Source organism: Pseudomassariella vexata (genome assembly GCF_002105095.1).
Source record: "Pseudomassariella vexata strain CBS 129021 chromosome Unknown BCR38scaffold_11, whole genome shotgun sequence".
Taxonomy (NCBI): domain Eukaryota; kingdom Fungi; phylum Ascomycota; class Sordariomycetes; order Amphisphaeriales; family Pseudomassariaceae; genus Pseudomassariella; species Pseudomassariella vexata.
The window spans coordinates 1-228,269 of record NW_024467966.1 but is presented as its reverse complement, the minus strand read 5'-3'; the positions used below and the strand labels follow the sequence as shown (position 1 = coordinate 228,269).

General features: G+C 50.9%; 72 protein-coding genes and 1 non-coding gene across 73 annotated transcripts; 48 read left to right on the top strand and 25 right to left on the bottom strand.

Annotated features, from left to right (window-relative positions):
• Nucleotides 1–6,407: 6,407 nt before the first annotated feature.
• On the bottom strand, nt 6,408–8,957 carry BCR38DRAFT_487630 (uncharacterized protein; the record flags this gene model as incomplete). Its single annotated transcript, XM_040864178.1, has 1 exon — nt 6,408–8,957. The coding sequence occupies one exon, from the start codon at nt 8,955–8,957 to the stop codon at nt 6,408–6,410; it is 2,550 nt and encodes an 849-aa protein (XP_040712796.1).
• Nucleotides 8,958–11,559: 2,602 nt separating this feature from the next.
• On the bottom strand, nt 11,560–12,506 carry BCR38DRAFT_397118 (uncharacterized protein). The gene is made up of 2 exons (XM_040857662.1): nt 12,280–12,506; nt 11,560–12,209 (listed from the first exon to the last, which is right to left on the bottom strand). The coding sequence occupies exons 1-2, from the start codon at nt 12,298–12,300 to the stop codon at nt 12,015–12,017; spliced, it is 216 nt and encodes a 71-aa protein (XP_040712795.1). The 5' UTR covers nt 12,301–12,506; the 3' UTR covers nt 11,560–12,014.
• A 2,153-nt stretch (nt 12,507–14,659) lies between these two features.
• On the bottom strand, nt 14,660–17,745 carry BCR38DRAFT_41389 (DNA repair endonuclease XPF). Its single transcript, XM_040858879.1, has 2 exons — nt 17,604–17,745; nt 14,660–17,548 (listed from the first exon to the last, which is right to left on the bottom strand). The coding sequence occupies exons 1-2, from the start codon at nt 17,649–17,651 to the stop codon at nt 14,786–14,788; spliced, it is 2,811 nt and encodes a 936-aa protein (XP_040712794.1). The 5' UTR covers nt 17,652–17,745; the 3' UTR covers nt 14,660–14,785.
• Nucleotides 17,746–18,230: 485 nt separating this feature from the next.
• On the top strand, nt 18,231–18,416 carry BCR38DRAFT_348671 (uncharacterized protein; the record flags this gene model as incomplete). The annotated part of the gene is made up of 1 exon (XM_040856445.1): nt 18,231–18,416. One exon carries the CDS (start codon nt 18,231–18,233, stop codon nt 18,414–18,416), a length of 186 nt encoding a protein of 61 aa, XP_040712793.1.
• Nucleotides 18,417–19,655: 1,239 nt separating this feature from the next.
• BCR38DRAFT_411713 (uncharacterized protein) lies at nt 19,656–21,739 on the top strand (the record flags this gene model as incomplete). Its single annotated transcript, XM_040858603.1, has 3 exons — nt 19,656–19,865; nt 19,930–21,649; nt 21,711–21,739. 3 exons carry the CDS (start codon nt 19,656–19,658, stop codon nt 21,737–21,739), a joined length of 1,959 nt encoding a protein of 652 aa, XP_040712792.1.
• Nucleotides 21,679–22,064, top strand: BCR38DRAFT_41428 (uncharacterized protein). The gene has a single exon (XM_040858920.1). It carries the CDS (start codon nt 21,793–21,795, stop codon nt 22,009–22,011), a length of 219 nt encoding a protein of 72 aa, XP_040712791.1. The 5' UTR covers nt 21,679–21,792; the 3' UTR covers nt 22,012–22,064.
• An 867-nt stretch (nt 22,065–22,931) lies between these two features.
• Nucleotides 22,932–24,375, bottom strand: BCR38DRAFT_441458 (uncharacterized protein). Its single transcript, XM_040860776.1, has 3 exons — nt 24,040–24,375; nt 23,823–23,901; nt 22,932–23,666 (listed from the first exon to the last, which is right to left on the bottom strand). The coding sequence occupies exons 1-3, from the start codon at nt 24,058–24,060 to the stop codon at nt 23,296–23,298; spliced, it is 471 nt and encodes a 156-aa protein (XP_040712790.1). The 5' UTR covers nt 24,061–24,375; the 3' UTR covers nt 22,932–23,295.
• Nucleotides 24,363–25,768, top strand: BCR38DRAFT_441455 (uncharacterized protein). The gene has a single exon (XM_040860775.1). It carries the CDS (start codon nt 24,655–24,657, stop codon nt 25,633–25,635), a length of 981 nt encoding a protein of 326 aa, XP_040712789.1. The 5' UTR covers nt 24,363–24,654; the 3' UTR covers nt 25,636–25,768.
• Nucleotides 25,769–26,018: 250 nt separating this feature from the next.
• BCR38DRAFT_411710 (BRCA1 C terminus domain-containing protein) lies at nt 26,019–27,299 on the top strand (the record flags this gene model as incomplete). The annotated part of the gene is made up of 2 exons (XM_040858602.1): nt 26,019–26,090; nt 26,223–27,299. The coding sequence occupies 2 exons, from the start codon at nt 26,019–26,021 to the stop codon at nt 27,297–27,299; spliced, it is 1,149 nt and encodes a 382-aa protein (XP_040712788.1).
• A 495-nt stretch (nt 27,300–27,794) lies between these two features.
• BCR38DRAFT_41316 (oxidoreductase) lies at nt 27,795–29,256 on the top strand. Its single transcript, XM_040858801.1, has one exon. The coding sequence runs from the start codon at nt 28,105–28,107 to the stop codon at nt 28,939–28,941; it is 837 nt and encodes a 278-aa protein (XP_040712787.1). The 5' UTR covers nt 27,795–28,104; the 3' UTR covers nt 28,942–29,256.
• Nucleotides 29,257–31,765: 2,509 nt separating this feature from the next.
• BCR38DRAFT_411708 (uncharacterized protein) lies at nt 31,766–33,665 on the top strand (the record flags this gene model as incomplete). The annotated part of the gene is made up of 3 exons (XM_040858601.1): nt 31,766–32,486; nt 32,552–33,387; nt 33,441–33,665. 3 exons carry the CDS (start codon nt 31,766–31,768, stop codon nt 33,663–33,665), a joined length of 1,782 nt encoding a protein of 593 aa, XP_040712786.1.
• Nucleotides 33,666–40,380: 6,715 nt separating this feature from the next.
• On the top strand, nt 40,381–41,381 carry BCR38DRAFT_411707 (uncharacterized protein; the record flags this gene model as incomplete). Its single annotated transcript, XM_040858600.1, has 2 exons — nt 40,381–40,501; nt 40,537–41,381. The coding sequence occupies 2 exons, from the start codon at nt 40,381–40,383 to the stop codon at nt 41,379–41,381; spliced, it is 966 nt and encodes a 321-aa protein (XP_040712785.1).
• Nucleotides 41,382–49,374: 7,993 nt separating this feature from the next.
• On the top strand, nt 49,375–50,034 carry BCR38DRAFT_41233 (uncharacterized protein). The gene has a single exon (XM_040858680.1). It carries the CDS (start codon nt 49,561–49,563, stop codon nt 49,969–49,971), a length of 411 nt encoding a protein of 136 aa, XP_040712784.1. The 5' UTR covers nt 49,375–49,560; the 3' UTR covers nt 49,972–50,034.
• A 3,216-nt stretch (nt 50,035–53,250) lies between these two features.
• On the top strand, nt 53,251–54,467 carry BCR38DRAFT_526163 (uncharacterized protein). The gene is made up of 3 exons (XM_040865343.1): nt 53,251–53,558; nt 53,684–53,893; nt 53,961–54,467. The coding sequence occupies exons 2-3, from the start codon at nt 53,726–53,728 to the stop codon at nt 54,390–54,392; spliced, it is 600 nt and encodes a 199-aa protein (XP_040712783.1). The 5' UTR covers nt 53,251–53,558; nt 53,684–53,725; the 3' UTR covers nt 54,393–54,467.
• A 1,529-nt stretch (nt 54,468–55,996) lies between these two features.
• On the top strand, nt 55,997–56,545 carry BCR38DRAFT_487618 (uncharacterized protein; the record flags this gene model as incomplete). Its single annotated transcript, XM_040864177.1, has 1 exon — nt 55,997–56,545. One exon carries the CDS (start codon nt 55,997–55,999, stop codon nt 56,543–56,545), a length of 549 nt encoding a protein of 182 aa, XP_040712782.1.
• Nucleotides 56,546–59,310: 2,765 nt separating this feature from the next.
• BCR38DRAFT_374021 (NUDIX hydrolase domain-like protein) lies at nt 59,311–60,767 on the top strand. Its single transcript, XM_040857318.1, has 5 exons — nt 59,311–59,644; nt 59,714–59,748; nt 59,804–59,925; nt 59,980–60,156; nt 60,212–60,767. The coding sequence occupies exons 1-5, from the start codon at nt 59,603–59,605 to the stop codon at nt 60,448–60,450; spliced, it is 615 nt and encodes a 204-aa protein (XP_040712781.1). The 5' UTR covers nt 59,311–59,602; the 3' UTR covers nt 60,451–60,767.
• Nucleotides 60,768–72,859: 12,092 nt separating this feature from the next.
• BCR38DRAFT_349284 (SNF2 family N-terminal domain-containing protein) lies at nt 72,860–75,542 on the top strand (the record flags this gene model as incomplete). Its single annotated transcript, XM_040856481.1, has 3 exons — nt 72,860–73,351; nt 73,400–73,879; nt 73,932–75,542. The coding sequence occupies 3 exons, from the start codon at nt 72,860–72,862 to the stop codon at nt 75,540–75,542; spliced, it is 2,583 nt and encodes an 860-aa protein (XP_040712780.1).
• An 813-nt stretch (nt 75,543–76,355) lies between these two features.
• Nucleotides 76,356–78,946, bottom strand: BCR38DRAFT_441400 (subunit 17 of mediator complex-domain-containing protein). The gene has a single exon (XM_040860774.1). It carries the CDS (start codon nt 78,750–78,752, stop codon nt 76,836–76,838), a length of 1,917 nt encoding a protein of 638 aa, XP_040712779.1. The 5' UTR covers nt 78,753–78,946; the 3' UTR covers nt 76,356–76,835.
• Nucleotides 78,947–81,102: 2,156 nt separating this feature from the next.
• On the bottom strand, nt 81,103–82,177 carry BCR38DRAFT_349567 (Extradiol ring-cleavage dioxygenase, class III enzyme, subunit B; the record flags this gene model as incomplete). The annotated part of the gene is made up of 5 exons (XM_040856502.1): nt 81,103–81,255; nt 81,311–81,627; nt 81,682–81,842; nt 81,901–82,073; nt 82,136–82,177. The coding sequence occupies 5 exons, from the start codon at nt 82,175–82,177 to the stop codon at nt 81,103–81,105; spliced, it is 846 nt and encodes a 281-aa protein (XP_040712778.1).
• A 525-nt stretch (nt 82,178–82,702) lies between these two features.
• On the top strand, nt 82,703–84,224 carry BCR38DRAFT_441396 (Phospholipase/carboxylesterase/thioesterase). Its single transcript, XM_040860773.1, has 4 exons — nt 82,703–83,322; nt 83,377–83,412; nt 83,470–83,867; nt 83,928–84,224. The coding sequence occupies exons 1-4, from the start codon at nt 83,125–83,127 to the stop codon at nt 84,025–84,027; spliced, it is 732 nt and encodes a 243-aa protein (XP_040712777.1). The 5' UTR covers nt 82,703–83,124; the 3' UTR covers nt 84,028–84,224.
• A 382-nt stretch (nt 84,225–84,606) lies between these two features.
• On the top strand, nt 84,607–86,797 carry BCR38DRAFT_487611 (WD40-repeat-containing domain protein; the record flags this gene model as incomplete). The annotated part of the gene is made up of 5 exons (XM_040864176.1): nt 84,607–84,757; nt 84,811–84,939; nt 84,995–85,929; nt 85,993–86,491; nt 86,562–86,797. The coding sequence occupies 5 exons, from the start codon at nt 84,607–84,609 to the stop codon at nt 86,795–86,797; spliced, it is 1,950 nt and encodes a 649-aa protein (XP_040712776.1).
• Nucleotides 86,798–87,255: 458 nt separating this feature from the next.
• Nucleotides 87,256–87,601, bottom strand: BCR38DRAFT_349511 (protein transporter Sec61 subunit gamma; the record flags this gene model as incomplete). Its single annotated transcript, XM_040856498.1, has 3 exons — nt 87,256–87,296; nt 87,362–87,448; nt 87,517–87,601. 3 exons carry the CDS (start codon nt 87,599–87,601, stop codon nt 87,256–87,258), a joined length of 213 nt encoding a protein of 70 aa, XP_040712775.1.
• Nucleotides 87,602–89,404: 1,803 nt separating this feature from the next.
• Nucleotides 89,405–91,114, top strand: BCR38DRAFT_40913 (uncharacterized protein). The gene is made up of 2 exons (XM_040858342.1): nt 89,405–90,048; nt 90,199–91,114. The coding sequence occupies exons 1-2, from the start codon at nt 89,624–89,626 to the stop codon at nt 90,836–90,838; spliced, it is 1,065 nt and encodes a 354-aa protein (XP_040712774.1). The 5' UTR covers nt 89,405–89,623; the 3' UTR covers nt 90,839–91,114.
• Nucleotides 91,115–92,570: 1,456 nt separating this feature from the next.
• Nucleotides 92,571–94,111, bottom strand: BCR38DRAFT_397072 (SET domain-containing protein). The gene is made up of 2 exons (XM_040857661.1): nt 93,812–94,111; nt 92,571–93,745 (listed from the first exon to the last, which is right to left on the bottom strand). Exons 1-2 carry the CDS (start codon nt 93,929–93,931, stop codon nt 92,720–92,722), a joined length of 1,146 nt encoding a protein of 381 aa, XP_040712773.1. The 5' UTR covers nt 93,932–94,111; the 3' UTR covers nt 92,571–92,719.
• Nucleotides 94,112–94,212: 101 nt separating this feature from the next.
• BCR38DRAFT_40885 (uncharacterized protein) lies at nt 94,213–95,192 on the bottom strand. The gene is made up of 3 exons (XM_040858311.1): nt 94,985–95,192; nt 94,698–94,882; nt 94,213–94,627 (listed from the first exon to the last, which is right to left on the bottom strand). The coding sequence occupies exons 1-3, from the start codon at nt 95,032–95,034 to the stop codon at nt 94,494–94,496; spliced, it is 369 nt and encodes a 122-aa protein (XP_040712772.1). The 5' UTR covers nt 95,035–95,192; the 3' UTR covers nt 94,213–94,493.
• A 3,445-nt stretch (nt 95,193–98,637) lies between these two features.
• Nucleotides 98,638–101,470, top strand: BCR38DRAFT_348941 (uncharacterized protein; the record flags this gene model as incomplete). Its single annotated transcript, XM_040856455.1, has 3 exons — nt 98,638–98,908; nt 98,967–101,282; nt 101,337–101,470. The coding sequence occupies 3 exons, from the start codon at nt 98,638–98,640 to the stop codon at nt 101,468–101,470; spliced, it is 2,721 nt and encodes a 906-aa protein (XP_040712771.1).
• A 1,660-nt stretch (nt 101,471–103,130) lies between these two features.
• Nucleotides 103,131–103,897, bottom strand: BCR38DRAFT_349384 (uncharacterized protein; the record flags this gene model as incomplete). Its single annotated transcript, XM_040856490.1, has 3 exons — nt 103,131–103,260; nt 103,360–103,512; nt 103,665–103,897. 3 exons carry the CDS (start codon nt 103,895–103,897, stop codon nt 103,131–103,133), a joined length of 516 nt encoding a protein of 171 aa, XP_040712770.1.
• Nucleotides 103,898–104,409: 512 nt separating this feature from the next.
• BCR38DRAFT_459608 (thioredoxin-like protein) lies at nt 104,410–104,870 on the top strand (the record flags this gene model as incomplete). The annotated part of the gene is made up of 3 exons (XM_040862308.1): nt 104,410–104,495; nt 104,580–104,686; nt 104,776–104,870. 3 exons carry the CDS (start codon nt 104,410–104,412, stop codon nt 104,868–104,870), a joined length of 288 nt encoding a protein of 95 aa, XP_040712769.1.
• Nucleotides 104,871–105,711: 841 nt separating this feature from the next.
• On the bottom strand, nt 105,712–111,844 carry BCR38DRAFT_476487 (uncharacterized protein; the record flags this gene model as incomplete). The annotated part of the gene is made up of 4 exons (XM_040863040.1): nt 111,215–111,844; nt 109,188–111,144; nt 108,043–109,120; nt 105,712–107,844 (listed from the first exon to the last, which is right to left on the bottom strand). Exons 1-4 carry the CDS (start codon nt 111,537–111,539, stop codon nt 105,712–105,714), a joined length of 5,493 nt encoding a protein of 1,830 aa, XP_040712768.1. The 5' UTR covers nt 111,540–111,844.
• A 6,231-nt stretch (nt 111,845–118,075) lies between these two features.
• BCR38DRAFT_397057 (thioredoxin-like protein) lies at nt 118,076–118,975 on the bottom strand. Its single transcript, XM_040857660.1, has 3 exons — nt 118,844–118,975; nt 118,455–118,781; nt 118,076–118,384 (listed from the first exon to the last, which is right to left on the bottom strand). Exons 1-3 carry the CDS (start codon nt 118,850–118,852, stop codon nt 118,301–118,303), a joined length of 420 nt encoding a protein of 139 aa, XP_040712767.1. The 5' UTR covers nt 118,853–118,975; the 3' UTR covers nt 118,076–118,300.
• A 310-nt stretch (nt 118,976–119,285) lies between these two features.
• Nucleotides 119,286–120,725, top strand: BCR38DRAFT_487599 (uncharacterized protein; the record flags this gene model as incomplete). Its single annotated transcript, XM_040864175.1, has 2 exons — nt 119,286–119,377; nt 119,462–120,725. 2 exons carry the CDS (start codon nt 119,286–119,288, stop codon nt 120,723–120,725), a joined length of 1,356 nt encoding a protein of 451 aa, XP_040712766.1.
• A 166-nt stretch (nt 120,726–120,891) lies between these two features.
• BCR38DRAFT_459606 (uncharacterized protein) lies at nt 120,892–122,555 on the bottom strand (the record flags this gene model as incomplete). The annotated part of the gene is made up of 2 exons (XM_040862307.1): nt 120,892–120,981; nt 121,323–122,555. 2 exons carry the CDS (start codon nt 122,553–122,555, stop codon nt 120,892–120,894), a joined length of 1,323 nt encoding a protein of 440 aa, XP_040712765.1.
• A 4,922-nt stretch (nt 122,556–127,477) lies between these two features.
• On the bottom strand, nt 127,478–128,051 carry BCR38DRAFT_349729 (uncharacterized protein; the record flags this gene model as incomplete). The annotated part of the gene is made up of 3 exons (XM_040856507.1): nt 127,478–127,558; nt 127,618–127,936; nt 127,990–128,051. The coding sequence occupies 3 exons, from the start codon at nt 128,049–128,051 to the stop codon at nt 127,478–127,480; spliced, it is 462 nt and encodes a 153-aa protein (XP_040712764.1).
• A 1,557-nt stretch (nt 128,052–129,608) lies between these two features.
• Nucleotides 129,609–130,964, top strand: BCR38DRAFT_349651 (uncharacterized protein; the record flags this gene model as incomplete). The annotated part of the gene is made up of 1 exon (XM_040856505.1): nt 129,609–130,964. One exon carries the CDS (start codon nt 129,609–129,611, stop codon nt 130,962–130,964), a length of 1,356 nt encoding a protein of 451 aa, XP_040712763.1.
• Nucleotides 130,965–131,780: 816 nt separating this feature from the next.
• BCR38DRAFT_441363 (ribosomal family S4e-domain-containing protein) lies at nt 131,781–133,381 on the top strand. Its single transcript, XM_040860772.1, has 3 exons — nt 131,781–131,888; nt 132,043–132,465; nt 132,662–133,381. Exons 1-3 carry the CDS (start codon nt 131,875–131,877, stop codon nt 133,011–133,013), a joined length of 789 nt encoding a protein of 262 aa, XP_040712762.1. The 5' UTR covers nt 131,781–131,874; the 3' UTR covers nt 133,014–133,381.
• A 674-nt stretch (nt 133,382–134,055) lies between these two features.
• BCR38DRAFT_441360 (uncharacterized protein) lies at nt 134,056–134,766 on the top strand. The gene is made up of 2 exons (XM_040860771.1): nt 134,056–134,270; nt 134,331–134,766. The coding sequence occupies exons 1-2, from the start codon at nt 134,155–134,157 to the stop codon at nt 134,434–134,436; spliced, it is 222 nt and encodes a 73-aa protein (XP_040712761.1). The 5' UTR covers nt 134,056–134,154; the 3' UTR covers nt 134,437–134,766.
• A 2,823-nt stretch (nt 134,767–137,589) lies between these two features.
• On the top strand, nt 137,590–139,615 carry BCR38DRAFT_349864 (putative D-lactate protein; the record flags this gene model as incomplete). Its single annotated transcript, XM_040856524.1, has 5 exons — nt 137,590–137,898; nt 137,956–138,358; nt 138,512–138,730; nt 138,784–139,182; nt 139,242–139,615. 5 exons carry the CDS (start codon nt 137,590–137,592, stop codon nt 139,613–139,615), a joined length of 1,704 nt encoding a protein of 567 aa, XP_040712760.1.
• Nucleotides 139,616–141,208: 1,593 nt separating this feature from the next.
• Nucleotides 141,209–141,869, top strand: BCR38DRAFT_411682 (uncharacterized protein; the record flags this gene model as incomplete). Its single annotated transcript, XM_040858599.1, has 2 exons — nt 141,209–141,513; nt 141,638–141,869. 2 exons carry the CDS (start codon nt 141,209–141,211, stop codon nt 141,867–141,869), a joined length of 537 nt encoding a protein of 178 aa, XP_040712759.1.
• Nucleotides 141,870–142,759: 890 nt separating this feature from the next.
• BCR38DRAFT_348882 (RNA dependent RNA polymerase-domain-containing protein) lies at nt 142,760–146,695 on the top strand (the record flags this gene model as incomplete). Its single annotated transcript, XM_040856452.1, has 1 exon — nt 142,760–146,695. One exon carries the CDS (start codon nt 142,760–142,762, stop codon nt 146,693–146,695), a length of 3,936 nt encoding a protein of 1,311 aa, XP_040712758.1.
• Nucleotides 146,696–147,518: 823 nt separating this feature from the next.
• BCR38DRAFT_411680 (NAC domain-containing protein) lies at nt 147,519–148,107 on the top strand (the record flags this gene model as incomplete). The annotated part of the gene is made up of 3 exons (XM_040858598.1): nt 147,519–147,579; nt 147,644–147,817; nt 147,881–148,107. The coding sequence occupies 3 exons, from the start codon at nt 147,519–147,521 to the stop codon at nt 148,105–148,107; spliced, it is 462 nt and encodes a 153-aa protein (XP_040712757.1).
• Nucleotides 148,108–148,436: 329 nt separating this feature from the next.
• BCR38DRAFT_441349 (adenosine-deaminase domain-containing protein) lies at nt 148,437–150,224 on the bottom strand. Its single transcript, XM_040860770.1, has 4 exons — nt 149,850–150,224; nt 149,757–149,790; nt 149,383–149,681; nt 148,437–149,327 (listed from the first exon to the last, which is right to left on the bottom strand). Exons 1-4 carry the CDS (start codon nt 149,980–149,982, stop codon nt 148,492–148,494), a joined length of 1,302 nt encoding a protein of 433 aa, XP_040712756.1. The 5' UTR covers nt 149,983–150,224; the 3' UTR covers nt 148,437–148,491.
• Nucleotides 150,225–150,472: 248 nt separating this feature from the next.
• BCR38DRAFT_349331 (ribosomal protein L24e-domain-containing protein) lies at nt 150,473–151,265 on the top strand (the record flags this gene model as incomplete). The annotated part of the gene is made up of 3 exons (XM_040856486.1): nt 150,473–150,523; nt 150,716–150,859; nt 150,978–151,265. The coding sequence occupies 3 exons, from the start codon at nt 150,473–150,475 to the stop codon at nt 151,263–151,265; spliced, it is 483 nt and encodes a 160-aa protein (XP_040712755.1).
• A 704-nt stretch (nt 151,266–151,969) lies between these two features.
• Nucleotides 151,970–153,112, bottom strand: BCR38DRAFT_40668 (putative peroxisomal membrane protein). Its single transcript, XM_040858080.1, has 3 exons — nt 152,849–153,112; nt 152,489–152,743; nt 151,970–152,409 (listed from the first exon to the last, which is right to left on the bottom strand). Exons 1-3 carry the CDS (start codon nt 152,970–152,972, stop codon nt 152,288–152,290), a joined length of 501 nt encoding a protein of 166 aa, XP_040712754.1. The 5' UTR covers nt 152,973–153,112; the 3' UTR covers nt 151,970–152,287.
• A 2,682-nt stretch (nt 153,113–155,794) lies between these two features.
• BCR38DRAFT_441344 (uncharacterized protein) lies at nt 155,795–156,723 on the top strand. Its single transcript, XM_040860769.1, has 2 exons — nt 155,795–156,014; nt 156,082–156,723. Exons 1-2 carry the CDS (start codon nt 155,923–155,925, stop codon nt 156,452–156,454), a joined length of 465 nt encoding a protein of 154 aa, XP_040712753.1. The 5' UTR covers nt 155,795–155,922; the 3' UTR covers nt 156,455–156,723.
• A 1,408-nt stretch (nt 156,724–158,131) lies between these two features.
• BCR38DRAFT_40623 (uncharacterized protein) lies at nt 158,132–159,914 on the top strand. Its single transcript, XM_040858025.1, has 3 exons — nt 158,132–158,533; nt 158,592–159,015; nt 159,075–159,914. The coding sequence occupies exons 1-3, from the start codon at nt 158,348–158,350 to the stop codon at nt 159,788–159,790; spliced, it is 1,326 nt and encodes a 441-aa protein (XP_040712752.1). The 5' UTR covers nt 158,132–158,347; the 3' UTR covers nt 159,791–159,914.
• A 930-nt stretch (nt 159,915–160,844) lies between these two features.
• BCR38DRAFT_373950 (pantothenate kinase) lies at nt 160,845–163,127 on the top strand. Its single transcript, XM_040857317.1, has 3 exons — nt 160,845–161,415; nt 161,503–161,785; nt 161,859–163,127. The coding sequence occupies exons 1-3, from the start codon at nt 161,086–161,088 to the stop codon at nt 162,740–162,742; spliced, it is 1,497 nt and encodes a 498-aa protein (XP_040712751.1). The 5' UTR covers nt 160,845–161,085; the 3' UTR covers nt 162,743–163,127.
• A 605-nt stretch (nt 163,128–163,732) lies between these two features.
• BCR38DRAFT_487585 (uncharacterized protein) lies at nt 163,733–165,393 on the top strand (the record flags this gene model as incomplete). Its single annotated transcript, XM_040864174.1, has 4 exons — nt 163,733–163,811; nt 163,864–164,035; nt 164,117–165,272; nt 165,349–165,393. The coding sequence occupies 4 exons, from the start codon at nt 163,733–163,735 to the stop codon at nt 165,391–165,393; spliced, it is 1,452 nt and encodes a 483-aa protein (XP_040712750.1).
• BCR38DRAFT_476473 (uncharacterized protein) lies at nt 165,323–166,395 on the bottom strand. The gene is made up of 2 exons (XM_040863039.1): nt 166,027–166,395; nt 165,323–165,953 (listed from the first exon to the last, which is right to left on the bottom strand). The coding sequence occupies exons 1-2, from the start codon at nt 166,230–166,232 to the stop codon at nt 165,701–165,703; spliced, it is 459 nt and encodes a 152-aa protein (XP_040712749.1). The 5' UTR covers nt 166,233–166,395; the 3' UTR covers nt 165,323–165,700.
• Nucleotides 166,396–166,714: 319 nt separating this feature from the next.
• Nucleotides 166,715–167,617, top strand: BCR38DRAFT_487583 (coenzyme Q biosynthesis protein Coq4; the record flags this gene model as incomplete). Its single annotated transcript, XM_040864173.1, has 1 exon — nt 166,715–167,617. One exon carries the CDS (start codon nt 166,715–166,717, stop codon nt 167,615–167,617), a length of 903 nt encoding a protein of 300 aa, XP_040712748.1.
• Nucleotides 167,618–167,814: 197 nt separating this feature from the next.
• Nucleotides 167,815–168,627, bottom strand: BCR38DRAFT_397015 (PDCD5-related protein; the record flags this gene model as incomplete). The annotated part of the gene is made up of 3 exons (XM_040857659.1): nt 168,411–168,627; nt 168,240–168,352; nt 167,815–168,121 (listed from the first exon to the last, which is right to left on the bottom strand). The coding sequence occupies exons 1-3, from the start codon at nt 168,432–168,434 to the stop codon at nt 167,815–167,817; spliced, it is 444 nt and encodes a 147-aa protein (XP_040712747.1). The 5' UTR covers nt 168,435–168,627.
• A 1-nt stretch (nt 168,628) lies between these two features.
• Nucleotides 168,629–170,602, bottom strand: BCR38DRAFT_441332 (uncharacterized protein). The gene has a single exon (XM_040860768.1). It carries the CDS (start codon nt 170,117–170,119, stop codon nt 168,731–168,733), a length of 1,389 nt encoding a protein of 462 aa, XP_040712746.1. The 5' UTR covers nt 170,120–170,602; the 3' UTR covers nt 168,629–168,730.
• A 201-nt stretch (nt 170,603–170,803) lies between these two features.
• BCR38DRAFT_411669 (Sas10/Utp3/C1D family-domain-containing protein) lies at nt 170,804–171,468 on the top strand (the record flags this gene model as incomplete). The annotated part of the gene is made up of 2 exons (XM_040858597.1): nt 170,804–170,981; nt 171,035–171,468. The coding sequence occupies 2 exons, from the start codon at nt 170,804–170,806 to the stop codon at nt 171,466–171,468; spliced, it is 612 nt and encodes a 203-aa protein (XP_040712745.1).
• Nucleotides 171,469–173,677: 2,209 nt separating this feature from the next.
• BCR38DRAFT_348766 (uncharacterized protein) lies at nt 173,678–174,932 on the bottom strand (the record flags this gene model as incomplete). The annotated part of the gene is made up of 4 exons (XM_040856448.1): nt 173,678–173,746; nt 173,817–174,043; nt 174,338–174,414; nt 174,541–174,932. The coding sequence occupies 4 exons, from the start codon at nt 174,930–174,932 to the stop codon at nt 173,678–173,680; spliced, it is 765 nt and encodes a 254-aa protein (XP_040712744.1).
• Nucleotides 174,933–181,866: 6,934 nt separating this feature from the next.
• Nucleotides 181,867–182,881, top strand: BCR38DRAFT_441325 (uncharacterized protein). The gene has a single exon (XM_040860767.1). It carries the CDS (start codon nt 182,038–182,040, stop codon nt 182,608–182,610), a length of 573 nt encoding a protein of 190 aa, XP_040712743.1. The 5' UTR covers nt 181,867–182,037; the 3' UTR covers nt 182,611–182,881.
• A 3,562-nt stretch (nt 182,882–186,443) lies between these two features.
• Nucleotides 186,444–187,813, top strand: BCR38DRAFT_441321 (uncharacterized protein). Its single transcript, XM_040860766.1, has one exon. It carries the CDS (start codon nt 186,593–186,595, stop codon nt 187,571–187,573), a length of 981 nt encoding a protein of 326 aa, XP_040712742.1. The 5' UTR covers nt 186,444–186,592; the 3' UTR covers nt 187,574–187,813.
• A 495-nt stretch (nt 187,814–188,308) lies between these two features.
• On the bottom strand, nt 188,309–189,643 carry BCR38DRAFT_40280 (P-loop containing nucleoside triphosphate hydrolase protein). Its single transcript, XM_040857777.1, has 6 exons — nt 189,382–189,643; nt 189,249–189,281; nt 189,114–189,172; nt 188,849–189,029; nt 188,559–188,791; nt 188,309–188,483 (listed from the first exon to the last, which is right to left on the bottom strand). Exons 1-6 carry the CDS (start codon nt 189,409–189,411, stop codon nt 188,420–188,422), a joined length of 600 nt encoding a protein of 199 aa, XP_040712741.1. The 5' UTR covers nt 189,412–189,643; the 3' UTR covers nt 188,309–188,419.
• Nucleotides 189,644–191,803: 2,160 nt separating this feature from the next.
• On the top strand, nt 191,804–193,138 carry BCR38DRAFT_348724 (centromere kinetochore component CENP-T-domain-containing protein; the record flags this gene model as incomplete). The annotated part of the gene is made up of 1 exon (XM_040856447.1): nt 191,804–193,138. One exon carries the CDS (start codon nt 191,804–191,806, stop codon nt 193,136–193,138), a length of 1,335 nt encoding a protein of 444 aa, XP_040712740.1.
• Nucleotides 193,040–194,657, bottom strand: BCR38DRAFT_441316 (SURF1 family-domain-containing protein). Its single transcript, XM_040860765.1, has 3 exons — nt 193,725–194,657; nt 193,528–193,633; nt 193,040–193,469 (listed from the first exon to the last, which is right to left on the bottom strand). The coding sequence occupies exons 1-3, from the start codon at nt 194,545–194,547 to the stop codon at nt 193,367–193,369; spliced, it is 1,032 nt and encodes a 343-aa protein (XP_040712739.1). The 5' UTR covers nt 194,548–194,657; the 3' UTR covers nt 193,040–193,366.
• Nucleotides 194,658–195,145, top strand: BCR38DRAFT_441315 (uncharacterized protein). Its single transcript, XM_040860764.1, has one exon. The coding sequence runs from the start codon at nt 194,831–194,833 to the stop codon at nt 195,035–195,037; it is 207 nt and encodes a 68-aa protein (XP_040712738.1). The 5' UTR covers nt 194,658–194,830; the 3' UTR covers nt 195,038–195,145.
• Nucleotides 195,145–196,591, top strand: BCR38DRAFT_441314 (uncharacterized protein). The gene is made up of 3 exons (XM_040860763.1): nt 195,145–195,721; nt 195,783–195,871; nt 195,945–196,591. The coding sequence occupies exons 1-3, from the start codon at nt 195,634–195,636 to the stop codon at nt 196,488–196,490; spliced, it is 723 nt and encodes a 240-aa protein (XP_040712737.1). The 5' UTR covers nt 195,145–195,633; the 3' UTR covers nt 196,491–196,591.
• A 983-nt stretch (nt 196,592–197,574) lies between these two features.
• On the top strand, nt 197,575–199,136 carry BCR38DRAFT_349763 (glycoside hydrolase family 88 protein; the record flags this gene model as incomplete). The annotated part of the gene is made up of 4 exons (XM_040856512.1): nt 197,575–197,670; nt 197,727–197,914; nt 197,980–198,244; nt 198,309–199,136. 4 exons carry the CDS (start codon nt 197,575–197,577, stop codon nt 199,134–199,136), a joined length of 1,377 nt encoding a protein of 458 aa, XP_040712736.1.
• Nucleotides 199,137–201,535: 2,399 nt separating this feature from the next.
• BCR38DRAFT_40216 (allantoate permease) lies at nt 201,536–203,727 on the top strand. Its single transcript, XM_040857766.1, has 6 exons — nt 201,536–201,765; nt 201,827–202,245; nt 202,307–202,319; nt 202,382–202,447; nt 202,501–203,003; nt 203,058–203,727. The coding sequence occupies exons 1-6, from the start codon at nt 201,664–201,666 to the stop codon at nt 203,539–203,541; spliced, it is 1,587 nt and encodes a 528-aa protein (XP_040712735.1). The 5' UTR covers nt 201,536–201,663; the 3' UTR covers nt 203,542–203,727.
• A 795-nt stretch (nt 203,728–204,522) lies between these two features.
• On the top strand, nt 204,523–207,865 carry BCR38DRAFT_373913 (uncharacterized protein). Its single transcript, XM_040857316.1, has 2 exons — nt 204,523–207,503; nt 207,553–207,865. The coding sequence occupies exons 1-2, from the start codon at nt 204,639–204,641 to the stop codon at nt 207,595–207,597; spliced, it is 2,910 nt and encodes a 969-aa protein (XP_040712734.1). The 5' UTR covers nt 204,523–204,638; the 3' UTR covers nt 207,598–207,865.
• Nucleotides 207,866–207,965: 100 nt separating this feature from the next.
• On the top strand, nt 207,966–208,038 carry BCR38DRAFT_t273. Its single transcript has one exon. It is a non-coding gene; the product is annotated as a tRNA-Lys (tRNA).
• A 258-nt stretch (nt 208,039–208,296) lies between these two features.
• On the bottom strand, nt 208,297–210,451 carry BCR38DRAFT_441306 (aspartyl-tRNA synthetase). The gene has a single exon (XM_040860762.1). The coding sequence runs from the start codon at nt 210,341–210,343 to the stop codon at nt 208,637–208,639; it is 1,707 nt and encodes a 568-aa protein (XP_040712733.1). The 5' UTR covers nt 210,344–210,451; the 3' UTR covers nt 208,297–208,636.
• Nucleotides 210,452–210,733: 282 nt separating this feature from the next.
• On the top strand, nt 210,734–211,634 carry BCR38DRAFT_349058 (U3-containing 90S pre-ribosomal complex subunit-domain containing protein; the record flags this gene model as incomplete). The annotated part of the gene is made up of 4 exons (XM_040856461.1): nt 210,734–210,968; nt 211,019–211,242; nt 211,293–211,398; nt 211,453–211,634. The coding sequence occupies 4 exons, from the start codon at nt 210,734–210,736 to the stop codon at nt 211,632–211,634; spliced, it is 747 nt and encodes a 248-aa protein (XP_040712732.1).
• Nucleotides 211,635–214,430: 2,796 nt separating this feature from the next.
• On the top strand, nt 214,431–217,060 carry BCR38DRAFT_40156 (type I phosphodiesterase/nucleotide pyrophosphatase). Its single transcript, XM_040857757.1, has 3 exons — nt 214,431–215,434; nt 215,484–216,450; nt 216,508–217,060. Exons 1-3 carry the CDS (start codon nt 214,568–214,570, stop codon nt 216,957–216,959), a joined length of 2,286 nt encoding a protein of 761 aa, XP_040712731.1. The 5' UTR covers nt 214,431–214,567; the 3' UTR covers nt 216,960–217,060.
• Nucleotides 217,061–218,135: 1,075 nt separating this feature from the next.
• BCR38DRAFT_349218 (RNA 3'-terminal phosphate cyclase-domain-containing protein) lies at nt 218,136–219,449 on the top strand (the record flags this gene model as incomplete). Its single annotated transcript, XM_040856474.1, has 2 exons — nt 218,136–218,286; nt 218,341–219,449. The coding sequence occupies 2 exons, from the start codon at nt 218,136–218,138 to the stop codon at nt 219,447–219,449; spliced, it is 1,260 nt and encodes a 419-aa protein (XP_040712730.1).
• An 826-nt stretch (nt 219,450–220,275) lies between these two features.
• Nucleotides 220,276–220,838, top strand: BCR38DRAFT_411654 (uncharacterized protein; the record flags this gene model as incomplete). The annotated part of the gene is made up of 3 exons (XM_040858596.1): nt 220,276–220,377; nt 220,438–220,469; nt 220,526–220,838. 3 exons carry the CDS (start codon nt 220,276–220,278, stop codon nt 220,836–220,838), a joined length of 447 nt encoding a protein of 148 aa, XP_040712729.1.
• A 730-nt stretch (nt 220,839–221,568) lies between these two features.
• BCR38DRAFT_411653 (pyridoxamine phosphate oxidase family protein) lies at nt 221,569–222,452 on the bottom strand (the record flags this gene model as incomplete). Its single annotated transcript, XM_040858595.1, has 2 exons — nt 221,569–221,872; nt 221,929–222,452. The coding sequence occupies 2 exons, from the start codon at nt 222,450–222,452 to the stop codon at nt 221,569–221,571; spliced, it is 828 nt and encodes a 275-aa protein (XP_040712728.1).
• An 827-nt stretch (nt 222,453–223,279) lies between these two features.
• Nucleotides 223,280–225,362, top strand: BCR38DRAFT_441297 (uncharacterized protein). The gene is made up of 2 exons (XM_040860761.1): nt 223,280–223,519; nt 223,630–225,362. Exons 1-2 carry the CDS (start codon nt 223,314–223,316, stop codon nt 225,245–225,247), a joined length of 1,824 nt encoding a protein of 607 aa, XP_040712727.1. The 5' UTR covers nt 223,280–223,313; the 3' UTR covers nt 225,248–225,362.
• BCR38DRAFT_441296 (ribonucleotide reductase inhibitor-domain-containing protein) lies at nt 225,340–226,799 on the bottom strand. The gene has a single exon (XM_040860760.1). It carries the CDS (start codon nt 226,452–226,454, stop codon nt 225,615–225,617), a length of 840 nt encoding a protein of 279 aa, XP_040712726.1. The 5' UTR covers nt 226,455–226,799; the 3' UTR covers nt 225,340–225,614.
• A 954-nt stretch (nt 226,800–227,753) lies between these two features.
• Nucleotides 227,754–228,258, top strand: BCR38DRAFT_487561 (uncharacterized protein; the record flags this gene model as incomplete). The annotated part of the gene is made up of 2 exons (XM_040864172.1): nt 227,754–228,147; nt 228,204–228,258. Coding segments are annotated over 2 exons (449 nt in total), but the record flags the coding sequence as incomplete, so codon positions are not given.
• Between the last annotated feature and the right edge of the window lie 11 nt (nt 228,259–228,269).

The following is a 228,269-nucleotide window of genomic DNA, read 5'->3' as shown; positions in this document are numbered from 1 at the left end:
GCCTTTTATAGATTCCATACCTGCAAGCCAGAAAGGTGACATTTGCGACGCGATAATGCACCACTTCCTTGAAGATTTTGCCAAGGACACCTCCCTTTCCCAAGAAGGTCGGGCTGTCTGCGGGCGTGGGGCCGCCGAGGCCCTGTTGTCCACGTTGAGCGCCTTCATAATGCCCAACTTCGAGATTCGAGCAGCATCCTCGACCATACACACCAATCGCATGCTCAATCTGACGCTCAAGTATAGCGATACGTTGATAGGCATGACCCGACTCTCGCCACAAAACCCCCATGATACCTCTGTGTCCCAAACCGCCCTAGCAGTCATAGGTTGTGCTCTTATGCTTGATTCGCGTGTCACTGCGGAGGAGTTTCATGGTTTCCAACAGGGTGACCATAAGGTGCAGCGTGAGGTAACGAGAAACTCTGCTGGGCTGTGGGAGTCTTTCTTAGAGCCCCTGGTTCCTGGTGCCATGCAGCTTGCCAAAGCAACGTTATTAGCAACTATCCCTCTCATTCCTGTCGAAGTTTTTCGGCCAAAGAAAAAGGAGAGCCTTTCAAAGCCGAAGGAGCTCTTCAATTCAGATTTTCGAAAGACGGCGGAGGTTATAGGGAGAACGATCGAACGCTTGACCGATTTCAGCACCTCCGATCTCACTCACCTTTGCTCGGACTCCTACACGATCAAGCCTATTGTCGCTGCTCTGATAAGTGGCGAGGGCCCCATTAACGAGGCTGCGATGTCTCTAATTAAGACCGTGACAGACGAGATCAGCCGAAATGATGCGGTCTCGAGGCTCCTGGAGCTTCATTTCTCGCCAGCCCTGATCTCATTCACTCAAGCTGTCAATGAGATTACAGGCGGGCACCGGCAATTGTGGTCCCCTCAGCTTCAAATCCTCAATGTGTCAAAAGCCGTGCTTTCCGGCCTCTGCGACGCTGCTTCCGGAGTTTTGCGCTCGAAGAGCTTGACAGATGGAGAACGCGCTGTGCTAATGGATTGGTGGGCATCTCAATGGGCGTTTATCCAAGCAGCTTTCAAGGGTTTGGACAACTGGAGTAAGGTGGTCGAAACCGACACGATGAAGAACTTCTGCCGTGATATGATGCAGCTCGCAGACGATCTCCTGGCCCAGGCTGGTCTGCTCTCATCAGCTATGGGAATCGAGTCTGGCAGTAGCTCTGGTACGGTCATGCAGGACCTTCTAGCTGAACCCCGTGACAATTGCTACGGGATGGTCATGATGCTGCGACTGAAGGACACATGGCTTATCAGCATCACTATTCATAGCCTGACGAAGTTGTTTAGGCGTCTGGCTGAAAATAGCATGAGTGTCCCGGAGACATCCCGCGAGTTTGTCCGAAACGTTTGCACCAAAAACTCGATGGGCAAATACAAGATGAACTCCAACCTAACCAACCAGCAGCGGGCTGAGCTAATGCGGGCGCTGGGTGAGGACGACGATGACGACGATGTTGAAATCATCGATGTGAATAAATTTGAGGCCCCGAAGAAGCAATCAAGATTGGATGCTTGGTCGAAGTCTGCAGGGGATAGCACAAGTACGAGCACGAGCACGAGCATCTCATTGAAACCGAAGCCAACCGTGGCTCAAGCCAACAAGCATACCGGTTTGGGTTTGACTCCGACTGTCGACAAGAGCCAGTCTATACTATCCCAGATGAGAGCTTCGCAAGCCGCCAAGCCTGGAAAGAAATCAGTTATAGCACAACCCGATCCCAAAGCTGCCGCAAGTCTGAAGGAGAAGCGCCAGAAAGAAAAAGAAGACAAGCTGAGGAGAGACGCCGAGGCCGCCGCTAAGGCCAAGGCGCTGCGTAACCCCAAGGGACTCGTTGCAGGCGAGGGCTCGGGTCTACAAGGCTTAGCAGGGGTAATCGGAAAGGATCATGCTCCGCAGAAAAGCGAGATCATGGTTGGCTCCTCATCGGAGGACGAATCCGATTCTGATGATGACGCAGCCTTCCTAGAGCAGACCAAGGCAAGCCAGATGTCTAGGGAAGATGCTGCGAGACGTGTGAAGGAGCTTAAGCAACAAATACGCGGCCCACTGAAGAAGACGAAGATTCAAAGATCGCAGAAGGACATGCGGGCTCGTCTAATCCCACCGATGGAAGTGCTCCATCAGGCAATTCTCGATTGGGACATATTTCATGAAGGTAGCGACCCCCCTAATGGTGTGCGGTGCTCACAGGTACACAATACCTACGGAGACCCCCTCCAGTACAAGGATACCTTCTTCCCTCTATTGATCTATGAGGCGTGGAGATCTTTTGTCACCGCCAAAGATGAGACAACGTCGAAACCATTTGGTATCAAGGTAATGAATCGGATGAACGTGGACAAGTTCATAGAAGTCACCACAGCGATGCCAATGTCGGAGACCAAGGACCGCTGGCTCGCCGAAGGTGATATCATACTTCTGTCAACTTCAGCCCGGCCTCTGGAGAGTCCGAACGATCCGCACTGCCTTGCAAGAATCTGGCGGACGACAGTAAAGCATGGGAATTTGGAAGCATCATACCGCCTCAGTGGGAAAGCCGGTCAGATTCTGCAATTTCTGGCACCAAAGGCTGAGATTCATGCTGTGAAGATTACCAACATGACGACGATTGAACGCGAATACGCTTCTCTCGAAAGTCTCAAGTACTTCGACCTCATGCCTGAGATCTTGGATGCGAAGCCGTCCCCGATGCTTGGTTTTAGTGAGGAGAATATTCGCAACGTCATGACCAACTACAATCTGAACCAAGGTCAGGCGAAAGCTATATTACATGGCATGGAGAACGACGGTTTTACACTGGTTCAAGGTCCACCGGGAACCGGCAAGACGAAAACCATCATTGCCATGGTCGGTGCTCTTATGACCGGCTCGTTCTCGAGCAATACTGGTGTTGCGATCAAGCGGCCCGGCGCAAAAGCAGCAAATTCAGCACCATCCAAAAAGTTACTGGTCTGTGCACCTAGTAATGCCGCTGTGGATGAGTTAGTGCTTCGACTGAAGGCAGGGGTAAAGTCCAGGAACGGTACGTTCCACAAGATCAATGTTATTCGCTTAGGTCGGAGTGATGCTATCAACGCTGCCGTACGGGATGTAACGCTTGACGAGCTGATAAAAGCGCGCATCGACGGCGACAAGGACAATGGCGGGCCGACTGACCGACAGAAAATGCATGAAGAAGCTGGACAGATCAAGAAGGATCTCAATGAGCTTCGTCCACAACTGGAAGCTGCCAGGGCCACTGATGACCGGGCCCAGACAAACATACTACAACGAAAGTTCGACGAACTGAAGCGCCGCCAAGCTCATATTGGTACCAAAATCGATGCCGACAAAGACAGTGGCAACACAGCAGCTCGAGAGAACGATATTCGAAAGCGTCAAATGCAACAGGAGATATTGGATTCTGCACACGTTCTCTGTGCTACCCTTAGCGGTAGTGGACATGAAATGTTCAAGAACCTGAACGTTGAGTTTGAGACGGTCATTATCGACGAAGCTGCCCAGTGTGTTGAGTTGAGTGCTCTCATTCCTCTAAAATACGGCTGCTCTAAGTGTATTCTCGTTGGTGATCCGAAGCAATTGCCCCCCACGGTTCTATCGCAGTCGGCTGCTCGGTACGGCTACGACCAGAGTTTGTTCGTGCGCATGCAGCGAAATCACCCGGACGACATTCACTTGCTCGATACACAGTATCGTATGCATCCTGAAATCAGCCAGTTCCCTAGTCAGGAATTCTATGAGCGCCGTCTCATCGATGGCAATGACATGGCCAAACTTCGCCACCAGCCGTGGCATCAGACGGGTCTCCTAGGTCCTTACCGTTTCTTTGATGTCAAAGGTAGTCAAGAGAGAGGCCGAAAGGGTCAGTCATTGGTGAATACAGAAGAGCTTAAAGTCGCTATACAGCTCTATGAGAGATTCAAGTTGGACAATCCTCGTGTTGAACTCAAAGGCAAGGTTGGCATCATCACGCCTTACAAAGCTCAGCTGGCCGAGCTTCGCGACCGTTTTTCGGCTCGGTACGGCGAAGGCATCAAAGAGGAAATTGAGTTCAATACAACGGACGCGTTCCAAGGTCGCGAGTGCGAAATTATCATATTCTCCTGCGTTCGTGCAAGTCCCACGGGCGGCATTGGTTTTATGACGGACATTCGCCGTATGAATGTCGGTCTGACACGTGCTAAGTCGTCACTCTGGATTCTTGGTGACTCAAGAGCTTTGGTTCAGGGCGAATTCTGGAATAAGCTCATCGAGGATGCGAAGGCAAGAGACCGCTACACGACGGGAGACATCATCTCCCTACTTAGAAAGGCGGGCGCCACATTGCCTCCTCCGTCCTTCAGCTATGTTCAAAACACAGTTCCCCAGAACCGAGAAGTGAAGATTGAGGTCGAGGTTGAGGACGTGGACATGACGGATGCTTCACCGCTGAAGCCCCCTGACTTTCGGAATAAAACGCCGCAATTACCCGAAACGTATACTATCCTGGAGCGGCATCAACCACCGTCCCAGGCATTCAACAACCTTCCCAGCGGCTACTCGGGTTTGAATGAGCGGGGGCAAGCGCAGTCCAAGTTGACAAGCTCTGGCCGACCTATCATACACTCTTCCGGCCAAAAAAGACCCAGGGACAACTCCACAGATGTTGGTCAGCCTGCCAAACGTGTAAGTGATGCTCAATCCTCGCGTGTGCCAACGACTAATTTCAATTAAATGTGCAGGCACCAAGTGGGTTTCTTCCGGGCAAGCCTATTCCAACGAAACCCAAGAACATGCCACGACCCAGTGATCCTGCGGCAATGTCTGTTCTAGGGATTGAGGCAACAAAGACAGCATCCTCGAGAGGTGGCAGCAAGCCTACGCCGCCGAACCCTTCAAATCCCTCTCAGGTTTGTGATGCTCTACCGATTAACGACCGTAAGAATGAAAAAGCAACTAACACCCTTAGGGCTCTTCGACTTCACGGCCTTTTAACCCCATGATACCCCCCAAGAAGAAACCAGGATCGGATCCATTCATCAAACGTAAACCCACTAAGCCCCGTTAGAACTAAACTCTCAAGCCAAGGTTCCCACCGACTCATTCCTCCTATCTACTCCCAGTATGAATCCATACCGTGCCTCCACTACCACCGACCTGCATATTCCACCTTTTCCTGACCTCATAGGCGACTTTTATTTTAGATAGTAACCAAGCATAGACGACGGTATGGTACGGCGTTGAGACAGTGATATCTACTTTCACCTTGGCCGCACATCACGGACGGAAGGCAAGGCATATCCCAAAGCATCTCTCAAAGCATCTCTCAGGGGAAAAGCATTTGTGTTAGGATACCAGGCAGTTCTCGGTCTTTCTTGACCTTACAAGGTTATTGCCTCGAGCAGTTCATCGCATTTCCGTAGATTTGAGGCGCCTACCACCTCACCTCAATCATGAGGACGTGGTATTGCTGAATAGAGGACGCGATAGCCGCGTGGTCCTTCTTTGAGCCATGTTTCTATTGAGCGGACCTAGATGGACCCGGACCCCTTCCGCAGCATTAATCTCGTATATTGCATCTAAGCTATCCAGTGGCTTGATCGACAGACCGACACACACACATGGGGCATTCGTGAGGTCCTTGGTAAGTGTCGTGTATCCAGTCTCCCGTGATACTGTTGATTTGTGCATGTGAATTATTGGCCGAAAACTGTTTTCTTGGCAGATTGCTTTCCACCATTTCCACCAAAATCATGAATACACCTACGTGAATCCACAATACATTCACGATGTCTATCCCTATACGCGAGCCGTGGACTGTATCAGTTTCCTTCCTTATTGCCCCGAACTCTGTATCACTGTATCACTTCAATGGGGGACTGACCGGCACTGAGACGCACACCCTTTGCTGCTTAGCCACCCATTGTGATATGACTACATCTAGATTAGTGAGTGGTACCTCAACCGCAATCCTCCATATTGATGAATAAGTCTTTCCACATGGGTTTGCACACACACCTGCCTATACACACCACCGGTCTCGGCCTGTAAACGAATACCACATGGTTGCCCATACCTTCAGTCGCCACAGTTGCCACATCTATATGGGGCGTGCTGCGAATATTAAGGGATTTTTTATCACACTACTGAGTCGATGAACATATGTTCATAATCGTAGTCAGTATTCTAGAGTTTAGCCCCTTTCATTGATCAATCCACACCTTATAGATCCTCAATCCCCACTCTAAATCACAAAACCGCAAAAAGCCATCTTCCCCCACACCCCAGACCTTTACGCTTCAGGTTTACATACTTCAAGCTACACACCTCTTGAAGCTACATGACGACTGGTACAAAAGAAAAAGCACGTCTGGCAGTTCTGCACTCAATTTACCTCAACCCACATCTACCGCAACTCCAGACGAACCCGCGCCACGCCCTGTAGCTCGCGCATCAACGGCTCCAGCGTCTCGAATCCAGTGGCTTTGCTGCTGCTACTGCTAATACTGCTTTTGCAATTACGCGTGCTCATCTCAGCGCTGAAATAACTGTCAGGGCTATCACTGTCCCGCGAATACCGCTGCTCCGTCTCCCGCTTGCGAGCATCGAGATCACCATCGCGCTCACCCGTAGCGCGGAGTTTCTGGAACCCCCTCTCAAACTCTTTATACAGCTGACCGCCACTATAGTGTTGTTGGCTGCCACTAACCATCAGGCTCACGGGTCTCCTCTTCTTAGCCCGCGCTTCACCCCCATCTGTGTGCTGCCGGTGGATTGCTGACAAATCGAACAACGACTCATAGCTCCGGGAGGGCCTCAATAGATGATTCTTACGGCCGTCGCGATGAGAGTGCGGAGCTGAGGACCGTGTGCTACTATCCACATGACGTTGGTGATACGTGTGGTGCTCCCGCTCCTGGAGAATGGTTTCCGTTAGGGCCTCAACGAGCGGGACTAGCGAACGAAGCCATACCTCAGAATTGCGTTCGATACGTCTGAGTTGCTTCTCCATGTCATGTATGCGAATTTCCTTCAGCGCAAGGTAACGGGCGAGCAGTTCCTCCCGCGAAAGCCGTTCGGCGGTCTCCTGATCCTCGGCCATGGCGGCTTGGGCGGCGTGGTGGGACTTGCGTTCTGCCTGACGCTCCTTGCGTCGTTTATATGACGTTCGGTCGAAGCTCAGGTCTGAATATCTAGACGGAGAGAGCGGACTGACTTTTTCGGACAAATTCTTGGCGCTGTGTCTGCTTGTCTTGGGAACCGCGCCAGGAGATATCTCGGGTATCTCGGGCATCTCGGACATGGCTAAATTGATATGGGCGACCACATTGATAGGAGGGGGTTTGCGCTTCTTTTTGGTCGAGGAAGATGTTTTTGAGGACTTAGATGGGTGTGAGTCGAGACTGTCGCTGAAGTTGCCCAGGACGGGCGATTCGGGCGAGATTTTGGCAGTTGGAGGTTGGAGAAGATGGGAGGCGGAAGGCTGGCTTGAATCCCGCGGCATCTTCATTGCCCCGATGTCTCGCTTTTTCTTCTCCCGCAGGCGATCTCTGCGCTTCTTTATCTTGTCCAGGGTCGGATGGATCGACGGAATATCAGTTTGAACGGAGCGACTAGTAGTCGATGGCTGTGGGAAGTTGGGATCCAAAGGAGAATCCACCTGTTGTCTTGAATGTGGCCGTACGTAAGTCGGTATGGCCTTGGCATCGAGTAATGTTGGCTCTAGCCCTGATGTGAATATGCTCTCGGTGAGAGACCTTCGGATCAAATCTTTCTGGGATTTTCTGGCCGAGCCACTGCGGCTCAAGACGCCGTCAATCGAGTCCTTAGAGCCTGGGGCCATACTTGAATTCCTGCTTGACCTCCTAGCTGGCAGGTTTGGCCGCATGGCAGATTTTGTGGATTGGACACTGGGTGCATTAGATGCCACGCTAGCATTGCGTGTATGGGATCTTGCAGCAGCGCGGCTTGCGATTGGTTCAGGCCGAGGCAGCATTGGGCTTAAGGAGCTCGGCTGTTTCTCTGTCAGAACATATGAGAAGCCATCACCTTGGGGGGAGGTAACAGCCTCGAATTCACTTGTCTTCATCGGTTTCGACTCTTGGGTTGTGGCAGATGCTGTGGTGGTACGCGCGGCACGTCCGGACGGGGATCTTCGACCTCCAGATGGTGAAATAGTTGGGAACGGCACGGGCAGACCTTGCGAGGCTGACGAGAGACGCAGTGATTTAGGCGAAAGGGGCGATCGCTCTGCGCCGGAGGAGCAGGATTCGGGATCTTCTGCAACAGGCTTGAGCACTGTTACAACCCCTCGTTCTGGGTTGTAAGTACGCATTGGGCCCAGCCGCGTCTCGATTTCCCTTGTGAATTCTCGCTCGATAGAATCAAACACCGGGTATTGGGTGGGGGAGATAGGTCCGAGATGGCAATGCTCAAAAGGAATTGATATGGCAATGTGTTGATGTCCCCCGATGGTTTTTGCAGCAACCGCTGAATCTGGCAGTCTAATGACGGGTGGACGATGCTTCTTGCTGGTTTCGCGATTTTTCCGAAAGGCCTTGAGCTTGGTCCATATGTTGCCTTGTTCCGATAATGAGGTGCTAGAGCTGTCTGGTCTAGACATGTAGTTACCAGGAGGCGGAGTCTCCTGGAGAAACTCAATGAGGTATCGCAAGTTGTCTTGGTTTCGTTGCTCTTCGAGAAGATCTTCGAGCCTTGCTTCTTGGACATCGGTATGGCGGACTATGCTGTTAAGCCGCAGCGGGGTGTCCGATACGTCGGACCGTAGTGGCTCAGGTGATCTCTGTTCTCGCCGTATATCCGAAAGGGAGCGCACAACCGATACAACCGACGGTGGATGTGAAGCTGGCTGTTCTCCGTTGGAATTATAATCAGTGTAAACGACAATTTCCCTGTCCACTCGAATTCCCGAACTGGTCGACCCCTTTCGTTCCATGACGTCGATAAATCACCACCCATGGGCAAAAGTTGAGTGAGCGGCTGGCCAGCCCAAGTGAAACCGTGTAGCTGAAGATCAGTGCCTTTTTCTTGTCAACGACGCGATACACGTCCGTGTTTAAGGCTGCAGTGCTCGAACAATGTCAGCTCGCCTGCGGCTCAACGAGCTGCACTACAGACCAAAGCTCCAGAGCTTAGTATAAGCGAGGATGGATTAAAGGAGCTAGTTAAAACAAAAACAAAGTAATAAATCGGACCATATCGTGAAGAGAGCAAATAAAGCATAAAGTATCAGGATCATGTGTAGTAACGCCCGGCTCACAATGACAAAAGAAACTTGATGAGGAAAAAACCATGCAAATTCGGGTATCGCAAACGGGGAGCGAGCTCCACTTGAAGCTGTAGCAGAAGAATCCGGCGAGGAAAAATCCTAAGAAGATGCAATGCCATTCTGTCTGGTTTACGCATGGCGACAAGCCACACAGAGTCGACTGACGAGCTGTGGTCTGCAAGATAGGATACCCACCACCTGCTAGCCCAACATAGGTAGGCTAGATAGCGCGGGCCAACACATTTTTGTCCATGGGGTTCCGAAGAACAAGAATTTCGGTGCTAGACTCAACGTTAATCTGCACGGGTAGCCGTGTCGTCGGAGTACGGCCTACAAGATTGTCAGATGTTAATATGCCATCTAGACTTGGCGAGGTGAACAAACAACTGCAGGTGATAGGAGACTCGGGTTTTTGATGATATCTTACGCAGGAGATGCAGAGTGATTCCTCTGAAGGTCTGAGACTGGCTGCTTTCCCCCTATTGCCTCGATCAAATTCCTGCTCTTGATCTTGAGAAGAAACCATAGAAGGATATTCCCAAATCCGGGGCGCTAGTGGTGACTAGAGAAAACCATTGGCCAACGCGACTGGTCGAGCAACAGAGTTGGTGATCTCGGGCCAGGAACGAACCCCAGAGCGCCAATAGCTTTGGGTTACCCCAACTGCGGCTGGTGTGTTAGCATGTTATTCTTCGCGCGCGGCGTCGATGGTTCTATCCGTAAAGGACTTGGGCAGTTGTGACGATGCCAATCGCACTTTGGGGTGCCTGGCAACGAGTGTACGGTGAAGCAGCCACCCAAGTGCTCATCAGCGGGCGACGGTCACTCCCAAATTGTTGCTGGGCCATCGACTAAAATTGTTCTAGCAAGGACTCTAGAAGTACGCGCTGAGTCTGGCCTCGTGCGTGGAGTATCTACCATGAAGACTCAATTAAGAAGTTCCTGGGACGGGCTGACGTTGATGATTTGCAGCACTGCAGCACAAAGGATCGATTGATCAGCAGTTGTCGATCCAAAGTCAATGGCGCTGCGGGAGAGTGCCGAGGCGCCCTTGTCGGATGCCCACAGACTGGCGATCCAAGTCCGGGCTGCAAACCGTACCGGTGGTCCATTTGTGTAGAAGTCTGAAAACGTTGGGCGGGCATTCGGCAACCTAATTGCAGCCGGATCGGATTGTGTGGGCAATACAGGCAAGAGAGTTTGTGTTGGTAAGGAGGATGATGATGATGGGACTAACTCCCAGAGGCTGCAGCTACGGACGGGCTATCTATGAGCAGTTGGCCAAAGCGCTGCACCCAGCACACATCCGGTGTGCCTGGGACACGCAACAGATTGTTCTCTTTCCCGTTCTGGGGTTTTGCATTTTTCTGCTTCCAAGGCTGTTGGGTACAAGTTGCAATCGTACCATTATACGAATATAGGAGGGTAAAGTTCTCCGTAGATATCGTCTTTGTAAGCCTGAAGACCAATTTTCCCCTTCACCTTTCCCATCCGACGGCAAATTGGGCCCGATTCCCAGTGACTCATCTCCAGTTCCTCGTGTGTTAAATTTTTGCCATCTGTGTCACTTCCTTCCACTTGTTCGTCGTCCATGTCGGTTCAGTCAGAGGTGATGGTGTCCTGGGGCATCTTCTCTGGCGCGTCGTTAGGTCTCGTGTCGACAGGGGACAAGATAGAGTCCAATATGTTCGTGATTGATGGAAAGTATGTATACTGTCGACCGGGTCTAACGGAGTCCAAGAAAACCAACGTCTTCTTTCGTGTTTTCTTCCCCCATGGAATTTCCGGGCGCAGCAAATCGTCCTTGTCCAACAAACTAGCATCTGGCACATGAAATCCATATCCAGCATTAGCATCTTCTTATGTTAGCTGGGACAAAGATGACTGTTACATTGTGAAAAGCTTCTTTGTAGACCTTGAGCATAAGAAAACGATTTGAGGGTCCATGAGACGGGTGCTTGAAGTGGAGGTTCTCCGAAGAAGTATCTTGCATGGATATTACCCACGTTACGCAGGACATCGTGACTCGCAGTGCATTGTCCAAGTCGGGGCTCCGAATCCGTTGAGTTACAGCATATCACAGCTTTACACTCTTCATTTCAAGGCATAATGAGCTTGTATTGTAAATCCAGCCGATTCCACATGACAGGAAATCATACAAAGATAACCGAACTTGAAATAGACTTTCTGGGATGTGCTAGAAATGACCGTGTCTTTACAGTCAAATAAGTCATATATTATGTAGGAACAGTAGTATATGTCAACAGGTGTGAGTATCAGTTAAACTTGGCCAAGCACAACCTTTGTACGAATAGTATCCGATCCGTATACATCACTACCCAAAGGTTACGAAGGTTACGATACGATGTGGGCAGGACTGGGAATATGTTATGATTTTAACATGCACGCATTGGATACATAGGCATATCGGTTGTAGTGTACTCAAGAATACAATTGGGTATTGTGCAACTCTGAAAAATGAGACCGCAAAGGCGTCATGCCAATCATCGTGAAAAGGGGGTATCGTGAAATCATGTCCACTGCAATAATTCGTTCGTCCCTTCCATCATCCTTCTTTCTCCAGCACTCCTCCCCCGTACCACCGCCACCGCCGCAACTCCAATCCCATTTCAATCCATCATGCTATGACCGGACATGATGAGCTCACCCATCTGTCTGCCTCGAGCTTAGGGACATTTTTCCCTCATAACAGACGGGTGCGCACTAAACCCGACTCGTGGTATGGCCGTGCGAACGCATTGTTCCGCCTCGCCTGCGACCACAATATCCGCAGGTCAGGAACGAGATGAGGATGGTGAAGAAGGAGGCGATGCCGTGGATGATGGCGGTCAGGATGGAAGCGATGCCGTTGACGATGGCCATGAGGCAGTTTCCAATGGTTCGGAAGAGGTTTTGGACCTGCAATGACAATAATATTAGATCATATTCGTCGGATGGAAAAGTGACAGTGTTGGTTGCATCAACTTACACAAGAGACGACGGCACCCATTGTGGCGGTGGAAGTGTGGTGTTGTTTATTTGGTGTATGTGGTAGTGTAAAGTTCTGAATTGGTAGTGATGGGTTCTCCTTGAAAGTTGCAAAAGTCTTTAAGTTGTGAAGGTGGTTTGAGTGTCTAAAGGAATTGGTCACAGCAGAAGGCGCGTTGGGTGGACTGATTTATATACGACTGGTAAGACCACAAATCACAAATTATCAAGCCGCCGTGGCAACCGCATGTCTGCTAGCAACGTCCGAATGCTGCTACTTAGCTTCCTTCCCTCCGCGCAGCCTCACGGTTGACGGCACCCAATCTGCCGGCACCCACAAAATGCTAGGTCATAGGTTATTTTGCGTACAGCTCGGCAACGAAAATCTACAATATGACATGGTCGTAAGGGCAATTTTCCTCTGTCCAAGTTTTCTGCATCCTGCCTGAAACACAACCGTGCGGTGTGTCGTGACGCGGGAACAGCATGTGAGTACATGGGCCTGACGTCACACCTCATTATCCACGCCTACGAATACCACGGCCCCCCCCCCCCCCATCATCGTCGATCCGCCCTTCTTGGCCCAGCCCTTTTCCTCGGTGATGGTGCGTTAGACATGCATTAGACATGGCCGATTCTGGCAGATTGTAGCCGCTTCGAGCACATTGGAGAAATCCCAGCCATGGCACGGACACAGCAGCCAAACCACCATTCAAGCCCTACCGGACCATTTCCACCGGATCGTCATATGGTCCAGGTTGTCCAATCGGGTTTCATCTTGACTGTTTGGTGATGTCGTTTTCATCTGTGGCCGTGATCGAAGGACCTCGACACCTACAGTTGACGAAGGTGAGCAAAATTGTAACTTGGAACGTCGCGGTTAAGAGTGGATCATGACGTGCGCAGGGCTGGGGTTAGGCCAGGACGGAACTGTAATTTGACCTTCAACGTCTGTAAGCTCCAAAACGGGGGCTCGTGAGTATATCGCGTGGTTTCTCGAGGCATTCTTAATTTCTGAGCAAAATTCGACACGGTGGTCTGCCGAATTGCGAATGGGACCCCATATTGGAATTAAATTGAGGAAATGCTGGCGCCTTCCATCTCAGAAGGGAAGCTCGTGGGTGCTGCTCCGTCCAATAATGCGGAGCAACTGCAGAAGGTGTGGAACATGCCTTCACATTGTGCATTGAGAACCTCAAGTTACTCAATCGGGATCGTTGGCTGTTTTACCATGCCAAGAATGGTTGTCCTCTGTTTCTTCTCCATCCTATGATAATGCATTGTGCGGCTGACTTGTCCCCCCAGCGTGCGTCAGCCACCTCTGCATCTTGTTTTATACCCTGTTCTGACGTACAGATTACGCCACAGCTACAACTTTATAAGTAAGCAGCCACATCCGGTAACTGTATAGTTCATCTCTCCTTAGAAAATGCTATGACAAGTCGGTTGCCATCACAAGTTGGCCACCGCCTCGATTCCAATTTGGGATGATGGTCCAAGGTCCAACCCTCCTCGACATACATTGAGCAAACATAAGCTGCCGACCACGGCCACCGGTCAACTATCTCGCTAAACTACCTAAGATGATGCTTTTGATCAACAATATCCCACAGCTGTGAGATGCTCGTTCATCCCCGAACTACGCCCGCCTCCGACGCCATGACCCCTTCGATTGAGACGAATTCTCGAAGCTGCGCGCCGACCATGACCCCACTGCTGAGACGGGAAAGGCTGTCCACTTTCCACGGTTCCCAGGCGTTGTACTTCCGGGCCTGACTGTGTTGACCCCTCCCCGACCGCTGTGCGACGTCTGATCAAGACCCTCTTCCAATGTGATATTTCTCCAATCTGCTGTTGCTGCCCCGGATGCAAACTATAATTGGGATGAGAGTATTCCGACCCATATGCAGATGATCTTTATCCTCATTTCGACATCTTTACGATCCACATCATCACTTACCAATCTGAGATATTGAGACAGACGGGTATCTTTTCCTGTCAAGGCCAATCTCATCTTTCCCAGCATTCCAACTTGACCTAGGAAGCTTGGTCAAGATTCAGGACATGGACTAAACTTCACTTCCACTTGGAGAAAATGAGAAGAGCAAGAGTCTGTTTCAGCCTTTCATCCGCCGTGTCTCCCAACGCTTGAGCGAGGCTTCGTCTACAATTATTGCCGTCAACTCCTGAATCATCCACAGAATATTTAATGGAGGATGTGAGTTGGCGAGGTCTCATCCCCTCGGCATCATTCATTCCTTCCCTTGACCCACTGCTAAGAATGTCGACTGGCGTTAAAGGACAATGCCAGCCAGCCAGCGGTACTCATCATCGGAGAGGTTTGCCGGCCATAGTTGGGTCTTTAGACCTACTGTCTCCATAAGTTTTAGGCTTGTATAGGACTGTATGACGAACGAGATGAAAGAATTGAGCTAAAGAAATTATTCAAACCCGACTCGTTTGCTACGCCAACCGGAATGGTATGCTGTAGCGTATTTTGAGCATTCTTAGTCAATATCGATCAAGTTCCTCCCAAAAAAATGTGATATTTGTCTCCCCGCCTCCCTCCCCACAAGGGGCTCTAGCTCCTCCTCCGTCAAATTGGCTACCTCCCTAATGTTCGCACACTCCAACACCAAGTTCTTGACATTCTTCGGTGTGACACCGGGAACTACACCCAGCATCTCCTGTGGCTCGAGATTAAATGCCTGATCTTCGGCCTTCATGTCTTTATCAAGCCCGGCCCTAACTGCGGCGATGGGGTCAGGCTCCTCCTCCTGCGTCTTGAGGTTCTCAAAGATCTCGGCCGTCTGGTAGGGGCTGCTACTCCAGATGATGCGGAGGCGCGGGAACGCGAGGGTCAGGAGGACTAGCTTCGACTGCAGGTCCGAAGGCCCGCTTGCTGGGTTAACGGAGTTTAGGTTGCCGGACAGGTCGGCGAAGGGTTCCAGTGTGAAGGATTTGTTCTGATCAAATTCAATGAGAAGCATTGGGTTCCTGTAGTGTTGGAACATGGTCTCGGCTTGAGTGAAGAGCCGGCCATCCTTAAAGGAACTTATCAGGTCGCTGACGGATTTACGCTCGATGCAGATGTTGGGCGAGAGAATATAGTCACCAACTGTAAGCATACACGGCACGATAACCATGTTGCGCCCATGTAGAAGCGAAGGCAGCGAGGAGCGGAATTCTCGCACATCGACCACTACTCGTGGCGGTTGAGCGGTAGCGGCGAGCCGCCCACCACCGGCGATACGCGTGTTTACCGTCCGAAGGAATGCTTCCTGGGGATCTTCGATGCCGTGAGCATCAACCGTCATGACAATTGACATACTGGCGCGCTCCTTGATGAGCTTGGTGAAGGAATCCTTTTCTCGTCGGACTGAAGCGAGGTATCGTTGTTCTTCCACAGATCCCTCGTAGAACATGAAGTACACGCGGACATTTCTGTCATTATGAGAAGATCTGTAGACTTCCACACGCCGGATAAATGCCGCATCGGGCTCATACATAATGATGTACCGCGGCTTAACTTCTTCCAGGACGTGCTCGTCTTGGTCGCCCTCGTACGCATGAACCACGATGAGATCTTGCATCTCGTAAAGCTCGTAGAAGTCGTCCATATCCTCGAGGGGGTCGGCAATAATGTCAGCCTTTTCATTGGCCTCCTCCTCTGTAAGTTGCACTTCGGCCATAAGGTCTTCCACTTCAGCAGGCTTTTCGATGTAGGGCATGAGACTGCCATTTGCAGCTCTGCCCGGTGCCGCACCGATTACACTACCCCCACGCTGCCGCCTGCGCTTGTTTGCTGGTGCTCGGCTTTTGTTGCCTCCTTGAGCCAGACGTGGATCGGCCGCTTCTTTGAGGGCTTTCTGGTTCTCTGCAAATAATGCTGAGCTGATTTGCGCGAACTCACTCTTCCACTTCAAGTAGTCGCGAAGCTTTCTTCTCATCAGGAATGCGGCCGATGGCTGACCACGATCTTGATCCTGCTTCGCCAATAGGACATCCTCTTTCGGTTTGATGTACATCTTCTGCAAGTAGTCTCGTAATTGACGGGTTGTAGCGGTATCAGAACACATGATGAGGATGGTCCCATTAGAGTCGTCTCTCATGGGCGGCTCAAAGATCAAGTCGCGGTCTATTTCTTGCAATATTTCCGCAAGGACTGCCCATTTAGGCTGCTCCTCAAGTACTGGGCGAAGTGACTCCATCGAAGTTTTCTCGGTGGCCTTCACATTACTGGCGTACACCCTCTGTTTTGCAGTGCTGAAAATGGTGTGCGCAGCATCGAGGAACATCCATGGCGATTGGTTCTGCCTTGTTGACCCTGGTTGTGGGGAATGGGCCGCATGGATGGTGTCAAGGTGCTGAAGGAAAGACACCGAATCGAAGGATAACAACGAATGCAGCATACTCCGTAAAACAGTCAGGTCGTTGACAATTTGCTTTGTCTTCCAACTGACTCTGTGCCAGTTCGGATCCAACTGTCGGCGAATCATGATATCAAAGTTTTTTAGCAGGGCGCTGTCCATATTCCAGTCATCCATTTCTAGTCCAGAATTTCCCTTCTTCAGTTCTTTTATGCTGACTTCGACGCACTCCATGATGGCTGTCTGGATTTCTTTCATGGCATCGGTCATTGGAACCTCAAGCTCGATGACCTCGGCCTTCTTCTTGCCTTCGAGGGAACTTGCCACGGTGATGTGGAATCTTGGCCAAAGCGAAGCTTTACGCAAGAACATGTTCCTCATCATTGTAGCAAGTGGAGAGAAGCCAATGGTGAAGGGGTCTGGGTTGTCCGAGAAGGCCTTGAGGAAGCCAACCTTGTTCTTCTGGCGATATATACGCAAGATGAATGCTTCGAGGGACGTGACAATCACCTTTTCAGCATGCAAAACTATCAGGCCCGTAATGGTTTCGGGATTGAGGAGAGTAGTCAACAGATCGACGACGAGGATGCGGGACGTGATGCTGTAGATTCCCCCTCGAGTATACATCTTCTCCCTAGCAGCTACACTGGTGAAATCAGTGTTGACAACGGTAAGCCCCCTGGCCTTGGGAGCCATGCTAATAGCGGCATGTTCGGCGAGAGCTTCGCCGATCCAGGCATTTTCACGGTCTTCGGCACCGACTATGACAATGAGATTATTTCCAGCAGCATCGTAGCTGTGCAGCAGGTTTGTGATCAGGCGCATGAGGCCGAGGCCCCGGGCAAGAATGACGAGCTCATCCTCATTGCGCAACTCCTGGAACAGGTGCTGCTGGTATTCCTACGACTGGTCAGACTGTCGACGAAGCCTGCTAGAACAGACCCGGAGTACCTACGAGAGGTAGTGAGAGCTTCACCGGCTGGGGAGCATTGTTCGCAGACATGCGGGGCACAACTGGACCAAAGGGCGAATCGCGTAACGAACAAGCGACCGTGTCTCTCAATGCATACTCGCGCAAACCAGTTAAATTTTCTGAAAGGCAGACAGGCGATAGCGGCGGCGAGCAGAATTATTGGCCCCGTGGTGTTGCTCAAGTCTATATCCTGGAAAGTCCTTCTATCCGGGTCGCGTGATGGCCTGGTGGGCAATGTTGGTGTGGACTACGAAGCGATCTAGCATAAAATCTGGGGATGAAGGTTGCGAATCATCGGCTAGCAGCCGCCATTCTGACGCGGGATCACGGGTCTCAGTTAGGCAGAACCCTACGTCATCACATTGTGCCTCAATGAATCAAGACCAACGCCTGGGAATATAAGACCTCTCCCGAATCTATCTTTATAAATTGGGATTTTTTCAGAGAACATCCATCATTAAATCACCACAAACCCGAACGCCGTGCACAACACGTCCGCAAGAGGTATACCAGACAAAATGACAGGCAAGGAATCAGTCCCCACTCCCCAGGTCAGTCGGTCTCGTCTTGTTCAGCACTACAACAACTCCAGGGTCTGATCTTTATCACATGCAGACTGGCAAGGTCGACGGCGACTTCAAGCCGAACGACCCTCAGGAGGCTTCTCAGCCACAGGGAGCGAAGCAGTTTGCTGCTTACAACGCACACCCTGGCCCTGCCATCCCCCAAAACATGCCTGAGCAAGAGGGTACGAAGGAGGAGCGTCAAGCAAAGGCCCAGGCGTTGAACAAATAATGTTTTTGCAGCACCAAATGTCGTTCGGCAAGTGGATTTGTGCTTAATGAGCCAGATCTTAAGCATTAGGCATTGGAGAATGCTCGTGCTTGGCTCTGAACCACAAGACGCATGGATGTGTGAAAACACGAAAGTAACCAATAATGGAAAGGGTTGCATCTCAATTGTCAGCTTGGCTTGATACAGGGAACGCAAATTTTTGTATGCTGTGACTACCTTATTTGAGAGTTGTATCTCGACTCTACCATTCATTTTAAGCAGTATTGCTCTAGCCAATCTCCACATGGAGGGCCATAATCATGACGTTAGCACTAAGAGCATGTTGAGCACAGTAACGCGCCGGTGCAGGCATTAGGCGGCTGCCATCAAATAATGAGATTGTAGCCGTTCAAACTCAGCCCATACATGCTAACACTATACCAAATCGATTTTCAAGCCAACTACAATGCAGTACTACTTCAAGTGTTGCTTAAGAGCAATCACGACACTCAATAGCTAATAATATCCACTATTGTGGCTGTGCATTTCGAGATGACCACTGCAAGGTATGGCAATTGAATATGGCTCGTCACCGCTATCAAGATTCGCTCACTGCGATTTGTCAATAGACAGGAGCTTGGATAGGCCTTCCATCTATCTGTGCGTTTGTGGGCTGCGGCTGCCCAGGGTGAAGTGCTCCAGCTTGGCGTGGGAACTCCTGTTATCCATGTCCAACATGGAAAGTTGCGAACTCCAAACTCTTCCCTTAACTTGGACATTCCCACCTCAAAATAGACGTTAGAAACACCGGGACCGACCGCATGAAACTGCGTCGAAAGAAAAACACAATTACCAGGGGACGGCCAAGTAAAATATCGCCTTCGGAGCGACACATTGCCCCCAATTGCGACCTGCCTTATTCTTCAATAATTCAACCAACCACATTGTCCCGCCAAGCAACCAGCCCATCGGCGCAGGCTTGAGGCACAAGACCTCCAACAACTCCAACCGTCGAACAGAGGCGTTCTTACGAGTAAGCGCCGCCGCCGCCACTACGCGTACGCAACGCAACGCAACGCACGGCTGCAAGGCATCCTATCGCGGGGGGGTCGCTTCTTACACCAGATTCCCCTGCCTATTCGAATTGTATCCATGATCACTTAAGGTTTTCCAGGTAGCTTGGAGACAGGGACGGGACAATTGAGGCACCGACTCTATCGTCTTCCCCCATCCATTTACCGTACCAGCCCCGGCTCCACGATGCCGTCGATCCTGAGCGAAGAGGATAAGGAGACGGTCAAGCGCCAGGTGCCCAAGCAGACCAACAAGATCCAAGCTGTCGCCGTCGCCAGGTTGTACGTTGCATACCCCAATAAGGCGAAATGGACCTACACGGGGCTGCAAGGCGCTATTGTGCTGTCCAACGATCTCGTCGGGAATACATACTGGCTGAAGCTGGTGGACATATCGGTAAGTGATGCGTCAAGCACTATGCATACTCTGTTCTCTCAATGCTAATTCACGATGAAAATAGCCGGCTGGCCGCGGAGTGATATGGGATCAGGAGATATTCGATACATGGGCGTATAACCAAGATCGGACCTTCTTCCACACTTTCGAGCTCGAGGAATGTCTCGCAGGGTTGTCCTTTGTCGACGAAAAGGAGGCGAAGCAGTTCAAGAAGAAGATGGACGAGCGGGAGAAAAATGCGAGCAAGGCGACGAGGAACACACCTTTCGGAGGCTCGCACCAACATCCGACCAAGTCTGGCGGCTTGTTTGGAAGCATCTTTGGCGGACATAGGCATTCCTCCGCTCCCACGCCTCCAGAGTCGCCCCGAAACAGCAACAATCACAGTTTACCGCCGCTGCCGTCACATCCGGGGGTGTCGTCTGAGAATGTCAATGGGTTCCACAAGCCACCTTCCAAGTTTACAACGCTGGAAGCTTATGACCCCAACTGGCGAGACAATTTTGGAAACTTCCTCACCGAGCAGGGCCTGACGGACGATTTCATCAAGGAGAATCAAGATTTCATCGTCGAATTCTTGAAAGAACAAGTACCCCAGGCCACGGCATCACTTCCGCCTCCGCCTCCCCCGCCTCCTGTCAACGGCACCGGCAGCCATGGAGCACGAGCACCTCCTCCTCCACCACCACCACCCCCCTCCGTAAGACCAGCAATAGAGCCTGTCGCATCCTCCAGCTCTCGTCGTGGAGCTCCTCCCCCACCGCCGGCGCCACGGAGATCTAATAAGGTAGAACTACACCGGGAACCGACTCCACCTCGAGAATCCACGCCCCCAAGACCGCGCTTCAATGCTCCTCCACCATTGCCTGACGCCGGCAAGTTTGCGCACTCAGAGCCGTCACGAGGCGTGCCAGCGCCACCAGGACCCCCTCCGCCTCCGCGACCACCCAAGACGCCGGCAAATGAAGGAGACGATGGGTCCGGTCATAAGTTTGGCGTGCCCCCGGCCTTCACAGGACAGCGACTCAACAACGCTCCACCACCCGCACCGGCTAGAGGTTCGGTGCCTCCACCTCCACCGCGACAAGCTGCAGCCGTGCCGCCTCCTCCACCACGACAAGCAGCGGCGCAGCCTGCTCCTCCGAGTCTGCCGCCCAAAGTTCCGGCCTCGAGTGCGCCACCTCTTCCTCCAGCTGCTTCTCGTCCGGTCCCAACTCCACCGAGAGACATTCCGGCTCCTCCACCTTTGCCAGTTTCGAACGCCCCTTCTGCCCCACCGCCACCTTCCCTACCAAGAACAGGTGCTGGTGCTCCTCCTCCTCCTGTCGCGCCTCCACTTCCTCCCCCTTCGGGATCCGGCGCACCGCCACCACCTCCTTTGCCACCGATGGGAGGAGCACCTCCACCACCACCACCACCTCCTCCTCCTCCTATGCCATCAGCAGGAGGAGCGCCTCCACCTCCTCCACCGCCGCCTCCGCCCCCGAATCGTGATAGCGGCTACGCATCGGGCGTGCCGGCATCAGCTGTGCCGGGCGCAGATCCCACACGATCCGCAGTTCTGGGTGATATTCAGAAGGCAGGTGGTATTGCCGCGCTCAAAAAGGTGGATAGGAGCAAAGTCAGAGACCGAAGTGCGGCAGTTGTAGGTGGAAGTAGTGATACTGGCCCACATGGTAGTGGACTGCCCCCAGCGGGTATCGCTCCCGGAGGCGGAGGAGGGGGTATGGCTGACGCCCTTGCTGCAGCCTTGCAAAAGAGAAAACAGAAGGTTCGAGACAGTGGTAAGTATCGGCTTTGTGGGACTCCTCCCTTTCTGAAGCATTTCTCATTAACCCTTGACAGATGACGAAGATGACGACGATGATTGGTAAAAACGAGAATACCCATTGGACGACCTCACTAGTCATCGTGCAAATTCAGACACATGAACCTTGTGAAGACGCTGGTCCTGATCGGGGCCATGAAAGCAGTGGTATGGAAGTTGTTGGCGGAATGCATGCCACCAACCAATGAAAATGAAACTTATCTTCACAGCAATTTGTGCGCAAGAAGACCACTGGGCATTAGATTATACTATGGACCTAAGTACAGCCACCCGACCCTTTACTTCAAAGCTGAGCTGTGTACTGGATTGTATTACTAAATGTGTGGCACTAACGCGAGCTTGGAATACGATACTATAGGTTCTTGGCCTTTGGCCTCAGTGCTATTTACATATCTGAGGTGCTGCTCATGTGGCAGAACCGAACCTCAGAAGCCATACGGCTGACGCAAAAACGCAGACAGACCTATTGCCTGTACCTCCATGGTGTTATAAGTTGAAAAGTAGATTGGACAATTGACTAAAATCATCATTATGTAACTGGCCACTACTAGATGGCACACTCTGTGGCTTTCACCAGCCGTTAGTATGCACGTGCTGAAGACGCAGGGCATATATAATACCTGGAACAGTTCCGAGCCCGTGGTTATACTAAGTGACGACGGTGACCGAAAACTCCTGAGGCAACCTCATCGGCAGCGGCCAGGCTCTCATAATAGCTAATCAAACTCTTCTCAGTCACGCATAGCATGTGCCAAATATTAGCAGACAATAATGGAGCTGCCGTCGCATCATTGAGATTTGGAAACCAGCCCACTAGCTCGGTGCTGTGAAGACAGCTCTAATCAGCGAACAGCAAGGTGCGGACGGTACTTACAGGAATCCCGCTACGGTATTCGTCCGCAATGCAACAGTATACTCGCATGATAAAAGTGGTGTTGAGAACACCTAACGTGAAAATGAATGGTCGTTTCTTAAGAACTAGGAGTCAAGATCTCTGAAGCAACCGACCCCCTCAATGGTTGACGGCTGCCAATGATTTTACCTGCTGGCTTCGCCTTCACGCTGGGTCTAAGAGGACGGGGGGTTAGAAAGTTGCTGTGAGGCAGGTAGCCCCTTGAGATCTGCCAGGGATATACGGGGAAATTATCCTTGCCCAGCTCTGAGAGTTGACTAATCGAAACGCCTGGTGGCCTCTGAAAGCTCCAGACTCAGAAAGTCGAAGCCCCGAGAGAACTAGGCTCGAGTAGACGTCGCAATGGTTCACATGAAACAAGTCTTTACTATTCCTCAAGTACTTGGCGGGAAAAGAAACGTGTTTTGAGTCTATCGCAGAATTCATTCCTCATTACCATGCCCCACATCCCAAGAAACAATTTTGTCGAGAATGTCAGGATGTGTGTGTGTGCGGTCCCCCAAATGACCATGACGTCTCTCCCACCATGGCCGATCCTCCTCCTCCGCCTGCATGTCCAACTGTCGCGGAACCCAGCATGAATCATATGAGCAACACACTGGGGTTGAGAGAGAAGACAGCTTTTCCCAGGCCCAAGCAGCCCTTGAGGGCTCTGGCTCCGGGTGAACCATGCCGTTCCAAACTCTGGTTTAGATGTCGTCAATCTCAATGTCCTTGCCGGCAGCACCACCCTCGTCACTGCTGGAGTCGCGATCCTCGTCGAACTCGAAGTTGCACTCTCCGTCCTCATTAGGTCCGTAAGTGTCCGTCTCGTTGATCTTGGCCGACTCGGGCAGCTCGCCATAAGCCTTCAGGGATCGCGCCTCGTCGGCGGTGTACTTGAGGATGACGTCGCCCTTCTCGTCTTGGTAATCACGCAGCGACAACAAGATGATGTCGCCCTGGTTGATCCACACTTTCTTGCGCAGCTTGCCACGAATATGAGCGAGACGCTTTGCGCCATCGAAGCAGAGGGCCTCGAGGCGGCCGTTGCCAAGCATCTTGATCACCTGGGCGTATTCTGGTACATGTTAGTAATTTTTCCGTCTTTGCCTGCGTGATAGGGATCGAAAGGTGCGAAATAGTCCAAGGCGACGACGATCTCAGTAGATTTACCGCCGAACCGCCATCGACCGTCATTATGCGCCCAAGGCAAGGATTGAGTGGTAAAATGTACCTTGGCCATCTTCCTTGAAGGTCAACTCGCGCTTCTCGTTGTCGTTCTCGTTCTTTCCACGACGTCTGTTTTTACCACCCTATTGATGTGTTTGGTTAGCGTCGCACTTCACGCGATTATTGCCCACTGCGGGACATCGTGGTCAGACTGGAAGGAGGGGTGGGGGAGGGTAGGCTCGCTGCTTGGTGGGGTCACAAAGATATTGTTCAGCACATACTTTTCCCTTGTTCTTAGGCATACTTTCGGTGTTTAACACTGAATATCCCGATCGCGTCGGAATAGAGCAGACAGCGCAAATGGGTGTGCAGATGTTTCGTTGTGGGCTTCGCCGATGTTGTGGGTGGAAAAGCTGGAATGCGTTGTGGTGACGATGGGCAATTAAATGGTAAGCGGCATCGTCTGTGGCCAACCAACGGAACAGACATGGCCTGAGCCTCGAGCGCTAGCGGCAACAAACGCCCCGCTCTTACTCATTCCGGTGGATCTAAATGCTTGACGCCGCTCTCAAATAGTCCGTGCATCGGAGTTAACCAGACTGGGGCCAAGGTTGATGAATGCAGTTTTCAGAACATGGGAATTCACTTGGGTCCCCTACGTAGTGTCCGTGATAATCAGCAACCCATCTACGTACCCTGGTTGATGCTGCAGACCAAGGAGGAGTGTCGCAACCACCGCACGAGAAGACAAAAGCCACTAACCCTCAAAAGCTTTCTGCTCCTATCTATGAGTCATAATCCTCCGTGGAGCATCTGACGAAGGCAAAGTCTTGGTTATACGCAGTTGGGCCCAGTCATGAGCTACCTCTAACGCTCAATGCCCTAAGGGTTCGGTCATGGTCATGAAAAGCGCCCGCCTATCTCGCTCTATGCTGAAATGGCTTCCACTGCGGTTTTCAGTACGGCTTCCAGTAGCGGGCAAGTCCTTCCCACGGACTATCAACACCGGCGCACGCTTGAGGCGACCGAGCTCTCATCCTGATGGGAATTCGTTTGATATCAGCGGATCCAACGGTGCTGTCATATCTGAAATGGCGACCACACACCTTCCCTACTCGGATGCCCCAGTACCAGGCAAACACGTTCACGACGTGAGCAAAAAATACGACATCAGCTTTCCCAAAAACTTGAGAAAGTTGGGAGTCAAACTTCTGGGGAACTATCCGGCGCTCAGTATACAGTTTAGCCAGCACCATTGCTTCGACAACAACTCGATGCGATGGCTCGACCGCAATGTCCACCCCGCTGCTCAGACGGTGCTGGACCGCTATATTGCCCAGAAAAAGATACCTCTGTGGTACCGGGCTATTTCTGCCCATGGGGCCAGTCCTCTTGTATCGTCAGAGGCGAAACGACGCATCAAACAAGCATTGCGACTAGCACTTGGGGTCCACGGATACGATCCTGACGGGAGAAGGATTGTGCCAGATGGGGAGGAGAGTGCCATCAAGGACCTCTACGGCACGCTGAAGATCACATGCCATAAATCCCAGGACCTCTGTAAGATGGAGTTTGCGAATTTGCTAAAGTTGGTGAAGCCTATCGTCACTGCTGCCGAGCTAGAAATGAGGCGAGATCATGATGACAATCATATCACGTCAGGATCTGGGGTTGCCAAACATCGAGCGCGAGAGCTATATCCATTACGAGAGCCTCGGAAACTGGGAGAGCCAACTCAATGGCGAGGGCCACGGAAATCACTAGATCTTTGGAGACCTGAAGAGGCAAGGAAATCTCTAGAGCCACAAAAACCTTACAAGCCTCGGAAAGCAGCATACGGCTCCCACGAGGTATCTTCCTTTCAACAGCCAATTTGACGGCTTGTGGGTTTATAAGTGATATATAATATTGTATGTTAGCTGTACATTATACTCTCGACTAGTGAGCCAAGTTTACAAATACCCGGAGAATGACATTTGAAATTTTGCGAATGAAAACTAAAGTACGACGTACTTTCAATACGGGTGTAGATTTTTCTAAGCCGCATATTTCCAATTGCGTACTGGGGTTCAGTTGCCGATGTGTGGTTACGAAGTACTTTGTAATAAAATGAGCTCAACACCAAAACGTCCAAGCTCCTTGACACGCAACGTTCGTAGGCCCCAATTTCATAACACGTCTACAACCACCAGGCCATATCATATCGCACAACATCAATTGGAGACTTTGAACACCGAGGTTTCTTATTACTGACTACAAGATGCTGGTCTCTCTCACCGTCGGCAAAGTCGATGCCGGCGTGACGGTGCTTTTGACGCCTGACAAGCGCCTGGTAAGTGCCATCTCTCTTCGTGGAACTTGGTGGGAGTCGCAATAAGTCGCAACAGCTCTAGCAGCGGCATGATTCCATGGAGAGATTAGAGCAGTTGCCTCTACCTGCAATTGTACTGATATGAATCACCAGATCGAGTTTCCCTCTATCCTCCTGCCGCCCAACATCGCATCGGGCTCCATCGTCGACATCACAGTTGCGCGCAACAACGCCTCTGAATCCGAAGCCGATAAGCGCTTCTCGGCACTACAAGATCAGATCTACGGCTCATTCGGTGCCGGCGAACCCTCGACGCCCATCCTGCGCTGCCGCAACGCAACCCAAACCTCGGTCGTACTGGAATGGGACCCGATCGAACTGGCGACAGCCGACCTAATCTCACTCTCGCTCTACCGCAATGGCCAGAAGGCCGGTAACATCCCGCGGCCCCTGCACATGCACAGCACCAAGATTTCTGGTCTGGCCGTCGACACCGAGTACACGTTCTACCTGGTGTTGCGGACGAGCGCCGGCACCTTCAGTAGCAAGCAGGTGACAGTCCGCACGCACAAGATGACGGACCTGAGCGGTGTCACCATTACGACAGGCATCCTACCTTCGGCCACTCGCGATAGTCTCGCAAAGGCGGTGGAGCGCATTGGAGCTAAACTCGTTGACGGCGTGCGAATTGACACGACGCACTTCGTAACCACCGAGGGCCGCGGCATCGCCTGGGAGAAGGCCGTCGAGATGAACATCCCCGTGGTTCGGCCGGAGTGGGTCGAAGCGTGTGAGACCAATGGCAGGATCCTCGGTGTCACTAAATTCTACCTCGATGCGCTGAGACCCGGCCCGCCGAGCGAGGAGCAGGTGCCCCGAACCGAACCATCACAGGTCCAGCAGAAGGGTTTGCCGCCTGACCCACCAGCAGATAATGGCGATGGGGAGGCGGCCGCAAGGAAACCCCGGGACGAGGATACGGAGAGCGAGAGTGAGGAGAGTGAGAGCGACGGGCAAGAGGAGAAGGCGAGATACGAGGCGGAGCAGAAGGTGAGATTAGAGGACAAGGAAACACAAAAGGTCGCATTGCGGCCGGGTCAGCCTTCGTTCGGCAAGGATGGATCTGATGATGAAGATGAAGATGAACAAATGGGCAAGGATGAGAAGAAGAAGGTGCAGCCATCGCCATCCGCCGGGGATGGCGCGAGCTTCCAGGATGTTGCTTTGTGAAGGCGAGATTGCTCAGTTAAGCGCGGAGTTTATGACTATAGCAAAGGCATCCTTTTTTGCGACCTTTGTACAGTTAGAATCGAATTGTGAAAGACTTGATATGCTCTGCGTGAGGAATATATCGACAGTCCTATGAGTATGATGCTTCCCCCCTCTATCCTTCTTGAAGCCCCAGATGACAATATCTTCGGCGATGCAAATGGATCTAACATGCTCCGGCTTACACAACTCCTGTTAGACTTTTGCCCTTGGCTAACTGAAAGATTTATATGCATTGGTCAGGATTAGACAAATCTGTATGGCATTTTCAGTCAAAACGACGAGCCGTGGCACAACCAGTCGTTGTGACGGCCAATCAAATTCCTAGTATTGCCGTAGCAACACTTTTCGCGAAGTATCCTGAATTTCAAAAACCCGCTATTCGAATATTTCTATTCAGACTACTCTTTCTGAGGCTTTCATTTTATGCGCCCCTTTGTATGGTACAAGAGTTCACAAGAGTAAATATTTGTAGTTTCAGGTTCATATGCTGTCTCAAATCCATGATTCATCATTCCAACTAACCAAAATCTGCTCATACCCAAAATCCACGCTGAACTTGTATAGTACATTGACGGCCAATTGAAGCATTCCCTGACCTTCAGTCCTTATCACGATTCTTGAGTTCGACTACACACGCTTAAACTAACAGCATTCGGTATTTCCTAGATATTCGAAACTGCATCAAGTGCTGCAGTACCTAGTCTGCAGCTTCATCGACTCCTACCCAGTTTAACACTCCACTATCACGCAAACAAACATAACCATGTCCAAACCCTGGATCTTTATCTCTCCATCTAGCAGAGGCATAGGCCATGCCCTAACGCGGCACCTCCTCCGCACAACCACCCTCCCCATCCTAGCAACCAGCCGCTCCGACCCCTCTAGCACCAAGTTTTCCCTCCTTCAAGACTCATCATCGGCCCAAGATTACTCATCCCGTCTCACAGTCCTCCAAGTTGACGTAACGGACGAGTCCACCATCACCACCGCCTCATCCAAAGCAGCTGAGCTATTTCCGCAGAAAACGCACCACTTGCACCTGGGCTTCGCCATACCGGGCATCCTGCACCCGGAAAAAAGTCCCGCGCAGGTGGAGTGGGACAATGCCCTCGAGACGATGAAGGTCAATGTTTTGGGGCCTATGATGCTGATGAAACATTTCGGGGAATTTCTGCCGCGGAAGAGCACTTCTCTTTCCTTACCCAATCAAGCTCCGAACCCCAACGACGGCGAAGAAGACGCACTCAACCTCCCCAATAACGCAGTATGGACCAACCTCTCCGCCCGGGTCGGCTCCATCGGCGACAATAGACTAGGCGGGTGGTACAGCTACCGGGCGTCCAAATCGGCCGTCAACTCGCTGACTAAGACATTTGATCTTTACTTAAGGAACCGCAGTGGGGGAAACGCGGTCGCGGTCGCGTATCACCCTGGCACGGTGAAGACGGAGCTTAGTAAGGAGTTTTGGGGGAGTGTTACGGAGGGGCAGCTGTTCAGTCCGGAGTTTGCGGCAGAGAGGTTGGCGAAGGTGGTGTGTAGTCGGGGGGATGGGGAGAGGGGGAGGATATGGGATTGGAGGGGAGAGGAGGTTTCACCCTAGGGCAGTAACGTAGAGGGAGGATTGTGGGCAAATCGCAGCCCACCGTTCATTGTTGTTCTTATGACTATCGTTACTTGCCGTAAGCTCTGGCTAATCTACAGTGGCTACACTGGGTGGTCCGTGCGGGGCCGAACACTGCCATTTCTGCCCACAAGGATGGATCTTGGATCTTGGTCATGACGGGCGTGGGAAACAGTAGTCGGTGGAGTTGAAGTCTGCTTGGGTTCAGCTTGTTAGGAGCTAACGATAGTGGTGTTTTGTGCCATCTGACTGAATCAGCAGGTTATACTGCCGTACAATACACTAGGTTATGACATGTGTTGTCGCTTACACGCTTGAGTTGATCATATTGTGTTTGGATTGTGGATATTTTGTCAGCACCTGATTGTACTCAGCGCTTAGCTCGTTCGGTGACCGGGGTAAGAAAAACTACAAGTTGTCGGGCTCTGCTGGTATAAAACTCGAACTTGTTCGTGGTCTATTTTTTCTAATGCTCGCCTGCATTGCGAATCTTACAATTATTTCCGGACTGCATGTTACTACTTGTGCGCCAGTTCACCATAATCGAGTAGTTTACTCCGTGAGACATACTGACAAGTAGATTAAACCAAACTTAAAAGTATGAGACCTCTTGGTATGTTGGTAGACTGGCGTACGATGTACGAGTTTTAGTACGAATACGGTGGCATATCTAGGAACCATCAGTTCATGTAGTAGAATATATCCTCGGCTGATTCGGTTGTGGCAGCTTAATTTTTCTTACCAAAAAACTGTGAATCTTGCTTTGGCAACCTCCCTCGCCTGTTCGTCCTACCTATCCCCCCCCTTTCATTTGTCGCTCTTGCCGCCCCAGTGAGTTGTTACTATGTGCTATCACCCTGGTTTGGGTTTTCTAATTAGTGAGTGCAACATCATTTCAACCTCACGGCGAGTTTGATTGAAATCCAGAGGCATATCTTTTGTTTCTGCTTAATGTCAAGAAGACTGCACTGAATGTTGTCCCTGAGAATGAGGTGCCCGTATGGGGGGAGAGCCAAGTGGAACTCACATTGTCAATAGAACAACCTGGTAACCAGACTCTTGGGTTTCCGATGCAAATACTAGTTTTTGTCTCTTGCTTCCCCCTTTTTTCTAAATACCTATGGCAGCCTGTTTTATCGGCCTCAAGCCGTACCCTGTAGTGGTTCCTCGAGACCTTGAATCTCTCGCCGAACCTCCGATAGAATGAATTTCAGAGCTAACCAATCTGACATCATGTCGCGGCTTGAGCTCACGTAACATCGAGACAAATCCAGAGGACTGTTGCTGATTCGATATGGCCAACTTTGCTTGAATGCTCTCAGCATCGATAACGCAGCCTACGCTTGACTCCAAGTGGAAGCAGTGACGTAGTTTGCAGAAAGGCTCGGCGGGCTATTGAACAAGCAAGGTGGGGCCAAACTTTCGAATAACTTGTTGCTTGTGACCGAAGAGTTGACTTTTGACGAGTGGATATCTTGGACGACCATGAAAACGATCCCTGCTTGAGCATTCGGGGTTGTAACTGCCGTGAAGATGCTGTCAAGAAACGAAATCCCGTCCTTGAATTCCGGTTCTTGATTCCAGCATCACATGCATGCCTTGCATGCCGGATACTTGCAGTCGACCGCACCGAGATTTCGCTATTCGCCGGTGAGTGAGGTTGACAGGTCTCTACCCGCAATCCTCACTGGCTTTTCTCGGGCAGAAAGAACTCTCACAGCTGTGCCTCTGGATGCCGTCCACAATTAGGCAGACCTTGATCCTATCATGCCCAATCCAAGGATCGGAGGGCATCTTTGGATCCGAAATGCACGCCATCATTTGACCGCCGAACGCATGCCCCACTGTCTAGGCCTAGTACAGTATGCCCAGGTTGAGATTGGGCAATGTAACTTGGTCAGCGTATTGGTGCTTTGTCCATTTTGTCTCGCAAGCCCCCTTCGCGACTCAGCCTGCTGCCGAAGTCTGCTGAGAGATGGGCTCGCGCATGCAGCCTGCTTTCAGTTACGTAGTGGCAGAGAGGGGGGTAAGGGAGGGGACCAACTCCTCTTTTCCACCTGCACACGAGACAAAAAAACCCTTGTCTACTCACGAGGCCAAGTTGGAAAAGAAGGAAGTCGCCATCCCATGTGTTATTTGCAACTCTGTTGAGACTTCCCGCTACCGTTCCCGGCTGGCTCTCTTCTATCTATTCCAAACATTTCAAGATTCCAAGGACAGGGATCCTTTCGTCTTGGAACCCAGCCAACCCCTCTATTAATTGTTGCGGCCCTATAGGGCCGCGAGACCCAAGTAGGCTCGGGCGGTGCCCATCTTGAACGACTCAACTGCGCAGCAGCTGTGGGTGGGATGATGACGTTGGTTCGTTAGCTTCCCAATCCGAATTAAATCCCGTCAAGCCCAGGCAATTCAACTACTGCCCCATCCGCCTCAACACGCTTACTTGGCTTCCGAACCGCTCAAACTTCTGAAGTTTCTCTGCCTATTCGTAGCAGATCTTGACTCTTGCTGCTATACTTGATCTTTCTATTTGTTGACCTCAATATTGTTATATTGTGCCGCTGGCAAGCGTGAGTCCCGAGGTGTTCGCAGCCGCCCGTCGCATGACGCTATACCGCCCGCTGATCTCTTCCTTGTCAGCCTAAAACTACCCCGCTGCGAAGAACCGGGAGCTTTCAAACAAACGTGTGAACATAGTACTTTTAACAGCTTGTTCCACCTGACCACCCCTCGAGATCCTTTACAGTCACACACAAAACAATCTGACTTGAGGGTTGCCAACCCCCAAAAATCAACAGCCAAAATGGCATACAGGACTTCTACTGGTCGTGTGAACGAGTATGATGATCGTGACTATTACCCCCCAGGACCACCCCGCCGTCCCCTCTCGACCCGCGGCTATGACGACCTCGACTTCGAACGACGGGAGACTCGTGGAAGCCCACCTCGACGAGCACCAGTTCGCGAGTACGAAGACACTGAAATATCCATCCGTGAACGGGAGCGGACTGAACGCACCCCGGCCTTCCTACGAGAAGAGCCCAGGCGAGGTGAGGCTGGTGCGCTGGTATTACGCGCAAGAGAGATCGAGACAATGGATCGACGACGACCTCGCAGCCCCAGTCCTGTACGCCTGCGAGAGCGTGTTGTAGAGCGGCGAAAAAGCCTCAGTCCGCCGCCGGCCGAGCGGACTCGCACCCGAATTATCGAACGCGACCGAGAGAGATCCCCCGCACCTCCGTCAATGACCATAGAGAGAAGGCCTCGATTCATAGAGAGGGAGCGGTCACCCTCGCCAACAACACTAGTGCGTGTCGAATCACGCCACGTCGAGCGACGCAGAGAGAGGTCACCGACGCCGACGCCCGACAGGGAAGAAGAACGCATTCGCATCGTCCGCCACGAAAGAATACCATCTCCAACCCCCTCTCCTTCTCCGCCGCCTCCGCTGCCAGCGCCGCCTGTCATCCGTGGTCCCACCATTGAGCGAGAGGTCATCACTCACTACAGAGATATCGACCATGGTAAGCATATACACAACTCCAACCTCGTATACTATCCGATAGCAAACATTCTGACCTTGATTCAGGTGTCGAACGAGCGAAGGCTCCAACCCCACCGCCGCCCGCTCCTCGTCCCTCACGTGCCAGGGAGCGTGAAACTGACATTGACATATATACCTCTCGCGGCGAAACCGAGGTTGACATCCACAAGCGCACCCGGTCCCGCTCGCGGCCTGCAGAGCGCCGGCCTGAGCGACCTCAACCTGCCACTCGCCCTTCTTACTACGACGATGAGGTCATCGTGCAGAACGACCGCGACCGCTTGCGCATCAGCTCCGAGCACAATCATCGCCGTGCACACTCCGCTGCGCCTCAAAGACCTGGCTATGATGAGGAGGCCGATGAGATCACTGGCAAAATTAACTCCCGCGGCCGTATGGGCGAAGCCCTCAACGGCGCCACCAAAGACTGGGCCATCATTGACGTGCCACCCGGTACGGAGCGTGTACGCATGGATGGGGTTGGCGGTGGTGGAGCCGAAGTCACCTGGCAGCGGTATAGTGGTGTTCGGCGAGCCAAATTTATTCCCGAGCGCGACGGTACGGTTGTCTCCAGCAGCAGCACTTCCGTGAACGAGCCGACCTCCGAGCGAGACCGGCTGAGCGTACAGGTTTATGACTCGCACCGGGACCCGTCCCGAGACCGATCCGTTGCCGTAGAGGATGTCCATGACACACGCATTTCTATCCGTGATCGTGATCGTGATCGTGACCGTGAGCGCGAAAGACGGCCTGTCAAGAAGCAGCAGGAGATGTGGACCGAAATCACCAAGGACTTGGTGATTCGCGAGGCCATTGATCAGCTCGGCTACGAGTTCGAGGAAACTGAATACTTTTTCTACGTCATGCAGTATCTGCGTTATGTAAGTCGAAGTTCACTCTTCATGAGGTATCACAGTCACTAATGCTCTTACAGGAGGATGTTCTGGAGCTCGTCAATGTTTCCGACTCGATCCGCAAAGCTCGCAGAGAGAGAGCGAGAGAGATTGAGTGGGAGAGAGAGGCCAGAGAGAGATGGGAGCGACGTCACCGACCGCGCCACTCTGGCAGCTGGGACAAGTACGATGACGAGCGGGTTTATGAGCGCGAGCGTGAAGTCATTGTTGATCATCAGCGACCAGTCCGAGGGTACTTGCGTTGAAGGAGCACAGGTCCATCCAAAGGATTCTGAGCGCCCCAGGATGCATTGCCTTTTTGTGATCATCGGAGCAAATACACTTTCCGCAAAACCCGGGGCCTTAAGGCTGGGTTGGCACAAAGGCAACGGGATCGCCTGAATGGAATGGGAGTTGTATCAAGCTATCCTGCTAGTTTTGTGTCTTTCCTTTCCTATGCCGACCCATGTTAATTACAGGTCTCCACAAGGTCGGCAGCTATCACATGCGCACGGGCAACGGCTCGACCAACCGCTATTTGTAAGTGTTACGACTTCGTGTCTTCGCATAGGCGGGAGCTCAGATATCCGCGCACGAATATTCCATGTTCGCATAAGTCACGGGATCATGATATTTACGGAATTTTCATATATGTTCAATTTCTTTTTCTTGGTGAAGTGTCTACCATGCTCGACGAATATCTTCACACAATATAGTGCAGGAGGTGGGGGCACTTCGGCGATACAGGAGTGGGAGGATGGACGCTTGTAGCTAGACTGAGCGATACAGAATTTATGAGTAATGATGTTAGCACCTGTATATGCGCACATGGGGGACACTGAGACGACTTAGATGGAACACAAAATGATTAACCATAATTGCTAGTCTGCACAACCGAGATGATTGATTCCAACGCCTCACTTGAAGAAGGCAAGGCTGAAGAGTTTGGAACATCAGTTTGTAGGTGCCACCCAAAAGATCCAACTGAACGCCTGAAGGCTCCAACGCCGTTCAGCGAATGGGGGTTTCCCCTGATTTGTGGGATGCTTGGGAAAAGCGAGAAGCCCACCTACTCCTGACGAAAATGCTTGATGGTCCAAATTAGCATGTGAAAAAAAGCCCAACTCCCAATTCCCCATTTACGTCACCTCCCTGCAATATATACAGAACTTCCACCATGTCTGCTCGGTGGAGATGGTTTGTTGCCATCACTCCTTCAACTACATCCCAGGGGGCGGCTGGGCCGAGACTTGGTGTACGAAATTGTCCGACTCACCGACACGCATTCCAGGCCACTATAGACAGGCGGCGTCGGAAGAAATCCAGTCTGTTTTCTGTATTTATCCTTGACGTAAACCGCGTGATATCCTTATTTGTCCGCACGAGACTGAAGCTTCCGGGGCTCCCAGAGATGATTGGAGGCATTGGGGCTTACCTGAGGAACTTGCTACCATTTGGCCTTGCTTGAAGTCTCGCGAGAAATTTTGCACTACCGGGTTGTTGATTAGTAGATTCACGAGAAAAAGGTGACGCCTGAGAAGTAGTAAGTCTGGATCAGAGCCATTGCAGTTGAACTTAAGCCAGCATATTATTCGTCTTGAGCCAAGTCTCCTCTTTTTCTCCTCATGATAAGTGCTGAAAGGAAAGTCCCGAGGCGCTGGTCGATGTCGAAGAAGCTGGGTATATGACGTGGGAAATAGGCTGACGATGCGAACACATGATAGGGGGCAAGTCACGATTTGGACTCCTGCAGTAAGATATATCCACCCTCCCTTTGTAGATACAGTGATATCTAGGTATCTAGCCATATAAGCAGGGAGGAGAATTAGTGGAGGCGATCAGTACTGGGAGCCGTCGGTTCTATGTATACTCATCAGCAATAACGTGCAGCATCATCCTGGCCAACCATCGTTGAAAGTACGCCAGAACACAAAGGAATGAGATTACCGAGAGATCTCATGTGGCAGCCTGCATGGTAACGTTGCAGACCGGGGCATATGGTTTGTCAATGGGGTGGTGCTTAGGTTGTGCTACCGAGAACTGCCGGTGTAGACCAGAACTCGTTGAAACTGTAATGGGCATCGCGGGACCTGAGGTAGCAGTGGCCAACTTTCTTGACAACTGGGATTTCATAAATCCTCTTCAGGAGTAGGTAGAACCATTTTGACATATGAGTGGACCCCCAAAAGACCTGAGAAACTTGGCAAAAGCCATACCAATTTTGCCCCTTGAGACTGCCGTAACATCATGATAGAGTTGGGCCTTCTAGTTTCACATGTGTAGATGACTCAACATCAAAAGCGACACCGCCTCGCCTCATGGACGGGTGCATTCCACCTCTGACATACTCCTAACCAAAAAAAACCTTTGAGTCTCATATTCCATCTTCGCCGATGTGCTGGGAAATGCTGTGGTGAGTAATTTAAGACGAGCACTGCCCGGTCTACATTTGAGCTTCATACAGTTAAGATGGAATATCAGCGGTACTGAGCTGCTTCGAACAAATATGCCGAGCCTTGACATCATGGTTTTCAGCAATAATCACTTGTTCACGTATAGGGCGAACGTTATATGATATTCCGCTACGATCTCTCCATTGAAGGAATCTAGCGGTAGTCTTGATCTGCATTTTCTTTTTACGTGAGGGATTATTCGAGCATTCAAGAGCTTATGTGCCATATAAATACTCTGCTTCGCGGCCTCGAAAATGGCCAAGGATTATCTTCGAGAAGTGTGAAAATTACAGAGCAGATCGACTGTATTATTATCACCGACTGTGTCTCTCTCATAGAACGGGCCCAGGCTCTGGCTTCGGCTACTACTTGCGTTCCCAAGCATGACGCTTGTCTCGCACTTAATAGGAACTATGGCTATATGACCTAGGAATAAAGGGAAGTGGCAATTGTGCCTCATTCTTGTTCCACGGTTTCTCGTTGAGACTTGCCTGCCCCATTCTTATTATAGACCCCGAAGCCAAAAGGGCCAGTACTCCCGCTCGTCGTAGCCTTCAAGTTTATTGAATACCCTGAAGCAGAGTTCCACAACGGACGCAAGCTTGTCTGATACGGTTATGACCTGTCTCTTCCAGAAGGATGAGTCGCACATGCATTTTATTGCTGCTCCGTTGTAATTCAAGAATAACACCTTCAGTTGCTCGTATTAGACACGACATAGCACTATATTATGAGCGTCAGTAACACGGTACCTCTGGTTATGTGAGATTTGCACAGTATTGGTGATATTGCACGAGTACGTACTTACAGGGAATAAAGCCTTTAGGAACTTGATTCACCAGTTTGATTTCTCGCTATACGGCGTGGAGACGCGGGGGCATCGCCTCGCTGCTACAGCTAGACATCAAGGGGGCATTCGATACGGTCAATTACAGACGGCTGATTTCCATATTAGCCCGGAAAGGCTACCCGGAGTGGGTTCAGGAGTGGGTACGCAGCTTCGTGGAGGATAGGACGGTACGCCTCCGGTTCGATGGCAAGGAGTCAGAGCCAATCCCCCTACGAGCTGGCGTCCCCCAGGGGTCACCGCTATCCCCGATACTGTTTATATTATACATCTCAACGCTGTACGAGGAGCTAGCGGAGCAGCACCCACTACTTTTAGTAGTCGGGTTCGCGGACGACACGAACCTGCTAAGCGTCGGCACCGATCCAGACACGACCTGCCGCCGGTTGGAGAGCGCATGGGCTACGTGTCAGCGGTGGGCAGTGAGGCACGGGATGGAGTTCGCTCCTGACAAGAGTGAGCTAATGCACTTTACTAGGGCCCGAGAGCCCTTGCCGCAAAGTATTCGCCTTGGGGACGCCACAGTGTCGCCGGTAGTCTCAGCGAGGTTCCTAGGAGTCTGGTTCGACCGCAAACTGACGTGGCACGCCCATGTTGAGCGTGTTAAAACAAAAATGGCAACTCAAAAGCTAGCCCTGACAAAGCTAGTCAATATGTCGTGGGGCTGCGATCTTATACGGGCGAGGCTGTTATATACGGTGGTTATCCGTAGCGCGATCGCCTTCGGGGCGACTGCGTGGCATACTATAAGTGAGGAACCGGCAGGGCCAGCTAAGAGCCTGATAGGGATACAGAACGAGTGCCTCCGGGTAGTCTGTGGCGCCCACAAAGCGACGCCGGTTCGCCACCTGGAAGCAGAAGCAGCAATCCCGCCACTAGACCTCTATCTTAGTGCCCGGGCTGCTAAGTTTGAAGAACGGCTACGGCTTAGCGAGAAGAGAAATCTGCTTCGCAGCGCGAGCGCTAAAGCGTCACATATACTCCGGCAGGATAGGCCGGCGAAGAGGAAGCAGGCGTCGCAGCTACTCCGACCGGCAGGGTACACTATGGAGAAGGAGGCCCGGGGCTCCGAGTGGATGAGTGAGGAAAAGGAGGTCCCGGCTGCCCTCCTCGACCACTGGAGGAAGAGATGGCTCACCGGAGCAGAGCATCACGATCGCCAGCGACGCGCTATCGCTGAGGAACCGGAGGGCCCTTCGATGCAGATACCGAAAGGGGGCAAGTATTTCGGCCTGAACCGACTGGAGGCGTCTACGCTGTGCCAGATCAGGACGGAAAAAATAGGACTAGCAGCCTTCTTATTCAAGACAGGGGCTTTTGGCGTGTACTCGCCGCTATGCCGCTGTGGCGACGCCCCTGAGACGGCAGAGCACGTAATCCTCTTTTGCGGGCTGTTGGAAGGACCGAGGGAACGATTACGGGCCGCTATCGCACCACGGCCACTATACTCTCGCAGAGACCTCGCAACGGCAACAGGAGAACCAGTAGTTAGTGGGACTATTGTAAGGTGGCTGCTAGGGACGGGTCGGACAGCTTCAAGGCCCAGATAGCATCGATCTTCTCAGGGGGGACTTTGTTGGTAGGTTGAGAACCAACGTAGTATGGTAGTGGACGCAACGCAGTCGCCAATAGGGCGAACCGACGACGCAGCGTATGTATTTAGTCCAGCCATTAGGGCACGGTTTGACATACGGGAGTACTAGCAGAGGTACCGGGGGCTTCGAGCCTACGGCGTATTTAATAATAATAATAAAATTGATTTCTCAGAATGGAGGATGGGAATTCGAGGTCGCTCGGAATTTGATATGTTTCCATGTATTAAATGGACTCGGTCGAAATTCCACTTGACCATAACGATGCTATGTCAGAGTATCAGATATGCACCAAACAACGAAGTATGCATTTGTAAGGACAATAAATCGTGAAAGGATCCAGTCAAACACCACCTGAGCCCAATGCGATCCTCAATCGCTGCTGATGATATACTTCACACTTACGGCTTTCTGCACTGAATGTACCGGCAGTTGCATGCTTTGATTGCAACTATGCAGCCTTCCGAAGACAGCTACCAAAATTGAACTCCGATCTCTTTGAGAGCAGCCATGCAACCGAGTATTGGACTTCGTTTGCTCTCCATTGTGTTCAAAATGGTAACACCTGCTCAACAAGTTCTTTATATTTCCAGGTCACGCCATGGTCAATGACTTGAGCCCTCTTCACTGGTCCGTTGCAAGAACGATGCCCACCATGTTTCTGGGTTGGTTTCCGTACTAATCACGGCGTTCTGCCAACCGTCCATGGACTTGACCAGTGGTTTTTTGTATGTGGCTGTGTATATGATAGCCTGTTATCAGAGAAGACATTTGCTGGCTGACATCACAGTCTGACGCCTGTCAGCCGGTCTTGAGGCTTCAAGGCTTCATAGATGGAAAACCAGCCTGATCAACATTTTTATGCCCAGGGTGGCGAAGGTATGGCCGAAACGACGGGATGCAAGGTTGTCTTTTATCTGCTTTGACGACGGCAACTGACAAGTTCAGGATTTGATGGGTTCAATGTCAACTCGATTACCTTCACGAGTGCGTGACCGACGCAGACCAGCGAAAGGCGTTGCATGAATTGTCACCTGCTCTGCCTGCGACATGGGCGAATGCTGCGAAGCCAAAGGGTGAGAGAAGTTGTTCGGATGTGCCGTCATTGATTGCCCTCAAGCGCCTTCCTCCCAAGGTGTTATTATTACGCAAAGCCATTTCAACCCCGAGTCAGACCAGCGCTTGGCTGGAAGCAAGTGCCATCATCACAGAAGCCAAGATTTCACTTCGGTGTTCCAGCTTCATCAAGGAATCTGAAGACGGGAATGCTTAAATCTTCGTACTTCACAGTACGCGAGTGCCTGGATGATCCGCAACCCCGTTGTTGAGATTGATCAACTATCTCAATGTTTCCAATGCTCCATGGTTTGGAAGGCTGCGATCCGCATGCTGAATCCAGGATTTTACATTGATGAGTTCTCAGATTACACTTTCAGTGGTAGCTCTTACGTCCAGATGCTTTGCCGCGATCGAAATGGATAGTCGAAGGATGCCTAGAAACTGTTTGAAGGATCCTCGCCTAGGCGTTTCGAATGCCGTTAATGGCAATGGCCTACCGTTGCTACACCGAGCGGTCGCTCGTGGTTCACTGCAAACTCGAGAACAACTAATAATTATCTGGCACTCGAGTGCATAGGAGTTTGAATCCAATATATTGGAAATGCCTCTGAAACTTGCACACGACGAGAATGTCTAGCGCTGAGGTGGTTGACGCATGATGGCCACACTCCTCTGTGCCTCGCCCTGAGAAAATAGACAGAACAGAAAGAGAAGACAACCTACAGGCCTGGGGAAATGGAGGAAAACGATCTCCCTGCTTCTCGAATACTGTGCCAATGATGCTGAGTCTAGGAAAAGCCCGATTCATATCTGGAACCTTGCCGTTCGACTTGGCCCTGAGAAACTCGTACAAGGGCTATTGACAGCCAACGTACCGTGTCGCCTAGTCGACCACGGAATTAGTACGCCACTCCATGAAGTGGATGATAGTTCGCCGTCGAATATCTCAATCGACTCAAGTCAGCTCATAATGGCGCCATTGAGCTACGCCACGACTCACGATTGACTTTGGAACTCTTACTCGAGAGAGATGTGCCAAGGACAAGGCGCAGCCGTCCAGGATGATCTCGCAGGACGTGTTAGTCCCGCTGCATTCCTGAGCCAAGATAGCAATGGCAAACCTACCTTGGGAATATTTCTGCTCAGTGATTGTAAGACTTTTCCCCGATTTAGATGTTGAATTCAGATGACGACCGCAAAGGCTTTGATCTAAAAAACCTTCTGGACTTCATGATCAAATCCGGTACTACCCGGCCATTTGAGGAGACGAATGCCAGGTCTGCTATTCTACCACTTTTCGCTAGTATCGTATCCAACGAGGTACTTTCTGCGCCATGGATTCCTCTCGGCACTATCCAAAACATTCTTTATCTAACTAGATACTGGCCCACTGCCTCTGAAGCCGAAGTCTCCGTTGATATCGTGAAATCGTTCATCAGGGAGGTAGCCAACAACGGCAAGAACGTGGGTTCTGCCGATATCATCCACCTGGTTCTAGACCATGGCATGAATATCTACCGATGGACTGATGGTGTCTCTTTTTTGAAACATACATGCGCATGGCTTCACTGTGATGACATCAATCGGTCGGAAAGGCGGGTTTTCACGGGTATTCCCAACCACGCAGATGACGCGAAGCTGAACGCTTTGCATACATTGGAGCACGTTCTACTAAATGTGACAACGATGGAGAGTATATCATCAGGGACATGTTGGATGAAAGAGGAGCTTGTGACAACAGGTGCGAATCCCGATGTGGATTCGGCGCGTGTTTGGCACCAACTGAGATCCTCGGTGGAGACCACCAACACGCTCCTACATTTGGAGGCAAATAATATCTCGTGGCTCAGACTATGGCACAGACTGCTACGACAAGGGGGACGTTGGTTACTTGAAAAGCCTGCTCAAGCAGGTTCAAGCCAAATCGCTGCCCTTGCACTGGAGAGCAACTTGCACTCTGAGGGCCATGGAAGTTGGGGAGAAGTCTTTTCACAGGGTTATTTGTTTGCACCTGGCCTCATGCGATTGTAGCATGGATATCTTTCAGTCCTCCGTCGACAGCGGACTTGTCACTGATGTTGATATCAAACAACTAAGCAACTAGACCGGGCTTGATCCAACTCTTGTAGGCCTGGGCTCAGCATCAACAAGCAATCCAGCTACAGACTGCACATGGCGGTTCGAAGTAGACAAGCAGAGGCAGTGTGGAGATGGTTGAGTCTGGGTTTTAAAACCTCCCTGATTTTGTCGAAATGGCACAACGTCAATGTATGCCACCAAGTTGTAACTCACCGCAATTTCAGAATACTTCTAGCAGTTAGCTATGAGACATGAAACTGCGACGTACCTTAGTATCCCTGACGAGGCAAAGAGAACCCGCATATGACACATTTCAACAGCTCTAGACGATGCGGTTCAAAAAGGCGATTCGGAACTATGTGGGCGATTACGCACAGAGAGGCGTCCATTACGCATCCCTATTCCAAGCTGCCAAGGGTGTTCCCCGTTGATACATGCCACTAGCCTCGGCAAGATCGACTGCTTGACTAAATCGGCGAAGTGCGGGGTTTGGTAGGATACTTACTCGTTCCTTACATATGTTGGGACTGGATGAGATTTCAGGATTCTCTGACTGGCGCTATACGAGGATCAAATACCGAAGGGTTGCGATTAATCTGGAAGTATTTCGAAGATGAAAGGGCCCAACATGCGCGACTCGCTTATTGCCCATGGGTCTGATGTCAACTTTCTCGACCAGTACGGCCGAACGCTATTGCAGCTTTGCACTGCACCGGATGTTGCGAATGTTCTCATGCATGCAGCAACTTGGGTTTGTCTCGTATCGTGGCTAGCAATATTCAATAGGCCAAAGAATGTCGCTAGTATAATCCACAATCGAATCCTAGGTCCGTGGACTCTAAGTCTTGGCGACATACCTTGGAGCTTCGCGGCGCCCCTTGATAACGACGACAGTCTCGCCCCCGAGAATATTCGGTTTCTTACCAGAATTGGCTTAACGCCAGCGCAAGAGACGAGAGCGGCTGCAGTCTCCTTCACTTGGCGGTGTTCGACGAGTACGGGGTGTCTTTCCCCCCTGGACAGAAGTCCTCGGTCAGTGGGCATACTGCTTAGAAAGATCTATCCCCACATTAAGCCGTGGTGGTCATAGTGTGCAGTAGACTCCATTCTCCAGTGACATTCCCCAGCATTTGAATTCTTGGAATTCATATACTCACGTGCCACAGCAGTATCTCCAAATTGGCAAGAATCAACAGACGAGTGATGGGTGGGTTTGAAAAATTTTATTTTGCTCTTAATGAGTTTGCGATCTGCGGTATCTGTCATTGGTGTATAATCGATATGCCACCAAGACCTTCACGACCGTCCTATTTAGGTATTAGGGGGGATGTATTGCACGACTCATGGGCGTTGCTGCACTCCTTGGATGCATTCGTGTGGAGAAACAAATATTGGTGAGACGGGCTCCTCACGCCGCGCTTTAAGGAATCGTCACGTCCTTCCCAATCTCTCGTCTCTGTCCGTTGTAACGCTGCATGGCCGCTGTATAAACACCACAAATCTCCTCTGGACAACCTTTTTTTTTTAGGTGTTACGGTCGGCCTTCATAATGTTATGCTTGATATCGTGGGCCCTCAGTGCAAGCTTAATCTTGGCCAGCATTATCATCTGCTTGGACAGAGGAGGTTGCTAGAGGAGCAGCGAGATTAGTTCTTGTAACAGAGGAAGCAGAGCAAAACAGTCGTGTGCTTTGCAGGAGAAGACGAACAGATTCAGCCGCTGTCTCAACAACATCCAGGTTGTCAGCAATGTGCTTGGCGGGTCGTGCTGCTTTGGTGGCCTCAGCATGGGCGATGTGACATATAGGTAGTCCGCAAACAGTCATCTCGATCTCGTTCCCGTTGACAGTACAATTATAGTTTAGCTAGCTCTTTGCGTTGATTCGAAGGCAGTAGTAGTATCGTATTGTTTGAGTTGTAGCAACTTGGGTAATCCAGAAACACGTGCTAAGGGGCAGAAGTCGTGCTTGGTATCATGGAGTGAATAACATTGAATCATATAGATTGCAGTGCGTAGAGACCGATCTATATGTTGATCGATCCATCGGGTCATGCGGGTCTTGGTGCCGCTATCACGACCGTGTACAATACAGCCAGGGTCGTTGAGATGATGGAATCGCGATGCTGGCCCGCTTTTGCTGTCGGGTCTACCGAAACTCTATTCAATGCTGCCCAATGGTAGGCAAAGCGTATCCGATGGTCGTCAAGTCTGCAATACCGCGTTGGGGGGGCGTCGATCGGGGGACATGACTTGAAGAAACGTTTGTTAAATGACTTGGATAACTCAGACTGAGTGTTATTGGGTGCTCGTAAGGTCAGAAGGGTGTCATCTGACACACTGGAGCAGAAATCCATCCAGTATACCTTGCGCTGCGAAGTCTGAACTCTCATACAAGCCAAGTCAGGGACGATCGACAGAAACATTATGCAGGGTCCAATACCAGCTGGGAGGTTTCGTCGGACGAATCCCTATTCCTACAGCTTCGCCGGCGACGAACGAGTCAGCAGCCTGCTATCTGCCGATTCGGCGGTGACATCAGCAGTTTCGCCCAGCTTAAGCAGAAAGAACTGATAACAAGCAGCATCGAAGCAGCTGTCAGTCGCATGTGAAACAGTTTCTTGCTGACTTGGAGAATTTGCTCCGGCGCTCGAATGAGGTTTGATGAAGCAAGTTACTCCATCAGCAGTATTGTACCGATCGACTGTCTATACTTTGGGGTTGCAAGGATGTGCTTGCTCCTCCCTAACCTTTTGTCGGGGTCGGGCGTTCAGTTCCACAGCGCCGGGATCGAGATCGGCGCAGGCTTCTCATTGGAGGACTGGACATTGAGATTATAATCTTGCAGACCATGGGGCGATCACCCCAGTGCATCTCGTCGCCAAGTCCTCCACGCCCAGTGCTCGTGATAGATACAACGGATCGATCTGTGCTCACAATCTACTTCATGGTCTTCCGACTTGGCCATTTGCATATGTGTGCGCTAGTCTTTTTCGTGATTGTTCATGCTGACTGCGCGGACAGCATGTATGAGGAACCACACGTCGTTCAAGCGAGCGGTGCGGTGTGCAGGTGGACATCTACAAGTTTGGTGATTTCGCCACGAGCTAGTGCAAAGAAGTGGAGGCTGGTATCGTTATGCTGGCTTTTTCACTATCGCAAAGTGCGCAGCTACTAGCTCGCGAACATTGATGCCACAGGGGTTTCACTCAGTTGGGCAAAAGGTGGATACGGAGGCTCGGAAATCACGGGAATACCTGTGATGGCCGGGAAAAGATTCCGGTCTTCGACAGTGTCTATGCATTGCAGGGTCTCAAAGAGTAATTGAGGGGCCCCACCCGTTGAAAGTCCTGAACAGCATTGATCTAGCAAGAAGACCCCGGAATCCTGGGGGCGTCGGCGAAGTGGAACAACCACGTTTTGCCCTCGTGGTCGAGCACGGGAAGCTACCAAGTGATGCAGTAGGGTGATCCTCCGATTACAGTCGCTATCTGGTCCATGTCGTCAGGCCGAAACTAGACAGAGTATCCTTCATTCTCGTGACAATAGACCGTAAGGTGATAAGTGACAATGGCGCAGCAACCCATCTCCGGTCTTGTCCCCAAAGTTGTGGGCCACCCCAGCAAACCTGATCACAGTTATAGTTATCAAGAAAGATAACTGATCTCTGAAACCGGCTGACACGATAGCACATAATTACTGCCTCGTGTGACTATTGTGGACGATGAGGACGAGAAGGGCGGTTTCTAAAGGGAGCAGCACGTGCCCAGGTTGGTTTGTTACTGATTCGAAGCTCCAATGAGCAAAACGTGCATCCATATTAAATGAAAGATCGAGTCGCGCGTATAGTTATGCTGCTGAGTATTGCGAGTAATGCTGCCTTGGGCATCATATCGTGACGAAACTGATGACGTACCGCCGTTGGCCTTGTGCTGGCGCTTTCATCGTTGACTAGTCTCTAGCTGCCATCAACGAGGCATCTAATATGTGTGGAGGGATCGTGACCTACATCCCCCCCAGATAACCGAAGAAAAGTCGGTGAGGGGGCGGGACGATGCTGATCAGGCGGTGTCTTCAGTGATCCGTTTCACTATCATAATTGCTTCAAAAGAGGACATAATTTGGCATATCGATAGGAAAAAGTATGAATGGGCGCATAGCCCACTTCAGAGGCAACGGGTGCCCATCTTGGCCATGGAAACAACCTGGTGACGAACGGGTTAATGAGTTGTAGTTAACGTACCCCACAAGCAAGTTGGCCACACAAGCAAGTTGGCCACACAAGCAAGTTGGCCACACAAGCAAGTTGGCCACTTTTTCTTGGCACCGTACGAACAACCTTTTAATTAACATCTTTACACATACCAAGATGGGATCGAATTGGAAAGAAAGCAACATGATTCTAGCGTGTCAGGCGCTTCAATCGAAACCCGAATTAAGCATCCGACGCGCTGCCCAACTCTACAATGTCCCTCGTACAACTCTAGCTAACCGAAAACGCGGACTACTATCTCGACGCGATACTCGACAATCTAGTCATAAGCTTACGGAATCAGAAGAGTTAGCGGTCGTACAATATATACTTGACCTAGATTCGCGATCATTTCCTCCCCGGCTCCATGGTGTTGAAGCTATGGCTAACCGACTGCTCCGTGACCGTGGCGCTGGACGCGTCGGCGTCAACTGGGCCTCGAACTTCGTACGACGACAACCAGACCTTCGGACGCGTTTTAATCGAAGAATCGACTACCAACGAGCCTATTGTGAAGATCCTGACGCGTATCGCGCGTGGTTTACGCTCGTACGAAATACAATTGCGAAATATGGTATCCAAGAGGCGGATATCTATAACTTTGACGAGACAGGGTTCGCGATGGGCTTAATCATCCGAGATGGTAGTTACAAGTGCCGAACGACGCGGAAGGCCTCGTACAGTCCAACAAGGCAATCGAGAATGGGCTACAGTAATCCAGGGTATTAATTCGTCCGGCTGGGCTATCCCGCCGTATATTATTGTCGCGGGTCAAAACCACCTCTTATCCTGGTACGAGAATAGCCCATTCCCGTCCGATTGGGTAATCGCTGTAACCAAAAACGGTTGGACAACAAATGAGCGAGGCGTAGACTGGATTCAGCACTTTGATCGCTATACGAAGGATCGTACGAAGGGTGTTTATCGTCTTCTTATCCTCGACGGGCATGAGAGCCACCACTCGACTGACTTCGAGCTATATTGCAAAGAGCATACTATTATTACACTTAGTATGCCTGCTCATTCGTCACATAAGCTCCAGCCTCTCGATGTAGGCTGTTTTAGGGCTTTGAAAGGTCTTACGGCAAAGAAATTGAAGACCTAATACGGGCGTATATAACCCATATCTCGAAGGAGGATTTCTTTTTGGCATTCTATAGGGCGTATCGTACGACTATAACTAAGTCGAATATCCAGGCAGGTTTCAGGGGGACAGGACTTATTCCGTACGACCCGGAATATGTGATTTCACAGCTGGATATTAAGCTACATACGCCTACACCTCCTGGGAGCTCGTCTGGCGCCCCCTTAATCTGGGAATCAAAGACTCCAAATAACCCAACCGAGGCGCAATCCCAGTCTGAATACGTTAAAAACAGAATCGTACAGCATCAGAATAGCTCCCCGACGACAATACTTACGGCTATTGACCAATTTTCACGTGGTGCGACGGCTGTTATACATCGGTTAGTTTTACTTGAGGATGAGGTTACTACACTTCGGAAGGTCAATCAAGAGCTAAGCCGTCGTCGAAGGACTAAAAATCGACAGCTACAAGATAGAGGATCTCTTAGTTTACGAGACGCTCAGGACTTACAGTCTCAACGGGATATTGAACAGCAGCTACAGGATGATATACGTGTAAGTCGTCGTCGTACGAGACCGGCCGAACCACGCCGACGGCGCTGTAGGATCTGCGGAGAGCCCGGACATAATGCTCGTACTTGTGAGAATGATAAAGATACGTACGAGGAAGAGGATTCCGGTTAGTTTGAATTATTATTTTTTAGTAGACCTTCCGGATGCCGTGAAAAAGGACGGGGTTTTTGAGATTCATCGATAACTTCATCGAACAGCGTTAAATCATCAAACAGATTACGGCAATCGATTCTTCATAGGCGCTTACATCGGATAGTGACCTCGCATAGCTTGCGAATCGAGGGCGCAAAGCCATGGAGATGCCGATGGTAATTGACGGGGGGCGGGCGGGACTCCAACAGAGTGTTCACCACCCCCAAGCGAACGAAAGCGCCCACGCGCCGAGCGTGGAGCGTAGTGGCGACGAAAACGCAACGAAGAAGCAAATCGACAGCGAACGAGCGAGCGTCGAACAAAAGATTACCGACTTAGTACCTTCCGAGAAGATCGAGGTTATGGGAGGCTTAATGGAACGCTGGCATGAGCTAAAGCTAGCCGGCAAGGCGCTGGAACAGGGCGAAGACCGATCCGCTACACCAGCCGACGTACTAGCAGCAATCCGAGCACTTGCCGAGGGGATTACGACTACAGTACAAAAGACGATACAAGACACCGTGAAAAGCGTAGCTATGCCTACGACCAGGTCCTGGGCCTCAGTCGCCTCGGGAACGGCCCAAGGGAGGGAACCCGTCGGAGCTCCGGTGTGGCAGCAACGGGTCGTTGTACCCCAGCGAAGGGAAAGAGAAATAGTGATCCGAGGGACGGAAGACCCCAGTATGAAGAACAGGACGGCGGCTGAAGTCGTCAAAGCAGTGAATAAGGCACGCGGTAGCACCGACGCCGTAGCGGCCCGCAGGCTACGCAGTGGCGACACCGTGGTAACGTTCAAACAATCGGCCTCGGCGGCCTCGGCGGCGACCACGGATAGTCGGTGGGTACGCAACGCCTTCGGCGATAAGGCACTTCTCAACCGCAGGGAGGTTGCAGTTATCGCAAAAGGCCTACCTGCGAAACGTTTACGAGAGGTCCATGATGAGAACCAACTACTCAAGGACCTAAAGCGAGATAATACGAAGCACCTCTCTAGGGCTAAAAGAAACCTCCCCCGGACGCCTCAGGCACCATACGCGGCTCTGATACTACACGTGGATAGCGTCGAGGCAGCGATGGAGCTGTGCTCTGAGGGACTTATATGGGAGGCCCAGATATTCGACTGTGAGCCGTACGACGGCAATCTCCGGGTCCGACAGTGCTACCAGTGCTACGAATATGGCCACATAGCGAAGCACTGTAAAAAGACGAGACGTTGCGGTATATGCGCCGCGACGGCACACCCAGGGGGCGAAAAAGACTGCCCCGAGAAGGCCTCAAGCGGCAGAAAACGCTGCGTAAACTGTAATGGGAAACACGCAGCGTGGGACAGAGTCTGTCCGATGGCGGAATAACAGCGACTACGCGTACACGAAGCGTACGCCCACCGCCCCCGGCAGTTTGAGGTCCGTAGCTACTCGGACGGGCTGTCTAGCGAAGGCAGGCCCACTCCACCTAGCTCGTTAACTAGCGATGGGTTTACGATCGTACGACCCCGGGGCCGCCCTCCAGACGGATCACGGGCGGAGCAAGTGCGGACCGAGCGCTCAGCGTCAGCAATGCGAAGCTTCCTTACTAAGGGATGCACGAACGAAGAAATACCACCGGCAGCGTAATGGTAGTCTCCATTCTCTACTGGAATATTGCGGATTCAAAAGCGAACGCAGCGCTAGCGATTGAGAAGGGAGGCGATCACGATATAATAGCGGTACAAGAGCCATGGATTAATCGACAGACGAAGTCAATCTACTGCCCAAGGTCGTCTAGATACGAGGCAGTCTATAGTAACGGCCGAGCCGCGCTATACGTCCATAAACGCTACGATGTAGCCTCGCTACGACCCCGAACGGGTACCGACTGGAGCAGTATCACATTCGGAACAGGCCCAGATGCCCTTACTATCTGGTCTATCTATTCACCAAACCAGTCCGGAAGCCGCTGGATTAGCCCGCTCCGGGACCTCCCTAGTGAGGCCCCGGAAGGGAAGCAGGTGTCAGGTTACGGCCTGGACCGAAGGCGATAGTACAGAGTGAAGGGGAGAAATAGGCGTGTCCCCCTGGCGGTCACCTGGTGGTCACTGGTGGTCACTTGGTGATGGCAGGTAGGGGTGTCCACAGTAGTTCATTGATCTCTGCCCTCTCTATCTTCCTCCGTCTCGACTCCTTACTTATAGCCAGCCGAGGTTCTCTCTTGGATTCTGGATGTTTGCTTCCGTATGTCTGTGTTCCTCCGACTTCAGCCAATATCTTGGATAGCGGCTCCTTATCTGCAACCAAGCGATTCCCTATCCGCTGCAAACGGCTTCAACGGCTCTCATTCGCCACAAGCGGCTCTCTAGCCGCCACAAACGGCCTCCCGGCTCCTCATTCGCCACAAACGGCTTCCTTCCTGGTGGAAGCCGGCCCGCCTCGGATGACACTTGTGGCTCTGACAGCAGGTCCTCGTAGGGGACTTCAATACACATCACCCGTTGTGGGACATACACGGACGATCGTCACGGGGTAGCGAGAATGTGGTAGAGTTTGCGCGACGGTGGCAATTAGAACTCGCCACACCTTTCGGGGAAATTACACGGCAAAGACACAGACAAAGGGACTCAACTATCGACCTTGCATGGGCGACGAAGGGGACCGTAATAGACTACGAAGGGGACCCGGGCCTAGAGGGATCGGACCATAGGGCGCAAGTAATCAGGGTAATATCTAACGAGGAGGCAGCGAATGAAGGCCGCCGTAACACCGAGGGGTGGAATTGGACGATGGCAGATAAGTGGCTAATCGTAGCCGAGTCGGGCCAGAGATTCATGAACTATTTGCCGGTTGAGACGAGAACAGAGCTAGACCAGGCGGTCGATTGGGTCATCCAAAACCTCCAAGAGATCGCCGATGTAGCGGCCCCTAGGCGTACTGTTGGTAGAGGCGCCGGGACCCCGTGGTGGTGCCCCCAGGTCAGCAAGGCTTGCGCTGAGACGAAGAGGCGACGACGAGATTACCTCCACGCGAGGTCGCAGACTAACTGGGACGAATACTTAAGAGCTAACCAAAAACAACGGCTCGAAATCAGCGGGGCACAGGCGCGGAGCTGGCATGAAAAACTCGAGAGGACGGCGAAGGATCATAAAAGCCTTTGGGCACTACAGAGATGGGCTAGGCTGCGGAGCTGGACACCCCCTGACACCCATGGGATGCCGGATCTTCGACGGAACGCAACCGATGCACCCACAGCGCGCACCCACGACGAGAAGTCAAAGCTACTAGCTGAGAGGTTCTTCCCAGACCCGGATATAGACCTGTCGGACCTCGATCACAACCCGCCACGGACGAGACCAGACCCGGACGTCCCTAAGGAGGTAAACGCGAAGGACATCGAGGCTGTTATCAAGAAGACAGCGGCTTGGAAGGCCCCCGGCGATGACCAGATCCCTACGGGCCTGCTGAAAATCTGTGGTAAACCCCTATGGGAGATCCTAGCGGATATAGCGACCGTAAGCTTTAGGCTAGGATACTACCCGGAGCGCCTCCGCTCGGCAAAGGTAGTCGTTATCCCTAAGCCGAACAAAACGACAGCCCAAAAGCAGACCCCTAGCGGCTGGCGACCGATAGCGCTGCTTAGTACGATAGGGAAGGTGATAGAGACGGTGATATGCCAGCGTATCACTACCGTCGCGGAGACGGCCGGTCTGCTACCAAACGGCCAAATGGGTAACCGAAAGGGGCGGTCCACCGAATTAGCGATACGTATAGTCGAGGACGTAACCTATACAGCTTGGAGGCGCGGAGGGATCGCCACACTACTACAACTTGATATTAAGGGGGCGTTCGACACAGTTAACCACAGGCGTTTGATTTCTATACTAGCCCGGAAGGGCTACCCGGAGTGGGTTCAGGAATGGGTACACAGCTTCGTAGAGGATAGGACAGTACGCCTCCGGTTCGACGGTAAGGAGTCAGAGCTGATCCCTCTACGAGCTGGCGTCCCCCAGGGGTCGCCACTCTCCCCGATACTATTTATCCTATATATCTCGACGCTATATGAGGAACTAGCGGAGAAACACCCCCTACTCTTAGTCGTAGGGTTCGCGGACGATACGAACCTACTTAGCGTGAGCACAGACACGGGCACGACCTGCCGCCGACTAGAGGACGCTTGGGCTACGTGCCAACGGTGGGCCGCCAGGCACGGGATGGAGTTCGCTCCGGACAAGAGTGAGCTGATGCACTTCACTAGAACCCGAGACCCCTCCCCGCAGAGTATCCGTCTTGGAAACGCTACAGTAACGCCGAAGGTCTCGGCAAGGTTCCTAGGGGTCTGGTTTGACCGCAAATTAACGTGGCACGCCCATACGGAACGGGTTAAATCAAAAATGGCGACTCAGAAGCTAGCCCTAACAAAGCTAGTGAACATGGCGTGGGGCTGCGATCTCATACGGGCGAGACTACTGTACACGTCGGTTATTCGCAGCGCGATCGCCTTCGGGGCGGCTGCGTGGCACACTATAAGCGAGGAACCAGCGGGACCAGCTAAGAACCTAGTCGGGATACAGAATGAGTGCCTCCGAATAGTCTGTGGCGCCTACAAAGCGACACCGGTCCGACACCTAGAAATAGAGGCAGCTATCCCGCCACTAGACCTATATCTCAGTGCCCGGGCGGCGAAATTTGAAGAACGGCTACGGAATAACGGCAAAAGGAGCCTGCTTCGGAGCGCGAGCGCGAGAGCGTCACACATACTCCGACAGGACACGCCGGCGAGACGGAAGCGGGCGTCACAATCGCTCAGACCAGCGGGGTACACGATAGAGAAGGAGGCTAGGGGCTCCGAGTGGATAGGCAAGGCGAAGGAAGTCCGGGCCGCCCTCCTAGACCACTGGGAGAAGAGATGGCTCTCCGGGGCAGCACAACACGACCGCCAGCGACGCGCTATCGCCGAGGAGCAGGAGGGCCCCTCGATGCGAATGCCGAAACAGGGAAAGTACTCAGACCTAAACCGACCGGAGGCGTCTACCCTATGCCATATCAGGACCGGAAAAATAGGACTATCAGCTTTCTTATTTAAGATAGGAGCCTTCGGTGTGTACTCGCCGTTATGCCGCTGTGGAGAGGCCCCCGAGACGGCAGAGCACGTAATCCTCTTTTGCGGCCTGCTGGAAGAATCGAGAGAGCGCCTACGGGCCACTATCGCACCATGGCCGCTGCATACACGTAGAGACCTGGCAACGGCGACGGGGAAACCAGTAGTCAGCGGGACTATCACAAGGTGGCTACTCAGAACTGGCCGGATAGCGCTTAGGCCCGGATAATATCGATCTTCTCAGGGGGATTTTGTTAGTAGGGTGAGAACTAACATAGTATTGTGGTGGACGTAACGCAGTCGCTAATAGAGCGAACCTACGTAGCAGCGTATGTATTTAGTCCAGCCATTAGGGCACGGTTTGACATACGGGAGCACTTGTAGAGGTACCGGGGGCTTTGAGCCTACGGCGTATTTAATAATAAAAATAATATTTTTTAGTTTAGTTAAGTTATTGAAGTTATTCATACGGTGCCAAGAAAAAGTGGCCAACTTGCTTGTGTGGCCAACTTGCTTGTGTGGCCAACTTGCTTGTGGGGTACGTTAGAGGTTCAGAACCTGCCATAAGTTTTAGATTAGACTTTGATCAGCATGTGTACCTCATAGGAGCATAATCTCTTTGCTGCATACGCCCAAATAAGTCCACCCCGCTAAATCGAGCCTCACTCTTCTCTTATTGCAGTACTGCTGCGCTTGGACACTTGCATAGTTAGACTTGCAATGTTCACGAGAAATTTCGAAAGGTGAACGGTGACCATATGCCGTTTTAGAGCGAGACCTAATCTTTAAGACTCATGTTGGGATCTGAGATAGGAGCGAGGCGTGATAGTATGGCCCTCATCATTCCGTTTGAACAGCCAGAAATCGCCGTGAGGACACGATCAGACTGCTGTAATGCAGTTCACTCGTCTGTTTTCAAAGCCAACAATTGTTGATGGACACAGTCGTTGTTGATTCCGAACATTCAGCATGCATTGTAAATTTTGGGGTTACTATGGGCTTTGTCCTCAGTTTACTGACAGGTACGGATCGTTGCTTGTACGTAAGTCAAGTTGGAACCCGAGGCCGTGACATCCCTTAAATCATTCAGAACTCCTTGGAATCCCCCAGACTAAAGCTTTTATCAACATTGCTGACGTACTACTAGCCTAACCGAGAAAAATATGCCAGAGTCGTCAACCCAGCAAAGATGGCTGCCTGCAACTCAACTAACAAACAGCGCAAGACGGCTGAAGACTACGGCTTTACAAGGAAGCATACCGATGCCCCCTCCAGTCACGGCTTCATGAATCCGTACCTCGACGCACAGCCACCCCTGAATGGCGAACCGCCATTATCGAATCCCCGTGCGGCCTCCGTAGATAAACTACAGCCATTGAGCACGATGCCTACGTGACGTGCTGTATCGGCCTACTTGATGGAAGATCAAAACGGACCCGGACTCGAGGCTCACGGAGATGCGGCATTGCAACATGATTGTTAACAACTACCGGGAGGCCGTGGGTAACTTGGTGAATTTGAGATTCCTCGGTACTCGATCCGTTATCAACGACGACGCCAGGGAATCCACCAAGACTGCATCTGAGAATGCCGAAAAGGACTATACGGACCCCGGCAGCGTTGAGACCACCCTTGACGTGCCCTACTGGGACAAGTGTATTAAGATGAATCCCGTTGCCCGAGGGAAGAAGAAGCTGACGGATAAATGGGCCAGTGAGATGGGTGACGCTGTGATTAAGCGACTCATTTTCATTTCTGAGGGATTCCACGGGGATGAGAAATCTAATCTCGGCGAACCAAAGCTGCACATGGTTACTGAACCCCGCCGTAGCTCCGAGATTGCTGAAGGAAAGTGATTTCTAGTCAGTCTGCTATTATAGCATGATCTACAGGATCTTTGATAGAGCTCGAGTAGCCTCACCGTAGTTCGGATGTAGTTTTGCCAACCAATACTAGTGCGAATACTGAATCACCGTGAAGTCCCATAATGGCCCAGAGAGAAAAGAAAGAAAAAAAGGAAAGAATCCACTATTGAATACCTTCAGCGAAATGATCATGATATTGTCTCCAACTCATCCGAATCATGCTTTACTCAAGCTTCACATTATTTTGCCCCATTCGCGTATGAGCATGCTCACAGCATCGAAAGCAGGCCTGGCAATGCTGCAACTGACTGCCCTAAAAATCGCAAAATTGACCTGCTACCAGGTCTTGCGTCTTAGCCTGGCTTAAGTCCATTTGCAGATGTTCGAGTTCCAGAGACGAGCGAGGCTCAGCAAAGTTCAACCATAACCGCAAAAGTATCTTCAGGGTGCGAGATGAGAAGTTATCAGCAAGAAAGCGAAGCTATGCAACAACAGGCTGGGACGGTTCGCCGAGCGAGATGCCGACCGCAAGACATCCGAACGGTTTCACAGCCTTCCTGATACACAATACCCCAAAACTATCTGAGTAACCCGTCATACAAGTTTCTAGTACCGCGGATTGCGCTTGATTCAATACGCATAATTCATACATTATTCCAGTCGATGCTACGCGGCTAGCCAGCTAACGCGGATTATACAATAGGATGGAATGTTGACGATAATCTTTCCCGGCTTCCCCTAACCCCAGTCAGCCAAAAGTAATCGAAGTAATGTGGCAATCAAATAGTCATCTACATCCTGCAGTGTATCCTTAACGGTTTTCGTTAATAAACGCCGGCAGATTGTATTCTCTAGCTGCGACATATGTGGACAACGGCCAATTATATATCTTTATCAGGTATTAAACGGCGATCAGTTCAAGTATTTGGAACTCTTGGTTGGGTTACGCCCGCGCTTCATGTCGCTAGTTAAGCTACCCGGACTGAGCGCCTGTTACACGGAATCCTTCCGTACAGCCTCCTACGCCATGCAACATCCTGCTATTCCGTAGAGCATCGTACCACGCTGTACGGTCGAACGCGTGGAAGTTTAAGTCGCTCACTACCCTCTTATACAGTTTCAATCCTCTGGGTCATCGGCACCATATGATATCCACCTGAGTCTTTTCCTCTTTGTATTCCATCCGTTACGTTTATTTTGCCCTGCTGCTCTCTCGCCCCTACTCTTGGTCTATATAATGAAGAGTACATACAACTTCGGACTACTCATTCTGTCATTTTCCTTTCCGTTGGTACTCTCCCAGGCTGCTTGTTTCTACCCCGATGGATCACTGGACCGTCAGGGCTTCCCCTGTTACGCAAATGTCACCTCGTCCGGCGGCCACAGTCCCTGCTGCCTCAGAGGCGATGCCTGCTACGAAGATGGAACATGTGCGGTATCTCCACTCAATCAGCCATACCGTCTCAGCTGTACAGACCCTAGGTGGGAAAATAGAGCATGCCCTGTGAATATATGTAGCGGTATAGGTACCGGTAAGAACGACCATCGTTTTGGAACCAAACTTTCTCGTCGGCTTCACCGTTTTGACTTTTCTCATGCTAGTCAATGCACGGACAATCCAATGGATCCTGAAATGCACGCCCCGAAACGACAGCTCTTGCTGTCTCGAGGGTGCCGACACATGCTGCGATGATGAAACTAACAGGTTCAAGTACCGGCCAGGTGCCATCGTGGCTCTGCTCGACCCCGAAGGAGATGATAGGCTCGTGCAGTCACCGACCTCAAGCGAAAACTCGACGGCCACACCCAGTTCCGGATCCGACCCAGCATCCAGCTCAGAAAACAAAGGAGCTATAATTGGGTTGGGTGTTGCTCTCGGTACGGTGGTCCTAGCATCAGCCATAGCGTTAGCCGTGTTGTGGAGGAAGTTGGCCGCCGAACGGAAAGGGCGCGAGCAGGCAGATGGCAACATGGGTGGTCAAGGCCACCACTTGTCGTCGCAAAACACGCCGAGTCAGTATACGGCAACAGACCCAAACTACGGGCAGAGAAAACCGGAGAATCAGCCTTTGCCAGGAACTGTTGGGCCTCCGTTGCAGCTTCAGACGCATCGAGATACGACGGAATTACCTGAAATGAGATGATAGGGCGAATCATGAGAGACTAAACACTCCCCAGCAGTGCACACGGGCCAACGGTACAGCCAATTTTAATACAGCCCGTAGAAAAAACAGGAACTTCACTTAGTTGTACGGAATTCAGTCAATATAGTAATGATTTATACACTTTACATGAGTCTCTAGAGAACTAAGCTATTTACCTTTTCTACGGTTTTCATATGTCGTTATCAATCAGAGCCGACGTGGCGTGTTTCAGAATAGCTCTAAAATACAGATTATTAGTATGTAAATGCTACTGTGAATATTATGTCGAGAAGGTATAGAGTAGTCCTAGTAACGCCTAAATACGGCTAAGAAGAGCCTTAATACGTAGATTAGTCGTGAATAGTTCCTTCACTAACCCCTTAGCTATTAACAAATGTGATTTAACAGATTAGTGCTTAGTAGCCCGGATACAAAGAAGGATTCAGTGAAGTTGATACGTGACCCTGAGGGGACCTTGTTGTCAGATATTGACATATCTTGCAGTGTGACCTTAAGGTAGCCAGTCCAATTGATTGTTGTTATCTGGAAGGCACTCTTGGAAGGGTCTTTTGAAGGCTCTGGTAATCTTAGCCCCATAAAACTTAATCCCGTGACCTCTTATAAGTCTAACTAGTGTCCCCTTGTATTTGCATATTTGACATCTGTAACCTAGCTAGAGATAAGATAAGATAAGAAACTACTAGCGCTCCGGCTAAACCCCAGCAAGGCTTTGCTAGCCCAAAAGGGCCCTGCCAGTTGGTTAGCGAACCTTGCAAGGTAGCTTTCCCAATTTACTCACAACTTGAACCCAATATGCACTCGCATCAGAAGTCCTGTTACGAACCATTGGTTCTAACCAACCCGATCGGCCCGTTGGAAGGCCGCGCAGGATCGACTGAAGAAGACACGAGGAACGCGGAACGAAAGAACTACGAAATGGACAAGGTACAACCGCACATCACAGGTCAGTGATTGTATCATTTGAATCTCAAGATGATCCAAGTGATCCAGCGAATCAGTGAAGGAAGGAATGGCTATATAGGAGATAGAGATCCACAGGCTTTCACAGTAGTCAGTACCTACTTCAGTGATCAATCTAAGCATCTATCTAACCCATAGGAGAGGCCTATCAAGCCTTGACGACTCTATCATCTGCACCCTCAGTCATATTGTCCACGCGCACCTATTGTTCATTGCTCAGTTACTTGTAACAGAACTTCTCTGCAAGCATAAATACCATTAGAGACTCTTCAGTGGTTCACTCGTTCGTTAGATCCCGAGTAGCGTTCGTCACAAGTCCCCTTAACATCGAATTTAGACCACCTTTGTCGAATGCATCACTACTCCAGGGGTCCCTAGGAAGCCGTCTACAGCTTTCAAGGGTAAATATCTGTAAAAGCAGTGGTTTTATAATAAATTCAAAGAAGACCTTCCCCGATGATCACTTCATATGTAGTCAAAACAGGTGGTTAAGTAACGGTATTGCTCTGGAGCAGCTTAAAGACGTGTATATCCCTGAAATGCAGCTCTGACGCACGCCTGGTTTTCCTTGATGACGATAGAAGCTATATAACGGTAATTGTTGCTATCTTTCCATGACTTGTTGTTACCACGCTAGTGCCTCACAGGTTTGTTTTCATAGGCGTCGAGATCACTATGTTTGCAATCGAGTAGTCCCCTCAGAAGTCGAGAGACTGCAGATTTTGACTATATCATTCCAGTAATATCCATAAACCGAAACTCAAAGTCCTCAATGATCTGCGTCGCGTATGCCTTTCGCCGTCGAGGCGTCTCCGGATTGACGATTTGGAAGCCAAACACTCTCAGAAGCTGCGAAGCCAAAAAGGAATATATCAGTTGCAATATTCTCAGAACTCATCATCCATTCACATAAGTGTCTGTCTCCATACCTTGACAAAGGTCTTGTTCAGTTCCATCAGAGCAAGATTCTTCCCCAAACAAAACCAGCGGCTATGCCGAATACAAGGTCGACCGTCTCGGAACGGCTTGTCCTCATAGGCTCTTCATATTCCAGGAAGCGTTGGGGGCGGAATATGTCGAAGTCATCCCCGAAAACTTCCCGGTGTCATCTGCCGCCGTGTTTCTGCTTCAATTAAAGCCGTCAGCGATGTATAAATAAGGGCCAACGTGCCAAACCACCTTGCAGTTGGCCGATGGCGAAATAGACTGGAGCTTGAGTCTTAACAGGCATTGTGTATGTTACGAGCGCTCGGATAGATTTGGACGTCAATCTGATGACTAGCACAGGTAATTTCTGGGCCAAGTGACATGGATGGCAAATCCGGCTTCCTAGTGCAATTCGGCATACTGTGCTGACATTCGTGCCTCGAGCATGCAAGTGATTTGATGGGCCTCGTTAGGACAGGACATCTGGTCTCTCACGTCAGCGACGCACTTCAGCAACGCAGGGAATGTTTCAACCAATGCAATTTTTTTACTTCATATTCCGGCATTGGGCCGTCATGTTCATTGACAAGGGCTAAGTAGCTGAAGCACAATGTCAGAGGTGAGAAGCAACGGAGGCATTTACATACAATTGCAGAATAAACACAATACAAGTGTCATTTTACTAGGAACTGTAATTTACTTACATGATGCATCCTTCTCGTGGCTCATTCCACATCTACACAAAGCACCAAAACGTGTTTCAAACTACTTTTCGTTCTTACCTCGAGTAAAAGCGCATACTAAAAGTGACTGCAAGCAAAGTCCACAAGTAAGTACTGGATTTAATTTAGTAGCAAGGCCAAGCATCCAAATACTTTCTGGAGTTATCAATTTGGGTACATGAGAACGACTCTGGAGCTTGGGCAGAAATCATGCTTGCTGCAGGTTAGCTCTGTGGCAACTCTAGGCATCCTCCTAGCAGTTTTAGGCTTGATCCACACTACAAACAGTACGGCTGCAGGCCAATCACCAACATGCAGCGCAAGGCAACCTCTTCCAAAGTTGCTCTCAACTTTACAGCGTCATTTTCCTGAACATAAATGCCAGCAGGTTGACGAATTGACGAATTGACGGTCAGCATCACACAAAATGTCAGCCGAAAATGCGAAGGTAGTTTCAACGGCCCCGCTTGTGAGTTCCCTCTACCTTCCTGAGCATCGCCCAATTGGGATGTGACTACTGACATACCCTGGGACACAGGCCAACAGCGAGGCGAGATGGGTACAGCTTCTCAAGTAAGATCTGAAGATGATCTCTGAGGCCAAAATCTGACCCTAATCTGTTGCTAAGGATAGAATACAAAGATCCCAAAGGTAAACCCCGAACATGGGAGAGTGCTGAGCGACTCACACGACCGAAGGGAACCGACATCGACGGAGTCGGCATCTTTGCCGTTTTGGAGAAGCCAACGGGTAAGATTATGATTCCACTCGGGAGGAAGCCTCGGTCGATTAAGAGACTATCAGGTCCCGAGATTATCCTCCAGAAGCAGTACCGACCGCCGGTGGACAAGGTAACCATTGAAGTCCCGGCCGGCTTGGTCGACGCAGGCGAGACCCCTGGAGAGGCCGCAATCAGAGAGTTGAAGGAAGAGACTGGATATGTTGGAAAGGCAGTCGAATCCTCTCCCATCATGTTCAACGGTGAGTTTTCAACCCTTTACCAGCGCAGCTGCGGTTCTCTGACATGTTTGTATAGACCCTGGATTCTGCAATACCAACCTTCGGATGGTCCATGTCAGCATCGACATGAGTCTACCTGAAAATCAGGATCTGAAGCCAGAGCTAGAAGAGAATGAGTTCATAGAGGTCTTCACGGTACCGCTAACCAATATGTACGCCGAGTGCAAGAAACTGGAAGCCGAGGGCTATGCAATCGATGCACGGGTTGGAACCATAGCCGAGGGCATCGAGATTGCTAAGCAGTTCAAATTGTAAACACCATACCTGAGTTTCTAATCAATTCGGGCCAACTACGTTGGATTCCAACGTTGTTCAGAAGCCGCTGAACACGTACGACCGTACCGCTCCATTGTTGATCAGGTCCTAGTCTATGTGTGCCGAGCTTGATATACAACGCTGTATTTTCGAAACCAGAATGAAATTGAAGCTTCGAAATTCTCACGAGTTCCGTTGTTGAAGAGACTGGAATGATAGGACAATCGAAAAAATGGCACCCGATGTTAGCTATGCTGCATCGAAACAATGCAGCAGCCTTCGATATCACGATATCTAGATACCTCTAGGCATTTAATATGACTTGATACTAGTTACAAACTGTCGGAATCCAAGTATCAGGGGCTGTATTGGTACTATGAAGGTGTGTAAGGGATCAATCCCAAGTTGGCCCCGAGGGGTCCCTAAATACTACATCGGGTGCCTGCCTGCCTCGTGCCCATCGACACCTGAAGCCACAAATTCCTCCATAAACCCTGACGGATAATTATAATAACTTAAACTGCCTTCGGAATAATAAGACAAGATCCTCTAGCTTAGATAGAATCAATAGTACCAAAGGCGTTCGAAGAAGTATGGAGTAATAGTCCGATTTCAGGCTCGCGGGCGATCCTCCTTTTGAGAAGGATGGGGGAGGGAAATAGGCTGTCCTACCCTTATGCACCCATTCCCTTCGTAATGGAGTAACGGGCACCTATACTTTTCAATCTTTCTCTCTCTTCTTCAGTTTAGTATTCTTTAACAGAGATAGACTGATATCGTAACTTTGATTGGAACTCGCAGCACCTCTGCCTCGTCACAATTATAATATTAAGAGTCTTAGAATATCTGAAGAACCCTGATGCACTACATGGATCCTAATAACGCCATTGATCTAGGTTTTCATGGCGAACAATTTTGATATGCCAAGCTCATGATCCTTCAGTAGATGCAACTAGTCCGCGTAGCAGGCCTTCATGGCATTATTGTTGCGGCTCGGCAACCGCAAACGTCAGACCCTTGTGCCAAGGTGCATTTAGGGCCCACCACATCATACCGAAAAAGGCATAACGTAACCCACCCCTTAGCGGGCCACCAGTTTTGGCATAATAAGAGGATGATCAATAACAGCATAACAAGCAGAGTTGAAGCTATTCACAACGCTATTTTCAACTAAATACATCAGAATCGAGCGGTAATTCCTTCCAAACGCGTTTAGCAAAGGTAACAACGCCCCCAAGGGCTTGTCTACGCTCCTTTTCACTCATTACCTGAGCCTCTCGCTCCTCTCTCCAGCGCTGTTGATCTCGAATCTCTTTAACAGTTAATACACGTGCAGTACCACAGGCCTTCTTCGTCCTTCTATTTCTACTCTCCTGTTGTTTCTTAACGAGGCCCTCGTTAATCTTCTGTAAGGCTAGATTATCTGCTAGAGCTGTTAGGCAAGTCTCTTTATTCCCCCTTTGCTATACTCGAATAGGAAGGCACAATTGATGAAAGCTTGGCCCGCACGGGGCACCTGTGGCTTAATGGGCGGTGCAGGCCTCGACTAGCAATTACGCTAGTAGGAGCGTTCTGTTCGCGTCCTAGAGGCCTATACCGCCGTAGGGGCCACAGATGGGTCCAAATGACCCGGTGGGCCAAGAAAGGATGGTGGAGGGGATGGTGGAACTGGATTTGCGACCGGTACCGGTCGACCTGTTTGAAACTGACGATTCCAAGCATAGAGTGTTGTAGTAGGAGTTGTGAAATAGAGCCGGAAGGCCTCGGACGACCACCTTCCTAGTGCTTGGATGTGTTCGTTCCATATGCCAGCGTTGTGAGCGTGTTGAGCTGCGCCTTTTCTAAAGCTATGGCCTTTTATTCCCGCGGTAGAGATGCCAGCACGGGAAAGTTTCCTAATGATCGCAGACTGGAAGGCGGAGGACGTAAAGGCGCCCGAGGAGATGGAGAATAATGGTGCATTGGCTGGTTGTGGGTCGTGAAGGAACAGTTTGGAGAGGGCTGCGACGGGGCACGCGGCGTCGTTCGTAGCTGCAAGGACAATGTTCACAACTTCGTGGTTGCGATCGGACTTGCTTCTTTTTAGGGTAAGAAGGGCGTGGTCCATATTAGGTGAGAATCTGATATCTGATCTAACGAGTTTTGTTGCGGCGAGGCGCTGGGCGTCCCTGGCGTCTGCGGCTGAGTAAGTGAATTCTCCGACTCGTAGGAAACCTGCGAAGGCGATGCGGGCGGCCGTCGCGATGTTCAAATTGTCCTTTTCTGCTCGCGAGAGGGGGGTCGTATGGGCAGGGAGACGGTTAATGTTCTCGGAGAGCGTAGCGACTGCAGCGCGTGAAATGGGATGGCGGTCTCTCTTAGGGCGATGAGGGTGTAGCCGTCGCGCGCCGTCAATCATACGGCGGAAATGTTTTGCATATATGTCGAAGATGTTGTCGGAGATATTGTTATCGATATGGTAAGCCCTAAGAGCAGATAGCTCTGTTAAGGCCGTGTCGGGCTTTATCGGGGCAGAACCGCCTGCGCCAAGGAGGCGTTGGGTTAGCCATGTACAGACCGCCGGTGCGGTGGCCGGCCAGGATTGAATGCCTTAGAAACTGCAGCACCGGACGTAGGATCGTTGCGCAGAGCGGTAGGCTTTTCTTGTAGACTCGGCAAGGCCGTTCCAAATTAGCTTCGCGTGCCCGGCGTTAACGAAGATACGTTGTTGAGAAAACCAGGTTGGCGGGTTAAAAGCGAGAAGTTCGACCACTGTGGGCAGATGCTAGCAATAGTAGTAAAGTCTGAGCGCGAAAGCGCGTCAGCGAGGGAGTTCTCTGATGAGGATAGCCATTTTGGCTGGACTTCTATGTCGAAGGCGGCAGCCAGGCTAAGGAGATGGAGGAGTGGGCGGTGGACTGGCCCGCGGAGTGCCTGGTTTGATATGCCGTGGAATGCAACGGCGCTATCAGTAAACGTGAGGACGCGGTGATGAGCCCAATGGGGGCTAAATAGGAGGAAAGCTTGCAGGATTGCAGAAACTTCCTTGGTGTTGATATGGGCCCCGTCGCCACAGGCAGGGGAGGCGTCTATTATAGCTGCTTGGGTGGAGGGCAGATGCGGGGCTGCAGACATCCAGTCCCGTGCATGATTCGTTGTAGACGCCGAGAAGAAGAAGAAGCCGAGGCCCGTATCGCATGCGTCTGTATAGAGTGCGATGAGTGGGCGGCTTGTATTGAAGAGGTACACTCCGTTGAATAACGGGAGCGTGTCCCTCCACCAGGCGAGGTCCTCGCGGGCGTCATGGGACAGGCGGCGGACGGAGCGCTGGTGAGGCGGGAAAGTGGCCAGCTCGCTATAGAGTGACTGAAGACGGGGCCTGCCGAGGCGAACTACCTTAGAGCAGTGTTGGAGGGATCCAATGGTGCGTTGTAAGGCTTTATACGCGACGCGAGTAGACTGGAGCAGCGCCGCCGCTTCGGAAGCGGCACGCGACAGTTTATCTAGCGGTATACGGGCCTGCAGAAGTACTGTGTCGAGTTCGACTCCAAGGATAACTACTGTAGTGCCGGCAGCGTCCTTTGATGTATTCCGGGGAATGCCGAGAGTATCCGTTAGAGGAATATAGATATCGTTGAACGCCGTAACGGCGTAATGTAGGCTGCCCGTACTGGCGGGCACAATGGAAATAAAATCGTCGAGATAGTGAACCGTAGCGGCCCATGGGATATATGCTGAAAGGAGCCAGTTAAGGCCTTCGCCGAACAGGTTGAAGATGAATGGAGCGGTCGAGAGACCGAAGGGAAGGCAGCATTCGATATATGTTTGGCCTTCCCAGTGGAACGCTACGAGTGGGCGATCGATAGGGGCGATAGGGATATTCCGGAAGGCGTCTTGGATGTCCCGTTTGATTATATAGCAGCCTCTGCCGTAGGTACGGACTAGGTCTAGAATATCGTCGATTGAGGTATACTGTATAGTAGAGGACGTGTCGGGGATTGAAGCGTTAATGCCTCGTCCAGGTGGCCAAGAGAGATCGTGGATACGTCGCCATCCTCCGTTGTGCTTGGCGACGAGGCCTAGTGGGGAGATAACTGCGGTACCGGAGTAGGGCTATACTCGGCGGTTTGATAGTTCGGCAGAGAGCTTCGACGTAGTAAGGGACTTATCGGCGATGGTATGGTTTGGTGCCTGGCGGGGGGTAGGTAATGGGGGGGTACAGCCTAAACGGCAGCCGAAAGTAAGGATTCCCGTGCAAATGTCGCCTAAGGTGCCTGGGTAGGGATAGAGTAGTTCCTTCCAGGCCTGCGGGGTAAACGGTGAGGCAGAATCGCGGAGAGCAGGGAGGGAGGGGTCGAAGACTGGGTACGTAAGGGTCGTATTGGGACGCGGTGGTGGCCAGGTTGATGGGGACGGTTGGGTCCATAAGGGGGTTGGTTGGCGCGTATTCTGGGCTATTAATCGGGATTCCGATTCTTGGGATAGAGAGGTGCTATTTTCCCTGCTTTACCCTGCAGTGCGTTGCGGCATGGTCACCATTGCACTTTGAGCAGACATGGCGGCGAAGGCAGGCTCTCCACGAGCAGCTAGAAACCGAATTGAACTTTTCGCAGATAACCGTATCGTTGTTCGGGGTAGCACTACTGCTTCGAGATTGACGCGAAGGTGTAGTAGTAGTAACCGGCTTTAACGTAAGGACATTGTCTAGGCGGAGGTAAGAGCTCTCGAGGGAGGGCTCGATGCGCCAGTCCTCAGTAGACACCGTAAGATCGCCTTTGTCAATAATCATTTAGTGCTTGATAAGGGCTAACTGAAGGACGCAATCTTGCCATCTATAAGATCTGGCAAGGTCGGTAACCTGTCGATGAAAGAGGATCATCCCGATGATACTGGGCGAGTGCTGGGCGCCGAAGAAACTAGCCCAAATGGCCATATAGTTGTCGAAGCAGTGGGACCAGAGGGAGGCGTCGCTGCCCCAGTCCTTACTGGATGTAACCTTGCGGAACTGGAGCCCGGCCGACGTAGATTGTAGGTCGAATGATTCGTTGTCTATAGATACGGCTTTGAATTCCGGGCTCCGGAGCTTGATTAAGTCTCTTTTTACGCGGAATGTATGTTGGAAGACGGCTACGATTGCGGTACGATCGAGGCCGGGGAATCGTGGCAGGATAGGGACTATGGCGGGAGGAACCTTACCATCTTCGTCGGTATCGTCGTCGTCGATTGTAATGTCTGCGCGGGACGTTTGCGCCGGTTGTCTCCCGCAGAGAGAGAGGCTGATACGCTGGAGAGGAGCGAAGCGCGTTGGTCATCGGATAGTGAATTCCAAATGTACTCTGGAGGGTAAATGGATGCCCGGCCCTCTGTTTGGGCAGAGGTAACTGCAGAAGTGCCAGCCATTGGATTTTTTTTAAGCTGTTGCGGGAGGAGCCTTTTCCGTACCTCTGGAGGCGACAACGTTGTCGACGATATTGTTATGGGAAGTCGCGGGTGACGAGCCCAGATGATCGGGAATTCGTCTCGGGGTAATAACGGCCCGAGGGTGTGGCTCCTCCCGCAATGGGTCCCAATAGAACTAACTATTTAATAAAAGAAACCTTACGCTGTAAGGGGCTATCACAAACAGTGACAAGATTAGCTACAATCTCATTGATCTGCTGAGCCGTATCCCTGTCACGACCTGGGTTGCTTTTGCGGTCAGCTTCCCATTGAAGTCGTTGAATCCCATGGCTTGAGTGAGTGGCTTCTTCTTAGCACCCAGGAGTTGCACCATCTTATCGGCTGTCGTCGGATTTACAGAAAGGTAGATATCTGCTCCAGTGTCGCAGAGAGCTTTAGCTTTGAGACCACGTCCATCCACTTGTACTTGAACTGTTGTGAGAAATGTGTTGGATTTTGGTGATCGGCTAACTTTAGCTAACTGAGGCACATGGACTGTCGAGGAGACTTGCGACAGTCCTAGTAGTTTTCCGAATCGCTGCATGACGATAACGATGAATTTGATTCCCTTCCCGGTTCCGACGTCCTTTTCTCACGAGCTCTGGCATCGTCTTCTTCCAGGGCTGCCAGCATGTTGGCCAGGGTCTTACGATCAGGGCAGTCGCGAGCCAGGTGACCAGTCTTTTTGCACACAAAGCAGAGTCTAGCGTCCTTCATGATAGCTTTCGTCTCAGAGGGGAGTGGTTGCTGGTCATCGGAGTATCCAGATTTACTTTCCTTTTTAGTCTCTCGGCGTGCCATGCGATGGGTAGGGCGACGGGTCTGGTTTTCTGGGGAGGAATTGTCGCGGCGGGCTTGTTTCTTCTCGCGGCGCTTCTCATATGCTCGTTGCTTAGCGACGGCGGCATCTGCGACCGTACCAGCGAACTCCTCGTACGAGACAGAGGGGTTCTTCGAGTCATGGAGTAGGCGGAGGTCTAAGTCTGCGGGAATGTGGTCGTAGAGGACCGTCTTGCGCTCAGATTTTGCGATGCCTGCTTTATCGGCCAGGCTGTTGACTTTGCTGATGAAGTGATGAATGTCTGTCCCTTAATCGGCAGGGTCATATTCGAGTTTGCGCAATTCTTCGCGTGCCTTTGCGCCTTGGTTATCATCATGATATACAGCTGAGATGGCCGCTACCCTCTCCGCTGTATGAGATGGTCGCTACCCTCTCCGCTGTATATCATGATGATAACCAAGGCGCAAAGGCACGCGAAGAATTGCGCAAACTCGAATATGACCCTGCCGATTAAGGGACAGACATTCATCACTTCATCAGCAAAGTCAACAGCCTGGCCGATAAAGCAGGCATCGCAAAATCTAAGCGCAAGACGGTCCTCTACGACCACATTCCCGCAGACTTAGACCTCCGCCTACTCCATGACTCGAAGAACCCCTCTGTCTCGTACGAGGAGTTCGCTGGTACGGTCGCAGATGCCGCCGTCGCTAAGCAACGAGCATATGAGAAGCGCCGCGAGAAGAAACAAGCCCGCCGCGACAATTCCTCCCCAGAAAACCAGACCCGTCGCCCTACCCATCGCATGGCACGCCGAGAGACTAAAAAGGAAAGTAAATCTGGATACTCCGATGACCAGCAACCACTCCCCTCTGAGACGAAAGCTATCATGAAGGACGCTAGACTCTGCTTTGTGTGCAAAAAGACTGGTCACCTGGCTCGCGACTGCCCTGATCGTAAGACCCTGGCCAACATGCTGGCAGCCCTGGAAGAAGACGATGCCAGAGCTCGTGAGAAAAGGACGTCGGAACCGGGAAGGGAATCAAATTCATCGTTATCGTCATGCAGCGATTCGGAAAACTACTAGGACTGTCGCAAGTCTCCTCGACAATCCCTATCAACTTGAATATCAACGCGTACACCATTCTCGTCGGTAAGGCTCGCAAATGGAGGGGTCTTGTAACGAAACCTCTAATAGTCTAGCTGCGTAAACCACTAAAGAGTCTGTAAAGGTTTGTGCTAGTAAGTAAGTCCTGCTGCGGAGTCCTCAAGCAATAATATCGGGGTTTGACGTATGGAGGGCTCTGGGTAACTGAAGTATTCAAGTAGGGTAACTGGGAATAGAGTCGTCAAGGCAGTTTGCCTCACAAATGGGTTAGATTGATGCTTAGATTGATCACTGAAGTAGAGACTGTCTATCTATGAAATGCCTGGGAGTCCTGTCCCTTATATACCCATCTCTCCTTCACTGATCCCCACTTGGATATGTTCTCTGCCAACATATCGATTGATTGATTGATTGAAATTTAACGTCTCATCACGTGAGACGTGCCGGGCGCAGTGCCGGCATGGTCTATGCTAGTCGAATCTATGTTACAGGGGACTGTCTTCATCTAACATTCCTGTTCAGTGTCTGCCAACATATCCTGTTGGTTGGATATGTAGTTGACCAACATATCCACCCCTGTAGGTCACGTGATCTGTCGGTCTTTTCCTTTCTCCGATGCGGGGTCTCATGATCCTAGCGTCTGTATCCACCTGGCCTGCCAACGGGCCTGTAATGTTGGTCTAGGGCCAACGGTTCGGAACAGGTCTTTGGCCGGTACTTGGCGAGGATCTTCGACGGATCTAGTGGGGATAAGCCAGTACCTCTCCAAGCGCCCGGGATATTGCGGTAGATAGTAGATCTAGCTTGTTGATATAATAATAAAATAATAATATTAAATACGCCGTAGGTGTTAACCCTCGGTACCTCTACAAGTACTCCCTTAAGGGGCTATAGATGATATAGCGGGCCCTTAAGCCGCGTCGGGCGGTTATACAGGTAAACTTGTAGCCAAATGACTACTAAACCTCCTGTCCCTCCCTAAGTCTGTGCTACAACCCCTGCCTGAACTACCGATAAGTGTGGTAATGTGGCACTTAAATTCGTCCTCAGGGGTGGGATGCTGCTGATGTGCAGAAGATGCTCGACTATTTTTTTGTCGCGACAAGTCGTAGTATCTGCTAATTGGGGTTCTCGTCGAGCGTATACATCTCAACCATACGCTCAAGTGGATAGACCGTAACGTGGTCAGACGCTCGCAAGAATCGCGGCGAGAGGGCGTGCTGCGCGCCTTCTATCGTGAGGGGACGGGTTCGCCGACGAGCGTTATCGGAAAGGCGAGGTCCGATAAGGGGTCGGATTAACGATTCGAATTCTGGACCGGCTGTCGAGTTATATTCCGCCGACGTAGTGCTTGACGGTCGACTGGCTAGGATGCTCGTAATCCTAAACTGCACCAATCTCCCTATTATCGCTAGGTAGGCGAAGTCAACAAGGTGGGCAGCGCGCCGTAAGGGTTGACTAAACCCCCTTGTGTGTCAGCTGCGGGATTCGAACCCGCGACTCGTCACCGACCCAAGTGGGCGAGGCTCAAATCGGGACTTATCTACCAGCGAAGTGACCAACTACACCAGCCGAATATAATAATAAGAACTGCTGGTTGTCGACTCGTACGGCACCGAAGAGAGACCGTTCAGTGATCAGGGACTTGTACGCCTTTGCCAGAGGGCCGAAGATACCCTTGTCAAGGGGTTGAAGCTCGTGGGTCGAATGGGGGGGCAGGCAGAGAGGAATGATTTGATTTGCTTCGCAGTATTCGACGAATTCAAGGGATACGTGGCTTGCGTGACTGTCAGAGAACAGAATGCCATATGCACCGGTGGGACACCGATGGGGCTCTGGTGTAGGGACGTGAGAGTCATGACACGATATGGGGGTCTTGGTTTGCGGAACAATCGGAGAAACTAGTGCTCCGCGGCTCCGACGCCGGGTTCTAGCTATCTATGTAAGGGGCGGAGGCCCGGGAAGAAGATAGAGAGAGTAGAGATCAATGCATCATCGTGGGCACCCCTACCTGAGACCGCCAGTGACCACCCGGTGCTACGTAGGAGGGACGCCCGTTACTCCCCATCACTCTGTACTATTGCCTTCGGCCTAGCCGTACCCTGACAGTGACCATATAGAATAAGAAGGCGGTATTGACCACGACACTGTTGACGTGTATACGTATCAAAATGGCGTAGCCAGGTCAAGGCAATCTGTCGATCGGTCCAGCCATTTGGGCTGACCTGAATAACAGTCCTTGGATCGATCCTCTCGTCTATCCAAGACGGCAGAATCCTCTTGCCCTCGAATATGATAAAAGGCGGTAGGGAGTAGCCGTTGATTCCTATACATTCGATGATAGAGACCCATTCACGGTTACCAGGCTGGTTAGCAAAGGCCTGATCGTCCTCTCGATATTAATAACTTTAGGGTTATCACCGATCCCTTTGCTAATCCCCTTCTCGTCCATATTGTAGGTATCATCGTCAGTGATCGCGTATTGTTCTTTAACTCGTCGGTAGAGGTCGAACCATTTGGTGAGGATATCGTACGTGATACCATCCTTTTGAGCTTGATCTAGACTGCGAACCCTATAGGTCTTCAGCTTAGGGTGGCGGTCTAGAAAGCTAGTGTACCAGTTGACCCCTAGGGGGTCTGTATCTCCTTTCGCTTCCAGCAGGTTCACTGCTAGCCCTTCCACTGCTTTGATAGTCAAGGGCCATCCCCCGCAGCTAACTGAAGCAGGGCTCGTTCGATCGTAGCTTCTTCGGCAGGTAATAATCGCTGTCGGTGTTGGTGGGCGGTGGTCCGGCTCTGGCGGCCTTGAATTCGGGCTTGGAGGGTTGTTCTGGGGACCCCAAAGAGCTCGGCTGCTTTACGTATACTAGGGACTTCCCCAGAACAAATAGACTTGATGGCTTTCTTTATCTGGTCTTCCTGATCCATTTGACGAAAGAATAAAGACCTAGTGATAAGAATCGACGTAGAAATTGATGATGTTGTTAAGTTGAGCCAATTCGACAGAGCCGAAATGGGTGGCCCGCTAAGGGGTGTGGCCCGCTTATGGGTGGGTTACGTTAGTGACTGACTAAAAGCTCCAAAAAAAATGAAGGGAAAGCACAATCTGGGGCCGACGCGCAGCAACGCGATTCTCAAGATTTAATTGATTTAATAAGATGGAGGGGTCCCTTTCATTTAAGCCTTAGATCCTCAAGTGCATAGGAAAGCCAACAAAGCGCTGTGGTAGCCGACTCTTTGCAACACTCTGCAGTTCACCTCGTCTCCTTGGATGCCCTAAGCCTGCAACGTCCCTTCTCCTTCCGAGTATAGGCAACAAGAGGTGCAAGGCCCTTTCTTAGTAACTGCTACCAGCAGCCTGCTGGCGGTGGCGAACTTAGAGCTTTCGCGCCCGTATCAAATTTCCATCACAGCCTGCCTGCCTCTTTCTAGCCAGCCTGCATTGAAAAGGCTCGCGTGCCCGATGCAGCCGATAGCCACTTTCCGCTGGAAAAACGAGCCTGAACAGCAATCCAATTCCTGCAGCGGAGACGTGCATCGCAGAGGGGCGCAAGAGTAACGGACAACCTGCAGCTCGATGAGCAGAACCAATTCTTCACTTCTAGCCTGTCCGCCTTATTTTGTGGCTGCTCAACATGGCATCGCCCGAATACTCCCTCCCTGCTTCGACTTCATTCGAGGAGTCTGGGGGTCAGGAATCCGAGACAGAGCTATTGGACGAGTTGCAATTGCAGGAGATCCTACTGGCCTCACTTAGAGATTCGCCCGAGGAGAACACGATCGAGAGAAGATCCGCAATCCAAGCTGAGATCAAATCATTACAGAAAAAGCTTAAGAAGCTTCGCGCTGCGAAACGTGGTACAGGTACATCCTCATTCGCATTCCTACCATCTCTGAACCTTTTCCAACAGCCCTTTGCTCGCGCCTGGAATTCTCTAACCTCGTCCTCACCAGCCCCAGCCCCAGCCTCAGCGGCCTTTTCCAGCATGAACAGTAATGGTAAGCTGTCCCTGAACCCGTGATCGCTACTCCATTATGTTTCTTTGGGTTCGCCTGAATGGAGCTGACCTTCCTTTCGTACAGTATCTCGTGCGTACTCTAACGGCAACACACAACCTGACATGTTCGACTCCGGAGACGACGTTTGGAGCCAGGCCTACCCGCGGAGAGATGATGGCTCTAGAAAACGCACCTACAGCAACCACCTCGGCACAGGCCAGCCGACGTTGCCCGAGTCCAAGTCGCGCAGGACCACACCGAGTCCGCAAGACATCAATCTCGACAGTCCTTTCGATGATGGAAACAACTACTCTGACGGATCCTCCGTGGTTGACCTTACTGGGGTACATGACGAGGATGTGGCAGATATGCGCCGTCGATACGAAAACCGGGAATATGCATTTCGCATGGCCAAGGAACGAGAAGAGGAAGATGCGCGCTTCGCCAGACAGCTGCAGCAGCAATATGGGGGCGATCCTCAATCCGTGAATCACACGCCTTCACGCTCTGAGCCTAATGCTTTCAACCGAATGGTAGATCGATCATCGCAATTCTCTCAACAGGGCCAGTCATACAATCAATCAAGAGCTGGACCAAGTGGCCAGGCGGAATCTCGATACCTCAACAGTCCGAACCCCTCCTTGTCAACTATACCCGGCATTCCCAGCCACGTCAAATCTGGAGCATCGCATTCGACTGATAAGTTCGGTCGACAATCTCCGATGAACGGTCCCTCTCTGTCAAACGTCTCAAGCAGAGCTCGGATGCCAGGCTCTTTCGACAGCGATTTCGAGGACAGCGACCTTGAAGTTCTTGACGGCCCCCCTGCCGGTTTTTCCATTCAGCCACACAGGACTTTCTCTCCGAGGTTTTCTCCGGCATCTTCCCTGTATGGGAACAATGCTGGTAATAATCTGGTCCAAGCTGGAGCATTGGCTCGCCAAGCTGCTCTTCAGCGGCAAGATCATCTGCGGTCAACACTTAGTCTAGGTTTCGACAGTAATGCCACCGGCTCAAACCTGGCCTCTTCCGGCTCTCTCCAGCCATCCGAGTTTTCGTCGTACACTCCGTTTGGCGCACAGCAATGGGATGCGTCACGACCGGGGATGTTATTCGATGGATCTACAATTCTGCTTCAGAACGGATCCACCAGTAATCCGTATGGAACACCTGGCTCAGGCGGATCTCTTCTCGACATTGCTAATCGTACAAACCACTACGACTATCAGAATGGCACTGATGGCTTCGGGAACCCTATTCCGCATCTGCCGCAGCAGATCAGGGACTATGTAGAGGACTATATGGGAAACCCACAGAAAACAGCGGAAGAAATCAGGAACCTGCTCTCTACCATTTCCCCTGACATGGAAGTCCCGCCAGAGGGTCAAGAGGGAACACCAGATGGACTGAAAGTTTTCTTGTACCGTCACCAGAAGATGGCCCTGAAGTGGATGGAAAACATGGAAGCGGATAACCAGAAGAAAGGAGGAATCTTGGCTGACGACATGGGCTTGGGTAAGACAGTTTCGACTATTGCCCTAATGCTAAGCCGTCGTGTCGAATGGGACCGCTTCAACAGCAGTAATCGACCGGTCAAAGTGAGTATATCCGCAAGTTCCAGGTCAGGTCACCGCTAACCTTTACAGACCAACGTCATTGTTGGTCCTGTTGCGCTCATCAAACAGTGGGAACGCGAGATTGACAAAAAGGTTAATTACCGACATCGATTCGAGGTCCACAATTATCATAGCAAGAAGGTCGATTACAATACCTTGCGTCAGAAAGATATTGTATTGACAACATATGGTACTCTCGGTGCTGAACTGAAGAAGTTTGAAGAGTACGTAAAAAAATCGACTCAGAGAGGCGAATCGATAGACGAGAGCCACTTGCAAAAACTCTGCCCATTCCTTAGTCCCAAGAGTCAATTCCACCGCGTCGTCCTCGACGAGGCACAGTGTATCAAGAACAAGAAGACTCAGGCGGCCAAGGCAGCTGGTAGGATCGTTGCAGAATACAGATGGTGCCTCTCTGGCACGCCTATGATGAACAGTGTGAGTGAACTGGCATCGCTGATTAATTTCTTGAGAATCAAGCCGTATTGTGAGACGGATAAGTTCAGCCGGGTAAGTCTAACTCGTCCGAGTCTCGACATGAGTCCCAGCTAACCCTCGATAGACTTTTGGCTGTCTCAGTGCTACACGGTCTGGGGGGCACAACCGAGATAAGGCGATGAGACAACTCCAAACCCTGTTGAAGGCGATTATGATGCGACGGAGCAAGACTTCAATAATTGACGGAAAGCCGATCATCGACCTAAAGCCCAAGATCGAGACCGTGGACCATGTTGTCTTTAACGAGGATGACGGCCAATTCTACCGGGATCTTGAAACAGAGAGTCGAGTTACAATCAGCAAGTATCTCAGAGAGGGTACTGTCGGGAAACACTACTCTATCGCGTTGGTTCTCCTCCTGCGCCTTCGCCAGGCGTGTTGCCATCCATACCTTCATCTGACCGACCTGGATTACGGTAACAACGAAATTCCAGAGGACGTAATGCTTGAGCTCGCGAAGACCCTCGCGCCTGCTGTGGTTAATCGCATCAAGGAGGCAGAGGGTTTTGAATGCCCCATCTGCTACGATGCCGTAGACAACCCTTCGATCATGCTACCTTGCGGCCATGACACATGTGCCGAGTGCTTGGACCGACTGACGGGCAACGCAGAACAGCGCAACCTGCAGAATGGCAACGAGGGTGGCAGCAAAGTTCATTGTCCCGAGTGTCGGGGGGATATCGACATAAAAAAAGTCATCACCTATGAGTACTTCAAGAAAGTACATATGCCTCAACCCGACGAGGCTACTACAACTGCGGCCGAGAAAGAAGAAACTGCGAGCGAATCTGAAGATAATAATGAAACTGATTCCGAGGACGAGACTGACGATGATATGGGTGACGACGACGTGGATGAGCGTGGCAATTTGAAGGACTTCGTCGTCAATGACGATAATGATGGTGTCAATGCAGATGATGTTGACCCCGATACCACTGACTTGAATGACGAGCTTGGAACAGTCATTGAAAAGTCGAAAGCCACGAAGAAAAGCAAGAGGCCCAAGAAGAACAAGGGCAAGGCAAAGCAAAAGGAACTTGAGGTGAAGCCGCATATGCTCAAGGATCTGCGCAAAGATGCTGGGAAGAGTCAAGAGGCGTACCGGCGATACATGCGATATCTCAAAAAGATTTGGCTCCCGTCTGCCAAAGTAACCAAGTGCCAGGAGTTGATCGCCGATATCCAACAGACTGGTGAAAAGACTATTGTTTTCTCACAGTGGACTCTGCTACTTGACCTGCTCGAGATCCCAATCAAGCACGAGCTGAAGCTTGGTTACCGCCGCTACGATGGCGGTATGTCTGCAACTCAGCGAGACCATGCTGTTCGTGACTTTATGGAGAACGACGATGTCAAGGTTATTCTGGTATCTCTGAAAGCTGGCAATGCTGGCCTCAACCTGACTTCGGCATCACAGGTGATCATTATGGATCCCTTCTGGAACCCTTACATTGAAATGCAGGCCATCGATCGTGCTCACCGTATTGGCCAACAGAATACTGTAAAGGTGCATCGTGTTCTGATCGAGAATACGGTTGAGGATCGTATCGTCCTTCTTCAAGAAAAGAAACGAAAGTTGGTGGACGCAGCACTGGACGAAGGTGCGGCCAAGAACATTGGACGTCTTAATGCCGACGACCTTGCTTATCTCTTTGGCATTGGCGGTGGGCGTTAGCCGCTTAGTCGTCTGCTCCGAACGGAGACTTGTGTTCGTACCAACAACATATCCGCCTCATCGGTCTTGTGGCCACATCATTGTGGCATCTTCGTAGCATGGCAGCCCCACCATGCAACTTATATCCATACAGATCCCACCAACGCCGAATACTCTCTATGCTGCCTATTTCCAGGTACATGACCCTGGTTTGCAGCTCAGTGTCGTTTCCCACCTCCACAGTGCAACGGATCGTAATTTCTGTCTTATTTCAACGAGCATTGCATCGGTCAGCAACGGAGTAGCACAGAGGTGTGCTGCACGATACAGCGTAGATCACGGCATACAAACAGGTCAGGAAACATCGATGCCAGATGTGGATACTGGCTTTTCGTCCAGTTTTTTTAAGATGGCTTCTGATATGTAGCGAAAGGTGTTTAAGTTATTGTATCCATTTGCCGCATACGGCTTTCACTCGTAGGAAACGAGCATTTGTCTTCGGCAAGACTAATAGAATTTGCTTGTTAGGATGAATTTTCGTGTCTTTTGCTACCGTTTGTGACTGCTTATTCAGATGCAAACTGCCCGCAAGGTGGCGATGTTGAGTCTTAAGCCATTATCGTGACAGTACAGTCTGGCGTACTGGTGCGAGACAGGCTACGAGCTGAGGCACCGTTACAATCAACTTTCAAGCCCCCTCTAAGTTACTGTCTTCGTGTACAGCTGTCTATTGTGTCTATCATGTTATCGATGTCGAACCGCTTGGGTGGCCGTTTCGCCTAGGGCGGACAACTGTGTAAGCCATGACTGAAAGCACTAGACCTGTCAACAAATGATCTTGTTATCTACCTAGCTACTATGCATGAGTAGAAACATATCCGCTTAGGCGCTGGCTCTTAATATGACAACTCTTTGAGTGCCAAGACTATTAGGTATGATCCTGCCACTTCTCGGCAACCAAAGGGTATTTTCATTTTATTACTATACAGAAGCCTGTCATGATGGTGGTATATCGGACCAAACGAAACATTCACAACGACAGGTATTCTCTGCCTGCCTCTCCTAGAGTATCGCCGAGCCTAGGGGCCATTTAACTAAGTCTGAGCACCATCACATTTGTGCACACCTATCACCATTCTTACCAATGATCCCATTGGCTCGAAGTTCCTTACGAACGACCCTCATATCGTATTCGAAAGAAAACTGAATCCAACGATGTACACGAGCTTGCCTACAATGTCGAGGTGTCATCTCCCCTCGCTCCCTCACCAAACGAGACATCAGAAGTGTTTCAGAAGCCGCAATGTACGCCGACTAGACGTTTCCTTCGAACTTCTCAGTACGAAAGAACTGAACAATCAGGCCCTCGATCTGGTCTAAATCTTGTGAGTCTCTATCTCTAGCCTCCCAGCTATGTTCGCTGCTGTTGTTGTCGTTGTTATCGCTTGGCCATTCGAAACGAAGATGGAGAACCGGAGTAGTCGACCCCAACAAATCGATCCTGGCTTCGCGATCAAAGCGATCCATGATGGCGACACCGTTCGTCGTCTCATCCCAGTCTATGTCGTCTCTCTGTAGACGCTCTGATGCCACCTTGGCGAATTTCTCTGTGAGGGCGCGGATCGTGGCCTGGCGGATGTAGTGGATCGCGTCGTCAACATTGGGGTAGTATGGATCTTTGTCTACCGGCGGATATGATTTGTGCAGCGGGTTTACCGAATCCTGTGGTTGATCCTGGGACTGCGCTGGGGGACCAATAAGTCTTATCTGAAACGGCATACTGACATAGGGCTCAATGAAGCTCTTGCCACGTATGAATATGCGTGCCTCGGGCGTCGTCGTAAGCTCGGCCGTGATTTCGAGGTTGTACATGACATTGCCGAGAAGTGCCTCGCATTTGGAGGTGCGCCAAGGGCCTTGCATCTTGAGCTGGGAGCTAGCCGGGGGTATAGAATCAGTACATGATGCGGTCGAAACTCCAGCTCGATTGAGTGTTTCCACCAGCCCGGAGAGGAAACACGTCAGGGCGGAACAAGCCGCGTTATATCTGAAGCGCGTGATGATGTGGCGGAGGATGCTGTATGGATCACGACTTTGAGCCGACTGAGAAACCCTCGACCGCCTATTGTAATTCTGCCGGTGGGAATGGCAAAGACAGAAACAAAGCGCTAGAGTCACAGCCTCTGCTGTTTCATCCTCGGGTAAGGTCTCAACCAAAGCCTCTTCGCCTAGGTCTTCTAGGGTAAAGATGGCTTTGGTGTTGGCGTCAACGGCACACGTGACGCTGGATTCGTCAGAACGGACGCCCAGTGATAGAAGCGTGCGGGCTTCCCGGTTGATCTCATGCCAGAGTTCTTGGGCAAAGATTGTGTTACGCGCTTCAAGGACGCGGTCTTGAAGAGGGGCATTGTCTGGCGTGCGTCGTGGTAAGGAGGACCTTCCTATAACCTCGTTGTTTCTCTCGATGACGACGCGAACTCTCTGCGATCCCGCACCGACCCGGCCATGGGCAAGCCGCACTGTGCCGTCATCATTCCGCCGCAGAGGAGCAATACTATTGTCGCGGTACTCAGTGGCAGCCTCAGAAAAGCCGAAGCGGACACCAAGGGTATGCGGGTCTTGAGGCAGAGCAGAGACGGCCCAACCATTTTCACTGACGGCAAGAATGTCGGCCCAGTACTTAGTCTCGAGGGTGATTTCCTTCTCGAGGCGTTCTGCAGCAGCAACGACGGAGTCGACCATTTTGTTGATGCCCATGACCCTCCAACCAGCGGCTACAGCGAGATTATCATTCTTGCGAGCCTCGGTCACATTCGAGTCTTTCGTCTTGGTTGCGCCCAACGTGCCAATACCGACCATATCGCGCATTTCTGGGCGTAGCGACACACCTGCCGTGACGGGGGATTCCTTGGTGAGTAGGAGAGAAATGAAGTCGAGGCACATCAAGGAGTCTTGATGCGCAGAGTCAATACTCCGTAGGATCTCATCGCGTGCTGCTAAGACGTTTTTGGTCTTGTCGGTCTCAGAATCGGAGTCGGACTCAGAGTTGCCTTCCAGGCTGCCGTTGTCGAGACGGCCATCCGTCTGGGCTGCCAATTCCTCACGCAGTTGTGCTTCGGTGACATGGCGGAAGCTTTCATGCTCGGCATTGACGCGGGCAATGAACTCGCCCAGGTTTTTGGGTTTCTTGTCCCCCATAGGCCAGGGCCGCAAGGAGAAGGGCGACGCCATCTTGACCCGGTCTTTTCGACCTCGAATGCACCCCAGTGTCAGTGTCTTGAGACTATTGCTGCCGTCCTCAGGAGGGTTGTCACGTTGTTGCTGCTCTGACGTTCCAGGACGGAATGGGTCTTGGATGCTCTAGCCTACTGGGCTTCAAGTGGGGCACCTTGAGCGGGCCTAAATGGATTTCATAATGGGCTGTGGCTACCCGTGCCACACCCCACTTATTTCTGGCGATTACAGAGCCATAGAGTGCTGTATATAGCAGTTAGTGGGATCAAATGCCAGTGGTCCACTGGCGTTCTAGATCTTTTGATCTATTGGCCTAGGGGCTTGGTCCTCCCTTGTGACAGAAGGCTAGTATCACGTTACTAGTAGTAGAGATAGCTTTAATAGCTATTACCGTCTCTCTATTATCTAGTAGGCCGAAGTAATAGGCGCTCTTGTGAAGGTCAACCCTCGCAGACTCACTACAACCAGGTGACTTACAGCTGGAACACCTGCCATGGCAGTGCCAGATGGGAAGCCAATCATAACCCCTGCAGGAGCCCCGCCAAGCGTGGACGACTTAGTCGCGCTCCCTCAAACCTAAGTTGTCATCTTCTTTCCTTCGCTCCTTAGAGTAGAATCTTCGTCGATAGCACCTAATCGAGGTCTCTACCAATGCGATGCAACCCAGGTCGTGACAGCTCTTACGCTTGGTGATAGCAAGTTAATCCTTACTAATACTAATCCGGAAGCTAGTCTCGTCTATATTCTAGAGATTAAAGGAGTCAATTCCTTTATCCCGGAGGACTTGTCGAATATCACGTGTGTCCAATCGAGTAGTCAGAAGTGCGTAAGATTGTATATGAATGAGGTCTGTTCTCTGTGTTCTGTTCTCGCGAACTCCCGTTGCTCTGCCTTTTATAGATTCTTTAGAACATGTCGGTAACTTTGGTGTTACTTTTGAGAAGAGGTGTTAGGCAACCTTGGTGGGCTTTGCCAAGACCACCAAGGTTACCACGTGACTTAGCCCTTCGGGACTAAGTTCAACCTTCGTGCTCCATAGGACTAGATAGAATGTCATGCTTTTACAACCTCACAAATCTTTGACCACCTTTGCGTGTAACAAGAGGGGTTTCTTTCGCCTTCTGAACTTTAAATGACAATAGTCTTCTCTAGTGCCATATTATTTCTGAACCTAGGAACCAGGTGCCCTATCTGACAGGACTCTCTTAAGCCGCGTAAAATATTCCCGTATAGTATCGAGGTCTTTAGCAGTCTAGCGGTCTAAATAGAGCTTTCGCTAGGAAGTGTGACGGTCAACCCTCGCAGACTCACTACAACCAGGTGACTTACAGCTGGAACACCTGCCGTGGCAGTGTGAGATGGGAAGCCAATCATAACCCTTGTAGGAGCCCCGCCAAGCGTGGATGACTTAGTCGCGCTCCCTCAAACCTAAGTTGTCATCTTCTTTCCTTCGCTCCTTAGAGTAGAATCTTCGTCGATAGCACCTAATCGAGGTCTATACCAATGCGATGCAACCCAGGTCGTGACAGGAAGCGTAGAAGTAGCTAATCTAGTAGAACCTTAACCCTCTTACGTAATATCATATCTGTAGCGTTAGTATCAAACTCTACGCGAACCGTAAGATTAATCCTATTACGGCGGTTGATATAATTATAGAGGGCCTTTTCTTCGGCTTTAGATAGCAGTTTGTTAAGTCGTCCTTGGTTTTAGTTTTTCCGACTTGCTTAACGCGGTATCAGAGGGTCTCGCGTTTACGCCGCTTTTACGCGTAATCTTAGTGACTTTAACATAAGGATACTCTTATATGTAGAGGACGGCTTCTTACAGTTGTAAGTCTATTGTGATTAGAAAAAGCTGGTATATTGATAAAGATAGGATAGGTTAAAGTTGAAAGTAGTGAAAAACTGGCCAAGTCGGTGATCTGGCCAATTTGGTGGTGAGCACCAACTTATGTTAGTGAGCTCAAGGGAGTACGAAATAAGTGGGATGCGGCACGGGTAGTGGTAAGTTGACCTTGCCTTAGCCCAAATCAAACCCATTCAACATCGAAAGGAATAGTTTGGGATCAAGTCTACAACCATCCTTCAGCTCATCGTATCCTACTTGTTTTGTATCATCTCGCGTCCTGCCGTGTGCCGTGAAGTCTAACTCTACAGGAGTAAAAGCAACACGATCTTTGGGCGCGGTCGCTCGCAGAGCTCAACACAGGTGAGCCCCAAAGTTCTTTTAGTTGACAATATTGTCAATACTGCATCCTCTTGGTTATGCTCTAAGGTTGTAATTTGTAATAACACGGAGTAGATAATACTTAAAAAGATGAAGGGTACTTGGGTGTATGTGATAAACCCTAAGACCTAGCCATTGAATCAGTTGTCTGAAGATCGCCAAATCTGTACTGTGCCCACGCCATGGATCCTTCGTGCAGCGTCCATGTTCGCTTTCCTGCATCTTCCCCAGCGGCTCCGGCGGCGACGTAAACAGGCATCAAGTGATCCATCCACTTATACTCTTTGTCAGAAACTAGAAGTCCTCGACATGAAGTAATCAAAACTTACCGGATGAGCTTGCTTGGCGTCCGGACGCTTGGTCACCTGCGCCATAGCGAACTGCCGCTCCGAGGGCTCGGCCTCCACCGCGTCCTTGAGGGCCTCGTCGAACGACACCGTATACGGCATTGGCTGTGGGCTCCCTCGCGATATCATATAATCCCTCAAGTTGTGGACCGACATACCGGCACCGATGATGGCAATACCCTCGTCACGCAACGAAGCCACCGCTTGACCTAGACGATAGTGCATGTCCGGGTCCTCGTTGTGGTACAAGCTTACTTGAACCAGAGGACAATTTAGGGGATTGTGCTCCGGGTGGAATGCTTTGTTTGCATCAGCAACTTAGCCATGGCTGAGTTTGGGTGTAGACGACTTACCGACGTGGAACCCGGCCCATACGCCGTGGTCTAAGCCGCGGGTCACCCCTTTGGACTTAATCCCAAATCTCTCCAAAAGCACCTGAATCTGGAACGCAAGCTCGGGGTTGCCCTTATTCGGGTACTCGGCCTTGTAGTAATGTGCCGGGAAGCCATAGAAACTGCCGGCTTGGTGAGTCACAGTAGCTACAAGAAAGCAAGTATGAGGTGTCGTTTTACTCATATATCAGGTCGGTCTCCTCGGCGGTATTAACTTCAATGGTGCTGCGGCTTCCTTCCCAGTGACCCGAGAAGACAACTACCGCCTTTGGCTTCACCTTGTGGGTAATCTCCTTGCCGATGTTCTGCAGAACTGAGTACGCGGGGTGTTCCTTATCGTACATGACAGTTGGCTTATTCCAACCACGTTAGAGTGAGTGGTCATGGTCATTTGATGAATCTGGTGTTTACTCACACCGCCATGACTGAAGAAGTATACGGGAGCTTTTGATGACATTTTGGTTGCAGAACTCTCGGTTGTGGAAGAAGCCGCAGTTGTCTTGCCTGTTGCAGCCGGAGTCTTCGCACGCAAGTGACAGGCGGCTAACAACGTTGACACTGGCTTGAAAGCCCAACCTGTCCAAGTTGACATGAAATTTTGAGCTGCTGAAGATGATGCAAGGACAGCTGCAATTGCTAAAACAGCAAGAGAAACAACAATGAACGATCCTCTCAGCAATGTCGTTGAAGCCATGCAGAGATCAAATTCCGCATGAGACTTGTATGTTGATCCCTATCATGAAGTCGCAGAGGTTCTTCAAGTTCGGCACCTGTCAGATCGAAGCCATGCATGAAATCGATGATTTCTCAGCCGCCAATGAATTGATTACAGACGATCAGTCAGCGAGAGACTGATCCAGGATTCCATTGGCCGCTAAGTGTCGGCAATGACTCGCAAGAGGCCTGGGCGACGGATGTCGCAATTGAATGATAATATGTGACGGAAATATGGATCTGCAAGTCCCGACCAACAAAATAGTTGCACCAGCTTGAACTCTACCTCATATGTCCCACCAATCACGACATGTCTCTATCTGCTCATTACCCTGAACCGGTCAATTGCGACAACGTCATCACGCCCCGTAAGGTTTCCCAATATTTCCTCTAGATAACCCGCCCGGATCCCCTACCCTTCGCTACTTTGTGAGCTAGCCTTTTCGCCGTTACATTCGTCCGGCCGTGACAGGCGTACGCAGTTAGTATTGGTCGGCTAGAAAAGTGTGGCGTAGTGGTGTTAGTGTGGAGTAAAAGTGGCTGGGTTGTCGTTTTTGGCCGCTTGTTTATAATGAACACACCACTATCGGTACTCTCCTTTCCGTCAGCCATACTCCTAGGTCTAGCGCTGTGGCCATCTCGGCGATAATCCGTCTCCCTTTGAACCTGAACTCGTCCACAAACGCCGAAATGAGCAGCGCCTTAAGACGAGCTCCGCCGCTCCTGTTCCCGCCCGCCTCGCGGCACACGGCTACCGTCATCTTCGTCCACGGCTTGGGCGACACGGGCTATGGATGGGCTCAAACGGTAGAGAACTGGCGACGTCGGTCGCGGCTCGATGAGGTCAAGTTTATTTTGCCTCATGCGCCCAAGATTCCCATCACCTGCGTATGTCCATACCCCTACTGAAAACATCGAAAGATGTACTGAATGTGATTGCAGAATGGCGGCATGCCGATGCCAGGCTGGTACGACATTGTAAGTCACCACTGTGTTCCCATGGGACATGTTTAGAAAGTCTAACCCAAAATGTAGTTTGCCTTGGGAGGCGCTGTGGACGACATCCGCAAGAATCAGGACGAGAAGGGCATGCTGGTCAGTCGGGAATATCTGCACGGTCTGGTTCAGGCCGAGATTGATGCTGGTATTCCAGCTGAGCGTATAGTGCTCGGAGGGTTCTCACAGGGCGGTGCCATGGCCTTGTTCAGTGGCTTGACTGCGAAGGTCAAGCTTGCCGGTATTGTAGGCTTGTCGTGCTACTTGCCCTTGGATAAGAAAGTCCCCGAGTTCCTCAAGGAGGCCGAACTTAATGCCAAGACGCCCTTCTTGATGTGTCACGGAACAGCCGATCTAGTTGTCCCGACAGTCCTTGGCGTGGAGTCTTCCAAGGTTCTCGAGGCGATGGGATACGATGTTACGTTCACCCGATACGCGTAAGTTTTCTTTTCCCCTTTTCTTATTTCTTCAAGTTGTTCCAGCTAAGGAAATATCAGCGACATGGGTCATGCGGCATGCATGGACGAGCTTGACGAGGTGGAGAGTTTTTTGCAAGCTTGTCTGCCAGCTCTGGGCGAGAAGCAGCCTGAACTGTAACGTACTGCATGATGACTTTCTGGAAGCCGAACCATAGATTTACAGCATAATATATCCTCACCTCGTTCGCAATGAATGGATTATCTTCACAACGGACTGACAAAAACTGGATTTGGTTAACCCAGGTTGGTGCAGCTCAAAGCATGCGTGACTGCTTACTCAAGATAACATCACCAAAGTCATAATCATTTCCGAAGGCTCCATGTATTCCATTCTCTCGAGTATCGTAATCCATAAGCAACTTTCTAATGCCGTCCCAAGCACGAACCCGTGCCCTTGAACGCACGGGAACTTAAGTCCGCGTTATCGCCGGGCCATAGCTTATCTCACGGACCCCGCGACGACATACATCTATGGTGGCGTCATGAATTCAGCCCATTGGTTACATATTCTTTCATCATCACCCAAGTATCTAACTACCTTCTTAACTTTATATTTATGTGCCTTCAATTCGCCTGTCTATGATGCGATCCAAGCCATAACTCCGCACCGGACGGCTAACTTCATGATCCCGCCGTGTCGAGAGCTTACCGATACCGATAGCTGTCACACCTCCCGTACTTTCCTTTTGTCGCCAACATGAGCGCACGCTCCGAGTCTCCTCTTGACGAGGATCTGCCACAATACGAAATCTTCGTGGATGCTGAATACGACGATGGCGAAAATGATCCTGATTACGAGGACGACGCAAACGAAGACGACGAAATCGAAGACGATGAAGAGTTCCATGGTACTAGAGTTCATAGTCCAAAAGGTCTGCACATTGGCTAACAGGCGAATCAGATGCTGAAGAAGATGCCGGTTTAGAAATTGCGGTTGAGGTACAAGCTGCGGGTGATACCGACTCCGGAGCTGCTCAGGCTACGCACGAACGAACGGCTACTCAGAGGAGGTTGATTAACCTCATCACAAGTGGGTACAAATGCAATGCAAACATCAAGAGACGAGGTTTACATGGTATACATAGGGAGCAGATCCGGATTGCTTAACCAACGCCAAATCTTCAATTACTTGCGTATGTCCAATTTGGGCCACCTGCTAATTGACGATGATGACGAGGACGAAGACGCCTGGCCGCCGAGGCGGCGAAGACGAGCAAAAGACCCAGATCGGTTTCCCAAAGTCCCTAGCGAGAAGGGACGAGAGCTAATGAATTCGGGTACCTTCGGCTCCACTGATATTCGCACTTCCCTCAATGACAGGAAACGTATAGCGCGGAGGGTGCTAGATCGTGAGCTGGGCATAGGTAACTCGGCTTACCGGCGAGTCAACCAAAAGCTGATGGCACAATCAATGATCCCCACTACTGAATGTGAGAGTATTATCAACTACGACGACCCCGTCTACTCTGGGCAGTTCTCGGATGACGGCAATTTCTTCTATGCGGTTGTCAAGGACTTGAAGGTACGCATGTACGACACGTCAAATCCGTACAAGTGGAGGCACTATAAAACAGTAAACTATCCAGGCGGTTCTTGGACTTTAACAGACGCCTCTTTGAGCCCTGACAACAAGTGGCTAGCCTACACAACGCACCAGAAAGATGTCTGCTTGGCCCCAACGGACCCGAATGATACCGGTGATCCCTACCTCCTCGATCTTGGAGACAGCTCTTCCCGATACGAAAATCGCTTCAGCATCTTTTCGATTCGATTCTCAGGTGACGGCCGGGAGCTGGTCGCCGGCACTGGCAAGAACGCAATCATAGTCTACGATATCGAATCGCGGCGTGTGCTCCACAGCATTAAAGGCCATTTTGACGATGTTAATGCGGTTTGTTTCGCCGACAAATCCTCGCCCCATATCCTGTATTCCGGATCGGATGACACAACAATCAAGGTTTGGGACCGACGGAGTATGGGCGATGGCCGCGAGGCAGGGGCCTTTGTAGGCCACATTGAGGTGAGCAACACTTAGATCCCTATCCAGTCCATTAGGTTCGGTTGCTGACCAAAATCCCGACAGGGTTTGACCTATATCGACAGCAAAGGGGACGGCCGGTATATCCTCTCCAACGGCAAAGATCAGAGTATGAAGCTCTGGGATCTGAAGATGATGTACACGACCGCCCGATTCAACGAGTTGAATCCGAGGCAGCACGTGGATGGCGACTTCGACTACCGCTTTGGAGCATATGACGACGCCGACTGGTTCCCACACCCAAACGACAACTCAGTAGTCACGTTCCGCGGTCATAAGGTGATTCGCACGCTGATTAGGTGTCACTTCTCGCCTCCGGGAAGTACAGATTCGCGGTACGTGTACAGCGGCAGTCACGATGGTAAGGTCTACATCTACAATATGGATGCTACCCTTGCTAGCACCATCGACGTCAATAAGACGACGCAGAATGTACGGGCTCTACCACGTAGCTGGAGGCGGTATCATCAAAGACGGCGCTTTGACAATTGGAGCACCTGTGTACGGGATGCGAGTTGGCATCCCAACGCACCGTTCATCGCTGGTGAGTTTATTCTGTCCGCTTGTTTACTATTTGGTATAACGAGACCGTGTATGTATTGATGCGTAAATAGCATCATCGTTGAACGGCTGGGATAAGTCTCTAGGTACAGTTACAGTGCATTCGTATAACGAGGCCAAGCTCGATGAAGCACAGCCGAGAATGGGCACGGGATACAATGACAAGTTGAGACAGGTTAGCCCATGCGGTAGCGGTGATGAGGAAGAGGATGATGAGTATCACGAGGGGGAGGATGTGGAAGACGACTCTGACAACGCAAACGGGTACGGATGGCGCATCTGGACTTAAGTACTTGGTCGGATTAGCCCCCTTACGCTGATGTTGGCGGACAGATACCGTCCAGACTGTCCAACGCATCTGGATAGATGTTTCAGCGATTGCGTTCATTGTTCACTGTTTGGCTCATATTTGTACATAAAGGCGTTTCATGAAACGCCCAGATCCCTTGTGGGAAATCCACCCATTCGTTTTCGGTTCCGCCACCGGTGGTCACAGAAAGTGGCCTACAACAGTGGGAGCTATTTCATTGCCCGCCCTGTAATTATGCGATTTATCGATTCCACAGCGTGAGAGGTGCCTCCCGCGGGTATTATGATGTATTCGAATTCCATCGGCATGTCGATTCGTTGTATCGTGTCCTGCGCCATGTTGTTACCAGCTCTGTATGATGCTTTTGTCGCCCCTTCCATCTCAGGTTATCCCAAGACCCCACCCCTCACTGTAATCCTCCAACTAGCCAAATGCGTCTATGCGCCACCGACTAAGATGTTGTTTACGGGAATGTGGACTATTTCGAGGCCATAAGTATAGACTCTGAGGCTGAAAATAGTGCTGGTCTTGACTGTGACTTACTCAACTTCACAACGTATCCCACTGCGCCCATGATCAGGAAACCGACACCGACAGCTTGGCAGATCTTGATGAATTCCTTCTGGTCGGCTGTGAGATTCGTTGCATTAGTCGAGAGGTCTTCTTGCAAGTTCAAACATGGGGTTGATGTTACTAACGCTTAGTGCAACGGTTCATGAACTGCGTGCCATCCTTGACGAAGTCCTTGGGGATGTCGAGGAGTTCTTGCATTTGGTCGGCCATTTTGATGAATGTGTTGGGAAGTGATCTGGACACCTGGGACAAGCGAACAGTTTGGCTATGGATGAATTTCAGGTAGGGAGAGAGAATCGATCGAGGGATTGTCGCGTGAGGAAATCGGAAGGGCGTCGCGCTGGCTTTATGGAAATGGAGATTCTTGTAAATGAAATCAATGGGCCAGATTGCGACTCGGTGGTCGGCCAGAGTTCGAAAAATCCCGACCAGGGGTCTTAATGATCTAGACAAGTGGCCACAGCTGGCTAGACTCTCTAGGATTTGGGGGAAGGATGCATGGACTACCTACACACTTACTTGAGTACTTGAAGTGGGCCTGATGACCCCTTTCCCCAATCTTGCGGCCCGAGCTTCTCCTTCAGCTACGCGAAAGCCTGCGGCCAGACCTCGAACGTGTTTGACGGGTTGGAGATGTCCTCCCATTCTCAATCCCAACCAACGATACAAACGTTGCCTTTAGGACACGTTTGCGACCTTAACAACATTCTGCCCACCAAAGAAAAGAGTTCTGTGATCTGATACTGACCGAAACAGAGCACGTCGCATCTGTACTTGGCAAGATCAAGAAGCCGCGCCCTGGAGTGCTGGCTCTCAGATCGCAGTCACGTTGTGGTCTCATGCAACATTCGGCGGAAGGCTCGACATCAGAAACCCCGACAAAACGAGACGGCTGTATAGCAACTACATCGAGCCCGCTGTATCCTGAGTAAAATCGACAGTATTTTCATTCAGCCTCGCAGACCCCAAGTTCACCCGCCCAGCTCGAGCATACGCCAACACACAGATCCGACACCATTCCGTGCGATAGCACCATCGTGAAAGAGATTACATCGCGGGATCTCACTCGCGACACCGCAGGAACCGACAGTTGATACGCTCCTCGAACCGCCACTGTCCGGCTCTTTGCTGTTTTGGCAAGTCTCCAAAGGCAACCGGCCCTAGAAAGTTTATGGGATATTGTTCAACTTGGCAAGCATAAGAACTAAACGTTGTTCGAGAAGGGAAGTTTCTAGAGGGGGAAAGAATCATTCAGGTTCGATCAGCTTTAAAAGCATCGTCGCAAATATCTCACTACCTGTACTCTACCACATACTGCATCCCTGTGCAGTACGAAGGCATCACGAAAGAACCAAATCGTGGAGACGATCAAGATTGCAAGCATAGAGCTTCGTCTTGACATTTCGCATTTTCCTCAGACGGAGCATTGGAAGAGAACCAGAGGGGTGTTGCTCATCAAGTCATCTATCTCAGAGGCGCGCGGTCTGTCAAGCGCTTGGAGTGTACGTATTCCTGTGAGATTTGCTCCTGTTATTTCTTTTCTCTCATTCTTCATCCTGTTGTCGAGGAATGTTGTGTTTCAGGTTTACTGATATCATGGTATTGGAAGACTCTACAGGACCCTCCTGTATCTACTCTGAATACACCATCTTGACAAGAGCTACAGCTTCCTTCTGAAGAATCCATCTCGAAGTAGCACATTCTGTGTGGGTTTGGGCCAACTTCATTCCATAGGCAACATTGAGAGGTAATCATCTCCCCAAACGACTGCGTAGTGTGCTTAGAAGAGCATGTTTGGGCATTACTCGCACATCTCCTGATAACCTTTGGGATCTGCAGACTTAAGCCGGTAATGCCCGCACTTAGACCTGCTACCCTTCTCCCGCTGCTCCCCTTCATTATCAGATCACCTACCTGGCCAGGTTCGGGTTGTATTCCAGACCAGGATTGGCCGCTGGCAATATATGAAAGATACCGCCCAAGCAATAACTACAGTGGCAGAACTAGAACTAACTTATGGGCACAACAGCACAAATACCTCTGCATATACCTTGAACACTTCAATACCACACCAAGGTTTGTCCCTTCGCAGCCAACCAGTTCCTTGAATTAGTTACGCTTGTCATACTTATCCATCTCACTAACAAACCTACAGGTTCCCAAAGTTGTGTTTCATCACACGTCACCTTTGTCTCCGTTCGTGAACTATAGGTCTTCTGAACCGAATTCAAGATGGCCGACGAGGACTTTGAGATCGATGTCTATGGAGGCAACTCCGGCGACAATGAGTCCAACATGCAAGATACCAACACGCAAGCCTATGACAACAATGCCGCTATTACGGTGGCGAATGGTTCTAACAACTCTTCGCACAACCAGTCCAATAACCACAACCACGACAATCATGAGCAAGACCAACATCACATGGACACAGCACATGATGACACCCCTACACAACCGCAGCAAGGAGTCAAGCGCAAGTCAGAATCTGACAGTCGCCCTGTCGACCTAGGCGCCACAAATTCGCTTCTGATCTCCGAACTTAACTGGTGGACGACAGATGACGATGTCCGCAAATGGGCACGGCAGGCAGACTGCGAGGGTGAGCTGAAGGACGTTACGTTTAGCGAACACAAGGTCAACGGCAAGAGCAAAGGGTGAGTTCATCCCCACTTCAATAGTTGGTGGACCTAAAGCTGTGACAAGTGGGTTCTTGTCAATCGCTTGGTCTAAGCGTTCCATTGTCAAATTCTGGCGAATGGCAGTACATGACTTTCCTATACCATTACTAACTGGGTTTATCATAGTCAAGCATATCTGGAGTTTGATTCGCAACAGGCCGCTACCGCCACAAAGCGTGAGATTGATGCATCTGACCCAGCTCAGCCTGGTGCGAAGAAGTACAGCGTCATATACTCGTCGCCCAACAACAACCCCTTCCGCACCTTGCCCAAGGACGCACCGGCAAGAGGCAACAGGGACCAAGCCACCCGAGGCAGTTCCAGTGGGGGCTCCTACAATGATCGCGGTGGCCAGAACACTGGCGGCAACTTCAACGGCGGATACCGAGGTCGCGGTGGGTTCAATGGACCCCGCGGTGGTGGTTTCAACCGTGGCTTCTCCGGAGGCAACGGCGGTGGCTTCAACAATAACATGGGTGGAGGCTACAACAATCCCATGGGAGGCGGCAATTTCGGCTTCAACCGCGGCGGGGGTATGATGGGCGGGGGCATGAGAGGTGGTCCTGGCGCTATGCGTGGCGGCCGTGGCGGCATGAACAATGGCATGATGGGAGGTATGGGTCCCATGGGTGCTATGCCGATGGGAGGTATGCCCGGTGGTATGGGTATGATGGGTGGTGGCATGCAAGGTACGTCTGTCCTCTGCGAGTCAACATATTCGAATTCACTCCTGGTGTCTCCTTGTAACCCTGGTCCTTGCCGGTGACACTAACCTGGACTTAATGCCCTCGTTCGCCCAACTTTGGCTTCACCCTCTCTCCCTCCCTTTCCTTCCTTTTCACATTCTTACTTTCCGCACTTTGGATACCCCTACTTACATGCCGGATAGGCTTCCAAGGCATGCCGCCGCAATTTAATCCTGGATTCTTTGGCCAAACTCAATCAGGGGGCAACGAATGGCAGAATCCTCACGGTGCTAAGAGGCCGCGTGGGGAATAGAATTCTCAACCGTGCTCTGGCCTTCCGGGGCAGCCAAACGCGACCAATGCAGGTACACCTACCGATCGAACACCTTGGCGACATGATTCTGCCTCGTCGCCAACGCCACAGTACCCTTCCTACGGCCCCGTGACGTATACTCCTCAGCAGCCTCTTCAATTACCCCCAACTCAACCACCGCCGCAAAGGCAGTCTTCTTACGGCTCTGCCCCGCAAAATCCTCAGCAATCCATGCCTTATCAACCAGCATCCGAACATAGTCCGCCTGCAACGCCATTAGACTACCGTGGAAGTCGTAAGGGGCACCGCGGTAACAAGAATGGTCGGTCAAACAAGGGATCTAAGTCTTAAACCTTGTTTCACCTTCACGTTTTTGGATCAGGTCATGTACAAACAACGCCACAATTTCACACAAGATATCGAACTTCCAGCTGTCAGCTGCGTCAGAGAAATGATGCCGAAGCTAGATATCGATTCTAGCCCTATCCTACTTCTCAACAAAAGAAAACCAGAAAACTACTACATCATCAGCACGCCAGCCCATGGCTCTGCACACAATGCATTCCTGCAAAACCCCACCCTGATGCAGATTTATTTCATGGAGCGCATTTCATTACAAGATGGGAAGACTCTTGGATCTTTGTTACCCAGAACATACACAGTGACGGACTCGGATCAACTCGAGTTCATGCAACTCGACTTTGCATCCGTTAGGATGAGTTGAAAGCCGATAGAAAGACACAGACAATGCTGTGGCATTCTCAATAAGATGCATTCCAATTCCCCGCCTATCATCTTCGATATGCAATGGGACGCATCTTACCAAAACCCCGCTGAGTATCCCGACGAACTGCCCCTGCCCTCTCTACCAATCCAGAATTCAGTCAGCTTCTGCGACTTGACGAATCTGGATTGGGGGTTGTCCCCTTCAGAAAGCACTGACGTCATAGAGGGGCAAAAGCTAAATAGACATGTACAATAACGAGTTTCCTTTTCCTCCCATCGATTATGCGCACGTGATGTTTAATGTCTTTTGGATGTCATTTTCTCCCCCTATCCCTGACAGTGGGAAGATCTTGTAGCAGAGGGCTTAGCCATGTATTAAACACCTCGTTGTTTTCACGAAGAGATGTTACTACAGGCTCGGGATCGTTGCTATCAGCCTTTATTTGATGCCATTTTCAGTCTTGTGAGCGTTGGCCCTTGGTGGAAGCGGCCCAGGGCCCAACGCCGGGCATATCGTTTCGGTACCGCGAGCTGTTCTGCCGTCAATCTCCAGTGATTTGAGATCATCTGGCACTTTGTGATTTCCTCACTGAAGACTGTAACTTCGTCGTTGAAGCCGAATAGCTAGAAGATGATGGCTAGAGGTAGTGAATCCTTGCGGCTCGTCGTTTTGCCCAGGAGGGCAGAAATTGAGGTGATGCGGCTTTTTGTACCTCATCGTAGAAACAAGATCGAAATAGAGTGCACACAGAATCATGGAAAGAACGTGACTCCAATAGTCATTTCAAAATTGCAAGTAGCCTGTAGCCTGGTCATGTGGTCAAATGGGCGCATGGCAAAGAAGTGTACTAACGAGAAATTTGACATAAGAGATGCCACACAACAACACATTACTATTGCCTTTGCCATGAAGCAATTGAGTCTAATTGGCTTCATTCTCAACTCTCGGACTTCGAAGCCTCATGATACTCATCTCCACAAGCCGATCAACCTGTCTCCACCGTTCGACAAGCATCGTCCTCTGCTCTTGCTCCCCCTCCTTCAGACCCTGGACTTCGCATACCACTTCACCAATCTTCACCCTATACGCCTCCAACATCTCCACAAGAAGCTTATCCACCTTTGCCTGACTCCCGTCTCCATCATCCTCCCCATCAACAAATCTCTTCCACTCCCTGATTTCACAACACAGCGCCCTCAGCGCAACCTGCGTCCGATGACACACTGTCTCCCTATCCAGCACATAACCCCCCAGAAACGACACCTCCTCCAACCTCTCCCTCCACTTCTCGCTCAACCTTGACATCACCACCTCATCCAGTCCAACTTCGTCCCACCGATTCTCCGCCATGACAAACCCATACTCAACCGCCAGAAAATCTCCCCCGTGTCTCCCGTAGCAAATCCGCACCTCCTCCCCTTGCTCATACGCCCGATCGGCGCGCACGACAAAACTCACAGCACTGAATGCGGCGTTGCACCCCGTTTCCGCATGGTTGAACAAATCTGCCACAGGCTGCAGTACCATGCGATCCTCTTTCCTCCGCCGCCGCAGCTTGGGGTTAAGATAGTAGAACGTGCGCGTGTTTACGAGTAGCCAGGCGTGCCGGTACGTCTCCTCGTCCAGATCCGGAAACGCAGCTGAGACGGCGGCCCAGTCGCGGACGAACTTGGCGCGCTGCTTGGAGAGGATGGACTTCGCGGTGCCTGGGAGGTAGGCCTGCAGGGCGGAGGGCCAGAGGAGGGGCATGGAGGATAGATCGAAAGGGGTGGGGCAGACGGCGTTCCAAGGGGCGTAGATTTCAGAGGGAGAGGAGTCGAGGGCGAGGTCCGCGGCTAGGAGGCCGTGGATGGGGAGTGATTTGGGTAATTTTCTGGTGATGGAGTGGGGGACAGTTCCTATGCTGCGCAAGCAGGAGATGGGGACTTCGAGGACGACCTCATCGGGCTGCGAAGGGAAGGGCATTAGGGATATGTTTTGAAGTTGTGTGCACAGCGGGTGAATGGAACTGACCTGGAGTGCTTTCGTGGCAATGACGCCTACGCCGCGACCGGGAAGTCGCTGTGGTCTTATGCCGTTTAGTGCAACGCCCTTGGGCTCTGCCCACCGGAGCAGTTCGTCCAGAGGGTCCATTTTGAACTGGTGACAGAGTGAGAGGGTGAGTGAGTGGCTCAAGCTTGAGTACTTGGGATGCGCTCAAGGTGGGTGTGTATGAGATGTTCCGTGTTTGTCAAGAGAAATTGTTGCCATTTTCGAGAACCATCATTTTGAGTTTCATACACCTGGTGAGTGGTCTAATTTTCGAAGCGCTGAAATCGCATTCATGAAGTTGTCTGGAATTGGTAATAGCGAAGCCGCCATTCGATGTTGGAAGTGGGCATTATTAATGCGCACACGCCCCGCGTCCACTCATCAAAGCTGAAGACAGCAACGATCGTATGGCATGGTTGATCTTGTTGCCACTGCTACAGCTGGTGATACATAATCGAGATGAGTGTTCCGTTTGACGACGGCCAGTTTGAGTCTTTTCCAAACCGAGCCTCTCGTTCTACCTTGAGAATTGGTTCGAGGCCACTCCTCTTCCCGTTGAAAACCCATAATTCCACAGAACGCCCCAGAGATGTGCAAAGCCGTACCCTTTCCCTTTGTTTATACATCGACCAGAATGTTTTGCAGTTTAGCACTGCGTCCTCGACTACTCGTCCCCGATTATACCGGCTTCCTTCCGCATCGCCTCTTTCCTTGCCTTGGCCTCCTCTGCCTTCTTAGCATCTTCCTGCAGCCTGGCCTCCTTGAACTTGCGCGCCGCTTCTTCCTGTACAATCCATACTGCAATTCCAAGAATTAGCCGTCATTCCTTCGCAACAGAAACGGGGCGTGTATATAAGGCGTCGCGTACTCGGCTTGTCCGACTTGGAAAACTCCTTCAGCTGGCAGACAAAATCATCAAACTCCTTTTGCCTCTCGAACTTCCGGTTGAGGCTCTTCTTCTGTAGTTCGGGGTTGTAGCGCTTAAAGAGCTCCTCGTCGCTCGGCTGGACCCAGAAGACGAATGCTGGACCACCAATGCAGACTCCGCCGCCGCTGCGGATAGACAACCGTGGGTTAGCCGCAAGTTCTCGTTTCTCGCTCGCACCGGCTATGGGGGACATGGAGCCAAGGGAAGGGAAGGAGCATTGAACTTACACTGCCAGCATCTTGAGCCATGTGCCTATTTTGGATTGCCTTCCCGCCATCTTGTTTGTGATTTCCAAGGGTTGCGAGGACTGGGGTATTTTGGGTGACCCAAATGGCCGCGGCGATAGACCGCGCTAATCGAATCGATAAGTACAAAATTCCATGACGAGCTCAAATCCGGGGTTCAGCGGTTAATGCACCGGCTGTGGCTGGGTTGTGTGGCTGCTCCCTGCAACTCAAACTCAAATTAACCAAGATGGATGGCCATTTTGCTCCAGGGTTGGATCCAGGCGGAAAAGGCAACATATTGAAATATGAGAGACAGTAATTCCCATGTCCTCCATGTGTTTGCTTTACTTGTTTTACATTATACAAGATGGCCAAGTTCACATCGCGGTTGTTTGTTACCCGTTACCAAACAGGTATTGCGTCGGGTGGTTCCCAGGTAGCACTAAGCGAGACAATTCATTCCCATTGTGATTCGCAGATCCTCTTCGAACGTCGGAGAATCATTACCCGAGCGATAACTTTGCAACTTACTAGAGTTTGCTTGCCTGGTCGCCAGGGCGTCTTCGATTTCCATTGCATAGAATCATGACATGGAAGGTCGTTGCATGATCGCTCCCAGGGGTGACGTTGTGCGACTACCAGCTTATTACAGCTGAAAATGATCCACAAAACCGGATTCCAAGATGTCGCGAGTGCTGCGCCGTAGTCACTTGGGCGCCTAGCATCCAATCGTCTTTAGTATCGTTGGCGGCGGAACAAGATGCCGTGTGGTGGCGTCCGCTTTACGCGGCGCAAGCCCTAGCTAGGAATGTTGGACTTAAACGACCTCCTCGGCCCGTGGCTACATTAGCGGACATTAGCGCAAACGGGCCTCTTGTGCTGCCTCCATCTGTTGGATGTTGATGTTCTCTCGTTGCCAATTGGTCACGCAGGGTGGTTGGTGATATTTTTGATAGCATTCCAAAGATCTGCGCCTCTACGCAGCAGTACGAGGCCTCCCGATACCCCTTTTGTCATGTAGATTGGTGGATGGCCATCTTCCAATTCCTGTCCATCGGGCCTGACCTGGTGAACACGGTGGCGAAGTTGTTTGGCCTCACAACATGTTGGCCCAAGAGTTATTCCGAGTCCAGTATGCAGTGACAGTCGTTCATCCCGCGAAGAGCCACACGGACGATAACTGCTGGTGTGCTGGCTGTACGAAGATCAGATGTGATGAACAGAGTTTGGTTGTTGGCAACCTCCATCCATAGCTGTGCCTATATACACGAGTTGCATGTCTGGGCAGCCGTTCTGACTTTTACAGTTGACGTTCAGCAAAGACGTATTTGATATTTTGAGTTCTGGATCCTGAATCCTGAATCCTAAAGTCGTACAAAGTCAAAAGGCCATAGCGAGCCACTCGAGTTACTTGCCATCAAATATCTACTCCGAAGTCCCAAGGGCATCCATGATATCAAAGACGCAAGCAAAGCCACTTCATGGATGCCGCTGTACACCGTCATTCAACAGATGCTTCGACACCTCTATGTATCATGATGCAATGCCAACATCAAATCTCTATGAGATGCGCATTGACGTTTGGAAAGGCCCCTGGATATCTGACGACTTTGACTTTTCTCAGCTTTTGAGTTGACATCCCGGCCATGGGTAGAGAGGGGTTGGAGAAGAACAGAGATAGAGGCTGCAGGGAGGCAGGGTTCAGGCCACCAATGAGTGCCGTTGCGACATGAAACCCTTGTCGACTTTGATACACCACTTGGTAGGACAAGCTGCCTCCCGGCGAGGCATTGAAGCAATGGTTAGATGCCACAAATGCACTTCAATGCACCGATTCTCACTGTGTAGATAGCTTCGTGCGTGATGGGACAAAGGAAAGAAGTACGAAAAACCTCCCCCCGCCAACCCCAGCCGACCCCCGGGAATCTCCTAGGTTTAGGTGTCTTAGACTGGAACCACTGTGTGTCTTCACCCTGTTGTCATCTTTGTTCATCAGCTCTCGGTGCATATTGATATATTTAATGCTGCGGTGGGACGAGGTACCAAAGTCAATTCGGAAGCCGTCAAAAGTTTCAAAGAAGGCGGCAATCTCAGAATAACAACAACTTATGGACGAATGGGGAGAACAAGATGCATGGATGCATGGACGACAGAGGCGTGGACAGCAGCCCCGCCAACCTACAGCCCGGGAGCTCGAGGAATGTATGCCGTGGAGCATGGCTATAACGGGCTCTCTACTTGTAAGGCACATAGGCGGTGGTAATCTGGGAGGTTAGGCGCAGCTGCTGCATTGATTGATGACATCCATTATGTGGATTGTTCCCGCAAGTGCTAAAAGTCACGCCAGTACAGTAATTCGCTGCATCTACACATTAATAGACGCTGGGATTCCCCGTAAAATCATCGTGCATTGCAGAGGACTTGGTCTTTCTTTGAATTGTAGCCGGCACCCGGTCCAAAGACAATCGATCGCGGTCTCAGACATTCTTTCGAGGCTGTTTCCGTGTTTTCTTGGTCCTCGACAGCCCTCTTCATCTCCTCTGACTCTTGGACTTATAGCTTGAGCAGTCTTGTCCCGTCCCAACCATCACTGGCACCCTTCCACCACAGCGTTACAAGCTACTCAGGTGCCGATGTTACCATCCTGAGTCAACAAACACCCCAGACCTCAAAACGCTACATAATTCACCGACGAACGGCGACTGTGGATTCCGGCCCTTCATATCACATCAAACTCTCAAACTCGATTTTTGGAGAACCCCCTGGAGGACGTCGCGTTTTGTGACGTATCACACACCGGGCTTTCCTCTCGCCGTTATTGTCATCTCGCGCCATTCTGAGTACTAGTACTCTGAAATAACCACTCGCCCCCATTCCCCCATTCCTCCATTCCTGCCTTGTCTGGCCGTTTTGGTGGCTGCAGCAGTAGTTTCGCGCCCGATTTGACACCTGCAGACACCAAATTCTGGCCCCGCAACCTCTTCATCCTTACGCCCACTGCTGCGACACGCCTGTCTCGTCGAACTCGAATCGGCCAATCCCCGAACCCACTGCGCTTCGGCATTCAGAGGCCTGCCGAAACTGGCGATCAACACCGAGGCGAAACACCAGCTGTGGTCTACTGGAAATATCCCACTGATCCCACTGCATCCCAGCCTACGCGACAGCCGCAACCTGCATCTGAGCTCGGCATCTTACTATTATTTTAACCAGAACGACGCTTTACAGCCCCCCCCCCCCCACATCGGCAACCGACAACTTTACCGTATGGAATGTTTATGAGTGCACAGAAACCCGAGGCTCGCCTAATAAGGACGCAAAGGGTGGTCTTATGCGAACGAACATCTGAAGTTGCATTACGCGAGTAAGGCTGGTCGCTGCCTTCTACACCGCAGAAAGGAAGAGCGGACGTCGTCGCCAATTAGTATACGACTTGCGCACCAAGGACGATGGCGTACAACGGAGGATACCAAGAGCAGCGGCCTTACGCAGGATCAGCTGCACGGCGTCCAGCTCCTCAAGGAGGAGGCAACTTCCCCCAACCGCAGCAAGCGCAATTTGAGCATTATCCAGAAGAATATGGTTATGGATACGATCAATACGATAATGGGTACGGGCCTGGACCTGGGCCTGACTACGGTGCACCGCAAGATATGGGCTACGGACGAGGAGGTCCCCCGCCGAACCAAGGCTACCGGCAACAAGATTATTATGGCCCGGGTCCGGGAGGTCCAGGAGGTCCCGGCAGAGGTGGTCGACCCATGCCACCTGGTGGGAGAGGAGGACCTATGCAAAGGGGAGGGCCGATGTCGAGAGGAGGACCAAGAGGCGGTGGGCCGGGACCAGGGCGCGGTGGATTTCTAGGGCCTGGCCGAGGAGGTCGACCTGGCCCCCTCGACCGATCAGCCTCGTCAGATCCGAGTGGTAAGCAGCTGCAAGCATTGATGGTGACGGCAATTGGTTCAAACGCTAATCCTGGCAGCAAATCGGGTAGGACCTCCTGTACTGAGTCCTGCCGAAAGAGACTTTGGTAGTCCTTTCCCGGTATTTCCCGGCCGAAATAGGAAGTCCGACTTCGACGAAGAAGTACGAATTCTGGATGACATGGCACATTTAAACATGAATGCAGGTGCAGGTGGAGGTGGAGGTGGAGGTGCAGGCCCAGGGCCAGGCGGTGCGGGTGGAAGAAGGCCGGGACCTCCGCCCGGCCAAGGCGGCGACCCGTCGATGAGAGGACCGCCGCGGCGGGCTCCAAGCATGGATGATTATGGCGGCGGTGGGAGGCCTTCCATGGACGGTCAGAGAGGACCACCTCAAGGCTACCCTGATCCAAGAAGAGGGCCACCTCAAGACCAGGGCTACGGAGGCTATCGTGACGACGGATATGGCGCGCCAATGTCTCCTGTACGGGATGGATTCGGCCCACCAGGACGAAGCATGACAATGCCAAACAATGTCGAGCCGATGGGCATGCGCAATGGTGGATTGCCAGCCCGCAGCGACAGTTCTCCTTATAACGGCCCGGCCGGTCGCAACATTCCGAGACCGTCGACTGCGCAAGCTGGAGGGGGCGGTCCGCCACCGCACAGAATGTACCCGAACCAAGGGCCTCCTGCTCCTCCTCCACCTCAGCCCCAGCCGCAATTCGACGACTATCAAGCTCCGAATCCGTCGTGGGCAAACGAGCCACGAGTGCGGGCCTCGTTCGGCGACTTTTATGACGCTTACTATCACCCACAAAACAGCGACAACGAATACCCTCCCCAGAATGGCACCGGACCTGGACCACAGCCCACCGATATACCCGATTTTGACGCGGCACCTGCCCAGCCATCGCGAAGCTCATTCGAGCAACATATGCTACCTGGGCCTGGTGCGATGCCTAATGCGATGCCTGGCATGCCTCAACCAGGTCCTGCTCGTGTCCCTGAGATGAGTCGAACGAAATCCCAACCGAATTTGCGTGAGCCACAGGCTGCAGTCTTCGAGATGGCTGGCGAGATGCCGCCCGTTCCCAGCGGCGGTTTTCAAGCGTACAACGGACAACCGGCAGGTTTGCCTAATGGACCCGCGCCTCCGAAACCACAGACTGGCCCAGGCAACGGCCATCCAGCTCCGGTTCGACCTGGATTGATGCAGGGCTCCATGGTCAACTTGAACGACAAGCCTGCGCCCCAGCGTAACTACAATGGTCCGCCTCCAGCAGCTACTATGGCCCAGGGACGACCTTCACCACAGCCTCCACAGCCTCCACAGCCTGGGCAGCCTGGGCGGCCGCCTTCGATCCAACATGTTCCAGTGACGGTGGAAGAATTGGAACGTTTGCGTGCTACCATCAAGACAAATCCCAACGATCAGCAATCGGCACTCAGCCTTGCCAAAAAATTGGTTGAAGCTGCCGACGTCCTCGTTCCGAGACTTCCAGACCCCAAGTCGCGATCAAGAGCTCGGGAACGCTATGTCATGGACGCGCACAAGATTCTGAAGAAGCTCGTCAATGCTCAGAATTCCGACGCCATGTTCTTCCTGGCGGATTCCATGGGACGAGGCATTATGGGAACGGAGCCTGACAACAAGGAGGCCTTCACTTTGTACCAGGCTGCTGCCAAGTTGGGTCACGCTGCAGCCGCCTACAGAACGGCTGTTTGCTGTGAAATCGGCAACGAAGATGGAGGTGGTACGCGTAAGGACCCGCTCAAGGCGATTCAGTGGTACAAGCGAGCCGCCACGCTCGGCGACACGCCTGCGATGTACAAGGTTGGAATGATCATGCTCAAAGGACTGCTTGGTCAGCCTAAGAACCCTCGCGAGGCTGTCGGTTGGCTCAAGAGGGCGGCAGAGCGTGCCGATGCCGAGAACCCGCATGCGCTACACGAGCTTGGTCTGTTGTACGAGTCGGCTCAGCCAAACGATACCATTATTCGGGACGAACCTTATGCTTTGAGCCTGTTTGAGCAAGCTGCGCAACTCGGCTACAAGTTCAGCCAGTTCAGGATGGGTTGCGCTTACGAATACGGCCTCATGGGTTGCCCAGTCGACCCAAGGACTTCTATAATGTGGTATTCCCGGGCGGCAACCCAGGAGGAACATCAGTCTGAGCTGGCTCTGAGTGGTTGGTATCTGACTGGCAGCGAAGGAACGCTCCAACAGAGTGACACAGAAGCATACCTATGGGCCAGAAAAGCAGCGCAGGCCGGCCTGGCGAAGGCGGAGTATGCTATGGGCTATTTCACCGAAGTCGGCATCGGAGTTCCTGCCAATTTGGAGGATGCAAAGCGATGGTACTGGCGAGCTGCTGGTGAGTTTCTGCACAATTGAACCCCGTAGTATATACAAGACTGACAATGTACAGCCCAAGATTTCCCCAAGGCTCGCGAGCGCCTGGAAGATCTGAAACGAGCCGGGAAGAATGGTCCGCGACCACGAGAGCGCATCTCGCGAAGTAAGATCGGCAAGCAGCAAGAAGGCGAGTGCTCGGTGATGTAGGACACTCCGGCCACACTGCCGACTCCTCCCACCGATGAGCTCACGCAGCGCTTGCAACACCCACCAAGAAACTCTTCGCTCCGAGCATTGTACCCCTGGCCAAACCATCCAAAGACGGAGCCGAAGAATGGATTAGTACCAGCGTCTACGGCTATGGAGGATCCTTTCCAAGACGACCCTCCAGAGCTGACGAACCAATTTGGCCGCGAAGATCTCCCTCCAGGCCCCCCCAGACTACTAAGCGCTCCACCGGTTGTCGAGGAGTTCATTCAGCAGGTTTATCGCAAGACGCCAACTGTGTAGATACCGGAATCACACCCATGGCCCGTATTTGCACGCTCCACGGCAGGCTTCCTAGAGCAACACGGGTTGGCGAGGCGTTGGATTCTTACAATTCTTTTCTTCTAATGAGACCTCATACACAGATGATCACGGCATTGGTTTGGTATGGATGGAAATCATTTTCTGCTTTTTTTTTCCTCAAGTCGACTCGCATCATACAACGGCCAGGAAAGGGCCAAAGGACACAAAATAAAGATCACGACATGACTGAATGAACAAGAAAGCTGTTTAGTTACCCCCATGATCTCTTTGTAAGAGTACTACTTGGCTTCTTTTTGCGACACGCATTCGAGCGTTTTTAATTTTTCTCCCAATGGTATGGCATTCGAGGATACACCAACAGGAAAAGGGAGAAGGGGGAGAGGGGGGAGGAGTGGGGGCCATTGGACCTGGCGTCTGGTTTTCTCTCTCCCTTGTCTTTCCTTACACACCTTGACCAACAATGCTTGCATGAGGAACGTTGGTGTTTTCAGGAGACGTGCGAAAGAATTCGGATGGAGGGAGAATCGGGAAGTTAATTGCTGAGAAATACCCCGTAGTTAAAAGCTGAGCTGTTGACTTGAGATATGAGAGGCAGCAAATATAATCACTTTGATTACTACATTTAACTCTTATTTTGAATGTGTCGGCCAGATAATTTGCTGCTACAGTGGTCTCTCCCTTTTTGGCGAAGAGAACTACAGCAGCAGTCCGACTCTAACGACGTGTCAAGAATGGAGCACATAGTCCACGTCCTGCTACACTACACCCACGCTTGGACTTGGCAAGGTTCTACGAGAGCTGGCATATCCATTCCCCATTGATGTTTGAGAATCGAGCCCACGAAATCATGAGAACAAGTCACGAATCCGAAAGGAGTGTATGTAGACCATCAATGATGGACCTCGACCCGCATAGAGTACTCGGGGGCCGCGGTGAGTAAGTGGTCACTGATCGCTCTTCCTTGACTCAAAATTGAAGTAAACCACGGGTGTGATAGGTGAATTTCAGAGTGTTGCAAGGTTTCTCTTTCAAAAGTTAATTCACGGCGAACAACATGGTCACTCACTGATTCCTACCAAACCCCCCGGGAAAAAGAGGTCAAAAGTATCATTCGGAAGCCAAGGTCAGTCATACTGCCCAACTCCCTGTGCCCGATATAATGAACAAGAAAACAGTTAGCTAGGTGACAGGGGAGTCTTGGGTTGTAGGCCAGTCAGAGGTCAAGGGGGGATTCTCGATCCTTTCTGCGGCTCTCCCAATCCCGTCTTCTCGCTGCTCGTGTCATGGCAACATATGTACCGTCTTATGACTTAACAACGTCCTTGACTTGCTCGACCTAATCCTTGGCCTCTGCCTTGACGTCGGCGGCGGCGGCTGGGAGGGACTTCTGCGACTGCTTCCACATGAGGATGCGGCTCACCTGGACTACACCGACGCATCCCAGGAAGAAGTTGACTGCTGCAAGACTGTGCAGCACGAACCGTCAGTTCTGAGTTATGCGTGGGCACAGGGCGAAAACAGCGTCTGGGGATTGTCTAGAAGAACGGCAGGTAAGGGAAGCTTACAGATAGTTCTGGGGACGGATGACGAAGCACCACCGCGTCCAGATGATACCAGTCGCCGTCAGGGCGCCGTTCTGCGTCAGGGAGAGCTTCTCGGCGGGACGCGCAAAGTCGGAGACGCCGGCGAGGACGAGTGCCCATTTCATGACAGGGGCCCTGCGTTATTATAACCCGTCAGCGCACCATCCAAATAGCTTCTTTCAGTTTCACGTCCTGTCAAATATCCAGCGAGATGTTTGATCGTTCTCAATGCGCCGATCCGCAACGCTCAAAACATGATTACCCGGAGCGACGAGCAACAAACCTACCAGAAATGCACCGTCTTCAACCCCACGGGACTGTTCCACATGCGCGAGACCCAACTCGCCTGAGCGGCGCCATCGGATGCGGTGCTCTGGTACCGGCGGCCGCTGCCAGTCTTCTGGTAAAAGTTGCGGGAGCCCGTCGAGCGCGAGAAGGCCGTCCGAGAAGTCTGGGAGGCGAAGGCTGATTCTTGGAAGATGGGCCGCGCGGCGCGGAAGAGGGTCGTTGTGGCTGGCATAATTTTTTTGGGGGGGTTTTTTCTTCACACGGACCGATTGATGGAGTGGAGAGGAAGAAGTCTCGCGGAGAAAGCGGAAGACGAGACGGTCGTCGTCGGGAATGGGATGATGACGACAATTAACCCGGCTCTGATGGGCAGTAGGACAGTGAGCAAGAATCGCGAGTGGATTGGATTGGATTGGATTGGATTGGGTTGGAGGTCCGATATTGGCAGGCCAGTCAGTTGGGGTCCTCCTGTCCACGGAGATAATCGGGGTTGAGCTTGGAGCAGCAGTGCCAGAAATTTTGTGAAAATTAATTGACTCTGAGCTTCATAATTACGCCATATATGCATAACACTGCATGTGGGCACTGGACCAACGTTTATGCAATCCACTCAACGTCAAGCTATTGACAATACACATACCCGAGAGGTACCTTGGAGCTATCCCCAACGTCGCATTCAGAACTGCTGCTACTGCTTGTTCGCTGCGCAATTGAAGAGACCGTTGGAGCATACACCAAACCAACATGTCGGGCAAATATGCATTCACTACGGCTCTCAAGGAGGTCCGATTCCTCTTCTGCCAAACGGGCGAGCACAGTGCTGCGACGAGGCAAGTCCACGTCTCCTGGGGAGGAGCCACCCTAGCTTCTCACATCAATGGAAACCATGCTAACGAGTCCCTATATGTGTACAGATCATTCCTGATGAGAGCATATCCGACCATGAAGAAGAGCAACCCCAACACCCCCATCATGCTGCGCGAAGCGGCTGGCACCCTGCCCAGGGTGTATGCACGATACGGTCCGTCCATCCATTGTCCTTTCCCGCAGCCTGCTGCTATCACCTTTGGGGCTTCGATTCGGCTCGATTGCTAACATACTGGGACACAGCTCTCGGAAAGGAGAAGAGCCAGAGCTTGGAGGGGTTGTCGGATAAGCAGATCGAGGACGCTGTCACAACGCTCGTTAAGGAGGAGGCTGTATGATATGGTCCCAAAAAGAGGAAAAGGGTGCAGCAAAGAAAAAACAAATGGCGGGAATAGAGGCAGGCTCACGATTAGGGGCTGCGTTCAGTACGATGGATTGTATCACTTGTGAATACATACATTCTTCAAAAGCATGATTGGGAGTCTATACAAGAAGTATGGGGAACATGCAAAGTCTCATGGCTAAGTCGCGGGAACATTCACAATGTCAGGGATGGAAATGGGGTATCAACGGCTTTTGATGCAGCTACCGAGTAAAGGGAGCCCTGTCCTGCCTCGTGGCGACTACTCCTACGTAACAAGGAATATCTCTTTCTCCCCCATGGAGATCCAGAGACCCAACTCCGAGCGCCTTGTCCATATACAGAAACCACATAGGTTCTGAACGTTGACTGACGCTGATCATATCATTTTCTTTGTTTTTGCTGTCTACGACCGAAAATGTCGGAACTCAGGGAGAGGGCGCAAATAGTGAGAGAGTTATACTTCATCTGCCTACGTCGGCGTTTCTGCGAAGGGTTTAATTTTGAGAGAGTACGTTCCTGTGCTTTTCCCCCACACTGCCAACTCGGCAACTCACGAGGGGACCAAAAGAAACATACACCATTGTGTCATATGACACAACGATGCATCAAGGTGGATCAAGTTGAGTATCGCAATGCGAATGCAAATGAGTGGGTATCAACCTCTCCAGAAAACGCTCTATAGCCAAGAGATCATACCAGGTCACTGGGGTATCCAACCAACGAGTATCTAACCTCCCTTGCGGCCGTCGGCCTTGCTGGACATTTCTTTTCGTCCACCGTCGGAGCGCTTGAAGGAGATTCGGGGCTCAATGTCGCTATCTTATACTTTCAGCAAGGTGCTGTTGTTCCTGTGAGGAAAGTAGGACTTGTGAGTTATTGCCAGAAGACTTCTTCTTGTTCTTCTTTGTCTTGGAAGGACTGGGGGCGGTGGAAGAAGGGGCCTCAGATTGAGGGTTGTTTGAAGACAAATCTGTCATGGAGAGCTTGCCTTTGCTGCTGTCAACGACACTAGCCGTAGAAGCCAAGGTGGAAGCAATTGCAGCTTGTGTATCATGCGCTCTCTTCTTAGCTGTCTGCTTCCCCTTGCCCTTCTTCGGAGATTTGCAGGCCGATTTGTTACGGTTGTGCTTGCCAGAAAGCTTGTTGTTAGTGTCCGTCTGCATGTAAGCGCCTGGTTGAGCCGCTTCAGGAGCATCGCTAGACGAGGTCTTCTCAGTTGCCCCGGGCTTCTCATCAACCTTTGTCGGCGAGGATTCTCGATTGGCAGCACCAGGCACCTCATCCTCTGTGGACATCGCCGAGTTTGACATTGTGGCAGTGGAGACTCGATTGGGCTTTCGGAAGAAACGAGTTACTGGTTCTGTCGGTCCCGGCTGGGCACCGTCATCTTTGAATCCCAGAGCAGGAAATTCTTCGTCGTAATTATCCGGGCGACCAACCTTCGGTGACGGTTCTTGGGGGCTCTGGGTTTGGTCATGTTTGTTCTCTAAATGGCTCGGGACGTTGTCTCTTCGTTTCTGTGCCTGTGATGTGTACTTACGGCTCGGCTTGCGTAACTTGGGGCCGCTGTTGGCATCTGTTGTGTCGTCACCAGAAGACTTATTGCTGGGGCCATTGTTTCTGTTCTTCTTCGCAGGTTTCTTGCCATCCTTCTCCTTGTTGCACTGGTTCACACCAAAGCTCGTTGCTGTCGATGAAGGGGTAATGTCAGACTGAGAACGTCGGTGTACGTTATGCTTAATCGGTTCATGCTTGGGAGGCTCTTGTTTGGCCACATCATGCTTGACCTCTCCACTCTTTTCTTGCCTCTCATGGACACTTTGCTCATCCGCAGACAAGGTGTGGGAGCTTGTGTCACTGACATCATGAGGGGGTGGCAATAACGGGATGAACGACGAGGCGCCCACCGCGTTATGAGAAATAGCTCTGTTGTCCTGCTCCTTGGAAGGCGTCGAGGCTGCTTGGCTGCAGGCATCCGCGAGTCCGTCACCCTTGCTTGGCTGTTTTGTCCTTGCTGGATGCGTTGGCGATTCAAAGACGGCAGCACATGGATTCAGTTTGGTCTTCATGTCAGCGACATTACCAGATTTGCCTTTGGCATCTCCAATCATAGTAGTAACTTGAGCAGAGTGGGATTGACCTTTAGGCGTTGGACTTGGAGGATACATGATGGGGTCGCGGTATGTTGGGAATGGCTCAGGACAACCGTCCTTTTCTAGTGCTGAAGGATGAACCGGGGTTGAATTGTTTGTGCTGTGAGGCGCCGTAGCATCGTTTGTGTGAACCGGAGAGGTATTCACGCTCGAAGGAGGCATAGCCTTACTCTTATGAACAAGGGGCCTGCTCATCTCGGAAGGAGCCAAAACTTCATTCTGGCGAACTGGGGAGCTATTCACGTTGGCAGGAGTCATGGCATTGTTCTGTTGGATTGGGGCACTGGCCGTTCGAAAGCCAACTGCAGGAACGTCTTGGTGACCCATCGGCACTAGTGGCGCCATATACATTGGCATCATGCCGGGGCCATAGTATGATGGAATCATCCGAACACGATTGTCGTAATCCTCCTGAAGGTGACCCAAGTGTTGAGTATGCGGGCTCCAGCTCATGGGGACAGCGCTTGTGTTCGATGGAGGGTTGGTAAACTGGGGCTGCAAGTCCATGTTATGGTACGTGAATGACGGTTCCTGCGGTACGCTCCTTCGAGGCCCGGATTGTTGATTTCCATATGCATTGCGGTTGGTGAAGCCACGTTGCTTCCGAATCACGCTGCTGTTATTCTGGCTATTGTAGTCACCTGCTCGATTCTGGCGGCTGTAGAGGCCTTTCTCACATGGCTTCTTGGACGGCGAACCAGAACTGGATCTCAGATCATTGCTTGAGAGACCCTGATGGTGGAGATCGTGGCCCGCCGGGTTCAAAGTACTGAAACCTTCTTTGCTCTTTCCTTGCTAAGGACCGGGCGCATGCTGCTTGAGTATCTCTGAGTCGGCAGGGGTTTCCTGCAAAGGAGTCTGGCCCGTTGGTTGCGCATAGGATGCCATGCCATCATTGCGCTGGCTCTTCCGCCTGTTCTTGCCATTTTGAGCCTCATTGACAACACCTGTTGAAGCTGCCTCACTGGCATCTGCATTCTCAGAAGAACTTACGACAGTGTTTGATGTAAGACCATGATCATCCGTGGAAGTGTTTTGAGCCCAGATCTCCGATGTGAGAGGCAAGTATTTGGCTTTGTGCGGACGACGGACGACAGTGCATGTTCCATCGGCGATGTCACCGCCAATCTCCTTCTTCAGATCGAACCCGTTCCTTGGGGGAGATAAGTCCTCACCCTGATCAAGCGATTTCTCACTTGAAGCAGCAGTTTTCGCTGCAGGCGTAGCAGAGGCGTAGCTCTTTTGAGTACGCCTTTCTGTACGGGTCGGGGTCCCAGAACGACTGCTTTGTCTAGAAGCAGTGGCGCAGACCTCCTCAATCTTGCGAACAAGCTCATCTGACCTTGAACTCTTAGAATCCGAGCCCTTTCTCCTCTCGCTTGAAGTTGCATTTCGCTTGGGGGTGACAACTGATGTCTCAGTATTCTTGAGCACCAAGGTTGAGTCGTGAGCAGGCCTGTGCCGGCCGTCGCTGGGAAGAGTAGTGATATGCGCGTCCGCATCTTGCCCTGTCATCTCATTGGGAAAGGGTTTTGTGGTATCGTCATTTGGAGTAGGGACGACAAGGTTTGGGTTGGTCTCTTCCTCATTCTGCTCAGGGTTTGCGGACATCGGGTCTTGCTCATTCTCAACAGGAGGTGGCGACGCTGCATTTTGCTTCATCTGACCAGGACCTTCAGTAGAAGACTCTTCACTTTGAGTCGGCACATCACTAATAGTGGACAACGTGGGGAAGCCGCGATGGCCAAGTACATCGTCCACGCGAACAGGATCCACAAATATAGTTGCAAGTGATTGTGAGACAGGTCCCTGGATATTTCGTGATGTGGCATTGCCCTCAGGCGGGAACGAGGTTGGCATTTCATGGGGTTGATGAGCGTTGGGAGTGGTATGATCCGAGTGGTGATGATGCCCTTGGGAATTTTGCTGACCCTTCGTAAACGGGCGGAAGGGGACGAAGTGCATGGATCCAATAGGCGGATTAACTCTGACCGGGTGATCCGATATCTCCGGAATAGGCTTGCCATTGTTGGCCTTAATGGCTTCCCAGATGGAACGCTCTTCAAGGAATCTAGAAATACGCCTATTAGCAAACGAAACAACAGGCACGAAGGGGCATCAAAGGGGTTTTTTATTACCTGATCAGAGCGCCGCGACCCTGAGACTTGACTTCGTAGGCCTCAATTGGGCCATAGGGAGAGAAGTGTTGCAGCAGCGCGCTCCGGGCCTCAGGCATGGACGTGAATCGATCATCGAAGGAGCCAACCCAGATGCTGCGATTCAAATTCTTGCATCTAAAGCAGGCGCAATCGACGTAGGTTTGGTGCTCGGGTCGCCCTTTGGGCCCGTCACCATGTTTATGCTTGGCATAATTCTTGCAGTCGGAGAACCGAGGGGTTCGCGAGCTTCTAGACGAGTCTGTGTCCCGACGACTTCGGTTGTTTTCGTCATAGGAGAAGCGAGGGCCTGCATTGCTGGTCTGGTTGGGAGCATACGGTGGACTGGTAACAAAGTCAGGTTTGGGGCCCATTACGGAGCCACTTATAGGAGCCACATCGTTGGCAAGGTTGGAAACGTTAGCATTCTGGTTTCGTGATTGAGAAAGACCAGACTGTGCATTCTGGGTCGCGGCGGCGTGTCGGCAGACACTACCATGCAAATCGGCGTGACGGTCCGGTCGCGAAAGACGACTGCCGTCATAATTAGGCTCAGCTTGGCGCTTGCGCTGGCCGAAGCCTTGGCCTTGCCCCTGCAAAGGGTAGTAAGGACCACTGAACCCATTCGCAGAGCGATGCGATTGTTGAGCCGGAAAGCCGACTTGGTCGAAAGCAGAAACGTTGCGATTCCACTTGTGGTTGTTGCAGATATTCTTGTAATTTGCGCCACCCTTCTTGAACTGGTTGCGGCTCTCATAGTAGGCCGGTACGTGCGTTCGAGGACCCGGGGAGCCAGAAGACGACTCGTTCGAAGACACACGCTGCAAGGCCAGGCGATCTGCTCTGGGCGCTGTTGGAGGTTGGCGAGCGAAAGTGGGCTTGGCCATTGGCATACCTATCTTTCTGGCCTCAATGGGTCCAGCTTGGAGGCTGGTACGCGCGAAGTAGTCAGGGTTGCAACGATAATCATTTAGTGAGCCTTCCCACTCACGGTAGTCTGTCACGGGTGGGTTGTCACTGTAAATCTCAATGCCAGGGTCAGGTCCCTTGGGTTGGATGAGGAAGTCTCCATCTGCAGACTTCTGATTTCCCGCGTTGCTCTCGTTCTTTTTATCGGAGGGTTCACCATTGTCGAAAGATGTTGCAATGGTTGGGGCGCTTGAGATGCGAATGGTGGGAGCCGGCGGAGCGAGGCCAGACCAAGTACCGTTTGGGTTTGGGGCTGCAGTCGTGACTGCGGAAACCGGGCGGAGTTTGTTAATTTCTGCTTCATCGGTTACTTTTGGATTGTCGATCCGAGCAATCGATCCAGCCGACTCAGTGCCAGACGAAATGGCAGCATCTGTGGATGCCTGCGGCTCCTTAATGGCCTCTGATGTAGTGGTAGAAGCGACACCCTCAATACCGGTAGCAGCAGCAGCAGCAACAGCATCGGCCCTCAGCCTTTTGGCGGCAGTTGTGCAAGTTCCATCAACAATTACAATGCCATTGGTGGCCTTGTTGTCAGTCGCAGACTCATCGACAGAGGTGGGTGTGTCTAAATCAGCAGAGGCCTTTATAGCTTCAAGGTTGGAAGGAGTGGAGGGTTCATCAGTAGTGGGAACAGGAAGCACATAGGTGCCTTCTCGAAGCTGCTTGTGAGCGTTGAAAATGACTTCGTTGACAAGAGGAGTCCACCAAGCGTCCAAACCGTCCAAGTCGGCAATCTCGTCGCCCTCAAATACGTCATTCAGGGGATCACTACCAATGGTAGAGTCCCAGATGGACAGTCGAATGCGAAGACCAGAGTCCTTGAGCATGTCACCCAGCCACTCTTCGAGAAAGCCACGAATTTTCTTGATGAGAACGGGAGTTTCTTGCTGTGCAAGGAAATGTAGATGGTTCAGAACATTCCAGCAGTTCTGGACACCCATGTGCCACAGCTCATAGGTATCCCAATCTATTAACTAATGTGTTAGTAAATAACTTCGACACAATGGAATAGGCATGAGGTAGGCGGTTTGACTTACAGTTGTAAAGATCAAAGTAACAGACCGGCTGACGACGGTAGAGGTATTTGAGGAATTCACGGTTGCAAGCCAGAATGTCGTGGGCAACCTCGTCGATCTGTCTGGCTGACCAAGGGTAGATCACGCGAGGGGCAACGATATCAGTCAGGTTTTTCTTTTGCTGTTTGCCTCGTTTGGTCGAGAACATTGCGTGAGCATTACTAGGAGCATTGAGAAAGAATCCCATCGGAGGCTCCCCATCGAGATAGTGTTTGGCATCAATAGCAAGCGATCGAGGCGGGCCAGCCTGGGCATACGATGACTCGGGAGAAGAAATTGAAGACATCGTGGCAAGCTATGGCGTTGTGACGCGTTGCAATGGTAGGAGGAGTCCAAGTTGTATTGCACAACGAGATGTGTGTAGGATCGGGAAGGTAAGGACGAGTTTGGGGTGAGGTGAAGTCGGGTGAAATGCAATTGACCTAAGTCGTGATGCCGTAAACCAACGCAGAGAGCAAAAAAGTGCAAACGCGATGCAAATGGATGAACAAGATCAAAAGCTTGTTCTACTTCACCTGCGTTGTAATGGTGTGATGCTCAAGTGAAGTTGTGATGGGGTTGGAGTTGGAGGTAAGGAGAGGGACGGAAGTGATTAGGGTGGTGTGAAGAGGCGGGCGATGTACTTCTAAATTGCAACTTTCGTTGGTACCTCAGGTTTCTGGCAAATTGAGGCAACGTCGAGATTTTCTGCAGGTCTTGTTGATGTCCAGACAATCTAAGGCATTAACGTGCTTGCAATCACTGGTGTGATCACGCTGCAGCTCCCTTTCAAGGTGTTAAGTCGAGAACCATAGGCCAAGAATCAAGGATTCAACTTACTTCAGATCAAGGATGCGATGAAATGGCAATGACCGAATCTCCTATCAAGGTTGGGAAATTAAGTCGAGAAAAATGAGGAATCGACGTGCTCGGGTGCAGTACATGCAGTAGGAAAAGCCGTGGTGGACGGCAATGGCGAACTTTCCCGCAGAGATGAGGTCAGTTAAATCAAGCAATCAACCTACGCAAGACTGAGGGTGCAATAACACTGAGAAAATATATATAGGAGTTAATGGCGGAATTCTCCTGTAGTGATGTTGTGAAATCAAAATGTTGATGTTGTGAAGTCACTGTTGATGCGATGAAGATCACAACAACACTGTATAGAAAACTTCGTTGCAGAAAGTAAACGAAGAACCAACCCAAATGGTGAGGTATAAAGATTGAGGTTGGCTGTCAGTTCTCGACGATTTACCAGTTTGGTTTCTGTTGTGCAGAAGAGGTTCATAGTTGCTATTGGTATGCAGGAAAGATCAGGAACGGCATATGTGATAACTGACCAGCAGAACATAAACACTCAGATCTGAACATGGACTTGTTTATTGGTATCCTTTCAACCCAGGCTGCCAATTCATATCTCCACACATCACTTGTTTTCGATCTGAAGTAGGTGCAGCCTTGCAGTGATGAATTCCTTCGGCAACCTGCCACCAAATTAGGATCCCCTCGACCAAATCATACTCGAAACAGAACGCCATTATTCATACGCTATGCTCGACTTCTCGAATGTTTCTGATGAGACTAGTCAATTGAAAGAAATACGTCTCAAAGAGTATGCATTATCCTGAACTCTTGCTTCGTGGCTAATGAACAGAAGCGAGTGTTTCAAACGGAGACCTTTGTCGAGTAAAGACATATCGCTTCGGAGTTGTTATGTAACCAGCCCATGTAAGAATATTTAATTCAAGGATGGCTAAGAACTGAAACAATATTGCGAAGAGCAATACTCGAGAACTCACAGATAATAATGCTAGAAGATGAATCCTGTCATCTGAAATAGAACACAACACAGAAGCAAGCTGGACCGTAGTTGATGAGGCACCTGTTCATTTTCTAAAGCAATATTATTATTAAATACGCCGTAGGCTCGAAGCCCCCGGTACCTCTACTAGTACTCCCGTATGTCAAACCGTGCCCTAATGGCTGGACTAAATACATACGCTGCGTCGTCGGTTCGCCCTATTGGCGACTGCGTTGCGTTCACTACCATACTACGTTGGTTCTCAACCTACCAACAAAGTCCCCCCTGAGAAGATCGATGCTATCTGGGCCTTGAAGCTGTCCGACCCGTCCCTAGCAGCCATCTTACAATAGTCCCACTAACTACTGGTTCTCCTGTTGCCGTTGCGAGGTCTCTGCGAGAGTATAGTGGCCGTGGTGCGATGGCGGCCCGTAATCGTTCCCTCGGTCCTTCCAACAGCCCGCAAAAGAGGATTACGTGCTCTGCCGTCTCAGGGGCATCGCCACAGCGGCATAGCGGCGAGTACACGCCAAAAGCCCCTGTCTTGAATAAGAAGGCTGCTAGTCCTATTTTTTCCGTCCTGATCTGGCACAGCGTAGACGCCTCCAGTCGCTTCAGGCCGAAATACTTGCCCCCTTTCGGTATCTGCATCGAAGGGCCCTCCGGTTCCTCAGCGATAGCGCGTCGCTGGCGATCGTGATGCTCTGCTCCGGTGAGCCATCTCTTCCTCCAGTGGTCGAGGAGGGCAGCCGGGACCTCCTTTTCCTCACTCATCCACTCGGAGCCCCGGGCCTCCTTCTCCATAGTGTACCCTGCCGGTCGGAGTAGCTGCGACGCCTGCTTCCTCTTCGCCGGCCTATCCTGCCGGAGTATATGTGACGCTTTAGCGCTCGCGCTGCGAAGCAGATTTCTCTTCCCGCTAAGCCGTAGCCGTTCTTCAAACTTAGCAGCCCGGGCACTAAGATAGAGGTCTAGTGGCGGGATTGCTGCTTCTGCTTCCAGGTGGCGAACCGGCGTCGCTTTGTGGGCACCACAGACTACCCGGAGGCACTCGTTCTGTATCCCCATCAGGCTCTTAGCTGGCCCTGCCGGTTCCTCACTTATAGTATGCCACGCAGTCGCCCCGAAGGCAATCGCGCTACGGATAACCACCGTATATAACAGCCTCGCCCGTATAAGATCGCAGCCCCACGACATATTGACTAGCTTTGTCAGGGCTAGCTTTTGAGTTGCCATTTTTGTTTTAACACGCTCAACATGGGCGTGCCACGTCAGTTTGCGGTCGAACCAGACTCCTAGGAACCTGGCTGAGACTACCGGCGACACTGTGGCGTCCCCAAGGCGAATACTTTGCGGCAAGGGCTCTCGGGCCCTAGTAAAGTGCATTAGCTCACTCTTGTCAGGAGCGAACTCCATCCCGTGCCTCACTGCCCACCGCTGACACGTAGCCCATGCGCTCTCCAACCGGCGGCAGGTCGTGTCTGGATCGGTGCCGACGCTTAGCAGGTTCGTGTCGTCCGCGAACCCGACTACTAAAAGTAGTGGGTGCTGCTCCGCTAGCTCCTCGTACAGCGTTGAAATGTATAATATAAACAGTATCGGGGATAGCGGTGACCCCTGGGGGACGCCAGCTCGTAGGGGGATTGGCTCTGACTCCTTGCCATCGAACCGGAGGCGTACCGTCCTATCCTCCACGAAGCTGCGTACCCACTCCTGAACCCACTCCGGGTAGCCTTTCCGGGCTAATATGGAAATCAGCCGTCTGTAATTGACCGTATCGAATGCCCCCTTGATGTCTAGCTGTAGCAGCGAGGCGATGCCCCCGCGTCTCCACGCCGTATAGACCACGTCCTCAACTATACGTATTGCCAGTTCGGTGGACCTCCCAGCGCGGTTACCCATTTGGCCGTTTGGTAGTAGGCCGGCCGCCTCAGCTACTTTGGTGATACGCTGGCTCATCGCCGTCTCTATTACCTTCCCTACCGTGCTAAGCAGGGCAATGGGGCGCCAGCCGCCAGGGGTCTGCTTCTGAGCTGTCGTTTTATTAGGCTTAGGGATAACAACCACCCTCGCTGAGCGGAAGCGCTCCGGGTGGTACCCCAGCCTAAAGCTAGCTGTTGCCAGATCCGCTAGGATCTCCCATAGGGGTTCACCGCAGGCCTTTAGCAGGCCAGTGGGGATCAGGTCGTCGCCGGGAGCCTTCCGAGCAGCCGTTCCTTTGATGATAGACTCGATATCCATTGTGGTCACCTCCCTAGGGACGTTCAGCTCTGGTCTCGTCTGTAATAGGCCGCGATCGAGGTCCGATAGATCTATATACGGGTCTGGGAAGAACCTCTCAGCTAGTAATTTTGCCTTCTCATCATGTGTACGTGCCGTAAGCGTGTCGCCGGCGTCCCTCCGGAGATCTGGCAAGCCGTGGGCCTCAGGGGGGGCCCAGCTCCGTAGCCTAGCCCACCTCTGCAGTGCCCACAGGCTTTTGTGATCCTTCGCCGTCCCCTCGAGCTTCTCGTGCCAGCTACGCGTCTGCGCTTCGCTGATTTCGAGCCGTTGTTTTTGGCCGGCTCTTGTATATTCGTCCCAGTTGGTCTGCGACCTTGCCTGGAGGTAGTCCCGCCGTCGTCTCTTCGTCTCAGCGCAAGCCTTGCTAACCTGCGGGCACCACCACGGGACCCCAGCGCCTCGGCCAACGGTGCGTCTCGGGACCGCCACGTCGGCGATCTCTTGGAGGTTCCGGATAACCCAGTCAACAGCCTGGTCCAACTCCGTTATCGTCTCAACCGGCAAATAATTCATAAATCTCTGGCTTGATTCGGCTACGATGAGCCACTTATCCGCCATCGCCCAGTTCCACCCTTCAACACTGCGGCGGCCCTCCTTGACTGCTTCCCCGTTGGATATTACCCTAATCACTTGCGCTCTGTGGTCTGAGCCCTCTAGGCCCGGGTCCCCATCGTAATCAATCCTAGCCCCTTTCGTCACCCAGGCTAGGTCGATAGTTGAGTCTCGTTGTTTGTGCCTTTGCCGTGTGATTTCCCCGAACGGCGTAACGAGCTCTAATCGCCAGCGTCGCGCAAACTCCACTACGTTGTCGCTGCCCCGTGATGACCGTCCGTGGACGTCCCACAGCGGGTGATGTGTATTGAAGTCCCCTACGAGGACCTGTGTCCCCTCCGGCGCCCCATTAGGGAGGTCTTGGAGCGGGCTGACCCAGCGGCTCCCGGTCTGGCTTGGTGAATAGATAGACCAGATTGTAAGGGCGTCCGGGCCTGCCCCGAACGTAATACTGCTCCAGTCCATCCCGGTACGGGGTCGCAACGTAGCCACGTCGTATCGTTTATGGACGTATAGCGCAGCTCTGCCGCTGCTGTACACTACTTCGTACCTGGACGACTTCGGGCAATAAATCGCCTTCGTCTGCCGGTTGATCCATGGCTCTTGAACCGCTATTATATCATAGTCACCCCCCTTATCCAGCGCTAGCGTTGCGTTCGCCTTTGAATCTGCGATATTCCAGTAGAGAATAGAGACTACCATTAAGCTGTCGATGGTATATCTTCGTTCGTACGTCCCTTAGTGAGGAAGCTACGCATTGCTGACGCAGACCGTTCGGTTCGCTCCTGCTCCACTCGCGATCCGCCCAGGGGGCGGCCCCGGGGTCGTACAACTGTAAACCCGTCGCTGGTCAATGAGCTAGGTGGTGTGAGCCTGCCCTCACTAGATAACCCGTCCGAGTAGCTGCGGACCTCAAATTGTCGGGGGCGGTGAGCGTACGCCTCACGTACGCGTAGCCGCTGCTGTTCTGCCGTAGGGCAGTCCCTGTCCCACGCCGTGTGCTTCCCTTTGCAGTTCACACAACGTTTTTTGCCGCTAGGTGCCTTCTCGGGGCAGTCTTTTTCACCCCCTGGGTGTGCCGTTGCAGCGCAGACGCCGCAACGCGCCGTCTTCTTGCAGTGTTTCGCGATATGGCCGTATTCGTAGCACTGGTAGCACTGCCGAACCCGAAGATTGCCGTCGTACGGCTCGCAATCGAATATCTGGGCCTCCCAAATAAGCCCTTCGGAGCATAGTTCCATCGCCGCCTCCACGCTATCCACGTGTAGTATCAGGGCCGCATACGGTGCTTGCGGCGCCCGGGGGAGGTTTCTTTTAGCCTTAGAGAGGTGCTTTGTATTGTCCCGCTTCAGGTCTTTAAGTAGCTGGCTCTCGTCGTGGACCTCTCGCAGCCGTTTCGCAGGCAGCCCCTTCGCGATCACTGCAACTTCTCTGCGGTTGAGAAGTGCCTTATCGCCGAAGGCACTACGCACCCACCTGCTGTCCGTGGTCGCCGCTGAGGCCGACTGCTTAAACGTCACTACGGTATCGCCACTGCGCAGCCTGCGGGCCGCCACTGCATCGGTGCTGCCGCGTGCACTGTTCACCGCTTTTACGACCTCAGCCGCCGATCTGTTCTTCATATTAGGGTCCTCTGTCCCCCGGATCACTACCTCTCTCTCCCTTCGCTGGGGCACTACAACCCGCTGCTGCCACACTGGGGCTTCACCGGGTCCCCGTCCCTGGGCCGATCCTGAGGCGATTGAGGCCCAGGATCGAGTTGTAGGCAAGGCCACGTTCTTCACCGTATCCTGCATGGTCTTCTCAACCATCGTCTGGATCGCCGCAGGAATTTCGGCAAGGGCCAGAGTCACTGCCAGTACGTCGGCATGTGTGGCGGGTCTGTCGCCCCCCTCCTCCAGCGTCCTGCCGGCTAGTTTCAACCCCAGCCAACGCTCCATCAAACCCCCCATGACCTCAATCTTCTCACGTGGGACCAAGTCGGCAATCTCTTGTTCTACCTTTTGTAGTTCTCTTCCGATCCCTTCCCTCTCTGCGTTCTTTCTGCTGGTGCGCTCCACGTTCGGTGCGTGGGCACTTTCGTTGGCGTGGGGGTGGTGAAAACTCTGTTCGAGTCCCGCCCGTCCCCCGTCGATCACCATCGGCGCCGCCATCGCTTGCGTCCTCGCTTCGCGTGCGATGCGAGGTCACTGTCCAACGTAAACGGTCGTTAGGAATCGAATGCCGCAATCGGTTTGATGATTTGACGCTGTTCGAAGAAGTTATCGATGAAAGTCAGAAATCTCCCTTCATAAAAAAATAAATAATCTTCAAAGCAATATTAGATCATGTGAACGTCATCAATCGAAGCTGAGACAATCGCAAGGCAAAATCGAGGTCATAAGTCAATAATATACACAATAGGAGGGAATAGGGACAACAGGTTTGGTTTATTATTTGCTGAGCTCGTTCACCATCTTGAGGATCTCGGATTCGCTCTCAGTGGCAACAGCTTTGCCGTTATTCCAGTCCACAACCTATGGTCTTAGTCAGCTTCCAGAAATGGGACGAAAGGGGGTTATACTTGAAATAATTGAGTGTACATACCACGGGGCGCTTGAAGCTGTCTGGACTCTCCTTGAACGTCTTCAACGCCTCTGTCACCGTATTCGCGCCTGACACTACAGACTTGATCTTGTTCTGGCCAACATATTCCAGGATGGTTTGGAGCTGGTCTGTCGTCGGGGGATCCTCCGTGACATTCAGATCGAACTCAGATCGCTGGGCGTGGGTCTGGTGAGAGTGGTCGCTGGCTTGATCCTCGGTAGCAGATTGGCTGGCATTGGCCGACGCCTGCTTGAGAACAGCTACAGCTCTGACTGAAGCTGGAGAGCCTGCCTTGTGGAAGAGGGTGATGATGTCTTTAGTCTTGTGCTGAGATTACAACAGTGAGCTATAAACCCCTACGAGAATGCGCAGCTGAATATATGACTTACGAAAAACATCTTGAATGAGGCTTGGTCTAAACTTGGTGTTGGGCTCCAGAGCACTTGATAGAACGAGGGTGATAAGATGCTTAAAGCTCGAGGGCTGATGATGTCGTTGCTTGTTGCGCAACAGCTTTTTCCGTTTTGGAGTAGCTCGATGGAGCTCTGTCCGGGAGCTAATAGCTCTTAGTATAGGCTGGTCTGTGCGAGCAGCCGCACTGCTCCTGTCTTTTGAAGTACGTACCTACTGTGAAGTTGCAGGGACCCACCCGGTTGTTATGCCAGTAATTTTTGGGATCGTTCATGAACTGCATGCATTTGCGACACAAGCCTTAGAGAATCTGGTCGACCTTACCCTGGCACTTTTTTTTTGAATATCTCGAACGTCCCACCCTCATTGAAAAGACTTGACCGTTCTCAATATTTGTAAATTCGGGTTGCTAACGGCATAATGAGGCCCTTGATCCTGCACAATGTGCCCGACGACGAACTGTACACGGGCGAGGATGGAGTTCAAAGACCATATGCTATGATCTTTCCCGAGTACGCAAATACTTACACCTCAATTCCGCAACCCACGCATTTGCGGCAAAGTACCATGTATAGAAACTTATGTGACAACTCTAGGGCGGACCGCCAGCGAGATTCGCCGCGACGTCGTGCTGTCGCCGAGTCTGGCTCCTTCGGCAAGTCGACGCGAAGATCGCGCTCGAGAACGGGCACACCAGTACCGAAGCGAAACGAGGATGCGACTATGCAATCAGCAGACAAGATATTTTCCGACTACATTTCGAACCAGCAGAGCTTGCCCATCACCACGGGCAATGGCCAGCGAAAGCCGAGCTACCTTTCGCAAACCACCAACGCAGACGACGGAGCATCCGCATCGCAGGCACCGCGTTTCGTGCAAGAACCAACAGAGGTGATACTGAGGGGCTATCGATCAGCATCCCAACAATACGCTGCTATCAACCACTACGAACAACTGGCAGGGCGAATATGCGAAGACTACCCCCGCGATCCGCCGAGCGGGCAGCGCCGCTACAAGTCAGAACTGCGAGACCCTGCTTTTACCAGACGCCATCCACTCACGCCTCAAGAAAGAGCCAAGGTCAACCAAATCGATGGAGGAGAGCACTGGATCAAGGTCACATTTGAGTCGGCCGACGCAGCAGATGCAGCCATCTTCGCCTCGCCTCAAAAGATTCTCGGCCACCTTGTCTACGCCGAGCCGTACCGTGGCATGCCGCCCAAAGAAGATGCAGCCGTGGCAGAAATGCTTGGCGAAGTAGGCATGATGCAGGACGCACAGCCGAACCCTCGTGCGCAATCCCAACGCCATTCACGACAAAAACCTTCTACCTCATCGTTCCAGCCGAAAGAAAAAGGAACCGTAATCCCGAGCGACTGGTCCACACCTCTCATCAGTGGTGGTTCCAAGGCAGACCTCGGATTCAACGGGTCCCCTCCCGAATCTCAAACCTCAACGCAGACCATCGACTCTGCCACCATGTCCTCATCAACTGGCACAGCCTCAACAGCTACGGTGACGGGCTCGCAGATTCTCCGTCCTATTATCGCACCCGAGGGTAGAGCAGAGTCTGAGCTGGACAGCACGTACTGTCGACGTATCCCCCAAGCGAGGCGTGTCAAGCTCAAGCCAGCCGAACAGGCGCTCTTGCCGCAACCTGGAGTGGTGAGCCGCATCATCAGTCGCATCCCACTGATCAAGTGGTTCGGCGGCAGCATGATTGGCAACGAGGTACCGCGGACGGAGAATGGCGAGTTCGACTTCACCAAGGCGAGTTTGTACTGGCAACTCATGTTCTACCTGGATTATTGGTTCGGATTATTTGGCCATGAGATTGTGAGCGCGGATAAGGATGACTGAGCCAGCTACGGATTGTTGGGGCTGGGACTGGGGTCCAGGGAGATGTGGCGGATAAATATGGACAGGGCGGTTTGGCTTGTTATATCATGCAGAGGAGTTGACGGACAAAATGGGACAGGCCTGTGGTCAATATAGGAAGGAATACTGTACGGCTTGTACAAGTATGTCATTGGTTGTTCACTAGTAGGCAGGTTACTTGTTGAAAGCCGCAACGGGCGCCGGCTGCAGCATCTCGAAATGCAGCTGTGGCACCCAACTAATACGAAAACTCAGTATCAAACAGGAACAGGAACATGGGTATATGAATGCCAATGTAGCCCGTTGCGTCGTCTATCGTGTCAAGTACAATTTATCATGATATGGGTGCGTCAAAACCTTGCCGTGTCACTAAGTCTCTGGACAATGGCATTTCTATCGTTCCTCGTCCTCTGTGATGCTCCACCGACGCGCTCTATCCTTAATAGTCGAAGTCTCGGTATCCACCTCAGTTGAAACACTTCCATCTTCGCTCTCCTTCCGTACTCCCATGTCTCTCCAAGGCGACATTCCTTCCCTACTAGCCTCGTCCCCTTCCAGCCCTAGTCCCTGTGCCGAGACATCTCTCGCCCCCTCAGCTCCGCCTTCTCCTTGGAAAAGTGAGTCTGGATCCAGTATGACATCTGTAGGATTCCTCCGTATCGGCTGTGGGCTGAATGGTCTCACACCCCGACTTTGGTTGAACTCAGAGAATATGCTCTCTGCATCGCCCCGGTCTCTGTCTCGATCCATGGCGCCTGCGAGGCTCTGATACCGCTCCGGCTCCACCATCAAACTGTCAGCCCGGCCGTGTCCCTTACCGCGCCCCGAGTCCGACGCCGAGTCGGCCAGTATGCTCTTGGGCGGCAGTATACTAAACAGCTTCGCGCCCTCCCCAGCCGCCACCGCACTACTGCCGGCCCCGACCACACCACCAGCAACAACCAGCACATCGTCATCACTGGCAAACAAGTCCCTACCCTTTTCGAGCAGTTCGTCCAGCCCCCCACCACTCCAGCCTTTCCGGGCCAGGCTCTCGAAGATGTCCACCTCGGCGCGGACGAGACTGCAGCTTGCATCGACGATCTTGACGCTCGTCTCCTGGCTCTCACGCAGAAGCGCGCGGGCGTGCTCGCCGTGCAACGTCGTCAGCCCGTCCAGCTTGCCTGTTAGTTCTACCAGGTGCTCGCGGAACTTGCCCACGTCCCGACGCCGCTGCTTGTGCAGCTTCAGCCCTTCTTTTTCCATACGCCGGATCTCCCGGCTCCGCACTTTGACCTCCCGGTGATAGCTCTCGTCTTCGTCGTCGATGGAGCCCCGCCATTTGTCTAGCTCGTGCAGCAACGGCACTTCGAAGGAGCGGTATACCGTCTCTGACAGGATTTGTTGGTGGTTTGCGACGAGGTGGTGTACGCCGCTAGCCGCGAGGAGCAGGTCCGCTGTGCAAGTGCCATTTGTTGTGAAGCTGTTGGATAGACTTGCGCCTCCTGGTGGGCCCAGGGTGTCGGCGCGCGATTCCTTTAGGCGGGCGCATGCTTCGAGTGAGGAGCCAAAGGCGGATGCGGAAGAGGAGAGAGCGGCTAGGGCTTGGCGGTAGGTTTTGGCGGTTGCAAGAAGGTCCGAGTACGCGGTCTGTGACGCCTCGAGGTCGGCTTTGGTCAGGACGGCGTGGGGCGGACGCGGGGGTGGGGGGAGCGGGAGGTTGTACGACGAGAGGTGATTTGCTGTCGAGGCATAGGAGCAGGTTGGAGAATCTGGAATCGGCGGGAGATGTGATGGAGAGGGCGAAGGCGGCCGGTCCGCTCGTGAGGTCATGGTCGATGCAAGCTGTACGAGTGGGATTTGTTTACTTTGGCGATGGAGGAGTTCGTTTTAGGTGGAAGTCGAGTTCATCAGAGGGGTTCGACGGCACATTCCGGGAGGAAGCAAATGAGGATACTTAGGAATGGCGGAAGGCCGTATCTTCGTTGGCATCTGAGTTTGAGGACACCCAAGTTTTCTATGCAGCGAATCTTGATCTGTTCTAGATTCCATTGCCCAACCGTTGCCTTGTGCCGGCTAGCTCTCTCTATTGCGGTGGACCACGCGACCCACCGAGCGTTTGGTGGCGTCGTTGCAAGATAAGGTGTGTGCAATCTTCTCCTTTTCCCCCCTTCCGGGTAGCTTCCGCCGATTTGAAGTCAATCCTTGGAGTCCGCCCTGATCTGTCACGGTATGATTATATACTAGGAAATGCACATTAAAAAACTAGAATAAATTTTCATCCATAACATCGATCATAACTCACTTGTTGAGATACTCCCAGCGGAGGGATTCCTGAACTCATAGTTTTTCTGAGCGAGGCAAAGGCTCAGTTGCTGGGCCAGAGTTATATCATAAAATTACGATGCTTTTTCAGTGGGTACCATGGCCTGGGCACCCTCGAAAGATACGGTGTTTCATCGAATTTCGACCTTTGCTTGTTTTTTTTCCTGTGGTGAAGTGCTGACTTAAGTGATAACCTCTGTCGTGGGATGCCGCTCAGTTTCCCACTCATAGGGGAAGCCTTCTGAATGCTTCGCTGGAATCAACTTGTAGCACTTTATATGCATGTTGGTAGTTGTAGAAGATATTTCAAACTCTAGTACCATCAACGTAGTACGATTCCTGGATAGAATTGTAACGAGATGGATCGCAACTTTCTCCTGTTAACATTGCTTGCAGGAACACGCATCCATCATACAAAACCCCTGGTATCTTAGGAACAAACACCCACAAAACGCCCACAAAACGCCCAACAATTGGAATAGCGTCGTGGCCGAATAGAACAGAAAAGTTTCATCATCGCTTCTATTTGCTAACATCATTCCAGGACCTACGCTTCGAAGATAATTCAAAATATCATCCTAGGCTCGCTTGCAAGGGGATCCTTATCTAGAACTCGTCTCAAGACGCATTCTGCTAAAGACCTTCTCCACGCCGTAGGCACGGTGTGCCAAATGATCCATCCGGGATGACGAGTCTGGCAAAAAGACCTGCAGGGAGAGGTGTCTAGATGCAACGTGTAGGTTTGAAAGACCGCCAGTAACGTGGCTAATGGTATAAAAGTCCTTTTTATGAGGCTTGAGCTATTACTCTGAAATAAGTTTCCACAACACCCTCTTAATCCTCTCAATCGGCGATATTGTTGCTGTGCTCTATCCACGCGTGATTACTGAGAAAACAAAGCCCTCGAATCCGCTTGTGACTCCGTTTCAGCTTTTTCTCCATCTTTTTTAGTGGAATTGTATTTTCTGGCTAGCAGTATTGTTGTTGGGAATCCATGTGGAACCCTTTGTGGGCAACATTTGGTAGCTCTTGTATATCATTTTCAGCCACTACTGAATTCTTTGCTGAGTGGACAATGCTGTCTGCAACTTCCATTCTTTGTTCCACCGTCTATCATAAATGAAGAGAAACATCAACACCTGAACTGTCACTTCGATAATATGTGGTGCATTAATGCGAGGGCTCTTGATGCTCGATCACTTCGAAAGCTTTAAGTGAACCAACCATATCAATTAGGCCGCTGTTGACGAGTTCCGTCACATTTCGCTTCATTACCACATGACGAAGTCCGTGTTGCTGCTATGTCAACCTCAATCGAAGCATACTCCGTTGTCTCTCCTCCCAGTGACGTTCTCTCGACGCTGAAAAAAGGGTAACTCATCGAAAATATTTCACTGTTCATTTGATTCCGGTCCAACTGAAAGACAATGTCATCAACCGGGGAGACGCTCGACACCATGCCCGGCTGACCCACCAAGGCGTAAGGCTTTCAGGGCAGAGAAGCTTCCACGCGAGAATGAAGAGAAAAAACGCCTTATCGCCGTGTATTGGAGCGTCGCACAGCTAAATATGACTGCCGCCCTAAAGTCTCGCCCTCAGAGCCCACGTCTCGTCGGCAATAAGCTCAGACATACCCGTGTGGGTATGGAACCGCGGCATTCTCGATATTCGTCCAAGTCATCCTACCGTCTAGTATCGTCCAAATTTGGGTTTGTCTCTAATTTCCTGGTTACCTTGTTTTGATCTTGTCGACGCTGGCGTTTCTGGGTGGGTTTAGGAGGCATGTCTCGCGTCTGATTGCACCAAAAGCTGACTTTGTGAGCAGTCTTGTCCGTCAAAGCTATAAACTCAGAGATAAACCAGCTCCGAACAGACTGGGGAATATGTTTGAGGATGGGATGGGACTTGTAAGTACGATTATCCTGTGCCGTGGCAGATTGAAGCCATAACATATAAATATGAAGGCCCTACATTGGTTCCAATTCTCTTCGTCGGCTTGTTAGCCGTAAGCTGAAAAGCCCGGGCCGCTACGCTAGCAAAGCTTGGTGTAAGTGCTTCAACTCTGCTTTACAAGGGATGTAGCTGGTTGGAGTGAGATCCCCTGGCACCTCAGGAACGTCCACATCACATTCAAGGCGATTTGAACCCTTTAAAGCTGTGTGACTTCATTCTGGTGTCAATCCTTATTATTTTGTGCCCTCCTCGGCCACTGGAGGAAGAGATGGCTCACCGGAGCAGAGCATCACGATCGCCAGCGACGCGCTATCGCTGAGGAACCGGAGGGCCCTTCGATGCAGATACCGAAAGGGGGCAAGTATTTCGGCCTGAACCGACTGGAGGCGTCTACGCTGTGCCAGATCAGGACGGAAAAAATAGGACTAGCAGCCTTCTTATTCAAGACAGGGGCTTTTGGCGTGTACTCGCCGCTATGCCGCTGTGGCGATGCCCCTGAGACGGCAGAGCACGTAATCCTCTTTTGCGGGCTGTTGGAAGGACCGAGGGAACGATTACGGGCCGCCATCGCACCACGGCCACTATACTCTCGCAGAGACCTCGCAACGGCAACAAGAGAACCAGTAGTTAGTGGGACTATTGTAAGGTGGCTGCTAGGGACGGGTCGGACAGCTTCAAGGCCCAGATAGCATCGATCTTCTCAGGGGGGACTTTGTTGGTAGGTTGAGAACCAACGTAGTATGGTAGTGGACGTAACGCAGTCGCCAATAGGGCGAACCGACGACGCAGCGTATGTATTTAGTCCAGCCATTAGGGCACGGTTTGACATACGGGAGTACTAGTAGAGGTACCGGGGGCTTCGAGCCTACGGCGTATTTAATAATAATAATAATAATATTATTATTTTGCTGTGGTTATTATTGCCTTTAGGGGACCAAGCTGTCTTTCGCTTGGTTTACCCATATGATAAAACATCAACTGAATCCACTCCTATGGCACGTCGACACTGGATCTGGAGCCAGCAAAGTCGTGAATTTCTATATAACATTAACTTCATCGATGTGAGGTTTCCTTTACCGTGGGAATATGCTTCCGAATTGTCACTGCAATAAAGCTATGGCATCAAGCGGGGGCCTCGTGCGGACTGGGGTAACGTCAAGATACCACGAATCAAACGCCTGGATGATTTAACTGCTAGCGAGGGTGGGTGGATGCTGTGAAGGATATAGATTCGACCTTTGAGAACTTCTCATCACCAATGGGAGTCCTCACCGTCGGCCTGCTGGGGGAAGGCGTGGTAGAGTTTGCGACGGAGAAATCTTACGTGTCTCTTGCAGCGGTCCTTAACCAAAACGGCACCATGTTACGTTACAAGGTCTTGTAGCCACCTGTGATGGCTACTGCGATGAAAATGGTTGCGGAACAAGTCACAATCAGATCTTTCTCGGCTTCCTGGACATGAACGACACTAAGAAAACCGATGATATCTTGGCAAGCCCTCGTCACCTCACATTGACCTCGGGAATGGAACTAACACAAATCAACAACAACATTGACACACCCTACAAAAACTTACCCACAGTCACAGCCCCTCGTAGAGACTTAAATCGCTTGCGAAAGTGGTGTCTGTGGTGTCTGCGGCGCGACAGCTATGAGATACTCGCAAACCGAAAAGCGCGGTCCCAACTTCACCGTAATCGATAACTGGGGCTTTTGCGTGCTCGAGCAGATTGTCGATATATCAGTTCCAGCAGTTACCGCTTTGAAGCATCGGCTCCAACTTCACCGAATTCTTCGCCAACGACACCAGCATGTTACCAGTCTTTGGGCCGGATAACGCGTGGACAAATCTATCAACCTCTTCAACGTCCCGTCGTAGCTGTTGAGCGAGTGTCTAGCCATGATACTGAACTTGTATATACAGTTCTATAACTCGCGCGGCCGTCAGCGAACCGGTCGTTGTATGGCCCCGAACACATACCCGGTAAGTTTATAGAGTGGGCACTTAGCTGCCTAACGGGAACTCTAAGCGAGGCAGTGCAGCGCAACACTTCAGCAGTCAATCTTTGCTACATGCTTGGAGATCCGCTTGGGACGAGTCCGTTATTTGGGGCTCCACGCCGGTGCGCATGACGTACGTGGCCGAGATGTACAAACCCGTCTAGGGTTGGGTGGTTGCTCTCATTACTATCTCTAGTACGCTAATTATCATTGGCATCACCGGCATGTGCCTGGATTGGTGTATTAGAGCTCCAGATATCTTCGATTCCGTCATGGCGCTCACGTATGGTGACCTGGAATTAAAACCCGCCAGTCCAATCAAGGCTACCGAGAGGGTAAGAATGTTGAGAGACGCTGTGGTCAAGCTGGGAGATGCACCGGGCGAAAAAGTAGGATTCTTTACCTACAAGTAAATATTTGAGAGTTGAGGCTGGGTACGAGGAGATGATACTATGGTCTTGCAACTTGGAGGAACGCTATGCAGACTTCGGACGTGCCTTTCCGCTCTTTCCAAAGAGTCCCAAAAGATAGGCTGTCCTTGTCAAACAGAAAAATGCCTGTGTGATGTTAGCCTGTCTGGTAAATGGGATAATGCCATTCACTGGGTCGCCCATACCGTTGCACCAATATTGCCCCATGCCATCGCGTTCCATTGCGATACGGCCATAGATCTGTCATATCCGAGCAAATAAAGTGTGAGGCCTATGTGACTCAAGTCTGCAACCCAGCAGGCCCAAAGGTAGTTACGGACTACCTTGATCTCGCTAGTCGTGTACAAGACTGCAACCCCAATCATGAATATGAGACCGTAGAGGTTGCCTAGCTGGAGGGCCACTAGGCGAGCATTATCCGTATGCTTGAGTGGGATTGGCGAAGCAATTTGCTCTGCTATGAACCAATCCGGATCGATGAATGCGCCTATGCAGCCCGCAACTCTGTATTGCCATGTGAATGGTTGTCTCCCAACAGCCGGGTGGAGGCAACTTACAGGGAGATGGGCTCCAGCAGGGTGAAGACCACTCGAGGAAATGTGGGCAGTTCGGAAGCCATGCTCGCGTTTTAACACTTAGAGGTTGGACTGCTGCAATGAGTTGTTGGTTGTTGTCGTTGTTTAGGCCGTGTAACCGGAGTCTTGAACTTCAACGTGCGAGGCTTGGCAAAAGAGGGGTTCTGCTGCAATTAATGAAACCTCGAAGTTCTACAATTGTACATAAAAAAACCTGGGGTTTCAAATGATGCTGGCACCGGGTAGTCTACTGAGACTGAGAGCAGTGACGAGTGGGTGACAATGTAAACGGCACAATAGGTATAGTGCGAGATGGCTCAGCGTTCTAGTGTGTAGACCAGGTATAACCCAATCATTCCACCAGGGTGTCGCCATTCATTTTGTGAAAAGCTTGCATGACTTCTAAACCTGATGATTTTCAAATTTGAGCGATCGGAGTGGCACAGTCTCGAGCCGATCTACTGCCACCCAATCTGAATTCTGCTGTCGATCTTCAGGCCTAGGCCTCGCCGCGTCTGGTGCATGAGAATTGCATGAAAAAGTTGTCAAATGATTCTGCTAGTAATTGGCAAGCGCAAGCAGGCATCAAGTCAATATTCCAAGCATCTCACACGGGGAGGAAGGGGCGAAAACCAGGATCTTCTTCCGTCCCCCAAGTTCTGGTTCCAACTATCCGGCACTCGAGACGCAACCTATCCGCCCCTCTCATTCCTCAACACCGTTCATCATTCGTCCTTCCTTCCTTCCTCATCTCTCATCAAACGCATTTGCGTGCACACTTGCAGTTACGAGTGCATTAACCGCTGCCCAAGAACCCAGAAACCATAAATTCAGACCAACGCTGGAACGCGTTTCGTCGGCTTGCTTTTCAGGTAATGGGTTGAACACTCTACAGCACTCGGCGTTTGCCGGCTCGTCCTGGCCACTTTGGATCGCGTTTGGTGTCGTCCCATCTTGCCTCCACCTCCGCTCTTGACTTGTCTCCGGTCTGTGTTACCGCGCCCACGAAGGCCAATGCCCCAGGTGCCCATGTCCAATGCCGGTACTTTTCATGTGAAGCAAATACAAATTGGCACAGCAGGCCCAGCACCAGGCTCTCCTAGATATACCATAACCTAGCTGTCCCGCAATCGAACCGTCGAATACACCCGTTGTATCCTGCCAACTGCCATGATTCCCTAGGCTGGGCGGTGCTTTTACACTCACGCTCGTTCTAATCTTCTTGTACTCGACTGGTCCTACTTGGTCACTCTCCTCCTCTCTCCCAATGCCCTCCTCTTGCCCACTCCCGCAGACACACGATGGCCACCATCGAGCCGCGACTTATTCACCTGTTGAACGAGTCGTCGGCCACGCCAAGGCCGCACCATGCTGAGCTACCTCCGATTAAGGGCCTCAGCCTCCCGAACCCCAACTCCAACGGCCGTCCACACCTCCTTCCAATCGAACCCGATGCCAACCAAAGAAGCGACGGACAAGAAGCTAATAATGGAAGCCAATTGGCATCCCAAACTATACCGTCACTGTTCTCCGTCACTGACGATACCTCTGCGAACAATGGTCCGAGGAAGGAAGTGAATTACGGAACTGACAGAAACCTGATGCACCACATCTCGTCACAGGACCTTCGAATGATATTGGATGATACACCTGACACCGAAGACCTATCAACCAAGAAAAGACCAGTGAAAGAAGACTTTGTCCAGCTGCCGCAACCCCTCAAGAAGCAGAAGGCCGCCTCTCAAGAACATGTATTCCCGCCCATTATTGTAGGGTTACTCGAGCCACCACCCCTCAACGCCAACTCGGCCCTGTTCCCTCCCATATCATCTGGGACATTTAACACCCGACCACACTCCGCCGAGCCCCCGCAAAATTTGAGCCTCAACAAGCCCGCAGATCTCAAGATCTTGACAGAAGACAAGAGCATCTCGAGCTCCCCTCCCGATGCCGAGCGAACTCCGACGGGAAAGGTCAAGCGACGTGCTGCTAAACCACGACGAAAATGGTCTGAAGAAGAGACGAACCACCTGCTACTCGGTGTGAGCAAACACGGCGTTGGGAGATGGACAGATATCTTGGATGACCCCGAGTACAAGTTCAATGAGCGTTCGGCAGGAGATCTGAAAGACCGATTTCGCACATGTTGCCCGGATGAACTCCGAGGCAAATCGAAAGACAAACACGGCGTGCAAAAGCCAAAGCCAAACCCGACTGTAATACCACCTGTCGAGCCAAAGCCCAAGAAGGGATTGATGTCAGAGAACATTCTGAACGAGCCAGAGGAAGCTACAGAGTCGGACAGAGCCCAGTCTGTCCACAATGATTCGGACTCGACTCTGAAGCAGCGGAAGAGTCGTGCCCATCGCAAAAAGCTAGAGGATCTGGCCGAACTTGGCATTAAAGGGCCGTTCAAGAAGTCACAACGACGAGGGCGTCGACCATTCTCGGAACAAGACGATAGAGAGATATTGGAAGGATTCGAGCTTTACGGTCCACAATGGACCAAGATTCAGAGGGACCCAAAATTCAATCTGTCGACCAGACAACCGACCGATTTAAGGGATAGATTACGAAACAAATATCCCGAAAAATTTGCTGGCGCCGAGAGGGCAACAATGCAAGTCAAGGAGCCGAGCCGTAGCAAAAATCTCTTGGAGCCTTCGGTGGATATGAATATTGACAATGCCCTCAACAAGTCGAGATCCAAGACAGCCCTTCTTGAACCTCAGCTTAATCGCACAAACTCAAAGGAGGATATGCCAAAATGGCCGATACCCAATCTGATGGATCCGGCCGAGTCTTCGCAACCTCCGTCCAGTTTGTTCTGGGGCGAATCCATAGTAACGGGATTTGCTTCAGGGGGTATTGGCGAGATGGACATTTCACGGCTGCTCCTCGATGACACGCAAATTGCCAATGAACATTCTTTGGCGGACAAAAGGGGTCTGGGATGAACCACATCACAGCGAGTTGCGCATTAGTGCAATATCAACAAAACCCAACCAAGGGTCGGCAATCAGAGCAGGTAAAGATAAGAGCGATAGATATGGGCGGACCGAGTACCGTAAAGGTCGCATTGTACATACAGCTGACTAAGTGATCTGTTCCGACCCAAGACCAGACAGAGTAAGAGCAGAGTGGTCAACCAGACGAACGGACTCGATGACAACGTCAGTACTCATTGTGAGGAGATGAGAAAATGCTCTGACAGACAAGGATGTGGGATCTTGGGTCACTGCGGCTGCTACTAGAGCTCCTGTCCTTACCGAATTAGAGCGAATTCGTGTGCGTGTGATGTTGGGACTGGGACGTAATGACTGAACGCGAACTGCTGGAGAGCACGAAGTGGATGGAGGCTGGTGATTCTCTTGGATACCAGGTCAGAAGCCAATGAAGCATAGCATTGAACCAGTATTGCATTGCCATTCGTTTATGCTCAAGTCTGTCTACGTGAACAAACCGATTTACATCTTGTAACTGCATCAAAAGGTAGGATTTGGTCTCTACGAGAAAGACGCAGCGTTCTCGAAATCCACATCTTCTAAAGTCCCGTACTTTGTTCGTACAAGTCCTCATAAAATGGAGTTGACGTTGCGGGTGAAGGAGGGTGCCATTTAGCTCAAACTTTAGAAGTCCTCTAACCTTAGCTGGTCCGCGCCCCCACTCACTTTGCCAGTTGCCAACCACTGCTGCCCCACACAGCGTTGAGGACTTCAGGAAGGCGCACGGATCACTAGGGCTAAGAATTTATTTCTCCACGACCCATTTCACGGCTTTTTTGCGCCGCCAGAAATTGACCTTGACGTTGTGACTTCAAGATAATTCCCAACCCGACAACCTTCACGACATTAACAGACAGTCAAAATGGGCCGCGGACCGTAAGTAACTACTTGATGCGATTGATTCTTTCCATTGGGCTCCGAGGCATATTTTTCTCTAGTACCAACAACAACGGTTGAGAAGGACACTCCGAGCATCAAACCACCGTGATGTAAAATATTAGACACGATGCTAATGCTTTCACTTGCGTAGAAAGAAGCACCAGAAGCGCTTGAGCGCCCCCTCGCACTGGCTGCTTGACAAGCTGTCCGGTGTCTACGCCCCCAAGCCCTCTGCCGGTCCCCACAAGCAGCGAGAGTGCCTTCCTCTCATCATCTTCCTGCGCAACCGCCTGAAGTATGCGCTCAACTATCGCGAGACCAAGTCGATCCTGATGCAACGCCTCATCAAGGTTGACGGCAAGGTCCGCACCGACATGACCTTCCCCGCCGGCTTCATGGACGTCATCACCATCGAGAAGACTGGCGAGCACTTCCGCCTCATCTACGACACCAAGGGCCGCTTCACCGTCCACCGCATTCAGGCCGAGGAGGCTGAGTACAAGCTGGGCAAGGTCAAGAGAGTGCAGCTTGGCAAGGGCGGAATCCCATTCTTGGTCACGCACGATGCGAGGACGTAAGTTCTGTCAGACATCATTCAGCCGTTGGATCAAGCTTTGGTTGAACCACCCGAAGTCAATGCCGAAACCACATGATATTCGCTGTCAAGGATGATTTTTGGCTATCATGGGGATTTGTGTGTTGATGACGAGCTTTGAGACGATGGCTGTATGTTCTCCCTTCCCGACACAACGCTGACATGTGCAAAACAGCATTCGCTACCCTGACCCTCTGATCAAGGTCAACGATACTGTTAAGATCGAGGTCGCCACTGGCAAAATCACCGACTACGTCAAGTTTGACACTGGTGTTATCGCCATGGTGACCGGTGGCCGTAACATGGGTCGTGTTGGTGTCATCACTCACCGTGAGCGCCACGATGGTGGTTTCAACATCGTCCACATCAAGGACGCCATTGACAACACCTTCGCCACCCGTGAGAGCAACGTCTTTGTCATCGGCTCTGAGAAGCCTTGGATCTCCCTACCCAAGGGCAAGGGCGTTAAGCTTACTATTGCTGAGGAGCGTGACCGCCGCCGTGCCCACACCCTGGCCGGCCACTAAGCGCTATGGACTGGAATAAAAAAGGGATTTGGCAATGGTTCGTTTTACGCATGGGGCTGGAGTCAAGGCTGATACTTAGTTTGTGCGTGCCATGAGATAGCTCTAGGGTAATGAGAAAGCTCAATGAGAAGCAACTGACAATGACAATGACCTCCATTCAGCCCCAACATGCCTCGCATCTGCGAAGTTAGCTTCAGGAATTATTTTTATCGAGCTTGCGGTGCGCCGGGGAACATGTAATCGATCTATCCTGCTCAGCGGCAAGGTACACATTGTGAAGGCTAACTTCCAAGCGGTGAGCTGCCCTTGCGCGTTTCAACTCACGCCGGGTTGCATGCACTGCAGTTACAGCTTTTTCTAGAACACCCAACGGCGCATGCAGTCTCCAATATGTGATCCATGTTCAAGTATGTCGCAACTCGTATCATCACCGACTCCTCCATTGGCTGAAATGGGCGATTATTAGCGTTGTACCCTAACAGCAGTAATACGACTAAAATGATTCAGTGACTTTGGAGAAGAAATCCTATGGTACCGGTATTCCGCTGCGCCAGAGATATTTGCCGCGTTGAGCCGCTGCTGCTGAAGAAGTCAGAAGTGCTGACCCATCGCAAACTAAATACGCTGCAAATTGCAAATTGCCCTTCATGTGTGTCCTGTTTCTGTAGTCTGCCGCGAGCAACGGGGAAAAGGCAACGACCAAGCTTACAATGCGGCAAGCAGTGGGGCCCCGATATTACGATTGTCTGAAAGCACATTTTTGATTTGATACACGCAAGCAGAAGGGTCGTATCTAGTCGAATGTGGCAGAGAAGCCTGGCAGAGCGGTAAGACCACCTGGACAATGAAGGCAAACAACATGTACGTCCGACCAAGTCTCAATGACACTGTGAAGGTACTTCTGAAGCCAAGCAAGAGAATGATTTCTTCGGTGTATCTGGAGCAATCAGAGGGGATCTCGTGACCTATTGCTGATGTGAGGGACAATGCAACGTCTCCTTGCCTTGACCTTGTTGAGGCAGAGGTGGGCGTGCCTAATGTCCTAGGTGTGGTGTGGAAGATCATGATAAATGAGCAAGTAGCTAACATAGCTACCGACCTTAAAGGCGCATTAAATGTTGGCTACCCAATTAAATAGGCTATGCTAACGGCACATGATCTTCCTCGGCCTATCTCGCTGTCTCTTGCCTACTGGTTTCTATATCCGGTCATGCCACTTTTGCAATTTGTCTCAATGTTGGCAAATTTATATGTCAGGTGAGCTTTGTTAGTGTAAATGTACCTACTTACAATGTACCTACTTATAGATTAAGCTAGTGTAGCTCTGACTGCTTGTCGAGTTAATGAGGTAGCTGGGAGCGGCAAACCCGATTCTTACCCAACTTGTGCAAGCCTCATCTCTTCCTTGTTTTTGGCACTTTGATGCCGGGATTTTGTTGCTTTTTATCCCCCCAACGACAAGGTTGACGATACACTTGTGCGTTTTCGACTTGTTCAGAGCCTCATGTAGTATTGCCCTGCAAAAGCAAATGGAGCACGTGGGTTGCTGTCAACATATCCGAGAGCTTGCCTTCTGCCATATCTGCAGGGCCCATTACATCAATGGCAGCTGACGGAAGAGATGTTCCCTATCCCAATGTCTGCCATATCTGCAGGGCCCATTACATCAATGGCAGCTGACGGAAGAGATGTTCCCTATCCCAATGTCGTACATATACATCTATGCAGTTCAGCAGGCCAATTGTCGGTCGGTAATAGAAAAGATGCTGAAGAAACGGGGTGGGCCACTTCAGTTTGGTATCGGGGCAAAGGATCGGGTTGTGCAAAATAATACCCCACACATGTTCACAATATCTTAAACCAAGTAGTAATAGTTGGTCATACATGAGGCGGTTCTACACTCATTGCCAGGCATAAGTTCTATATGCCCAGCTGGTGTTGAAGGTGCAGTGGATTTTCTCTTGGACAACTCGACAAGTCCCTCCCGGCATTGGCATGTATATGTGATACTATTGTTCTCGACTAAACTTAGCTCTCTCGTCCCAGTCGACTCGGAATTATCAAGGTTGTTTTGGATAAAACAGGTCTAAAAGAAGCCGTCTTGGTGTCCACTATTTTCCCCACACTCAATTGCGGCTTCCTTACTTAGGTACTCCTAGGCGTCTACCGCTTTCAAATATTTTCATTCTCGTTTGGGAAGTTGTCGTTTGCGACGACAGCATATCGATAAATAGCTTTGCGGAACGTCTCGCCACATCCGCTAATCTATTATCAGCCTTGGCCGCTTTCCGCCACCGGTAAAAATTGCTGCTGCTCCTCAAACTGCTTCTCATTGCACAACAGCTGCCCCCCTTCAGTTGAAATTGGAGGACAGAATATTTCCTGGAGTACTTGACGTTTGTCGTGCAAGGCACCTATTGATGCATTTTTCAACTCAGGGTCGCACCGCATCTCTAGCACCTCACGCACCTGACTTCCATGTTGACGTCGTTGATTACATTACGCCTTGAGGTTGCTTGTGTCTTACGTTATACTTTGGCACCCATTGAAGTCATACGGCCCGCATCGTCGGCTTCATTGATGTTGTACTCCTCTGACATGCAGGAGGACGCTCACACCGGTTGCTGTATTGAGGACTCTGGGAACGTACAAGTTCCGGGTTTTGCAGCCAAGCACTACCGTTGCCACGTCTTCGTCCGCACAAGATGAATGCTTCAGCCAAGCCCACTGGGCTGAAAGGCGCCGTCATTATTGGGGACCCCATGGCAAGTTCAGGAATTTACGTTACGGATGTCGGTTTGGCGGACTTTTTAAAGGCAGGGAATCGTGTACGAGATATCCTCTGGGAAGATGCATGATAACTAACAAAACGTGGACCGTATGCTGCTGCCACTAAGGTATCACAATGGCGGCGACGGGTGGGAGCCAACGGTTTCTGACATAGGTTAAGGTACTTCAGGACCATCCGGGTTGTAATTCGCTGGCACGCAAGGTACGTATGCTATTCAGGCATCGTGATCTCCTCTTGCATGCAAATAGCCAGAGGCAAATGAATTACTGACCTCTTTTTACTGCAATACCGCTCGTTCACTTGCACTCAACCAACCAACCCCTCATCCCCACCACTATAGGATACATCGGACCCGACATCCGTTAGTAGAACTTGGAGCACTCTCAACTTTCTCATCACAAAAACCAACGGCGTTGTTTCGCTGAGAAGTCCGAGCTGGCTGGTGACCCCCGACTCCAAGGATCGGGTTTCACAAATACCACGGCACACTATTCCCCTACCAGAGCAATCGGTCAAGCAACCATGCAAATACTACATACAGGGGCCGCTAGTGCGGTCAACGTGCTTCTTCTCACGAATGGTGTGAAGATGCAAAAAGTTGTGTATGCATAAATTTCGATACCACACTGATAGGAGTCCCTCGGCTAGCCGCTTGCTACTCTTTTTTCCAATTTCTAAGTCGTGTCAAGAGCCCGATCGGAATACTAGCTTTCCGAGCTGCCAAAGAAAAGGTAGCTTTTACGACTGTCTTTCTTAGTTACAATACTAAATCGACGGCCCCTCCTCACCCGCAGGCTTACCCCAGTTCCCCTTTTCTTTTCTTTAGCAATATGTGTTGATCTAGTCTGGAATCCCGCCATGGATAATATGTCATCCCCCTTATCGTCGCGGTGCTCGGCATAGTGTCATGTTGCCAACCCCATCATATCTATGCTACCGAGTCCACTCCGTATATGTACCTCCCCGAGCATCGTCTCTCCCCTTAACCCATTTTTCTCCACTTCTCCGCCTGTTACATTTTCATCCTACATGTACTAGTTGTTTTGCAAGTATACATGGCTCGGTTGGTAGTACCTACTTGGATTTCTCTCAACTTTTGTCCTCTGTTCCACACAGAGCCCATGGAAACATCTCTCAACCCGCATTGGCTCGGCAGGGGGGGGAAGGTCAGAGTCCATAAGAGGACATGGTCTCCCTGTCTCGACGTGTCTATTACACCAAGGTTGCCCCATTGTGCTTTTCGGGACTATGCCCGCGGGCCTTGTTGGCGATAACTGTCGTGAGATGTTTGCATACAATCCTGCCAACTCACCTTCACTCGGCGCCTCTTCCGTTCCCAGGGTTTTTGTTCTTTACAAGTCATAAGTACCAAAGTCCTTGTCAACTTCTTTATTTGCCCACGCCTCTCGGGCCTTCACTTTGTCAGCTTTTCTATGCTTCCCTGAAAGCTATATACGTACTCTCTTGTCGTTGGATCGGTCCATCAACCCGAGTGCCGACACATTCCAACACATGGGATTGTACATGCTACTTTCTGAGCTCTTACTGGATCCATCTTGTGGTTTGGGCAGCAGGACCGTCGACTAATAAGGCACCTATCATCCGCCGCAAAAGCGATTTCAAGTACTTCGTACCCAACTCTCAGCACTTCGAAATTTGCAACTCAACCGTGGCTATCTATACTCGGGTCTCGCAAACTCTGTTAGACCTTCATCTCCCTTCCCGTTTTCATCATCCCGTGCAAGGTATACTGCACAAATTGGACGGGTGTATTCTTTGTTCTGCATGTCTGCCAAACACTTTACCAGACCCTTCAATGGTGTCTGGAGATGCCACTTCTCTTCGGCGCCGTGGAGGAGGACGGCCAGTAACAGAGGTGATGGCCGAACCGCTTCCGCTTCCGCTGCCGCTACCGCTGCTCGACAACTTCCGAGGTGGTCCGGCCGTTCCGTATTTGCCCTCTCGGCAACGGCTGGCCTTCTGGGATTCGGCCTTGCTGCATCTGGGCTAGAGGGGCCTCCAAAGCGCACTGTCGTGCTGTTCGACACAAAGATCACGTCGCCCAATTACGCATCTTTGGATGAACTGGAAGCGGTGAGTTGGACATGCTGTGCATATATCACGGGGTGACCAAGCTAATCGAGACTACAGGCATTGCGGGAGATCCGACGCGAGATTGGCATGGATGAGGACATTATCTCGGTTGATCCGGAGGATCTGCACGCGCATGGGTACTCGGAGTGGTCGACGACAAACCCGGACGGTCTTCCGGTTGCCGTGGCCTATCCCCGATCTACAGAGCAGGTCTCCATTATTGCCCGCGTCTGTCACAAGTATCGTGTTCCCATTATCCCGTACTCCGGTGGTTCAAGTCTGGAAGGCAATTTCTCAGCACCGTACGGTGGCATCAGCGTCGACTTTGCCTATATGGACCAGATCATCCAGTTCAATAGAGAGGATATGGACATCATTGTCCAGCCCAGCATCGGATGGCAGGACTTGAATGAGAACCTGTCCAAGATGGGCAGTGGGCTCTTCTTTCCCGTTGATCCCGGTATGTATTTTCTCCTGCATGCAATTGGACATTTTGTTGTAGGAAAGCGGTCTAGTGGTGGTCATATGAACTCTATCCTCTTGTTCTACCTCTTGAGCATGCATATATTTGCAACCACGAGCTTAGGACTTCGACTGACGCAAACTGTAACAGGCCCGAGTGCTAAGATAGGTGGCATGATCGGGACGAACTGCTCAGGGACTAATGCAGTCAAGTATGGAACGATGAAGGACTGGGTCGTCAATCTGACGGTCGTGCTGGCAGACGGCACCGTCATAAAGACTCGTCGGAGGCCCAGAAAATCTTCCGCTGGGTACAACCTCAACGGCATTTTTGTCGGCTCAGAAGGAACTTTGGGTCTAGTTACCGAAGGTGAGTGACCATCATCCAAAAGTTGTTACGGGGATAGGCTTACAGAAAAAAAGCAACCCTTAAGCTCGCTGTCATTCCGGAAGATTTCTCCGTCGCCGTAGTCACGTTTCCCACCATCCGAGACGCCGCTTCTGCGGCAGCCGAGGTGATGCAAACCGGCGTACCTGTTGCTGCCATGGAGATCATGGACGAGGTTCAGATGAAGGTGGTGAATTTGGGAGGAGCAACGGCGCCACGAGTATGGAAAGAAACGCCCACTTTGTTCTTCAAATTCTCAGGGACCAAGGCTGGAGTGAAGGAGAATATTGGCGTCGTACAGAAAATTACCAAGAGCCACAAGGGAGGCACCTTCGAATTTGCCAAGGATCAGAACGAGCAGAGGCTTTTATGGTCTGCTCGGAAGGAATCCTTGTGGTCAATGCTTGCACTGAGAAAAGAGGGAGAGGAAGTTTGTAAGTCATCACTGGGCCTCTGATCACCCCTAAAGTGCAGACTCTTACCAGAAATGTAGGGAGTACCGATGTTGCTGTGCCCTTCAGCCGTCTTGCAGACATTATCGAAGTCAGCAAGAAGGAGATGGATGACCTGGGTCTATTCGCGAGCATCCTGGGCCATATCGGAGACGGCAACTTCCACGAGAGCATCATCTATAACCGACAGAAGCCCGAGGAGCGGAAGAAGGTTGAGATTTGCGTTGATAACATGGTGAAACGGGCGCTGGATATGGAAGGCACATGTACTGGCGAGCACTCGATCGGCTGGGGGAAGAAGGAGTCGCTGCTTTTGGAGGTTGGGCCCGAGACCTTGGCTGTCATGCGCCAGATTAAGCAGGCTCTGGATCCGTTATGGATCATGAACCCTGGCAAGATCATGGATTTGCCATAAGCTGGAAAGATCGAGCTCCATGGCAAGTAAGACAGAGCAAATGGCCTTGAGGTGCATGCACTCCATGTGCGAGGACAGCCATATGCAATAACAACTGATTGCATGAGGAGGAGCAATCACTTATGGGAATTACCACTGGGCACGTCAGGAGACCATGTTCTGACTGTTTGTCGATGAAGTTGGCAGCTTTTGCGGTTTTGAATCAGCGCGCGTATTAAAAAACACCGGGCAACCAAGCATAGAAATATCAATTTACAGAGACAGGACGGATTTCAGCACGTCGATTTCCCTAGAAATATCATGTGTTCGCATTCTTCAGAGGATGGTCATTGCATGGGTGGGGTGGAAGCATTTCTTCGGCTGGTTTCGGGGAGTATTCTACCTTTAACCAATTATCAAGGGGTAAGAGATGGAAATTTGATTTCATAGGCTATGGAAGTCGTGTGTATATTCTCAACTTTACTATCTCAGGGCAACATGACGTCGAGTTTTGTAGATTTTGTTGGCCAAGCTTATTGGGTGCCTAGGTTTGAACTGGTGATAAGCCTGGTTGGCGGTGCTGAATAACGGGGAAGTACCTTTGTGATGATACCTCTAGGCCCCAACGCAAAGTTTGTTTGGAGGCTTGTAAGTCAGAAGTCTGAAGAGCATTGCAGGTGCTGCTCAGTCAGCTTTAGCTGGTTGTGTGGTGATAAGAGTAAGAATGTACGTCAATCAAGGGGCACGGTTTTCACTTGCAAGTTACCGCGTGAACCATGCCGCATCCGCTGCTATCACCCCCGATTTAATGGTCACTTTCAAAGTAAGCAATCATCATGAAGGATATCACGTAGCCAACCCGTTTTCATCACTGGGACATGGGCTCTCCAAAACATTGCTCCCTAGGTATATACTTGATGTTCGAGATGCAGAAAAGCGTTGTTCGTTTAAATGGAACTCGTACCAGAGGGTTGGACACCTTTCGAGATCATCGACTTTTTTCGTAAATTTACAGTCACCTTAGATGCATTTTGAACAACTCCCGGGCTGGTTTGGGGGCAAATTTAGCATCCTAAATTCAAGTCACAGTTGGCAGGCAGGCTTGGACCAGAGATGCCTTGATAAACCAGTGGCATCGATGGACCTCAACACTTGAGCAGTGTGATCAATAGGACCAAGGGTTCTTCTGAATAGAATATGCAAATAACTGATGAGCTGTTATTCGAATCAGGATCATTGGATGATTGGGTGTCGACAACTGGACCCCGGAAACATTTACTCCCACTGCTTATAGTTCACTAGATGGACTCTAGGAAATTGATATACAGTTCCCGCTAGGAGAACAACTTCTATAAAATGGCATCTGTTCTTTCAGATGAACTTGGAAATCCCAAGGCGAATGTCATGATCGCTGTTGGCTGGTACGATTGTGGAATGAGAGATATGCTGACTGGGATTTGGTACCACAGAGTACATATACTACGTTTGCCGAAGGGTTGGGGTTTATATCAATAAGATCAGGTGGAAGAGAGTTTATAGTAAGTAGGGGCATTGGGAACTGAGATACGTATCCTTCCGATGCACCTTAGCTACTCTATCATTCATCATGTAAGTATGACGAAGCACGATGAGACAGATCCAGTAATGACTGATCATCATGCCCTGGTATATGGTACATGGAATTTCTTAATTTTCAGATATTTTGCATCCAAAACACATAATGAGTTCACAATCAGGATTCCAACAAACGGCATTGGAATGTTCATACGACCCATCCGCAAGTTGAATTCGGACAAAGATCTCAAGCTCTTGATCTGTGACATCAGCTGGGCTGTAAATGAAAAGACATTCGCCGATAGTAACCGGAACTTCTTGGAGACCAAGAAAAAAGGAGAAAAAGAAGAAGATCAAACATGTTCGTGCGCAAACACCCGCACCCACGGGGTTTGGCCGCTCCAGGTTGCCTCCTCTTTCTCGGGGTCCTGCGCAAGATTGCGATTTGACCAAATCTTCAAATCTATTCTCCTGTATGACCACCCATAGAACTGCACTTGGGAGGGCAATCCACTCATATCCACTAAAGGCAAGTGTGCCCGCCAATACACCATTTTCTAGCAGTAGGTTCCGTACTAGGTTTGATTCTGCTGGTGCGAGACGTGCCGCACCCGCCGTTTGCACCCATCAGCTTTTGCCTTCAGTTGCGACATCAGGTTCCTGCCCATTTGGCATCATCAAGTGCTTACCATTTGAAAAACGACCATTACCTACACTGTGACCTTGAGCAACGAGTGCCATCAATAATACAAGCAACGTACCTTCCTGACCTACCTAAGTACGTTCCAAACTCGCCTGGACATCACGCCGGCATATAAACACTCAGCAAATCCTTCTCGGTAAACCTTACAGCTGTACTCTTCACAAATCCATCATCGGCCTTGCCCCAAACAAAGCACCCAGTTGAATTTGCACAGCAAGACCGTCCCCTTCGGAAACTAGTCTTTAGGTCAGTTGCGGCCTGCCTTCATCAAGCTGCTCTCCAGTCCACGTGGAAGAGACACCCTCGAGGTACAGTGTCACGTTTTTTTTCCTCTCTTCATGTCAAGTCCTATACTAATAAATTTTCGTAACCAATCAGTGTTCTTGTCAGCTGGTGAAATATAGGTGGTGACACAGCTATATCTTTGCCAGCCGACCATACTCCCCATGCACGCCACATATCGCTTCTGGAATAGATACAGCACCACCTTGAAGTCATCATGAACTCAATATAGACTCACTGACAAAATCTGACTCCACTATTGTAGAGAATCGTCTCAAAACAGGGGGAAAGATACAAAGGAACATAATAAGGCTCTGCTCCAGCCACGCTCAGGCAGCAACAGGTCAAAGACCACATTGAGATCACGTAACTCAACTTATGGAAAGCTGCAATAAGAAAAACCCACCATGGATTGCAACAATGCTGATAATCGAGGCCAAGCCCGAACCAATGGTAGCTCCACTCCACGGAGCCCCCCGGGGCAGACCTCTTCTAACACTTTGTCGTCTCGCCCTTCAAGCGACCAAATACAGGATATTAATACCGCAACCCCCGGCGGATGTGGCCATGTATCTGATGGCGCCCGTGGAGGACTTCAACGGCCACCCAATCGTGATAGCATCGGAATGAGACAAGCTTGGAAAGAATGGCCTGAATTGACCGTTGAGCTGAGGAATATCCCTCCTCAAACCCGCACAGTCGACTTGTGGCGATATTTCCACAGCTTCGGTGACATTGTCCTCGCTCAAATCATTCGTGAGGCCAAGGGTAATTCAATTGGCGTAGCGAGAGTTCGTTTCTCACCTGTGCCTGAGAGATCCTTTTGGGACAGCGAAACCATCATCATCGATATACAAAATCAATGCAAGAAGGTTCGCATAAATCTCCTGCGCTTTCGTGGCGTGCCGACCATAAAAAGTCCCATCAGGGCTGGTATTGAGTACCCAGAGCAGAAAACTATGCGTCCAGTCAGCCTAGATTTCGGGTTCCTCTCCCAGGAGAACTCCATGGATATCATGAAGACCATCAAACATGATGCCAGCTCACGGCACCAACTGCAAATGACACTTGACCTGAAATATAAGCAGCTCATCGTCAGGTTCCCCTGCGCCATTCCGGATCCACGGCAGCAAGAACCCATTGCACAGACGAAGACTTCGGAATACAGAATGAGGATCCAATTCGGTCACCTTGACAAGGTATACCGTGTAAACATCGATCAAACCCAGTGGGCATTAGTAATCCCACTCAAGAGTCCTCCGGCTTTCTTCCGTCGCAGAAGGAAAATTGAAGACTCACACAGTACCGTGAACAACAGATGGGTGGAAAACGACGCATGGCAGCGGACTGACGAGATCGTATATCACAGCGACTTGACGAAGGACGACCCTGTGGGCATCAAGAGATCACATCAGTTCATCAATGTTGGAAGATGGACCACATACAGACTTCTTTTCCGAGCTTTTGACAATGATGATTGGCGAGTCATCAAAAATGCCCTGCTTGACTTCAACATCAAAGTCATGGTCACCAACGGTGAGAGTTTTACATGCCAGCCAGGTCGACCGCCCACACTATGGGATATGATCGATGCTCCCGTGGCCGCAAGTGCCAATGATCAGCTGGCTCTCCTCCATGATTCAGACAGTGTTCACCTCCCTTTCGAGTTGAGATATCAGCTTGAAGCGGCAATTTCACAGGGTGTCTTCAGTGAGCAAAGCCTTACTCTCGAATTTCTCAAGAAGCTTGAGAAATTGAATAACGGACAAAGCCGTTTTATCAACAAGGCCAAGAACATGCTGGAGTATGTGACCGACACGGGCAAGAGGATATTCGATCCTATGAGCATCTTCGAGGACAGGGCTGCTCTGACGCATTACCCGCAAATTGGTTTGCCAGAATACTGTAATTGGGTGAGAAAAGTCATCATCACGCCTTCCACGGTGTACCTCGGCTCCCCAACCGTGGAGACGACCAACAGAGTACTCCGACAGTACGCCAACAATGCGAATCGTTTCATTAGAGTTCAGTTCACGGATGAGAAGATCGAGGGACGCATGTCGTCGGTGCCAAACAATGATCGGAACGATCCTCTCTTCAGAAGAGTGTATCGGACCTTGCAGAACGGCATTCAGATCGGGGACCGCTGTTACGAATTTCTGGCCTTCGGCAACTCACAGTTCAGAGAGAACGGTGCCTACTTCTTCTGTCCAAGCGATTCACAGTCATGTGATGATATCCGTGACTGGATGGGCGATTTCAGCCACATCAAGGTCGTGGCCAAGTATGCCGCTAGGCTTGGACAGTGCTTTTCAACCACGAGAGCCCCCCAAGGCATAGCTGTTGGCCAGACTATCAAGGAGATAGCTGAAATTGAGACAGAATATTGGTGTTTCAGCGACGGCGTCGGAATGATTTCTCATTACCTTGCTACGAGTATAGCACGCAAGCTGGACATGCACAAACAAGGTACGACACCGTCCGCTTTCCAGTTTCGCCTCGGCGGAAACAAAGGCATCGTCGTTATTTGGCCGGAAGCCAAGTTCAACGAAATACACCTACGGCCGTCTCAAAAGAAGTTTGACTCGTTGTCAAAGAGCATTGAGATCATTCGGCCCTCGCGTTTCTCTGTGGCCACTCTCAATAGACAAACGATCAACATCCTTAGCTGTCTCGGCGTACCGGACGAGGTGTTCACTGAGATGACTAAGAATCAACTGGCCGGTTACGAGCTTGCAATGACTGACCCCGACGTGGCTCTAAAACTCCTTGAGCGGTTCGCGGACGAGAATGGTACGGCGATCACCATCGCTCAAATGATTCGTGATGGTTTCATGACGTGCGAAGAACCGTTCATGCAAGCAACTCTACAGCTTTGGAGAGCCTGGTCTATGAAACAGCTACGCGAGAAGGCGCGTATTATTGTCGAAAATGGCGCTCATCTGCTAGGATGCGTGGACGAAACCAACACTCTCAGGGGCCACACAAGAGAGGTCGAATCAGATACAGCCAAGGATCGGTCCAAGCTACCTCAAATTTTCTTGCAAATCCCCGAATTGGATCAACCCAACAGCTACAAAGTGGTCGAAGGATTGTGCGTGGTTGGACGAAACCCATCTCTTCATCCGGGCGATCTCAGGGTTGTGGAAGCTGTTGATGTGAAAGCCTTGAGACATCTTCGCAATGTGGTGGTCTTTCCTTCTCACGGCGATCAAGACATCCCGTCCATGTGTTCCGGTGGTGATCTGGATGGAGACGAGTTCTTCGTCCTATTCGACCCCAAACTCATACCTGATGAGTGGAACCACCCCCCGATGATTCATGACGCGGCGAGAGCCAAAGAGCTGAACCGGGACGTCCAGATCAAAGACATCGTCAAGTTCTTCGTTGAATATATGAAGAATGATTCGCTGGGAACTATTGCAAATGCTCACCTAGCGATGTCCGATTGCTCGCCGCAAGGCCCAAAAGACGAGAGATGCCTCAAGTTGGCCCGTCTGCACTCAAACGCCGTCGATTATGTCAAGACGGGCAACCCGGCCCACATCACTGCGAAGCTACTACCCGTGAAATACCCGCACTTCATGGAGAAGAATCCTAAATCAACATATCGGTCTTCCCGCGTCCTGGGTAAAATCTATGATGTCGTGTCATCCATCGACTTCTCGCCCAAGTACGACAGCCCGTTTGACAAGCGAGTACTTCTTCGCTACCGACTATCGGATGATTTGCTAGGTAGAGCCCGAGCCGTCAAGTCTCAGTATGACATGGCGATGCGGCGTATAATGAACCAGCGGGAAATCAAGACTGAATTTGAGGTTTGGTCCACATTTGTCTTGAGCAAGCCTCGAGTTGGTACGGACTACAAGGTACAAGAAGATATGGGCTTCGTTATAGTTAGTCTTCGGGATCGCTTCATCAAGGCATGCATGGAGGCGGCCGGGGCCCCCAATCGAGACCAGGCCAAACTGTACCCTTTCGTTGCCGCAATGTACCGTATCACGTGGGAGGAGGTGCAGCTTGCCCTCCAGGAGTGTAAAGAGACCTGGGTCATTGAAGGCCACCTCATCCCGAAGCGACAGACGACACAGGAGCACATGCCCCTTATCAGCTTCCCTTGGCTTTTTGGCCAAGAACTAGGCCGTATCGCATGCAACAGTATGGGGGAAGGTTTAGAGCTGGATCATTTTCCTGCCCCAACCGTCATCAAGACTGTAAACGGAGACCGCATCACAACCACTGGAAATGAAGCAATTGAGACGGAGCATGGCAAAATCATCCACCGTGGGGCGGAACTATTTAGAATGCCTGAAACTACCGGCGAGAATGAGTACGAGGTCGTCGCAAGTGATGAATACCAGGCATATTCTGGAGAAGACTTCTCACCGCCGAATCGCGACGAACTCGAGGAGGCGGCCGACGCCAAGATGGAGCCCAAACCCCAACCCCAAGGGAATGAGGCAGACTCGGGCGAGAAGGATGCGGTGGAGGAGTTCGTGGAGGAAGAGGCTGTGGAGGAAGACGAGGGCGGGATAGACGCCCTGGCGCGACTGGCTCTGTAGGCCTTTATCATCCCACCACGATGATTACCCTCTCCACTGTTAAGCAGCCTGTGTTGCTTTGGCAGTACGCTGGCACCTTAGCGGGACTCCCCATCACACTTACCGTTGCCTGTTGCCCTCTGCGCTTGCATTTGGAGTTGGATGTAGGAGAGTACTGTACAATAGGAGAAAGGATATAAGAGGTGTGTACAAGAGTATTGTGTTCGTGTGACTTCGTTTGTCCCACCCTGTTGAAATGACAAAATATCCACACCATCTCATCACAACGTTTTGCCATGAAGACTTGAGGTTAACATCCTGACAACCAGCCCTAGGCTCTTTACCAGCAGATTGGTGCAAGTTTTGTGACAGCTGCATCTGGCCTACGGTGATTCTGCGTCTACTTCTTGAGCATGAAAGCATGAAATGTGCGAAAACATTATGCCGCACATCAACTCACCTGCACCTTATCCATCAACTTTACTGGGCCCCAGTTTTCAAACTTTATAAGACGAAGGTCCTGCCAGCCAGGTCCCCCTCCTCAGCTGGCCTTATTGCGGGCCGAGGGTTTCTCCACCAAGCGAAAAAGTCTTGGCACGCACATTTTCGTCGCCCAATGCCGACAGCCAACTTGGAGCCTCAGATCTGCGTGCCATCTTTGAGACGACATACCTGCGCAGAATTTAGGGTGAGTAATTCGAAATTCCTGTCGGCCGTTGGCGCAGGGTCCAAATCTCGTTTTCTTCCATTGCAGCAATGACTGACTCGCTTTGACCAGCTCCGAGGAACGTTTTTAGAAGCTCTCGTCTCTTCGTTTTTCCCCGCCAAAACCGACACAGCAATCATGGCCGACGTGCAGGAAATCCTGAAGAAGAAGTTCGGCGGTGCAGCGCCTTCGCGAACTGGTATGTTTCTCGGATCATATGTATAGAGAAAGGATCGGACCAGGGATTGACGGGTGAATCACAGGTGGCAAGGGAACCCCGCGACACAAGCAAAAGCGAACGGTCGCGCGAAGCGCCAACGACGACAAGAAGCTCCAGACTACCCTCAAGAAGCTCAACGTCCAGCCCATCCAGGCCATTGAGGAGGTCAACATGTTTAAGAGCGACGGCAACGTCATCCACTTCTCCGCTCCCAAGGGTACGTCACTTGTTAGCCGATAGTAGCATGAAGCCGCATCTCGTAATACTAACTTGGTCCTAGTCCACGCCGCCGTCCCCTCCAACACCTTCGCTATCTACGGAGCCGGCGAAGACAAGGAGCTTACGGAGCTCGTGCCCGGTATTCTGAACCAGCTGGGCCCCGACTCTCTGGCATCGCTCCGCAAGCTTGCCGAGAGCTACCAGAACATGTCCAAGAAGGAGGAGGCTGACGACGAGGATATCCCCGACTTGGTCGCCGGTGAGAACTTTGAGAGCAAGGTCGAATAAGCTGCCTCTCCATCCCCCCGAATTCCCCCGAAAATATCCCCCGAAGACCGGACAACGGTAGGAAAATCACTGCATGGGTAGGGCATGGCATTGGTCACAGTGGTGGAAGGGTTTCCATCTCCTGCGATTATAGGGCAGAATCACGCAATATCTGAAGTCGGCTGGCCTCGTACGTGAAGACATTTGATGGACCTGCTGATTTGGCAGGACTTCAGTTTGATCTTCATGGAGACGGCCGTCTACATGGCTGTTTTGTGGTAGCGCTGGAACAGGCGTTGCTGGCCACCCGGGCATGGTAGCAAGGAATCGGTACCATTGCCCGCACAAAATAATGAAACCACGTTCCTCAACTCCGCGCAACTTTCAGGTGCACTGTATTCTTGATCATTGCCTACTTTGGTGACTAAGCCCCAGACTGAAAGCATCATCCCCCCGATTCTTCACCCATCCCTTCAAGGCCTCAGATACTGCATCCTCTTTAACTCTTCGGCGAGCCTCCAAGAGCTTTGAGTTCTTGATATCCCCGTAGCTATTTGCTGCCAGTGCCTTTTGTACCTCGGTGACGCCCATTCCCAATAAGGCAGCAATTTCCACAGCCAGAGCCCACATCTTCCTCCTAGATGCAAAACTCGCGCCCCGGGGATCAAAAGCTTTCCTCCCCTGCAAGATTCCTCCCAACGTACCCTCCTCCAACCCACTTCGCGTCCAAGCAACCGCCAAATTACTCGCTGCCGTTTGGCCACCTTCCCCCGCCCTCACTTTCACACTCCGCTTAGAAAGCCCAAACTCCCGATCCGAAGTCTCCACCCCGAAAGGCCGGAACTCGTAACCCCCCTTCCAGTCCCTTCCCGTCAGCCCAGCCATCCTCCCTTCGGACGAGAAGGCCCGCGCGCACCCTGAGGCAGAATATTGTGATGCGGGGAGCACGAGACGGTCGATGTAGACGTTGGCCGGGCAGACGAAAAGGGAGGTTAGAGAGGACAGGAGCGAGGTGCATTGTTTGAGGGAGAGCTTGTCGGAACAGGATTTGGAGAGGGTGGGGGGCGCATCGCTGCGGGCAGGCTTGCGGCGGACAAGGCCTAGGTGTGAGAAGTAGGCTCGTCCCGGGAGTTGTCCCTCCCCTCCGACGTTGGATTGGTGGAGGGAACAACTGGGGGGGACGTCCCAGGGGGTGGAGTCGGTTTGCGCGGCCATGGTGAGTTCCATGCTTGCGTCTCCGCCTGAGAGGGATGTTAGTAGTTGCACGTAAGATGGAATAAGGAGTGGGATACGTGCATGGTGCTTCGGAGCAGTACATGTGCAGCTTTACTCCTTCTCGCCATGCGAAGGGCTGGCCGTGCCATACCCGGCCAGCATCTCCGTTACCGTTGCCGTCTTGGTGGTGGAGGAGCTCGGAGTGATCCCGAGGCTGCAGGAACTCGGATGACTTGACTGTCCCTTGAGAAAGCGCTTTTGCCTCGTCTAGTATGAAGCGGTTGAATGCCCTGATGGCCAGTACTTCGGCATGCCAGTCGTGTAAGACGTTTCCCTGGGCTAGGGGGAGCTTGGATGTGGGTAGACATTTCATGCCTGTTCTGTTTTTGTGTTAGTCGTGGATGTATTGGACTGAAGTAGTGATATGCAGAAGGTAAATATTAAGTAGAACATACGCGATAGCAATACAGTGTAGTTTGCTGTCGAGGCCTATGTTGATATGAACGACTGATCCGTATGAGTTTTGGTGTAAGTAAGAGGTGACACACCTTGAGCAACGATACCACTAAGGGGCACCCATTCGTGAATGCCATTGTCGCGCACTAGAGGTTTCCTCTTGGCTGGTAGCTTCTCAAATTGTTGCAGCACCAAGGTTGCGATTGAATCTGGTGTGACGGTCATTGAGGCATGTTGCTAAACCCCCTGAGCATTGAAGTAGTCGTTCACCAACTGACCAAGTTGATGTCGAAACTAGTAGCTTGCAGGTTTCACTTGCTTCAAAAGGGTAATATTCTCTAGTAAATATGTCTGAATATCCGACTAGGTAGTTGCCATTCCAAACCAAAAGCCGTTATGGATAGTGAGATTTGTGCCAGGGAAGCCCTGTCTTTGGTCTTCGTCTCAAAGAATTTCATACACCCAGGTTTGCTCTGGTTTGAGAGACGCTACCCGGAATCTGGGTCCACTTGCCTAGGTTGCCCCCCATCTCGCAAATCAGTGGCACGGACCACTTTGACCCTAAAGATCCAGCTTAGTCAGTCAAACCCACAGAACCACAGATCGGGCACCTCGAAATTATTTCGCGGCAAGCGTCACCTGCGGCATTCAATTCAAACCACCAGGCACCAAGACCGACAACTAACACCTAGGCACTCTCACGACCACCGCCAAAATGAGAACCTACGACGACACCTTCTCGGGCCAGAGGATCTACCCTGGAAAGGTACGAAGAGTCTTCCTTTGAGTTGATCGAATGCTGGTCGGGGCTAGGGCGTTTATGAAGTGAAGGCATTGGCGTACGCGACGGGGATGGCGATGCAGCATGGGAAAATCCGTCACGGCCGCGACTAGAGAATTCGATCATGCCAAAAATTGTTATAGCTCACAGTCTTGCTAACTGCCATTGATTTTGTAGGGTAAGCTCTACGTCCGTGGCGACAGCAAGATCTTCCGTTTCCAGAATGGCAAATCCGAGTCCCTCTTCCTCCAGCGCAAGAACCCCCGTCGCATTGCGTGGACTGTTCTCTTCCGTCGCCAGCACCGCAAGGGTATCTCTGAGGTACGTTTGAATCCGCACACCCCCACTCTACCACTATACACAACTCGAGGTTCCCGTACCTGAGATGGATATGGATTACAGGATGGAGACAAAGCAGCCTCGCTAACGCCCAATGCAGGAAGTTGCCAAGAAGCGCACTCGCCGCACAGTCAAGTCCCAGCGAGCTATCGTTGGTGCTTCTCTTGATGTCATTAAGGAGCGCCGTACCATGAGACCCGAGGCCCGCTCTGCCGCCCGCTCTGCAGCCGTCCAGGAGGCCAAGGAGAAGAAGGCTGCTGCCGCCGCCGCCAAGAAGGAGGAGAAGGCCAAGCGCGCAAGCACCGCAGCCAAGGGACAGACCAACCGCATCGTCGGCAAGCAGGGAGCCAAGGGCGCACAGATGAAGGTCCAGGCCAAGACCCGTTAAAGTCCTGCTTGGTGAATTCTGAGGAACGGAGGTCAGAAATGTACATGGCGGCGTCTACAGGGTGGGATCTCGAGCGTCTTTTTGGCCAAAAACCACTACATCTCTCGGTCGCGGATGGATTGCATCTCTCATGGGTTATGAGATTTCCGCATAGGTAGCAGTTAATGCCGACCTTTGCTTATGGTCTATACGTACGGCTTATACCGCCCAGCACTGTGCCGATCTACCATTCCGACGTGAATCACCGAGCGCTGGCAATATGCATATGCCCGTGGCAAGGTCAAGCTGGCAGAGGAATCGACAGCAGATGCGAGGATTAGATGATACCATGAACAGCTCCGACAATAGCCAAGCAAATTACACTCCAGTGTTTTCGAGAACGTCATGATGTGTCTGAATGACTTCTAGACATCTTGCTGGCGTTCGTGTGCGAAGGTGAAGTAGACAGGTTTGGCTGATAGTAGATCACAAGACTCGTTTACGTCCGATTCTAGTGAACAGAATCCAAAATTGATACGAAACCCGCTTCTGGAAACACCATTCTACTCAAACTGCGAGCCGAACCACATTCCTCGATTAGCTTAGCGCTCTCAGGCTGTCACTCTAGTTGGAAGAACCCCTGTATAACGACATATATGCTAGTGTCCCTGTACGTATCGCCACATCGAAAACATGTTCAAACCAGCGACCAGCGACCAGCGGCCTCTGCTATTCATGATAAGCATGACTGGCGCCAAGACCAGATTTGCCCTCCTGATCCACCAGCAACTAACGTGACTTCAAGCCGTGAGTTGTGGCCGAGCTGCAACACCCACCGGACCTTGCCATGTTAGGGAGACTACAACGAGCGAGCCTTGGGAGACAGGGAGGAATTCAAGTGTCGGGTCTGCCTATTTAATTTCTATTACCGGTCTGTACGTAGCCGTTGCCACATGTATTGTTCTATGACGTATAGTTCCTCTTTGGAAGGGCTTCCAACCTGGGCCTGGATCCTCTTTGCTCCAAGGTGACTCCGAGTACGCTCATAGCTTAGCCAGAACGGCATCAGCGCCCGAGACAGTAACCCCCTTAGCCGGCTCCTTTTCGGCGTAGACGACCTTTCCATTCTCGACGACTATGGCATAACGGGCGGTACGGGCACCCACTAACAAGAACAGTTAGAAAAAGTCAAAGAGACACGGGGATATTCGAGAATCTCCCGGTACAAGCTATGTTGGACGTACTTGTCCAGCCCAAAGTCTGACTAAAGGCGTTGCCATCGTCCGACATGAAGAGGATGGAGTCGTCCTTGATGCCGTTGGCCTTGCCCCAGGCCGACATGACCCAGGCGTCGTTGAAGGCGATGACGATGAGCTGGTCGACGCCCTTGGACTTCAGCTCCGAGAGCTTTGAGATGTAGCCCGTGATGTGCTGGTTTTGGCAGGTGGGCGTGAAGGCGCCGGGGACGGCGACGATGACGACCTTCTTGTCCTTGATTTCTATATATAGCTCATTAGCAGGGGCTCGAGAAATTGTGTCATTTGCGAAGCTCATCACCTAGCAATTGCATAGGGAGATGTCGTGTTAGGGGGAGGTGGACTTGCCTTCGCTAGCATTGTACTTGACGGGTATTCCGCAGGCTGTGATATCGCTGGTGTCTGGGCTGGGCGGGACATATGTGAAGCTTACGCCCTCAGGGAAAGAGTCTCCGGCTTTGAGCTCAGACATGGTGATGGCTGCTAGTCAATGGAATGATAAAGTGGTCTGATGGATTTGGTTGAGCTTGGACGAGGCAACAGTTTGCCTGGAGTGGTGTTGGGAAGAAAACAAAAGAGTTGTGTCAAAAACCGAGACGAAGCCAAGGAGCTGTTCGAAATACTTAACTGAAGTGATGTGAACATCAAATGTCACCTACCTCGTTAGGTATCCAGGTACCCTGAGGGTCTGTCACTCGGCGCTACGGCGGGGAGCTCATGTTGGCTATGGCGGGGTAACGTTTGGGTTGAAGCTATTCCGTCATAGGTATCCGCATTGCAACTTTCTCTCTGAAACAGTTGGCTGTCTTGACTCGCAGTGTCGACGGCTCGAAAGCAACACTACTCAGCATGACAATTACCACCCATGGATGTCCCGGACGTAATCTGTTCACGAAGGATACAGCATATCCATCTTTGGAACCACTGTACGGGGAGCAAGTGAGCGAGCCCGAAAGATTAGTCAGAGTCGCCTTTTCGCTCCGGAAGGTCCGAATTGCCATGTCAAATAAATTCGCGGATATGCGAATGCGGCATGTGCCGCGTAGCCAACTAAGCTCAGGTGTCTTGGGGATTTGCTATCATGATTAGCCAAGGCGGGAAGATCCTGAAGTTGGTGCGGCCGCAGACATGCACCCTTATCCAATGACAAATAAGGCAAGGCTTCTGGGATCTGATGCCAACCGCCGGCATGGCAATTTGATATAGTCGAGAAGGCGCCTATTCTTATCGAATGGCTGTAATATTGCCCTCATCCAGCTAAAATGTAGCACCCTACGTCACTGCATGAATTCGTTTCCTTTGTCCAATAGAATGCATATGCTGCATATATATCCAGTCATGACCAAGCTTGGTTTCGAGTTACTGGCCCCATGCCTCGATGTGCAGCAAATTTGGCATTGCAAATTACTAAAACAAGTATGACAACAATGTGCTACCCAACACCCGATATCGAGATAAGACACTCCATGAGCGTTGAATTATGTCACAGCTGTCGTGGCATTGCATGTCATACTATTGACCCCTCGTCTCTAAAGCCTTCATCAGTCCGCACAGCCATGATCGAATTCATGGCGGGACAGCAAATACTACGGGTGATTTCCAAAAATGCTATAAACTGTTTCCAACAGGTTCTGTAGGCCGCTTGGGAACTCATCGTGGAATCACTTGCGGCAGTAGCCAGGTGTTTGCCATGGCTTCCTCTATTACACCATAAGACCAGTCGGCATACGTACAAGTGAATGGACTTTAAGCAGTCAGACAATACCCTATTAACTAGCAATGGGTATGAGAGCTTCAAATTTTATAATCAGCCGTGGAAGAGGGATAAATAATTTTTACTGGAAGTGCCGTGGCAAGATCTGTACACCTTTTGGTCTGTGTTGTCTTTTAACCCTTCCTCTTAAAGTGGTATTTTCATGTCTGGCAGTGTATGGTTGGTAATACCGAGCTACAGCAACATGACAGACCACCTAATAAACAGCATCAGAAAACAGTGCCTTGATGAAAATAATTGTTCCTTGATCAGAGGCACATATAATACATACCTATTTCCTATTTGGCACAGAGACCTGACCAACTTCAAGAACACAAGACACTGACAAAACAGGTGAGCCAAATCCCAAGCAGAATTACCCACCGCCATCAATCATGGCGCCATTTACAGCAACCCCACCGATTTTGATAGAGAAACTACAGCAGGCTATGGCCAACCCAACTTAACAAGTATCGGCCATCACTATCTCACCCGTTCCGACGACTCCAGCGTCTGTTCCGGCGCCGGCCCCTCCTGAGAACAGCATTGCCGTAGTTATCGTGATCTCGGCTTTCTCGGTTCTCCTCACCCGTCCTGACCATGATCTACTTCTATAAGCCCTGCAAGGTCTGGTTCCTATACACCTTCGGGGCGGTTCGCAAGCAGATCCGTAAGCTTCGTACAGCTGATACTCATCGCAGTGAATCATGGTCGGAACGAACAGCGCTCCGCCCCCGCAAGCCCTTACCGGAGTCGCCGTCGTGGAAAACACCAGAGCAGGCAAAACGGTTCAAATACGGGGAGTAAGCGGCCAGCAGATAAGCGATATACGTATTGGGCTCCGCTGGCCATGACCCCGGCGAAGGAGGGGTTGCTTGGATTAAGTAAATAAGTTACTGCCGTCATGGAGACTACGCTGTGGTTAATGGTAAGTGCTTGATTAAGAGTATATTGGTAGATATCAGGTAAGATCTTGATCTCTGAGGATATGGATAAAAGAATAGATGGATTTCAGCTTCTGTATTTTTCATGGAGTAGGTATTTATGTTCAATGTGAAAATTTGAAGCCGCTGAAGTACATCCCCAACCTCAACACGTATGACGACTGCATGAAACGGATGATCTTCCTAGGGAGCAAATTATGGTTCGCCAAAGTTTGACGGGAAGTCATGATTGGTAGCCTGTACTAAAGGATATGTAAAATAAATCCTGCCATGATGTGAGCTCGACTTCAACTTGTACTCATTTTGATAAATTAACGGGGACTTCATATAAACGGCTGGAGCTACACTGCTTCGGCGTCAGTATCTGCTGACATGCCCATCTGTTTTACCAGCAAGAAAACCCATGAGGCTAAACCCTCTAGTCCTACGGAGAGAGAGCGATATATTCATGTATGGGTGTAGAATGAAAAGGCGTCAGCTGGGATTCGGAAGTGGTCAGTCCCCATTGCGGTAATGCTGTGACCACCGACGTTTTGCCGCATGCAAAGCCCGAATAGGGAAGAACACACGCAAGGGATGAGTAATCCCACTCGGGGATACAGTGATTTCAACAGTCAAAGGTCGCGTTCTAAACTAGACATTCCAGTACTGAAATTGATGAAAGAAGATTAAGCTGAAGACAGAGAGCCTAGCTACCGTGCAATTGCCCTACTGACAATCTCGGCATGTCGACCGAAGGGAAGCCGCCGTATCCGCCGTTCACCGCGGAGACAGCCAAGATCAAAGTGAAAGCGGCCCAAGATGCTTGGAACACCAAGTAAGATTCACTTCATCGCCGCTCATAAAAGGTAATGTTCGGGATTTATACCTAACACCAACGGCAGGGAACCCCACAAGGTCAAGATGGCCTACACTGAAAACTCCATCTGGAGAAACCGGGACGAGTTCCTCACGGGCCGGGACGAGATCGCGGACTTTCTGACCACGAAATGGTCTAAGGAGACCGGGTACAGACTGAGGAAAGAGCTGTTCGCTTTTTCGGAGAACAAGATCGCTGTTCAGTTCTGGTACGAGTGGCATGACGAGTCGGGGCAGTGGTTCAGGACTTACGGTCTCGAGGATTGGACGTTTGCTGAGAACGGATTGATGAGAAAACGTCAGATGAGCGGGAACGATGTGAAGATTCCGGACGAGGAACGATGGTTCAAGGACGGAGTTGATGTAAACATGGTTGATATTTCGGAGAAGCATTGGTAAAACGTTACTACGGCTCGGGACAACTTGGCCGTTTGTGGCAGGAATAGTTACTCGTCTAATGAAGTATACATGAGTACCCTTTTTGAGCTATTGGACAAGGCCAGAAAGGTCCAGATCTTCGATTCGAGCCATTTGTGCAATATTCCCCTTGAAATGGCCAGAGCGTGAGCCACTTGGTAACACATGGATGGCAAGTCGTCACGAGGATTTCGGTTCCACATAATGAAGGTTTGAAGAGTGTACTGCGCCTCAAATTGGCCACCCTTGCGTGCTTGAGTTTTTTGCCAAGTTACCATTGAGCAGGTGGATGTATGGGACAGTCCCGGAGTCAGCAATAGATGGTAGTGTTGTGTGACCAACCAGTCATAGACTAGACCGCATGGGCTCAAAAATCCTAGCCTCATGTATATAATTGAATGGTCTGCAAGTTGTACAGACGAATTCGACCAAGAAGATTTTAGCGTGCGTTCGCCCGAGTCCCTCACTAATCGTCAGCCAGTCCGTTATAAGCGCGGGAGAGACAAGTTGAGGAAACACCACTAGTGCTTGTTATCGATATTCAGCTCTTCGTGTACCTGCGTTAGAAACGATGGACACATGGCGTACTTGTAAACCTTATCGCGGAGTCTCGGGCACTGAGGTCAGTAATGAGGCGGGTACTAGCTAAAGGGTTATTCTCAAGAAAACAAGAAACTCGGCAACTGGGATAGAATGGAAATTCTTCTTGAAGGTAAGCCTGTGTAGCAAGGCACGACCTAGGTGCGGCGTGGCCAGCCCACCTGCCCAACGAGACCTTCATCACTCTGTCTGTCACCTTGTTACACTCCAAGTCTTCAACTAATTGCTTTTTCCTCAAATCCAATCGGTCTATTGCTTGCTTTTTTCCTTCTGCTGTATCGCGTAGTGTTCTTCACAGTGCCGACGCTTGCAGGCGACGATCACCCAAATTTGGCTGATATCCTTCAGCAATGGCTTCGACTTTGCCAGTGTTTCTTCAGGTGTTCTTCTCAGACTTCGACGTGCGTGTGCATTGGATCCGTAGGTCGATCCCCAGGTCAAGTCTAGTTTCGGCGATCTCAACTGCCATGATCAAAACGGCACCCACTGACAGCCAATAGAGACCTTTAGGAGATGCTCCGTGGCGGCTGCGAGACCCGCACCCAGGGGACTGTTTTCAGCTTGAGCCTAGTATCGCTTGTGTAGCCATTTTACGGCATCCTTGAAGCTGTGGGCGTCCACACCACGAGAGCTTCGCTTTTCTACGAGCCAATGCTAGGCTGTAGAATCTTTCAACTCAATTCATTTCGGTCCCCGGAGCGTGCGTACAATGCATTGCCACTTCATACAGCAGCTCAAAGCAGGCCAGCAATTTGGAGAGCTGGGTTGATCTTTACTCTTTACTGTATTATTATATTGAATGTGGAAGCGCCCACCGAAGATATCGACGACTGTGTCACACATGAGGCGTCGAGGTGTCTAAAATCGTGTCGAATTGACCACGGGCATAGATGAACGCGTGTGGAAAACCCACGCGGCATCGATTCTCGAAGCACTGCTTCAGGACGCCTCGACCTCCTTTCTTGTTTTGGCTGCTTCCCATCTTGGCACTAAACCTGAGCTTGTCTTTTAAAGTATAACCCTATAAATCTAGAGCGAGCCGGCTTCAAGTCCGAGAGCACTGAGCTGCGCATCTCACGGATGGCGTTGTAACCGATACCTACTACTGGTGGGCAGATCTCCAGTCTACTATTTTATATCACTGTCCGTTCTCTATGCTTTTGGCACCGGACCGTAGCTTGCTCATGATTTCTGCAAAACATTGCCCATACACATACGTTTATTCTCCTAGCCTTGCAGCTCTTTCATTCGTTGACTCAATCAATTGTTTCCAGAATGGTCCTCTCACTTAGTTACCGACGCCCACAGCGCGTTGATACAATAGAATCCCGTCGATGTGACGACTATATCTCGGACAATGAAAAAGAGGATTTATCTCTTAGATCAGGGCGGTCTGGGGCTTCGACCGGAGTTCCTGATGCCCTTGCCTTCGATAAGATCATCAATGGCGGTACCTGCCCGGTTGGTTAATGGAGAATGTTGGTGTACGAGACCCAGTTTACTAATTATGACTATGTAGCCGATGACAATTCGAGATTTCATGAACTACCTCATCTACATCGAACACTCAGCAGAAAACCTCCAGTTCTTCCTATGGTACCGCGAGTACGTCCAGCGCTTTAAGGAGGCCAGCACCTCTGACATCCTGCTTGCTCCCGAGTGGACCCAAGCACAGGAAAATGAGGTGATTGCTAAACTGCATAAAGCGGCTGCGGATAAGCGGAAGAAGGAACCCAAGGCGGCGGAGATTTTCAAGGGCACCGATTTCGAGAAGCGCGTAGAGACGGTCATCGAAAGCAAAGATCCGTTCTCAACCCCACCGCGCACTGCAGGAAGTCACGACAATGACACACCCTCTGTCTTCTCGGGCAACAGCTCTAATGCCACAAGCTGTCGCTCACAAGCTCAGAACGCCTTCAACGCCGCGGGTGCCAACCAGCCTTGTAAGTGACGCCGACACAGAAATCAAAGTTCTTGATGCTGACTTGGCTCCGCACCCCAGTCTCCATTCAGCCCTTCAGGGAGGAAATTGACAGAGTGGTTGCAACGTACATCGCCGACGACGCGCCCCGACAACTCAACTTGTCGTCCCGCGAGCAAAAGGTGGTGCTGCAGGCTCTGGCGTATACGACTCACCCATCAGCCTTCCGCACTGTTGCCCGAAGCATTGAAAACACCCTTCGCACGCAAGCCCACCGCAATTTCATACGCTGGTCCATCTGCAACGGCAATCCCGCTCGCGTCTGGTTCGCTCGTGGCCTCGGCGTTGGGACTATCGTTCTCGCCACCGTTCTAGCTGTCATCCTCGCCCTCAGTCGAGTCAGACGCGGCTGGCGGGCCCTCGCGGCCATCGGCTGGGTGCTCGGCATCGCCACGCTCATCGCGGCGTACAAGGGCATGTGCGTGGTGCTACACGGGCTGCACCACCGGCACATCCGGCCTTGGGAGCTCTTCGTCGAGGACGACGGCGAGAGCCGGGCCAAGACGAGCTTCGACTCTTTTGGGTCGTCCAACAGTTACGAGGAGGAGCCGTGGATTGTCAAGTACGAGAAACGGAACATTGTTCGGAAGGTCTTTGATCGTGAGGTGTGGATTCAGGAGCCTGCTCTTAGGCAGATCCAGGATACTATCTTTATTCAGTCTATGATCTGCGCTCTTCTCGGAGCGGGGGTCTTGACGGCTGTTTTTGTTGCGGTTCCAGGTGGTCGTCTCTTTTGATTTGAGATACACAACGTGTTGGTCTGACTTACTACATCCGGTTCCATGGCAGGGTTTCTAAATTAGATGGTTACTACTACGGCCATAATAGGAAGGGCCTGGTAAGGATTAGCTGATCCAGAGCAATTCGGGATTAGGGGCCAGCACCACTTTCGGCGACTTCATATCAGTTTGGCGGCATTTGGATTTGACGAAGATACTCGAGGGCATTTTGGTACTTCTGTGGCGTACTTTCTCCTACCCTGAAAATGAAACAATGTGTACATTTTAAATTTACAATACATGATACCCTTCGGAGTCGGTTCAGAACTTTCTGTGAAACGATGCACAAAAAACACGCCGGGGCAATGTGCGCGACTCTGGTAATGCCGTGCCGTGAATGTTGTAACTTATTAAACCCATACTTCATTGCACGTTCTTACAGCACAAACACTTCTAAGTGGTTCGGGTTGCAGGTTGCAGAAGTTGTGCATTGATATCTGGAGGGAGCATTGTGGACCTACAGAGTACTCACCCTTCACCAAGTCCGCATAGGTCCGAAATTTATCGGAACGAATGCTGTATGACAAATTGCAGGTGACCTTAAAAATGATGTCAGTCTATTTGAAGCCAGGCAACCAGGCGAATTGTCACACGTCAAACGGGTGCGGCAGCCCCATCGTACGTATGTTCGGCAGCCACAGCCGTCCATGGCGACACAGAAGGAGAAGCATCAATACAACTTGTATAAGTTGCCTCAATTGGAAAGTCAAGACCTCTTATACTTTGATTCGGAAGGAGGCAGAGTTTGCGAATGCCGCGTTACGCCCAGGGGTAATAGAGTTTGAGCTATGCGGCCCCGGAGTCCAGTTTCCAAAGCCGCCCAACAGGAACAATCAGACAGTTGAGCCTCGGGTGGATGAAGATGATTGTTGTTGCGTCATTTGTAAGTGAGCTGGTCGATAATAGCAAACCCGATTCATGAGTCCACTTTGGGGGAGAGGGGGGAGGAGAGGCGGGTACTTCCCAGGGTTTTCAATCCAGGTTTTCAATGCGCCCAGGCTCTCCTTGCGACCGGAGTCATCCCACTTTTGGCGCAAGAGCAACCTGACTTAAATACAGACCCAAGACAGATTGCGAACAGATTTGTACTCCTAGGTCCGATCTCGCCGTGCGATTTAATACGCTCGTACCAATTTCTTCATGCCGCCGTAAGCAGGACTTCCTCAGGTTCGGGCTTCTGAGCCAGAAGCTTGCTGTGCCTACGCAATCAATTTTATCAAGGTCCCAAGTGCCCAAGTGCGATTAACCCCGCCATGCCGGGAGACGAGTACCAAGCCGAGGCACCGGCGACGGTCAATTTGACGGAGACTGCACCAGTACAGCAGCACGACGGAGAATTGTTTATAGAGAGCGGCGCGCGAAGACCGAGGACAATAACCAACACGGCCGAGATCGACAGCACCATTTCTCATCCCGGCTCGGTGCGCATCAACGTCAAGGGCGCCTTCATCGTCGACACAACACCCGGGCCAGGTACGCCGGCGGGGGGCATCAATGGCTCGCCCGTTGGGTCCAGCGCCCACGAAACCAAGGACATCCGGCTTCCGAATCACACGGCGGTGGTTAGTCACATCGCGGTAGACGTAGGTTCTGTGTTTGTTTGTCTGTTGAATGGCTTGCCCTCCCAGTTCCTGCCCCAGCTTTAGCTCGCTGACACGAAAGCTGAAAAGATCGGAGGCTCCCTGGCCAAGCTCGTATATTTCTCGCGCGAAGCCCATTCGACCGAACCTGGCGGTCGGCTCAACTTCCTCAGCTTCGAGACGGATCGCATCGACGACTGTGTCGAGTTTATGAGGCACCTGAAGGACAAGCAATGGGCCTTGAATGGGTCCAAACCCGGCGCCCTGTACGTCATGGCCACGGGTGGCGGCGCATACAAGTTCTACGAAAAGATTAGGGAGCGGCTCGGAGTGGACGTGCTGCGTGAGGATGAGATGGAGTGCTTGATCATCGGTACGTGCTTGCGGTGCTGGCAGCAAGTTCTACACGTGCGACCGGCGCAAAGACTGACACATGCCGGATGCAGGACTCGATTTCTTCATCACCGAGATACCACGGGAAGTCTTCACATACTCGGAGACGGACCCTATGCACTTTGCCGAGCCCGAAGACAACATATACCCGTACATGCTCGTGAACATAGGATCAGGAGTCAGCATCCTCAAAGTCTCGGGCCCAAGGACGTATGAGCGGGTCGGGGGCACGTCGCTCGGCGGCGGCACCCTCTGGGGTATCCTGTCTCTGCTCACCCCGGCCGAATCTTTCGACGAGATGCTCGACATGGCCGCGCAAGGTGACAACGCCAAAGTCGACATGCTCGTCGGCGATATTTACGGCACCGACTACGGCAAGATCGGTCTGAAAAGCACCACCATCGCCAGCTCCTTCGGCAAGGTCTTCCGCATGAAGCGCGAAGCTGAATCCGAAGCAGAGGATAGTGGCGGCTTGTCGAACCGTGATGATCACGAACAAACTTCTCACTCCTCTAGCCCACAAGCCCAAATCATTTCGACCACATCCACCTCCGAGGCAATCAAATCGCGCTTTTCCGCCTCCGATGTCTCACGATCTTTACTCTACGCTATAAGTAATAACATCGGCCAGATAGCCTATCTGCAGAGCCAGATCCACAACCTGTCGCATATCTACTTTGGCGGGTCATTTATTCGGGGGCACCCGCAGACCATGAATACACTCAGCTACGCCATCAAGTTCTGGAGCAAGGGGGAGAAGCAGGCGTATTTCCTGAGGCACGAGGGGTACTTGGGTGCCGTTGGTGCGTTTCTGAAGAGGCAGCCCCGGAATTGGGGCCGTCGAGGCAGTTTCGAGGAGGCGGCCGAGGGTTTGGAGGCGAGGATGAGGGAACGCGTTGATGGGGACGAGGTGGGTGCTGAGGAAGCTGTATACTAGACGCCCGCTCTAGGCCCGTGGAGATGGATACAACAATCGTGAAATGGCGTTTAGCGACGTGCAATTCTGCAGAAGGAATTGCAGATGGTGCATATTGCTTGAAAGATATTGGCGTAGATATCCATCCATTCAAGCATACTTATTTAGAGCATTCTTTGGGGCTTTGGGGGTTGGTTAAGATATCATATTACTACGCAGTGCCGCACGATTGCCGCGTTTATCTGATATTCAAGAGGAGAGGTAGGGAGGGGGTGCTTGGATTGAAGCTATATATCGAAAGTGGCGCGGGGAGCTTCATCAAAGCCAACATTTTGTCCCATACCTCGGAACTTATCCTTATTTTAACATGGATGAGAAATCGAAGACGATTAAATTTACATTTGCACATTTATATGTTCCCTAGGAGCGATAACGATACGGTAAGGAAGGCCATCAATAGTCCAGGTATCTGCTGTAGAGGTAGGTCACGCTCTTTTCCGGCCAGGAGACTATTACATTGTTGGAACACATCACTAACACCATACCACCGAATATGCGGGTGGTGTCAAGTTGCATACGCGTCAAGACGAGATGTATACTCCCAGGTTACGATGTGCGCCCCGCGGTTATAGACAACTAGGTTAGGCTCATTTGAAATCGCATAGGTGCAATAGTGGTTAAGTGATTACCATCGCATGATTGCATGATAGCTAGCTGTCAAAGGGCTCCACAAGAGTTCGAGCGTGAGTAACTTCAACGGTAAGCAGGATTCTAGATTGCACTACCAGTTGGTTTCCATCTTCCGAAATTTGTAGTATGCTGGCTCTTCAAGACTTAAAGTTTCGTTGCAATTAAATTCTTTCTTTCCCATCGGAGAAGTGTCGATCCGGAACAGGGTTTGCCCAAGCTTCTAACTAATTCAGCATCTTCAAAGCTTGAGTAGCACCAAGCTATTAAGCGCGCTGCTCTCAACTTCACAACACCTACTACTGAATCACATCATCAGACAGCATGTTCTTCCAAGGCACTTTGCAGGAAGGTATCGCCACTGCTCTCCAACAGACTAAACAAGTCCTTTGTTTCGTGACTGGTATTTTCCATCATATCCGGATCTGCTGTGCCCCTCGCTAACCAGCATACAGACGAGGGAGATGAGAGCCAGCAATGGGAGGATGAGTTTCTGACAGACGACTCCATCAAGGGTAACGTTGAAAGCCAAACCGTGGCCTTGCGGTTAAAGGCTGGGTCAGAGGAGGCAGGTTATCTTGAGGCCATGTTTCCCGTCCCTCGCAAGCCTACCTTGATCTTGATTCGGTATGTCATTTCATTCAGCAAATACTAAGAAATTAGCAATGGTAGTCTTTTGATTCGACGGCAAACTAAAGAACTGTATAGAAACGGGCAGCTCAGGGACTACATTACAGCCGGGACACAAAAGGAGGAATTCATTCGGAGACTCGGAGCAGCACTTGAACCTCCTTCTATCCAACCGTCACACGCTCCGGCGCCTCAAAACCTTGCGCAAAACCAGCCATCGTCTGTCTCTGCTACACAACAGCCTATCCAAGAGGACAGTCACGACTTGTATGGCAATGATTCGTCAGCATCTCCCCAGCCCGTAGCGTCAGCTCTACCATCGGCATCTCTGTCGGAAAATCCGCAAGTGCAAGCCATGCTCCACGAAAGATCGAAGCGCCTCGAAGCAGATAAGCAAGCAAAGGAAGCCAAGGCCGAGAAAGCTGCAAAGGCCAAGGAACGTCGAGAGGCAGAATCCGCTGCGGCTCCCGCGACCGCAGAATCAAGCTACGCTAAACAACTCAAAAAGCGCCGACAGGAGGAACGCGACGAGCGACAGCGCATCCTCCGACGCATCGAGGACGACAAACGCGAACGCAAGGAGCGCGAGGCGCTGGAAAAACAGGCACGACTCCTCCTGAACGCGACGCAGGATGGCGACGATGCCGGCGCCAGTCCTGCCGCAACTGAACCGCCCATCCCTCTCTCGACCCGTGGCAGTAGCGGAGCCAATTGCAACTTGCAGGTCCGTCTGCTAGACGGCTCAACGCTTCGCACCCAGTTCCCGAGCGTTAGCACGATTCAGTCCGACGTCCGGAAGTGGATCGACGAGAATCGCTCCGACGGCGATAACCCCTACACGTTCCGGGTCGTCCTGACGCCAATGCCTAACAAGGCAATCGAGCCGTCTGAGGAGAGTCAGACGCTGCTGTCATTGGGTCTGGCGCCCAGCGCAACGCTAGTGCTGATCCCCAAGGTTCGGTTTGCGGCTGCATACGCGGCGCAGGGCGGGAACATACTGTGGCGTGGGTGGGCATTTGTGTATGCCATGGTCGCTACGTTGTTTGGGCTTCCTGGACTGTTATTCAGGGGTAGGGAAGGAAGGGAGGCCCAGCACCAGCAACAGCAGCAACAGCAGTATGAAGAGGTGCCCTTAGATAACTTGGATGGAAGCGGAGCGGCGAGGCAGAGGATTAGGGGGTTCCAGAACCAGAATGATAGGAGACGCGACCCGCAGTTCTACAATGGGAATTCGGTAAGTTACAACTAAAATACCACATGACACGGGTGCTCAACTCGAATAATGAGGATGGATTATTAACATTTCGTAGTTGAGTTTCGAGCCTCGCAGAGATGAGGACGAGTCGACTGACTAAATGCGTGATGAGACGGATCGTTTCCACAGCATATAGACGGACAAGAGAAACTATTGTGGCAATCTGGGAACGGATAGGTTGATCATGTTGTACACTTGGTAGGAGTTTCTTTTAATCGTAATACCCTCCCTCCAAATCCTCTACTCGGTGCTCGGTGAACAATGCGTTCCACTTTTCTTGAACCGGCCCTATACCGTCAATGTGCAAGATTGCTCGTCCAAGGACATCGAACTACGTGTTCATGCACGTCGTTCATTCTTCATCCACTACGCAGCCCAACACCATACACTCCCCTTCTATTAAGCATCTAGTACTGGCTAGCAGCAGCCTGGCAAGCCTTGAGCTGTTCGAGGTACCATCCGCAAATTTGCATGTTTCCCTGGTTATCGTCCATGCACTTGGTGAAGTTCGTCGTAGCGCCAGCGCAGTTGTTGCCCCACTGCGAGTTCTGCGATTGCGCGTTAGTCTGCTCGGGAGCAGCGGCCTCAGCCGGGGCGGAGGAACCGCCGCCGAAGAAACCGCCGATTGCGTGGCCGATGGAGGATCCGACTGCTACACCGCTGAAGGGGGGTTAGTACTTGCTTTGGCCGTTGGCGTAAAACGGATGAAAGTGAAGAGGCTGCTGGGACTTACGCAGCAGTGCTGGCCATCTGGCCGAAAAGACCGGGACCCTGCGAGCCCTGCGCAGCTGGAGGTGCCGCGGCGCCTGGGCCGTGTTGCGTCGGAGCTGCGTATGTCGCGGCGGGTCGGGTCTGCTGGGTGGGCGCGGCCTTGGGGGCTACGGTGGGACGGGCGACAGGGCGAGGCGCGGGGCGGCCTGCGGATCGGTTGCGAGCCATAGTGATTTATTTGTGTGGTGATTTGGTTTGTGATTTGGTTTGTTGGTTGACTGAGAGAGAGTACAGAGGTTGTGATATTTGTCGAAGAAGTGAAGAGATCTCGACGTCGATGAGTGGGGAGTAATAGAAGAGTTGAAAGATGGAATATGTCCCCGGCTTTAAGGAACCCTGGAAAAACTTCTGGGGGAGGAGGTGCAAGTGGCCAATTATACGCCACTTTCAAGTCAGCTGCGCCGGTGATTCGTAGACCCGAGCAACCGGTACTAGCGGGTGGGGGATATGCCACCATGGTTATTTGCATTGAAGATGTATTCACTTACCAGGATCACGATAAGAAATCAGATTGGAGCTCAGAAGTTCAATGTGACGAGCTCGTACGACTGCGATGGAACTACTCTAATTTCACTATCATACAACACGGTCTATCAAAAAGGACTACTTTGAGGCAAAGGAATGCTTTGAGTTTCGCTGAAACCACAGTCATGAAAGCTCCCACAACTCCGCTACGGACTCTTCTCCGCAAACCCATCCCTCATCCATATCAATTCCTGCCCGCAGTTACGATAGCAACTTCAATATCCCACTCCCACAATGCAACCTTCTCCGTCCTCAACCGCCCACCCCCCAACTACCCAGGCCACGTACCCTTAACGCGCCTCGAGCGCGCCGCTCTCGCTCTCGGGTCTGGCATCCTGTCCCTCCGGGACCCCCACCGGGGCGACCTGATCGCCGCCTTGGGCGAAGCAACCGCAACGCCCTACTTCATTCACCGTCTCCACCGGGCGATGCTTTCCTCACTGACTGGCCGCCGTATCCTGCGTGACCGCCCCCGCATCACCTCGCAGTCGCTCAACCTCCCTTATTTGCGCAGCTTACCCACTAACACCGTGGGCGGGACTTACGTAGCGTGGCTCGATCGCGAGGGCGTGTCCCCCGATACCCGCGCCGACGTGCGCTACATCGACGACGAGGAATGCGCATATGTCATGCAGCGGTACCGGGAGTCGCACGACTTCTACCATGCCCTAACGGGGCTGCCTATCGTGCGTGAGGGCGAGGTGGCGCTCAAGGCGTTTGAGTTCGCGAATACGCTGTTGCCTATGACGGGACTGTCGCTATTGGCCGTTGGGACGATGAAGCCGGTCGAGAGGGCGCGGTTTTGGTATGTGTATGGGCCGTGGGCGGTCAAGAATGGGCTGAAGAGCCAGGAGGTCATAAACATTTATTGGGAGGAAGAGATGGAGACGGATGTGCAAGAGTTGAGGGATCGCTTGGGGATTGAGCAGCCGCCAGATTTAAGGGATATACGGAAGCGCGAACGTGAGGAGAAGAGGAGGGCGAAGGAGAGGGCGAATGGGAATCCTGCTGCTCCGGCTGTTGCGTGAGGGCAGTGGCAGATCTGAGAATGGAGCAAGTGGGCTGTAAGGTGACGGATGTGTACAATGTGTGTAGCATAACCAACTCAATAGACTCCTCCGAATAACGTCATGTCAATGCCATGCCATTTCGTGCTTTTCCACGTCAAGATAAAGCATCGCGTCGCATATTACTTTTTCTGCCCGTCTGCCTTGCCATCTTGCCCCTACAGATCAAACAGATCATCGTCATCATCGTCCCACCCCTTCCGTCGACTGACCACAATCTTCTCCTCCTCCTTGGTATCCGCCACGGCATTCAGCAGCTCCTTGAGCTGTTCCTCTGTGACCTTCTGTCTGAGCTGCCCAGTCCGTGCCAGCATAATGAGTCGGTTCTCCACATCGGTCGCGCGCTGCTCCTTGACGAGCCGGATGCGACCCAGTCGGTCCGCCGCTTCGGGGTGGAGGATCTGGTTTAGTATACTTTGGCGGGCTTCGGCTGTGGAGTGGTGATTGTCAGTGTTAGTCTCGATTCTTTCGTTTCGTCCGTCCAGCCTGCTTTATTCGTTTAACTGGACCATACCTTCCTGTCTGTAAAATCCCGGATTAGCAGAAATTTAGAGACGTGGATAGAGAGAGTGAATGCGCCTACTGCTGTTTCTGTTGTTCCTGACCTTGGCCTTGTCCTGCTGGGCCGCCGCCCGCACCGCCTTGGCTACCTGCCCCGCCTTGCGCCTTGAGCTGTTGAAGGCGCGCTTTTCTGATCTAGGAGTCGTTCTCTTCAGTAATTGTAACGGAGCGATAGTCGAGATTGTTGGCTTACTGCGTCTAGCTCCGCGTCCGCCATGATGTGTCGTCTTCGAAAGGTGTCGAAGTTGTGGGTTGCCAAGTTATTGGAGGTACACTTCAGGCACTGGGTATGAAAAGTTATGGTGGGGTCATCGGGAGAGATGTTACCAATTTGAAAGCCTATGAGATCGGGGGTCAATCATTCCACATCAGAAATGATTATTTTTACAAGTGAGACAGAGTCAATCAAGTGCTAAAAGTAAGGCATTATCTTCTACAAACGTACGTGAGCAGTTTTGAGTATTTCCAAACCCCTCTTGATGACGCCGTCTAAACAATTGAGGAGCCCTTGGTCTATTTGTTTTTCGTTATATATACATAGCGAATGGGCACCATGTTCTGCCCGTCTTCATCGGGGTTAGTCAGGTCACCGTCCGTCTTATACACGTACATGGGGATCTGGCCCTTGAGCTCTTCCATTCTAGCCTCGTGTCTCGTTCGAACCATCGACATGAGCGTGTTGTGAGCTGAATGGGGCACACCATTCTCCTTCGCCTTCTTGACAAACCACCCATTTAGATATGGCATTGGCAGTTGCATTCCCGTCCGAACCCGAGCGATCCATGTGCTGGCGCCTCGTTTGTTCCTTAGTTTTGCGAAAAGGTCGTCTTTGAAGCGTCGTCCGGTAAAATATTCAAGCGCATCTGGATGCTCCTTAAACTCGGGGAGGGAAGCAATAACAGTCACCGTTTCGTCGAGCAGATCATGCCACAACCCCACAGCGTACGGACTGGTACTGATGCGGTCGTACTGGCAACCCAACGCCACAGAAATTGCGTCCGTAAGTGACGAAAAAACCATGGAGGGGAGTTTCTGGCGGAGAAACAAGGACATTGGAAAGCCACCTGCGTCCAAGCCAGGAGTCTGGCACAACAGCTTGATCAAATGTTGTGCTCGCGCACGGCCGACGACGCGAGGCCGAGTTGACACCAGAGACTCGCCTGGTGATTCTCTCGGCAGTGCTGTGAGGTACATCTTCCCGGGTGCCTTGAGATCCATCGAAAAATCACCAATCTGTCGTTTTGTTGCTAGCATGTAATCCACGTGGCCCAAGACATAGTTCGGTCGAGTGTCTGGGTCGGTGAAAATACCCTCATTCAAATGCTCCACCACGCCGAGTCCTTCATTGAGAAGACATATTGTGGTGTCTTGATCGATATAATCCCGCATGTGTAACAGAGTGGTGTATATTGAACCATCAAAGGTACTGATTAGCAGGTTACTAATATGTTGTAGCCTGGTGAATTCGGTGGCATTTCGCGAGGTTCCACGCGGTGGTCCTATATACTTGGGCATAATGACATCGCGAGAAGGCATGGGTCCCTTTGGTGTATACACCGTCAATTGCCGTCCTTCCCGACCCCATTTGGTCAATATGTTTGGATGTTGCGCCAACAGCTGAGCTGGTGGCAGCTCGGGAGTGCCTGCCAGACAGTATGTGATATAGCGGGCTTCTCTGGTGAAGCCCATGATATGAATCTTATCTGACAACCTGAGAGAAGCCAGGACTTCTTGGTACTCTTCCGAGCCTTCGGCGGGCAAAGTCATTCTGACCTTCTCTGCCGGTCTCGACTCCTCGCGAATATCGGGTGGCAGCACTACCGGCGGTGGTCTGTAAAAGGGGATATTTGTGCTGGTGTTTGGCGTGTTCCTGGTCCACTTCATGGACGGAGGCGAGTACATGGGAGGATCTAAATGGAAAATTCCATGGCTCGCTACTGCTACGGCGGACAGGCGCTTACTGGCCCCCCGGCCCACGAAGATGTTATCGTGACTCCATCGTGTGGTTCTGCTGGGTATTCGCGCGGAAGCCCGCGAAAGGGGCGTTCGGCAAAGATGGGAAGACAGATTGAATGATTGTCGGCTATGTGTGGTGTCTCATAGCTCTCGCATCGAGATAGCTAGACGCGTGCGATTTAGCGCAATCGGGATCAAGTTACCGCAAAAACTTGAATCATTTGGGGGGGGGGGGAGGAGAAATAGAGACGAGGTATTTGCGAGAGTAATAAACAGGCGAGATTCAGCAAGCCGTATGTGCTTAAGGCAATGCCAAGGAGAGTCGTTAGTGTTTTAAATGTTGGAGGTCTGCAATGTCATAGACTGCGGAATCGCTTTTGTGACGGCTCGTCGTTGACGACGACATTTTTCTGCTGCTAAATTGACCCGATCCACCGGTCAAGAACGAGATATGCGTTCACAATCATTGGCCAGCCTCAACACGGTCTAGGCCCCACTTCGTGGAAATGCCTTTCTGCCGGATGCGACCGCCCTCTTTTGTACGATCTCGAGGAAATGCGACGACATTGAGCGGCGACATCTGGACATCATTCCATTTCTCATCGGTATGAAAGAGCCTGGCCAGCCAAGATGGACGTCACCAACATCCTGCCGCGATTGGAGCGCCTCGATGGCGAAATCGACAATCTCGAAGAGATTCTTAAGCCGATACTTGCGAGCGTGCCTAATGTATCGTCCAAGCTGCCCTTGCTCGACAAGGCTAAGCTATACGTGCTAGTGACATATGCCTTGGAGTCGATGTTGTTCTGTACGATGGTCTAGTCTCTTCTATTTCGAAAGCGCTCTAACGTTAAATTCTAGCCGTGCTGCGACTCAATGGCGTTAACGCAAAGGAGTATCCAATCTTCAAGGAGTTGACGCGAGTGCGCCAGTACTTCGACAAGATCAAGAACATCGAAAACCCTCCGCCCAAGCCCGAGAATTCCCTAAATAAGGAGGCCGCAATCCGATTCATCAGATCTGACCTTGCCGACAATAAGGAGGTCAACACCAAGCTCACCGAGATGATCGCCAAGGAGAAAGCTAAGTCTGCCTTTATGGCATCGCAGGCTGGAGCCAAGCGCAGGGCTGACGAGTCGGATTCTTCGAGCGACTCTGACGAGGATTCTGCTGAGAAGACCAGTCCTCCTCCAGCGAAGAAGTCAAAGAGCAAGGAATTGAAGAAGGGAAAAAAGCCCAAAAGAGAGAATAAAGAAAGAAAACAGGCAAAAAAGACCATGAAGGACTCCAAATGAAAGCCGACTACACTGGAAACACTCGATACCCATTCTGCTTTCGCGTAAGGCCAAGATATGCATGATCGGAGTTTAGGAGTCCAGGTGGAACCAGGATTAAATGTCAGTAGCACAAACTCGTTGCTGCTTATGGCATGCATCCTTGTTGGGATGGCTTGAACGCTAAACATCCTATTTTCTAACAGACACCAAGATATTATTTGTCAAGTCGTGAGACCGAGTGTATTACCTTAACCCGTTGCGAAACCTACGTCGCGAGTTATTGCCACGAAGCACCAATTCTCGTTCTCGTCTTTCAAGGTGCCAAGTGGCCGCGTAGTAGCCACTTGATGATATCCATGAGATGGCCCTGACTGTCCAGACGAGACTCTTCTGGATGAAAATGGGCTTTTGGATAGTTGAATATTGCGCTGGCAAGAAAAATATCTGTTAATGGCTGTTGCTCCCCTGTAGATTCAATAGCCAAGTTGCAAACACCGAAGGGCTTAGCTAGATGAGTAATATGTGTCGATTCATAACTGAGCTGTCGTTGTTAACTATTAGCTAAAGTCAGGTTCGCAAAACTCTGAATTCAATCACATGTGTGACCCTCAGATAAGAATCAATATGAGATGAGGAAAGAAAACAAATATTTAATATTCATGATTCGAGATCGATGCGATACTATGAGTATTTCAAAGCATATACAATGAGTCGACTCCTTGTTTCTGATTTTGACTTTTTCTCGACTCTCCTCGAATCTCCTCGGATCATACCGTCGTTGCTTGCATCTAAATTTTCCAGTGGCGGGACAGTATCAAGTACGAACTCCAAGCCTATCGGAACTCAAATACACCTATTGGTTCATTGCATGCATATGTAAATCACGGCCTCGAGCTCGTTTACGAGCGCTTCAAAACGCCCCGAGGGCGTTGTTGGATACCTCACGGTTCGTCAACGTCGAGATGTAAACTTAGATGATGCCTTGAACGTTTGTGCAGAGATTTCTTATTCCATATGGATAGTGGACTTGAAGTTCTCCTTCTTTTCTTCAAGTTGAATACCATGGAGTGTTGACTGCATCAACGATACCTTCGAAACAGGGGCATCTTAGTCATCCTGAAGAGATACATACATACGCACGGAGGTACAGTAAACTGATCTATTTAACTCGCGGCGACGATACTCGTAGCTGCCATGCGGAGAATTCATCTGCTACTCATTCGAGGATCTTTCCGAGTAATATAGTAGCCAAGAAGTTGCTAGTTCGGACGGTTGACAAATTTAACGCTCCTTGCAAAAACCAGAAGTATCGACAGAGCTGAAACTCTGGCCGCTCTACAATTCTAGACCCAGTTTCGACTAGCAAAATTTGTTTATTATGATCTTACGAGCATGGCCAATGAGTGATATCGATATGATTGTATAAATCCCACGATGCATACTTTCTTCGCCCAAATATATTTTGCCAAGACGTCAAGATTGTGTAAGCTCCTGCAACGATGAAAAAGGCTTCCAGTCAAGAAGCAAGAGGTGCAGGACAGTATGGATTTACTGCGATATTTCCGCACCATGCTATGTCTTCTTGGGACGATCTAGTAGGAATGTTGCCGCTTCTGTATTGTGGTCTCGAAATTTTGCCCAAAGAGAGACCGAGAATACCCCACATCATTGCGGCAAGAGCTCAAGACCGGACCCACGGAGAGGAGGTTTTCGTTGTCTCGGATGCCTGAGTTCGTGGTTCTGATGGAGGTGCAAGGCCTATAGAAAGAAATATGCCATCGAAGCCTCCATGGTCAGTGGACAAGCGGCAAACCCGACTAGCATCGCCAGTGGCATCGTTGAGATCCCCCCGTGCTCTGAATAACTCTATTCCGGCATGATATTGGACTCACCGGATGCAACAAGATCACACCGATGCCCCACTGCACCGCATCAGCGTAGGAATGCAGCCTATGGGGGCTCATGCACGCCAAGGTCGACCGACGATCGCGAATAAGACTCGGCATCTCGAGACCACTCGAAGGCCTAACACAGATCATATCAGATCGAGTGTGATTATATGCAACATATTATATGCAACAGTGGCCTGAAGTACGTGTACAACGTGCTCTCAGTCGTCGTCGTCTTAATATTTCAACACAAGTGCTTAGCCTCGACTGCCAGCCAACACCTGTAAAATACGATCACGTCTCAATATGCAAGCAGAGATAGGTGCATAATCTTGCAGCTACCTCCTCACGCACAGATCCGTGCGAAGTACCCATTTTTCACCATCCAATACCTCGCGACCCTCATGCTGGACAACGTAGCTGATCAGTAAAGTGCATAATATCCAGGAACTGTAGATCGAAAGGTTGGAAACATACCAATAAACAGTCTTCACCATGTTTGTGGAGGAGTAGCATCCCGGTTTCTAGACCAACTGCGATTTCCTCCTTGGCTACCTTTCGATCATGGGGGTAAAACACTGTTTCTCCACCTATGCAGCCTTCAGCGGCTGAGGTTAGATACAGCAAAATGGTCCACACCGTCCTGGTGTTTGTACCCGAAGGCTCGGTCGTAGACGGCAAAGTGACCAGGTTGTAGTCATCGTCTAGAGTTGCGTTAGCTTCTAACGCACCAGTACTTTTTCAGTCGTTGGTGATAATATCAAGTCCTGTTGGCATAGGCGCAGCGGTAGGTGGAACATATAACCAAACCAACGATATACTGTAGCATCCCAATCCCAGTTGGATCGGAAGGTCAAAAATAGAACAGGCGATGATAAGAAATAGCGAGAACCGGCTATTAAATATATGGTTTGCCGGGCCACCACGCGCTCGACCGCTTATCAAATAAACCTCGACTCCGGACAAGACAATATCATGATGAGAAAGACTTCACTTACAATGGGCATCAAAGTATTGACCTTTGGTGTACCGATATATACGAATGCTTGGGTTCAGCCCAACCGGTTCACCGCCCCTGTTAGAAGTCAGCAATTTCCTCTCAGTCTTGCGGGAACGCATGGAAACATGGACATCTACAATAGAAGCCTTGACAATCATGGGAAGGTGGGTTGGGTGGAAAAGGTAAATAAGGCTGGCTCACCAGAGGTGCTTGACGGAATCATCCAATACGAGTCCCTTGAGCCCTGTTTCGAGCCACAGGCGTTGTGCAAAGCGGGCATCGTCGATTTGATAGCGGTCGTTCACTCGAACAGCCTCTCCTCGCTTAGGACGACCCGGTGTGGTGATCAGAGGAAGGGTGTTGAGAAAAGTTACGTAGTCCCTGCAGAGTGATTTGGGGAAGAAGTTATGAGCGACGAGTATCTTATCAGCGTAGCCTGGGACTGGCGGCTGGAGATCTAGTGCAGCAATGGGTAGAGCTGGCTTGAAGGGCGGCCAGTTGGGGGGAGTCGCCGCAGCTGTGGTTGTATTTGTAAAGGTAGATTGCAACTTCTTGGCAGTCGTTTTTGACTTGGAGTATTTCACCTTAGCCATAACTCAGAGGTGCCGATTCTGTTGGAGTTGGTAAATAAGGTAGTGTTTACCGTCAACTAGCGGGCCTGGCTGGGTTGTTGTTAGACGTCGTCTATTTATGGTTGCAGAAGGAGCGTTGAGTGGCTGATTCCTTCCCCGCCTTTTTCTCACTAGCTCATCACTAGCTCAGATCCGATCTACGACAGGGCAAGCATATTACAGATCTCCTTGATTGATGCTATGCCACTAATGTGACTCCCTCGGCAGAAATGTCCTCGTATATCGGGGTGGACTCGTCTACTTGGCGAGCAGCGCCCTCTTCGATTCGATTGTTCTGGAATCTAGCAGTTTCGCACGCTTGTAAGCTAGGGCTCAATAGCCAGGTCGAACGGCAGAAATAATCTCGTCCCTATAGTCTACCCTTAGCGTATCCTTGTATTTTAGATAGGGAAACGGCCGTAGAGGAACGAGAAGGAACAATTGGTACGCTTAATAGCACGAGAACGGACTAACGACCGGTTAGAACTCCCCCTTCGCTAATTTCGATGATAGGGTTTACTAGCTTAGTCTAATAATAAAATAAGCCATTAGCGAGCGATTAGTCCGGGCCGGTATACGCTGCCTACTCTTCGAGCTCCTGAGGGGTGTTGCTATAGGATCATAGCGTAGTATGAGGTCCCTTATAATTCGGGTAATAACGGAAAAGTACTTTATACTCTCCCGAAAAGTCCTGAAGGAAGGGATTATAACACTAACCTATAGGAGGTTCCCCCTAATCGCTAAGCGCCGCTCCGTATCCGATACCTGGCTAAATATCTGCCCGAGGTCAAAAGCTTTCTCGATTAAGGTACGATCCCGCTCGCTAGTAGCCGGGGCGAAGTCCTCTAGAAACCTAATCCTGTCGGCGTCAAAATAGAGGAGCAAGCTAGGATTAGTATATACGACGTCTAACCACACCTAGTATACTGACGACGGGCAGTAAATGCCCGCAGGCCCAAGGTGCGATGATGATGGCAACGGACAACAAGATTCTCAAGAAGACCTTACTATCCGGGAGGTGGAAGGAATAAAAAAGTACCTCAGCAGGTACGAACAATCGACTCTGCCTCTAGACATAAAGAGAATAGGGCCTCAACAGGCCGGAACAGATCGACTAGAACAATAAAAGTACGTCAACAGGCACGAGGAACAGAACAAGACCTCAGCAGGTCATCAAAACACCTGGTGCCTTAACAGGCGAAAGGAATCAATTACTACTGACTTGGCCGCTTGCTTTTTCTTCTTCTTTCCATGAATAACTACCTACACAGGTCCTTAAATACCTTCAAAAACAAGCTTACATAATTCATCTGAAAACTCAAAAACAACAACCAAAAGCCCTGTCACTAAGTCAATATAAAAGTGAAATAATGGTATATCTCTTTATCGTAGTGTAGCGTAAAGTAGTAGGCGTAGTTACCGATTATTTCTTCTGGCCAGAGCCCGTTAATTACGCGAAAGGTATTAAAGATTTTATTAAGCTATCACGAGGGAGGACCAAGCCCCTGGCCAATGGACCAAAAGATCTAAAATTTCAGTGGACCACTGACATTTGGTCGGACTAAGTGATATACAGAGTACTATGTGGCTATACAATCGCCAATACTGTGACATATGCTTATCCCGGCTTTTTATGTTGTCATGGGCTAGATTCTTCCTATACGTTAATCGTAGGGACTATTTTGCTATCTCCTCTACATCGTGTAGGTCGTAGTTCTTTGCGATATTTAAGTAGAAATTACTATCGGAATATAGCTTTTCTTGTGAAAAGCGATCTACCGGGGTTTTAATATAGTAGAAGCGAGAAAGATACATATAGCTTAGGTCCTGAAACTATTGAAGCTCTACTAACACTTTAGAGGCTTACCCTTGCTTTTTTTCATGATAAATTCACTTGTATGGAATACACCCACCCCGGCACCGTCACAAGTTGTAAGGTGGCTCAAGTGAAGAGAGACAACGGCTTTAACTCTCAATACAGCCTTTTTCGCCGTAATTGTGTATGGGTCGGGTTGTTAGCACCTGTAAAATAAGTTGTGCAAGGCTTGTCTTGGAACTCGGTAAGGCTCTCTTCTTTACTGTGGCCGGGTAACACTAGGCTAGGACATGGCCAAGCACTCACTAGGAGGCAAGAGAGCTTGAGTAAAGACTTGGAAACATCAGGTAACCTTTTCTTGTGAATATTTGCCTATGTATGCCCGATTCAACTATACAAATTTCGACAAGGAGGGCCTAGTACAGCTGTCTCAACATTTCAATTTGCTTCCTCCCCCACGCCCGACAATAACACCACCAAGTCGATGTGTTTCTCACTCTTCAACTCGCTTTGATGACCAAACAATAAGTGGGCTTGCTCATCGCCTGAGGATTGATTAGCTGTGGGTATGCGAAAGACTAGGTCACGGGAGAAATCTATCGTAGCGAGGCGACTTTACCCTTCAGGCCTAATAATTGTTGCAAATGAGACTAACTTAGTGAAAAGAAGGTGAAGAGAGACTTGGTGGACAGGATACTCTGCAAGAGGGGGGTCAAAAAGACCCTGATAAGACCAGCTCTTGCTACGAACCTGCAACCGCCAGAAACTCGCGACATATTACCAGGTTTACTAGTTAGGTCAGGTTAGAGATATCATCTTTATCTGACATCTTTATCACCCGTTATACGCCCCGTGCACAGCTAACGTCCTTTAGTTCTAAAACAACTAATCACAAATAAGGTGTTCTGACTAATACACCGGGCACTAGTAGATTCTCATCGAGGGACTAGCTAATGATCATCTCACGCCTATACGCCTCGAGCTAATCTCTAACAGCGTTAGGCTATAAGGATTCTAAACCGGTAAAGTAGTATTGGCGACCGGTCCTTGTAAAGAACGGTCTTATCTTATTTTCCAATTGTACCGATTCTGGTGAGCTACTACGCCTAATTTCGAGCTTACTAGTTAGGTAGGTAATAATTATATCCGTGTGACCCATCTCTAATCTACACTCTTTCAGGGCAATTATAGCTTGTCGCTAGGCCGGGATAGCCACTTCGACGTCTCTATTTAGATATAACAGGATAGTAAGGCTAGCTACCACACTGAACCGGTCTAGCATCAGTACTCGGCGAGATACTCATGGGTATAGGCATACGGCCTCCCAAAGGGCCTGGAACAAAGTCTGGGTGGGGGGTTACGAGATAGGAAATCTGTCGCTTGTTCCTGTATTCAACCATGGCGTGTATTAGGTAGGCGTTAGTAAGGGCTAGTCTTACTCGCCTCGTAGATCTCGGGTTGGTTCCACGCCCTAGCGTCTGTATGGCTTAGTCGTGTTATCCTAATTCACATAACACTGCCGCAAGATGCAGAAAAGCCCTTCCGGCCAGATACTCGACCTGTACACACTGACATAAAAGTTTGCTTACTTCCGCGAATCTTCCCTCGAAACGGCAAATCCTACCGTCGAGACATAACGCCTGGTTCTTATAGGCCTCTCCTAAAGTCGAAGTATCTCCGCGTAAGGTTGAAGTCAGGTTTTCCATCGCTTAATACGCGATGGCAAGGAGGCCGAGGTTAATGTGTTCCTAGGTTTTCAATATGATATACGTCGTAAAACCGTTCAATTTCGGGCCTGCTAGGAATAGGAGAGACTTGATCGGCTCTCTATCAAGAGCGAAGAACATGCCACTGCTAGCCACCTAACCCGAATCCTGACGTAAAGACAAGCTCGCACATACTGATTCGTCACTACATCAACCAAGTCTTAGGCGGCGCGGACGACTTCGTTCTTCCAGTCACTATCCAGGAAATTTGAGGCAGAAAAACACGCGTCGACAATCCCTGCCATATTAGGCGGAAGTACTGGAACTTTTGCAAGGGTGGGAAAGGCATGCTTCAGCAGGGGCAGCAGCATGCGAGTAACTACAGGGATTAGCCCGTAGTTCGACTACCTCGAGATGTGACTTACTCCGCCGCGAGGATGGTCTGATGTTTCGGGAAGGCCAAGAATAGGAAGCTGCCGTAACTTATAGTACGGCGCCCGTAGTTAGAGCTACTAGATTGGATATAGCCCAAGCGCCTCATTGCCCTAAAATAGGTCTAGCCCCATGACAAGAGAAGAGTCTGAATAGAAGTCTACTTCAAGGCATAATAAGTCTTATATCCTTGGGGCTCTACAGTTCCTAGCTAGGGTAGTCGCCTAAGGGGGTACTTGATTAACCAGACTAAGATTACCAGCCACTAGGACTTAGCTAAGATCCTTCTGTAGAGCAGAACTATAAGAACAATAATAAATTACATCTATCATAGCAAATTCAGCTGAAGGTTATAGCTATATCACGGAGGGGTAATATTACCGTTATATCAAGGTCACGCAGCAAGATACATGAATATCTGACACTAACTTGGTGTTTCTTCTTTACGGTCATTGGCCTTATCATATTTAAAACCCTGTGTCACAGCGCTGGCGATCACAGAGCCACATAGTGCTGCATATAGCCGTTAGTGGGACCAAATGTTAGTGATCCACTGGCATTCTAAATCTTTTTGTCTATTGGCCTAGGGGCTTGGTTCTCCCTTGTGACATAAAAGCAGCCACCCTAGGTGAGCACAGAAGAGGTGCTACTTGAAACACTTAGTCCTCGCCGTGACTGCCAGGAAATCTGGGGTTTATAGCTCACTGAATCGACATGATTTAACAGGAAGCCTCATTGTTCTTAGCTTCGAGTAATAAAATATCGGCTACTTCATCTTAGTTCTTAATTTGACGGTACGACATACTTGAAAGTCTCATAACACCAAGAAGGTAACTAGTGATCTGATGAACATGTCCTCCACTCCTGTAATCCAAGCAAAACCAATGACAACCTAGTTATTAGCGTTCCATGGAAGCCAGGTCTTCCGAGCACAGTGCATAGTTTGCTTCGAGAACGTCCACACCACCCAAACATGTAGCGTTATATCCTTTTAATGCTTACTATAATGCATGAAGCCCGAAGGGGATACTCCCTGAAGCCAACGGCGAATATTAGGGACCTCTCTTTGGCCTATCCCCTGTGGTATAAGGGCTTTTCGAGATCCATAGCCACCTAGATCGGGTGGCTGCATTCTTCAACGCTTCATTCATTACGCCCCAGTACACTCTTTGAGTACTCTCCACCAGCCAGTCTAGATGCATATACCACCACGAGTAAAGTCACATCTTAGCGGGAGTAACCCTCGTGGCCTTCTTCCCGGGTTTCTTTCCGTCTGATCAGTGATGGAAATCCGTTGAAACTTGTCAAGACGCATCTTACGTATTCCGATACAGGCTATCAGAAGTTGTCGCTAATACCTCGACTTCTACAGATGAACGCGTCATCACAGCGCTGAGGAACCTGTATCCGGAGTCTCCTGATCAAGCAGATGGCGAATCGTATCCTAGAGAAAGACCACTCAGAGAGCCCCTCGCAAATTTATTACGAAGCCGTCAGGTTCTCCCAACCAACCAGAACCTTCCAGACTCTCTCAGATAGCCCAGTATGTCTGAAGAGCGACGACATTTTTTCATCAGTAGGTTCTGCCAGGAGGTCATTGATGCCTCTTTATCCGCAGCCATAGACATAATCACACCACCTCTAGGCCTCGAGGTTCTCTGCGTCATATTCAGGGGCACTGAAAAGCCTGATGGATATTCAGAGCTACGACAGAGAAAATTCCAACTCAGAGAGAAGGCCTACCTGCCGGCTTCGGTGATGATATCCACATATCGCCTGAGGCTATCTGGTGCGACATCACCCTTATTTTGGTTGGGCCATGTCTGTTGCTGTTGAGCCAAGTCATGTACGTCGGCATGCCAGATCATAGGGACACATGGAACGTCAACCAGGAGTTGCTGGACAATGAGGATTGGTCGAGGAAGGTCAATCTAGACAAGTCCTCGCCTACCACCATCGTGATACCGATACAGCTAATGTAAAATGGTACCTCTAACAAGCATGGAGAATCTAGACGACAAGTCGTGCCAAGTCAGGCTGAAGTGTCAGATGGTCGCACGGTTCATAAGGCACTCGAACAGATTGTGCAAGCACAGAGACAGTCGACATGAATTGAGTACTGAGAAGTTGTCAGTGAGCTTGTGTGGGTAACTCGGTTCTGGGGACGCTTTTCGGGGCTGCCCCTTGTCTGCTGTTATGATGCTTAGTACACTACAGGAGGTTCGGTGCTGATTTCAGCAAATGCGAGTTATGATGACTTTAGTAAACAGATTGTTGTTTCATGCTGCCTCTTCGTGAACTTCTTGAGACTGGGCTTGAAGCTGTAATATTCGGCGAAGACAGATTAGAGACCAGATCAACCGAGACATACATGCGTGGTATTCCAAATAACGTACCGGCATCCTTCGCGGATATAAACGTAGGCACATATGTGGAGAGAGGGAGAAACATGCAGTTCACACCAGTAGGGAACCAGAGCGAGAGTTCGCACTGGCCCTCGACAAACCACGTCGTTGCAGTCAGTACAAGTGCATAGGGCATAATCCGGGAATAGTTGCAAGCCAAACTTGCGGGCCGGCGGACACGGTTTTATTGCTTGGCACCTCGACCAGTGTGCTGCAGAAGTGGACAATTGCTCTTCCCACTGTAGGATGCACGCACCGAGGACTTACCGCAGAGAAGCGGTGACAAAGACTGTTCAGTAGTCGCGCATTCCTTAGAAGATAGAAGTTGCTTGACGAATGGCGCGACCCCATGCGCGTGACATAGTCCTGAACCAGCGGAGACATGAGAAACAGATGGATATCACGAGCCCTTGCCGTTGAAGGAGTGTAGTTGTGGGTCGCCAAGCCTTTTCATTCATCTAAACACTAGAGCGAGCACTAATGCTGCCGCTTTAACCGGATCGGCTCAGTACCCGTACCCCGGATTTTTCTCAGCTTGCGGAGATCAAGACCTGGGCATCGAGTTCCACCCCAGCAGCAACCGACCTCAGTTTTGCATTCTGCACACAGGTTCTGGCCAGCCACCCTGGGACCATCTGGAACCAGTCATGTCATTCTGAAAACAGCCTCGAAAAGTGGTTTCTATTCGACCTGCTGCGAGCCCGTTGCCGAGTCGCACTTCTATTCCAATGTGGTCATTCGGCACGACTATGACTATGGCAAACGATCGCGACCCCAACCGAGAGCCTAGGGCATCCTCGCCTAGAGACACAATTGCTCCGCCCCAGACAAACATCCGACCGGACACACGCTCACCCATCCTATCGCAACGATCATTACGGCAACTGGGCCTGTTTTTCGCAGGAGCCGGCTTCCTCTCACTCGCGACACTGGTCACGCGGCGAGCCGTTGTACGGAAACAGAGGGCGACGATACCGAGATTCTACCAACCGAGCAACGGACCCGTCAGCAAGATCGACTCAGACGGCTCCTTCATCGCCGTCGAAGCCCTCGGCCTGGCAACACTCAATGTCATAAGCTTCGGGATTATGGCCACAGGCGGTCTCGCATGGGCATTCGACATATCAAACATTGGGGACTTGAGGCAATTGGCCCGGAAAAGTATTGGCGGAGAAGGGGGAGGAAGGACAGATGAGGAAGCCGAGCGAGACGTCGAGGAATGGGTTGCCAAGGTGTTGCTGAGGAGAGATGATATAGATAAGGAAAAGGCCACCAAGCCGCCCTTTCATAAGGGCGAGTAGCTGGTCCACGTATGCGATGGGTCTTCGCTGCGACCATTTCTTCAGCAAGGGAGGACCCTGTACGTTTAGTTATCGCCTCATTGCGCTGGACTCAAGTCGACTTCCAGCTTGAAAGGAAAGAAACCCCATTGCTTGGATGGCAGTGACTATGGTATATATTGGGTTTAGTCAGCGCTACACCCCTCAGAGCCATAAGATGCTTGACTGTATAATAAACCACACATACACTGTAAGAGATAGTCTAATCTCACCGTGCAACTCTGATGCAAAGCAACCCAGGCAAGCCAGGAAAGTGATCTCGACCCCTGTCCGTCTTGCTGTCATCTCTAGATCAGTCCAGCACCTGGCAGTGTTCCGCGTGGGATCGCCTATTGTCGACATCGGCGTTCTATACTTTCCCAAGCTGAGACATTCAGATCTGTTGGTGAAATCTCATCTCCACAGTCGATATATTTCATACTTGCGAAAGGTGGCCGAATAAGCTGCTTCCTTCGCACCCCAAGGTGATCTTTCATGTCACGCTTGCTTTCTCCCCTAGAACCCCATTATGCTTTTGCATTTCAGCGAATGTGCGCCTTGAACCTACTCCTGGTCTCAGATATCTCGCATGCTTTGTTCTCCCCAGCTCAAATTTGCATCATAGGTTGCAGGCGGAAGGAGCAAGCATTCGGACGTGCGGCCCAGATCCGCACAAGTTATCTAGTATGACTACTAGCCCTAGACTTGTGTCCTACGGGGAATACAATTAGTTACGACACTGGAAACGACACGAACCCGCTATCTGTGACCGACAGAGGTATCGCGATGCATTCGCACCAAGTCGTATGATCACCTCATCTCAATCTTGGGAGTACGCAACGCCTCTCCATCATCCGCTCGAGAGGAGCAGCGGAAAAGCACCAAACGATTATTGCCGAGGAGAATCCTGATTTACGAGATGACATTGATAGTTCCCCATATGCAATCGATGCTTTGGGGATAGTGGTTCCGGCCACATCTGAGACTCATCCCATCCCATCTGGCTTGTGGGGACCGAGACCAATGCTGTGTGGGGAGAAGCAATCCCTATCGGAATCATGGGCCTATCTACTTTCGAGGAATCCCAAACAATATGTTCTCTCATATGCTGGGTCCCGACTTTCCGGAGGTCATATGGAGCCTTGATCGCGCTGGTGATAGATATCCAACCGTTCTGTTTCGTCGGCATCCAACTTTCGAGTCTTTCTCAGGTACTATATTGCCCGGCCTAACACCTGAGGAAATGCCGTTCTAAGGACCCTTTACGTTAATACTCTTAGAGTTTTTCCTTTTTTTCCCTTCATCTTCTTGAGACTTCAACCTTTATCTAACCCACGAAACTGTCTCTTTCAGCACGTTTGAGGGGAGGTTAAGGTAGTATGAGTGAAAAACAAAAGAAAAGTAATTCATTGGTGGATCCAGCGTTTCTCATTTATCATCAAATCCATGGACATGCATGCACGGGAGTTATGTCTGTCTGCTAGGGCAGAATTCCTTCCTTCGCACTGGCTGGTTCTCTGACTTATTGTAAGGGGAATTCTCCGTCGTCCAGGGCGGCTTTCAACCCCTTCGCGTTGGCTGGTTTTCTGATTGCGTATGTTGGGCGATTATATTGATAATCGGTTCCGGCGTCACATTATAGCGAGTATACGAACGTGTCCCCGCTCTCTACCTAGATGAAGTGTATCAATAATATAGCTTGCTGTATTTACTTTGCAAGTTAGAATCCTTGAGAGGGCTCTGCGAGATCGTCTTATCGGCTTTAGAACTACTTGTTCAATACTTTTTGTAAGAGTCCTTTAGAGAGATTTTGGACGTATGCCACAGGAATCTGGGGCTTGGGAACCAGAGCTGTAATATAACCCAACATAGTTAACTAGGTTAGGTAACTAGACCACTTAGATAATCTCTTATAGAGCTTCTAAACATATTGAATTTATGAGTGTTTTTGAATATTGGCTTTCATACCAGAGGCCTTGACTTCAATGACGGGAAGACTAGTAGCTTTGTTTACAATATTATTGTATCTCACCAGTATTTTGGCTATGCGGGTTATACCTGCGCGATGACCGGGTATATATCCTGCCTTGTCGTATCTAGGTGACCTATGCTCTAGACTGAAGAGTACGAACATGTCATTCTGGTATTGGTCCTTTTTTCAAGAAGAGCGAGACAAAAACCGAACCAAAAGACATAGACAGCGGAAGTCGAGCAGTTTAATATATATATACGAACAAAGATCTTGACCACTTCCCGTTTCTATTCTTGCACTACCCTCGATCACATCACACGCCAGTGTTGATCGGAGTTTATAGACAGATTGCGCCAATGGTTAGGTGTGTGCATGTACCGCATCCCCCCCTCCCTTTGTAGTGCCCTGGACGGCATCACACACATCGTGCTAACCGTAAGGATACCCATATATTCCAAACTGCTCTCTGTAAATATTTGTAAGGTTGTTTCTGTTGATCCTTCTGGAAATGGTTCCCGCAGCATCCTTTGCCACATGCTGGGAACAGTCTCAGTGGCATTGAGTGCCCAGCCACCATGATCGTTCCTCTCAAGCCATCTTGCCTGGCCGTCCCATGTACAGCTTTGTAATTTGTCCAATTGTGTAGCAAGGTCGTATTCGTAAAAATCGACCATCATGAACCTGCCCTGTGTCCACATCAGAATCGTCAGGCCAATTTCCGCCAAACCCAGTTCCCCGTCTCTTTCGTGCATGAAGGCCATTAAGTTCACCTCTTTTCTCCCTTACCTGAGGCAAGGTTTGATTCTCAAATAGACATCGCACAGCAGCTCGTTGCGGTACTTGATCGCTGCATGCCAAGCCTCAGTATTAGCAGTGCTCTTAAGCCATCGGCAGATGGACTGCAGGTGGCTTGTGTACATCTCATTGTCAACCTTGTTGAATAATAAGAACAGGTCATAATCCGGTCGAAGGTATAGGAAACCAACGGCAACTTAGTTGACTGGCTAGACCTGGCCGCGGTAGTCGTAGATGTTCCCAACATGCCTAGACCCGTAGCTTGCAGGTGAAGAATCTCAAGGTAGCTGAGCGGCTCGTCTTGGTTGTCGAAGGCAGAGGTGAGACGAGATTGCTTGTTAGGGGACTCCGGACGCATTGGCTTTCTGGTTCCTGGCCTCCTTTTACATCCGGTGGCTCAAAAATCGCATCTCTGTTTCGGGTTTCTTCGAACAGGGCGAATTCCCAAATATTGCCTCGAAGCTCCAAAGGGGGGGGCCTCGATGAAACGGTGAAACACCTCCATGATGTCGAATAGATAAATAAATACCTTGTTCAGCTGTCGATGAGGAGTCTGCAGCAACAGGAATGCGTGGTTAACACGAACATATATACTGTCTTAAATAGGTGAGAATATGAAACCTATGACGGTCACCGTAGGCACCGACATAATGCATGGGGACATTGGCCGAGCTGCGGGTAGCGATAGTGGGTGGGGAGGTTTGAACAGGTCCATTGCCTCGAGACCGATCGACGAGTATTGCGCATAGTCGTACCTAAGTACATTGATCCACTGATGCTCAAAATGACAACGAGGTGTTTGCAATACAAACACCAACCTTACGCTCTGGAGGTGGAACCGAAACAAGGCGTCGGAGATAAACAAATGGAGACGTCCACGGGTAGTGACTGCCTCAAGTATTCGGGTACATCGTACCCCAGCCTATGCAGATAGCGGGGTCAGTGAGGGGCCTTCAGCGACGGGAGTCCCACTTGGTCGCCTTATCGGTCGACGAGCTGCAGCTTCTCCACTTAAATTTTCAATCATTTTCTGCATCCCAAGCTGCAACTTTTGATCACTACAAATGACCATATTGACGACCGTGTTAGCCCATCTTCCATTCTCTACCTTCAGCGGTTGACTTCTCTTCATATAAGTGCCACTACATTGTAGTCAGCGTTCCCGTGAACCCATTTCTCTCACAAAATCAAGCAAAAATGAAGCGCAAAACCGGCGATGACGACGCCGCCCCCACAGTGGACAGCGAACTTGCTGGGTCCAAGAAGCGGCAACGATTGAGCGACGAGGACACGAGCCCTAAGGTGGCCAAGAAGATCAATAAGGAGAAGAGTAAGAAGAAGGACAGAAAGGACAACAACGACAAGAACGACAAGAGCGAGAAAAAGGCCAAGAAGTCCAAAAAGGCTACCAAGTCCGAGGAGGATGTCAAGATAGAGGTGGACGCAGAAGCTGTGCAACCCGCCCAAGAAACGAGTCAAGACCAGCCCATGAAAAATGCAGACGACGAAGCTGTCGCCATTGAGGCACAATCCGCCGTCAAGAAGAAGAAAAGCAAGAAGAATAAGACAAAGAAGGATCCCAAGTCAGAAACAACCACCGTCAAGGCCGAATCCTCTGCAGATGAACCCACCAAGGCAACTAAGGGACAGCACGGAGACAACGCCACTGCGGAAAACAAGTCCAACAAGAAAACCCGCTTCATCGTCTTCGTGGGCAACCTCCCTTACTCCGCCAAAGTAGCCGACATCGAGAAACACTTCAACGCAGTACGCCCGACGTCCATCCGACTTCTACACCAGAAAAACGACCCTACCAAATCGCGCGGCATCGCCTTCGTCGAGTTCGCCGGCTACGATACCATGAAGACATGTCTGAAGAAGATGCACCACACGACCATGACATGCATGGGGGTGGACCACCGCGGCCGTCCCAAGGAGGAGGAGCGCCAGATCAACGTGGAACTGACGGCGGGCGGGGGCGGCAACACGCAGCACCGCAAAGAGAAGATTAAGGAGAAGAACGAAAAGCTGAAGGGAGAGCGGGAGCGACGGGCCATAGAGGAGGAGAAGGCCAAGGTTAAGAAGGAAACAGAGAGGCTGACCAAGGAAGGAGAAAAGAAGGGTGGCCAGGATGGGATTCACCCGTCTCGCAAAGCCATCATGGCGAAGATCTCATAGGATGACTCCTAGAAGTCTTAAGCTTCGCGAGCTGACGGAGTATCTTCAATCCCCCACGAAAAATAATCACCAGTCTGTATTTTTGGTAGTTGAGTACATAGATTTTATGATACCCACCGGGTTTGACTGGACTGGTCTAGCGCCGCTGAGAAGGAAAAAAACTGGTCACTAGAAATGACCAGGATGACGTGTTCACGGAAGGTTCAAGGCTCAACTGAGCAAGTACTGCGAACGTCCAGTGTTTCGCATGCTCTATCGCAAAGTGCTATCTACAGAATTGGGGTGAGCTAAGGTGACCTTAAATATTCTTCTCGCTCGATCATAGGGGAGCTCCACCTAATTTCCAGGCGTTTCTATTCCCACAGTCCGGTACAGAACCAGGGCTCCCACAGAAGAGTGCGACAAAACAGGTACAATGGAAGCTCAGGACAGAAACAGCTCCTGCCCGTATAACCAGCTCAAAAATTGCCTAGAAGCAGAAACTTTAAAAAGCCAAGATTTGTCCTTGAGACCTATCCGAGTCCAAGGTGAGCCTGTAAAGTTGCCAAAGATAATCCAAAGGTCAGGGGTATGTAGAGATATGAAAATGAGAGGACATGAGATAGCCAGCTGTTGGCCAACATAGTAAAAGGGGCTGGCCTGAACTGGAAAATACGTCGCTTGGACCTCTCACTCGGGAGAAATGCCCATCGAGTTTCCTACGTGTCCGTCCACCTCGAACGCCGCCGCAATTGGTGTGCAACAAAAAACCCACTGATGGCCTGCTGTGTTTCATCTGGTCAAACTCGATTTGCTGCAAATGCAATTCATCTTCTCCCGGCCGATGGTGATCAGCTTCTAAATGCTTTACAGGATGGTGCACTTGGACTTCTTGGGTTTTGACGGTTGGGGCCTGGGGTTCAGCACGGCACTGCACTCTGTCAGTAACACGATGGCGAAATCGGATGGAAGCAGGAGGTGGTTGAATTGGGTGGGGCAGACATACCGGATAGCCTCGTCAAATACGCTCTTCAAGTTTCTCTGCGTCAAAGCAGAACACTCCAGATACTTGTGAGCACGAATCTCTTTAGCACAGACCAAAGCCTGGTCGTAGGAAACAGGCTCCATCCTCTTCGAGCGCAGGCTTTCCAATGTGGCAGGATCCTCTCGCAGATCCAGCTTCGTGCCTACCAAGATGATGGGAATATTCGGTGCATGATGGTCGATCTCGGGGTACCACTTGATACATGTAAGCCATCAGGGTCGCATATATCAGGTAGATTCGATGTCACTGACCTTGGCTTTGACGTTATCGAATGAGGGTGGGCTGACGATGGAAAAGCAGATGAGGAAGACGTCGGTCTGAGGGTACGAGAGAGGGCGCAATCGATCGTAATCTTCCTGTCCAGCAGTATCCCAGAGACCCAGACTAATGGGTTTGCCATCAACCATCACGCTTGCCGAATAGTTATCGAACCTACGGTCCCGGCCAGCAATCAGCATATGCACGTGGCGGCCAATATTGACCTCATGTCGGCGTTATGTTGGGTTAAGTACTAACACTGTAGGGATGTATTCGCCGGGGAATGCGTTCGTCGTGTACGAGATGAGAAGACATGTCTAAATCGTCGTGTTAGAGTAGATCGAGCGTAGTCGACTCGGCCGAAGCCTGTCGCAGATGAGGCTGGTAACAAACCTTGCCGACAGCACCATCACCGGTGACAACGCACTAGATTGAGAAGAGTCAGCTTGCATCAAGAGGCACAGAGGCACGGTGTTGGTTCAAAGTGGATGATGGCAGATGATTCATCATCAGTTGTAATTCATACCTTGAGGGACTGAACACCAGGAGCAGCCATGGTAAGCGACCGTGTAACCTGAAGCGACTACGGTAGCTGTTGGACTATTTCCGGCGGTAGGGAATGGAGACCAAGAGGCGAAGTCGGTTGGATGGAATACGGCGACGGTTGCAGTAGGGCAACAGAATCAGAGTGAAATGGTTGTGTCTCTGAAGTGCGATTGCGATTTGGAGAGAGGTCGGTTGACAGGAGGGAAGCTGGTTTGAAGTTCGTAGCTTTCGAGGTGCTCCGTGCTGCATGAAGGTCAGAAATGTTTTGACACAACCGGAACGGTGTGGTGCCGCAGGTCGCAGGAGTTGCAGGCGGGCGGGCAGTACAAGCAAGCAGTGGGTGCACTGAGCTGGGAAGCATGAGAGGTCCACTGCTTGCTTGGGTGTGACGGGCGATAAGTAGGTACCCACTATCTTGCTGCTAATTGGGAAAAGCGACCAGTAGGTGTAGTACGTAACACTCGTCAGTGTGCCAAGGTTCCAAGTTTGGACCAGCTAGGAGAATGGACACTTGCTCAACGTCCAGCAGTACAGGTGTTGTGGTTTGCCTTTGGGTGACAGGTCAAGACAGTGAAGCTGTTACAATGGGGAAGCTCGAGGTGCAAGTTGACTTTGCCAAGCTCTTGAGAAAGGACTGGCTGGGTGGGTGACGAGCTTTGCTATGTAAGACAGGGATTCTGGGATGATACTAGTGGGCAGAGGAAGGGCGTGGGATCAAAGAAATAATAAAGGTAGACCCTTACTCTTACAGTTAATAAGCTCGCCTTAAGTCGAGATTGATGGAAGGAGAACTTAGTGGTCAGCTTCAAAGGAAAGTAGGTTGTAGGGTTGGTATCAGAAAAAAGCCGTTGCCAGTCAAGTTGGTTCTACGAGACTGTTTGGTATCAACGGGAAAGAAATCATGAATGATGATACGATAACAGTTAGCGCTGGTGACTGTGCGGGTCCTTGTTAGGAGCGACTTGTGGTCCGAGCATGAACAAGGATGGATTGATCAGCTTCACAATGAGGGGCTGGAATTCTCCTATGCCGAGCAGCCAACTTTGGAAAGACTTGATTGGGGAACTCAAGATTCAGCGAAAGGTCACGGATACTGTCCGGTATGGAACTGATGATGCCAAGTGTTTAACCACTGGCCAGTCTTGCATGCTACACTTGATACGGGACCTCCCATCTCATCTAAAAGGCTCAGTCAGTCGTTTTTCTCGTCTCCCTCTGAGCACCTCTGGCTCTCTAGCAAAGTTGGGCCCAGGCTTGAGCTCAGGCGCCATTTGAAGCACCTCTTGTCACAACTCAGTTTCTACTTACACGACACCACTGAGGACCATTTTCAATGTCAGGGGTTTCAGGGCCTCTGGCAATGAGGGGCAGCTCCTGCTAACAAGACGGCTGGGCTGTCAATGTCCGTGGCAGCTCTGGACGGCTATCGAAATTGTTCCCGCGGACTCGAGAAAATCGCTTCGCCAGTCGTTACCCTCCAAGCATAGCCCCGGGTTTGTGTTGTCGCCTCCAAAGGCCACCCTTTGCAGGACCTGCGAGAAAGAAGGCCTGGCTCCAATATTATTGAGGGCCCCTTCCGTGTTGTTCCGTCGACTCTTTTTAGACATTGTGGCTTGTCCAGATTGATCACCCTTGCTGCAAGGAGGCTGTCCTGACAGTGGCATGGGTAGGCGGTTGACATGTCAAAGTTGACATTCGATAGTCAATAGGACTAGAGCCAGCGAATACCTTGATCTAGCCGAGTAGACATTGGCCTCCACAACGGTACCTCTATCGTTGAATGTTTCCAGTTTCAAAGAATTCATTGGTCAGTCGCCAGAGCCGACGGCGAAAACCTACCTGGGCACAGCTGCACGTGTCGCTTCTGCTTTCAGTGGCAAATATGGGCCATGAATCAGGGAGGCAATCATCAATCGAAACACGTAACGAGTAAAGTGTTTCAAACACTGACCTGGAGAGTTTGGATGCCTGGTTGAAGAAGGGGTTGATGGCGTCGTAAAGTGCAACACTTCCATCTCGAATTGCAAGGGTTTCCAAGGGAAGCAAGCGGCAAGTGGCAAGCAAATACGACCGGGGGGTCTTCTACACTAGAATCCGAATGCTCGACGCAGTGACGCTCGTCCCACGCAAACCACGGCCCCATCCCGAAACCTTATCCTTATCAATTTGGTAGCCACGTGCGGACCTGACGCGTCCAGATGCATGTCAATTTGATGTCGCGTTTGGCCGTGATGATATCCAGACTGACTAGACCGCAGCATCAACTGAATTGCCGGGGTTGAGCTGCCCAATACTCCAAACACGCTGCGGCTGACTGCAACAAGGGCGGGGATAAATTACCAGCGGCGATTATGAGCGAAACTCCACGTACCCAACTTTCAAATCGCCTAGGGGCTCTTGCGATGGCTTCGTCCGGCAATCCCTCCGCCGTCAGGGACAATCGTCTGGTGCCTCTCATCACGCCTCGCGCAGCTGCAACACCCATACGTCGTGGAACGAGTGCCGAGCCTCCGTCAGGTCGACTGTCAGTTTCCACCCGGCGCAATCCAGCCGCAACACCGCATGGGCGCGCTGCCATCCGCGCCCGCGACCAACGGCGTGCCGCACTGTTCACACCTGGACGTGCCCGACGGCAAAGCTTGCGCGAACAACGTGAGACGCCTCGGGATCTCCTCCGAAATCTCAGTCGCAAGCTTGCACCAACGTCTACTGCTATCGACTCCTCATCTTCCCCCGATCCCAATGCGGACTCGACCCTGAGTGCGTTGGCGGAAGGAGGCGAGGATGATGATGACGACGAGTTTCCAATCGAGCGACCGCGCTTCTCCTTACCCCTGGACGGCGACGACGATGAAGACAGTGAATTGAAGCCTCACCGGTCTAGTGGACTAGAGGATCTCGACAACTACACCGCGCAGTCGATCGAGCTACCGCGCCGGGCCTGGAGTGAAGGACCAAGTAGGCTCGATAGAGGTAGTCTTGGAAGTGTACGCTTTAGTGACTACGCGGGGCCGGAGCTGAGGAGTGATGATGTGGGTATTGATTCGGGCTTCTTCCCACCGCCTGCTATGGATGACTACGATGACGACGATGAAGGCGACGCATTTGATCGTTTGAGTTCCGAGGAGATGAGGCGCCAGACGGTGGGACGGGAAAGTGATTTCGGGCTGATTGAGGTACCCGAAGGTGAAGCAGGGAACGAGAGCACATTTTTCATGGCGCCGGTGGAATCACCAGTCCGGAACTCAATGGGCCTAGACGGTATCGCAGAAAACGACCTGCCGGAAAGTGAGGACGAGGAAGGCCCCACTGCCATGTCTGGAATTTATGATGATTATCAAAACATGGACGAGACGATGCCATCACGCGTGGCCGAGATATCAGTCAAGCGGCCAAAACAGCTGAAGAAGAACGGCAAGAAGATTTCCAAACATGGTATCGAGTATTCTTCTCTACCACAAGGAGTTGTGAAAAAGCTTGTGACAATATTTGCCAAGCAAGCTGGAGTTGGCAAGGCCAAAATAGGACCTGACACGATGGCGGCCATGATGCAAGCAAGTGACTGGTTCTTTGAGCAGCTCGGGGATGACCTAGCGGCATATTCCAAACACGCGGGGCGCAAGACAATCGACGAGAGCGACATGATTACTCTCCTGCGAAGGTATGTTGCAGTTTCTTTTTCATCCTTGTATTACAGAGGGTGTATGATCCTCATAATGTACAGTTGCATCATCTGACTTGCATATGTACATACAGACAGCGTCAAACCAGTTCGACAACCACCCCTTTTGCCCTTGCACAACGGCATCTGCCTAGAGAGTTGCTACAAGAATTACGGATGCCCGTTCCACCCCCGACGAGGTCTCCGAGGAAAAAGTCGAGGAAAATCGACGCGGACGGGGAAGAGAATGTTACATGAAAGCCGCTGGTAGTGCGAGTTTCGAGTAGCTGAAAGACCAAAGAGGCTATGACCATTCCTTGTTCATACGAACGCGACGTGTGATGGATGTTGGCGGCTTCTTGACCACCATGTAAAACATTATGGTCGTAGCTAATGAGAGGCCATACCTAGAATACGGTTAGCTTTGAGTATGGAAGGATACAAGGTATGAGAGGCAGAGCATACCATGTGAAGATGTACTGAGCATGGTTGTTCCGAAGGTTGACTTCGGCGGGCCTCCCGATTGGAATGCCCTTGCTTTGCATGTCCATAGCCTCAAGCAGACCCGGTTCTGCATTACGTTAACATTGCTACTTTGGGGGCATTCAGTCGAATACGCAACCCTGCTCAAGTATGCAGGATCAAAGGGAATTAAAACTCACCCATAGTCTGCTCAACCCACACAGCCTGACTACCAGATAACGCAGCCATCTGCCTCACATCCGGGAAGTAAAACTCGCTCTTGTCAGGCCTATTGTCCGGTGTGAACATGTTCTTCTTCCACGGCTCCCTCAACAACCCCTCAACCACCACCTCCCCTGTAGGCAACCCCTCCGGCCTGTCCTTCCGGTCGCGCAGCTTCTTGCTCACCCACCCCCGATTCACCAAAACCGTCGTTGTCCCCTTGCTCCCGTCGTCCTCCCGCTCCAGTGGCGTAATCACCATATAACCATCCTCACCATCGTGCATCCGCGGCCCCACGAGCATCTCCCGATCATGTCGGAACCGGCCCCGCGCCACCACCCGCCGGAAATCAAAGTCGTGGATCGCGTCCGGGTCTATGCGCGGCGGCAGTGGCAAGGGTTCCCGCACGAGGCGATCTTCGAACTTGGCGATTAATTCGGTTTTCCACCCTAGGCGCTTCACTTGCCAGGATCCCAACAGGAAGGCCGTTACGGGGATGATGGCGAGGATTATGAGGCCTGGCCCGTGCCGCCGGCCGGCGCGCACGAGTTGCGGGGGGTTGTCGAGGATGGAGGTGAAGTTTGGGTCTTCAGCCGGGGGTGGGTGGTTGGCGCGGGGACGGATATGGGAGAAGGTGCGGTGTTGCGATCGGGAAGAAGCTGTTCTCGTCGTTGTTTGGGAGGTTCGGAATATGGTGGATTTGGATGGGTTCGTGGCTTGTTGAGTGTGGAATTGAGACTGCATGGCAGCCTCGACTCTTTTTGCAAGCGATTGCTGCGTGAGCCAACGTGGGGACTTCATCGGTCGTGAGATTGGTCGGTCTCTTAAGACCGCGGAACAGTTGGGTTGTGGTGTCGATGTCTAGAGCATACACATGACGTTTGGGAAACTTCTGGTGGTGGAGCTTGGGTGCTGCCTTGCCAAGCTACCCTGTTACCTTTTTACCCAGCTAAATCCTGCCCCCTTTTCCAATTCATCTGCCTCAGCAGCCAAAAACACTGCGACGTCACTCATAATTCATTCTATCGCTGTGAGATTTTTTTAGGAATTCATTAAACTACCACTTTGGAAGAATTTGCATACAATGGGTAATTTGAATTTCCATTCCAGGCACACAACCGCCAAATTACCAGCAGAGAATCGACCCAGTTGCAGAACATCCGTCTGTCCCTTTCCTCTAGACTATCCATACGATCTGCTTGCATTGATCTATGTCATGAATACACTATGTCAAATCCTAAATGATCGCCCTAAGAGTTTATATAGGTTATGCAATGTCAAAAATGGGTAACATGACCAAGTCTGTCCATAACCTTGCCTTTATGTACCATATGTATATGTTGGCTGAGTCAGTATGGAGAATCGCATCATTTTCTCTCAACATCGCCGTCGAAGGGGCGCTGCCCAGTCCTGTGTTGGAACGAGCGTCTGACATCGCTCGTTTGCAGTTCTTCAGAGCAGGTAGTATATCTGAGGTCGTCCCCCGTGTGCTTTGTGTTTAAGTTGTTTCCATATACTCCATTCAGATACAGGCGCAGATGATTCATCTTCGAATCGAGGTCTGTGAATTCAGGTGTAACTGCTAAACGATTCAATCATTGTGCCTTCCACCACTTACAAAGCTTCAGAGAATCAGTAGTGTTTTCTCCAGCCATCGCACTTGCCTCGTTATCTCGATGCTGACATAGAGAGGCAAGCCGTACTCCAACGCCCCATCATCTCCTGCAACTCTCGTCTCGACTACATCACAACACTCTCCTCAACCTCATCTCACCCCCTTTTTTTGGACAACCGCAACATTCACACTCGTTTTTGGACTGATCTTCTTACTCGGTGATCATCCTTTGAAACACCTGCGATTTTTCGTAATTACATTCGCTCTCTGAAATGAGGAGTACAACTTTCGTTGCCTTTTCGCTCGCGAACCTGCTTCTACTAGCTACAACTCTGAATGGAGTCAACATTGAGCCATCAAGTAGGCTTTGTCCTCATGGTCTGAGTCATGTCTACAATTACTCACCGAGCCACTGATGCAGGTTGCGCAACCCGATGCATGGTCGACAGCATGTTCATCACGCAGTGTCAGAACATGGCATGTCTATGCCGAGAAATCCACTACCAAAAGGTATATACATGTATTTCGACCATCGATAGTCCCGCTTGTCATGCCAACCTCTACTGACATCCATGCACAACAGTCCCTCTACCAGTGTCTCAACTCCCAATGCGATTCATACGACTATGGTCATGCATTGTTTCACACTATCGGCCTTTACGTCGCCACCGGTGCCGACATCTACATGAAAGCCTCTCCTCAGGTACATGACAAGCTGCTTGATGTCCGCGAAGCTGAATACCTCGCCAGCCGCGAATTGCCCGAGGTGTCAGGCCTGAAGCTGAGACAAAAGAGTGCTGGGCCTGGACGCCAGGGAGTTTGTCAAATTTCGATGATCACTCAGTATGTCACGACAACTGCTGTTGTCTCGGCTACTCGAGTAGTGTCGCCTTTGTCTGCGGAGGGCGACCCGGGCCCTTATGGAAATGGAGGCGGAAGTGAAATTTCTTTAGTGCCTACTAATTCGTGCTCGGAATCGAGCTTTACCAATGTGATGGAGACTGCATTGGCTTCGAGGCCTTGGGTTGTGTCAGGTAATGATGCTATAAGGTATCGGCCATCATTTGCTGGGTTGGCGACTTGTGGTGCGGCGATGATTGCGCTGGATTGGCATATTAATGCTTTCTGAATTGGTAGACGAACTATTCATGGCGGTCTTTTACTTGATCGTAGTTGTCTAGCACTCGAAGTACACGAGTTGCATGGTTTAGTCAGCTCAAAAATCGATCGCCAAACTTCTGTCTATTAACTTCCGCCGCCGAGGTGGAGTGGCCTGAAATTAAGTCCTATCATACGACTCCGTAAGCTGAGCGAAAATACCCGAACCCCGGCCCTCCCCTCCCTTCTATTTCGCATGTTGCTCCATCTTTGTCAACTTTACGTTCGCGTTTGGAATCCTCAAAGAATTGACGATGGTATCATACATTCATACATTGAATCAATATGAGACAAGAACATGTAAGCAAGTGCTGGCCTGGAAATAATCGTGCCGTTGAATTACAATCATCTCGTCAATCGTCCAAACTTCGAGCTACTCTCCCCAATACCCCATGGCCATGGTATCCGCAATTGGAAGCAAGTCCCTCTTTATCTGCAATATTCAAGCTTTCTAATTTTATCGATCAGGTCCACGGAACAGTTGTCGGCTTTAATTTCCCCGAAATAGTCAAGTGATATATCGCCGGGGCGAGCCCCGAGACCTCCTCCACCCTCCGGCCGTATAGGCCCCAATACTGTCCATTGATTGTAAAGTAGGTACCAGCCGACGGAGTAAGATCGTCTGTGCTCTTAAGTCGAGAGAAGGAAGTCCACTGCCTCTCGTGGCTATCCGCCTTGGACAGAAGTGTTCGGATGCGCATCCGACGGCGTATGTGGGCCGCATCGTATACCACTTGGGTATGACTAAACTTCCGTACGAGCATTTCGGCGGTATGGCGAATGCAAGTCCATATTCCCCGTAATTACACGTAGGCTTCCTTGGTATTACACTCCGTCAGGAATTTTGTTTACCTCGAGGATGCCTCTTCCCATCTTTAACTCATGCTTTATTTATTCTTCCTGTGCGTCCACTTTTCAACCAATTTGAAACCTAAGTCCGGCCGCCTGTAGTTATGATGAACCAGAAGAAACGCTTTCGTCTTGATTCGGCCAAATCCGACTCTACAACTTTATCCAATGGTACCATTAACGGTCGGTCGTTCCCAAATGTACGCATGTTCCTAGATTCGAGATCTTTCAACCTAAACAAGCTGTACTCAAGCCTGGTAGAGGCCAAGATATGGGGAGTTGCGTCGAAAGCACTTGCCAAGGTATGCTAGCCACATATACTGAGATGCGCGTTTGACAGATGCTGATTCCGGACAAGCCAAGTCCACCACTTTTCTATCCAGAGTACACAAAGCCAGGAGGCACCGAATATGTGTACAGGGAACTAGAGTTTTGGACCAGCGGGTTCTTCCCGGGGAGCCTATATCTTCTACTCGAGAGGAGACGCAAGTATAACGGAGTATTAGTCCGTGCAAGCCCCTCAGACCTTCATGAGACTCAACTAGAGTAAGCCCCCTACCTCGCCTGACTCGAGGACATAACTAGAACAATCCGGCTGAAGGTATTTTCAGGTTTGCGTGTAAGTGGTGGACAGAGAACCTCCACCAAAATGCCCATCTCGGCACAACACACGACTTGGGCTTCATGATCGCACCATGGGCCAAGCTAGCATGGGAGCTGAACAGAGATTACAAAGCCTTCGATACCCTTCAGAGCTCCGCAAAGATGTTGCTTTCTCGTTTCAGTGACAAAGTTGGCCTGATCCGGTCTTGGGACACTTGCACAACGAAACGGTACAGCTTCCAGAGCCCGGAAGTTGATTTCATGACCGTTATCGTAAGTGTATCACCCGCACAACTCTTGCCTATCTGGTAATTTTCTTTTTCTAAGACATCAACAGGACAACATGATGAACCTCGATCTCCTCTTCTACATGGCCGCCCAAACCGGCAACCAGAGCATGTACGACGCAGCAGTCCAGCACGCCAGGACCACTCAACGCACGCATCTCCGCGCCGACTTCTCGACCATCCACCTCGTCGTCTTTGACCCAGCCACTGGAGACGTCACGCAGCGGCTCACTAACCAGGGGTACACCGATACGTCGTGCTGGACGCGAGGCCAGACGTGGGCCATTGCCGGGTTCGCAGAGACGTATCACTGGACTCGTGATGAGTCGTTCCTCGCGACAGCGCGCAGCTGTGCTGATCTTTTTCTGAGAAGACTGCCGCCTTCGTTTATTCCGCCGTGGGATTTTGACGCTGTTACTGAGGAGGAGAACGGGGAAGGATCCAAAGAGCCACCGGATGTAAGCGCGGCTATGATCGCCGCATATGGAATGTTGCTCATACACAAAGCAATGTCGGCTTTGGGGGAGAAGTCGGAGTACTTACTTGCTGCGTTGAGGATCACCGAGGCGGTTTGTGGGAGCCATATGAACAAAGCGGCGAGGTTCGAAACGAGGACGGAAGAGATTCAGACGGTTGAGCATGGGCCTGTGCAGGATGCGAGTGTTTTGGGGGTGGATATGGGGTTTGGAGAGACGATATTAAATGGTGCGACTATCAACAATCATGAGTTTGCGCCGAGGAGGTGGGCGGATCATGGGTTGGTGTATGCGGATTACTACTTCTTGCTGGTGGGTAATTTGCTGCTTGAGATGGGCGTTGGGGAGTTGATTGTAGAGAATGTGCTGCAGAAGGCGAAACGCAATGAGGTGAGTACCTAGCTGAGAGTGGTATGAGATACAGGTCAAGCTCGAATTTACCATACGGTGAAATTCAAAGCCAAGGCATCTCAGCATACCTAGTTCGGGACATTAGATGGCGAGAACATATTCAATATCAGTTTATAGAATATAGAAGCAGCGTCTATTTGATGTCCTGGAGACCTTTGGGAACTTGGTTGCTTTCTACAGTCACGGAATAATATGAACAGCAAAACAATTGGCATCAAATGAGACTTTGTAGATATTTATATCAGGTTCCAGTGAATACAATATGTTTGCCTGCCTCCAGGAAGTTTGAGAAATCCCATCCTCTTTAGGGGTGACCTTGAACGAGTTGCGTGAAGATGCATGAGTAAATGAGCGAGCACAAGTCATCCGGTGATATATTCACGTATTCTGCAGCTGAAAACAAGCAAGTATAGGTTTGGCAAGAAATTCAGACATGATTTCCGCGTCAAAGCTTGATTACTTCAATGAAGCCGATCTAGGATACGATTTGCTGAGAGATCTCCGGGCTGGTGTCCAGTACTTTCCCCGCGCCCCGGATCGCGAGACTTATACTGCTTACTCAAACATTGAACAATATTCTTATCGATAAAGGTCAAAGAACATACGGATGGTATGACTGCTTAATTTCCATGAAGAGATGACGAGGCTATTCTCAATCTTTGCTTGATGCTGTTTTCGAGTCTCAGTGGTCTGTTTTGCTGGCGAACCATAGTTGCCAATGAGTACTAAATACGGAATTTGTGATTAGAAATGGAGCACACACAATAGGTCATATAAATTGATATACATACCTGTGACACTGTCACTTCCGCTATTCTTGAAGAATAGGAAACTCAGGCTTATATGTCTTCAAAGTCATCCTGGGATGTGACGGTTTCAGCTCCTCGAAATAGCAAGAATAGGTGCAAGAGGAAGAGGCCCTCCCACTACTATAAAACGCCTTCAAATTGGGAATTAACACATGGGATACCGTCGGTCTTCTCTTATCACCCCTTCTGCCCATTAGTAAACCACCCTCTCAGGCCGACGCCTACTCCAATGGCCGCTCCGAAGAAATCGTTCGCAAAGCCCTCAATACCTACAACATCGCGTGGAGAAAGTAGTAATCCTCACCAAATCTACTACGCTATCGAACCCATGAATCAAACCCCCCTCTCCGCCAACACAACGAAAACCGCCCCACGTCGTCAACCGCGTCTGCCTCTCGCGAAAACACGTCCTAGCCGCCGTAGCCGAGAGCATGGAAAGGCTGGGTACTTATATTGATGTTCTGCAGATACACCTCCTAGACCAGAATGCATATCCAGTGAAGCTGATACGGGCACGTAACGATGTTGTGGAGAGCGGACAGGCGAGATATCTGGGAGCGAGTTCCATGGCCACGTGGAGGTTCAAGAAGTTGCAGTATATCGCTGCAAGAAACGGTTTTCATAAGTTCATCAGTACGCAGAAATGCAATAGTCTTTCTTGCCGCGAAGAGGAGCGTAAACGTTGCTGCTATGTCGTGATAGAGAGTCGCGATTCTGCCTTGGAGTCCATTGGCAAGGGGGTGAATATGGCTACGGTGGTATTGGCTTGCTGCTTGAAACAGTGGGTTTGTTCCATGACTGGTTGGGATCGAAAGAGAGGATTGACCAGACGATTGAGATGATCAAGTTTGACTTGACTGATGAGGAGACGGCGGCGTATCTCGAATAGCTATATCAGCTCAAGACTTTCAACATGTAATTGCATGATAGCGTATGAAATACATAATTAGTTACACATTGGTCTCGACTTGCATTATTAAGGCTTCAGTGAGAGCATGTATTTTGCGTTGCTTTCCAACAGGTATGTATAACAACCCATAAAGACATGCAATTCAGAAGCTCACTCCACTAAGACGGAAGTGATGGGACGAAGTTTCTATAAACTCCGTAAAACCATGAGGCGAGAGGAAAAACTTGCTTCGGATCAAAGGAATGGTGAACCGGATATAAAGTCTGCATATGAGACTTGCATGTTGGTATTGATCAGGGCCCCAGGTCGGCTTGATCTCCTGAGCCTCGTCATAACCCCGGATCCGATAACCCAGATTCAGCTGGTCCATATCCTCCAAGCCCTTTAATTCCTCGCCTTCTGAATATAGAAGTCCACAATCCTAGTCCTGGGTTGGTACGTGCATCTAAGAAATAGTGCGTTGTACTTCCGGCCTCCGGAGCAAGTCCCGGCCCCGGCCCGAGCCGGTGTGGGGATACGGTACGACAACCACCCTGTCGCATCCTACCCCATGGGCGCACCCACAATGTCGGGTGATACGGCCGGGGCTCATGGGGCAACCAAGGCTCGTTTGTGGAGTATGTTGCAATAGATATGCGCCCGAGAGTTCTGTTCCGATCACTCGATGACTTTTCGAATATGTAATGAAAGCAAGACGCCGAGAAAAGCTGACCATCAGTACATACATCATCAAGACCGGCAACTGTCTGAAGTTGTCCAGGTCACTTCAGATCTTTTGAGTTAGAACTTTGGTCGGTCTATGAACACGATACAACCTGCCGCAATGAAAAAACAACACGACCATATCTCCTCAGTGCATGCGGAAGAGGCCAGGGATCATCAACATATGCAAGACAAAGAGGTACGTTCTCTTCTGATTTCTTGGTGTTTCCACGTCGACTCGTTCTTAACAAATCCACCAGACTGCCGCCTACGCTGGCCAGGAGACCATCTACATTGACGAGAATACTAATAAGGAGCTCTTCTGGACCATCAACAAGCGTGTGTTAGTCTGCATGTTGGGGACTTACTTCTGCCAGTCTCTCGACAAAGGAACATTGGGCTTCTCCTCCGTTATGGGCATCAAGACGGATGCCAATCTCGTCGGGAATGAGTATAACTGGCTTGGGACGATTCTGTACATGGGGGTATTGGTCGGGGAGTATCCCACCAATTTCCTCCTTCAAAAGCTACCTGTGGGTAAATATCTGGCAGCCAACATGTTCTGCTGGGGCGTTGTGGTGGCGTGCTCCGCCGCGACCCACGACTTCAAGACCCTCATGGTCGTGCGTTTTCTGCTGGGCATGTTCGAAAGTTGTGTCCAGCCAGCTTTTATCATCATGTAAGTTTGCGAAATGGGTCTTGAGACTTGAAGTTAAACCGCTGACTCGAGGATTACCTAGGACGAGCATGTGGGTAAGTGGCTTATTGAGTCCAAATATCCGGATCGGCGAATACTGACATGATGGGTCGAGTAGTACACTAGGAGAGAGCAGGCGATTCTGACCTCGCTGTGGTACTGCATGCAAGGCGTAGTGCAGATGGTACGTGCTCTGCCCACCACTTGAGCCTCAACAAGCTGACTTGAAGTTCCCAGGTTGGAGGCATCATAGCTTGGGGAGTGTCCCACTATAATATTGATGGCAAGGATCCCAGAAAACCGATGAAGTCATGGCAACTTCTGTTCCTCGTCCTTGGTATTGCGACAGTCTTCTGGGCCAGCTTGGTCAGCTGGTATCTCCCCGACTCACCCATGAAGGCCAAGTGCTACAACGAAAATGAGAAGCGGTTGTTGATTGAGCGTGTCCGCGCCAATGAGACGGGTATCCAGAACAAAATATTCAAGCGCTACCAGGCGATCGAGGCCATCACCGACCCCATCCTCTGGTGCTATGTCATGCTTCAGGTCCTCTCGACTTTGATCATTGGCGGCCTGGGCGTCTTCTCCAATCTGATCATCGCCTCGTTCGGCTTCGACTACTTGACCACCCAGCTGTTGAACATTGCCCAGGGAGCTGTTGTGGTCTTGGTCATGGTTGGTGGTGCGTGGCTGGCAACGTCTACGAGACAGACAACCCTGGTGATGCATGTCTGGACTATGTAAGATTCTAGCCCTCCCAAACCTCTCACCTTTGCTGACTTTGGCTGCAAAAGTCCACCCATCATCGGCACTGCCGTCATGTACAGCATTCCACCGACGCCATCGACCCGTATTGGGCTCCTGGTAGCCTTCTACTGCACCCAGTTCTTCCTAGGCACAGGTTGTCTGATCTTTTCCCTGATCTCCCGCAACACCGCCGGCCAGACCAAAAAGTCGACTACGCTATCCACCACCTTTCTATTCTGGGCCGCTGGCAATATGGCAGCGCCGATGGTCTTTCAGGACTCCGACGCCCCGCGGTATCGGAAGGGGTTTACTGCCCACTTCTGCATATACGTGCTGTTTAATATGACTCTGGTCATTATGCGAATCATCCTCATGCGCAGGAACAAGGTGAAGCGTGCTGCGGCGGCTGCAGCACCTACCCTGGAGGGCTCTTCGTCCGACTTGAATAATGTCGATGACAAGATTACTCACGAACACGCGTTCGAGGATTTAACGGATAAGGAGAACCCGGACTTCCGATACGAGTTTTAGGGAGACGTGTTGGAAATATGGCCGGGTGGGATATAATGTGGAGGTTGAACGTCTGTCCTTGTTGACAATACCGAGTTACTGGCCTGTTAAATGAGCAGAGTATGCAACTTGATGCTGCATCTGGCAATGAAGACCGCCTTATCTCGGTTTTCGTGATCTAATACCTCACCATGGAGCCTACTGCAAGTGATGGACCAGTCCGAGGGTAGATGGCGTCTTCCCGAGCAGCGTTGTAGCCTGGTTGAACCTGGAATTGGCCGCAACTGATTAAATTGTGGAAATTATGAGGAGGGATGGTTGCAATATGAGTATTCCAGAATGATAGCGGCCAAGGCCAGACCAGACGACCTCTGAGAGCATAGATCTCGGCAATCACGATCTGAGTAGGTCAATCAGGTGTAGAATGGCCTGGCTTGAGTAGTAGGTGCTGCCAATGGCCAAGTTCTCTGCAAGTTCGCAAGGGTTTGCTGGGTACTTGAGAAGCGAAGTCGAATCAGTTGCTAAGAGCCAGTGCCAAATCGATGCTTGATGTTGTTTCCTGGGTGACTTACAACTCCTGCCAGGTCATTGGTGCCTGAGCTCAGGCACCAGGTCCTCGTATCGACCGCAAGAGATGTCAGACCGAGGTCAACGCCGACATCTCGTCTGTGTTTCCATCCTCTTGTGGAGGCCCTGCGTAATTGCAAATTCTGGTTCAGTGCACTTTCTTCGACTTTTAGATAGCCCTGAAGCCGAGCAAATCGAAATTGTAGTTTTTCAATATAGAGTCATCTATAAGAAAACATCGTAATACACACGCCACATTAAGCTGGCAAGATGAAAGTCGAGTTCAATGTTGAACGGTCGTTGGTTGGTCGACAGCAATTATACAGTATAGTCTATGCATCTAGCAGAATGCTGGCTTTGTGCAAGTGCGGATCCACGGGCCCAAGCTCCAGGGGGTCAGAGCTTGTCAACTGGTGTTGCACGTCACACACAGATCTTTGATTCGTAAGGCGACGGAGCTGCAACACCGACCTGTCGAGTACATCTAATCCTCCCATGTTAATCTTTTCATAAATCGCGGCCTCCAACACAGGCCGAACACCGATTTGACAATGCATTTGTCGCTCCAAGCGCTCTCCGTATCTATCTTGCTAGCATTACCCGCTACTGTGCGCGCGGTGTTCCAAGATGAGGTCGGCCACATAGATTACCACCACGAGCTGCTCGGCGTGCCGCAACGCGAAACCACATTCTTCCACCGACCGAGACGAGAAGAGAAAGCAAGCCTTCTCTATACTTTGAGCGATCTAGGTGTACTCGGAGCCGTCAATCCTTCTACCGGCGCTATAGTATGGCGTCATCTGTTGAATGGCAACATCACTAACGGCGGAGGACACTTGAGGGCCGGCGAAGATGCTACATGGGTAGCCAGTGCTCTGGGTAGCTCCGTAAACACATGGGATTCTATGACAGGGCGTAATGTTTGGTCCTTGAACTTTGATGGCAAGGTAAAGGATCTCGAGATCATGGAGCTGACAGAGCATGGCCAAAAGGACATCCTGGTGCTCTTCGAAGAGCAAGGGTGTATAGTCGCCAGGAGGATACATGGAAACGAGGGACACGTTGTTTGGGAGTTCAGGGAAGTCACCGGCGACATCCCTCTTCAGGTCAGCACCAACGCGGAGAAGGTCTTTGTCATAAGTCTGCATGGCACACTTCTCTCGTACAACCTGAAAGTAGCAGTTTTGGATACATTGACTGGAAAGAAACTGGACGAGATTAGTATTGGCACAAAGGGCGAGGTCCAGGGCGAGCAGGATGTCATTATGGTAGGCGCCAACTCAGCTGCCCCAATCGTCGCGTGGACAGACAATACCTTCACCAAACTCAAGATCAACGTACTGGGCACCAAGAACAAGCAGGAATTTCCCCTTGTTGGCGAAACGACCAGCGTGGAGATCCACGCTCCTCACCTTATTCAGTCTCAACCACATTTCCTCGTACAGAGCCGAACCAAGCTGGCCAACAAGGCCGACGTTTTCCACATTGACCTTAAGAGCAAAGCAATCACCAAAGCATATGATTTGCCCCTGCTCGATGGAGAAAGCGTGTTCTCAACGAGCTCATCTGCTTCCAACGTCTATTTCACACGCGTGACTCCCAACGAGGTCATCATCACGTCATCTATGTCGCATGGCATATTGGGTCGCTGGCCTTTATTGGCCGGGGATGTCAAACTAGAGGCCCTGCATGGTGTCTCAGAGGTCATCAAGAAATCCGAAGACAGCTTTGCGGTACGAACGGCTATTGTCACTGATTCGGATGACTGGACTCTTATTCGCAATGGCGAAGTGGCATGGACTCGATTCGAGGGATTGAGTGGTGCTGTTGTAGCGACCTGGGCAGAAATACCTGAGTCTGAAGATCTGGCGAAGACTTTGGATGCCGAAGCTCATAGCAACCCTCTCTCGGCATACATTCACCGTGTGAAGCGTCACGTCAATGACCTTCAATACCTGCCGGCATTCCTACAGTCCATTCCTGGACGTCTTCTGAGCAGCATTGTTGGCTCGGATATCCTAAAAAGTGACACTGCACTCACTCGGGACAGCTTTGGTTTCAACAAACTGGTCGTCTTGGCCACGAGACGGGGCAAGCTCTACGGCCTTGATGCCGGCAACCAGGGCCATATCGTCTGGTCGAAGACTGCACGAGAGACACCTTCTACAAAACCCTGGGATGTCAAGGTCATTCATGCTGATGACACGAAAGGCTTTGTGACTGTTCGCGGAGCCAATGGTGAATACATTATTGTCAGATCTGACACTGGCAAGACTGTTGAGTCCATGCCTGCGGGTATGTGGCCCCCTCTGCAGAGCGCAGCTCTTGTCGACAGTGCCGCCGGACCGTGGCTTCTACCGATCGGTATCAATGGCAAGATTGGTGAGATCCCCCTTCAGTGGGCTCCCAAACAAACCGTTGTCGTACGATCCGGCAGCAATGAATTGTGGGGGGTCACTTTCGAACCCAAAGACGACCAGCAAGCTATCGAAGTCCCAGCGTGGAGCTTCACACCACCGGCTGGTCAAAACATTGTTAATGTGGCGACTCGATCAACCCATGACCCCGTCGCATCCATAGGTCGTGTGTTGGGAGACCGCAGTGTGAAGTACAAGTATCTCAATCCCAACACGATTGTGGTGTCTGCCATTGACGAGAAAGCGGCTTCTTTATCCGTCTATCTCCTGGACTCGGTATCTGGACAGATCTTGAATTTTGCAACGTATGAAGGAGTTGACCCAAACAAAGAAGTTACTTGTGTCATAAACGAAAACTGGTTCGCTTGTTCGTTCTTCGGCCAGTACATGATACGAGATGCGCAAGCACAATCATCTCTCAAGGGTTACCAGCTCGTAATCACTGATCTGTACGATTCGGATCTCACAAACGACCGTGGACCTCAAGTCTTCTCGTCTCTTGACCCCGTCGATACGCCTACGGGCCCTATTCTGCCTTCGGCCGTTTCAAAGACGTTCATTGTATCGGGTCCGATCAATGCTCTTGCTGTCACCCAGACCAGACAGGGCATCACCACGCGTCAGCTGTTGGCTTATGCGCCCAACGATCATTCTATTGTTGGCATCCCGCGACAAGTCATTGAGCCCCGTCGCCCCGTGGGCCGGGATCCAACCCCTGCTGAGCTTGAGGAAGGATTGAGCAAATACTCTCCAGTAATCGAACTGGATTCGAGGATGATGATCACTCACCAGCGCGATGTGATAGGGGTTGAAAAGATAATCACAGCACCAGCAATATTGGAGAGCACGAGTCTGGTGTGCGCTTATGGAATCGACATATTCGGAACGAGAGTCGCACCGAGTTTCGCATTCGATATTCTAGGCAAGGGATTCAACAAGGTGTCACTCGTTGGTACAGTTATTGCATTGAGCATTGGTGTATTGGCTTTGGGCCCTATGGTAAGTCCAAGTCCCAATTAATTGTCCGGATTGTGCTAATGTCTTGTAGGTTCGAAAGAAGCAGATAAACATGAGGTGGCAGACGATCGGATAAAGCACCGGGACGATTGTGTATGATGCAGGTAGATTTTCAATACGATATAACTTCTTCAAGGCCTTGGTATACTGCCCATGGGAGGCTGAAACAAATGAACCAACAATCAGGGAGCAGTCTCCTCTCCGGTGCCCATCGAGTCATATAACAACCGCTTCAAGCGCTGTCGGCCAGTTTTGATGTGTGCTCAAAAGGATACTACCCCAATCATAGGAAGCTCTGCATACCCCATTTATGCAAACAACCACAATTTCGTTTTCGCCTCGTGGCCCACCCCAATGCAGAATTGAGGTGAAGCGAAAACTTACCATACAAGTAGCTTTGGTGATATAGACCCCTTGTAGCAATACTTACTTCAACAAATACCCGCCCGGTTAGCTCAATCGGTAGAGCGTGAGACTCTTAATCTCAAGGCTGCGGGTTCGACCCCCGCATTGGGCTCAATTCCTGATGCCTCCTGGATTACCAGGAGAACCAGCCTCTCTTTATTCCCAATAATTTGGCCCTTTCCAGCTCTTTTTTGTTTGATTAACTTGTTTTTATTTTTATTTATATTTTTGTCATCTGAAGTTAAAGGCTGGTTAATGATCAGAGTGGTTCTCGCTCTCTTTTTCTTTCCTTGTACTACCTTATACAGTGAGGTGCCTGCTGGGCGGTACTGCTACAATTTCTATTCCTGCTTAGTATCTGATACGTCTTGTGCAAAGTAATCAGGACCGGTTTGCCGCAACTACTGTTTCATGCTGTATGCGAGCAGGTCAATCAAGCAGCAATGCTGTCTCCGTCTGTCGCTAAATTACTGCGACAGGCCCAAGGTTGCTACTTCCAACCGACTATCCCGATTGTATATGGCAAATCAACTCTGCCTAGTTGAAACTCGCAGGGTCACCTGCTGTTTCCGATCCGAGTTCTTTGAAATCATCATCTGAAACCAATAATTTTTTCATCGAGGTTCATGCGTCAATGTTCTAAGTGACATTCCTCTAGGAGGCTTTTGAGGTATATTTTGGTTCACTGTGTATCAGTACTTTACTCTAATCTACGGCAACAGTCTCTTGGGAGTTCGGGGGTACGCGCAGGCCAAGTGCACACTCGGCAGGTTCAAGTACCAAGCCACAACTCTGTCTAAGCCAATTCCACCTCCACCATGCTTGGGAACACCGGCTGATCTGAAGACGTCCACGTACTCCTTGAGACCGGGGCTGGCGGGGTCAAGGCCCTTCCTGCGCATACGAGCTTCCAGCAGCTCAGGGATGTGGATACGCTGTGCACCGGAAAGGATTTCCTGGCCACGCATCATGAAGTCGTAAGCGTTGGTGATGTTAGGATTCTTAGGGTCCTCCATAGTGTAGAAAGGTCGGGCGCTCTCGGGGAACTTGTCGAGCACGTAGAAATCGGTGCCGAACTTCTCTCGGACTAATGCTCCTAGTGCCTTTTCTTGGGGAGTGCTCATATCCTCGTCGTCGGAGACATTGCGGAATTCCTCAGGGCCATGCTCTCGAAGCAATTTCTGGCCCTCTGCGAATGTAAGGCGAACTTCCTTGCCAGCCTCAGGCAGTAGGAACTTCTCGGACGGGTATACGGATCGAATGAGCTCAATTTGCTCGCTGCACTTCTCCTCCAAACCTCGGAAGATGTAAAGCATGAGGCTCTCGATCATGTTGCGAACCTCGGAATAGTCCTCCTCAAATTCCATTTCCATATCAAGACCGGTGAACTCGGTCATGTGTCTCGGGGTGTTGGAGTTCTCTGCTCTGAAGACGGGGCCGATACAGTACACTCGCTTCGCGCCCCCAGCAATCTCGAATTGTTTATAGAATTGGGGAGATTGAGCCAGGCAGGCGTCAGTCTCGAAGTATGGCAGCTTAAAGACGTTGGCACCGCCTTCCGAGGCTGCGCCAATCAAGCAAGGCGCCTCAAACTGCTCGAAGTCGTTCGCATCCAGAAACTCGGCAAAGAGCTTTCGTACGGTCATTCGGACCTTGGCGATGGCTCTCGTAAGGGGTGCTCGCTTATGCATAACGGGGTTGTCGAGGTGCGTACCCAGGCTGGCAGAAGGTGCACCACCAGTTTGTTCGGTGACGGAGAGGTCCTTCATCCCTTGCACTGGGTCGGTATCCTCGAAGCTGGAGATGGCCTTGTTGGCCGCAGCCAGAGTCAGACCAAGTTCTGCAGGAGCCTTCGCCTCGACGTAGAGCTTGGAGATCTGCAATTCGAAGTCCTTGACACGGCAGCTCTTGATGGGCTCGGGAGCTTCCTTGACTAGTGCCTCAACGAGCAGGAAGCTCTCTGAGTTCAAGGCGCCAGCCCACTTGACCATTTGCTTGCTGACTCCCTTCTGCTCGTCAACGCCCATCAGTGCCTGAATGGTCCAGTTGGCCTCCTCTCGAAGCTCGAAGAATGCCATCTTAGCACCTTGCATGCGTGAGTTCTGAATCCATGCTCGCAGTTTAACGGTCTTTCCCACGTGGTCCTTTCCCAAATTCTTCAAGTAGATTCGCTCAGCGTTGATGTGTTTCGCCTCAATGGTAGCATCACCGTAGTTGTCCTTTCCGACGTCCTCGCCGCTGCCAGATGCGGCTTTTTGGGCAGCTTCGGCGGCGAGGCGTTCGGCGGCTCGCTTGGCCTTCTCAGCTTCCTTCTTCGCCTTGGCCTCGGCCTTTTTGGCTCCCTTCTTCGATTGAGCGGGAGTCTCGCCCTCGGCGGGGGCCTCAACTTGAGCTTTAGCTTCGGGGGGTTCGGACATTTTGTTGTATGTGTTGATGGTGAATTAAATGTGCGCAAACGACAGAGTCCTCGAACATTACAGACAAAAAGAATCTCCTTGTGGTGACCCTTTCGGTCTGATGGCGCGGGGCAACTTTTGTTGGTGGGGGTGGGCCGGTGGGGTGATTTGGGATAAGGATATTATATCTCATGACTGCATAACCCATAGTACGCAAGAATAAATGCACTTAACTGCAACTTACGGTCCCATTTTTGGGTACATCTCAAAATTCATCAACTTCAAACCCAACGTGATAGTATTGATCAATTCTACACCCGGGTGCTAATTGAAGGAATCATGGCTCCAGAAGGAATACGACCCAGATCGGAGGGCAAAGCTCAAGAAGTGAAGCCTTCCAAATCGGAGAGCATGGCCTCGAAGGCCAAGTCCAAAAAGAGAGCTGCTGCAGACAGTGAAGGTGGATCCCGGAAGAAACGAAAATCTGCCTACGAACAGGATGAGAGCCTCCTCGACACCGAGTTGGGAGTGAACAAGGGCTATGCCTTCATGGACCCTCAACTTCTGGCCGACCACCTGGCTCAGAAGACCACACGATTCGGGAGCGACCTGAGTCCCATCGAATTGGCGGATCTCTACATCTCACGTGAGTGCGTTCCCAGGGTCATGCATCAGACAGAGACTGATCATTACCAGCAAGCTCAATACACGACACCACGTCATGGCTGGAGGATCGCACTCTGACAAAACTGCCTGGTTTTCTGGAGAAGTTCGCAAAGAAGCCAGAGGATCTGGGGAAAGCCCCGAAGCAGAAAGGCTCGCCGCACACCATCATCGTGACTGGCGCAGGCTTGAGGGCCGCTGATGTTGTGAGGGCCGTGAGGAAGTACCAGACCAAGAAATGCTCGGTGGCAAAATTGGTATGCTCTGTGATTCTCGATACGCCGACTCATCGCTGACACATGCACAGTTTGCCAAGCACATGAAGATCGAGGAGACAACCAAGTTCCTTCAAGAGCACCATACTGGTGTTGCGGTGGGCACGCCAACGAGATTGAATGATCTTGTTGAAAATGGTATGACAATCGGGTTCGTCTTTATATTTCGTCACCAACTAACACCCGGACTAGGCGCACTGTCGTTGGAGAATCTTGAGCGAATTGTAGTCGACGCATCACATATCGACCAAAAGAAGAGAGGCGTGCTCGACATGAAAGATACCATGTTGCCGGTGGCGCGTTGGCTGGCACGCAAGGAATTCAAGGAGAGATACACAGCTGGGGACAAGCCTCTGCAGCTGCTGTTTTACTAGGCGGCTCACAAGGACGGCTTCAGCGGTGTTTTGCATTGGTCGGCGTTGTCATTGTTCTTCTGGTGGTATAAAAGTACAATACCCGGCAGTCTTATAGGAGTACTACCATTCAGAGTTGTTGTGGTTTCTTCTCCGAACCAGTTATGTTCTATACTGGGCTCATGCCTACAGAAAAACTTGGCAAGTCCAAATCCGAGCGTGTCATCAACCCGTTGGCATGGGGCAAGCTTGCATGAGCCCACGTCATGAAACAGCAGCGTTGTTCCTGCGCACGTTGCACCGACATCATTAAGAAATTGAGTAATAAAGAGAGTATATGGCAGGATACCAGACATGACACCATATGGTACGATCATTTGCCAACCACTGCATATAAACGATAGCATGAGAAAAGGCCAAGTACGTGCCAGTTGACGATTCTCATTTCTCGCTCGCATAATAATGCCTCAACCTGATAAATCATGACTTTGGCGGCACATCTCTTCTACGCAACTAGTCCCAGATACAATCGAAGTAAATTACTTCCGTACCGCCATTGTTCAGTCATTGGATTGTTACCTCAGGCAGCGACAAGCTTTCTGAGAAAGCTAAGGAGGATTGGATTGGTGTCAAATCCGCCAAACCTGGTCGTTCCCGGTATTTGAACTCCCGGAGGATGACCGTACCAGTAAATACGGGGCAGTATAGCAGATACAGTCAACTGTGGAAGGGTCTACTCATGATGAAGGTCCGAGGATTGTCGAAGACTAATAGCCTATTTTCCCTAGTATCTCCTTTGCTATAGCCGTATAATTATTGCATTGGCTCCGAGACTCCATATTAACAAATAGTCTAACCCAACCTGCTTAGATTGGTCAAACATAAGGTCGACACACAAGAACTCAGTACACACCTCAACCGAAGTGTCAAGAAAGCATGAACTAATCAAATATCTGCGGCAACTTCCTCCGAAGCTAGGCTTAACATCCCAGATGGAAACTGTTGAGAAGCATCTGGTCCTCGAGGCTGGAACACTAATAACATGTTATAACTATGTTGAAGCTAAACACTTCTCCACATGAAAATATACCATTTAATCACTCGAATCCCGCTTACAAATTGCCAAGGGGAAGACAACGTTAGCTTCCTATCTGCCTGCCAAACGGCGCCTTTCAACCTCTCCTCATATCTGGATCAGCGAGGAGCATCCAGAGCAAATACATCTCTAATTGTCGAAACAGTTTCAAACCGGCTGCTGGGCTAACAGATCCTCCTATATGGAGTCGATATCTGACTACAGCACTCTTCGTTGACCTCTTCGTGGACATCGACCTTCCCATTTTGAAGTATCAATCACACATTCAAGCGTAACATGAAGAAATTCAACCTTGCCAACGCGGCTGGGCATTGGTCCGCGTCGAAGGAGGGCTGTATTGGATGGCAGACAGCTCCTGGAGATGCCCGATAGGCCTTCCTCCCCAACTGACTCATTAAACTTGGCCTGCTGTCGCTCCCGGGTGATGTTTTGCACCGTTGCAGCTGCTTTCCATTCCAACCTTCACGGGAATTGCTTGGGGAAGCATGGCTGGAGACGAGGAGGAGGGATAAGGCAATGAAGCATTTGATTTGGACTGGCGTGATGATATTAACTGAAGAATTCAGAATTGTGATTGTACACTTACGCTGGATTCTACGAGCTTCGCATACTCGTTGGAAGATGTGCCTGGTGAGGCTATGATATACGAACTACATATGCCCGTGGCCAAATACGGTACTACACCACGACGCACGTAGGCCAGCTACCGGGTTGGGTATTATACTACGAAATGACCTTAGAGTGTCAATGAGACGTAGGTTAGTCGGAGGGTTCGGATGCGACTCACGACGAAAAAGCAATTAAAGACAAAATTTTGATTTGTTAGCAAGTGACCCGTATCTCTGGTTGATGGGCTAGCGACGGAAGAGTTGGGGCTGAAGTATTTCACGAGCAGCTGGCAGATCACAGTGTACGACGTGAAACGGCCGGAGTTTGGAGCGGGTTGTGGGGCCATATCCGACCGACCGGGCCACTACGACCTGCAGCATCCCTGAAGCAGATCACCAAAAGTGACCAATACAGTTCGAGTTTCGCGACATTCAGTCCAAGTTGGCCTTAGCTCGGATTGTATCTGCTCGAATTGTTGTCAGTTGTCAGTGGTATCATGTGGCTTCTGTACGAAGATGACCGCTTGCCTAGTGTTAAAAGCAGACTCGCCAAACTATCTAAAGCCATTTCGAAGAAAACAAGAAAACATGTACAAGAATGGAGACAAGAGAAATGCTACTTCTCAACATGTCCAGTGACAATAGACCTAGTGTACAAGCAGATGCGCCATCCAAACCAGATACGAACAAGCGATTGCCAGGATATCACTTCAGACGACATGGAATCCTATGGATATTCTCATTGATAAGGTACAGCAAGCTCAGAAAGCCCAGGACGGGCCTTGCTTGGTCTAACCTAGATGAATGCTGCGAGTGCAGGTGTTTGGCAATTGAATGAAGTGACAGGTCCATGAAAAACTCGAGCGAGTAAATACACGCCAGCTCTTCAGGATCAATGTCAAACTTCTGCCATTTTTTCACATAATTTCTGACAGTTTTTCTCTACGTGTGCAGCTGGGGAGTGTTACTGTGGAAGTGCATGTCTATGATCAAGATATAGGTTGAAAGAAACGTTCACAGCGGAGTTGAAAGGCTACAGGGGCCGCACGGATGCTCTGGTGGAGTCCCCAACTTGAACCCTTTAATGCTTGGCACTTGATCCTGTCACGTCGTGATTCTCGAAGTCGTCTCCTGATCATTGAATGCGACTGATCTCAATCATTTCTTCAGTATCCCAGCACTGCCATCTCCAGGTATGCAGCAAAAAGAAACACCAACTATACATATGAGACCTATATTTTCTCTTCGAAATGTCTCTCACGCCTCTTAATACTGCAATCCGCGATAAGCATGGGTTGCTGTCACCTGTCGCATACGACGAAGATGCTTCTTCCCTACACAGCAGAAGCGACCAGGACACCGACAGCGAGGACGACAAGCTGATGGCCCGCGCAAGAAACAGCCGGGAGCTTAGGGCACGCGACCGCCTGGTTCTCATGGAAGAAGAAGAGATGGACAAGCTGGTCGCAGAGAGCCGAGCAAAGCAAGAGACGCAAAGGCGTGGCAACGGCATCATCATCCCCAACCCATTGCGCATACTTAGAACTGGAAGCCAGATCCGGTCCAATTCAACCCACGCCGCAGACGTAATTAATAGCTCCGTCGATGATCTCCACCGGGACAAAAGAAGAGGTCGACGAACACGGAGGAAAGAGAAGAAGGACCGACTATTGAAAGAAGCTCGACATGGTGAAGATGGCGCGCTCATGTACGAGATGGAGTCAGGCGCCCTGAAGGAGGGAAGCTCAACCGGCGAAAGTAGCGACAGGGAAGATAGCGAAGAACTCGACCGCCAAAGATTGTTGATGCACTCCGACCAGAAGACGGAAAAGAGAAAGAAATGGAGAAAATGGGTCTTCTTACACACACTAATAGCCGTCGGGTTTGCGTTCTTGATGCTTCTTGCGTGGAAACTATCTGTCGACAAGAAGCGCGCGACGCCGCAACTCGTCAGCAACGGTACGGCCCTGTTTGCGCCAACAACGCTCATCATCAGCCTTGACGGATTCCGAGCCGATTTTCTGAACCGGGGTCTTACACCAAGACTCAATGCGTTCATTAAGGAGGGCGTGTCCCCTCTGTATATGCTACCGTCCTTCCCATCTGTGACGTTTCCGGTAAGCTAAATACGATCAAAACTCCAAAGTACACTATTAATAAGACCAGAACCACTACACACTCGCGACTGGTTTGTACCCAGAGGCACATGGAGTGGTGGGGAACACGTTCTGGGACCCGGCACTGAAAGCCGAGTTTTATTACACTGACCCTTCTCGGAGCATGGATCCCAAGTGGTGGGGCGGCGAACCATTCTGGGTGACAGCAGAACGACAAGGAATCCGCAGTGCTATCCATATGTGGCCGGGCAGTGAGGCACATATTGATGAGTTGGAGCCCAGTTTTCTCGACCTTTACAATGGAAAGGAGAAATTGCCAAACAAAGTGGCAAGAATCCTCGAACTTCTCGACAAGCCTGGCATGGAAGACCCCAAAGCCGATATCGAAGACATGCGGCCACAAGTCATAGCAGCATACGTCCCCAATGTTGATGCTGACGGACATAAATATGGACCAAATAGTACCGAGATTCGATCAACTATCAGCGAAGTCGATGTGATGCTCGACCAGATATTCCACGGTTTGGAGGTGCGAAACCTGACCGACATCGTCAATGTCATTATTGTTTCTGATCATGGTATGGCTACCACTGATGTCTCCCGCATGCTTCAACTCGACGACTTCATCGATATGAATCTTGTCGATCATCTCGACGGGTGGCCATTGGTCGGGGTCCGGCCGAAAGACCCAGCCAACGTGCAGACGTTGTATCAGCAAGCACTCGATAAGGGCGAGGATAACCCGAATATAGAGATCTATCTCAAGGAAAACATGCCAGAGCGTTATCACTTCTCAAAGAATGACCGTATCGCACCCCTATGGATCATCCCGAAGACCGGGTGGGCTGTCGTTACTAGAGAAGAGTTCGATATCGAAGAGGCAAACGCTAAAGGCTTGGTCTATCACCCCCGTGGTCTTCACGGATACGACCATGAGCACCCCCTGATGCGAGCAATTTTCATCGCTCGCGGACCTGCTTTCCCGCACCAGCCAAATAGCAGGGTCGAACCATTTCGTAAGTTCATTTTGCGTTTTGCTTGATTCCTGCAAACTCATGTTCTAACACTCGCAGAAAACATCGAGGTCTACAACATGCTCTGTGACTCCGTCGGGATGGAGCCCAAGCCGAATAACGGAACTCTCCGTCTTCCGCTCAAACCTATTGGCCTCCATGATTCGGAGACAGTTCTCGAGAACCTCGACGACCCGGTATCTGCATATAAGCCTTCGTCATCGTCATCAGCGCTACCTACATCAACCGCCGTGGAAAGTGTGACGGGTGTAATGTCAATTTCACCAGTCGAAACGAGCTCAGCAGCGGACGCAAGCGAAGGCCCGCCGACATCTATTGGCGTTGACCCCGTGGATTACAAGCCGAAAGAGCAGCAGCCGCCGTCTGACGAGAAAGAGGGAGATGCCGACTCGAAGGCTGCCTCTATCAAGCATGCCTGGGACTGGTTGACAGGCAAGCTTGACGATTTATGGTCAAAACTCACTGGATCGAAGTCAGATGAATCCAGATGATTCTCTTGGCTATATTTCGGTCTGATTGTTTAATAAAGCTTTGCATCATTGTACTTTCCACCAGAATATGGAACTGGGTGATCATGCCCGTTGGGCATCAAGGCTTAGATTTACGATGAATACGTTCAGCATGATTCATTAGAATTGCTGGACGTGTTACTCTCAGCGTACGCCTTGCCTATTCTAGCTTGTTTCTGCTATCTATAGGAGAATCATGGGTACCCAACACATTTTCGTCCGCAGGAAGCAGTGGGCAAAATAGTGCACGGCCAGGTGAAACACACTGGCCTGTCGGTGTTCATGGCTGTCTAATGCACCAGAAAATGGGGCCAGCACCATGTTCAGGCACAGCTTTGAATCTGTCCCGCGCTTGTTGTATGGAGACCTGCGACAAGACGTCTCGCGCATCAGGCTCGCTGGTCCTGCGGCTCGACATGCAGAAAACCCCTTTTCCTGCATTCAGCTTCGAAAGCTGAAGTATCTCATGCGAGCGGAGTCTTTTGTATTCTAGAAATGAGACCGGAGGCGGCGCAATGTCGGAATGGCGTAGCACGCCGGTGCGCTGTTGATACTATTGTAGGAAATGAACGCAGCAGTCGACAGCACGAGAGTCAATCGGGGACGTTCAGATCGGTTGCGGTCATATATTGGGTATTGAGAATCATCAAGCCAGGATGGACCCGTTTCCCGAGGACATTGACAAAAGAAGGACAGTGCTGGTACGAACACGAAGTTGCGGTGATACGTGCTCTGTATGCCAGGTGAACGGCTCGGGTTTATGCTGCAGGTCAAGGTTGAGAAGGTGATGTTGCACAATCAGATGCAACTGGCGTATTCACTACACAATTAACATTCACCGTATTACACCCACTGTGCGTGACCGCAGCTGCCAATATGAAATGATGGCTTAGCGGCCCAGCACTAACTTGACTTGTAGTCGCTGAGCGGCGTGACTCATTGAGCTGGACGTCAATGTCAAACGGTTCGCCCAAGACTATAATTACCATTGAAAACACTTTCCTTGCCCTGATTCCAAGCAATCTGTCGAGTGAATTGAGCAAGTGCCGCATGACTGCTTGCAATGGACCTTGCGGCACTGTCATTTACGCCACTTCTTTCTGCAAGCGACAGCATTAAGACGTCGTTTCTTCATCTAGCCACGCGAGTCTTGGCGCCATGAGATCCCAGAGGCCAATCGAAATAGACGGCAGGACAGGAGAAGGCGGTGGGCAACTGGTCAGAATAGCCGCTGCTCTTGCCGCAGTCACATCACAGCCAATTCTCATCACGCGCGTACGAGGTAATCGGGCTGGACATCGAGGAGGCGGTTAGTTAGTACGTCCAGGATTTGGAAAAGTAACTTATTCACATCCGCAAACAGGCCTCAAGGCACAGCATGTGTCTTCCCTGCGATGGCTCGCCAAGGCCACGGGTGCTGAGGTAGCAGGATTGTCAGTTGGAAGCCACACACTGGAATTCTGCCCCTCCGCACCTCCAACGGCGCTGAAGGAGAGGAACATTCAGATCGCTTCAGAATCGAGCGCTCCGTCGACTCTCTTGATTTTTCAAGCCGTGCTCCCGTATTTGCTGTTTGCCAGCAATGATGCCGGCGAGCCGATCGAGCTAGAGATACACGGCGGGACTAACGTTTCTTTCTCATTGTCGTACGAATATCTAGACCAGGTGCTCTTGCCGACCTTGAAAGACAAGTTTGGCATTACAGTTGAAAGACAACTGAGGAAACGAGGATGGAGTTCGGGACCCCAGCAAAGGGGCTGTGTCTGGTTCGAGATCCATCCCATTCCACGAGGCCAATCGCTCAAACTCAAGGAGCCGTGGGACAAGCCCACCACGGCGGCCGACTTACAACGAAAGCACATCGACGTGAGCATAGTAGCTCCCCACAGTATGCACGAACCCCTCCAAACTTCCCTGGCCCAGGACCTCAACGTTCTATTCCCTGACATCGATATCCAATTCGTCGTCGTCGAGGACAGCGGCCACGATGCCCGCATGTATGTTTTTTTAGTCGCCCACTCGAGGACTGGTCTCCGCTGGGGACGGGATTGGCTGTACAACGCGTCGCGCAGGCGCAAGACCGCTGCTGAGCTTGGCGCGGAGATGTCGCGCAAGGTGGCTAAGGATTTGTACGGGGAAATTGCCGTGCGGGGCGTGGTGGATGAGTACTTACAGGATCAGTTGGTAGTGTTCCAGGTGTTGGCGGAGGGGAGGAGTAGTTTCCCTCGTGTTGAGGAGCCGGTGGATGGGGATGTGGGCGTGGTGGCTGATGATGGAGATGGAGATGATTTGGCTATTGGAAAGCTTCGGATTGGGGGCAGGAGGATGAAGAAAGATAGAGCGGATGAGCCCTTCGGTGAGGGTAGTATGCATACAACTACGGCGAGGTGGGTGGCGAGCGAGTTATTGCCAGGGCTAAAGTGGTATGATAAGGGCTCGGTCTGTGAGGGTATTGGGATATCCTTTGAATGAACTCATCGCGCTATTTCATTCTTGGTCGACAGGAACAATGATACTCAAGCTCATTTTCCTTGATCATATCAGAACTAAGATTGCATCATCTAATATAGGAAATCAAGCTGGGTCACATAGCGCTTCTGCGTCAAGGAAAACAAATGCTTCACCCCTTACCTGGCTTTATTTCGGCCGATGAGCTTGAAAATATAGCAGTACCATCTCTCTCACAAAGCCAACCATTCATCAGCAGCAGTTAAATGTCATTGTCTGAAGCCAGGATGATTCAGGATGTGGTACGAGACGTTGACCGTCTGCAATGAGCCATATACGTTTAGATGAGCTAGGGCTTTCGATGTTCAAGTTTATGAGATCATCCCGTCGCATGCCGGTATCCTGTCTTGTATGCGCAGCTGTTTGCCGCGCCTATAGTAGACGCTAGGCTATAACGGTATCATTACCCGATTCCGGGCCGATACGTTGGCTTAGGATCGTCATAACCTCTCAACTCCGGAAACTCCCCAACAGAGTGTTCTCGTATCGAGTATGTCACATCGGTAACATCACTTCGATGTGGCCAGTGACGACATTTTGAGATGGATACGAGAGATCGTCCGTCACATTCGTGGGCGTGGTTGCGTGTGTTGGAATTTTGCAGATCATCTCCCTCCTTAAATTTGGGGTCATGTTTGCATATGTACTTAAGCAAGGGTTGGGCCCGTTTGTTCGAAGCAACTTCGGAAAGCAAATAATTGAAGGATTTCTTGCATAGCCAGAGCTCTTCTTACTCATCTTGACCTCTGTTCATCCTTCATCTCACTCATACCTTACTAAAATCGCCATCATGAAGTCATCCAGTATCATCGCAACACTGTTTGCTACGGCAAGCTTGGGTGCTGTTCTGCGAAACAGAGAAGGTTGCGGATTTGACGTCGTCCAATTCTACGTAAGTCTTACCTCAAGTCGCCATCCAAAGAGTTCGAGTATGGTTCTAACTCCCTCACAGGCGAGCTGCGTCCCCCACAGTCTCTATTGCTCGTAAGTCACGACAACACTAAGAATTTGGAAATCTAACTAAACCCGCCATCCTCCAGATACTCCTTCAACGTGACCTCGGAATCAATCACCGCCCCCGTCGAATGCAGCTCGTTCGTTCAGGGCCCAGACTACCTCCCTACAATCCCCCTCACGGGATGCAGTGACCCTACGGTGTCGTACTCCTTCGACGTCGGTGAGGACGCCTTCACACTGGCTGTGACGACAGCGTCTTCTAAGGGCCAGAATCTCACCGGCACTCACACTATCACCGCTGATGAGGTCGTGGTCGACGACAATGGCTCCGTACGCGACCAGCGGTACATTGGGCCGCAGAACTTCACCATCAGTGCTGCATTGGTCGAGATCTAGCTACTTGATGGCCAGGGTTGAGTTGGGAACATGCACTTCTTCGTGGGATCAGGTCTCTGTCTGCTCGAGTATCCTGTAGTCAATTAATCACGTGGATGGGCCATCGGTGGTAGGAACGGAAGGGTGTATTTTCGCATGTCCGATAGCATCGAGATGTCGTGTAACTTGCAGCTTCGAACAAAATAAGGGTGCAGATTCAATGATCATAATGAAGAGTTGAAAGGCATCATGAAAAATAATATGGAAAAGAAAAAGAAACAAAGGCGCCAAGCCCAGGTTTTGAATGTGGAATTCCAGGCATGCAGATCTATAGACTTTAGCCGTCACAATGACTTAACTACATCCTTGCGCCTTCCAGTATTCTATTTTAGCTAACATGGCTTGTTGTTAATTTCAGTGCCCTTTTGGCTATAACAGGTATTGACGTGGAGAGTTAAGGAAGTTGTACAGGCTGCGTGAAGCTCTTATCTATGCCTCTAATACCGTTGATGAGATAAAGCTCCTGTCCTCAATATCTCTACGTTATCCATCTGTCGTATCGTCCCAGGAAAAATGACCACTTCCATCCCAATCGCCCTTGCAATAAATCTGTGAGCAAATGGTGTAGTTCTCAACCTCAGCCAAAAGAGTGCGTGTGTCTGGCATACATATATGACCCCTCTGTCCAAAGAAACCTGATAGTGATATCCCAAATAACCTTGAGTTGCAACCTGAATAACATCTAGAATATTTAGTGAGACATGGTTGGTACACGCCACTTGGCCCTCTGCGCATCGCCGACCAAGCCCGTCCGCATAAGATGGGCTATCTGTAGGCCATAGAGTATGAAAACAACCGCCATCAGTGCACCGAGGACAGCAGCCAACAGCAACTGCTCGACCGTAAACCCGTCACGGGGCCGGCTGTAGTTTGTCATAACGTGCGGTCCTTTCATCTTCTTCGAGGACTCAATGCCTTGCTCCTTCATGATCTTGACACCAACCTGCATACCAGGCAAGCCATCCACACTCCAGGCATTATTCAACGCCCAAAACCTGCGACATGTCAGCAGGGAAAAGCATCATTTACTTCCTGACATGCATATACCCACCTTGTGATGCTCTCTTTATCATTGCCCTCAGCAAACTTCTTCGCTTTCTTCTCGAAGAATTCATTCAAAGTAGGCCGGAACTCCTTAAAGTCATAGAACGGCACCGAGTAGCCGCACGACGTACCCACCTGGTGGATATCAACCACAACAATGCTTCTCGACCCGGGAATCGTCGTGACATTGTGCGTCTCGATGAAATCGTTAAACTCCCTTGTCGCGTTCTCGAGCACCCTCCCGTGCCCGAAGAGGCGGAGAATCCGTGGTGGTCCCTCGAACGCATTGAACAGCACCGTGATGCGGCCATTCCCCGGCTCGTACAGATGACTGATGGTTTCATTGCCTGAGCCACTCAGGTCCATGTACCAGAAGGTGGTGTCGTTGACCACGCCAAAATAGGCGCCGCCCTTGGGGGAGACGTTGACGTGACCGGCGCCCGATAGGGGGACTGTGGACACCCAAAAGACCCTCTGGTCTAGGATCCATTGGATCAGGGATTTGGGGATGGTCTCGAAGAAAGCGCCCATGATGGTGTTCCACTATCCTTGTATGAGAAAGCTCAAGCTGGAGAATACCAAGATAAACCGCCTCTGCTTAAGTAGTTGTAAGTGAGGTCATCGTCGGGCCACAGCGCCGAGTGCGGAAGGGCTGTAAGACGGCAGGGCGCGTTGCCGGTTTCCTCCCGAGAAATTTGCTCATGGTTCAATTGTAACGGCGTGGTGCTTCCAAGCCGTGGGATACCAGCTTTTCGGCAGGTGATGAACTGTTGAAAGTTGCAGTACTGGTCACCTACCACTGGTCGCCCACTACCGCGGTATGACATCGAACTCTCATCGACCAAGCTTGGCCGACCAATCAAATTTGGAGTTTGACACCTTCTGTAAAAAGTAATCTCGAAGCTATTCCACATCCCGAGGTTGCTAGAAGGTCGGATGCGGCAACGTGGAGATTTGGAGACGCTGATATCATTTAAACAGAGGGCCCCCTTACGTCAGAAGCCCTTTAAGTCTAACAACTGCCAGAGGTCTGCCGCTGACGATGTTCAGCATGAGAGACTACATCAGCTCAGTTGTGCAGAGGACAAATTGCCTAAAGCAACGATAGAAAAGTTTGCATGGCTGGCTAATTATCAGATGAGCTTCTGAGGTTCTGAGAAATTGCCGGATTTCCAGTCTCACCAATCCGTTCAAAGATAAAACAAGTATAGACAACTTGAAGGTGCCTCCGATAAATTTGATACAGGCACATGTTGCTTAACAGAGTCGTCTACTCATCAGTAATATGCATCTAAACGTTATCTCTTTACAGATAACAAACTTGCAATCAAATGATCATACACGCGACTCTCAGATTAGCACATTGTGCATCATCATCATCTTCAAATCATCATGGCGGCAAAACGTCCCGCAGAGGACGACAGCGTGCAGCAGAAGCCCAAGAGACATCGATTCAATGCACGTGGGTCACGACTTACTGATCCGACCTACGGACAAAGGGGTGCATTCGGAAATCTCGACCATGCAACTGTTCCCAGCGACGACGATCTCAACTGGGAGGACGACACAGATGCTTTAGCATACCTCAAGACAGTTCGGTAAGTCCAAACCTCCATGTTTTTATATATCCCAACTTTGCTAAAGTCAATTCTTTGGAAGAATCAGTTACGGTTTTGGAGGACCACTGCTGATATGGTGAGTATTCTAGACAAGAAGCATCCGCGATCCCCCACGTGCTCGTCGCTTCGAAAGCTGGGCCGCAGCTACCAGCAAAGGTCGAGAATGATGACGGCGAATATGTTGATCGAAGTATTTACAAAGACGGAAGAGGCGATTTCAGAGGCTACTACCAAGATGGCGCATACATCTCCCGACCAGACGACTACCATGGCGAACAGGACGATGACGAGGAAGGCGAAGAAGGCGAGTATGAAGTGGAGATTGAGGAAAATGGCGACGATGATTACGAGCTCGATAGTGCAGACTCGAGCTATGTCGGTCCCATCAACAGCAGTTCGGCTGAAATCCATGAAGCCTACTACACCGCCCTCATCAATCAGTATCAGTCCATGCGCCAACTCCTGCACACAGCACCTCCGGAAAGCGCCATCGCAGCTCTACCCACAACCAACCCTACAGAGGTGCCCAAGTTCGGCCCGACTTCTCAGACCTTCCCAGTGTGGACGGGCCATGTGCGCAACAATGAACCTTTACCAGCACAGATTGCCGTCATGCACAAAGACAGTGTCATCCGCCTAATCCGCGTCATTCTTGGAGCCAAATTCTTCCGAAAAGGCCACGAAGTACGAGAGCGAACCAGCCGATGGCTCTGGGCCCTTTTGGCACGGCTGCCTGACAAAGGTGAGCTCGACTACCAAGAGATTGGTTGGGTTCGGGAGTTGGGTAAGCGAGCTGTTCTTCTCATGCTGAGCATGGCAGAAGCAGAGGCCCTGCATCAAGATTATGACATCGGGTTGCAAGCGGGCAGCGAGCATGAGGCAGAGGTGGAAGTCGACGAGGCCATCGACGAGGAGCTCAGTCCGTATGCCACTAAGGACGATAATACTGGTTATGGTCTCGACGACGTGCCTCGACGTAGTGATGACATGTTTCCGAGTAGCGATAACCACCAGGCTGGGAGGGAGCAGGAGACTCGAGACGTCTCGGCCAAAGAAGCAGACGCATACAGGCACGAAGTCTCAAATGACGAACCAGCAAAAGCAAAGCACGACCTGTGTGGTTTGGAACCCAACGTGCGTAACGATGCCGATGCCGGTGCCGACAAAGGCAAAGCATTCGACCTTAAATCCCGTCAACCCGAAGCTGAAGACATGCACGACACGGTTGAACAACATGGGGCTGCTCAGAAGGGCCACAAACCTTATGCGGACACAACGCACAGCTCGAATGCGGGAGTCACAGAGAATACCGACTGCCAAAACGCGGATACAGCCCGGCAACCTACCAATAATGGCGCATCCTCACAATCTGATGTAGATATGCAAGACGACACAGACATAGAGGACGGGGAAGTATCTGATAACGCACAACCAGAGGAACACTCGTGTGCTGACATTGAAGCTGTCAAGGCTAGACTTCTTGCGCAGCTTGACGGCATGAGTTATTCCGAAGAAGCAACAGTTCTGCCTATCGCTGGTCCTGATGACACGTTTGACAAGAGGTCTGTATCGGTGGATGACGAGGCTAGCCGGGCTAAGACAAACATGCGAGCCACAATAAACATGGTCCTCACGGTTGCCGGTGAGTTCTACGGACAAAGAGATCTGCTCGAGTTCCGCAACCCGTTTGGAAGTATGGTCGAGTAATATACTTTCGTCTGCTTTGTCGGATGATTGAAGAAGATGCACTGAAACCATTTGGGTCTCCCGGGTGTCACGATGCGTATCTATACCTTGTAGTAATAAATTCATTTGTACACCGACGGTTTAGCCAGTATAGCAAGAGAACAAAACATACAGCACTAATATGGATGCAGCGAATCCGGTCACAAGTATAGCACACAGTACGGTCCAAGGGCGCAGCAGAGGTCCCGTTGACCTGAAAGCCCAGTCATCCACACATCCCATGTTGTGACACGTCCCATATTGAGAACCCCTGAACGCCATTCTCGTGCAATATCGCTCAAAATCAAACCTCCATCGTACCGCTACGCCCTTCGGCTCCTTGACTCGCTCATTGCGCATCACGCATCTCCACCAGGAAGCTAGCCTCCTCGAAGTCCTCATCGACGATCATAACATTCTCCTGCCCAAGCGCCCCATCTGTAGGCTTGCCCTGTAGAACACCTCTTTTCCGCGGTTGAGCAAACACCCTGCTGTTGGCCCAACCGGTCGGGGTTAAACTCCGCGGACTTACCTGTCCGTCCTCCCAGCTGGGCAGTTGTGCGAAATTCAAGTTCAGCCGCCCAGGAACCATCTGGGATGCCGTCTCATTCTCGTCCTCGTCCTCAGTGAAGAAGCGCTTCCGCGAGTTGCTCGCTGACAGGTTCGAGTCGGTAGACACAGCGGACTCTTGGCTGAGCGTCAAGCCCGGTACATAATCCATGTTCTTGTCCACATGGTCTATGGTAATATTCGGAAGCGGGGCCAATAAAGTCTCGTCGTCGTGGGGCGGCTGTACGGCCATCCCGCCAATGCGGTGAATGCCGCAAAAGGGGGTGAGCTCCCGTGGCGCCGAGATGGCATTTGCACGCGAGCGGCCGACGTCGCTGTTGTTCTGCATCGTGGTGCTGTTACTGGCGGTGGTATTGTTGTCGTCCCATAGGGCGAAGGCGCTGTAACATCCTGTTTTGTAGCCTTCCGGCACGGCTTTGCGCACGCGCATGCCTACTGATAGGAGGTTGGATTGTATGGTTGATTCGGAGGCGTCGAAGAAACGAGGTGTGGTGGGGGTTGATGTGCCGAAGGATGGGGGGGAGGAGGAGCTGGATGAGGTGAAGAAGGACGTTATCTGGCGCTGGGCGGGATCGCTTGCTGCGCCTGCAAATTGACGTTTGGTTCTCGGGGCCGACATTGCATGAACGTGTATGATGTTGTCTTTTAGTGGAATGATGTACTAGTTATTAAATCTGGAAGCTTCGTGTAGTGGCTCCCTTGCCTGAAGATGGTTGCGGTTGCTGCGGCCCGGAGTGCTGGAGCCCGTCTGAACGGATGAGCTGAGAAGTTGCGCCGAAGCCTCCAGCTAATGATTGTTTCTCCAGGATGTAGTGAGGTGATGTTCAGACTGGAGAAGCAATTGTCGCATAAATCAAAATTGATTATTTCCTTGATGAGAAGACGACGAAATAATGAAACAGATTCAGGAGAAGGCTAGGTTACTGAACCTGCGACTTGGAAATTGGAAATGGGCTGAGCCTCAATGGCGGCGGCAGGTGTGGAGAAGCCGCATTTAGCGCGGCGCGTCGAGCATCGTGTCTTTTCGCGTAAAGTGAAAATTAGTTGGTAGGTGCTCAGGACGACCAATGACGACATATCTGTTGGTCCGTGCTCCCATTGATATCTTATCTGAATACTTTGGTCAATTACGTTACATTTTCAACACTGCAAGCTGTGAAATGGTGCAAAACGACCCAGACTCAAGTCCTTCGATGCTTGTGACTTATAGCATTAACGAAGAATCCGACGCAATTTACGCTTCATCAGGAGGTGTGTGGTACTCAATGCTCAGAGCATGAATAATTCACACTGGGTCTTCATTTATTGGCCGCTCGTCGCGGGGTCCCATCAGCTGTCACACCTGGACCGTCAACTTCAATCACAACTGGGACTACACTCAATTGTCATTAGGCTCTTCAGACTTTGACTTCAAGAGATGTGTTCTAGTCAAGTCTTAACAAGGATTGGTTGTACAACCATCACATCTGCATACGCCTCCGGTTCTTTCTTGCATAGCATGCCTGCCGTCCTCGTCTCACACTATCGCTGCTCGACGTCCCTCTGTTGAGTCAACCGCAGGTTACAATTTCTAAATGACTAGCCCGGAGATAGGTTACTTACCGGCCGGGAAACCGCTTAATCATGACGTGAGCTCACGATCCTTCCTCGGAATCTGCATGTCTCATTTGGGAATATACGGGGATAATTGACTTGCATGTTCGTAGAAGTCACCAACTCCGAGATCACTAAACCCAAGATCTCTAACCCCGCGGTCATTAACTCCGAGATCCCTACCCCTCTAGTTTCCACCTCAACGTACTCCTGAACAGTACCAATACCTTATAAGACGTTCTGAGTAACTCGTTTCGTCGAAGTATGTTTTCAAAAGATGTTCGCTTACTCACCACGTGTCTAAATACTCTACATGTCAATAGCAATGACTCACCTGGACGAGGTTCGTGCTGCCAACAAAGAGCTTGTTAAGACGAAACCATTCGTTGCAGTCTTCGGCGGAGGCACGTCTGGTATCGGGGAGTGTGGAGTCCAGCAACTCGCCGCCACTTTTGGAGACGACGGCGACGGCCTCAGGGTTTACATCGTGGGACAAAATATGGACGCAGCGGAGAAGATTATTGCGGACTGTCGGCAAATATGCCCCGCAGGAGGCTTCAAGTTTCTCAAAGGCGACCTGGCCCTTATCAAGGAGGTTGATCGTATCTGCGCAGAGATCACGCAGGCGAAGCAGATGCGAACGAAGATACAAGGCACTGCGGCGAAGATAGATCTGTTGGTGTTGTGCCAAGGCATATTGGCTTTCTCAGGACCAGTGTGTAAGTCTTCTTCCCACTTGAATGTGTCCTTGACACTGTTGGCTACTCACATACAGACACTGAGGAGGGCCTCGACAAGTATACTTCACTCTTCTACTATTCACAGATGCGGTTTGCAATCC

Excerpts from the sequence above, each read along its gene's own strand:
- BCR38DRAFT_397118 (XM_040857662.1), bottom strand. The coding sequence starts at position 12,300 with ATGGGTGCCGTCGTCTCTTGT. Across the intron at positions 12,210-12,279 it reads TGGGTGCCGTCGTCTCTTGT|GTCCAAAACCTCTTCCGAAC; the intron begins GTAAGTTGATGC and ends TTGTCATTGCAG.
- BCR38DRAFT_41389 (XM_040858879.1), bottom strand. The coding sequence starts at position 17,651 with ATGTCTGCGAACAATGCTCCCCAGCCGGTGAAGCTCTCACTACCTCTC. Across the intron at positions 17,549-17,603 it reads TGAAGCTCTCACTACCTCTC|GAATACCAGCAGCACCTGTT; the intron begins GTAGGTACTCCG and ends GACCAGTCGTAG.
- BCR38DRAFT_41428 (XM_040858920.1), top strand. The coding sequence starts at position 21,793 with ATGAACCTTGTGAAGACGCTGGTCCTGATCGGGGCCATGAAAGCAGTG.
- BCR38DRAFT_441458 (XM_040860776.1), bottom strand. The coding sequence starts at position 24,060 with ATGCCTAAGAACAAGGGAAAA. Across the intron at positions 23,902-24,039 it reads TGCCTAAGAACAAGGGAAAA|GGTGGTAAAAACAGACGTCG; the intron begins GTATGTGCTGAA and ends ACACATCAATAG. Across the intron at positions 23,667-23,822 it reads CTTCAAGGAAGATGGCCAAG|AATACGCCCAGGTGATCAAG; the intron begins GTACATTTTACC and ends AACATGTACCAG.
- BCR38DRAFT_441455 (XM_040860775.1), top strand. The coding sequence starts at position 24,655 with ATGGTCATGAAAAGCGCCCGCCTATCTCGCTCTATGCTGAAATGGCTT.
- BCR38DRAFT_41316 (XM_040858801.1), top strand. The coding sequence starts at position 28,105 with ATGTCCAAACCCTGGATCTTTATCTCTCCATCTAGCAGAGGCATAGGC.
- BCR38DRAFT_41233 (XM_040858680.1), top strand. The coding sequence starts at position 49,561 with ATGGCAGGTAGGGGTGTCCACAGTAGTTCATTGATCTCTGCCCTCTCT.
- BCR38DRAFT_526163 (XM_040865343.1), top strand. The coding sequence starts at position 53,726 with ATGGCTGCCTGCAACTCAACTAACAAACAGCGCAAGACGGCTGAAGAC. Across the intron at positions 53,894-53,960 it reads CGAATCCCCGTGCGGCCTCC|ATCAAAACGGACCCGGACTC; the intron begins GTAGATAAACTA and ends ACTTGATGGAAG.
- BCR38DRAFT_374021 (XM_040857318.1), top strand. The coding sequence starts at position 59,603 with ATGTCAGCCGAAAATGCGAAGGTAGTTTCAACGGCCCCGCTT. Across the intron at positions 59,749-59,803 it reads AGATGGGTACAGCTTCTCAA|GATAGAATACAAAGATCCCA; the intron begins GTAAGATCTGAA and ends TCTGTTGCTAAG. Across the intron at positions 59,926-59,979 it reads CGTTTTGGAGAAGCCAACGG|GTCCCGAGATTATCCTCCAG; the intron begins GTAAGATTATGA and ends AGAGACTATCAG.
- BCR38DRAFT_441400 (XM_040860774.1), bottom strand. The coding sequence starts at position 78,752 with ATGGCGTCGCCCTTCTCCTTGCGGCCCTGGCCTATGGGGGACAAGAAA.
- BCR38DRAFT_441396 (XM_040860773.1), top strand. The coding sequence starts at position 83,125 with ATGAGCAGCGCCTTAAGACGAGCTCCGCCGCTCCTGTTCCCGCCCGCC. Across the intron at positions 83,323-83,376 it reads CCAAGATTCCCATCACCTGC|AATGGCGGCATGCCGATGCC; the intron begins GTATGTCCATAC and ends ATGTGATTGCAG. Across the intron at positions 83,868-83,927 it reads GTTACGTTCACCCGATACGC|CGACATGGGTCATGCGGCAT; the intron begins GTAAGTTTTCTT and ends AGGAAATATCAG.
- BCR38DRAFT_40913 (XM_040858342.1), top strand. The coding sequence starts at position 89,624 with ATGGCCGACGAGGACTTTGAGATCGATGTCTATGGAGGCAACTCCGGC. Across the intron at positions 90,049-90,198 it reads GTCAACGGCAAGAGCAAAGG|TCAAGCATATCTGGAGTTTG; the intron begins GTGAGTTCATCC and ends GGTTTATCATAG.
- BCR38DRAFT_397072 (XM_040857661.1), bottom strand. The coding sequence starts at position 93,931 with ATGGACCCTCTGGACGAACTGCTCCGGTGGGCAGAGCCCAAGGGCGTT. Across the intron at positions 93,746-93,811 it reads TTGCCACGAAAGCACTCCAG|CCCGATGAGGTCGTCCTCGA; the intron begins GTCAGTTCCATT and ends TTCCCTTCGCAG.
- BCR38DRAFT_40885 (XM_040858311.1), bottom strand. The coding sequence starts at position 95,034 with ATGGCGGGAAGGCAATCCAAAATAGGCACATGGCTCAAGATGCTGGCA. Across the intron at positions 94,883-94,984 it reads TGGCTCAAGATGCTGGCAGT|CGGCGGCGGAGTCTGCATTG; the intron begins GTAAGTTCAATG and ends GTCTATCCGCAG. Across the intron at positions 94,628-94,697 it reads TTCCAAGTCGGACAAGCCGA|TATGGATTGTACAGGAAGAA; the intron begins GTACGCGACGCC and ends TTGGAATTGCAG.
- BCR38DRAFT_397057 (XM_040857660.1), bottom strand. Across the intron at positions 118,385-118,454 it reads ACAGCTTCAAGCGCCCCGTG|GTTGTGGACTGGAATAACGG; the intron begins GTATGTACACTC and ends CTAAGACCATAG.
- BCR38DRAFT_441363 (XM_040860772.1), top strand. Across the intron at positions 132,466-132,661 it reads GTCACGCACGATGCGAGGAC|CATTCGCTACCCTGACCCTC; the intron begins GTAAGTTCTGTC and ends TGTGCAAAACAG.
- BCR38DRAFT_441360 (XM_040860771.1), top strand. The coding sequence starts at position 134,155 with ATGCTAACGGCACATGATCTTCCTCGGCCTATCTCGCTGTCTCTTGCC. Across the intron at positions 134,271-134,330 it reads TTGGCAAATTTATATGTCAG|TGTAGCTCTGACTGCTTGTC; the intron begins GTGAGCTTTGTT and ends AGATTAAGCTAG.
- BCR38DRAFT_441349 (XM_040860770.1), bottom strand. The coding sequence starts at position 149,982 with ATGACCGTCACACCAGATTCAATCGCAACCTTGGTGCTGCAACAATTT. Across the intron at positions 149,682-149,756 it reads CTACACTGTATTGCTATCGC|AACAGGCATGAAATGTCTAC; the intron begins GTATGTTCTACT and ends ACACAAAAACAG. Across the intron at positions 149,328-149,382 it reads GTACTGCTCCGAAGCACCAT|GCGGAGACGCAAGCATGGAA; the intron begins GCACGTATCCCA and ends CATCCCTCTCAG.
- BCR38DRAFT_40668 (XM_040858080.1), bottom strand. The coding sequence starts at position 152,972 with ATGTCTGAGCTCAAAGCCGGAGACTCTTTCCCTGAGGGCGTAAGCTTC. Across the intron at positions 152,744-152,848 it reads CAAGTACAATGCTAGCGAAG|AAATCAAGGACAAGAAGGTC; the intron begins GCAAGTCCACCT and ends AGCTATATATAG. Across the intron at positions 152,410-152,488 it reads TCAGACTTTGGGCTGGACAA|TGGGTGCCCGTACCGCCCGT; the intron begins GTACGTCCAACA and ends TGTTCTTGTTAG.
- BCR38DRAFT_441344 (XM_040860769.1), top strand. The coding sequence starts at position 155,923 with ATGTCGACCGAAGGGAAGCCGCCGTATCCGCCGTTCACCGCGGAGACA. Across the intron at positions 156,015-156,081 it reads CAAGATGCTTGGAACACCAA|GGAACCCCACAAGGTCAAGA; the intron begins GTAAGATTCACT and ends CACCAACGGCAG.
- BCR38DRAFT_40623 (XM_040858025.1), top strand. The coding sequence starts at position 158,348 with ATGGTCCTCTCACTTAGTTACCGACGCCCACAGCGCGTTGATACAATA. Across the intron at positions 158,534-158,591 it reads TCAATGGCGGTACCTGCCCG|CCGATGACAATTCGAGATTT; the intron begins GTTGGTTAATGG and ends ATGACTATGTAG. Across the intron at positions 159,016-159,074 it reads CGCGGGTGCCAACCAGCCTT|TCTCCATTCAGCCCTTCAGG; the intron begins GTAAGTGACGCC and ends TCCGCACCCCAG.
- BCR38DRAFT_373950 (XM_040857317.1), top strand. The coding sequence starts at position 161,086 with ATGCCGGGAGACGAGTACCAAGCCGAGGCACCGGCGACGGTCAATTTG. Across the intron at positions 161,416-161,502 it reads TTAGTCACATCGCGGTAGAC|ATCGGAGGCTCCCTGGCCAA; the intron begins GTAGGTTCTGTG and ends AAAGCTGAAAAG. Across the intron at positions 161,786-161,858 it reads GATGGAGTGCTTGATCATCG|GACTCGATTTCTTCATCACC; the intron begins GTACGTGCTTGC and ends TGCCGGATGCAG.
- BCR38DRAFT_476473 (XM_040863039.1), bottom strand. The coding sequence starts at position 166,232 with ATGGCTCGCAACCGATCCGCAGGCCGCCCCGCGCCTCGCCCTGTCGCC. Across the intron at positions 165,954-166,026 it reads CAGATGGCCAGCACTGCTGC|CGGTGTAGCAGTCGGATCCT; the intron begins GTAAGTCCCAGC and ends ACCCCCCTTCAG.
- BCR38DRAFT_441332 (XM_040860768.1), bottom strand. The coding sequence starts at position 170,119 with ATGTACTCGCCTCCGTCCATGAAGTGGACCAGGAACACGCCAAACACC.
- BCR38DRAFT_441325 (XM_040860767.1), top strand. The coding sequence starts at position 182,038 with ATGTGGTCATTCGGCACGACTATGACTATGGCAAACGATCGCGACCCC.
- BCR38DRAFT_441321 (XM_040860766.1), top strand. The coding sequence starts at position 186,593 with ATGAAGCGCAAAACCGGCGATGACGACGCCGCCCCCACAGTGGACAGC.
- BCR38DRAFT_40280 (XM_040857777.1), bottom strand. The coding sequence starts at position 189,411 with ATGGCTGCTCCTGGTGTTCAGTCCCTCAAG. Across the intron at positions 189,282-189,381 it reads CTGGTGTTCAGTCCCTCAAG|TGCGTTGTCACCGGTGATGG; the intron begins GTATGAATTACA and ends TTCTCAATCTAG. Across the intron at positions 188,484-188,558 it reads GTATTTGACGAGGCTATCCG|TGCCGTGCTGAACCCCAGGC; the intron begins GTATGTCTGCCC and ends GACAGAGTGCAG.
- BCR38DRAFT_441316 (XM_040860765.1), bottom strand. The coding sequence starts at position 194,547 with ATGAAGTCCCCACGTTGGCTCACGCAGCAATCGCTTGCAAAAAGAGTC. Across the intron at positions 193,634-193,724 it reads GTGGGTTGAGCAGACTATGG|AACCGGGTCTGCTTGAGGCT; the intron begins GTGAGTTTTAAT and ends AACGTAATGCAG. Across the intron at positions 193,470-193,527 it reads GCTCAGTACATCTTCACATG|GTATGGCCTCTCATTAGCTA; the intron begins GTATGCTCTGCC and ends ACCGTATTCTAG.
- BCR38DRAFT_441315 (XM_040860764.1), top strand. The coding sequence starts at position 194,831 with ATGGGTAATTTGAATTTCCATTCCAGGCACACAACCGCCAAATTACCA.
- BCR38DRAFT_441314 (XM_040860763.1), top strand. The coding sequence starts at position 195,634 with ATGAGGAGTACAACTTTCGTTGCCTTTTCGCTCGCGAACCTGCTTCTA. Across the intron at positions 195,722-195,782 it reads AGTCAACATTGAGCCATCAA|GTTGCGCAACCCGATGCATG; the intron begins GTAGGCTTTGTC and ends CCACTGATGCAG. Across the intron at positions 195,872-195,944 it reads GAGAAATCCACTACCAAAAG|TCCCTCTACCAGTGTCTCAA; the intron begins GTATATACATGT and ends CATGCACAACAG.
- BCR38DRAFT_40216 (XM_040857766.1), top strand. The coding sequence starts at position 201,664 with ATGAACACGATACAACCTGCCGCAATGAAAAAACAACACGACCATATC. Across the intron at positions 201,766-201,826 it reads AACATATGCAAGACAAAGAG|ACTGCCGCCTACGCTGGCCA; the intron begins GTACGTTCTCTT and ends CAAATCCACCAG. Across the intron at positions 203,004-203,057 it reads GTGATGCATGTCTGGACTAT|TCCACCCATCATCGGCACTG; the intron begins GTAAGATTCTAG and ends TGGCTGCAAAAG.
- BCR38DRAFT_373913 (XM_040857316.1), top strand. The coding sequence starts at position 204,639 with ATGCATTTGTCGCTCCAAGCGCTCTCCGTATCTATCTTGCTAGCATTA. Across the intron at positions 207,504-207,552 it reads TATTGGCTTTGGGCCCTATG|GTTCGAAAGAAGCAGATAAA; the intron begins GTAAGTCCAAGT and ends AATGTCTTGTAG.
- BCR38DRAFT_441306 (XM_040860762.1), bottom strand. The coding sequence starts at position 210,343 with ATGTCCGAACCCCCCGAAGCTAAAGCTCAAGTTGAGGCCCCCGCCGAG.
- BCR38DRAFT_40156 (XM_040857757.1), top strand. The coding sequence starts at position 214,568 with ATGTCTCTCACGCCTCTTAATACTGCAATCCGCGATAAGCATGGGTTG. Across the intron at positions 215,435-215,483 it reads TCCCATCTGTGACGTTTCCG|AACCACTACACACTCGCGAC; the intron begins GTAAGCTAAATA and ends TAATAAGACCAG. Across the intron at positions 216,451-216,507 it reads TAGCAGGGTCGAACCATTTC|AAAACATCGAGGTCTACAAC; the intron begins GTAAGTTCATTT and ends TAACACTCGCAG.
- BCR38DRAFT_441297 (XM_040860761.1), top strand. The coding sequence starts at position 223,314 with ATGGCGGCAAAACGTCCCGCAGAGGACGACAGCGTGCAGCAGAAGCCC. Across the intron at positions 223,520-223,629 it reads GCATACCTCAAGACAGTTCG|ACAAGAAGCATCCGCGATCC; the intron begins GTAAGTCCAAAC and ends TGAGTATTCTAG.
- BCR38DRAFT_441296 (XM_040860760.1), bottom strand. The coding sequence starts at position 226,454 with ATGTCGGCCCCGAGAACCAAACGTCAATTTGCAGGCGCAGCAAGCGAT.